General features: G+C 48.2%; 2 protein-coding genes across 3 annotated transcripts; both read right to left on the minus strand.

The window, feature by feature from the left end:
• Nucleotides 1–17,368: 17,368 nt before the first annotated feature.
• LOC141074328 (uncharacterized) lies at nt 17,369–136,494 on the minus strand. The gene is made up of 9 exons (XM_073561956.1): nt 136,281–136,494; nt 127,026–127,084; nt 110,644–110,721; nt 106,885–107,185; nt 106,032–106,170; nt 82,906–83,044; nt 39,462–39,563; nt 18,230–18,530; nt 17,369–17,585 (listed from the first exon to the last, which is right to left on the minus strand). Exons 2-9 carry the CDS (start codon nt 127,081–127,083, stop codon nt 17,444–17,446), a joined length of 1,260 nt encoding a protein of 419 aa, XP_073418057.1. The 5' UTR covers nt 127,084; nt 136,281–136,494; the 3' UTR covers nt 17,369–17,443.
• Nucleotides 136,495–243,143: 106,649 nt separating this feature from the next.
• Nucleotides 243,144–258,888, minus strand: LOC141074355 (uncharacterized). Of its 2 annotated transcripts, none has more exons than XM_073561998.1 (4): nt 258,690–258,888; nt 254,207–254,302; nt 247,853–247,953; nt 243,144–244,824 (listed from the first exon to the last, which is right to left on the minus strand). In XM_073561998.1, the coding sequence occupies exons 2-4, from the start codon at nt 254,266–254,268 to the stop codon at nt 243,875–243,877; spliced, it is 1,113 nt and encodes a 370-aa protein (XP_073418099.1). In that variant the 5' UTR covers nt 254,269–254,302; nt 258,690–258,888; the 3' UTR covers nt 243,144–243,874. The 2 variants fall into 2 exon arrangements, with proteins under 2 accessions (XP_073418099.1, XP_073418098.1); XM_073561997.1 differs by having other exon boundaries at nt 243,144–244,827; nt 258,690–258,886.
• Nucleotides 258,889–288,358: the final 29,470 nt, after the last annotated feature.

Genomic DNA, 288,358 nt, shown 5'->3' on the forward strand with positions numbered 1-288,358 from the left:
TTCCTTGCGTCCTTCACCCCTACCAAAAGTGAAGGATGTGGCAGGCTACACTACCGATTACTCCATGGAGCTCTTTTCACATACCATGCCTAGGTTAGCAAGTCAAATCGTGAATTCCCCAGTCCAAGATGAATCTGACATGGAGTGCACTGATGCACAGCCACTGCTAGATTTTTCTGCTGGTACATTCACTCAGAACACTACATTGTCCTCGCAGTGTACTGAGGCAGAATCAGACCTGATTAAACTCAGGTGCCCCTTCCCGCATACTATGCCACCTTACATGGTGACACAGAGGAAGGTGCACATGAAATTGAAGAGGAGGTGATGGATGACCCAGTTGTTGACCCAGATTGGCATCCATTGGGGGAAGAGGGTGCCGCTGCCAATAGCTCAGAAGAGGAGCATCCGCAACAGGCAACGACATCGCAACAGCTGTTATCTGGCAGGACCGTAGCAGTCCAAAAACGTGTTACAAAAAACAAAAGAGTTGCAGGACAGTTTGGCCAGACGGTCAAATTAGCACAGCGTGCAAGGCCTCAAAATGTCTTCCATAGTAGGAAGAGTGCAGTGTGGCACTTTTTTGAACAAAATCCTAATGATCAGGCAAAAGTTATCTGTAAGAAGTGCGCAAAGGCCTTTAGCCGAGGGAAAAATCTGAGAAATTTGAATACCAGTTGCATGCTTAGACATTTAATCACCATGCACTTGCAAGCGTGGACGGACTACAAAACCTCACGTACCACATGTGCACCTGCTCTGAATGAAGGTAGTCAGCAACACTACATTGTTTCCCCCACTGTAAGCCCACCGATTAGCACACCACCAGCAGCAACTGTCGAGGTGTCGTCGCAAAGGCAAAGCAGTCAGGGAATCACAATGTTATTGCTACGAAAGACTGAATCTCGGCCATCAGCAAGACCACCAACACCATCACCATCACCAACCCTCTCTCAGTCCGCCATGTCCACCGCTAGTTCCACCATATGCAGCTCTCAAGTCCAGCTCACCCTACCAGAGACTCTGAGTAGGACAAGAAAGTACTCATCCTCTCATCCGCATACACTGGCTTTGAACGCCCACATTGCCAAACTAATCTCGTTAGAGATGATGCCCTACCGGTTGGTTGAAAGCAAAGCTTTCCGCAAGCTCATGGCCTACACAATACCACGCTATGGCCTACCCAGTCAGCACTTCTTTTCGCGAAAAGCCATCCCAGCCCTCCACGTACATGTGAAAGACCGCATTGTCCATGCACTCAAGCAATCAGTGAGTGGAAAGGTGCACCTGACAACAGATGCATGGTCCAGTAGGCTTGGCCAGGGCTGTTTCGTGTCCATCACTGCGCACTGGGTTAATGTGGTGGATGCAGGGTCCACAGGGGACAGCGGTGGTGGGACAGTGCTGCCTAGCCCACGGTATAGGAAACAGTTGGCTGTAGGCGTTCGACCCTCCTCCTCCTCTTCCAGAAGTGTAAGCTCGTCCACAGAGCGCAGTCGCACGAGCACTCCATCCGCAGCTGCCAGTGTTGCACATGAGGTGTCCCACTATCGAACAGCTAGTGGTAAGAGTCAGCAGGCTGACAAGAAGATGATGTGTTTGGGCGACAACAGACACACTGCGGAGGTACTGACCGACTACTTGCAGCGACAAACTGAGTCATTGCTGGGCAGTGTACATCTTGAGGCAGGCAAGGTAGTTAGTGATAATGGCCGGAATTTTGTGGCAGCCATAGCCCGTGCAAAACTCAGACACATACCTTGCCTGGCTCACACCTTGAACCTGGTGGTGCAGTGCTTCCTCAATAATTATCTGGAGTTAACACCCCTGCTCCATAAGGTGCGAAGACTGTGCTCGCACATCCGCCGGTCGCCCGTACACTCCAGTCGTATGCAGAAGCTGCAGCGATTGCGCCACCTTCCCAAGCACCGCCTAATTATCGACGTTGCAACAAGGTGGAACTCCACCATGCACATGGTTCAGAGGCTGTGCGAACAGAGGCAGGCTGTAATTCATTTATGGGAGGATACACGGGCAAGCAGTTTGCAGGCAGACATGGAGTTGTCTGGTGTGCAGTGGTCGAAGCTGAAAGACCTCTGTAAAGTACTTCAGTGTTTTGAGGAATGCACACGGCTGGAAAGCGCAGACGACGCCATCCTAAGCATGAGCATCCCACTTATGCGTCTGCTCATGCAAACTTTGACGCACATTAAGGAGCAGGCGTCTGCAGCCGAGGAGGAGGAGGAAGAGGAGGAGGGAAGCCTTGATGACAGTCAGCCATTGTCTGCTCAGGGAAGTGAAGTCTCGTGGACGAGGTGGAGGAAGAAGAGGAGGAGGATGATGGGGATTATTATTTTGGGGAGGAGGATGCTTCTCAGGGGGCAAGAAAAAATGTTGGCGTGGCAAGGTCAGGTGCAGGTTTTGTGCTTGACTGGAGGGATGTGGATTTGCCAGAAAGTGCTCCTCCACCCAGCAATCGCAGTGCATCATTGACACCGGGAACATTGGCCCACATGTCTGATTATGCCTTGCAGATCCTAAAAAGGGATCCCCGCATTGCCAAAATGATGAACGATGACGATTACTGGTTGGCCAGCATCCTGGATCCACGCTACAAAGGTAAATTCCAAAACATCATGCCACAGGAGAACCTAGAGCTAATATTGGCTAATAAACAAGCAACTCTGGTAAACCGTTTGTTTGAGGCATTCCCAGCACACAGCGGCAGTGATGTTTTTCCAACGAGCCGTAGGGGGCAACATGGAAGAGGTGTTGGTGGTGCACACAGCCGAATTGGCGTTGGAGACGGGTTTCATGACCATGTTGTGGACTGATTCTTCAAGAACCGCTCACACGACTGGTAATACTGCATCGATCGAAAGTGACAGGAGACAGCAGTTGTCAACTATGGTAACAAACTACTTCTCGTCCCATATCGATGTTCTCCCGCACAGGTCATTCCCCATTGACTATTGGGCCAGTAAACTTGACACCTGGCCTGAATTGGCACAATATGCCTTACAGGAGCTCGCATGCCCAGCTGCAAGTGTGTTATCTGAACGAGTCTTCAGTGCTGCTGGCTCAATCCTGACAGAAAAAAGAACCCGTCTGTCAACCCAAAATGTGGATGATCTAACCTTCATTAAAATGAACCATGAATCAAAGGATTTTGTCCCACCCTCCCCTGCTGACAAGTAGGTTGCCAGAAAAATGGCTTGCTTTTGTCCTCCTCTTCCGCGAACTTCTCCAATTACTCCATTTGCAGCTGCTGAATGTCCAACATCAACATATGCCAATTTTTTAAACCTCCCTAACTGGGCTGCTTCCCCCCACAAGGCCGGGGTCACCACCTGGCGCATGCACCCGTGCGAGTGCCGTTTCCCTGGACAGGTAGGGGGGCACACTGTTTGGCAACGGCACTCGCACAAGGTCCCTCATAGTAGAATCAAGTGTCTCTGACGGTGGGGGTGCACACCTGCCGTCAGACACACCGCCGTACTATGAGGGGCCCTGTGCCAGTGCCATCGCCAAAGAGTGGGCTCCCCCTGCTTGCTCAGGATCACAGCACTTGCAAAGTTGAAATACTTACCTCTCCCTGCTCCACCGCCGTGACGTCTTCCGCGTTTCCTGACAGTGAAATTCTGGTCAGAGAGCGCGATGACATCACATCTGTACGCCCTCTGCCTAAACAGTCCAAGTGCAGTGCGATGGAAGATGGGGACGAGGAGGAGTCCGGACTAGTACAGGGATTCCCTAGCGAGGAGACTTATTTAATTGTTTTCAATCTTGGGACAGCTATTTTTGGGGAGCACGATACTCTGGAGAATGATAGATGGGGCCCACCATACACTGGAGCATTCCAAAGGTGGACATCAGACACTGGAGCAGCATTTACAGGGCCAATTATACACTAGAGCATTAGAAATGGGGCCCATTATATATGGAGCATTATTTGGGCCCATAACACATTGGAGCTTCATCCATGGGGACCAACATATACTGTAGCATTATGTGGAGCACATCATATACTGTTTCAAACATTATATGAGACCAATGATTCTGTATGGAGAAATAGATGGGCCTCATTACACTGTATAGCGCACTATGCGGTGGCCATAATACTGTATGGAGTTATATACTGTCCGTTTTTGGAGCTATTGGAGAATTTAAAATGGATATCAGTCATGAGAAGTGAAGTATTTTTCATTGTACTATACCGCTATTTCTCTGCCGTATCAGAGGATCATGAATTGTGGCATGTGTTAAAGGAGCCCAGTGACACTCTTTGGCCCTGGGCCCACTAAAATCTGGAGCCAGCCCTACCCCCCCCTCAACTTTAGCCAAATAACCCGCAGTTTTCAATGCCTAACTATTATTATAAAGTAAATTAAGGTTGACAAGCTTCAGTAATAAGAATTGATGTTTTTGGCATTAAAATGGGCACTGTAGGTGTGTTTTCTGTCCTCCACTCCCTGCTGACCTTGGTTCCCCATTGACTTGCATTGGTTTTCGCATTTCAGTCGGCCTTCGACTTTTCACGATAATCGTCCTATTTCGTTCGACCTGACTTTTGAGAAAGTCGGGTTTCATGAAACCCGACTCGACCCGAAAAAAGTCAAAGTCGCTCATCTCTACTTACAAGCACTGCGCAGCTAATGTTGTGTTACAAAGTTTTCCTATGCTGCGGGTCTTCACTTTTACAGGGATCAGACGGATGTGTAAAGGTGGAGGAGTTGTCCTGACCCCCTCTCTGAGGATTTAATGCTTTACAATGACGTTTCACGCTTGTGATTTCACATACTGTATGTGAAGCGATGGCCGGGGGACCACCACAATGCAGGGAGAATACAGTACACAAGATGAGGTGCAAACAACAAAGAGTTAATTTATTGACAGGCAAGGAATGCAGTGATAGGAAAGTGCAAAACAGGGGTTTGCAATGAAAACATACAATTTACAAGAGTGATATTCTTTAGCTGGGCCGTCAAACAGCATGGTGCACCAACTATCACAGCTCAGTGTATTTATCCAACAGGCAAGACAGCACAGTAAGCTACAGTATGCTGCTAATCTCACTATAGCCTATCTGGCCTTTGCTACGGATTCCACACGGCCACCGTGCTCTGTCTATTGCAGCCTATCCTAATCCCTAGCATGTGAACAGAAGGGGTTAACAATCACAGTAGCATTGATATGTTAGTCCGGTCACAGGGGCCCTTGCAGCTTTGCAAGATGGTGCGTGCATCTTCCTGGAAGCTCTGTGCAACGTGGTCTTCTCCTTGTGCACGGGTCCCGAGATGCTCCTAGACACGGTGGATTCCCTCCTCTGGATTCCTTTCTTGTATTATTTGTGGCTCCTTACGGCAACACAGGAAAGCCATCTTGTTATCCCCAGAAGAGTTTACACAATCACGCAAGTTCAGTCAGACTCAGGCTGTGCGTCCTTTTCCTCACAGCTCCAGGCATGTCAGCTTCCTGCAGAAATCTCAGCTCTGAACTCACACACAGAAAATCAGCTCCTCCCATCTCCAGTGCTGACAAAACAAGCCACACAGTCTCTTATGCCGGGGAGAGCAGAATGTCCCATTGCTCTAACCAAGGAGGGTGCTGTCTCTTAAAGTGGCAGCTTGTCTCTACTGTTCATCACAACGCCACCCCCTTACATGTGCAGCAGCAGTTTAGTTAGTCTAGTGTAGGTCTAACAGAAAACAGCCCAAGTTGGGAGCAATTACATGGGCACACGGGAAGCTAGATCCTGTTTCTAAGGCAGTTAGAGAGGACATATTGAAAAGATATGTAGTTTTATTGTTTAGAAGGCCACAAGTTGGAGAGTGTGTGTAGAGACAGCAGAATTAAAGGGTTAATAAGTTCAGGAACAAGTCCTACAGTAACTGATCCTTTATAGGGCCAGAGTGAAAAGTGTCACGACTCCTCCAATGATTGCTATGCTGTTCTAGGGAAACTGTCTTGCTGAGCTGTCTGTGCCTTGATTGACAGTTTGGTTGTCCAATACTGAGAGGGGTTTGCTGGGCTTTTTGCTGCTTTGATTGACAGCTCTGTAGTGATGAGCGAGTATGTTCGCCACTACTCGGTACTCGCTCGAATATTGCTATACTCGCAGTACTCGGCGAGCACCGAGCATTTCTGGTAATATTCGTTATGAGCTCGGGTCCCCGTACTGCATGTTTGGTGCTCTTTAGAACACCAATCAACATGCAGGGATTGTCTGCCATGCACTGTAATGCCGCAGCCATCTTTGTTGTGGTATTACAGTGATTGGCTGGCCGCACAGCATCATCAGGGGTATAAGAGACCGGACGCCGCCCTGCTCGTCACAGTCACCTCTGGAATTAGACAGTGTAGGGAGAGCTGCTGCTGAGACAGGGACAGATTTGTGCTTTTATTAGTTAGTGTGAGTCTACCATTGTACAATGCACCAATCCAGCTAAACCAACAGTCCTTCTAAGGACTAATTACGGGGTGTATAGATTGCAGTGCTAGTTAGGCAGGGGAGTCTATGTGAGCATATCCACATCAATGCAAGGCCTGTAGGCACTGTATGTGGGTATAGAGATATCATTGCATACATCAAAAGGGTCCATTACTGTCTGCTGCTGATTATTATATATATACCTAGCTCCAGGTATCAGTGGCCAGGAATAATTTTTTTTTTGCACCTTAATCCTGAGTATTTTATTCCAAAGCAATCCAGAGCCCCTTCATTCTTTCTCCATTTGCTTGTTGACAATACAGACTACAGCCACATAGTGATGAGCGAGTATACTCATTGCTCGGGTGGTCTCCCGAGTATTTTGGCGGGCTCGGAGATTTCGTTTTTCACCTCAGCTACATGATTTGTGACTGCTAGACAGCTTGAATACATGTGTGGAATGCCTGTTTGTTAGGGAATCCCCACATGTATTCAGCCTGTCTAGCAGACGCAAATCATGTAGCATGCCAAAATACTCGGAGATCACCCGAGCAATGATGCTACTTGCCCATCACTATTTTTTGCAGTGTGTTATAGAAAAATTTGACACCATTTTGCTGGACAAAAAATGTTTAGCTGCCAAAAAAATATTTATCTGGCAAAAAACATTTTAGCTGTCCAAAAAATATTTAGCTGCAGTTCATATATTACCACTCTGTTTTGTCCGCCACACGCGTCGCATATCATTGCGCTAAATATTTTACAATTTTAGTCCTCGAAAGAATTTTTTTGTAGTGTCATAGCCTACTTATTGACACAATTTTGGTGGCAATAAAAATGCAGGCCACATATCTAACAGTGTGCTAAGTCCATCAGACGCCTGATCTATCTCTGGGCTATAAATTTGGGCATTTCAGGCCTACATTCACCTTTTTTTGCTGTGTCTTACCATAATTCTATACAGTATTTTTCTGCAAAAAAAACAAACATACAGGCCACATATTGAACAGTGTGGTATCTCCGTCAGACGCCTGATCTATCTGTGGGCACAAATTGTGGCATTTCAGGCCTCCATTCAACTTTTTTTTGCTGTGAGTTACCCTATTTCCATACACTATTTTGCTGTAAAAAATATAAATACAGGCCACATATTTTACAGTGTGGTATCTCCGTGACTCATGTATTTGTGGGCTACAAATTATGGTATTTGAAGGCTCCATTGAGCTGTTTTTGCTGTGCATTACACTAGTTCTAAACACTATTTTGCTGTAAAAAACAAAAATACAGGCCACATATTGAACGGTTTAGAATCTCGGTAAAAATACTTCTGTTTCAAATTGTTATGGCTGCTTCATGACTGTGTCTTAAATGCACCAACTACTACCACCATCATCATCTTCTGCCTAGAGGCAGTTACTGTGCAGATAGAAAGTCTGAGGAGCAGAGAGTGAATGCTTGGGCGGTGTTGTTGTTGCATTTGTGTGCTGCATGTGTATCAACTCAAACCAAGCTCAATTTTTGTGTTTTTTCTTTGTATTTTTGCATTCTGTGCAAGCTGGGGTGTGGCCTCCCTCTCCTGAGCTGGAAATTGTATATAAGGCTTCCCCAAACTGGTGTCTACTGTTTGGAACCCAGTCCTTTTGTCTGCCCTTGTTCACACATTGAGGTCAACTTTGACACAAGGCAAGGATTTTAACCCCTTTACCCCCAAGGGAGGTTTGCACATTCATGACCGGGCCAATTTTTACAATTCTGACCACTGTCCCTTTATGAGGTAATAACTCTGAAACGCTTCCATGAATCCCGGTGATTCTGACATTGTTTTCTCGTGATATATTGTACTTCATGTTAGTGGTAAAATTTCATTCAAATAACTTGCGTTTATTTGTGAAAAAAATGGAAATTTGGTGAAAATTTTGAAAATTTCACAATTTTCCAACTTTGAATAAAATAAAAAGGGCATAAAATGCCCTTAAATCACAGAGATATGGCACACAAAAAACTTAATAAGTAACATTTCCCACATGTTTACTTTACATCAGCACAATTTTGGAACCAAAATTTTTTTTTCTTAGGAAGTTATAAGGGTTAAAAGTTGACCAACCATTCTCATTTTTGTAGCACCATTTTATTTTTACGGACCACATCACATTTTAAGTCACTGTGAGGGGTCTATATGATAGAAAATCCCCAAAAGTGACACCATCCTAAAAACTTCACCCCTCAAGGTGCTCAAAACCACATTCAAGAAGTTTATTAACCTTTCAGGTGCTTCACAGAAATTTTTTGAATGTTTAAAAAAAATGAACATTTAACTTTTTTTCACAAAAAAAATTAATTCAGGTCCAATTTTTTTAATTTTACCAAGGGTAATAGGAGAAATTTGACTGCAAAAGTTATAGTGCAATTTGTCCTGAGTACGCAGATACCTGATATGTGGGGGGAACCACTGTTTCGGTGCATGGCAGAACTCAGAAGGGAAGGAGCGCCGTTTGACTTTTTCAATGCAAAATTGGCTGGAATTCAGATCGGACGCCATGTCACGTTTGGAGAACCCCTGATGTACCTAAACAGTGGAAACCCCCCACAAGTGACCCCATTTTGGAAACTAGACCCCCCAAGGAACTGATCTAGATATTGTCATGATCCAGGTTGGATCTGACTGAGTAAATGCACAAAGTAACCTTTTTTTTTCCTTTGGCTGTGTGCCAAAGGTGGTTTTGCCCCCGGTGGCCATTAGGGTCATTGCACTGTGGTGATTTCAGGTAGTTTTCCCCCCGGTGGCCATTAGGGTCATTGCACTCTGGTTACCTTAGTTTGTGCACGTAATTATGTAACAGGTGTGATAGCTCTATAAGAGAGTATCAGGTGTGTTAATCACTGTTGGTGATAAGGTCTTCATTTGCAAGCAAGCCTGGGGGAAGGATGGAGCTAAAGGAGAGTCACGGGCAGCTCAGTGAGATTCCTGGAGTGTCAGCTATGGTGTCTGCAAGGAGGGCTGGCATGGCGTGGTGGAATTGCAGCTATGGTGTCAGCAAGGAGTTCGTGCATGGATTGTTGGAGTGGCAGTTATGGTGTAGAGCTGCACTCAAAATGCTGGACGTTGTTGCTGAGAGCTGGACTCAAGCATGCTGGACTTTTTGGCAGAAAAGCTGGACTCATTTGCGGGACTCTGTTTCTGGACAGCTGCACGAAGGTGGTGGACTCTGTTTGCTCCAAGGCTGCACTATGGTGTTGGATCCGGTCGGAGGAAAAGATGCACGCAGGTGGTGGGTTCTGTTGCTGGGAGCGTAAGCAACAGAGCAAAGCTAAGTGGTGTTCCCCTGTTTTGTCACTTTTCCTTATGTGTGTTTAGTGCAGTGGTGGGATTAGTTTCTGCACCGACCAATTCCCTAGCGAGGGTTTAAGTGCAGGGCGAGTCCGGGTTTTTAGGTTCCTGATCGGCGCCCGGTGCGAAACCGGCCTAGGGAACGTTAGGAGTGTAGAGACAGTGACTCAGGGGAATGCAGGAGGTCTCCACGTCCCCCATTCCCTATCGCAGGGCCACCATTGTTTATGTTACTCAGGTTTTCCCTATTCGATTGTCTTATTGTATTAGTTACCGGCCTGCGGGCCGCGTCACATAGGACAATTACACGTGCCGCGTCCTGTTGTATCTGTTACCGGCCTGCTGGCCGTGTCACTCAGGACAGGGCACGTGACAGATATATGGTGAGAACTTTGAACCCACAAGAGCTTCACAGAAGTTTATAACGTACAGCCGTACAATTGAAAAATCATATTTTTTCCACAAAAATGATCTTTTCACCCTCAATTTTTATTTTCCCAAGGGTAACAGGACCCTAAAAGTTATTGTGCAATTTGTCCTGAGTACGCTGATACTCCATATGTGGGTGTAAATGACTATTTGGGCGCATGGCAGAGCTCGGGAAGGAAGCAGCGCCATTTGACTTTTTTGGCTGGAATTGAGATCGGACACCATGTCGCGTTTGGAAAGCCCCTGATGTACCAAAACAGTGGAAACCCCCCACAAATGACACCATTTTGGAAACTAGACCCCCTAAGGAACTTATCTAGATGTGTGGCGAGCACTTTGAACCCCTCAGTGCTTCACAGAAGTTTATAACGTACAGCCGTACAATTAAAAAATCATATTTTTTCCACAAAAATGATCTTTTCACCCTCAATTTTTCAATTTTTATTTTTCCAAGGGTAACAGGACCCCAAAAGTTATGGTGCAATTTGTCCTGAGTACAGTGATACCCCATATGTGGGGGTAAACCACTATTTGGGCGCATAGCAGAGCTCGGAAAGGAAGCAGCACCATTTGACTTTTTTGGCTGGAATTGGGATTGGACGCCATGCCGCGTTTGGAAAGCCCCTGATGTGCCTAAACAGTGGAAACCCCCCACAAATGACACCATTTTGCAAACTAGACCCCTTAAGGAACTTATTTTTTGTGGGACGAGTTGATGTCTTTGTTGGTACCATTTTCGGGCGTGTGACCTTTTTTGATCGCTTTTTATTCTGATTTTTGGGACGCAGAATGAACAAAAACCAGCATTTCAAGAATTTCTTTTGGGGGGTGCATTTACACCATTCCACGTGCAGTAAAATTGATAAGGCGGTTTTATTCTTCAGGTCAGTGCGGTTACAGCGATACCTCATTTATGTCTTTTTTTATGTTTTGGCGCTTTTATGCAATGAAAACAATTTTATATAAAAAATAATTATTTTTGCATCATTTTATTCTGCGAGCTATAACTTTTTAATTTTTTTGCTGATGATGCTGTGTGGTGGCTCGTTTTTTGAGGGACAAGATGACGTTTTCAGCGGTACCATGGTTATTTATATCCGTCTTTTTGATCGCGCGTTATTGCACTTTTTGTTCGGCGGTATGATATATAATTCATTATTTTTTGCTTTTTTTTATTTTTATTTTTTAAGGGGTTCGCTAAAGGGGTTAACTAGTGGGACAGTTTTATAGGGCGGGTCGTTACGGACACGGTGATACCAAATATGTGTACTTTTTATTGTTTTTTTTTTTATTTCCAAAAAATGAATTTATTAGGGAATATTTTTTTTATTTAATTTATTTAGCGATTTTTTATAAATTATTTTTACACTTTTTTGTTTTGTCACAGGCACTGCAGCAGACTTCCTCATGCCTGCCTGACGCCTCCCTTGCAGGCCCCCGAAGGTCCCCGGCGCCATATTGGATCCGGGGACCAACAAGGAAGGAGGCCCCCGCAGCAGCGCAGCACATCGCGCTGCTGCGGGGGGCTCAGGGAAGCACAGAGGGAGCCCCCTCCCTGCCGATGCTTCCCTAAACCCCCGGTACACTGCGATCGTGTTTGATCACAGTGTGCCAGTGGTTAATGTGTCGGGGGCGGTCCATTACCGCCCCTGACACATAGTGCCGGGTGTCAGTTGTGATAATCAGCTGACACCCGGCCACGATCAGCGGCGCTCCCCTCGTGAGCACAGCTGATCGCGCTAGACTTTACTATCCCGTCCATGGGCATAGGGGCCCGGGACGTCTGATGGACGTCTGATGTCAGAAAGGGGTTAATATTAGACAGTGTAGGACTATCCCGGACAAAGTTACCGTGTCGTGGTGGGATGGCTTTCATGCTATTTTTGATCAAAAACAGTATTACTAAAAACTCTGTATTATTTAGATGCACTTTTGCTTTTACTTATTTAGTTACAGCAGGGTTTTTGCTCATTTTGCCTTTCGTAGGTTTTATGTTTTATGGCCAATGTCAACATGCATTTATGTGCTGCATGTGTATCAACTCAAACCAAGCCCAATTTTTGTGCTTTTTCTTTGTATTTTTGCATTGTGTGCAAATTGGGGTGTGGCCTCCCTCTCCTGAGCTGGAAATTGTATATAAGGCTTCCCCAGACTGGTGTCTACTGTTTGGGACCCAGTCCTTTTGTCTGCCCTTGTTCACACTTTGAGGTCAACTTTGGCACAAGGCAAGGTTTTTAATATTAGACAGTGTAGGACTATCCCGAACAGAGTTACCGTGTCGTGGTGGGATGGCTTTCATGCTATTTTTGATCAAAAACAGTATTACTAAAAGCTCTGTATTATTTAGATGCACTTTTGCTTTTACTTATTTAGTTACAGCAGGGTTTTTGCTCATTTTGTCTTTCGTAGGTTTTATCTAAACACTATTTTGCTGTAAAAAAAAAAATACAGGCCACATATTGAACAGTTTAGTATCTCAGTAAAAATACTTCTGTTTCATATTGCTATGGCTGCTTCATGACTGTGTCTTAAGTGCACCAACTACTACCACCATCATCATCTTCTGCCTAGAGGCAGTTACTGTGCAGATAGAAAGTCTGAGGAGCAGAGGGTGAATGCTTGGGCGGTGTTGTTCTCTGTCTCTGGATTAAATCATGACTGGAAGAGCCAGAGCAAGAGAACGTGGAAGATCACAGAGCCAGAACTCGCAACTACCGTAGCCTGGTGTTCCTGGGCCAGATTCTGACAATCCATCACCTAATAATACTGAACTTGTATGAGGACATCAAAAAGGAGCCTCTGCAGTTTCTAAAACATAGGCTAGAGATTTTGACATTTCGGCTGGATTTCAAGATGTGTCAATTGGAGAGTGTGGTGGTCATAGATGTGACTTCTATGATATGGGTGTTTCCACTAGACAATCCATCCAACATGTTATTGAATCAAAATCTTTTTTTCTTGCACCTTTATTCAGCTGTGCACAAACTATGTCAAATTGATAGCTAGACCCCAGTGGGTCTTGTCACAGTGCCATGTTGACTACAGTCCACAGATGTTATCTAGATCCCTAATCTCACCTCTACTTTATCAGCATGATGAACTAATAGGAAAAGCACAAGGTTTTGATGGAGCTGTTCTTTTCTTGGCAAAGAAACTAAATAAAATCAATGAGGTGGTTTTTACATTTCTACATGGTTTCTACAGTTCTACGCAATATAGAAATAGTAAAGATTACAATTACTTTCACCAGTGAGTTACCACACACTTCCCCAACTTGCTTTCACTTTTACAACATTATATTCCAAAGACTTGAACAAGATGATGAATATATTATGAAGCAAATAGGTATGATTAATTATAACCCAAATGATGTTACAGAAGTCAGAACATACACAACCTATCTGTGTGGCAATGATTTACCACCAAAATTTTGAAGTATGAGACTAGTATCATCTTGTGGATTGATATGAGCCACAAAGTCCTTCATAGTGAAACTGTTCTGGATGTAATGTACACTTTGCTCTAGAAAATTAGAACAGGCCTTCTATTTTGCTTGCATTAAAAAACTGATTGGCCAGATATGTACGGACTCAGGAAGACCAGCCTGTGCTGGGTGCACAACTATCAAGGCTGCGTCCCCTGTTTCCCGTGGGAAGGAATAGGGGAACGGACAGGCACCATTACCCAGGAAGAGGGGACATGTTTAGACAGGGAACCTGCCCGGAAGCTGAGAGAAAAAACACGCAAAGCAGGAGTGAGTCCCCCGCTGACAGCATGTGAGCAGCAAATGGGGCAGAGCACTACGCACCCGAAGCGCCGGTGCTGCGACGGAGTGCAGCAGACAGACCCGGTGACCTAGAGGCGGGGGGCGAGCCTAGAGAAAGTGGGCATGACAGTGGAGTTTTTTGCGGGGACAAGCAGCTCGTAGTAAGCTGAGCAACATGTTCCGTCCTAAGAGCACTGGCGCCGTGAAGGACTGTTCCTGTCAGCTCCTCTCGCTAAAAGTGGAGCTGACAGTAACTGCTGGCTGGCAAGCATTTTTATCGGTATATGGTCTCCCATCCTGCTATGTGCTGCCACCCTCCTATCCTGGTACGCATGGAACCCCTCATTCCTATCCTGGTATGCATGCTACCCTCACCACCCCCAATCCTGGTATGCATGGCACCCCATTCTTCCTCCTGGTATGCATGGTCCCCTCACCCCCCAATCTTGGTATGCATGACCCCCTCATCCCTATCATGGTATGCATGGTCCCCTCAGCCCCAATCCTGGTATGCATGGTCCCCTCACCCCCAATCCTGGTATGCATGGTCCCCTCACCCCCTATCCTGGTATGCATGGTCCTCTCATCCCCCAATCCTGGTATGCATGGTACCCCTCATCCCCCAATCCTGATATGCATGGTCCTCTCACCCCCCAATCCTGGTATGCATGGTACTCCCTCATCCCTATCATGGTATGCATGGTCCCCTCAGCCCCAATCCTGGTATGCATGGTCCCCTCACCCCCAATCCTGGTATGCATGGTCCCCTCACCCCCTATCCTGGTATGCATGGTCCTCTCATCCCCCAATCCTGGTATGCATGGTACCCCTCATCACCCAATCCTGGTATGCATGGTACTCCCTCATCCCTATCCTGGTATGCATGGTACTCCTTCATCCCTATCCTGGTATGCATGGTACCCTCACCCCCTATCCTGGTATGCATGGTACCCCTCATCCCCCAATTCTGGTATGCATGGTACTCCCTCATCCCTATCCTGGTATGCATGCTCCCCTCACCACCTATCCTGGTATGCATGGTACTTCCTCATCCCTATCCTGGTATGCATGGTACCCCTCATCCCCCAATCCTGGTATGAATGGTACCCCTCATCCCCCAATCTTGGTATGTATTGAGGAAGAGGCTGCCTGATATGCAGAGCGCGCCACGGGACTTCTGGGTCAGGGTCCTCCAGGGGTATAGAGGTCGGGAAGGAACGGCCTGGGTCAGGCAGGCAGATGTGCGCGTGCGCCGCACCTGACGGGAGCCAAAAGCAGGCCTCGAGACCGGAGGCGAGGACGCTGGGTGACGCGCACCCGCTTTGGGGGGTGCGCCACGAAACGTTAATATGCCGGAGCTCGGGGGCAACAGGAGAGGAGGCGTGACAGTACCCCCTTCTTTACACCCCCTCCTCCTAAGGCTGTACAGAAATTAGCCAAGATTCGAGGAGCCTGGATGTTCTCCCAAGGCTCCCAAGATCTCTCCTCAGGACCATAACCTTTCCAATCAATTGAAAAAAAGGTTTTCCCTCTTAGCTTTTTCATAGCAAGAATGTCTTTAACTTCAAAGACATCTTTAGTGGAAACAGGCCGAGGCGATTGACCAGTAGAGGCATGGAACTGGTTGAGGAAAACTGGCTTTAGGAGAGAAACGTGGAAAGAGTTGGGGATGTGAAGCGAGGCGGGTAGCTTCAACTTGTAGGTCATTATGAAGTCATTCGCTGGTGTGATTGTTGTAGGCAAATTCTGCCCAAGGAAGCAAGCCAGACCAGTCGTTCTGATGAGCGTCAGAGAAATGGCGGAGATAAGTCACCAGGATCTGATTTGTATGCTCCACCTGACCATTGGTCTGCGGATGATAGGCAAAGAAGTCTAGTGAGATATTCATCAGCTTGCAGAGGGCTCTCCAAAACCGAGAGATGAACTGGACTCCCCTGTCCGAAACTATATTTTGAGGAAGGCCTGGATTCGAAAAATATGGTTGATGAAGATTTTTGCCAACTCGGGTGCAGAGGGCAAACCAGGCAGAGAGATGAAATGAGCCATCTTGGAAAATCGATCTACGAACACAAGGAAGACTGTGCAGCCCGAAGACCGAGGTAGATCAGTAATAAAGTCCACTGCAATGTGCTGCCATGGAGCCGAAGGAACTGGAAGCGGGTGTAGGAGGCCAGAAGGTAGCTGCCTAGGAACCTTGTTCATGGTGCAAGACAGGCAGGAGGCTATGAAGCTTCGGACATCTTGGAGAAGGGTTGGCCACCAGTAGTAGCGAGATACGAGAATGAGGGTTTTTTTGAGGTCGATATGACCTGCAAGTTTGGAGGCATGTCCCCAGTGTAAGACTCGCATCCTATTGTTCACTGGAACGAAAGTTTATCCTGAGATAAAGAGGTTAGGCTGACAGGGGCTACCGTGAAGACCATGGAAGGATCCATGATGTGCGTGGGTTCCTCCTCAGTATCGACAGACAGAAAGGACCTGGACAATGCATCAGCCTTGAGGTTCTTATTGCTGGGACTGAAGTGAAGCTCAAAATCGAAACGGGCAAAGAACAGAGACCACCTGGCTTGCTGGGGGTTAAGTCTTTGTGCCGACCGGATGTACGCCAGGTTCATATGCTCTGCCGTCCGACTAATTCATCCCTCTCCTCGCTACTCCTCCGCTTCTCCCCTCTGCTAATCTCTTCACTGGCTCCCATTCCCTCAACGTATCCAGTTCAAATTACTAATACTGACCTACAAGTCCATCTACAACCTGTCTCCTCCTTACATCTCTGAACTAATCTCCAGATACCTCCCCTCACGTAATCTCCGGTCCTCCCAAGACCTCCTTCTCTCCTCCACACTTATTCGCTCCTCACCCAACCGCCTCCAAGACTTCTCCCGAATAGCCCCCATCCTCTGGAATTCCCTGCCCCAACACGTCCGGCTATCAACCACACTCGGATCCTTCAGACGGAACCTGAAAACCCACCTCTTCAGGAAAGCCTACAGCCTGCAGTGAACCCCTCTGCCTCCTCACCACTACTGGAGCTACCGCCTCACCATCACTGGAACCGCTGTAACCCTCCAACCTACTGTCTCCTTCCCCACCATCCTGTAGCATGTAAGCCCGAAAGGCCAGGGTCCTCTCTCTCCCCTCTATATCAGTCTGTGATTGTTAGTTTGTTTGCTGTAAGTGATATCTGTAATCTGTATCTAACCCCTTCTCATGTACAGCACCATGGAACCAATGGTGCTATATAAATAAATAATAATAATAATAATAATATACCTCCACCAACCTTGGCTATAGTGGTGAAAGTCATTGTCTGAGCTTTTCTTTATGACAAACCCCTAAACATGAACTAATCAGGGTGAGCATGGAAACTCATCCTATGATCTCCAGGCAGGAAAGAACTGGACATTATGCATTATATATGTGAATGCCTTTATTTCATGATATCATGCACGTGCATATGTCGATTATCCGGACAGGTTCTACTTCGCTATTATGCTCCAAAAACCTGAACTTCGCACATATGAAGATATTCCTTTCTTCCACGCACAATGACGTTGACATATCTCCCCACCATATCGTTGCATTGGAAGGTTTGAGTTACTCCATGTGGAATTGCCGTCACCACTGCACACCTGTAATAGGAACCATAACAGGTTGGAGTCGTTCCATACATTCATATCTACATATAGAAGAGGGCACTGGCCCTGGCTGCTATGGACCTTTTGGTAGCTTCAAGGAGGAAACATCAACCAGTGATGGACCTCTCCCTGAGGTTACGTAAGTCATCAGCACATGGAACCAAACATAGCTTGAATTCAACACCTTTGTATTCCAAGGAAGATGAGGTACTAGAGAGTGGAGTATGAGGTGAAGATGAGAGAGAAGCCTGAAGGGAACAGAAGTGTTAGATATTGAGAGTCTGGAGGACATAGGCATTTAGAAAGGACAGAGGAGCTTGTAGGAGAAAGAAGAGTCTGGACCACAGTGAGGTGTTTATAGGACACAGGGGTCTGGAGAAAACTTGAGTTTGGAGGCGAAAGAAAAGGTTGGAGCGGACAGAGGAGTCTGGAGGAAAAACAAGAGTCTGGAGAGGACAGAGTAGTCCTGGCAACCTGTTGCCTATATGTTTGCAATTTGTCTCCTGACTATTATATACAGTATATAGATGAAATTAATATTTTCATAGATTTTAATGTGGTCAGCGCCACAAATATATGCTCTTTGGAACTTATGTAAGACAGATGGGAAATCAGAATCTGTAGCCGCTCGTTCTCACCTTGGATTATTGTTCCCATTGTCGGACAACGAGTCTCCAACAAGGATTTCTGCCCCGTTCAGCCGTTGCGCACAGCAATCCTTCCTGTTAGTGATGGTTATGCGATTAATTCTGTAAGAACTTAGCAAGTCCACCCTCCACCATGGAGCAAAGTCATTGTTTGTGTGGGTACAGGATCCATGAGCAAAATCTGCGTCCTGGTTTCCATCTATTGCGTTTATTGCCAGAGACAGATAGCCGTAATTGAAATCACTTGGAAGCGAAGACTGAGTGGCTCGACCATGAAGTGCGAGGTTCTTATCTATCAAGAGAAGGTGAGACATGGAAGATTGAGCGGGTTACACCAGTAATCTGCACACAAACAGCACTGTAATGAACATCCAATTGCTTCTTAAAGGGATTTTATGGTCTCCTGGTTGCAGTTTGATTGTTTTGAAAAAAAAAACTCCCTGAGTCCAGCAAGTTATCTTTGTCGCTTCTCCCTTCTCCCAGTGTCTGGTACTGTCTGCAGCATTGATGTCACATTGACAGCACTGCAGCCAATCAGTGAACTCAGTGATTCAGGCTGTCAACTGTTGTGAATTCCCTTGCTCGGACTTCTGAGCCAAAGCTCCCCCTGCTCCCTCTGGTGGTTACTGGGAGAAGTGGAGCTGGCCAGGTTGATGGAAGTTTCCCACCTGACAATGATAATTGGGAACCTGGGATTACTGGCTGGGAACATATAACTGAGCTGGCTGCCCTTGGTGGTTGCTGTTGAATTCCTCCTTGTGCATTTGGAGTTCTTCTGTCTCCTGCCTGATCTGCATGGTTCAGTTAAGTGATTCTTTTGCTAATCCTTTGCATCTAATTTGGTTGTGCCTTTTTTTTTGCTTTCTGCTTTGTTGCTAGGGTTCAGCATACTCCCTGTTGGGGGCAGCGCTGGGCCCCGCTCATATGTTACAGCTTGTGGCAGTTTGTTCAGTCCCCTGTTATGTTAGTATCTTTTGCTTTGCTTCCAGTTCATACCAGAGTGCTGATCTAGCGGGGGTGAGGTTGTGTGGCCTCAGGTTATTTGTATATCAAATGTGTTGGATTTTTTTAGGGTTTTGTGCGTGATTGCAGACAGTATCTTTCCTTTCCTGTCCTGTCTAGACAGCTTGGGCCCCACTGTTTGCTCAGTCTGTTCTCTGCCTGTGTTTTTGTCTCATCTTGTCTCACCGACAATATATGTTTAGGGGCTGTCTATTCCTTTGGGGATCTGCTCCGGGGCAGTTTAGATTTCACCTTTCTGGCTTTAGGCTTAGTTAGTTCTACGGCTGTGCCGAGGCATCTAGGGCATCGTAGGAACGCTCCACGGCTACTGCTAGTTGTGTGGATAGGATCAGGGGTCTGCAATCCGCTTAGTAACCAACCTCTCTGGTTATCTGCTGGCTTAGCCTGTTCCTGCCATCCTCCTCGGTGACCCATTCATAACAGTCAACCTAGGCAGAGCCGTTATGCTCACTGATTGCCAGCAGTGCTGTTGAAGCTACTTCAGTGCTGCAGACAATAACAAAGCTGAACCGGCGGAAAGGGAGTAATGTGTTTTGTTTTTTTAACACAAACTGCAGCCGGGACCGGCTGTTTTCTAAAACTGAAAAATCCCTTTACATCATAGCTGCTTTCTATACGGGGAGTTTTGAGCTGCATCTGAGCAAAAACCTCTCCGCATTCTGCGCAGCTTCAGTGTCTACGCAGAACGTCTCTGGTCGTGTGCATGTAGAGGGTCGTTGGGTGGTCAGGTGACCCTTCCAAATGCTATAGAGGATGTATTGGCCCTTGGTTCTCCACAAATTAAATGCAGAAGGACGCAGATGTGCACAGGAGACAGGTCAACAACTGTTCTCATTGGGAGAGTTTTGATGGCCACAGTCTAATGTGAGGAAGACACTAGTCACATTTTATGGATGCCTACAGCTTCTACTTACTCTGGTGCAGTCTATGTGTCACTTTTTTTACACTCCACTCACAGTGCTGGTCACTGCCTTTCTCAAGGGCACCTCACTTCTAATCTTCATATTGGCCTTTAATCATGTAGGAAGATAGAAGTGTTGCCCACGTTCCCCCTTGAAGACACATTTATTGTCATAATGCATTCGAACGTGTAATGTGTATAGTGACAAATGTTATTATTAGTAATAAAGTTGTAATCTGCCCAGCCAGTAGGGAGTTAATAGGGACAGTTAGTATAAACAGTTGGGTCTAGCCCAGAGTGTGAGGGGCTAAAGGTGAAGGGACAGAGGGCTTTTCCTGTATGGAAAACAGGTAGGGCCCAACGCACAGTAGAAGCAGACCTATGATCTGATCAGTGAATAGGGCCGCATGAATAGGGTGTCTCTGAAGTGAGAGGAGATTGAGGCAACAGAAGGCAAGATCCAGAGTAGAGACCAAGGCAAAGGGATAATTGGAGTTAGCTATTTCTAGGGGACGAGATCCAAGGCAGGAGGCCTAGCGAGATGTTCTCGAGTTTGCAAGCAGAAGAGGTAACTGGGCAAATCGGAGCCGTGAAAGCGAGATGAAGAGAGTGACCCCGGGAGGTAGTCCAAGGTCTACAAAGAGTGAAGACCATAGTGGTAGAAGGGGAAATGGACGCAGAACAACAGGTTGTAGTACAGGACTCTAGCTGACTGGACAAGGGAAGCTCCCAAAGCACTGTGCTGGGTGGTGGTGAAATAACAGAGGCAGAATTGACTGAGTTTAGGAAAGGAAAAGTGAGAATGTGTATGAAGATATTCCGTGTGTTCAGAGAAACGTCCATGAACTTTTGCACTCACTATCCACTGTATATACACCTCTCCACCTTGATGTTCAGTAAAAGACAGTTTATTTTTGTGCTGTGGTTGCCCTCACTTAACTTTACAACATCTGGTACGGGTCAACTGAAGTCACCGGCTGGAAGGGCATAGCGCACCCAAAAACAAAGCAAACACCCAGCCAGGACCCCCATTTACACCTAGAGTGCCCTGTGTTTTTAATCTACCGCCCAGTGTCACGTTAAAATCACTCCCCTTACTCTTTGAGGAACATCTTGCTATGTAGCATGCGTGCTGACTAGAGTTGAGCGAATTTGTTTGGATTTGGTTCCAAATATGATCGGATTCGAATATTGTTTTTGCAAGATTCGTTGAACACAGCCGACCGTCGTTAGAGCCAATGGGAGTAGACATTACCGAATATGTTCAGAACCGATCATCAAACATACATTCCGTAAGAGTATGTCAAAATCAGATTCAGGGACAAAATCCAAACAAATTTGCTCATCTCTAGTGCTGACTGTCAGTCAAGGTGAAGGGTTAGCGATTCCAGCTCCCTCACTCCGTACTGAGCTCTGACTGATGACTGGCGGCTACAGAGAGAATATAGGAGGTCCCTTCCAACTCTACGATTCTATGAACTTCATTTTCTAAACCCTACAGAGACGTAGAGACTTGCAGCTCTCACCGGTCATAAAAAAAATCCATGATCCGCTGCTGTTTAATCTTTCGAAATAAAAGCATGTAATATAATACTAATATAATATAATGATTGCCCCCCCCCCCCCCCCCCCGCACATATCAATAAAATAAAGGGTCATCTAGTAAAGACACTATCACAAAGAGCACGGACTCCAGTGAGTCTGGAAAGAATGCTTTTTTTGGCTAAACAAATATCCAAACAAGGAGAGCAGTAATTTAATTTTTGAAGGTTTTCTATGCGTTTTTTTCATACCCTCATTTTCAGGCACTGGTTGTAAAGTGGTTAACACTTTGCCTTCTTTATATGCACACATTGCCCTTGCTGAAGAAAAGATTTGTAATGAATTGACTGCAGGCAGGATAGCAGGCCCGTTCCCGTCCCCTCCTTTTAAAGATTTTAGAGTTTCCCCTTTGGGCATTGTCCCCAAGAAAGAATCTGGACCTTTCCGTTTAATTCACCATTTATCTTATCCTCATGGTGCATCATTAAATGACGAAGTTGACGCGTCGCTATGCTCTGTCAGCTACGCGTCTTTTGACACAGCTGTGAATATGCTTAGGAAATTTGGCCACAATGCATTGATGGCTAAATCGGATATCAAATCCGCATTTCGTCTTCTCCCAGTCCATCCATCAGGTTTCGATTCCCTAGGTTTTTTCCTTCAATAAATTCTTTTTTGACAAATGTTTGCCAATGGGTTTTTCGTTATCGTGTTTTTACTTTGAATCCTTTTTGTCTTTTTTGCACTGAGTTTTAGAATCCAACTGCCCTGGTATTTCTATTCTCCATTACTTGGATGACTTTCTTTTTGTTTTTGTTGGCCCTCCTGATTCCTCCCTTTGTTTACAAACCCTTTCTAGATTTTTGAAGATGTGTTCTTAAGGCCCCGTCACATTTAGCGATGCACCAGCGATCCCGACCACGATACAACCCGGTCAGGATCGTTGGTGCATCACTAAATGGTCGCTAGTGAGCTGCCAAACAGGCAGATTTCACCAGCGACGCAGCAGCGGTCGGCGGTCGATACTTACCTGTCACACGCAGCGAGGGTGATGTCTTCCACCTGCATCCATGGAGTTGCTCGTCGGCGCCAGCAGGAAGCCGGCGGCGAGAAATGGACCAGGCCGATCTCGCACGATCAGTGATATCCAGCAGGGAGCCGGGTCGGAGGTAAGTATCACATGTAGCGAGATCGCTACCGATATCGCTGTTGCATCACAAAATCGGTGACACTTTAGCGAGATCGCTAGCGATCTCGCTATGTGTAAGGGGGCTTTAGTTTGGTGTCCTTATCGCGCATGGGAAAACCGTTTTTCCTACTACTTCCATTGTTTTTCTAGGTATCTCTTTAAATTCTGTCAACATGGAACGTAGCCTTCCTCCTGACAAGGTTTTGAAATTGTTTAGTTCGTTACAAAGGTTGGCCAGCAGTGACAAAGTTACCCTAAGAGATTTGCACTCTCTACTGGGGTTGCTTAATTTTGCTTTATGCATCATCCCTATTGGACGAGCCTTTTCTAGGCGTCTCTATGATGCAACAAAAGGGGCTTCCTCCCCTAATAACCACATCAGAATTTGTTCAGCTATGAGGGAGGATGCCAAAATCTGGATCTCTTTTTCATCTTCTTTTATCGTCAAATCCTGTTGGCAATCCCCTTTTGTCTCGGCTGACTCTATTCCATTCAGTTTTTCAGTCATTAAAGATTCCGGCTGCGGAATTTTATTTTCATCGCATTGGATTTTTCTTTCCTGGCATGAGCTCCTTCCTCTGATCCGGGTCCAAAAGTTCAATTTCGTGTAGGAACTTTTTTCCGTGTTTTTGGGTATTTTTCTTTCGGGACCTTTTATTCGTAACTCCAGAATTATTTTTCTTTCTTCTGATCAAGGGTTTGTTTTTTCCATCAACACCTTGTCATCAAAGAATTCATTCGCAGCTAATATTTTGAGACAACTTGTTTTGCTTTGTTTAAGATTTAATATCTGGATTAAAGATAAGTTGGGCACTAGCATATGGTCTTCTTCCATTGTTTCTCTTGGTGAAAACCGACGCTCAACCGTTTTTCAATGGGTACCAAATGCGGATATCGAAGCAACTCCTTTCCCGCGAGAGATTTGGGACTTAATTCTGACTTGATTCCCTATTTTATCGAGCGTTCTCTACCTAAGTGAACATGGGCTTAGTATTCAGCTGCATGGTATCAGTGGAGTAATTTTTATGATATCCATAATTTCGACCCGAAGGTCGCCACTCCCATTTCAAGCCTGCAGTTTTTGGATTTTTCGGTTAACAGGGGTTTGTCTTTTTCAGCCCTATCTAAATCTATTGCTGGAGTATCCTTTTTTCTGAAAAGTTATGGGGGTATTCCTCTAACCTATTTCTTTCTAGTAAAACAATTCATGAAAGGGTTTAAGAGGAGTAATTTTAAACCTGATTCTCGACGCCCGATTTCCCTTTCATTATTGTTTATCCCTTCAAAAGGTTTGCATAGACTCCTATGAAATTTCACTATTTTCTTCAGCATTTTTGCTCTCATTTTTCGGTGCTCTCCGTTTTGGCGAACTGCTCTCCGCCAAGAAATCGTAGCCCTCCGGCCTTATGCTTTCTGATTTAAAATTCAAAGAAAATCATATGATTTTATTTATAAGGAAATCCAAGACTGATCAGATGGGTAGGGTATCTAGAATAAAAATTGCCCCTTTTCCTGACCCCTCTATCTGTCCGGTTCTTATTACCAAGAATTGGCTGCAAAGACGGTCTAATAAGAATGGCCCTTTGTTTATCCACTTGTGTAACACTCCCGCCACTATTTTTCAATTCAGTTTTATTTTAAAGCAATGCTTAGGTACTTTGGGAAAGGAACATCTTAATATTACCTCTCATTCATTTAGAATTGGAGCCGCTACCGAAGCGGCCAGGGCTGGCCTTTGTGACTCAAAAATCAAGAAATTGGGCAGATGGGAGTCTGGAAGATTTAAGATTTATGTCCGCCATGACTTACATGACTATTAATCTTACTTGATTTTTCAGGTCCTACAATAGTTTGGATAATCTGCCAATCTTTCGTGTATTGGGCCCAGAAGAGGGCCAGTCAAAGGTGTTATACCGAGAACTTATCCTTTTGCAGTTCTTCAGTGCAAGTATTCTGGCATAGCAGTCTTGGTCTATGATGGTTTAATTTTTCTCAAGAAGTTATGAAATGTATTAATTTTCTTTTCCAGATTGGATTATATTTCATTTGGGAGGGAATGATATCGCAAAAATCAAAACCTTAGACTTGTTAGCGTTAATGAGATCCGACATTGTCGCCCTTCGTCAATATTTTTGTGACACTGGTTTTGTCTTCTCCGAGATCATTCCCAGGCTACTATGGAAGAAGAAAAAATTGCTTTTCATGGATAAAATCCGAAAAAGGGTAAACAAGGAACCATTAGTTAACGGATTTTCTTTTCGCCATGTCGACCTAGAAGGTTTTGTCTCCGGCCTTTTCAGACAGGATATAGTTCATTTGTCCGATATTGGGCTAGATATTTTTAATCTAAATCTGCAATCCATGGTCGAAAAATGGCTGTTTGGTTTTGGAGGCCCCGCCTCTTTGAGAAGAGGCTTTTGGGATAATCGCCCATTATCTGGGTGGATTGGTCTTGGGATGATTACAGTGGTTATTTTACGTTTATTTATTGAGGCTTGGATGTTTAATTAAAATTATTTAACCCTAAATAAAACTCAGTATATCTTATGTCCCTGCTAAAAATTCAAACTTTATTAAACAATAAATTTAATTATATACATCATACCAAAAAGAGTTGATCACCACTGGGAGGTGCCTATCCCTACACTGGCTGGTTTTCCCTACCTGGCATCATACCAATGGGTGATTGCCCCTGACCACCAAACGACATCTATGGCATCATACAAGCTAAGTACTCCGTTCTATCTTGCTCCTGATGAACCTCTGAGGAGGGGAAACGCGTCGAGTGGTTCTATAAATTGGAGTGTTGACTGGCTTTTCATGGCTGCTTTAATATATTTATCATAAGTGCATTTGATCTTTTGTATACAGAGTTCATGATTGGGTGCGACTATCTAATATATAAAGCTCAAAGTGTGTATGTGTGTATGTATGTATGTGTGTGTGTGTGTGTGTGTATGTGTGTATGTCCGGGATAGGCATCCACACCGTCGCAGCTACAGCCACAAAATTTGGCACAGTCACACATCTGGACCCCGAGAGCGTCCTAAGCTATGTTGTGAGCGAAATTTTAACCCCGTGCGTTCCAATTTACCAAACAATTTTGCCCCTATCTACATACTAGGGAAAAAGTGTGTGCGTGTCATGCCCCGCCCCTCATTATGATATCATAATGCCCCTATTTGCATAATGGGGAAACAGTGTGTGCGTATCAAGCCCCGCCCCTCATTATGATGTCATAATGGTTGCCATGGCGACGCTGATGTCATCATAGATTGCAAGCCCCGCCGCTCATTATGATGTCATAATGGTTGACTATGGGATGGAGGATGTGTCATGGGTATATGGGCACGGGACTATGGGATGGAGGATATGTATGATGGGTATATGGGCATGGGACTATGGGATGGAGGATATGTATGATGGGTATATGGGCACGGGACTATGGGATGGAGGATATGTATGATGGGTATATGGGCATGGGACTATGGGATGGAGGATATGTATGATGGGTATATGGGCACGGGACTATGGGATGGAGGATATGTATGATGGGTATATGGGCATGGGACTATGGGATGGAGGATATGTATGATGGGTGTATGCGCATGGGGCTATGGGATGGAGGATATGTATGATGGGCATATGGGCACGGGACTATGGGATGGAGGATATGTATGATGGGTATATGGGCACGGGCCTATGGGATGGAGGATGTGTGATGGGTATATGGGCACGGGACTATGGGATGGCGGATATGTATATGGGCAATTGACTATGGGATGGAGGATGAGTGATGGGTATATGGGCACTGGACTATGGGATGAGGATGTGTGATGGGTATATGGGCATGGGACTATGGGATGGCGGATATATATGATGGGTATATGGGCACGGGACTATGGGATGGAGGATATGTATGATGGGTATATGGGCACGGGACTATGGGATGAAGGATGTGTGATGGGTATATGGGCATGGGACTATGGGATGGAGAATATGTATGATGGGTATATGGGCACGGGACTATGGGATGGAGAATATGTATGATGGGTATATGGGCACTCGACTTTGGGAAGGAGGATATGTACGATGGGTATATGGGCATGGGACTATGGGATGGAGGATGTGTGATGGGTATATGGTCACAGGACTATGGGATGGAGAATATGTATGATGGGTATATGGGCACTCGACTTTGGGATGGAGGATATGTATGATGGGTATATGGGCATGGGACTATGGGATGGAGGATGTGTGATGGGTATATGGGCACGGGCCTATAGGATCGTGGATATGTATGTTGGGTATATGGGCACAGGACTATGGAATGGAGGATAATTATAATTTGCTATAACTAACCACAGTTATTTACTATGCCCGGGCAGCGCCGGGCTCTTCAGCTATACTAAAAATAAAATCAATTACGACAGAGTAAGATGAGTAATGTTTTTTAATACATGAAAATAGAGTATAAAGTTTGGGTAAAAAAAACATGAATTTTCTTTGTCTTTGGATCAGTTTTCTTCCCTCCTCTGCTGGTCTGGCTGCACATTACCGACACCGGAGTATTGCCAGTGTACGGCCCCTTCTGGACTCATAAAGTAGTCAGCAAAGGTTTCTCTCGCACTGGAGCTGGATGGCCTTCCCTGACACACGTTGGTCACTGGATTAAATACTGGCTGCCGTTACAACACAGCTACGTCAGTGTTGTAGTCACAAGCATAGTTGTGGAGTACACAGCATGCCTTAATCACAGAGTCAACGGTGTCTGGATCCAACTGGATGGGTGTGTGAAAGATCCTCCACTGACCAGCAGGCCCGGATTGGCAATATAACCAACCGGGCATTTTCCCGCTGGGCCGCTGTCACGTGGGCCGCGGGCGGCAGCGCCTGATCATCTGGCCGCTTGCCAGCTGCTGCGGCCACTGTTGCTCCTGCCGCCGGCCCTCTGCGGGCACAGCGGTGATAGTTTCAAGTTCCTCCCGCACTGCAGGGAGATAAGCCGCCACGCCTCCCCCACGCACCCCATCCTCGCCTTAGCATGAGACCCCCTCCCCTCCCCTCCCCCCCCGCAGCCACTCACAGCGTCGCACTCGCTTGCCTGCTCGCTCTGTTCGCAGGACCTGTGATGAGGTCACAGGAGGGGAGGAGTCAGGGAATCACATGATAAGGAGCCTTTGTCCAGACCCCCCCCCGACATGTCACCCCCTGACTCCGCCCCTCCTGTGACCTCATCACAGGTCCTGTGCGCTCAGCCTTGCCTCTACCGTCTGCAAGACTCTGCTTTGCTGTTGTCATGGTGCTGGTTGAGGTAAGTATGTGGGGTCAGGATTTACAGTGTGGATGTAGCAGAGCTGTGTGTGTATGAGGTGTACGGAGCGGAGCCGTGTGTGTACGAGGTGTACGGAGGGGAGCCCTGTGTGTACGAGGTGTACGGAGCGGAGCCGTGTGTACGAGGTGTACGGAGCGGAGCCATGTGTGTACAAGGTGTACGGAGTGGAGCCATGTGTGTACGAGGTGTACGGTGCGGAGCCGCGCGTGTACGAGGTGTACGGAGAGGAGCCGCGCGTGTACGAGGTGTACGGAGAGCAGCCGCGCGTGTACGAGGTGTACGGAGAGGAGCCGCGCGTGTACGAGGTGTACGGAGAGGAGCCGCGCGTGTACGAGGTGTACGGAGAGGAGCCGCGCGTGTACGAGGTGTACGGAGAGGAGCCGCGCGTGTACGAGGTGTACGGAGAGGAGCCACGCGTGTACGAGGTGTACGGAGCGGAGCCGTGTGTACGAGATGAACGGAGCGGAGCCGTGTGTGTGTACGAGGTGGAGCCGTGCGTGTACGAGGTGTACGGAGAGGAGCCGCGTGTGTACGAGGTGTACGGAGCGGAGCCGCGCGTGTACGAGGTGTACGGAGAGGAGCCGCGTGTACGAGATGTACGGAGCGGAGCCGTGTGTGTGTACGAGGTGGAGCCGCGCGTGTACGAGGTGTACGGAGAGGAGCCGCGTGTGTACGAGGTGTACGGAGCGGAGCCGTGTGTATGAGATGTACGGAGCGGAGCCACGCGTGTACGGAGCGGAGCCGTGTATACGAGGTGTACGGAGAGGAGCCGCGCGTGTACGAGGTGTACGGAGAGGAGCCGCGTGTACGAGATGTACGGAGCGGAGCCGTGTGTGTGTACGAGGTGGAGCCGCGAGTGTACGAGGTGAACGGAGAGGAGCCGCGTGTGTACGAGGTGTACGGAGCGGAGCCGTGTGTATGAGGTGTACGCAGCGGAGCCACGCGTGTACGGAGCGGAGCCGTGTGTACGAGGTGTACGGAGAGGAGCCGCGCGTGTACGAGGTGTACGGAGAGGAGCCGCGTGTACGAGATGTACGGAGCAGAGCCGTGTGTGTGTACGAGGTGGAGCCGCGCGTGTACGAGGTGTACGGAGAGGAGCCGCGTGTGTACGAGGTGTACGGAGCGGAGCCGTGTGTATGAGGTGTACGGAGCGGAGCCACACGTGTACGGAGCGGAGCCGTGTGTACGAGGTGTACGGAGAGGAGCCGCGCGTGTACAAGGTGTACGGAGAGGAGCCGCGTGTACGAGATGTACGGAGCGGAGCCGTGTGTGTTTACGAGGTGGAGCCGTGCGTGTACGAGGTGTACGGAGAGGAGCCGCGCGTGTACGAGGTGTACGGAGAGGAGCCGCGCGTATACGAGGTGTACGGAGAGGAGCCGCGCGTGTACGAGGTGTACGGAGAGGAGCCGCGCGTGTACGAGGTGTACGGAGAGGAGCCGCGCGTGTACGAGGTGTACGGAGAGGAGCCGCGCGTGTACGAGGTGTACGGAGAGGAGCCGCACGTGTACGAGGTGTACGGAGAGGAGCCGCGTGTGTACGAGGTGTACGGAGCGGATCCGTGTGTATGAGGTGTATGGAGCGGAGCCACGCGTGTACGGAGCGGAGCCGTGTGTACGAGGTGTACGGAGAGGAGCCGCGCGTGTACGAGGTATACGGAGAGGAGCCGCGTGTACGAGATGTACGGAGCGGAGCCGTGTGTGTGTGCGAGGTGGAGCCGCGCGTGTACGAGGTGTACGGAGAGGAGCCGCGTGTGTACGAGGTGTACGGAGCGGAGCCGTGTGTATGAGGTGTACGGAGCGGAGCCACGCGTTTATGGAGCGGAGCCGTGTGTACGAGGTGTACGGAGAGGAGCCGCGTGTGTATGAGGTGTACGGAGAGGAGCCGTGTGTACGAGGTGTACGGAGAGGAGCCGCGTGTGTATGAGGTGTACGGAGAGGAGCCGTGTGTACGAGGTGGACGGAGCGGAGCCGCGCGTGTACGAGGTGTACGGAGAGGAGCCACGCGTGTACGAGGTGGACGGAGTGGAGCCGTGTGTGTATGGAGTGGAGCCATATGTGTACGGGATGTACGGAGCGGAGCCAAGTGTGTACAAAGCTTACAAAGCGGGCTTTTCCCACGGACACAGGAGTACACAGCGGAGCCCCGAGGAGCATTTTAAAACACACACATGACGTTCCACCTGAAGTGATGTGCTGGAAGCTGACCGGAAATGAGATAATTTCTTGAGGAGATTGTGACGGAACCAGGAATGCTTCAGATCCATCACCGTGTCCTCCTCCGACAGCGCAGACAGCAGGATCGCCTTGGAATCGGGGATGCCGGCCATGTGAGTGGATCATGATAGGTCCTGCACCGGGAGGCTCAGGTGGGCATTACAATGGGAGCCGGGCTGCTATAGTATCTTTGTAGAATCTTTATTTCTTTCTCTCTTTTTCTTTCTTCCTCTGTTCTTTCATTCTCTGTTCTGTCTTTCCCTCATTTTCTTTCTCTTTCTGTTCTTTCTTTCTCTCTATGTTCTTTCTTTCTTTCTCTCTCTAATCTTTCTTTCTCTCTCTGTTCTTTCTTCCCCTCTTTCTTTCTTTTTCTTTCCTCTCTTTCTCTCTGTTCTTTCTTTCTCTCTGTTCTTTCTCTGTCTCTCTCTGTTCTTTCTTTGTCTCTCACTGTTCTTTCTTTCTTTCCCCTCTTTCTTTCTCTCTCTGTTCTTTCTCTGTCTCTCACTGTTCTTTCTTTGTCTCTCACTGTTCTTTCTTTCTTTCCCCTTTCTTTCTCTCTGTTCTTTCTTCTTTCTCTCCGTGTTCTTTCTTTCTCGCTCTCTCTGTTTTCTTTTTTCTCTCTCTCTGTTTTCTCTCTTCCTTAGTGTCAGTCAGTGTGCCCATAATGCCAGCCACTGTGCCCTCAGTACCAGTCAGTGTGATCAGCAGTGCTAAATGGGTGCGATTAGGTGTGGACATGGGTGTGACTAGTTGTGAAATGGGTGTGGCTGGACGTGGCACCGCAGTCTTTGTCCATCTTTCCCTTCTTCAAAAGTTGGGAGGTATGATAGGGGCGGCTATGACCAGGGGGTCTGGTTGCCCAATAGAGAGCAGTTTTGCCAGGAATTCTGTCACCGTGCGTACAAAAGGGGACAGAGCTTTGGGAGGAGTACTGCAACTAAAAGCAATAAATGGGACTGAGCTGAAATACTGGGCACAGCTGTGACTACATGTTATATAGTTGTGTTAATCTCCTCTCACTTTTTGTAACCTACAAGTGTACAAAGATATTATATAGTCACCATGTGACTAGTGGCCTGTGTAACTTCAAATGCCAGGGCTGAATTTTAGTCCCAGTCCGGCCCTGCTGACCAGTCATGATTCCGAAGGTGCATTCCACATATCTTCGTGCATGACTCAGCCGATAATTAAAAATCCTGCGCCGGTCATACAGTCCCCTTCGTGGGTATGGGCGCAGCAGGTTGGTCGGTAAGGGAAAGGCCGGTTCCGATACCATCACACAGGGCACTGGATGTGTGGAACCCGGCAAAGGTCTTGGGGCTGGAAGCGTTCCGCAATCTTGAAGAAATTGCAGCCCAATTTGTGACATTCGCAACACCTGGGAATCCCCAGTACTACCATAGGCACCAACATCGATGGCAACAAATTTATGTGCATCAGCCACCGCCATCAGGACCACCGAAAAATACTTCTTAGGGCTCATCTCTATTTGCGAGAAAAAAAAACTGTCCGTTTTCTGGATGCAAGTGTCTTGCGATTTCAGTGTGATTTTTCAATATGACATCCGTTTGCAAAGCGATTTTAACATGAGGTTTTCTCCATGTAAAAACTCATGTTAAAATAGCATTATAAACTAACAGATCATTTAAAAAAAAACAAACTTCAAAACACACACACACACACATATATATATATATGAGATATAGATAGGATAGCCGTTAATTCATTTGTCGGCTTCTGTAAAATAATTGCAAAAGCCGACAGGATATGAGACATGGTTTACATACAGTAAACCATTTTATTTCATTAAGTTTTTATATGTACATATATACACATAGAGTACATCTAATATATAAAGCTCAAAGTGTGTATGTATGTATGGGTATATGGGCACGGGACTATGGGATGGAAGATGTGTATGATGGGTATATGGGCACGGGACTATGGGATGGAGGATATGTATGACGGGTATATGGGCACGGGACTATGGGATGGAGGATATGTATGATGGGTATATGGGCACGGGACTATGGGATGGAGGATGTATGATGGGTATATGGGCACGGGACTATGGGATGGAGGATGTATGATGGGTATATGGGCACGGGACTATGGGATGGAGAATATGTATGATGGGTATATGGGCACGGGACTATGGGATGGAGAATATGTATGATGGGTATATGGGCATGGGACTAAGGGGATGGAGGATATGTGTGATGGGTATATGGGCACTCGACTATGGGATGGAGGATGTGTGATGGGTATATGGGCATGGGACCATGGGATGGAGGATATATATGATGGGTATATGGGCATGGGACTATGGGATGGAGGATATATATGATGGGTATATGGGCACGGGACTATGGGATGGAGGATGTGTGATGGGTATATGGGCATGGGACTATGAGATGAAGGATGTGTGATGGGTATATGGGCATGGGACTATGGGATGGAGGATATGTATGATGGGTATATGGGCACGGGACTATGGGATGGAGGATATGTATGACGGGTATATGGGCATGGGACTATGGGATGGAGGATATATATGATGGGTATATGGGCATGGGACTATGGGATGGAGGATATATATGATGGGTATATGGGCACGGGACTATGGGATGGAGGATATGTATGATGGGTATATGGGCATGGGACTATTGGATGGAGGATGTGTATGATGGGTATATGGGCACTCGATTATGGGATGGAGAATATGTATGATGGGTATATGGGCATGGGACTAAGGGGATGGAGGATATGTGTGATGGGTATATGGGCACGGGACTATGGGATGGAGGATGTGTATGATGGGTATATGGGCACTCGACTATGGGGTGGAGGATGTGTGATGGGTATATGGGCACGGGACTATGGGATGGAGGATGTGTGATGGGTATATGGGCACGGGACTATGGGATGGAGGATATATATGATGGGTATATGGGCACGGGACTATGGGATGGAGGATGTGTGATAGGTATATGGGCACGGGACTATGGGATGGAGGATGTGTGATGGGTATATGGGCACGGGACTATGGGATGGAGGATATGTATGATGGGTATATGGGCATGGGACTATGGGATGGAAGATATGTATGATGGGTATGTGGGCACGGGACTATGGGATGCAGGATATGTGTGATGGGTATATGGGCATGGGACTATGGGATGGAGGATGTGTATGATGGGTATATGGGCATGGGACTATGGGATGGAGGATGTGTGATGGGTATATGGGCACGGGACTATGGGATGGAGGATGTGTGATGGGTATATGGGCATGGGACTATGGGATGGAGGATGTGTGATGGGTATATGGGCACGGGACTATGGGATGGAGTATGTGTGATGGGTATATGGGCACGGGACTATGGGATGGAGGATGTGTGATGGGTATATGGGCACGGGACTATGGGATGGAGGATATGTATGATGGGTATATGGGCACGGGACTATGGGATGGAGGATATATATGATGGGTATATGGGCACGGGACTATGGGATGGAGGATGTGTGATGGGTATATGGGCACGGGACTATGGGATGGAGGATATGTATGATGGGTATATGGGCACGGGACTATGGGATGGAGGATATGTATGATGGGTATATGGGCACGGGACTATGGGATGGAGGATGTGTGATGGGTATATGGGCACGGGACTATGGGATGGAAGATATGTATGATGGGTATATGGGCATGGGACTATGGGATGGAGGATATGTATGATGGGTATATGGGCACGGGACTATGGGATGGAGGATATATATGATGGGTATATGGGCATGGGACTATGGGATGGAGGATATGTATGACGGGTATATGGGCATGGGACTATGGGATGGAGGATATGTATGATGGGTATATGGGCACGGGACTATGGGATGGAGGATATGTATGACGGGTATATGGGTACGGGACTATGGGATGGAGGATATGTATGACGGGTATATGGGCATGGGACTATGGGATGGAGGATATATATGATGGGTATATGGGCATGGGACTATGGGATGGAGGATATATATGATGGGTATATGGGCACGGGACTATGGGATGGAGGATATGTATGATGGGTATATGGGCATGGGACTATGGGATGGAGGATGTGTATGATGGGTATATGGGCACGGGACTATGGGATGGAGGATGTGTATGATGGGTATATGGGCATGGGACTATGGGATGGAGGATATATATGATGGGTATATGGGCATGGGACTATGGGATGGAGGATATATATGATGGGTATATGGGCATGGGACTATGGGATGGAGGATGTGTATGATGGGTATATGGGCATGGGACTATGGGATGGAGGATATGTATGATGGGTATATGGGCACAGGCCTATGGGATGGAGGATATGTATGATGGGTATATGGGCATGGGACTATGGGATGGAGGATATATATGATGGGTATATGGGCACGGGACTATGGGATGGAGGATATGTATGATGGGTATATGGGCATGGGACTATGGGATGGAGGATATATATGATGGGTATATGGGCATGGGACTATGGGATGGAGGATATGTATGACGGGTATATGGGCATGGGACTATGGGATGGAGGATATGTTTGACGGGTATATGGGCATGGGACTATGGGATGGAGGATATATATGATGGGTATATGGGCACGGGACTATGGGATGGAAGATGTGTATGATGGGTATATGGGCACGGGACTATGGGATGGAGGATATGTATGACGGGTATATGGGCATGGGACTATGGGATGGAGGATATATATGATGGGTATATGGGCATGGGACTATGGGATGGAGGATATGTATGATGGGTATATGGGCATGGGACTATGGGATGGAGAATATGTATGATGGGTATATGGGCATGGGACTAAGGGGATGGAGGATATGTGTGATGGGTATATGGGCACTCGACTATGGGATGGAGGATGTGTGATGGGTATATGGGCATGGGACCATGGGATGGAGGATATATATGATGGGTATATGGGCATGGGACTATGGGATGGAGGATATATATGATGGGTATATGGGCACGGGACTATGGGATGGAGGATGTGTGATGGGTATATGGGCATGGGACTATGAGATGAAGGATGTGTGATGGGTATATGGGCATGGGACTATGGGATGGAGGATATGTATGATGGGAATATGGGCACGGGACTATGGGATGGAGGATATGTATGACGGGTATATGGGCATGGGACTATGGGATGGAGGATATATATGATGGGTATATGGGCATGGGACTATGGGATGGAGGATATATATGATGGGTATATGGGCACGGGACTATGGGATGGAGGATATGTATGATGGGTATATGGGCATGGGACTATTGGATGGAGGATGTGTATGATGGGTATATGGGCACTCGATTATGGGATGGAGAATATGTATGATGGGTATATGGGCATGGGACTAAGGGGATGGAGGATATGTGTGATGGGTATATGGGCACGGGACTATGGGATGGAGGATGTGTATGATGGGTATATGGGCACTCGACTATGGGGTGGAGGATGTGTGATGGGTATATGGGCACGGGACTATGGGATGGAGGATATGTATGATGGGTATATGGGCACGGGACTATGGGATGGAGGATATGTATGATGGGTATAAGGGCATGGGACTATGGGATGGAGGATATGTATGACGGGTATATGGGCACGGGACTATGGGATGGAGGATATGTATGATGGGTATATGGGCACGGGACTATGGGATGGAGGATATGTATGATGGGTATATGGGCACGGGACTATGGGATGGAGTATATGTATGACGGGTATATGGGCACGGGACTATGGGATGGAGGATATGTATGACGGGTATATGGGTACGGGACTATGGGATCGTGGACATGTATGATGGGTATATGGGCACGGGACTATGGGATGGAGAATATGTATGATGGGTATATGGGCACGGGACTATGAGATGGAGGATAATTATAATTTGCTATAACTAACCACAGTTAGTTACTATGCCCGGGCAGCGCCGGGCTCTTCAGCTAGTGTATATATATATTTCTGAATGTTGGTGGCCTAATATTGCGGCTTTGTTCATGCACGATATGGGTGGCTATCCCATTACATTATGAATTGCATAATTGAGTGCAATTTTATGTATGTGTTCCGGTTGGTTTGCAGTAATTTGCACAGTTGGTTGATTTTGGTGCACATTATTTGATATTTATTTTTGCATGTGTTTTGCTGTGTTTTTATTCTGATGGTTTTTTGCTCTGGCTAGAACTGTATATGGACACATTGTTGTCCTAATAGAGAGAAGATCTCTTGGCAGCTTGATATATTATATATAAAATTATACATAAACTTTTACTATCTAACAAACCCCTTATTGGTCTCGGGGTGGATCTTTCATTTTATTTTTCATATATATATTCATTATGAAAAATTAGAATAGAGAACAATATAATAATAATACTAAATTTTATTTCTATAGCGCCGACATATTCCGCAGCACTTTACATTTCAGAGGGGACTTGTACAGACAATAGACATTACAGCATAACAATAATCACATAGATCATAACAAATACCAAGAGGAATGAGGGCCCTGCTCGCAAGCTTACAGTCTATGAGGAAAGAGGGAGACACGAAAGGTGGGTGGTAACAATTGCCTGATTGTATGGACCAGCCATAATGTTAAGTGTGTAACAGTACAGACACAGAGGGCTAATGGATGCATAAAGCATGTGGGAACATGATACAGGGAACCTGGTTATGGTAAAACTTTTGGCTCTGCCACACAGGGATAGATTAGGTTAATGTGTTGGGGTGGTAGGCCAGTCTGAATAAATGCGTTTTCAGGACACGCTTAAAATTCTGGGGATTGGGGACTAATTGTATTGACCTGGGAAGTGCATTCCAAAGAATTGGCGCGGCACGTGTAAAGTCTTGGAGACGGGAGTGGGAGGTTCTGATTACTGAGGATGCTAACCTCAGGTCATCAGCAGAACGGAGGGCGCGGGTAGGGTGGTATACTGAAACAAGGGAGGAGATGTAGGGTGGTGCTGAGCCATGGAGGGCTTTGTGGGTGAGGGTAATAAGTTTATACTGAATTCTGGAGTGGATGGGTAGCCAGTGTAATGACTGGCACAAGGTAGAGGCATCGGTGTAACGATTGGCGAGGAATATGATCCTGGCTGCAGCATTCAAGACAGATTGGAGAGGGGAGAGTTTGGTAAGAGGGAGACCGATTAGAAGAGAGTTGCAATAGTCGAGACGAGAATGAATAAGAGAAACAGTAAGAGTTTTTGCAGAGTCAAAAGTAAGAAAAGGTCGAATTCTAGAAATGTTTTTGAGGTGCAGATGACAAGAGTGAGCCAGTGATCGAATGTGGGGGGCAAAGGAAAGCTCGGAGTCAAGTATGACCAGAAGTCAGCGGGTATGTTGCTGGGGAGTAATAGTGGAACCACACACGGAAATGGCAATGTCGGGTATAGGTACATTAGCAGCGGGAGGAAACACAAGGAGTTCAGTCTTTGACAGGTTCAGTTTCAGATATAGTGAGGACATGATGTTAGACACAGCGTTTAGACAATCGCCGGTGTTTTCTAGAAAGGCTGGCATGATGTCAGGAGAACAATCTAAGATAGGGGTATCTACTAGAACAGTCCTCCCTCTGTGAAGAATAGTTTATGTAAACTATCATAGGTCATCACAAGAAGAAAGAAGAAATTTCATTTTTTCATCTGTAATCAAGCCAAGAAGATCTAGGTTAGACATCTCTTCTCTTTCTCACCTACCTGTTTAACTCCTTATCACACCCCTGTCACTATAGGGCCCTATGGGGGTAGCAGGGTGAGCCAACGTGGAGTGGGGGGGCCAATTGCGCAGGTCCTAGGGCTCCAACCTCCGCTGTCAGGTAGGGAAAACGAGCCAGTGTAGGGAAAGGCACCTCCCAGTGGTGATCAACTCTTTTTGGTATGATGCATGTAATTAAATTTATTGTTTAATAAAGTTTGAATTTTTAGCAGAGACATAAGATATACTGTGACCACCTCTGAATTAGTCTTCTGTCAAACAATTTTTACAGACTGTGATTTCCTAAATAAAACTCACGGCCATTTTTCCTCCATTGATAAATGTGTTATGTCTTTATTTACTATATGTGTCGGTCTTGTGTGGCCATGAGAGAGCCATTAGTCATTCTATGGATATTTTATCTTCATTTTCTCCCTGTATACACTCTTACAGTTATACTGCCGAACATAATTGAAAATGTTTTTAACAGCAAATTACCACTATGTCTGCAGGTAAATACTATTAGTTTGTTTGTTTTTTGCTAACGTCTTGCTTTAACAGCAGGAGCTACTTTCCCCTACTTGCTAGCTAGCTAAGCTGCTAAGCTGTAAAACTTCTCCTCCTCTTCTTGTCTACTCTTTCTGTAGTATCTGACTTCTGCTTGCAGGAATTGAAAACCTTTGATGGCGTCTGGACGTTATTAGGGGAGGAGAATTGCTTATAACATTGCCGTCTGATGTGGAGAAAACACATGGATGAAACCGGCTTTATCTGTATGCATTGTGCAAATGTTTCCTCACTGAAATCAGTCAGGCGTTTATTCATTTATTATTTGAAGTGAGATTTTTTTTCACATGAATTTTGAACCAAAGTTCACTCCAAACTCCAAGGAAAATAATTCCTGTGAACATTTCCTTAGGGTTTATTCACACATGGATTTTTTAGCTTCAAATTCATCTGTGGATTTCATTACAATTTCCATGTTTTCCAGGTTTACTGTGTCGCAGATTTACGAGGGAAGCTGCAGAAAGTACATAATGGTAGCTGCAGATTTTACACCTACAAATTAGCACAGAAAATCTGCCCCGTGTGAACACTCCTTTACAGGGGACTGGGCGGTATTTCCTCCTCCTTAAGATTATAATATACTTTCCTCTTTAATTATTACAGGAGACAACTCTGCCTAACTGGATATTCTCATCCTTGTTGGAAATGCTTTTTAAAACTTGTCACTTACTACAATGGAGCGAGGAGGAGGAGGAGGAGGAGGAGGAGGAGGCCGCCAATTCTTGGTCTTCCATAGTTGAAGTAAATTCCTCATGATCCAGGTTTTCTGCAACTGAACAGAAAAAAACGAGTAAAAGCCCCGATACATAGAGACACAACATGCGTCCAGTCTCAGATGGTGGGAGAAGACGTGCGTCAGAGGGATAGGGACGCCCTCAGTCATGATTAACTTTTACTGGGGTGTGAATGTCACTATTTCAGCAGTATTTCATAGGCAGAGATTCTCATGTAAGCCACCATACCTATCTACCTTAGGTTTCCTTCACACGTCCTGGTGACTTTGGTACTGGGAAAAATGTACCGGTGAGATCCGTAGTCCGTGTAAGGCTGAGTTCACACGTGGCGTTTTTTTCGCGCTTCCGTGGCAGTTTTAACCGCGCGATTTTGCCACGAAAACGCGAAAAATAAGCATCCCATGATTCCGCAATGCTGTTCTAATGCTGCGGTTTTTACCGCGGCGGAATCGCGTCGCGGTAAAAAACGCAGCATGCTCATTAATTTTGCGGAATCGCGGCGATCCCGCACCCATAGGAATGCATTGTTCTGCTTACTTTCCCCATGTGGCTGTGCACACCATGCGAAAAGTAAGCAGAACAATTGCGGATGGTACCCACGGCCCGGAGGAGAGGAGACTGTCCTCCGGGCTTTGGGTACCATATCCCTGTTAAAAATAGAATTTAAAATAAAAAATATTGTTATTCTTACCTTCCGGCGTCCTGCGCAGCCTTCCCGCCTCTCTCCACGCTCCCGGTTCCAGCACTCCTTTGCGAAAATGCCCGCGATGACGTCTTTTCTCGCGGGATCGCCGCGGGATCCCGCAAGAACGTACGTCATCGCGGGCATTTTTGCAAAGGATTACTGGGAATGGGAGCGTGGAGAGAGGCGGGAAGGCTGCGCAGGACGCCGGAAGGTAAGAATAACACCATTTTTTATTATTTTTTATTATTTTTTACATTTTATCTTTTACTACTGATGCTGCATAGGCGGCCTCAGTAGTGAAAAGTTGGTCACACTTGTCAAACACTATGTTTGACGAGTGTGACCAACCTGTCAATCAGTTCTCCAAGCGATGCTACAGATCGCTTGGAAAACGCTAGCATTTTGCAAGCTAATTACGCTTGCAAAATGCTAGTTTTTCCGCTGGAAAATCGCGGGAATTTAAAATGCGATTTTCCCGCGGAATGGAATTCCGGAACTCTCGCGGTAATTTCCGCGAGCGTTCCGCTACGTGTGAACCCAGTCGAAGTGTGCCATCCATGTGTGCGTGTGTGACATCCGTGTGATGTCCGTGTCCATGTGTCAGTGTGACACGTATGGAATGATATGCAGCATAGAAAATAAAGAGTTTTTTGTATTAGGCTATGTGCACACGGTGCGGATCTTCCCGTGCAGATTTTAAGAAATCCGTAGGTCAAATGACCTGCATTTTTCCTGCGGATTTCTTCCTTTTTTTTTGCGGTTTTACTGACGTTTTTGTGCGGTTTTCCACTGCGGTTTTCTACATTCTACAAATCCGCAGGTGGAAAACTGCAGCAAAAACCGCACAAAAGAAGTGACATGCTGCTTTTTTTTCACCGCACAAAATCCGCAGTGTGTGCACAGCGGTTTTTTTTTTTCCATTGGCTATAATGGTACTGTACAACACCTGCAGTTCTGCTGCAGATCCACTGCGGATCCGCGGTAGAAACCGCACCGTGTGCACAGGGCCTAACAGATGTTCAGAGATAGAGATAGTGATGAGGAACAAGATAGATAATAGATAGATGATAGATAATAGATAGATAGTAGATAATAGATAGACATATATTAGATGGATATATAGATAATCGTTAGATAGATGATAGATACATAGATAGATAATAGATAGATAAATAGATGTTAAGATTGATAATAGATAGTTAGATAATATATTGATATATAATAGATAGATAGATAGATAGATAGATAGATAGATAGATAGATAGATAGATAGATAGATAATAGATATACCATATACAGGAGCTTCTCACAATATTAGAATATCATCATAAAGCTAATTTATTTCAGTTCTTCAATACAAAAAGAGAATCTTCTATATCCTATAGAGTCATTACACACAGAGTGATCTATTTCACGTGTTTATTCCTGGTAATGTTGATGATTACGGCTTACAGCCAATGAAAACCCAAAAGTCATTATCCTAGTAAATTAGAATACTTTCTAACACCAGCTTGAAAAATTATTGTAAAATCCAAAATTTTGTCCTACTAGAAATGTATGATCAGTAAATGCACTCCATACTTGGTCGGGGCTCCTTTAGCATCAAATACTGCATCAATGCGGGGTGGCATGGAGGTGATCAGCCTGTGGCACTGCTGAGGTGCTATGGAAGCCCAGGTCGCTTTGATAGCAGCCTTCAGCTCATCTCCATTGTGGGGTCTGGTGTCTCTCTGGCAGTGTGGACAGGGGCCAAGTCCTGCTGAAGAAAGAAATTTCCATCTCCAAAAAGCTTGTCGGCAGAGGGAAGCATTTCACACTAGACCTTGGAAATCGCGGTCCCAGAGTCTGGAGGAAGAGTGGAGAGGCCACAATCCAAGCTGCTGGAGGTCTAGTGTGAAGTCTCCACCATCAGTGATGGTTTGGGGAGCCATGTCATCTGCTGGTGTAGGTCCACTGTGTTTTATCAAGACCAAAGTCAGCGCAGCCGTCTACCAGGACATTTTAAAGCTCTTCATGCTTTCCTCTGCTGACAAGCTTTTTGGAGATGGAAATTTCATTCTCCAGCAGGAGTTGGCCCCTGTCCACACTGCCAAAAGTACCAATACCTAGTGTACACACAACAGTATCACTGTGGTTCATTGGCAGCAAACTTATCTGACCTTAACCCCATAGAGAATCTATGGAGTATTGTCAAGAGGAAGAAGAGAGACACCAGAACCAACAATGCAGACGAGCTCAAGGCTGCTATCAAAGCAACCTGGGCTTCCATAACCCCTCAGCAGTGCCACAGGCTGATCGCCTCTATGCCACGCTGCATTGATGCAGTAATTGATGCCAAAGGAGCCCGACCAAATATTGCGTGCATTTACTGATCATACATTTCAGTAGGCCAACATTTCGGATTTTACAATCATTTTTCAAGCTGGTGTTATAAAGTATTCTAATTTACTGAGATAATGACTTTTGGGTTTTCATTGGCTGTAAGCTATAATCATCAACATTACCAGAAATAAACCTGTGAAATAGATCACTCAGTGTGTAATGACTCTATAGAATATAGGAGAGTCACTTTTTGTATTGAAGAACTGAAATAAATTCACTTTTTGATGATATTCTTATTTTGTGAGAAGCACCTGTAGATAGATAATAGATATTAGATATATAATAGTTAGATGATAGATAATAGATAGGTAGATAGATAGATATTAGATAGATAGAGAGATAGATAAAAAAATAATTATTTAAAAAAATGGCGTGGGCTCCCTTGTAATTATCATAACCAGCAGATGGAAAGTCAACCACTGGGAGCTAATATGAATAATCTGAGACAGGGGCCAATAGCTTAGCCTTTTTCTGGTTAGTTTACAGTGTGACCCCCCAAAAAATTATCCAGGGTCTCCCTATAAATTCTAACCAGCAAAGGCTAAACAGACAGCTGCGAGCTGATATTAATAAGCTGGGAAGGGGCCAGAGATATTGTCCCCCTCCCAGGCTAATAACATCAGCTCTCGGCGGCTTCAGAAATGTTGCATCCGTAAGCTGCTCCAAATCTGGTGCTTAGCCTCGCCCTTCCCATTTGCCCTGGTGCAGTGGCAAGTAAGGTAATAGGGTTGGTATTGATGTCAGCTGTTTTATGGCAGTTGACATCAAGCCCATGGGTTAGCAATAGAAATGAGTCTATAAAGTGCCCCCATTACTAACCCCATAGTCATATTTTGAAAAATACACAGCCAGAATAATGTCCTTTAATTGAAAGACACAGACTCCTTTAACACTCCGCATCATCGTTTACCTATTTATTAATGTAAAATTAAGCCATGGATTCATGACTGAGGAGCCACATCATGCCACTGCTCAGCCATGTAATACAGATGTAGCAGAGATGGATTACAGCATGGGACAAATAGATTATCGTCGGACAGGTGAGGAATATGATTCTTTATTATTTCATTTTACAGTACTAAATTGAAAAATGATGGTGCGGAGTGTTTATTTCAAATACAGGACTTTATTCTTGCTGTGTGTTTATTTCAAAACTTAATATGGGTTAGTAATATTGCTGTCATATAGACGACTCTCCATTACTAACTGCTTGACTTGATATCAGCTGGCAATACAAAGCAGACATCAACCCTAACCCTCTCACCCACTTGCCACCGCACCAGGGCAGGAGGGAAGATCGAGGTTAAGAGCTAGATTTGGCCAATCTTATGGCTGCGCCATTTCTGGGTTAGCTGAGGTTTTTAGTCTGTCTGGGAGGGGGGAATATTCCTGCCCCCTTCTCAGGCTATTAATATCAACCGCAGCTGTCTGTTTAACCTTTGCTGGTTAGAATTTATAGGGGGGACCCAATATCATTTTTTTTCTGTGGTCTCTAATAAATTAACCAGTTCAGACTAAGCAAAAAGCTGTGAGCTGTTATTAATAGCCTGGGAACCTTTTGGGATATTTTCACCTTTCCCAGATTATTATCACCAGCCCCCAGCAGTGGGCTTTCCCTCTGCTGGTTACCAAAATTATGTTGGAGCCCAAGCCATTTTTTTAATTTAATTCTTAATTTTACACAGGAGGTACACAGCGGGTGCTGAATATAATACATCGCCTATCATTGTCTCCTGGTCGCGCTCATCTCAGGTAGACAAACGACTGTGGGAACTTCACATTAGACCTCCAGCAGCTTGGATTGTGGCCTCTCCACTCTTCCTCTAGACTCTGGGACCTTGATTTCCAAAGTCTAGTGTGAAGTCTCCACAATCAGTGATGATTTGGGAGCCATGTCATCTGCTGGTGAAGGTCCACTGTGTATTATCAAGACCAAAGGTAGCGCAGCCATCTACATGGAAATTTTAGAGCACTTCATGCTTCCCTCTGCCGACAAGCTTTTTGGAGATGGAAATTTCATTCTCCAGCAGGACTTGGCCCCTGTCCACACTGCCAAAAGTACCAATACCTGGTGTACACACAACAGTATCACTGTGCTTGATGGGCAGCAAACTCGCCTGACCTTAACCCCATAGAGAATCTATGGAGTATTGTCAAGAGGAAGATGAGAGACACCAGAACCAACAATGCAGACGAGCTGAAGGCTGCTATCAAAGCCACCTGGGCTTCCATAACCCCTCAGCAGTGCCACAGACTGATCGCCTCCATGCCACGCCGCATTGATGCAGTAATTGATGCCAAAGGAGCCCTGACCAAGTATTGAGTGCATTTATTGAACATACATTGCAGTAGGACAACATTTTGGATTTTACAATCATTTTTTCAAGCTGGTGTTATAAATAGTGATGAGCGAGTATACTCGTTGCTCGGGTGATCTCCGACTATTTTGGCGTGTTTGGAGATTTAGTTTTCCTCACCTCAGCAGCATGATTTGTGGCTGCTGGACAGCCGGAATACATGTGGGAAATCCCTAACAAACAGGCATTCCATACATGTAATCTGCCTGTCTAGCAGTCGCAAATCATGCTGCTACAGCAGAAACTACATCTGCGAGCATGCCAAAATACTCGGAGGACACCCGAGCATCAAGTATACTCGCTCATCACTAGTTATAAAGTTTTCTAGTTTACTGAGATAATGACGTTTGGGTTTTCATTGGCTGTAAGCCATAATCATCAACATTACCAGAAATAATCACGTGAGATAGATCACTCTGTGTGTAATGACTCTATAGAATATATGAGTTTCATTTTTTGTTTTGAAGAACTGAAATAAATTAACCTTTTGATGATATTCTAATATTGTGAGAAGCACCTGAGTCTGCGAGATTTTCACAGGACTCAAGGTCCGTGTGAAAAACCTGACATGATGTGCGCACCATCATTGAATATGCGTGTCCGTATTTCGGGACCTTAAAAAACGCACCGCATACGGACACGAAAAATGGACGGGTGAAGGGACCTTACAGTATTGAGATAAAGGAAATTGTGAGATGTGATATATTAACGGGACTGCCCTCTACTTAATATTATTCTATCCTAATATTATTTTATTTTTTAGCAGAATTTGCTCCAAACTAAAAAAGAAAAAAAATCCTTGTGAGGATGTAAGGGGGTGAAGCATAAGAAGAATCAGAAGGGGGTTACCTCCTCTGCTCCGTGTCCGGAACCATTTAGCTGGGCAGCAGGGTTGTCGGGGGGAAGACTTTTGGACCTGGACCGACTGCATCATGGGCCTGTCAGTAGCAGTGGGGAAGGGGAAGTTGTTCTGGACAGGAAGCAGTGCAGGCTCAGGGCAGAGCAGCATGTTCAGCATTCGGTGCAGGTCGCAGCCGCACGCAGGGAAAGAGAGAGAACTCCCGATCAGAGGGATAAGACAGGAGGACGTTACTTAAATACTGCTGTCCATGAGTACATAAACGCGGAGTCCCCATTGACTAGGAGAATACGTACTCCTGACCGTGCAGAGACGGAGACGCGCGTGTAGGAGGGGGAGTTGCGGCTATGCAATTGGTCCAGAACCAAGGGGGCTGTCACTATGGTTCCCAGGAGATCTGTTTCCAGGGGACATAATTAGAGGACGGACGAGAGACAATTCTAGAAGGTCTGGGGGCGGAGCGGATATAAAAGGAGCACAGTATGCCAGCAGGGGGCACTCGACGGAGAGAGGGAGGAGCAGGAAGTCTAGGTGGCGCCGGTGAGCTGCAAGGGGTCAGCGCCTGCCAGGAAGATTAGACAGGGACTCACCGATACCAGGGAGAGGACAGCACCGAGCAGCACAGCAGAGTGACGCCGACCGGACCCCCGCAGTTGCGCTCCAGACACAGAGACCTGTGACCGCTGCCACTGCCTGACTCCATCCCGTGGCCGTGGCCTATACTCTGCCACCCACGGCCGCCAGTGTTCCATCCAGTCCCGCGGCTGCGACCTGTACGCCACCACCCACAGCCGCCACTGTTCCTTGCAGTCACGTGGCTGCGGCCTGTCCGCTGCCTCCCGCGGCCGCCACTGCTCCACCCCGCGGCTGCAGCCTATATACTGCCACCCGCGGCCGCCACTGCCCCAATCCGTCCCGTGGCTGTGGCCTGTGTGTTGCCACCCACGGCCGCCACTCTTCCACTCTGACCCGCGGCTGCGGCCTATATGCTGCCACCCGCGGCCGTCACTGCCCCAATCCGTCCCGTGGCTGCGGCCTGTATGCTGTCACCCGCAGCCATCTCCGTCCCGTTCCATACCGCGGCTGCGGCCCATACATCCAGGCCCACGGCTGCCACTGCCTTGCCTCTGCAAGGGGCCCCTACATTGAGGAACTCTTCTGGGGCCTGTTGTGCCTCCTCCACACCCGGGTGTTGGAACACCAGAAGCCTGCGGCAACTCCTCACCGGCTGGGCCCAGCAACTGAAACGCCGAACGGAAACCACCCGGATACCAACTCTGCTGGACATCAGAGCAGGATAAGTGACACTCCATTGATAGTTGATAATAATTCCGGTGTTAGGGTTCTAGGGAGATTGCCCGGAAGTGGACCCTCTGGGTCGTGGCTCCAGAGCCCCCAAGGGCGAGCAGTCCAGGTGATGACCACCCCCTATACAGGGAGTGTTAGGGGCAGGCCCAAGGGAGATGGAACCACAATGGCCGGAAACCAAAGGGGCGGCTTAGGGTAAATAGCGGAGGGATCTGACGAAGAACGGGGTGAAGATGGAGAGAAGGTGGTGGAACATAGGACTATGGAGGCAGAGAAGAGCTGGAAAAGCCTGGACGGACCGGGGCCAGATGCTGAAAGGAAGAGGGACACAAATGAGGATGGGAGACACAGGGCAGGTAGATACAGTGGAGACACAGAACAGTTGGAGCGGATGGACGGACAGGGAGCTGGCAAGGACGGGATGGCAGAGGGGATGAAGGAGGATGGTAGGCAGGACAGACAGACAAAACAGGGAGGAGCAGGCAGGCAACAGATGGTGGTGCCGGATGGCAAACTGGACCGAGACACAGGGCACACTGGAGACAGGATACAGGGACCTGAGAGGCGAGGGTGACGCTGCGCAAAGAGAGCAGGCACCACATGGAACGACAAACAGGCGTCTTAGGCTATTTTCACACATCCGGTGTGTGGGATCCGGCGGCGTGCAGCGAAAAGCCGGGCCGCCGGATCCGGCCTGCAGCTGTGACACCGGATGTGTATGCGGCGAGACATACGGCTCGGACGTGATTTAAAGGAGCCGCAGGAGGAGGTGGACAGAGGCAGCCGCTGAAAGGGAGGTGAGGGGAGGGGAGGAGAGGAGAGGGGAGGAGAGAGGAGGGGGGGTGGAGAGAGACATGGGGCGTTAACACTTAGTGTCCAGGCGAGAGAATCTCTCTCTCTTGCCGGGCACTATTGGGGTTAACCCCACAGAGAGATCTCTCTCTCTCACCCAGACACTGTGAGTGTTAACCCCACAAGTGCCCGGCGAGAGAGATCTCTCACAAGTGTCCAGGTGACAGAGAGAGATCTCTCTCTCTCTCGCCGTGCACTTGTGGGGTTAACATTCACAGAGTCCGGGCATGCGCTGTGGAAAAAGCCGGTCCGGCGCTGACAAAAAACGTTGCAGAGAACGTTTTTTGCAGATGCCGGACGGCTAAGTTTTTCTGTGTCCGGCAGCAACTGGACACGACGCACAACCATCCGGCACGATGCGGCGACCATGAAAGCTTATGGGACAAAACCGGATCCGGTGCTGGATCCGGTTATGAAAAATTTTGCCGCATCATGCCGGATTACAAAAACCGGATGTGTGAAAGAGGCCTTACCTGCATAGACGCCGGCCAGAAATACCCGGTGGGCGCCGCCATATTGGGGCGGAGCCACTGGGGCACGAGCTCCCAAGGTGCCCTGCAGCCGAGGAAGGGCAAGCACGCATGCGCAGACCCGTGACGCGCCGCGTCCCCGAAAAGGCAGACAGGGAGCAGCGTGGAAGCTGCCCGGAGACCAGGTACGGGACCGGATCCGGGGGTGTAACATCCGGGACTCGTAGTTGGCCATATCGAGGTCATATAGTACCGGCGCGGGCCGGGTAGTATGCAGTATATCGGATTATTTAAGTGTATTGTTGTTGTATTGTTTTTTAACTCCCTGCATGGAAAACGATTGTTAGCTTGTCAGTTACTCGTCCAATTCATATAAAAGTTTACATTTAAGCTTGCTCCGCTTCCGTCTCGTCACTGCATCCTGCATACCTGCGAATACCATATTTGGCATAGTCGGCAGGATGCAGTCTCCGAGCGCGAGCAGGGAAGCTGCAGACCAAGGGGGAGAGGGTAGCCCCCGGTACAGCTTATCTTTATCGGCTATGCTGAGCAACCTGCCCAGGTTCACAGGCAGTAATACCATGCTGTGGAGCTGGACGGAACGAATGCGGGGGTTGTTTAGGATGCGTCCGATGACCTCTGGTCTGGAGGCCGAGGTGGCCTAATGGCATTGGATGGGGAAGGCCGGGACTCAGTGATGTTAAGACCCCCCGGACAGCGAAACACCTTCAACAGGGTGATGCAGATCTTAGAAGAGACCCATGGGGACCCCACCGACGTAGGGGAGCTGAGAACCTGGTTGTTTAGTTTCATGCAAAAAGGGGGAGACAGTGACGCAATATATGAATGTTTTGCAAGAATTGTATACAGCCATTGAAAGGAAGGATGGGGTCGACATGGGGCCCGTGGATGTGACATTACGTGACCTTTTAGTGACCGGGCTACGAGACACCCTGACGAAACAGGCCCTGCGGGAGCGGGTGCGAGTGGACCTGCGTCTGACCTTCTCAGAGATAGGAATGGAGGTACGCACACGGGAACGGGAGCAGGGAGTGACAGTCCCAGTGGGGATGGCCCGGAGTATCGAAGCGTCCGTAAACGCCCTGGGTGACCCCCACTGGGTGAAAGAAATGAGGCAGGAGCTACAGAGCATCAAAGGCAAATTGGCTGAAGTGAAGAAGGAGGCCGAGGCCACCGGAAGCCGGTTAGTGCCGGGCGGGGAAGCCACAAACTGTCGCGGCCCTCGCCTAAGTCAGTTCCCATGGCCACATGCCTTTTATCATTGTGGAAAATTGGGACACTTCGCCCGGGAGTGCCCACGGCACGGGAAGAACCCACCCCGCTGGCCATTCCAATCAGAGGGCCCCGAACTGAGGGGACGCCGCTCAAAGCCAGAGCCCACGCAAAGGGGTGGTGGAAGTCCCGGAGATTTGGTAGCAAAGTGTCCGTTAATTTGGACAGAGTTTGAGGGTCGCGCGGTGCGCTGCCTGGTGGATACGGGGTCACAGGTTACGACTATGCCAGAGACCTACTTCCGGCAGCACTTCCCCGAAGTCACAAGGCCCCAGTGGGGGTCCGTAATCAAGTTGTTGGCTGCCAATCAGCTACCAATTCCAGTTGTCGGAGTAGCTTGGATGCAGATCTTGATGTGCAGCAAAGAACTGGGCCGACGAGGCATGGTCCTGACTCGGGGGGACGCAGGCAATAGACACACTGTCACCTTGGGCATGAATGTACTAAAGGAATTCGGCAGCCTTCTCCTCAGTGAACCAGCCCAGGAGACCCTGAAACAATGGAGCACCCGCACCCCCCAAGGGCAGGTCTTCCAACAGCTGGTGGCGGGGGCGTGAGTCCAAGAGGCCTGCCAGGAGGGGGAGGTGCTGGGGAGAGTGATTGCACATGTGGCTCCTCAGCTTGTGCTGCTGCCAGGACAGACAGTAGTTGCTCTGCCCGCCTGGGCCCATGTACCTCTGGAGTGAGTAGAGGCGCAGGTGGAGCCATGCTTCTCCAAGCACTTGCCCCCCCGGTGTCCTGGTGGCTTGCACCCTGGCCACCATGAGGAAGGGGACAGCCCTTGTATGCTGTGTCAACCTGGAAGACCAAGACGTCGTCCTAAGACCTCGCGCCAAAATGGCGAAACTAGTGAAAACCCTGGAGTAAGTGCTCCCGACCCCGGCATTGCAGCTAGGAGTGAATGCAAGGGACCCATGGGCTGTAACTGTATGTTCCATCCAGACTGTGGGGTCCCCGCCTGAGCAGGAAGGGCGAGCAATCTTGGAGAAAATTTGAGCGGAACTCTCCGGCCTATCGTCTACCCAAATACATCAGGTAGAAACTCTCCTAGGCCATTACCGAGAGGTATTCACCAGCCACGAAGATGACTTTGGGTGCTCCACAGCGATCACGCACGGCATTCCCACTGAAGGGACGGCCCCCATCAAACAGCGATACCGGCAGCTCCCCCCGCAATTATATCAAGACGTAAAAACACTGCTGAGCCAAATGCTGTGGAAGGAGGTTATCCGGGAAAGCCAAAGCGCCAAGGCGACCCCCATCGTGTTGGTGCGAAAGAATGACAGTACTCTGCGGTTCTGCGTGGACTACTGAAAATTGAACGCCTGTACCATCAAAGACTCATATATGCTTCTCCGTATAGAGGAGTCCCTGTTGGCCCTAGGAAAACCAACATATTTTTCAACCCTAAACTTGGCCAGCCGATATTGGCAGGTGCCGATGTCAGAAGATCGTGCAAAAACCGCCTTCATCTTACCAATGGGACTGTTCGAATTTAATCGTATGCCGTTCAGGCTGGCCAACACCCCCGGGACCTTTCAACGACTAATGGAGCGGTGTCTGGGTGACCTCAACTTCGAGGCCACCTTGATATACCTGGACGACATCATCATCTATGCTGCCACGTTTGAGGACCACTTGCAACGTCTGGGTCATGTGCTCGGTCGGCTGCAAAAGTACGGGCTGAAGGTGAAGCCCCAGAAATGCCATCTGTTCCGCACACAAATCGAATATCTGGGACATGTCGTTTCCGCCGGGAGCTTGAGACCATCTATGGAGAAGGTCGCTGTGATACAGGAGTGGCCTACCCCCGAACGGTGAAGGATGTGCGGGCCTTTCTGGGGCTAGCCGGATATTACCGTCGCTTCGTAAAAAACTTCGCCCGCCGAGCCCGAGCCCTGCAACACTTGCTGAAGGGAACTCCAGCTGGAGCCAACAGCTGGAAGATACAATGGCGTGAACCCCAGGAAGAAGCTTTCCGAGACCTCAAGACTACACTCTCGGAAGTCCCGGAATTGGCCTACGTGGATTTCTCGCAGCCATTAATCCTGCACACCGACGGGAGCCTGCACGAGCTGGGAGCTGTGTTATCTCAAATGCAGGATGGCCGGGAGAAGGTGATCGCCAAGGCAGCCGATCACTTCACAACTCCGAACACAATCCTGATAACTACAGCTCCTTTAAGCTTGAGCTTCTCGTGGTCGTATGGGCCATGATGGAGCGATTCGCGGAGTACCTGGCCGGTACTGAGGTAGTGGTAAGAACCGACAACAACCCACTGACCCACCTCGAAAATGCCAAATTAGGGGCCTTGGAACAACAGTGGGTGGCTCAAGTGGCCAAGTTCAAATACAAAATCATTTACAAACGGGGAGCAGAGAATGTCCACGCCGATGCCTTATCCCAAATTCGTTGCACGGCTCCTGGACGGAGACGAGATGAAGAGCTGGAAGAAGAAACACCGTTTTCCCTATGCTCCGCCGAAATCACAGCGGTGACCCAGGGACAGTCCCATGTGGGACCCACTAAGGGCATCTTAGAACAATCCCGGGATGAATGGAAACGACAACAACAAGAAGATGGGGAGGTCAGCCCCCTAGGTCGATGGGTGGCCACAAAACAGCTGCCCAATAACACCCAAAGAGAAACGCTGTCTAGAGACACTTTGCTGATGCTACGCCAGTGGGAGAAATTGATGATCAAAGGGGGACTATTGTACCGAAAGACAGTACTACGTACAGAACCAACGGTAGCATGGCAGGTGGTAGTGCCGGGGGCCCAGCTCACTGCACTTGCTCAAGAAGCTCACGAAAAAGGGGCGCTTTTTGGGGCACAAAAGACTTTTCAGTGGCTACAACAAATTGCCTACTATCCCCGATTACAAGCCGAGGTGGAGGAAATTTGCCGTACATGTCGCCAATGTGAGCTAACTAAACCACCTGAGCAACGGACCCTGTACAGACGATAGTAACAACAACACCCCTCGAACTACTAATGATAGACTATCTAACCATTGGCCTGGCTCATCAGGGGTACGAACACTGTCTGGTTAAGGTGGACCATTTTACCAAGTTCGCCGTGGTGACCCCGACCCGAGATCAAACGGAATTGGCAGCCTATGTGATCTGTAAGAACTTTATTCAAGTATATGGCTGCCCCCAACTAATTAATTCGGGCCTAGGTGCCTGCTTCTTGGGGAAGGTAATGGAGGAACTACATCGTCTGTACGGCATCGACAAATCCCGAACCACACCATACCATCCACAGGTGAACGGGGCCTGCAAACGATTTAACCAGACCTTAATCCAAACGTTATGAACCCTGGAGGAAGACCGAAAGACCCGTTGGCCTGAATATATCCCCGAACTGGTCTGGGTATACAACAACCGGGTACATCGAGTCACCGGTTACACCCCATATTCGCTTCTCTTCAGCCGAGAAGGCAAGAAGATCACCGAGGTGGAGTTGGACCCAGAGGAAGAGCAACCATGGGCAGGAGTCGCCTCGTGGGTCCGAAATCATCGGTATCGTCTGCAAACCCTGCACTGGCTGGTACAAACAAAACTCCGGGACCTGGAACACCCGGGGAAGATCCCGTCACCACCTGCCGAATTCCAGACAGGGGATCGCATACTCGTACCAGACCAGCGCCCCCAAAACAAACTGGGGCACCGCTGGGAAGAGAGTCCCTACCAGGTACTGCAACGGATAAGTCGAGATGGACCGGTGTATGAGATACAGTCTGAAAAAGAGGGAGATCACCCAACCCGAACAGTACATCACAATATGTTGCGGCCCTGTATATCCACAGACCCCGAACAGCCCGAGACCTCTCCCCAGGCCCCAGATCCTCCACAAGTTGTATGGAATTATGACGATGAGGAGGACCTTCGGGTAATACCTGCGGACACCTCTGGGGCCAATGACCCTATGGTCCCAGCCACACAACCACCTTCCACCACACCAGAAGACTCCACCACAAGAATCGAACCGCGATGCTCCGAGCGGTCTACAGCAGGAAAACCCCCCCGAACGCTATGAACAGGATCAATTCATGTGGCAGAAAAGACTTCAGCATCAAGATAAAAACACAAGCCTCCCCAAACCCTCGCCCAAGGACTGGTGAGCAAACAGGATGGGAGAGTTTAGGAGGGGGAGTTGCCCCTATGCAATCGGTCCGGAACCAAGGGGGCTGTCACCAAGGTTCCCAGGAGATCTGTTTCCAGGGGACATAATTAGAGGATGGACGAGAGACAATTTTAGGTGTGGGGGTGGAGCGGATATAAAAGGAGCACAGTACACCAGCAGGGGGCACTCGACGGAGAGAGGGAAAAGGAGCAGGAAGTCTAGGTGGCGCCAGAGAGCTGTAAGGGGTCAGCGTTTGCCAGGAAGATTAGGCGGGAACTCACCGATACCAGGGAGAGGACAGCACCAAGCAGCACAGCAGAGTGATGCCGACCAGACCCCCGCGGTTGCGCTCCAGACACAGAGACTCGTGACCGCTGCCACTGCCCGATTCCGTCCCGTGGCCTATACTCTGCCTCCTGCGGCCTCCTCTGCTCCATCCCGACCCGCAGCTGCGGCCTATACGCTGCCACCCGAGGCCGCCACTGCCCCAATCTGTCCCGCGACTGCGGCCTGTGTGCTGCCACCCGCGGCCGCCACTGTTCCACGCCGACCCGCGGCTGCGGCCTGTACGCTGTCACCTGCGGCCGCCTCCGTCCCATTCCAGACCGCGGCTGCGGCCCATGAATCCAGGCCCGCGGCTGCCACTGCCTTGCCCCCGCAAGGGGCCCCTACATTGCGGAACTCTTCCGAGGCCTGTTGTGCCTCCTCCACACCATCATCAGAACGCCATCAGCCTGCGGCAACTCCTTACCGGCTGGGCCCAGCGGCTGAAACGCCGTGCGGACACCTCCCGGATAACAACTCTGCTGGACATCAGAGCAGGATAAGTGACACTCCGTTGATAGTTGATAAATCTGGGACTCGTAGTTGGCCATATCGAGGTCATATAGTACCGGCGCGGGTCGGGTAGTATATATCAGATTATTTAAGTGTAATGCTGTTGTATTGTTGTTTAACTCCCTGCGTGGAAAAACGATTGTTAGCTTGTCAGTTACTCGTCCTATTCATATAAAAGTTTACATTTAAGCTTGCTCCGCTTCCGTCTCGTCACTGCATCCTGCGTACCTGTGAATACCACACGCACGCGCAGCCCCAGTGCCCGCAGTGACAGGTCAGGGCCCATAACTATGGCAGAGAGACTGAACAAACGGCTGAGTATCATTCCTGCGGAGAGACTGTTGGTATCAGAGCAGAGACTCATAGCAGGGAAGACCCCATTTGGTTCAGCGTCTCCATTGCCTTCCTCCTTGACCCAGGAGGTCCCGGCTACCTCCTAACAGAGACTACAGCGTTTACAGAGATTACAGCATTACAGAGACTACAGAGACCACAAGTGCCGCTGCTGTCAGTGCCTACGTTGGAGAAGACGACCCTTCAAGCAAGATTTCTTCAGACTGATAAGTTGTAAGAATACCCGTTAATTATCGTTGACCTGCTTTACTGTTTGATAACTTTGTCTAGTGTACATAAACTGTTAAATCGCTATAACCTTGCCGGTTTAACCCCCACTGTTTTCTCCCTGCGAGGAGATTTTGACCCCTGTAAATAAACCCTTTAACTTTTGGTCTGTCTCTGTCCCGTGGTGACTTACTCTGCACCTGCACATTATTACAAGCATTCACTTAGGGTTTATTCACTCAGATTTTTCAGTATCACCTTCACCGGTGAATTTCAATCCAAATTTCCATGTTTTGCCGTCAAATTTTGTTGCAGATTTTCAATGGTAGCTGCAGATTTTGCATCTTCAAATTAGTATAGAAAATCTACAGCGTATCTGCCCCATGTGAATAATCCTTTACAGGAGACTGGGCGGTATTTCCTCCTCCTTGAGATTATAATATAATATTCTTTAATTATTACAGGAGACGTCTCTGCCTAACTGGATATTCTCATCCTTGTTAGAAATGTTTTTTAAAACTCGTCACTTACATTTGAGCAAGGAGGAGGCCGCCATTTCTTGGTCCTCCATTGTTGAAGGAAATTCCTCAAGATCCAGGTTTTCTTCAACTGAAGGGAAAAAGCCAAGTAAATGCCCAGTCCATAGAGACACAACGTGCGTCCAGTCTCAGATGGTGGGAGAAGACGTGCGTCAAAGGGATAGGGACGCCCCTGGGTCATTATTAACTTTTACTGGGGTGTGAATGTCACCATCTTTGCATCTTTCAGTATCTCATATCTAGAGAGTCACATATAATCCATCATACCGATCTGCTATAGAGTAGTGACACAAAGGAAATTGTGAGAAGTGATATATTTAAGGAATTGTCCACCACTTTATATCTATCACCGTTGGGACCAATTTTCATTTACCACTTTCATTTTTTTCTGCTTTTATTCCAAGAGCAATAACTTTTATATTATATATATATATATATACAGCTCTGGCAAAAATTAAGAGGCCACCACATCAAATTCCTGTCATGGGCAGCCCATTCACCAGACCTGAACCCCATTGAAAACCTCTGGAATGTAATCAAGAGCATGATGGATAGTCACAAGCCATAAAACAAAGAAGAACTGCTTGCATTTTTGTACCAGGAGTGGCATAAGGTCACCCAAAAGCAGTGTGACAGACTGGTGGAAAGCATGCCAAGACGCATGAAAGCTGTGATTAACAATCATGGTTATTCCACAAAATATTGATTTCTGAACTCTTCCTGAGTTAAAACATTAGTATTGTTGTTTCTAAATGATTATGAACTTGTCTTCTTTGCAATATTTGAGGTCTGAAATCACTGGGTTTTTTTTTTTTTTATTTTAACCATTTCTCGTTTTCAGAAAAAAAATATTGCTTGGAAATTTGGAGACATGTTGTCAGAAGTTTATAGACTAAAAGAACAATTTACATTTTACTCAAAAATATACTTATATAGAGAAAAATCAGACAAACTGAACATTTGGAAGTGGTCTCTTTATTTTTGCCACAGCTGTATGTATACTAGCTGAAGAGCCCGGCGTTGCCTGGGTATAGTAACTTACTGTCGTTAGTTATAACAGATTATAATGATTATATTGCATATAAAAACATTTCACATCATATATTCAGCACTACAGATTTGCAACACAAATTAACTAAACGATTACCCAAGTATTGATATTATTTTATTTTCAACTCGTTCAAGAGCCTTTTGATAGACAACATTTTTGGTTTTTCATTTCGGTGCAAAGATGAACAGATTTTTGGCAGTTCCAACTCTTGAACTGGCCACGTAAAGTTGACCATGAGAAAAGCATGGAGATTGCAAATCGATCTCTACTACTGTCACTGAGCCTTATTAATGGACATTGCAAATGCCAGTCAAACTGGAAACTGGAGGCGTTTAAAATCAAAAGGCAAATAAGATGGAGTGAGTGGAATTCTTCGAATGAAAATGTCCTCTCCTTTGGCACATTCTGTTGCTGAGCCGTGTATCTAACCCTATCCTGTGGGATACCGTCTGCTGAGCTGTGTATCTAATTCTGTCCTGTGTGATACCATCTGCTGAGCTGTGTATCTAATCTTCTCCTGTGTGATACTGACTGCTGAGCCGTGTATCTAATCCTATCCTGTGTGATACTGTCTGCTGAGCCGTGTATCTAATCTTATCCTGTGTAACACCGTCTGCTGAGCCATGTATCTAATCCTATCCTGTGTGATGCTGTCTGTTGAGCTGTGTATCTAATCCTATCCTGTGTGATACTGACTGCTGAGCCGCTGTATCTAATCCTATCCAGTGTGATACTGACTGCTGAGCTGTGTATCTATTCCTATCCTGTGTGATACTGACTGCTGAGCTGTGTATCTAGGACAACATTGGATCATTCAGAGATCCACAATGAACTTCTGGAGTGAGTTTGCTGCACTGAAAGTAAAGGGGCCGAATAATATTGCACGCCCAACTTTTCAGTTATTGAATTTCCACAAAAAATTTAAATAACCAATAAATTTCATTCAACTTCACAATTGTGTCCCACTTGTTGTTGATTCTTTACCAAAAATTTACATTTGGTATCTTTATGTTTGAAGCATGATATGTGGGAAATGGATGAAAAGTTCCAGGGTGCCGAATACTTTTGCAAGGCACCCTACATATACATATGTAGGGAGGAGGACCCCCACAGAGTGTCCGGGCCGGAATGAAGGGGACCGCCATCTGAGTTCCAAAGGAAACAGTACCCGGGGAGCAGAGGAGGAGAGTGGACTGTTGAGAGTGACAGGACAGCAAGGGGAGGGGCGAGTATAAAAGGGACAGGGAGCGTGCAGAGGAGTCTGTTGGTGATACATCAGACACGGAGCAGGAGCCGGAGGGGGCGTGAGAGAACGGGAAGGATACTTGTGGCGCCCCCAGGAGTATGGTCGCCACAGTGGCATTGCCTTCCTCCAGGGAGGGTGATGTCAGGCTTGGAAGCAATGAAGGGTCTCTCTGGCAGTTAACCATGTCATGCAACACGGTTCCCACTCCGGGCCAGCAGAGGGAGCTCTGAACTAATACTAAGGGGAGGAGTGCTCTCTGAGGGCCAGGAAGGGAAATTAGTCAGTTAGTGTGAGGAGGCTGAAGTGTGTAGACGTGTGGAGAGAAGCTGGAGGTTGAGCTGAGGATAGAGTGCTCCCTCCCAGTGATAGCGCATGATCTGGAGCCTGGTCTCCACGGTTGTATGGATACTGAAGGTCCTGCAACAGAAACCAGAGGAGTAGGAAGCTGTAAATGCTCTTTTCCCACCTAAGACTTGGAGGCACAACAGCGACGGGTGAGCCAAGTGAGATAGAGGGCTACAGCTGTCTGCCATACGAGATAGTTCTAAGAGAATATAAGAAGGAGGAACTTCAGTGTAACATAGTACTGCATGTACCTCAACTAAGCGCTAGGAAGACTACACAACCAATCTGCAGAGTGAGATTCCTGAGTTGCTTCCAGGCTAGCCTGCTCCTGTGCCATCTGTAATTGGGATCCTGGACTGCATTTGCCAAGTAAAGGTAAAGAAACTGCACCCTGTTGTACCACACTTCAGGCCAATCTCACCAGTTCCTGGATCAATTTGCACTATGGCTTCCTACCCGTCCTCTCCACAGTGTTGCATTACCCTACATCTCATCCTCATCTGTGTCTACCACCCTACCCATGCTCTCCACAGTGCTGCACTACCCCACATCTCCTCCTCCACTCTGTCTACCATACTACCTGTCCTTTCCACAGTGTTGCACTTCCCTATACCTCCTTCTCATCTCTGTCTACTACCTGTCGTGTTCTCTCCTCTGTGCTGCACTGCCCTACATCTCTTCCTCATCTCTGTCTACCACCCTACCAGACTTCTCCACAGTGCTGCACCGCCCTACATCTCCTTCCTCATCTCTGTCTGCCACCCAACCCGACTTCTCCACTGTGCTGCACTGCCCTACATCTCCTCCTTATCTCTGTTTACCATCGTGCCCATCTTCTCCACAGTGCTGCACCACCCTACATTTCCTCCTCAGTTTTGTCTACCATCCTACCCTATTTTTGTGCTTTAGATGTTTGGAAAAAAATCTGAAATTCATAACTTTAGTTTCTGGTTTTTTTTCCATTGATGGCGCTGTGAGAAAGCTTGATTTTTGTGAAGTGATTTGATGTTTTTATTGTGACCAGTTTTGCAGAGGTTCATCGACTGAAAAATGGCAAATTGGAAGTTTCACATTTTTTTACTATGCACTCTTTACCTTATTAGCTAATTGATTTTATACCAGGTACGTTCATATATTTTTTTATTTTTCCATTTTTTAAATAGGAATGCTTTATTATCCTATCATTTTTTTCTCCATTTTTAGTGTATTTTTTAGTAGGGGACTTAAACTTGAGATAGTTTATGTTAGGTGTCGGGTTTCTCCCTCTGCACAGGAGGAATCTCAAGCCTTGTTTTCTGCAGTCTCCCATTCTTCCCCAACCGCAGAGGAGGCTGCTCAGCAAAGACATCGATCCCAGTGTCTTGCCCAAGCCAGTGCTGTCGGTTTGGTTGTTGTTGTTGCCACCACCTCTGCTCCAGCTATAGCAATCTACACTAGTCAGCAGCAAACAGCTCCTGGGACTAAGTCCCTCTTTCGGTCCACTGAGCCTGCCCGTGGGACGACCTCTCAATGGAGGTTGGAGGTCACATGCTCAGGTCCTGTTGCGGCTCCGATTGGACCACTAGGAAGGTCCCGGAAGGCTGCAACTATAAAAGCCTCGCATGGCCACCCGGCCATGCGCTACTATAGAATTTTGTACTGGCGTGTGTGATGATGGATGCATGTTTCTGGTGACTGACTCATTATGATCCCCCCCCCTTGGTTGTGTATATAATAGGGTTATCAGAGTTAGAGTCAGCGCCTAGTAGTGGCAATGTCTATGTGCCACAGTGCATCCAGGTCTCTCCACACGTGTTAGCGCCAGAGTGTGCCATCTTGCACAAGGCACGACTGTGCCACATGTATAGCAGTGTCCGTCAGCGTGGCCCCGTGTGCCATTAGTGCGCTTTCCAGAACCTAAGCTTAGGCTGGTTAGTGGCGTCCGCCAGAGCGGCGCTGTATGCACTTTGTGCGATAATCTATTAGCGTAGCCTCTCCTGACGCCACAAGCACCGAACCTTAGTGGGTCTAGAGGGACTCTTGCCCTGTGTCCTTGGGGCAGAGTCCTGTGACTGCACACCAGCGCTCACCTTGCCGAGGTCTGTGAGCATAACAGGCCACAGCGTTTATGTTCCACGTTGGTGAGACTCTGTGAGGCAACAGAGTCTGCCTCTGTACACATCGGGTGGCAACCCGGATGTGTTCATCTGTTATACTGCCATATTGTGTCCGCCATTACCGAGCAGCAAGAACATCTCTGTACAGTGGACCCCGGGTTGCGAACGCACCTTAAACTTTATTGTTTGGTGCGTACTGCAAGCCCTTAATAGTTTGTTTGATTGCAATGTACACTGTAGTATAGAGAACAAATGATCATCTGATATGAAGCCCAGCCTCATGGAAAGACAAAGATGACATCAATATGGGTAACCTCACGATTGCCTTGACAGCATATTGGCACACCGCTATTGTTAAGAGATATATGTCATATGAAGTATAAAAATGTTGGCGTTGTCTCCACTGTTGTGAATTCCCTTGCTCGGACTTCTGAGCTGGAGCTCCCTCTGGTGGTTACTGGGAGTTATGGAGCTGGCCAGTGTGATGGAAGTTTGCCACCTGACGACGATGATTGGGAATCTGGGATTCCTGGCTGGGAGCATATAAGTGAGCAGGCTTCCCTTGGTGGTTGCTGGTGATTTCCTCCTTGTGCATTTTGAGCTCTTCAGTCTCCTGCCTTATCTGCATGGTTCAGTTAAGTGGTTCTTTTGCTAATCCTTTGCATCTAATGTGGTTGTGACTTTTTTTTGCTTGCTACTTTGTTGCGAGGGTTCAGCGTACTCCCTCCTGGGGGCAGCACTGGGCCCCACTCCATATGTTACAGCTAGTGTCAGTTTGTTCAGTCCCCTGTTATATTAGTATCTTTTGCTTTGCTTCCAGTTCACACCAGAGTGCTGATCTAGTGGGGGTGACGTTGTGTGGCCCTAGGTTTTTGTATATCAGATGTGTTGAATTTTTTAGGGTTTTTGCGTGATTGCAGACAGTATCTTTTCTGTCCTGTTCTATCTTGTCAGTTTGGGTCCCATCATTTGCTCAGTCTATTTTCTGCCTATGTTTGTGTCTCATCTTGTCTTACTGACAATATATGTCTGGGGACTGTCTATTCCTTTGGGGGTCTGCTCCGGGGCAGTTTAGATTTCACCTTTCTGGCTTTAGGCTTAGTTAGTTCTCCGGCTGTGCCGAGGCATCTAGTGCATCGTAGGAACGCTCCACGGCTACTGCTAGTTGTGTTGTTAGGATCAGGGGTCTGCAAAGCGCTGAGTTACCAACCTCTCTGGTTTCCTGGTGGCTTAGCCTGTTCCTGCCATCCTCCTCGGTGACCGATTCATAACACTCCACCCTATTAAATAGGCCACACTCCATTTTATGGCATCACACATCATCACAATCAATGCAGAACACACAACAGACCTGACCCTTAAATAAATACAAACCTCAAACAAGACTCATTAAGATAAAATAACCCCAAAAATAACACAGACTAATGTATAAACTTTCTAAACAGTTATGTTCATGGCTCTGGACGGGATTGCCCTCACTGTCCTTCTAAGGTTAATTTTGGATGGCCTCCCTTTGGTTTAGGGAGGGCTATATTTACCTGCCCCCGAGCTGGACTCCTCATCAGTGTTACTTCCATTCTCGGCTGAGCAGCTGACCCTTGTGATACCTGTGTATACTGCCTGTTCTTTTATGCTTGTACCGTGTATGACCCGGCCCGTCCCTCGCCTTTTATCTGAGTTTAGACTCTGTGTCTTCTGTCTTATCTATGGTTTTGATCTCAGCTAAAGCTCCCTGACTAGTCTCTCGTTTGTGCCCTTGGTGACGGCGTTACCCTCTCTGGCTTCTGACCCCGGCTTGTATTGTACCACGCTGTCTGTCTCCTCCTTTGGTTACCGTGTTACCCTCTGGTCTGACCTCGGCTTGCTTGATTCGTCGCCGTTCTCTGGAGTACGGGGCTTTGCCTCGCCTCCAGTCATTCACCCGGTTATCACATGTTGAAGGTCGAGATTTACTCCTCTGATAGTCAAACCATTTGCAACATCTGTGTACTGTCCTCCAGAGACTCAGGGAAAACCAACTTTTTGCGAAATTGGAAAAATGTTCATTTTTTGTGCAGGAATTATCATCTTTGAGATTTATTGCATCTAATAAGGGGTTTCACATGGATCCCAAGAAGGTGCAGGCTATCGTTGACTGTGTTCAGCCCTAAGACTTGAAAGGTTCGCAGCGCTTCTTGGGGTTCACAAACTATTATCAGAAGTTCATCAGTGGATTTTCACAGGTGATTAAGCCTCTTACAGATCCCACGCTTAAGGGTGCAGATGTTAAAAACTGGTCAGCATCTGCCGTAAAATCTTTTTTGGTATTAATGAGGTATTTTATGACCTCCTCGGCGTTGGTTCAACCGGATCCGTCTAAACCTTTTGTTGTGGAGGTTGACGCTTCTGAGGTGGGGGTGGGGGCAGTGTTGTCACAGGGACCCTCCACTTTGACCAATGTTAAACCATGTGCCTTCTTTTCCAAGAAGTTCTCTCCAGCAGAGAGAAATTATGATGTGGACAATAGAGAAATTCTTGCTGTCAAGGTGGTTTTGAAGAATGGTGGCATTTTTTTGGAGTGGGCAGCTCATCCCATTACTGTGATTAACATTCACAAAAATTTAGCTTACATCGAGTCTGCAAAAAGATTGACTCCTAGGCAGGTCCGGTGGTCGCTTTTTTTCTCGGTTTCAATTTTCCATCACGTTTTGCCCAGGATCTAAAAATGTTAAGACTGATGTATTGTCTCTAAGTTTTGATCCAGTGTCTCCTCTCGAGCCTTCATCCCTCCATCCTCCAATTTTCAGCCTGGGGTGCTTGTGGTCGATATTTCATCTGAGTTGGAGCGAGAGATTTTTGCTCCTAGTTCTAAGCCGGTTGGTAAATTGTTTGTCCCAGTGCAATTTCGTCTTAGGCTCCTTCGGGAGTTCCATGACTCTGTGTTAAGTGCTCATCCGGGGATTTCAGCCACTCGTGAGGCTGTGGCCGGCCGGGGAATTGGTGCCTTTGCCAGTTCCTGATAGACCATGGACTCACCTATCCATGGATTTTATCACCAATCTCCCTCCTTCCAGGGGCAATACAATTGTATGGTTGGTGGAGGACAGGTTCTCTAAACAGGCCCATTTTGTACACTTATCTGCGTTGCCCTCAGCGGAGACCTTGCCCAGGCTGTTTGTGCAACATGTGGTGCATCTGCATGATGTGCCGATGAATGTGGTGTCTGACAGAGGTGTGCTGTTCGTCGCTAAATTCTGGAGGGGGTATGGTCTAGATGACCGGTCATGGGTCCCGGCCCAATCTGTACATGCTGATCGTTTGGGTCGGTCATTTCATGTCAGGCATCCTGAGAAGCCTGGAGGTCTGGTGGCCCCCCGTTAGGGGGGGTACTGTCACGGCTTTGGATGGGATTGCCCTCACTGTCCTTCTAGGGTTAATTTTGGATGGCCACCCTTTGGTTTGGGGAGGGCTATATTTACCCGCTCCTGCGCTGGACTCCTCGTCAGTGATACTTCCGTTCTCGGCTGAGCAGCTGACCCTTGTGATACCTGTGTATACTGCCTGTTCTTGTATGCTTTTACCGTGTATGACGCGTCCCATCCCTCGTCTTGTATCTGCGCTTGGACTCTGTACCTTCTGTCTTTTCTCTGGTTTTGATCTCGGCTAAAGCTTCCTGACTATTCTCTAGTTTGTGCCCTTGGTGACTGCGTTACCCTCTCTGGCTTCTGAACCCAGCATGTATTGTATCACGCTGTCTGTCTCCTCCTTTGGGTACTGTGTTGCCCTCTGGTCTGACCTCGGCTTGCTTGACTCGTTGCCGTTCTCGGGAGTACGGGGCTTTGCCCCGCCTCGAGTCACTCCCCCGGTTATCACGTGTTGCAGGTCCTGTTAACCTGTGGTGCACTCACAGCCCTGGCTGTTATGAATGAGTCACCATAGGAGGCAAAAACAGAAATACTAGCTAAGTCCAGAAAACCAGAGAAGTTGGCAGCTATCGGATTGCAGACCCTTGAACCTAACAACAACAACTAGCAGTAGCCGTGGGGGGTTCCTACGGTGCCCTAGACCCCTCGAACACAGCCGGAGAACTACATAGCCTAAAGACAGAAAGGGAAATCTAAACTGCCCCAGAGCAGACCCCAAAGCATTAGGCAGCCCCCAACATATAATGACGGTGAAGCAAGATGAAAAAACACACACACAGATAGAAAGATAGGCTGAGCAAAGGATGGGGCCCAAGCTAACTAAATAGGACAGAATAGAAAAGCTGCTGTCTGCAATCCGCCAAAACCCTCTCAAAAACAAGAGCCAACAGACTGATAGGGAAAAAAGCCCTGAAGACGCTAGGCTTCAAAAAGACTATATCAGTACTCAGGTATTATCTGAAGACAGAGCAAAAAGGAATTCAGCTCACCCAGCAGGGAAAGGCAGAAATCCAGAAAAACAAGGCAAAACAAAACCAAAACACAAATGCAAAAAGTAGAGCAGAAAACTTAGCTTTTGAGTAGCAGGAATCAGACTGGTCTCCAAGAATCCCTCAGAGTAATCACCCGCAAGGCAGAAGGGCGTCGGCTGCCTTATATCCAGTCAGCAATCCCAGTCATCATCATTCTGCTCAAGTGCTTTGTAATCAGCCTCACTACCTTCCTTCACCAGAAGAGGGAGTTCATCAGACCTCAATGGTGAAGGGGAAAATGAACTCACAACACCCGGCTGCACGTTACAGAAGGAGTCCTCCGGCTTCCTGCGCACTTCCCCGGGCACACATTCTGACTCTGGTTCTGCGTTCATTATAAGTTACAGGCCCCAGACTCCCTAAACAAATGCCCAGTGTCATACTTTCAACAGTCCTGATTTTGCCTGATTTTTGCTATGTTAAGTACATAACAAAGAGGGCAGAGTTTAACAAGCTCACATCCATTGGACATCTTGGGGGCTGTCCTGGCTTTTTGCAGTGCTCCTTGGGGGTGGGGATTAAATTTCCTGAATTCTTAGTTCTAATTGTTGGAAATAATCATGCCCCAAACCAGGCCTGCCCCTAAATAACACTAGACATGCAAATAATCCTCACTTTCCATTCTTCTAGTTCCTTTTACCCTCGGGATGCTGCCTCAGACTACATGCTTATTTTGAAGGCAGAGCAATTCCCTGTAGATTTGCCTGCACCTCCGGGAGTCAGAAAGATCTTCCATATTTCATGGAATTGCCAGTATGTAATCACATCAATCATCCATTGTGCAAAGAAAGAAGTTTACTGAACCTGCAGAAGCGCCGTCAGACACCATCCAGGTGAGGACAATGAGTAAAAGAGTCTTCATCCTGCAAATCATCAAATAATTCATGTAAATTGTCTGCTCCCATTTATATATGTAGCACATTAAAGCCTGTGAAAGGGAATCTGTCATCAAGTTACTAGTACTCCGCATGACCGTGTACTGGTGAAGTATATCCCCATCCAAGTAGTCACACATACACGTCACTGACAATATCTCTCAATGAGGACTCCGTATATTGGCAAAACAACTACCAGAGTTAAGGAGAGAGTCAGGAATCACAAAATCACAATGGACCAAGGACAAGGACTGGTGTCCAAATATTTCCTAGAGGAAGGACCTATAGTCAGTCCAGGTTCACAATATTGGGATGAGGTGGAAGCTGACAGCAGTCATTGAAGTCTATGGACAACCATGATCTTACACTCTGCATGAAAGAGTGGACCCTGTTGACTATAAGAGCTTACAGTATACAGGAAAGAGAGAGGACCCCACTGACCATAAGAGCTTACACTCTACAGGAGAGAGGACCCACTGACCATAAGAGCTTACATTCTACAGTTGAGAGGACCCCACTGACCATAAGAGCTTAAACTCTACTGGAGAGAGGACCCCACTGAGCAAAATAGCTTACGCTCTACAGGAGAGAGAGAGGACCCCACTGATTATAAGAGCGTACACTCTACAGGAGAGAGGACCCCACTGACCATAAGAGCTTACACTCCATGGGAGAGAGAGGACCCCACTGACCATAAGAGCTTTCACTCTACAGGAGAGAGAGAGGACCCCACTGACCATAAGAGCTTTCACTCTATAGGAGAGCGAGAGAGGACCCCACTGACCATAAGAGCTTACACTCTACAGGAGAGAGAGGACCCTGCTGACCATAAGAGCTTACACTCTACAGGAGAGAGAGGACCCCACTGACCATAAGAGCTTACACTCTACAGGAGAGGGAGAGGACCCCACTGACCATAAGGGCTTACACTCTTCAGGAGAGAGGACCCCACTGACCATAAGAGCTTACACTCTATAGGAGAGAGAGGACCCCACTGACCATAAGAGCTTACACTCTACAGGAGAGAGAGGACCTCACTGACATAAGAGCTTACACTCTACAGAAGAGAGAGAGGACCCCACTGACCATAAGAGCTTACACTCTTCAGGAGAGAGGACCCCACTGACCATAAGAGCTTACACTCTATAGGAGAGAGAGGACCCCACTGACCATAAGAGCTTACACTCTACAGGAGAGAGAGGACCTCACTGACATAAGAGCTTACACTCTACAGGAGAGAGAGGACCCCACTGACCATAAGAGCTTATACTCTACAGGAGAGAGAGGACCCCACTGACCATAAGAGCTTACACTCTTCAGGAGAGAGGACCCCACTGACCATAAGAGCTTACACTCTAAATTACAAAGAAAGATGGCCATGCTGACCATAAGAGAAATAAGCAAGTAATAAATATGACTGTCACCACAGTGCTCACAACAAACATCAATAAGAAAAGTGAAAAAAATGTTTCTCACCTGAACTAATGTTCGAGGAACAACAATCAGCCGATGTGAAATCTAAGCCAAACAACACAGGTTATTATGTATCGCCCCCCGAGACCAGTGGTCAGACCACTTTACCAGGTGATATCACAACGATCTTTATATACAAACAGGACAGATGAAAAGAGGGAAGTTCTCTTTCCACAGACACATGTCACGTTACTTTAACAGTTATTTCAGAAAGAGTCATGAACACCTTTGTGCGATAAGGAGATAAAACAGGTTACGATGTTGACCGCACAGGAGAATGAGGCATAACTGACATTTCTATACCATAAATGGCCATCAAAAATCCAGTCCTTACTGTATATGATGACACGTTCACCCTGCAAAACAGCAAAAGTACACGCTATACAGACGCGAATATCTACAGTGCCTTGAAAAAGTCTTCACACCCTGTGAACTTTTCATGTTACACCCAGAAACTTATATTTATTTTATTGGGATTTTATGTGACATCAACACAAAATAACAAGTATTAGTAACATGTAAAGGAAATGATACATGAGTTTCTAATTACTTTAAAAATATAAATCTGAAAATTGTGAGGTGCTATTGTATTCAGCCTCTGTTATCTGCTGCTCCTAAAAAAAATCCTGAGTGACCAGTCACTTACAGAAGTCACATAATTAGTACATTGCGTCCTCTTGGGTGTGATTTCTTCTCAGTATAATTTCAGCTGTTCCGTGAAGGCCTCAGAGGTTTGTGTGAGAACATTAGGGATCAAAGAGCATCAAGGAGCCCACCAGACAGGTCAGGGATAAAGTCGTGGAGAAAAGTAAAGCAGAGATAGGTTATAAAAAAAAATGTCTCAAGCTCTTAACATCTCACAGAGCAATGTGAAATCCATCATCCAAAAATTGGAGGAGTATGGCAGAACAGCAAACCTATGAACACATGGCCATCCACCTAACCTGACATCCCAAGCAAGGCGAGCACTAATTAGAGAAGCAGCCAAGAGGTCTATGGTCACTGAGGAGCTGCAGAGATCCACAGCTCACGGGAGAGAATTTGTCCACATGACAACTATTAGTCGTATACTCCACAAATCTGGCCTTTATGGAAGAGTGGCAAGAAGACATTTTTGAAAGAAAGCCATAAGAAGTTCCAATTGCAGTTTGCAAAAATACATGTAGAATACACAGCGAGTATGTTCAAGAAGGTGGTTTGGTCAGATGAGAGCAAAGTAGAACTTTTTGACTAAAAGCAAAGTGCTATGTGTGGCGGAAAACTAACACTGCACATCACCTTGAAAACACCATCCCCACCATCACATATGATGGGGAAGCATCCTGCTGTGGAGATGCTTTTCTTCAGGAGGCAGGGAAGATGGTCAGAGTTGATGGATGGAACTAAATACAGTGCAACTGTAAGAAGATGAGTCGAGACAGAGTCAGCGGGACTGTGACGACTGTTGCCGGAGGAGGTTTCTTCTGGGAGGGAAGGACCTTCACGCTGGACACCAGGGGGCGCGGAGAATATAAGGAGGACTGAGCGCGGGAATGGGTCAGACTTGGCGGGAAAGCGACAGGAGAAGGTTGACTCCCTCTCCGCTGCTCCGGCTGAGAACTCCACGCCACTCATCCCTCAGAGTGCTGACCCTAAGATTGGTTTTGATGCTATTATGTTATCATCTGACCCTATTCTTTTGGACAGCCCTGTCCTGCCTGTGGTAACAGATAAGCTGACTTGCTACGTTCCTAGAGACTACTCCTGAGGACCGCCTGCTGCCGCGGTCTGTGAGCGTGCCCACGGCTCGTGCTCGGCGCCATCCCTGAGGAATCTACACAAAGGACTGTTTCTACATTCCAGCGCACTCAAGCCAAACAGGACCGGATCCATTAGCATCGTCGGGAAACAGTGCTTCTCGTTCCTCCGTAATAGAGCAAGAGACTTTGTCCACGATTTGCGATGCCGTCTGGAGATTTTCCAGCCTTTCCCCTGCAAGAACTGAAAGCAATAAGTTACCTTGTTTTTGCATATCTTTCTCTCGTGCATTTTGTTTGTGCTCACTTTCCGTAGTTGCTGTTATTAGTCTTGCCTCCCTGCGTGGAGTATTCTTCCTTAACTGACTGTACAGTAAATTCTGTTAATCCCTTCTCTGTCTCCGGCTCTCCACTGCATCCAATGAACTTCTTTACTTTACAGAATCCCTGGGGACAATTTGTTAGAGGCTACAAAACACTTGAGAATAGGGTGTAGGTTCACCTTCCAGCAGGACAACGACCCTCAACACACTGCCAGATCTACAATGGATGGTGTAGATCACAGCATAGTCTACCAGCGCTCTCTGAGCTTTAGCGTCAGCCGGACTGTCACGACTCCACCCCTCAGGGAGTCTGTGATGCAGTTACTGACAGCTTGGCCATCCAATCCGGTACGGGGGCATGCTGAAGCTGTCAGAGCTGTGATTGACAGCATGGCCATCCAGTCTGGTTCAGGGGCGTGCTGAGCTGTCGGTGTGTTCATTGACAGCTCGACTAGCCAATCTGTGACTGGGAGGTGCCGACTGTCTCCAGGTGTTCACTATCCCAGGTAATTGCCATGCCTACTTATCTGATATAAGCAAACGCCCAAGAATGACATTCATGCCATACAATTGAAAACACATTAATCTAAATAGATATTTATATTCCCCCATGTCCATAAAAGGACAGTAGGTGTATACTCCCAAATATTATAGAAACCTGAAAAAATGGAGTTCTATACACTATTTGTAAACAATCAAAAAAAATCTTTAATTCATATATTGACAATACAACAATGTCAATCAAAAAAGGACAAACACAGGACATGTGACCCTAGTAAAAACACATGGGTCCAAGGTAAACAAAGATAGTGATCATCATCATGATAATAGAGTAGAGGCACTTTAAATCATGAATATATGATTGCATCATGTCAGCCATATATACTTGCAATCACAGACACAAATGTGGTACCACAATTGTGCTGACACTTATGTATATGAATAAAAAACAGTCATAAAGAATCCCCTAGGACTGCCATAGTGACATTATGTCAAAAGAGGAAAAAAAAGTGCTTCAAAGTAAATTCAGTGCTTAACCATGATGGAAATAACAGGATGCCGAGGAGCCACGTCCACCCCCGAAGCGCGTTTCGCGTTTGCTTTATCAAAAGGGAATGAGCAGGAGTTCCCCAAACCAGAATTTTATCGTAAACTTCATTATGTGGCGTGTCCATAGTGCGCCTGCGCGCCGCCTTCTCCGCCGGAAGAAGATCCTCGCCTCCAGGCATTCACCAAGCGCACACGTCATGGGGAAAACCCCAGATGACGTCAGGGGACATGCGCGCTAGGAAATTGAAGCGAGGTCCCTCCCGAGGGTACGGAGCGCATGCGCAAGATAGCGGCCATCGCCCTGAAGCAAAACAGAGGAAAAAATACCGGATGGCAGCCATCTTTTTGAAGTCAAACCTGGAATGGAATTTACAAGACATGGAATACAATGCTACAGTACAATATATAACTGAGCATGCATAAAGTGCATAAGTGCAAATCAGTGCAAGTATAAGGTGCAAGAGTGTGAAGAGTATACAATTATTAAATTAAAATAAACATACCAACTATAAAGAATTGTGAAAATGTGTGTGTGCATGAAATGAAAATACAATGATATGAAACACAAATGTGCATAAGACATATATAAATAAATATGCCAAAAATATGATGAACACCTCCGCCTCACGATATGACAGAACAAGTGAAAAAGTGAAAATAAATCACATGAGGCCTTTATAAAATATATATATATATATATATATATATATCTATAAATATTGATACAATAATAAGTGCACTCTAAAAAATATTCATGTATCCTAACTGTAATATAACCATGCCAAAAACTTTTACATCACCACATAATCCATTTGTTCTTCTTATAGAAAATTCATTTATATGTTCCCACAATTGATTATGGAATTCATAGCCATTCACGAGTATCAAATTCAGTAATGCAACTTGAAATATCCTCCATTTTAGTCCTTCAACCTCATAAAATAGTATGTCACCAGAAAATGCCAGGTATGGGAAAACCCAAATCTGAGGGTACAAAAATATTAGCATCAATAAAAGAGAAAACATAAAAAAACATGATAAAAACATAGATTAAAAATAACAAGAAAAACGGTTACCACCCACTGCACTGAACAAAGGTACTCATAAAAATGGAGCGAAACTCAATTTTTAATTTAATCCCACAGGAGACATCGAGTCCAGAGTTACAATCCACTTACATTCCGTTTGCGCTAACAGACGTTTGATGTTTCCTCCTCTACTGCCGCAGTGCACCTGATCAATCCCAAAGACCCGTAGGCCCCCAGGATCACATCCGTGCAACATGTGGAAGCGTTTTGGAAGGGTTTTTAGAGTATTAAGATCCTCAACCTTTTGAACATTCGTGATGTCCCTCACGGGCTCCCTGACTCGAATACGAAGTTGACGCAATGTCAACCAAAATAAACCATATCTTGGAGCAAGGACATGTGGCCAGATGTATCACGTGTACTACTACAGCTTATGTGATATCGAATGTGGAATCTTTTTAACCCATTTGACGACATAAAGTGTGTGCCCCTAATTAGACTATTTTGATTGCATTCCAAACAATCCCCACAGGGGTAACATCCCCGTGTTGGATGTCTATTTAGAGACATGGAGGGGTTGGCTGTCTAGTTGAAAAAAACTGCAGACTAATATGGCTTGCATAGGACGCCAGTCACACTGGTAAGTGTGATGCAATGTATCTGGTTTGCAGCCTATTAATGACGCCCACAGTACTAACAGGCGGGATGCCTTTTTGTTGGCTTGGTTTATTAGGGCATCTGTCCCTGTGTGGTGCATATTATAGTGCTGGGCAGCCCGCCTGATAATACTATGGGCGTCATTAATAGGCTGCAAACCAGACACATTGCATCATACTTACCTGTGTGACTGACGTCCTACGCAAGACATATTAGTTGGCAGTTTTTTTCTACTAGACAGCCAACCCCTCCATAGTCTGGTAGGTGTGGGGTGGCTATTTTTATCAGTAGTTTGCACCTTTGCTGCCCCTTGTCTTTATTAGTAGAGGCCTGCTGTATCATGCTAGAAGTACATTTGTCATCAGACAGGGTTTTGGAAGGCAGCATCTTCATGGTACCTATTCCAGAAAGACCGTGGACACATTTGTCCATGGATTTCATTACAGATTTGCCTCTGTCTGATGGGAAGACTGCTATTTGGGTGGTAGTTGATCGATTCAGCAAACAAGCTCATTTTGTTCCTTTGTCAGGATTGCCTAATGCAGATCTAAGAACGTGCAGATGCTGAGGATGTCACCACGGATCCGAGACAGACCAAAAGTTAAAGGTTTTTTTTACAGGGGACAGTATCTCCTCGCAAGGAGAAGCAGTGGGGTTTAAACTGACGGAGTAAAAGTGATTTAACGGTATACTAAAGCTAGGCAGAGTTACCAAACAGTCAAGCAGAACAAAAATGGTTAAACGAGTATTCTTGCAACTTATCAGTCCGATGAAGCCTTGATTGAAGGGTCGTCTTCTCCAACATAGGCACCGTCAACAGTGGCACTTGTAGTCTCTGTAGTATCTCTCTTCTCTTGGGACACGGGAACTCCAGAGTTAAAGCGGGAGACAAGGGGACACTGTGGAACTGAGTCTCCCCTGCTCTGAGTCTCTGTTTGTCAAACTAACAGTCTCTCTGCAGGAACGATGCTATGCCCTCTGATAAGTCTCTCAGCCACCCTCAGAGGCTCTGACCAATCACCACGGGCACTGGTACTGTGCGAATGGGTCACCGTCTCTGCACTGTCAGGGGGAAAGCCTCCTCTGGTCAATGGGGCTTCCGCATTCACGTACTCACAGACAGCGCTAACTATGTCACATCCTTCTGTCTCAGTACTCTGACCGGGAGTTCTCTCTTTTCTGGAGCGTGGTGCTGTTGCCTGCTCTCTCCGTGGCATGCGCTGCTGTGCCTCTGGCGCCCTCTGCTTTCTCGCCCTCTGCCTGCACCGCTTCCGGTCCACCGCCCCTTTCCTTCCCCCACTGCTCTTGACGTCACATGGTGCAGTCGGTCCAAGTCAGTAAGTCTTCCCCCCAGCAACCCTGCTGCCCAGCTATGTGGTTCCAGACATGGAGCAGGGGAGCTAACCCCCTTCTGACTCTTCTTGCTCTTCACCCCCTTACACAGACACACTCTCCAGGTTGTTTATTTCTCATATTGTAAGCAGTGTCGGACTGGAGTGCCAAGGGCCCACCAGTAACAATGATTTTGGGGCCCACTTTTCACTTGCATACAAATATTACATGACCCTGGTTCACAAATTTACCTATATCGCTATATAATAAAATAAACTGAGTAGTTTGGTTAATGAATGAGATGCTGCTTTTTTCTGTACAAAGTGAATTAAGTGAATTATGCCAAGTACTGCCCATATAGTGGGGTTGGGGGGTCCAAATTTGCACAGGGGCCCACCGGGGGATTCCCCTGTTCCCCTATGGGCAAGTCCAAGCTTGATTGTAAGGCTACATCTCTCTGAACATTGTGCTTGATAGGGGAGTACAATTTGTCTCTAAACTCTGGAGAGCTTTTTGCAGTAAACTAGGAATTGACATGTCATTTTTATCTACATATCAGTCTGAAACCAATGGTCAGACTGAGAGGACAAATCAATCTTTGGAACAGATTTTAAGGTGCTTTGTGGCAGCACAGCAGGAGGACTGGTCTTCATTTTTACCTCTCACTGAGGTTGCTTTCAACAGCCGAGTAAATCAATCTACCGGAACCTCACCATTCTGTAATTATGGTTTTCATCCCCATTTTGGTGAATTTTCTAGGATTAGTTCTGAATGCCCTGGGGTGGAGGTCGCCATGCAGAGACTTGGAGATGTCTGGAGGGAGGTTCAAAAGAATATTGGGACTGCCCAGGTACACCAAAAACGAAAGGAAAAATAGAAGACGGTCAGTGGGCCCTGCTTTTAAGATTGGGGATAAGGTTTGGTTGTTGTTTTAGGAACATTAAACTTTTAAAGTGCTGTCGGTGAAGTTGGGTCCAAAGTTTATTGGTCCATTTCAGATCCTAGAGGTGGTCAATCCTGTGGCATTTAGGTTAAAGCTTCCTCCATCCCTTCACATCCCTAACGTATTCCATAAATCTCTATGAAAAGGAGTTGTCCCTTCTGCATTGTGTCCTTCATCTCCGCCTCCTCCTATTTCAGTAGACGGTGGCCTGGAGTATGAGGTACAGAGGGTTGTGGATTCTCGGAGGGTCCGTAATTCCCTCCAGTACCTCATCCACTGGAGGGGATATGGACCAGAGGAGCGATCCTGGTTTCCTGTTCGAGATGTGAATCCCAATTGGTTAGTCAGGGCCTTCCATCTAAAATTTCCTGGGAAGACTGGGGGTCCGGTGCCCCCCCAGAAGAGGGGATACTGTCACAGTTCCACCCCTCAAGGTGTCTGGGATGCAGTTACTGACAGCTTGGCCATCCAATCCGATACAGGGGCGTGCTGAAGCTGTCACTACTTTGATTGACAGCATGGCCATCCAGTCTGGTTCAGGGGAGTGCTGAGCTGTTGGTGAGTTTATTGACAGCTCGACTAGCCAATCTGTGACTGGAAGGCGTCAGCAGTCTCCAGGTGTTCACTATCCTGGGTAAATGCCATGCCTACTTAACTGAGCAGCTTCTCCCAGACCACTGCCAGACATACAATTATCTTGTGAGGTTTTTGCTTTGTGCTCTCCTGTGCCTTGAGTCATATATGCTTGATCTGTGTAACGCCGGTGTGTTTGTACCTTGCTTCCTCGTCGTTACTCTGCATGTATCTGCATTAACCCTTTGCTTTTTTCCCCCTAATTAGCTGGGATACCGTTGTCTGTTACCTATATGGATGCTGCTCAGTTCCCGGCTTTGCTGCGTAGCCATACATGCGTGTGTGGTTCCGCTGTGTTGCATGACCACCCGCTTGTGCGGTCCCTGGCTGCCGCTGTGGAAAGCTATCCACGGGTTTCTAGGTCCTCTGCATTGTGCATGGCTTGCCATGTGTGTTCAGGCATGCAGCTCCAGCCAGGTGTCCTTTGCAATGCTGATTTGTGTCTGGCTGTGCTTAGGGTGTGCGCGGCCACACCTCCCTTGCTTTTATGAGGAATGGGTGTGTGCTAGAATTGCTGCCCCAGCCTATCGCTGTGAGGCAGCTCCTATATAGTTTCCCTGCCCTGTGGGGTGTTGCCAGAGCTTCTCCTTATGTCTCTGTGTCTTGCCATGTCTGTGTGGTGTGCAGCACCTGTCCTGCTTGCCTGCAGTTCTAGGTGAGCTGATGCCTGTCTTGCTGCCCTCCAGGAGGCAGAATATCATGGTCCTTCTTCCTGTCTGCCCTCCAGGAGGCAGAATATCCTGGTCCCTGTGCTATTGTTTGGAACCTTGCCTTGTACCTATTCCTGTTGTGTCTTGTTTCCTGAATCCTGGATCTGCTCCTGTACTTGACCCTGTCTGAACTGTGTCCTCTGTGTTATGTTCCTGAGGGCCTTCTGTGTCTTGAACCCTGTGCCCAGTGACTGTGACTATTTGCTAACTGACTTTCCGTGATCTAATCTGAGTTCATCTTGGAAGTAGGAGTCCGGTGTGTCCGCTGAGTTTCTGCTACTCTGTGCTCAGCTGGCTATTAGGAGCAATCCCCGGCCGGTTCCAGTCCAACCCGGCGGGGCTTGCACCAGACCGCTTGGGTTTCTTTTTAGGTCGCTGCCAGATGTGCGGAGCCTGATGACCGTGGCCTCTCGTCCGGAGCCTGATGACCACGGCCCGATGTCTGGTGTCTGACGGCCACTTCCAGATGTGCTGTGCCTGATGTCCCCTGCCAGATGTCTGGATCCTATCCTTCCCTGATGTCCAGAGCCTGCTGATCGCTGCTAGATGTCCGGAGCCTGATGTCTGCAGCCTGATGACCGGAGCCTGTCGATCGTTGCCAGATGTCTGGAGTCCGATGCCAGTGTTCTGATGTTCTATCTGAGATCCAAGTCTTGATGTCCTGCCTGAGACCTGATGTCCTGCCTGAGACCTGATGTCCACCTGGTGTCTTGATGTCCTGATGTCCTGTCTGAGACCTAATGTCCTGATGTCCAGTCCATGTTCCTGATGTCCAGTCCGTGTTCCTGATGTCCAGTCCGTGTTCCAGGTTGTCCAGCCTGAGTCCAGATGTCTGGTCCCTGGTCCTGCTGGTTCAGCCTGTGTTCCAGAGTCCGTCCCGCCTGTGCTCCTGGGGAGTGTCCAGCCTTGTTTCCCGGTGACAGCTCTGCCTGGATCTAACCAGCCGATGACCTGTGTTGCCATGCCGGAGTTCCTGTTCCTGTCCTGCCTGAGTCCCGATGTTCCGTCGGTTCCCTGAGATCCACCCTGTGATGACATCTGTCCTGGATCGGTATCTGATGTTCTCCTGCTGAGCCTGTGCTATGCCTGAGGCCTGAGAGTGAGGCCGTCCTAGTATGCCTGTGCCAGATGACCCTGGACTGCATCAACCCGTGATGACCCCTGCCATCGTCTGACGTCTGTCCTGGGTTGGTGTCTGATGTTCTCCTGCTGAGCCTGTGCTACGCCTGAGGCCTGAGAGTGAGGCCGTCCTAGTATGCCCGTGCCAGATAACCCTGGACTGCATAAACCCGTGATGTCCTCCTGCCTTCGTCTGTTAGGCCTGTTTCACACTTCCGTTTGTCACCACCAGTCAAAATCCGCCGTTTTGCAAAAAAAACGGATCCGCCATTTTGCTTGGCGGATCCGTTTTTTTTCCCCATTGAGTTGCATTACCAGCGGATCTTGACGGATGTGCCATCCGTTGGATCCGTTTTTTAGCGGATCCGCCAAATTTTTGCTGTCCGCTGAGATCATCGAACGGAGCCTGTAACGCTTTTTTGCCCTGCGGATCCGCATTTTCCCTTTTCAACCCTGAATCTTTTCTGGCTGCTGGAAGAAAATTCTCGCTCTCTCTCTCTCCTCCTTCCCCAGGCGCGGTTCCTTTAAATTTTTACCTTCGGCGGATCCGTACATCCGCCAATCCGCTCATACCCGTTTCTGTCACTCCACCTGCGGATCCGTTTTCCGCTATTTTGGCGGATTTTGACTGACAGAAAAAACTGAAGTGTGAAACAGGCCAAATCCTGAGACGTGTACCCTTCCCTGATGTGCGGAATAGAGAGCCTTGCATTATGTTCTGTTTATGTACCGCGTTTGTCTTCAAGTAAAGTTTGTTTCTTCATACCTGAAGTTGTGTGGTGTCATGTAGCTCTGCCATCTCGTCCACATACTCAGCTACTCAGCTGCCACAGACACTGCTCACTGCCCTTCCCTTGTCTGGGTAGGTCCACGTGACTCTATGTGGTCCAGAGGGTCCACATTCCGTCCCCACCTGGGACGCTCGCCCCACGTCTTCATGGGCGGTCGACGTGGAGGCGTCGGCTGGGCCGCGTCCACAGTCGCAGTCGTGACAATCTGTTGCCTGACCTTAGACTTCATTCTGAAAATCCACCTGTTTAACCCCTTGCTCTGGTCCGTTATCCTCCCTGTACTTTGACCTCGGAATGTTACCTGAATAAGCTTTTGTCTCTTCCTTCTGTTTATGACGTACCCTACTGGCTTCTGACCTTGCATTCCATGACCACTCTGACTCACGGCTTGGTTGTGAGAACTGACTAGCGTCACGCGGACCCTATCTGGCTTGCAGCCTCCCCCCTACACATGCTTGGTACCGTAAGTCCGTACTGAAAGCGACAGCCTGTCTCACTTGTCTCTCCTGATCACCAGTCCAGGCATGAGTCTCTGGCCGGCTATCCTCCGGGCCTCTTTGGTACTTGACCCCTGACCAATGGCGGATCTTAATAGGGGCGGATGGGGCGGTCGCCCCGGGCCCAAGGTTTTTTGGGGGCCCAGGGGCAGGGGCGGGCTGGGCCGGGTGGCAGAGAGGCAAATGCCCCCCCCGGACCGCTCCCCCAGCACCTGTACAGGGCCGGCCGTGCCCTGTGCTGTGACGCCGCCGGCAGCAGACAGCCGCCCGCATCACATTCTATGAGGGGCCGGGAGCTGTGCACGGCCGTCACCTTGATGGCTGCTCAGCTCCGGCTCCCTCCGGCTGTACTTCCGGGTCAGATGTCGGGCGTGCGCGATGACGTCATCGTGCACGCGCCATGTCCCGGAGGATGCTGAAAGCAGAGGCGCTGCTGGGGAGCGAGCCGGCTGTGAGGTAAGTATGGGGAACTTTTTTTATTTTTTTTTATTTATAAAATGAATTAAATGTGGGAGGGGGTGAGTGGGAGCTGTACACAATGAAGGGGGGGTGACTGGGGCCTGTATATGATGAAGGGGGGGTGACTGGGGCCTGTATATGATGAAGGGGGGGTGACTGGGGGCTGTATATGATGAAGGGGGGTGACTGGGGGCTGTATATGATGAAGGGGGGGTGACTGGGGGCTGTATATGATGAAGGGGGGGTGACTGGGGGCTGTATATGATGAAGGGGGGTGACTGGGGCCTGTATATGATGAAGGGGGGGTGACTGGGGGCTGTATATGATGAAGGGGGGTGACTGGGGGCTGTATATGATGAAGGGGGGGTGAGTGGGAGCTGTACACAATGAAGGGGGGGTGACTGGGGCCTGTATATGATGAAGGGGGGGTGACTGGGGCCTGTATATGATGAAGGGGGGGTGACTGGGGGCTGTATATGATGAAGGGGGGGTGACTGGGGGCTGTATATGATGAAGGGGGGGTGACTGGGGGCTGTATATGATGAAGGGGGGGTGACTGGGGGCTGTATATGATGAAGGGGGGTGACTGGGGCCTGTATATGATGAAGGGGGGGTGACTGGGGGCTGTATATGATGAAGGGGGGTGACTGGGGGCTGTATATGATGAAGGGGGGTGACTGGGGGCTGTATATGAAGGGGGGTGACTGGGGGATGTATATGATGAAGGGGGGTGACTGGGGGCTGTATATGATGAAGGGGGGTGACTGGGGCCTGTATATGATGAAGGGGGGGTGACTGGGGGCTGTATATGATGAAGGGGGGTGACTGGGGGCTGTATATGATGACGGGGGGTTACTGGGGGCTGTATATGATGACGGGGGGTGACTGGGGGCTGTATATGATGAAGGCGGGTGACTGGGGTTGTACAGGATGAAGGGGGTGAGTGGGGGCTTCACAGGATGAAGGGGGGATGAGTGGGGGCTTCACATGATGAAGGGGGGTGAGTGGGGCTGCACATGATGAAGGGGGGTGAGTGGGGCTGCATATGATGAAGGGGGGGTGAGTGGGGCTGCACATGATGAAGTGGGGGATAAGGGGGACTGCACATGATGAATTAAGGGGTAAGTGGGACTGCACATGATGAATTAAGGGGTAAGTGGGACTGCACATGATGAATTAAGGGGTAAGTGGGACTGCACATGATGAATTGGGGGTAAGGGGAACTGCACATGATGAATTAAGGGGTATGTGGGACTGAACATGATGAATTGGGGGTAAGAGGGACTGCACATGATGAATTGGGGGTAAGGGGAACTGCACATGATGAATTAAGGGGTAAGTGGGACTGAACATGATGCATTGGGGGTAAGAGGGACTGCACATGATGAATTGGGGGTAAGGGGGACTGCACATGATGAATTGGGGGTAAGGGGGACTGCACATGATGAATTGGGGGTAAGGGGGACTGCACATGATGAATTGGGGGTAAGGGGCACTGCACATGATGAATTGGGGGTAAGGGGCACTGCACATGATGTGGGGGTAAAATTAACTGCACATGATGATGGGGAAGTGGGGCTGCACATGAAGTTGGGGGGGAAGGGGACTGCACATGATAAAATGGAAGGGGGGATAAGGGGCTGCAAATGATGAAGCAGCACTGCAGATGAAGTGAGTGGGTGATAGGGGACTGCAATGGATGAAGTAAGGGGACTTCAAATTAAAGTGGGGACATTAAAGTGGATCCCCTATGGCCAGGATCACGTTGGGCGATTTTGTGCGTATTGGCCGTAGGCCTACAGCTTATGTGCAACGTCTTTTTAGGCCATGTCCACACGTGGTGGAATGGTGGCGGGTTTTCCGTATGGACCCGCAGCAAACCAAGTGCTGCGGTCCGTACGGCTGTCAATTCCCGCACGGGGACCGCAGCGCTCAGGTGGGAAGGGGGGTACAGGGGCTCAGGTTTTATGAACAGCCCCGGGCCCATAGTCCACTTAATCCGCCACTGCCCCTGACTAATGTCTTCTTGGTCCGTGTCGATGGAGACTAGCCCTTGACTGTTGTCTTTTGTTGTCTGAGATGGGAACCTTGACTAGCATTGTTTGGGTCTTTGGTGCTTGACTGTCGATGGATGAAGTCTAGACCTTGACCAGAATAGCTCCAGTCTTTGCTGCTTGACCGTTGTTGTCTGAGTCTGGGCTATACTGGCGCACACATATGCGGCCTACTGTCTCAACCGCTAGAACTACAGATGGAGCACCCACTACTTCCCTTGAAGCCAAGACTTCTTCAGTTTTGACCCGCTGACCTTTTATTTTTAATGCTGACGTTGTCACCATCACCTGACCTGGAGCACTGCCTAATTCTGTCCCTTCTGCAACTTTTTTCCTTAGGATCAGTTCCACAGGGTTTAGCTCAGGCCTGGAAGTCGCACAGTATCGCCGTGTTTTATCTCTTGTGCTCTGTTCTCCAATAATGCAACTTGCTGTAAGTCAACAAGAGCTTATCCTGGCTATGTGAGATCTCATAGTTCACGTGGACTCACTGTCCCAGATTCCTGCACTTTCTCCACCAGCTCCTCAACACCTGAAGCAGCCTAATTCTCACCTGCAACTCTCTGCATATGAAACATGTCCACTTTTGCTTACTCTTGCACATTTTAATGGTGATCCCAAGGCCTGCTGTGCATTCATGAACCAATGCACTGTACACTTTGAGATGTGTCCTCAGTAGTTTTTTTTCTGACCAGTCCAAAGTGGCTTATATTTTTTCTTTATTGTTTGGGGACTCTTTGGCGTGGGCTGCACTGTTGTGGGAGCTGGATGACCCTATGATGCATTCCCTACCATCTTTCCTATCTGCCTTTTGTAAAACATTTGATGAACCAGGTCGTGTCCACTCCACCGCTGATTCCATACTGGGACTATTAGGCTATTCAGGTCTGCACCCTGTCTGCAGAATTAGCCTGGAACGGTTGCCCACTCCAGGCTGTATATTATACCGGCTTATTGAGTTGGATGATGGAGATTTGCCGTCCTCCCTTGATGACCTGATTTTCCTCACTCCTCACTCCTAGCTTTAAAGAGTAGTCCAAGGAAAAATTGCTTGATTCCCGAATCACAACCCAGAATGCATTTAAAAATCCTCAAATGATGGAACTAGAATCACTGGAGGATGACCGGAACAGATTGTCTACAGCTAAAAGATCCTTACTGGCAGACTCTGTATTGTGCAGAATAGGATCATAATAGCACAAATTGCTCCAAACTAAAGTCTAAATTAGGAGTGGGTCGCCCTCCCAGGGCCATGGGGTACTTGGTCCGGGCCGGTGTTGGCGGGATGTGTCACAGCAGCGGTGACGCGGTCCGTGGCCCTGGGCGCCCAATTAATGAGGGGGGGGGGCATCAGGGCCGGACTGGGACTAAAATTCAGCCCTGGCATCTGAAGTTACACAGGCCACTAGTCACATGGTGACTATATAATATCTTTGTACACTTGTAGTTTACAAGAAGTGAGAGGAGATTAACACAACTATATAACATGTAGTCACAGCTGTGCCCAGTATTTCAGCTCAGTCCTATTTATTGCTTTTAGGTACAGTACTCCTCCCAAATCTCTGTCCCCTTTTGTATGCATGATTACAGAATTCCTGGCAGAACTGCTATCCATTGGGCAACCAGACCCCCTGGTCATAGCTGCCCCTATCATACCTCCCAACTTTTGAAGAAGGGAAAGATGAACAAAGACTGCGGCGCGCATAGCGCGCTGCTGCAAATTTTGGCCACGCCCAGTCACACCCATTTCACAACTAGTCACACCCATGTCCACACCTAATCGCACCCATTTAGCACTGCTGATCACACTGACTGGTACTGAGGGCACAGTGGCTGGCATTATGGGCACACTGACTGGCACTAAGGAAGAGAGAAAACAGAGAGAGAGAGAAAAAAGAAAACAGAGAGAGCGAGAAAGAAAGGGGAAAGAAAGAACAGTGAGAGACAAAGAAAGAACAGTGAGAGACAGAGAAAGAACAGAGAGAGAAAGAAAGAGGGGAAAGAAAAGAAAGAACAGAGAGAAAGAGAGGAAAGAAAAAGAAAGAAAGAGGGGAAGAAAGAACAGAGAGAGAAAAAAGAAAGATTAGAGAGAGAAAGAAAGAACAGAGAGAGAAAGAAAGAACAGAGAGAGAAAGAAAATGAGGGAAAGACAGAACAGAGAATGAAAGAACAGAGAAAGAAAGAAAAAGAGAGAAAGAAATAAAGAAAGATTCTACAAAGATACTATAGCAGCCCGGCTCCCATTGTAGTGCCCACCTGAGCCTCCCGGTGCAGGACCTATCATGATCCGCTCACATGGCCGGCATCCCCGATTCCAAGGCGATCCTGCTGTCTGCGCTGTCGGAGGAGGACACGGTGATGGATCTGAAGCATTCCTGGTTCCGTCACAATCTCCTCAAGAAATTCTCATATCCGGTCAGCTTCCAGCACATCACTTCCGGTGGAACGTCATGTGTGTGTTTTAAAATGCTCCTCGGGGCTCCGCCGTGTACTTCTGTGTCCGTGGGAAAAGCCCGCTTTGTATGCTTCGTACACACTTGGCTCTGCTCCGTACATCCCGTACACATATGGCTCCACTCCATACACACGGCTCCACTCCGTCCACCTCGTACACGCGTGGCTCCTCTCCATACACCTCGTACACGCGCGGCTCCGCTCCGTACACCTCGTACACACACATGGCTCCGCTCCGTACATCTCGTACACACGGCTTCTCTCCGTACACCTCGTACACACGGCTCCTCTCCGTACACCTCGTACACACACACGGCTCCTCTCCGTACACCTCGTACACACACACGGCTCCTCTCCGTACACCTCGTACACACACACGGCTCCTCTCCGTACACCTCGTACACACACACGGCTCCTCTCCGTACACCTCGTACACACACACGGCTCCTCTCCGTACACCTCGTACACACACACGGCTCCTCTCCGTACACCTCGTACACACACACGGCTCCTCTCCGTACACCTCGTACACACACACGGCTCCTCTCCGTACACCTCGTACACACACACGGCTCCTCTCCGTACACCTCGTACACACGGCTCCTCTCCGTACACCTCGTACACGCACGGCTCCTCTCCGTACACCTCGTACACGCACGGCTCCTCTCCGTACACCTCGTACACACGGCTCCGCTTCGTACACCTCGTACACACGGCTCCGCTCCGTACACCTCATACACACGGCTCCTCTCCGTACACCTCGTACACACACACACGGCTCCTCTCCGTACACCTCGTACACGCGCGGCTCCTCTCCGTACACCTCGTACACGCGCGGCTCCTCTCCGTACACCTCGTACACGCGCGGCTCCTCTCCGTACACCTCGTACACACTGCTCCGCTCCGTACACCTCGTACACACTGCTCCGCTCCGTACACCTCGTACACACACACGGCTCCGCTCTGTACATCTTGTACACACGGCTCCACTCCGTACACCTCGTACACGCGCGGCTCCTCTTCGTACACCTCGTACACTCACGGCTCCGCTCCGTACACCTCGTACACTCACGGCTCCGCTCCGTACACCTCGTACACACACACAGCTCCGCTCCGTACATCTCGTACACACACACAGCTCCGCTCTGTACATCTCGTACACACGGCTCCTCTCCGTACACCTCGTACACACTGCTCCGCTCTGTACATCTCGTACACACACGCGGCTCCGCTCTGTACATCTCGTACACACACGCGGCTCCGCTCTGTACATCTCGTACACACACGCGGCTCCGCTCTGTACATCTCGTACACACACGCGGCTCCGCTCTGTACATCTCGTACACACACGCGGCTCCGCTCTGTACATCTCGTACACACACGCGGCTCCGCTCTGTACATCTCGTACACACACGCGGCTCCGCTCTGTACATCTCGTACACGCGGCTCCTCTCCGTACACCTCGTACACACACGGCTCCGCTCCGTACATCTCGTACACACGGCTCCTCTCCGTACACCTCGTACACGCGCGGCTCCGCTCCCTACACCTCGTACACGCGCGGCTCCGCTCCGTACACCTCGTACACTCACGGCTCCGCTCCGTACACCTCGTACACACACACAGCTCCGCTCTGTACATCTCATACACACTGCTCCGCTCCGTACACCTCGTACACTCACGGCTCCGCTCCGTACACCTCGTACACACGGCTCCGCTCCGTACACCTCGTACACACACGGCTCCGCTCCGTACACCTCATACACACACGGCTCCGCTCCCTACACCTCGTACACACGCGGCTCCGCTCCGTACACCTCGTACACTCACGGCTCCGCTCCGTACACCTCGTACACACACGGCTCCTCTCTGTACACCTCGTACACACACGGCTCCGCTCCGTACACCTCATACACACACGGCTCCGCTCCCTACACCTCGTACACACGCGGCTCCTCTCCGTACACCTCGTACACACAGGGCTCCGCTCCGTACACCTCGTACACACACGGCTCCGCTCCGTACACCTCGTACACACACGGCTCTGCTACATCCACACTGTAAATCCTGATCCCACACATACTTACCTCAACCAGCACCATGACAACAGCAAAGCAGAGTCTTGCAGACGGTAGAGGCAAAGCTGAGCGCACAGGACCTGTGATGAGGTCACAGGAGGGGCGAAGTCAGGGGTGACATGATCGGGGGTCTGGACAAAGGCTCCTGCTGATCATGTGACCCCCTGACTCCTCCCCTCCTGTGACCTCATCACAGGTCCTGGGAACAGAGCGAGCAGGCAAGCGAGTGCGATGCTGTGAGTGGCTGGGGGGAGGGGGTCTCATGCTAAGGCGAGGATGGGGGGCGTGGCGGTTTATCTCCCTGCAGTGCGGGAGGAACTTGAAACTATCACCGCCGTGCCCGCAGAGGGCCGGCGGCAGGAGCAACAGTGGCCGCAGCAGCTGGCAAGCGGCCAGATGATCCCAGCGGGAAAATGCCCGGTTAGTTATATTGCCAATCCGGGCCTGGGGGGTATTGAAGTGGTGGTGGAATGTAGTTAGATGAATAGTTTGTGACGCCACCTGTGGTGCTCGGCAAGTGAGGTGTTAGGCCGACGCTGCATGTCAGGCCCGGATTGGCAATATAACTAACCGGGCATTTTCCCGCTGGGATCATCTGGCCGCTTGCCAGCTGCTGCGGCCACTGTTGCTCCTGCCGCCGGCCCTCTGTGGGCACAGCGGTGATAGTTTCAAGTTCCTCCCGCACTGCAGGGAGATAAACCGCCACGCCCCCCATCCTCGCCTTAGCATGAGACCCCCTCCCCCCAGCCACTCACAGCATCGCACTCGCTTGCCTGCTCGCTCTGTTCCCAGGACCTGTGATGAGGTCACAGGAGGGGAGGAGTCAGGGGGTCACATGATCAGCAGAAGCCTTTGTCCAGACCCCCCCCCATCATGTCACCCCTGACTCCGCCCATCCTGTGACCTCATCACAGGTCCTGTGCGCTCAGCTTTGCCTCTACCGTCTGCAAGACTCTGCTTTGCTGTTGTCATGGTGCTGGTTGAGGTAAGTATGTGTGGGGTCAGGATTTACAGTGTGGATGTAGCAGAGCTGTGTGTGTAGGAGGTGTACGGAGCGGAGCCGTGAGTGTACGAGGTGTACGGAGCGGAGCCGTGTGTGTACGAGGTGTACGGAGAGGAGCCGCGTGTGTACGAGATGTACAGAGCGGAGCCGTGTGTGTGTACGAGGTGTACGGAGCGGAGCCGTGTGTGTACGAGGTGTACGGAGCAGAGCCGAGTGTGTACGAGGTGTACAGAGCGGAGCCGTGTGTGTACGAGGTGTACGGAGAGGAGCCGCGTGTGTACGAGGTGTACGGAGCGGAGCCGTGTGTGTACGAGGTGTACGGAGAGGAGCCGTGTGTGTACGAGGTGTACGGAGAGGAGCCGTGTGTGTACGAGGTGTACGGAGAGGAGCCGTGTGTGTACGAGGTGTACGGAGAGGAGCCGTGTGTGTACGAGGTGTACGGAGCAGAGCCGTGTGTGTGTACGAGGTGTACGGAGCGGAGCCGTGTGTGTACGAGGTGTACGGAGCGGAGCCGAGTGTGTACGAGGTGTACGGAGCGGAGCCGAGTGTGTACGAGGTGTACGGAGCGGAGCCGAGTGTGTACGAGGTGTACGGAGCGGAGCCGAGTGTGTACGAGGTGTACGGAGCGGAGCCGTGTGTGTACGAGGTGTACGGAGAGGAGCCGTGTGTGTACGAGGTGTACGGAGAGGAGCCGTGTGTGTACGAGGTGTACGGAGAGGAGCCGTGTGTGTACGAGGTGTACGGAGAGGAGCCGTGTGTGTACGAGGTGTACGGAGAGGAGCCGTGTGTGTACGAGATGTACGGAGCGGAGCCGTGTGTGTGTACGAGGTGTACGGAGCGGAGCCGAGTGTGTACGAGGTGTACGGAGCGGAGCCGTGTGTGTACGAGGTGTACGGAGCGGAGCCGTGTGTGTACGAGGTGTACGGAGCGGAGCCGTGTGTGTACGAGGTGTACGGAGAGGAGCCGTGTGTGTACGAGGTGTACGGAGAGGAGCCGTGTGTGTACGAGGTGTACGGAGAGGAGCCGTGTGTGTACGAGGTGTACGGAGAGGAGCCGTGTGTGTACGAGGTGTACGGAGCGGAGCAGTGTGTACGAGGTGTACGGAGAGGAGCCGTGTGTACGAGGTGTACGGAGTGGAGCCGTGTGTGTGTACGAGGTGTACGGAGAGGAGCCGTGTGTGTACGAGGTGTACGGAGCGGAGCCGTGTGTGTGTACGAGGTGTACGGAGAGGAGCCGTGTGTACGGAGCGGAGCCGTGTGTGTGTACGAGGTGTACGGAGCGGAGCCGTGTGTGTACAAGGTGTACGGAGCGGAGCAGTGTGTACGAGGTGTACGGAGAGGAGCCGTGTGTACGAGATGTACGGAGCGGAGCCGTGAGTGTACGAGGTGTACGGAGCGGAGCAGTGTGTACGAGGTGTACGGAGTGGAGCCGTGTGTACAAGATGTACAGAGCGGAGCTGTGTGTGTGTACGAGGTGTACGGAGCGGAGCCGTGAGTGTACGAGGTGTACGGAGCGGAGCCGTGAGTGTACGAGGTGTACGGAGCGGAGCCGTGTGTGTACGAGGTGTACGGAGCGGAGCCGTGTGTGTGTACGAGGTGTACGGAGCGGAGCCGTGTGTGTGTACGAGGTGTACGGAGCGGAGCCGTGTGTGTGTACGAGGTGTACGGAGCGGAGCAGTGTGTACGAGGTGTACGGAGCGGAGCAGCGTGTACGAGGTGTACGGAGAGGAGCCGCGCGTGTACGAGGTGTACGGAGAGGAGCCGCGCGTGTACGAGGTGTACGGAGAGGAGCCGCGCGTGTACGAGGTGTACGGAGAGGAGCCGCGCGTGTACGAGGTGTACGGAGAGGAGCCGCGCGTGTACGAGGTGTACGGAGAGGAGCCGCGCGTACGAGATGTACGGAGCGGAGCCGTGTGTGTACGAGGTGTACGGAGCGGAGCAGGTGTACGAGGTGTACGGAGAGGAGCCGTGTGTACGAGATGTACAGAGCGGAGCCGCGTGTCTGTACGAGATGTACAGAGCGGAGCCGCGTGTGTGTACGAGATGTACAGAGCGGAGCCGCGTGTGTGTACGAGATGTACAGAGCGGAGCAGTGTGTACGAGGTGTACAGAGCGGAGCAGTGTGTACGAGGTGTACGGAGAGGAGCCGTGTGTACGAGATGTACAGAGTGGATCCGTGTGTGTGTACGAGATGTACAGAGCGGAGCCGTGTGTGTACGAGGTGTACGGAGCGGAGCAGTGTGTACGAGGTGTACGGAGTGGAGCCGTGTGTACGAGATGTACAGAGAGGAGCTGTGTGTGTGTACGAGGTGTGCGGAGCCGTGAGTGTACGAGGTGTACGGAGCGGAGCCGTGAGTGTACGAGGTGTACGGAGCGGAGCCGTGAGTGTACGAGGTGTACGAAGAGGAGCCGCGCGTGTACGAGGTGTACGGAGTGGAGCCGTGTGTACAAGATGTACAGAGCGGAGCCGTGTGTGTGTACGAGGTGTACGGAGCGGAGCAGTGTGTACGAGGTGTACGGAGCGGAGCAGTGTGTACGAGGTGTACGGAGAGGAGCCGCGCGTGTACGAGGTGTACGGAGAGGAGCCGCGCGTGTACGAGGTGTACGGAGAGGAGCCGTGTGTGTGTGTGTGTGTGTGTGTGTGTGTACGAGGTGTACGGAGCGGAGCCGTGTGTACGAGGTGTACGGAGCGGAGCCGTGTGTACGAGGTGTACGGAGCGGAGCCGTGCGTGTACGAGGTGTATGGAGAGGAGCCGTGCGTGTACGAGGTGTACGGAGAGGAGCCGTGTGTACGAGGTGTACGGAGAGGAGCCGCGCGTGTACGAGGTGTACGGAGAGGAGCCGCGCGTGTACGAGGTGTACGGAGAGGAGCCGCGCGTGTACGAGGTGTACGGAGAGGAGCCGCGCGTGTACGAGGTGTACGGAGAGGAGCCGTGTGTGTGTACGAGGTGTACGGAGAGGAGCCGTGTGTGTACGAGGTGTACGTAGAGGAGCCGTGTGTACGAGGTGTACGGAGAGGAGCCGCGCGTGTACGAGGTGTACGGAGAGGAGCCGTGTGTATGAGGTGTACGGAGAGGAGCCGTGTGTACGAGGTGTACGGAGAGAAGCCGTGTGTACGAGATGTACGGAGCGGAGCCATGTGTGTGTACGAGGTGTACGGAGAGGAGCCGTGTGTACGAGGTGTACGGAGCCGCGCGTGTACGAGGTGTATGGAGAGGAGCCACGCGTGTACGAGGTGGACGGAGTGGAGCCGTGTGTATGGAGTGGAGCCATATGTGTACGGGATGTACGGAGCAGAGCCAAGTGTGTACGAAGCATACAAAGCGGGCTTTTCCCACGGACACAGGAGTACACGGCGGAGCCCCGAGGAGCATTTTAAAACACACACATGACGTTCCACCGGAAGTGATGTGCTGGAAGCTGACCGGATATGAGAATTTCTTGAGGAGATTGTGACGGAACCAGGAATGCTTCAGATCCATCACCGTGTCCTCCTCCGACAGCGCAGACAGCAGGCTGCTATAGTATCTTTGTAGAATCTTTCTTTATTTCTTTCTCTCTTTTTCTTTCTTTCTCTGTTCTTTCATTCTCTGTTCTGTCTTTCCCTCATTTTCTTTCTCTCTCTCTGTTCTTTCTTTCTCTCTCTGTTCTTTCTTTCTCTCTCTAATCTTTCTTTTTTCTCTCTCTGTTCTTTCTTCCCCTCTTTCTTTCTTTTTCTTTCCTCTCTTTCTCTCTGTTCTTTCTTTTCTTTCCCCTCTTTCTTTCTCTCTCTGTTCTTTCTCTGTCTCTCTCTGTTCTTTCTTTCTTTCCCCTCTTTCTTTCTCTCTCTGTTCTTTCTCTGTCTCTCACTGTTCTTTCTTTGTCTCTCACTGTTCTTTCTTTCCCCTTTCTTTCTCGCTCTCTCTGTTTTCTTTTTTCTCTCTCTCTCTGTTTTCTCTCTTCCTTAGTGCCAGTCAGTGTGCCCATAATGCCAGCCACTGTGCCCTCAGTACCAGTCAGTGTGATCAGCAGTGCTAAATGGGTGCGATTAGGTGTGGACATGGGTGTGACTAGTTGTGAAATGGGTGTGACTGGGCGTGGCCAAAATTTGCAGCGGCGCGCTATGCGCGCCGCAGTCTTTGTTCATCTTTCCCTTCTTCAAAAGTTGGGAGGTATGATAGGGGCAGCTATGACAAGGGGGTCTGGTTGCCCAATGGATAGCAGTTCTGCCAGGAATTCTGTAATCATGCATACAAAAGGGGACAGAGATTTGGGAGGAGTACTGTACCTAAAAGCAATAAATAGGACTGAGCTGAAATACTGGGCACAGCTGTGACTACATGTTATATAGTTGTGTTAATCTCCTCTCACTTCTTGTAAACTACAAGTGTACAAAGATATTATATAGTCACCATGTGACTAGTGGCCTGTGTAACTTCAGATGCCAGGGCTGAATTTTAGTCCCAGTCCGGCCCTGATGCAGATCCTCTGGAACTGGTGGTGTGTTGCAGCCAAGATGGTGAAGCTCCCCACAGGTGGAGCTGTAGTCCCAGGGCAGTGTAGATGTGGAATTAGAGGAGAGGCACAAGCAGTGTAGAAGCTGGTACCCAGATGTAGCGGTGCTGGGTGCGTTGGCGCGAGAATGAATGGAGGACACCAGGGCCTGTAGTTCCAAAGCTTTACTCACAGTCTGTAGTATACACAGGTGCCTGCCTCCGCGCCGTGTCCTCCGGGTCAGGGACTCAGTCAACCTCCAGACAAGATGGAATGCTCCCTTCCAACGCTCTGCCAGCATGTACCTTTCTGAACGTCTCCTCTATAGCGCCTTTAAGTGTGAAGTACTCCTAGTACTGAGTTACACTGGAGTGCCTCCTGACAGATGTTCCCAAGAACTCTACTTGTACGGCACACAGCTGTAGCCTGCTTCGGGGACTCCTTACTCCTGAGTCCCGGCTCTCTATCCAAGTTGCTTTTGTGCCCCCAAGTCTTAGATGGGAGTAGTGCATTTACAGCCCACTACTCCACCGGTGTATGCTGCAGAACCATTAGTGTCCATACAACCTCGGGGACCGGGCCCCGGCCTTGCACTTAGAACTTCTAGGCAGGGTTCTCTCCTAACCCACGTCCTCTCTGTTCCCTTTTACTCCTTCGTTCCATACTAATCTCTCTCTCTTATGGAAGATCAGGTTTCAGCTCAATGTCTTTCTCCTTCTTTCCTTTCCCATGCCAGCTGGCTCAGATCACTGAGGCAGCTGCAGCACTCCTTCCTCCATCCCTCTTCCGGGGATCCCCACTCCTCTCCGAGTGGCTTCCTTCCTCAGACTCCCTGTCTGACTGACCAGTAATCCTAAACCTCCCCGCTCTTTTATGTATTCTCAACTCCACCCGCCTCCCAGCACGTTTCATGTTCCAAGCAGGGAGCCACCAAAGGTGCTCTGCTACACTCCAAGCAAAGAGCCGCAATGTGGCTTTGCTGAACTACTGTGTTGTGTGGGGTGCGGATGTTGGAGCGTTGTCAGGAGCCTCCAACTTACCTGGATGGTGGGGCACCACACCTCAGGAGGAGGTGCAGTACCTCTGTGGTGACTGAGCCTCAGGGGCGCCACATACCCCCCGTTAAACACAGCACGTCCACGGGCTGCAAGGCAAACAAAGTTGACAACACAGGAACATACAAATTTTTGTAATGCTGAATAAACATTTCTTATACTAAACTTCCCAATGTGAGAGGCACTCATTCTTGAACATTGCAAACAAATCTTAATTAACTATCTAAAATCTTAAGTCAAAATTGCAATTTTCAATACAATACGTAATTCAAAGTGCTACTGTCTGTTACTCACTATCACTTCAGTATTCTTCATCAACACATTTCTTTCCATCTGTAGTGCACATTTTCTACTTTCTTTTAACTCTGAGTGACAACCGTGGTGCCTGGTTCATCACCTACATTTTCAATTCTTTATTCAAATCTCTCATCTCTCTATCAAAACATTCTTAATTCTATATAAAAGCCATTTCCTAGTTACCAATACTCTTATAAGACACATCATTATCAAATACTTCACATTAAAACTTTCAACAATTCTTGTAAACGCTGGACATCGCTCCCAGCCGGGATCTCTTGCAGTGTCCTTTGATTGGCGTCATACTCCAGATGAGGTAGACCTTATCTTCGAAAAGTGTCTATGTAAAACCGAGAGAGAGCACTTAAAGAGGTGCAAACTATTTACAATAGCAGTTCTGGACCATTCAGCGTTCATGATCTCTATAGTTCAAATGGAAGGCTGCCAACAAAACAGGGCAACTCTGGAAAACCAAAACTAAAACATAATAGAAAACAAAGCACAACTGTGCAAATAAACCCTCTTGGGTAACGAGATTTATTAATGGTTGTTGTTCCCTCCTGGGGTTCTGGAAGCTGATGACTGGGTACTGCTACCAGATGAGATACTTTGGGTGTCTTCATCCTGCTACTGGTTGCTTGCTAAAGGACAGGGTGGTGGCAGCTGATGTGATTACCGCCTAGGGTCTTGTAGCTGTGGTAAAGGGAACCCATGATGCATATCGATACCCATCAACTGTTCCTCATGGGTGGGTGGCTCTGTTGCTCTGGTACGAGGCCTGATACCTGGGGAAGCCATAGCCTGTTGGTGCTGGTAAGCGGCTATACGGGGGGTTTGCAGCCAAGGGATCCCAAGGTCACTATCCCAAGTCGACCTAGATTCCTCCAATCCCCAAAGACGCCGGATCGTGCGTGCCTGTTCCAGTCGTACCCTCCTCAGTAGGGACCTCCTCCACCTCCCCATCTCCGACAGCCTAGTGTCCCCAGCTGATTCTTCCAACTGCCCCATTTCGAGTTCCCTCAAGCCAGCCTCTGACAATGTGAAGTCGGAGGGCAACCCGTTAGGGGGGCCGGGGTATATACCTGGCGCCTCCCGGCGATGCGGTCTCTGCTCCGGAGCAGGCGTAGTGGCTGTGGGCGCTGCCCGGTGGGACACCGAGGACGGAGGTGGAGCTAACGGCGGCTCCGGGTCCGCAGGGGTCTCTGGCGGGACCTGCGCAGCCGCGTCAGGTCCGGACGGGAGCTCCTCTTCCTCCGCTTCGACTCCCGGGGCCTCATACAATTCTTCCTCCGGTGGTGTGATGGCGGCGGCAGGCTCCATGGAGTCTGCCTGCACAGAATCTGGTGCAGCAGCGGCGGGTACCGGTGTGGCGGGTACCGCAGGTGTAGGCCCCTCCTGGGCGCGCTGCCAGTTTAAGGTCCATAGCTCTTCCTGCCTCAGTTGCAGGCTGCGCGTCAGCTGCGCTATTTCTTCCTCCAGCTGCTGGCGATTCATCTCGGACACTGGGTTGGAGCCTTCAGCCATGGCGCCAAGGAGATCTGGCATGACCTCCCTGCACTCCGCAGGCCTCCTCCCGTCTCTCTCCAAAATGGCATTCTGGCGTTCTTCTTCCTGCCTCGGCCCCTTTCCCGCCACTGGCTTCTGTCCCTCCTTCTTGGGGCGGCGTCTTCTTCCAGCGCCTCCATACCAAGCCAGTATACGAACCCCTCGGGGGGTGGGCCATGTGGCTGTCACATAGTAATTCAGGCAGGGGAGGCCCAAGACTGTTCGCTGTCTTTTCCTAGGACCTCCCATATCTTCACGCCCTTCTTCTCCGCGCCAGCAGCCATTTTTAATGTTCATTTTACAGTCTATTAAATTGGGTCTTCTGCACATTCTCAAAAGTTCCAAGTCCAACAAATCTTAGGCACACAGAACCCGATGGCATCGGGTCTCGTCATCCTGTTTGTGACGCCAAGTTGGGTCGCCCTCCCAGGGCCGTGGGGTACTCGGTACCGTGCTGGTGTCGGCGGGATGTGTCACAGCAGCGGTGACCCGGACCGTGGCCCTGGGTGCCCAATTAAGGAAGGGGGAATTGAAATGGTGGTGGAATGTAGTTAGATGAATAGTTCGTGACGCCACCTGTGGTGCTCGGCAAGTGAGGTGTTAGGCCGACGCTGCATGCAGATCCTCTGGGACTGGGGTGTGTTGCAGCTAAGATGCTGAAGCTCCCCACAGGTGGAGCTGTAGTCCCAGGGCAATATAGATGTGGAATTAGAGGAGAGGCACAAGCGGTGTATAAGCTGGTACCCAGATGTAGCAGTGCTGGGTGCATTGGTGCGAGAATGAATAGAGGACACCAGGGCCTGTAGTTCCAAAGCTTTACCCACAGTCTGTAGTATACATAGGTGCCTGCCTCCGCACCGTGTCCTCCGGGTCATGGACTCGGTCAACCTCCAGACAAGATGGAATGCTCCCTTCCAACGCTCCACCAACATGTACCTTTCTGAACGTCTCCTCTATAGCGCCTTTAAGTGTGAAGTACTCCTAGTACTGAGTTACACTGGAGTGCCTCCTGACAGATGTTCCCAAGAACCCTACTTGTACGGCAGATAGCTGTAGCCTGCTTCGGGGACTCCTTACTCCTGAGTCCCGGCTCTCTATCCAAGTTGCTGTTGTGCCCCCAAGTCTTAGATGGGAGTAGTGCATTTACAACCCACTACTCCACCGGTGTATGCTGCAGAACCATTAGTGTCCATACAACCTCGGGGACCGGGCCCCGGCCTTGCCCTTAGAACTTCTAGGCAGGGTTCTCTCCTAACCCACGTCCTCTCTGTTCCCTTTTACTCCTTCGTTCCATACTAATCTCTCTCTCTTATGGAAGATCAGGTTTCTGTTCAATGTCTTTCTCCTTCTTTCCTTTCCCGTGCCAGCTGGCTCAGATCACTGAGGCAGCTGCAGAACTCCTTCCTCCATCCCTCTTCCGGGGATCCCCACTCCTCTCCGAGTGGCTTCCTTCCTCAGACTCCCTGTCTGACTGACCTGTAATCCTAAACCTCCCCACTCTTTTATGTATTCTCAACTCCACCCGCCTCCCAGCACGTTTCATGTTCCAAGCAGGGAGCCACCAAAGGTGCTCTGCTACACTCCAAGCAAAGAGCCGCAATGTGGCTTTGCTGAACTACTGTGTTGTGTGGGGTGCGGATGTTGGAGCGTGGTCAGGAGCCTCCAACTTACCTGGATGGTGGGGCACCACACCTCAGGAGGAGGTGCAGTACCTCTGTGGCGACTGAGCCTCAGGGGCGCCACAGGAGAATTTCAGATCCTTCACTAAAGTTAAATTATGTGTGCCTATGTCTGTTTCATACAGTTCCTCTGTGTTCACCGAACAAGGGCTTATTGATTCCGGAGCAGTGGAGAATTTTATGGACTTCTCTCTGGCAAAAAAGCTGAAAATTCCTTTAGTTTTTTTGCAGATGACCCCTGAAGCTATCCTCCGTGAATGGCTCAAAAATTCCTGGTGAGCGTATCCAATTGTGAACAGTGCAAGTAACTCTTCACATCGGTGCACCACACGTTACTTTTGCCACTTTTAGTGCCCCGGTGTTTTTTGGGACTATGGTGGCTCCGGCTACACTCAGGTCAATGACTGGTCATCCGACCAGATCGGCCATTGGGGATCATCTTGTTTTCATAGCTGCTTCAAAATTTCTGCCTCCTTTCGGGATTTCACAGATGTCTTCTCCAGGCACATGGCTAAAAAGAGCATAGCTGAGCTTGAGTGAGTCCTTGCTTCTGCCACTTTGTTTTCCAGCTTGCCATGTGCAGGTTATTCTCGGGTGCTCAACAAGTCCTCTTCTACAGCCAAAACATTTCCTGCTTCTATGTCTGATCCAATCACTGAGTATGAAACCAACCAAGTTCTGGACTCTGAAATGATTTGTAGTCCTGAGAAGAGACGCTATGTGCTTACAAAAGACATGCAGTACCTTGACCAATTGCCTCCAGAAGTTACATAATTAGTGCAGTACATTGAGTCCACCAGCCTGTGTGTATTTTCTTCTCAGTATAACTACAGTTGTTCTGTGAAGGCATCTGGTGCCATATTTATGATAGTCACTTTGTTCTGATGTTGCATTTACAGTAGGGAAAAAAATATTTAGTCAGCCACCAATTGTTCAAGTTCTCCCACTTAAAAAGATGAGAGCGGCCTGTAATTGACATCATAGGTAGACCACAACTATGAGAGTCAAAATGAGAAAACAAATCCAGAAAATCACCTTGTCTGATTTGGTAAGATTTATTTTGCAAATTATGGTGGAAAATAAGTAATTGGTCACCTAAAAACATGCAAGATTTCTAGCTCTCACAGACCTGTAACTTCTTCTTTAAGAGGCTCCTCTGTCATCCACTCATTACCTGTAGTAATGGCGCCTGTGTGACCTTGTTATTAGTATAAAAGACACCTGTCCACAACCTCAAACGGTCACACTCCAAACTCCACCATGGTGAAGACAAAGGAGCTGTCGAAGGACACCAGAAACAAAATTGTAACCCTGCACCAGGCTGGGAAGACTGAATCTGCAATAAGCAAGCAGCTTGGTGTGATAAAATCAACTGTGGGAGCAATAATAAGAAAATGGAAGACATACAAGACCATGCAAGATCTCACCCCGTGGGGTCAAAATGATCACAAGAACGGTGAGCAAAAATCCCAGAACCTCTCGGGGGGGGGGACCTAGTGAATGACCTGCATAGAGCTGGGACCACTGTAACAAAGGATACCATCAGTAACACACTACGCCGCCAGGGACTCAGTTCCTGCAGTGCCAGACATGTCCCTCTGTTTAAGCCAGTACATGTCCTGGCCCATCTAATGTTTGCTAGAGAGCATTTGGATTATCCAGAAGAGTATTGGGAGAATGTCATATCGTGTGATGAAACAAAAGAACTGTTTGGTAGAAACAAATCTCGTCATGTTTGGAGGAGACAGAAGAATGCTGAGTGGCATCCAAAGAACACCATACCTACTGTGAAGCATGGGGGTGGCAACATCATACTTTGGGGCTGTTTCTCTGCAAAGGGACCAGGATGACTGATCCGTGTACATGAAAGAATGAATGAGGCCATGTATCGTGAGATTTTGAGTCCAAACCTCCTTCCTTCAGCAAGGGCACTTAAGATTAAACATGGATGGGTCTTACAGCATGATAATGATCCAAAGCACATCGCCAGGGCAACGAAGGAGTGGCTTCGTAAAAAGCATATGAAGGTCCTGGAGTGGTCTAGCCAGTCTCCAGATCTCAACCCCATAGAAAACCTTTAGAGGGATTTGAAAATCTGTGTTGCCCATCGACAGGCCCAAAACATCACTGCTCTAGAGGAGATCTAGATGATAGTTTTTTGAGGCATGACAGATGTCATTATACAGGTATTCAGACTGTGGCTGCGACCTTAATTATAGTTTACTTTCCACATTCCCCATTATGGGATCCTCATTGCAGGATGTTTAGTGACTGTTATTTTGCTGTAGTTACCGTATTACCGATCATAACTTGGTAGCATGGCATTGATAAAAATTAATCTGTTAAATCTGTCATAGCCCTAGATTTTTGTTACTTGTATGCACAGTCTTTCCATAGCATGTAGAACTGATTGATGGCTTTGTTAGGCATGGTTGATGGGGGTCGAGTCCATTTAAGGTTTCAAATGGCCTCGTTGGTGGTGATTTAGGAGTCAGGTGGAAGTTGCGGACAAGTTAAGGTGGACTCATTTTAACTAATAGAGGATGGAAAGCCTCATGGTGGTGAACAGGCTCGGCTTTGGTGGCCAGCCTCAAGGACGTTGTAATGGTAACGTCAATCAGGGGCGGGCACAGTGGTTAAGCACAGGAGTGAGGATAATAGGGTCATTGGTGCCCTGAAAGTTTACTGGCTATGCTTGAATGGCAAGCCAGTGCGTGCCGCCCCTTTATGGCTGTCAGTCCTGGTGCTGTATGTCAGACAGCTGGTGATATCACAGTACTTGTGAATCCCAATGTACAATCACTTCACCTGACTCCTACTGTGATTGTCTAATCCTGTGATTTAAATAAAGCTTTGGCCATTTAGACTACCAAAATAATATGTTTTGTGTATTTATTCTAGTGCCTTGGCTTACTGTAGTTATGGTGGTTTTAAGATGGAGTGGGGGTCCGTCCCATATCCAAAAGTCATGGGTTGCTTTGATGCTTTTTTGAAGGCAACTTGTCATCACCAAACATTGATCTGATTGACGTTTCTCTTTTGTTCATTCACTTTGCATTTTGGTGATTGGTCGTTAAAGTTATAATTTGAAAACTCAGTGCTTAGATAATGGGAATGTTGTATAGTTACTAGTGATGAGTGAGTATGCTCGTTACTAGAGTTTTCCTGAGCATGCTCGGGTGTTCTCCGAGTATTTTGGTGTGCACGGAGATTCAGTATGTGTCGCCGCAGCTGCAAGATTTGTGGCTGCTAGATAACCTGAATACATGGGGGATTGCCTGTTTGTTAGGCAATCCCCACATGTATTCAGGCTGTCTAGTAGCCGGATATCATGCGGCTGCGGCGACACATACTAAATCTCCGAGCACACCAAAACACTCGGAGAACACCCGAGCAACGAGCACACCTGCTCATCACTAATAGTTACGGTAAGAATGCACTGTTAAGAGTTAGGAGTGATGAAGGAGCAGCCGCCATCTTAGATATGGGGCCACATGTCTGAGCTTGGCATCCATTTTGGTCTAAGTTCAGGAATTACAGGCAGTTAACGGCTTCTATACCCCCAGGTGCTGTGTACTTAGTAAATACAAGCAGGATTTAGTGTTCCAATGCTAAATAGCCAGGGCCATTGGTGTGATAATGAGAATAAGCCCAAAACAGAGCTTTAAAGCTCAGGGACGGAGCCGTGCCAGCAGGGGGCTGGAAAAAAGCCTAGGGCTTCAATTAGAATGTACCTGCTAGCAGACGCAGGAATAAACGTCCTTTGTGTGTCCCAGAAGCTTTGGCTCCATCCTAGGAGCATGGATTATTAGCCCACCCTCTGACACAGGGGGAGGAACCTAGCATGTTTAAGGACTTGCAGCCCCTGGCAGACATTCTTTCCTTCACACAGAAGATCCAGACGATGACGATCTAAGAAGGACCTGGGGACAGACCTGCCGAGGGGAGCAGCGGCCCATGCTTTGGGGGTCTGTCCGGCAACTAAGATTCTTGTACCTGTGGACTGCAGAGCTCCCCAGCACCCACATGACCCTACAATCTGGTAAATTGACTTCCAGCTTAATATCTTAAGTCTTGTACCCTTATTGTTATATCTTTTCTCTGACTGCAAATTTACTGTATATTTCTGTAATTATCTAGTGCGCCCTTAAGGCAATTAAACTATAAACTTAATCTTGGGCTGATGCTTTTACTCTGATCACGAATCTTAGAACCTCCAGCGGGTAACAGGACCTCCTCCCCGGTGACCATTTGCTCTAGGTGCAGTTCCCTTACTGACCTGAGAGACAAAGGGGGCGCCGGAGAGCTGTGCCTGTGCAGTTACGTCACGGTGGTGACTTGGGAGGAACGGGTCTGTGTGCGTTCTTCCACACTTGGTGGCACCGGTGGGATCAGAGTAATAGTGTGCGTGGGACCCCTACTCCCAGACACTAGAGACTACCAGCGGTAACTTTCACTGCTGGGGTCTTAAGGTCATCCCAGCACTAGACGGTCAGAGTGCAAATATAATAAGTTGTGTGCGAGGCCAGGGTTGCAGCTGTGTCAGTAACCAGAGGTTCCCAAGATGGCGGAGGGCACCAGGAGTAGGAAAAAGGGGAAGGCCAATGCTATGGTCTATGAGGAGGTGGTGGAGGACAATACCAATGAAGGCGAGGGGGAGCTCAGCCAGGGCTCCTCAAGGAGCCAGACCCCCGTGCTCAGTCCCGCAGTGGACTGCCCACCACATGCCCACCCCAGCCTGTACAGATCGGAGGCCCTTTTCCAAGCGGCTATGGCACAGCTCGAGGCTGGTAATGACGCCGCCCATGACAGACTCCTAGTGGCAGCAGAGAAAGCAGCGGAGCGTGAGCAAGCGGTGGCCGAGAGAGCAGCGGAGCGTGAGCATACTGAACGCCGTGAAGCTGCGGAGCGCCGGCACCGACTGGAGATGGCTCAGCATGGGCTCCCGCTGGACGCTCCAGCCCCACCGGGGACCAAGGCTTCCAAGGTCCGGGCGGAGGACTTCCCCCTGCTTGAAAAGGATGGAGACCTGGATTCCTTTCTGCTGGCCTTTGAAAGAACCTGCCTCCAACACCATCTGGCCCTGGATCAGTGGGCAAGGTACCTGACCCCCCGTTTGAGGGGTAAGTCCCTGGAAGTTTTGGGGGACATACCTGCCGGGGAGGAGCAGGACTACAACAGCATCAAGCGGGCCCTGATCCAGCACTACAACCTCACCCCGGAGTCGTACCGCAGGAAGTTCCGGAGCCTGCAGCGGGGCTCCAAGGACACCTGGACCGACCACATGTGGGCACTGCTGAGAGCTGCGGAGCACTGGACCTCGGGTCTAGAGCTCACCACCCGCCAGGAGGTCCAGGAACTGTTTTTCAAAGAGCAGTTCTTGTGGAACTGCCCAGAGGACCTTCAGCAGTTCCTCCGTGACCGGAAACCAAAGGGGGCTTCTGCTACTGCCGCCCTGCCAGACGAGTATGCCAACAACAAGGCCTCTGAGCCGAAGAAGCCTGCCAGCAGCACCTGGAGAGGGGGTAAGCCCAGTCCTGCCCCTGTCCCCCCAGCCCCCAGAGTGCAAGGGGTGTACACCCCTGCTGCCCTCTCCAGGTCAGGAACAGAACCCAGATGTCATCATTGCAACCAGCCGGGACACTTTAAGGCTGCGTGTCCTCAGCGCCATAAGGCCCCATCCCTGTCCCAGAAACCGTCCACTGTTTTGTGTGTGGGAGGGGGTGGTGGGAGGCCCCTGGACAATTACCAACCCGTCACCATCGGCCGCTCAGCGGTCATGGGACTGCGGGACACAGGCGCTGAACGAACCCTGGTACGTCCTGAGGTGGTGTCCCCTCAAGACTTGGTGCCTGGGAGAACCCTTTCCATCTCCGGAATTGGAGGTGTTGAACCGGCGCTGCCCGTCGCCAAGGGGTTTTTGGACTGGGGCGCCGGGAGGGGAATGCGGGAGGTGGGAGCAACGCCAAATATTCCTGCCAATGTGTTGCTTGGGACCGATTTGGGGCAGCTAGTGTCTCAGTATGTGGCCACTGAACCCCCAAGTCCGGCTCCCCAAGAATGTCATGACCCTACTGTGACTGCCAATGTTAATGTATTGAATGTGCCTCCAACAATGGAGGTGGGAGTAATGCCAAATTTTCCTGCCAATGTGTTGCTTGGGACCGATTTGGGGCAGCTAGTGACTCAGTGGGTGACCACTGAACCCCCGAGTCCGGCTCCCCAAGAACGTCATGACTCTACTGTGAATGCTAATGTTAATGTGTTGAATGTGCCTCCAACAGTGGAGGAGGGAGTGAAACCTGATGGTAAGCCATGCACTGACACTACACACACAGGGCTCACAGTGAGGACAGGTGAGAAGCCTGTAGGGGAGAGCTCAGAGGTAGAGGGAGGGGCTGCTATGGGCAGTGTAGGGCCCCTAAGTGAATCCAGCCTGCTGAGTCGAGGGCCTCTGCAGAAAGAGGAACAGGCCATGGGGATGGGGGCGTCCCGGGAGAGGAGCCACCAGGTAAGACCCCAGGGCAGGAGTTCCCCACATCCGGAATGTCAGGAGGCCAGGGAAGTCTGCCTGACCCGGCGACTTGGTCGGGGGATGAGGGGAAGCAGGCGCTACCTGTGGTCTCAGCCGTCATGGCCGCTGTTACCAGGAGTAGGAACGCCGGAGCCCAAGGAGCCTCGCGGAGGACCGACGGTTCCCCTCTCTCCGACCAAGTGGCTGCCGAGTCAGACAGCGGCCAGGAGACAGATCCCGGGGAGTTGACAGAGGAGGTGGCAGTTTTGTCAATTCTTGCCACATTGAGTCAGGGATTTCAGGCAGCGTTGGAAGCTGACGCTAGCCTGAAAGCTCTCAAGGAGCAGGCGGCACAGCCTCCCCTGCAGTCCGACCGTGAGCGAGTGGTCTGGGACCAGGGACGGCTGTGCCGGGTAACGGTCCAGCAGGGTTCACTGGAGGCTTGGCCCAGGGACCGACAGTTAGTGGTACCCTATCCGTTCAGGGCAGAATTTTTGCGGATCGCACACGAGATTCCCATGGCCGGACACCTAGGGATCGCTAAAACCAGGGCCAGGCTAGCTCAGCATTTCTCCTGGCCAGGAATGAGGACCGAGGTGATTGCCTACTGCCATTCGTGTGACACCTGTCAGAGGGTGGGGAAGGCGGGGCGGCGCCCCAAAGCCCCACTGGTAACTCTGCCCATCATCAAAGAGCCTTTCTCGAGGGTGGCTGTGGATCTCATTGGACCTCTGTCCACTCCCAGCCGCTCCGGGAAATGCTTCATACTAACGGTAGTGGACTATGCCACCCGGTACCCGGAGACGGTAGCTTTGTTGTCCATTCGGGCCGACAAAGTGGCCACTGCCTTACTGGAGATTTTCTCCAGAGTGGGGTTTCCCCAGGAAATGCTCACCGACCGAGGGACCCAGTTCATGTCGCAGCTGATGGAGTCTCTCTGTAAGCAGGTACAGGTGCAACATATGGTAGCCAGCCCGTACCACCCACAGACCAATGGTCTGTGTGAGCGGTTCAATGGCACCTTAAAGCAGATGCTGAAGATGTTGGTCGACTTCCACGGGAGAGACTGGGAGCGGTATCTCCCACACCTGCTGTTTGCCTACCGAGAGGTCCCACAGGCCTCAACAGGGTTCTCCCCCTTTGAGCTCCGGTACGGGCGATGTGTACGGGGGCCCCTTGCTCTGGTGAAGGAAGCATGGGAAGGGGATTTGGCTACCTCTGGAGTGTCGGTCATTTAGTATGTCGTGCGCTTCCCGGACAGAATGACGGCCTTGACACGGCTGGTGCATGACAATATGGCGCGAGCCCAGGCTGACCAGAAGCGGTGGTACGACCAGAATGCTTGTGAGCGGACCTATGAGGTGGGTCAAAAGGTGTGGGTACTGGTCCCCGTACCTCAAAAGAAGCTTCAGGCGGCCTGGGAGGGTCCATACCTCGTGCACCAGCGGCTCAACGCTGTCACCTATCTGGTCACCCTGGACCACGCCTGTGGAAGGAGGAAGGCCTTCCACGTGAACATGATGAAGGCCCATCATGAGCGGGAGGCTTGTGCCCACCCAGTGTGCAACCTTCCCGAGGAAGGAGAGGTAGAAACCCTCCTGGATCTGCTCACCCAAGCCAAGGTGGGTGGATCCATCGAGGATGTGGGGGTTGGCCACCAGCTCTCGGAGGAACAACGTTCCCAGCTGAGGGTCACTCTACACCCCTTTAGGGAGCTGTTCAGCAGCCTGCCCGGAAGGACTGAGACAGCCGTCCATGACGTGGACACCGGCAATCACCCCCCGATCCGGCGTTCAGCATATCGGGTCTCTCTTGAGGTGCAGCAGCACATGCGCCAAGAGTTAGACGAGATGCTGAAGCTGGGGGTGATCCAAGTGTCCAATAGTGCGTGGGCGTCGCCTGTAGTCCTCGTCCCTAAAAAGGACCGAACTATGCGGTTCTGCGTGGACTACCGGGGGCTCAACGCTGTGACGGTCACCGATGCGCACCCAATGCCGCGCATCGATGACCTGCTCGATCGGCTGGCCGGGGCCAAGTACCTGACCATCATGGATCTGAGCAGGGGGTATTGGCAGATTCTCCTGACCCCTGGGGCACGGGAACGCTCTACCTTTATCACCCTATTCGGACTGTACGAGTCCACGGTGATGCCATGCGGCATGAAGAATGCCCCTGCCACTTTTCAGAGGATGGTCAACACGCTGCTCGAGGGACTGGAAGGGTATGCGACCGAGTACCTAGACGACATCGCCATCTTCAGTCCCACCTGGGAAGATCACCTAGAGCACCTGGCGCAGGTGCTCGGGCAGATCCAGCGAGCAGGCTTGACCATTAAGCCCGAAAAGAGCCAGCTGGGTATGAGTGAGGTCCACTACCTGGGGCACCGGGTAGGTGGAGGAGCTCTGAAGCCAGAGCCCGGGAAGGTGGATGCCATCGCATCCTGGCCCACCCCCAGGACCAAGAAGCAGGTGATGTCCTTCTTGGGGACAGCCGGGTATTATAGGAGGTTTGTTCCACACTATAGTGCCCTGGCCAAGCCCCTGACGGACCTCACCAAGAAGAGGCTGCCCGTCGCAGTCAACTGGACAGTCGCCTGCGAGACAGCTTTCCAGGCGCTCAAGACTGCCCTTTCTAGTTCTCCTGTACTACAGGCAACCGACTTCACGCGGCCGTTCGTAGTGCAGACCGACGCCAGCGACTTCGACCTCGGTGCTGTGCTCAGCCAGGTCGACACTACAGGCCATGAACACCCCGTTCTGTACCTGAGCCGGAAGCTCCTGCCGAGGGAAGTGGCCTATTCCACGATGGAGAAGGAATGTCTGGCAATTGTGTGGGCCCTGCAGCGTCTGCAGCCATACTTGTACAGACGCCAATTCACCATGGAAACAGACCACATCCCCTTCAGCTGGTTACACATGGTCTCTGGGACGAATGAGAGGTTGCTACGCTGGAGTTTCTCTCTCCAACAGTATCACTTCACCATTCGCCACAAAAGAGGCAGGGACCATGGTAATGCTGATGGGCTGTCCCGGCAAGGAGAGGGTGTGGACGGGCTCATGGGGGATCACAGGAATGTGATACCCCCTAGCGCCCTCTAAAGCAGGGAGGTGTGATGAAGGAGTAGCCGCCATCTTAGATATGGCGCCACATGTCTGAGCTTGGCATCCATTTTGGTCTAAGTTCAGGAATTACAGGCAGTTAACGGCTTCTATACCCCCAGGTGCTGTGTACTTAGTAAATACAAGCAGGATTTAGTGTTCCAATGCTAAATAGCCAGGGCCATTGGTGTGATAATGAAAAAAGGCTCAAAACAGAGCTTCAAAGCTCAGGGATGGAGCCGTGCCAGCAGGGGGCCGGAAAAAAGCCTAGGGCTTCAATTAGAATGTACCTGCTAGCAGACGCAGGAATATACGTCCTTTGTGTGTCCCAGACGCTTTGGCTCCATCCTAGAAGCATGGATTATTAGCCCACCCTCTGACACAGGGGGAGGAACCTAGCATGTTTAAGGACTCGCAGCCCCTGGCAGACATTCAGTCTTTCACACGATGACTATCTAAGAAGGACCTGGGGACAGACCTGCCGAGGGGAGCAGCGGCTCATGCTTTGGTGGTCAGTCCAGCAACTAAGATTCTTGTACCTGTGGACTGCAGAGCTCCCCAGCAGCCACATGACCCTACAATCTGGTAAATTGACCTCCAGCTTAATATCTCAAGTCTTGTACCCTTATTGTTATATCTTTTCTCTGACTGCAAATTTACTGTATATTTCTGTAATTATCTAGTGCGCCCTTAAGGCAATTAAACTATAAACTTAATCTTGGGCTGATGCTTTTACTCTGATCACGAATCTTAGAACCTCCAGCGGGTAACAGGACCTCCTCCCCGGCGACCATTTGCTCTAGGTGCAGTTCCTTTACTGACCTGAGAGACTAAGGGGGCGCCGGAGAGCTGTGCCTGTGTAGTTACATCATGGTGGTGACGTGGGAGGAACGGGTCTGTGTGCGTTCTTCCACAGGTATCATTTAGCAATAAACCACTATAATATGCAAAAAGTGATGCGATATGCCTCCACCAACCTTGGCTATAGTGGTGAAAGTCATTGTCTGAGCTTTCCTTTATGACAAACCCCTAAACATGAACTAATCAGGGTGAGCATGGAAACTCATCCTATGATCTCCAGGCAGGAAAGAATTGGACATCATGCTTTATATATGTGAATGCCTTTATTTCATGATATTATTCACTTGTATGTGTCGATTATCCGGACAGGTTCTACTTCAGTATTATGCTCCAAAAACCTGAACTTCGCACAGATGAAGATATTCATATCTTCCACGCACAATGACGTTGACGTATCTCCCCACCATATCGTTGCATTCGAAGGTTTGAGTTACTCCAGGTGGAATTGCCGTCACCACTGCACACCTGTAATAGGAACCATGACAGGTTGGAGTCGTTCCATACATTCATATCTACATATAGAAGATGGCACTGGCCCTGGCTGTTATGGACCTTTTGGTAGCTTCAAGGAGGAAACATCAACCAGTGATGGACCTCTCCCTGAGGTTAGCGTAACTCATCAGCACATGGAACCAAACATAGCTTGAATTCAAACCCTTTGTATTCCAAGGAAGATGAGGTACTAGAGAGTGGAGTATGAGGTGAAGATGAGAGAGAAGCCTGAAGGGAACAGAAGTGTTAGATATTGAGAGTCTGGAGGACATAGGTATTTAGAAAGGACAGAGGAGCTTGTAGGAGAAAGAAGAGTCTGGACTACAGAGAGGTGTTTATAGGACTCAGGGGTCTGGAGAAAACTTAGGAGTTTGGAGGGGAAAGAAGAGGTTGGAGCGGACAGAGGAGTCTGGAGGAAAAAAGCAGAGTCTGGTGAGAACAGAGAAATCTGGAGGACACAGGGACTTGCAGAAGACGGAGGAGTCTGGAGGAGAAACAAGAGTCTGGAGAGGACAGAGTAGTCTTGGCAACCTGTAGCCTATTTTTTGCCATTTGACTGTTATGTACAGTATATAGGTGAATTAAATATTTTCATGGATTTTAATGTGGTCAGCACCACAAATATATGCTCTTTGGAACTTATGTAAGACAGATGGGAAATCAGAATCTGTAGCCGCTCGTTCTCACCTTGGATTATTGTTCCCATTGTCGGACAACGAGTCTCCAACAAGGATTTCTGCCCCGTTCAGCCGTTCTGCACAGCTGTTCCTGTTAGTGATGCTTATGCGGTTAATTCTGTAAGAATTCAGCAAGTCCACCCTCCACCAGGGAGCATAGTCATTGTTTGTGTGGGTACAGGATCCACGATAAAAATCTGCGTTCTGGTTTCCATCTATTGCGTTTATTGCCATAGACAGAAAGCCGTACTGCACACTATCACTTGGAAGCGAAGACTGAGTGGCTCGACCATGAAGTGCGAGGTTCTTATCTATCAAGAGAAGGTGAGACATGGAAGATTGAGCGGGTTACACCAGTAATCTCCACACAAACAACATCGTAATGGACATCGAATTGCTTCTTAAAGGGATTTTACAGTCTTCTGGCTGCAGTTTGGTTTGAGCCCAGCGAGCTATCTTTGTCGCTTCTCCCGGTGTCTGGTACTGTCTGCAGCGTTTATGTCACATTGACAGCACTGCAGCCAATCAGTGAGCTCAGTGATTCAGGCTGTCGACCTAGGCAGAGCCGTTATGCTCACTGATTGTCTGCAGCGCTGTTGAAGCTACTTCAGTGCTGCAGACAATAGCAAAGCTGAACCGGCGGAAAGGATGTAACGGTGTTTGCTTTTTTAACACAAACTGCAGCCGGGACTGACTGTTTTCCAAAGCTGAAAAATCCCTTTACATCATAGCTGCTTTCTATACGGGGAGTTTTGAGCTGCATCTGAGCAAAAATCTCTCCGCATTCTGCGCGGCTTCAGGGTCTACGCAGAACGTCTCTGGTCGTGTGCATGTAGATGGTCGTTGGGTGGTCAGGTGCCCCTCTAAATGCTATAGAGGATGTAGTGGCCCTTGGTTCCCCACAAACTGAATGTAGAAGGACGCAGATGTGCACAGGAGACAGGTCAACAACTTTTCTCACTGGGAGAGTTTTGATGGCCACAGTCTAACGTGAGGAAGACACTAGTGACATTTGATGGATGCCTACAGCTTCTCCTTACTCTGGTGCAGTCTATGTGTCACTTTTTTTTACACTCCACTCAGTGCTGGTCACTGCCCTTCTCAGGGGCACCTCACTTCTAATCTTCCATATTGGCCTGTAATCATGTAGGAAGATGGAAGTGTTGCCCACTTTCCCCCCTTCAAGACACATTTATTGTCATAATGCATTTGAACGTGTAATGTGTTTAGCGACAAATGTTATTAGTAATAAAGTTGTAATCTGCCCAGCCAGTAGGGAGTTACTTTAATAGGGACAGTTAGGATAAATAGTTGGGACTAGCCCAGAGTGTGAGGGGCTAAAGCTGAAGGGACAGAGGGCTTTTCCTGTATGGAAAACAGGGCCCAACGCACAGTAGAAGCAGACCTATGATCTGATCAGTGAATAGGGCCGCATGAATAGGGTGTCCCTGAAGTGAGAGGAAATTGAGGAGACTGTTTATTTTTGTGCCATGGTCGCCCTCACTGAACTTTACAACATCTGGTCTACTGGAGTCACTGGCTTGAAGGGCGTAGCGCCCCCGTACGCAAAGCAAACACCCAGCCAGGACCCCCATTTACACCTAGAGTGCCCTGTGTTTTTAATCTACCGCCCCGCGTCACGTTAAAATCATTCCCCTTACTCTTTGAGGAACATCTTGCTATGTAGCATGCGTGCTGACTAGAGTTGAGCAAATTTGTTCGGATTTGGTTCCAAATATGATCGGATTCGAATATTGTTTTTGCAAGATTCGTTGAACACAGCCGAACGTCGTTAGAGCCAATGGGAGTAGACATTACCGAATATGTTCAGAACCGATCATCAAACATACATTCCGTAAGAGTATGTCAAAATCAGATTCAGGGACAAAATCCAAACAAATTTGCTCATCTCTAGTGCTGACTGTCAGTCAAGGTGAAGGGTTAGCGATTCCAGCTCCCTCACTCCGTACTGAGCTCTGACTGATGACTGGCGGCTACAGAGAGAATATAGGAGGTCCCTTCCAACTCTACGATTCTATGATTCTATGAACTTCATTTTCGAAACCCTACAGAGACGTAGAGACTTGCAGCTCTCACCGGTCATAAAAAAAATCCATGATTTTATATCAAAAGATTTAAAAGCAGCGGGACAGCATGTGAAAGACTGGAGAGTACAGAAAACAACTGTTTCGCTACGTTCGCGCTTCGTCTTGGTCTTACATAACATGGAACTACTGTTATCGGGACTTTCCAGCACCTCCCCGCTGCTGTTTAATCTTTCAGAATAAAATCATATAATATACTAATATAATATGAGTGCCATTAGTCATTCTATGGATATTTTATTTTCATTTTCTCCTTGTAGACACTCTTACAGTTATACTGCTGAACATAATTGAAAACATTTTTAACGACAAATTACAACTATGTCTGCAGGTAAATACTATTAGTTTGGGTTTTTGCTAACATCTTGCTGTAAAGGGAATCTGTCACCCCATTTTTCGAGTATCAGCTGCCAGCACTGCCATCAGGGGCTTATCTACATCATTCTGTAATGCATTCTGTAATGCTGTAGATAAGCCCCCGATGTAACCTGAAAGAAAAATGAGTTAGATTATACTCACCCCGGGGAGGTCCGGGTCCAGTTTTGGTCCGATCGTTGTCGCGGTCCGGTCCGGCGCCTCCCATCTTCTAACGGTGAGGTCCTCTTCTTTGCTGACTGTCGTGGCTCCTGCGCAGGCGCACTGCTCTGCCCTGTTGAGGTCAGAGCAGAGTCCTGCAGTGTGCAGGCGCTGGGAGAGATCCAGCGCCTGCGCACTGCAGTTTTCTGCTCTGCCCTCAACAGGGAAGAGCAGTGCTCCTGCGCAGGAGCCACAACAGGCAGCAAAGAAGAGGACGTCATCGCTAGAAGATGGAAGGCGCCGGACCGCAACACCCATTGAACCAAGACCGGACTGCCCCCTGGTGAGTATAGTATAACTCATTTTTCTTATCTTTCAGGTTACATCGGGGGGGGGGGGGGGGGGGCTTATCAACAGTATTACAGAATGATGTAGATAAGCCCCTGATGGCGGTGCCGGCAGCTGATACTCGAACAGCATGTGCTACTTACCCCTACTTGCTAGCTAGCTAAGCTGCTAAGCTGTAAAACTTCTCCTCCTCTTCTTGTCTACTCTGACTGTAGCATCTGACTTCTGCTTGCAGGGATTGAAAACCTTTGATGGCGTCTGGACGTTATTAGGGGAGGAGAATTGCTTATAACATTGCCGTCTGATGTGGAGAAAACACATGGATGAAACCGGCTTTATCTGTATGCATTGTGCGAATGTTTCCTCACAGAAATCAGTCAGACGTTTATTCATTTAGTATTTGAAGTGAGTGTTATTCGCATGAATTTTGAACCAAAGTTCACTCCAAACTCCAAGGAAAATAATCCTGTGAACATTTCCTTAGGGTTTATTCACACATGGATTTTTTAGCTTCAAATTAATCTGTGGATTTCATTACAATTTCCATGTTTTCCAGGTTTACTGTGTCGCAGATTTACAATGGAAGCTGCAGAAAGTACATAATTTGCTGCAGATTTTCCAACTACAAATTAGCACAGAAAATCTGCCCCGTGTGAACACTCCTTTACAGGGGACTGGGCGGTATTTCCTCCTCCTTAAGATTACAATATACTTTCCTATTTAAATATTACAGGAGATGACTCTGCCTAACTGGATATTCTCATTCTTGTTGGAAATATTCTTTAAAACTTGTCACTTACATAGAGGCGAGGAGGAGGAGGAGGCCGCCAATTCTTGGTCTTCCATCGTTGAAGTAAATTCCTCATGATCCAGGTTTTCTGCAATTGAACAGAAAAAAACAATTAAAAGCCCCGATACATAGAGACACAACGTGCGTCCAGTCTCAGATGGTGGGAGAAGACGTGCGTCAGAGGGATAGGGACGCCCCTGGGTCATGATTAACTTTTACTGGGGTGTGAATGTCACTATTTCTGCAGTATTTCATAGGCAGAGATTCTCATGTAAGCCACCATACCTATCTACCTTAGGTCTCCTTCACACGTCCTGGTGACTTTGGTACTGGAAAAAATGTACCGTTGAGGTCCGTGTAAGTGTGCCATCCATGTGTGTCAGTGTGACGCGTATGGAATGATATGCTGCATAGATATTAAAGAGTTTTTTGTATTAAAGATGTTCATAGATAGAAATAGTGATGAGGAACAAGATATATAATAGATATATAGACAGATAGATACCTCCAAGGAAACCCGTGCATTTGTGGCGCCCCTGAGGGTTCAGTCGCCACAGAGGTACTGCACCTCCTCCTGAGGTGTAGTGTGGGGAGGTTGAGCTGGGTACGGTTCTGTCTGTGATAGGAGACAGAGTTTGACAGCAGGTGTCATGTGGCAGTCTGCCCATCAGAGGTCACTGGAGAGCGCCGATGGCAGTGATTATGTAACTGTCATTTGAGTGTTACATAACTGCCAGAGGTCAAGGTGACTCTGATTGGGCAGAGGTGACAGTCAGGTGACAGAGGGTGGGGCTACCTGGTCTGTCTGAATAAATACTGAGGTAAGCTTCCAGAAGCTTCAGTCAGCCAGGGGAGCTCACAGGTTAGGAGAGTCTGTCACATAAAGGAGACCCCTCAGAGACTTTGGACAGTGGAAACGGTCACGGGGGTGACCCTATAGGACATTGGTCACAGACAGAGACGGCCTGTGAGGACCTGGATTATTGGTGGACTTTGTAAGGTGAAACGCCGTGGTGGATTGGCCTAGGGCAGCCACGGCGGATAGAGCCACGAAGTACGCCTGACAGAGAAAGTGTACAAGTGAAGGTACCCGGGAGGAGGATAACAGTGTGAAACATCTGTCGTGTTTTGTTCTGGTCGTCGTGAGGGCGGCCAATAAAAGCAAACCTGTTGAATACAATTCCTGCCTCTGTCTCGTGCCTGTCGACGTCAAGAAGCGGGTCACCCCCCATTCCTGTGAGTACAGCACATCTCCGCCGCCTACCAGCCACACCACCTAAATACCACAGCACACTACCCTCCGCCCCAGCCTGCCACCCGGACCTCTACAGTAGTATCCCACTCCCCAAGTAAGGTGGTAACACCTGACCAGCCTCCAAAACCTGCATCCCACACAAACACAGTAGTGTAGCAGAGCAACCTTCATGGCTCCCTGCTTGGAACACGAAGAGTGCTGGGAGGTGGGGGGAGCTTAGACTGCACAAGAGAGCGGGAGAATATTAGGACTAGGTCAGTCTGTGAGAGAAGATCCCCTGAGAGGGATGGAGTGAGGGAGGTGCTGCAGCAGACTCCTGTGACCTGGAGCTGCTGTCACGGGAAAGCGAAATAGCCTGATTCTTCAGAAGAAAGAAAGTTTAGTACGGAACGTAAGGAGAAGAAGAGAACTAAGGATTAGGGTCAGAGCAGAACCCTTCTTGAAGTTTGAAGCGCATGGCCGGGGTCCGGTCCCCGAGGCTGTTTGTGAAACTAATGCTCCAGCAGCAGACACCGGAGGAATAGGAGCTGTGACCACTCTATTCTCACAAAAGACTCGAAGACACGGTGGCAACCTATGTGTGAGCCGGGACATGACGGATGGAGTCCCCGAAGCAGGCTACAGTCACGTGTCATGCGAGTAGAGTTCCAAGGAACATCTGAGAAGAGGAACTTGGGTTTAACACACAACTATAAGTACTTCAGTTTAAGCGCTAGTGGGGAGACGTTCAGAACAGGCACACGAAAGGGAGATCTGGAAAGGTTAATTCAATCTGCCTGGGAGTTGGCTGAGCCCCTGATCTGGAGACCGCAGCTTTGAAGAGGGCACCTGTCTGTGCCAAGAACATGAGTAAAAGAACTGGAACAGCATTCATCTGTCTCATTGCCTTCTTCCTGCGCCAACCCACTCAGCACTGCTACATCTCTGTGCCTAACCCTGCACCCTCTACTTCTCACTATCTCCTCATTTGCCAACCTCATCTACTCTGCCCTGGGACTACAGCCCTACCTGTGGAGGGCTACAACATCATTGCTGCACCCCACCATCTGTCCCAGAGAAGCAACCCTGCAGCGCTGGTCAAACTGACCAGAAACCACAGGTGGCGTCACGAATCATCTCAACAACTTTATTCCCATCACTCTACCCCATTTACATTGACCGCCTGAGGCCACGGGCTGGGTAACTGCCACTGTGACATCTCCCATTGTAATCAACGGGCCCGGCACCGAGTACCCCACAGCCTCTGGGGGCGAGTCAACTTTGGCGTCATGAACAGGATGACGAAGCCCGGTACCACCGGGTCCTGTGTGCTGAAGATTTATCGGACTTAAAATTGCTGAAAATGTGCAAAACAATCAAAATGATAGACTATAAAATGGACTCTCAAAATGGCCGCCGTTGCGGTGAAGAAGGGCGTGACAACATGGGTGACCCTAAGAAAAGAGCACGAACTGTCCTGGGCCTCCCCTGCCTGAACTTCTATGCAACAGCAATATGGCCCACGCCCCGGGGGGTTCGTATACTGGCTTGGTATGGAGGCAGAGGAATAAGACGCCACCCCAGGAAGGAGGAGCAAAGCCCTGTGGCGGGAAAGGAGCCCAGGAAGGAGAGAGAACGCCAGGACGCCATGATGGAAGGAGGACGGAGGCCAGGAGATCGCGGAGGAGAAGAATGGGTCGCCCTCCCAGGGCAGTGGGGTACTCGGTACCGGGTCGGTCTCTCAGAGGGGAATGTCACAGCAGCGGTGACCCGGTCGGTGTCCTTGGGTGCCCATGTAAAAGGGATGAAGTGATGGAATAAAGTTTATGAGTGAATGATTCGTGACGCCACCTGTGGTGTTCGGCAATGAAGATGTTAAGCCGACGCTGCAGACAGATCCTCTGGGACAGATGGTGGGGTGCAGCAATGATGGTGTAGCCCTCCACAGGCAGGGCTGTAGTCCCAGGGCAGAGTAGATGAAGAGGGTTAGTGTTGAGGAAGAGGGTGCAGTGTTTGGCACAGAGATGTAGCAGTGCTGGAGAGTTTGCAGGAAGAAGACAATAATTAATAATAATAATAATCTTTATTTATATAGCGCCAACATATTCCGCAGCGCTTTACAGTTTAACAGTTTCAAAACACAAGTCATAAGTAACAACGTTAACAATACAGCAATTTAAAGTAAAATAAGCCGCCCCTGCTGGTGAGAGCTTACAATCTACAATGAGGTGAGGGAGATACAAAGCACAGGTGTGTATTTACAATGGTGTATCTACAATGATGGTCCAGCCATCTTGAGAAGGTGGGGGACAGAGATAGTGAATGGCCTACATACTCACACTTGCCCATAATTAGTGAACGTGATAGGCTGCTCTGAATAGATGTGTTTTGAGACAAGGACACAACAGGGTGCAGTTTCTTTACCTTTACTTTGCTTGGCAAATGCAGTCCAGGACCCAGATTACAGATGGCACAGGAGCTGGCTAGCCTGGAAGCAACTTAGGAATCTCTCTAGGCAGATGGGTTGTGTAGTCTCCTTCCTAGCGCTTAGTTTTAGGTACTTGCAGTACTGTGTTACACTGAAGTTCCACTTGCTTATCCTCTTTAGAACTCCCTCGTATGGCAGACAGCTGTAGCCTTCTTCTTCTGGCTCACACGTCGCTGTTGTGCCTCTGAGTCTTATGTGGGAATAGAGCATTTACAGCTTCCTATTCCTCCGGATTCTGTTGCAGGAACATCAGTGTCCGTACAGCCTTGGAGACCGGGCTCCAGATCATGTGCTATAGCTGGGAATGAGCCTGAACTCTCTGCTCAATCTCCCAGCTCTTCTCCGCATGTCCACACACGTTTCCCTCCTCACACAAACTCCTAATTTCCCCTTCCTGGCCCCCAGAAAGCAGCTCTTCCCCCAGTTTGGGGTTCAGAGCTCCCTCTGCTTGCCTGGAGTGGGAGCTGTGTTGTGTGTTTAACTGCCAGAGAGACCCTTTATTGCTTCCAAGCATGACATCACACTCCCTAGGAGGAAGGGAGGAAGATAATGCCACTGTGGCGACCATACTCCTGGGGGCACCACATTCCCCCCTAATGCAATTCAGTACTCCCGGACTGAAGATAAAACATGTAAACATTAACAAATGAACAATTATAACTGTAACAAGATTTCCAAAAAAATGAAAAATACAAAAAACAAAGCTTAAAAATAGTCCTAATGACGATAAGTCCATGAGTCAATGTCCATGGTCCAATTCCTGAGCAAGTTGGCAAACTATGTACAAGGATTGTTTTGACCACACACAGTCCTGTGGTCCAGCTGTCCATGAAACAAAATAAAATATTCAAAAAAAGTCTTACAGAGTCTCTGTAGGCACAAAACTTGAAACGTTGTATATTTACAGATTAACAATTACAAAACCTATTTATATACGAAACCTTATGGGTGGTATACCTTGGGTACTACGGACAGACCTACGTAGCACTGGTGTTGTTGGGGACCTTACTGAATGCCTTGTGTTAAATACTACTGGTGTAATGTGTGTTGGACTGGCTACATAACTGTTAGCACATGGAGCGCCCTGGCCAGGGCTATCGGGGTACTCGGCACGGGCCCGTTGATCTCAATGGGAGTTGTCACGGAAGCTGTGACCCGGTCCGTGGCCCTGGGGCTCCATGGCAAAAGGGGGGGTGCAAGAACAATGGAGTAGAATTGATGAATAGTTCGTGACGCCACCTGTGGTGCTCGGCAAGGGAGATGTTAAGCCGACGCTGCATTCAGATCCTCTGGGACTGGTGGTGTGCTGCAGCTAAGATGGTGAAGCTCCCCACAGGTGGAGCTGTAGTCCCAGGGCAGTGTGGATGTAGGGGTAGCTGAGAGGCGCGGGCAGTGTAGAAGCTGGTACCCAGATGTAGCGGTACCAGGTGTGTTGGCGTAGGTATGAATGGAGGACACCGGGGCTTGCAGTTCCAAAGCTTTACTCACAGTCTGTTGTACACATCGGTGCCTGCCTCCGTACCGTGTCCTCCGGGTCAGAAGCTCAATCAACCTCCAGTGTTGTGAGTTAATTTTCCCCTTCATTACTGAGGCCTGAGGAACTCCCTCTTCTGGTAAAGAAAGGTAGTGAGCCTGATTATCAAACACCTGAGGCTGATGATGATGGCTGGCTGAGTGGAGTTACTGACTGGATATAAGGCTGCCGACGCCCTTCTGCCCTGCGGGTGATTTCTCTGTGGGATCCTTGGAGACCAGTCTGAATTCCTGCTCCTCTAAAGCTAAGTTTGCTGCTCGGCCTTTTGCTTTGGTGCTTTGACTTTGTTTTGCTTTGTTTTTCTGGATTTCTGCCATTCCCTGCTGGGGTGTGCTGAATTCATTTAGCTGTCTTCTGAAAATACCTGAGTGCTGATTTAGTTTTTGAAGCCTAGCTGCTTCAGGGCCTTTTTCATATCAGCTTGTTGGCTTATGTCTTTGATAGGGTTTTGGCAGATTGCAGACAGCAGCCTTCCTGTCCTTTCCTATCTAGGTAGTTTTGGGCCCCGTCTTTGCTCAGTCTATCTTTCTGTCTGTGTTAGTATTTTCATCTTGCTTCACCGTCATTATATGTTGGGGGCTGCCTATTGCTTTGGGGTCTGCTCTGGGGCAGTTTAGATTTCCCCTTTCTTTCTTTAGGCCTATGTAATTTTCTGGCTGTGATCGAGGGGTCTAGGGCATCGTAGGAACCCCCCACGGCTGCTGCTAGTTGTGTTGATAGGTTCAGGGGTCTGCAATCTGATAGTTGCCAACTTCTCTGGTTTTCTGGACTTAGCTTGTATTTCTGCTTTTGCCTCCTACGGTGACTCATTCATAACACTCCAGGCCAGATGGTATGCTCCCTTCCAACGCTCCGCCAACATGTACCTTTCTGAACGTCTCCTCTTATAGCGCCTTTAAGTGTGAAGATCTCCTAGTACTGAGTTTTGAGTTACCCTGGAGTTCCTCCTGACAGATGTTCCCAAGAACTCTACTTGTACAGCAGACAGCTGTAGCCTGCTTCGGGGACTCCTTACTCCTGAATCCCGGCTCACTATCAATGTTGCTGTTGTGCCCCCAAGTCTTAGATGGGAGTAGTGCATTTACAGCCCACTACTCCACCGGTGTCTGCTGCAGAACCATTAGTGTCCATACAACCTCGGGGACCGGGCCCCGGCCTTGCGCTTAGAACTTCAAGGCAGGGTTCTTCCTCTAGCCCACGTCCTCTGTTCCCTTTTACTCCTACATTCCGTACTAGTCTTTCCTTCTTATGGAAGATCAGGTTTCTGCTCAACGTCTTTCTCCTTCTTCCCTTTCCTGTGCCAGCTGGCTCAGATCACAGTGGCAGCTGCAGCACTCCTTCCTCCATCTCTCTCTCCGGGACCTTCCTTCCTCACTCCTCTCTGAGTGACTCCCTCTCACTCACCGACTGACCTGAAATCCTACACCTTCCCGCTCTTTTATGTATTCTAAACTCCACCCGCCTCCCAGTACGTTTCGTGTTCCAAGCAGGGAGCCACCAAAGGTGCTCTGCTACACTCCAAGCAGAGAGCCGCAATGTAACTTTGCTGAACTACCGTGTTCTGTGGGATGCGAGTGTTGGAGCGTGGTTAGGAGCCTCCAACTCACCTGGATGGTGGGGCACCACACCTCAGGAGGAGGTGCAGTACCTCTGTGGCAACTGAACCCTCAGGGGCGCCACACACATGGATACTAGATTTCCTAGGACCACTTCTACTCACTGTGGGCATGACAGATTCACCACCGTCAGGGTGAGAATTCTCTTGTTCTACTGCTGGTGTAGCATCCGCTGCTTGTACTTGCTGGTTTTGAGTGATCTCGAGTCACTTCTTCTTGCACTACCAGTTGGGGAAAGGTCAAAACTGGCACCACTATGGCTTGATTCGCTCTAGTCCAATTTGCAGGGAATTCTCCGAGTACAGTGCTGACCTTTTCTTCTTCTATGGGCTGAAGGTTGTTTTGCTCTTCCATTCTGTCCTTTAGTTGGTCAGGGCACAGTTTCAGATGATCCCTCGATACTGCTGATGATGTTTCTCCTCCATCTTTACTGATAAGGCACACTTTGGTGTTGTCGAAGTTTGATGGTAAGACGGTGTAGGGTTCAGCTTCCCATTGGTCATCCAATTTATGCATCCTTCTTTTCCTCTTTAGGACTTGTTCTCCTGGTGACAAGGTAACTGCCGGTGCATGTTGATTGTAGTTCTTTTCTTGTTTTTGTCTCGCTTGCGCTAGACTCTTTTCTTCTCTGTCTGCCACCCAACTCGACATCTCCACTGTGCTGCACTGCCTAACATCTCCTTTTCACCTCTGTCTACCTTCATACCCGACTCCTCCACAGTGCTGCACCACCCTACATATCCTCCCCATCTCTGTCTACCATCCTACCCGTCTTCTCCACAGTGTTGCACCGCTCTACATCTCCTCCTCAGTTTTGTCTACCATCCTACCCTATTTTTATGCTTTGGATGTTTGGAAAAAAATCTGAAATTCATAACTTTAGTTTCAGGTTTTTTTTCCATTGATGGCGCTGTGAGAAGGCTTGATTTTTGTGAAGTGATTTGATTTTTTTATTGTGACCAGTTTTGCAGAGGTTCATCGACTGAAAAATGGCAAATTTGAAGTTTCACATTTTTTTACTATACACTGTTTACCTTATTGGTTAATTGATTTTATACTGGGTACGTTCATATGTTTTTTTTATTTTTGCATTTTTTAAACAGGAAAAAGGAATGCTTTATTAACCTGTCATTTTTTTTCTCCATTTTTAGTGTATTTTTTAGTAGGGGACTTAAACTTGAGATAGTTTGTTTGATTGCAAACTGTAATATAGAGAGCAAGAAACGACCTGGAAACCATCTGCAGGCAAGAAACGACCTGGAAACCATCTGCAGGCAAGAAACGACCTGGAAACCATCTGCAGAGACTTTGAAGACTTAGGCAAGAAAGTGAAAGAACTGGGAGCGCAGGTGGTCTTCTCTTCCATCCTCCCAGTGGATGGCCATGGAACAAGGAGGTGGAATAAGATTCTGCAGGTGAACAACTGGCTACGTCGATGGTGCCGTCAGCAACGATTTGGATTTCTGGATCATGGAGTGAACTACTTATACGATGGACTACTTGCTAGAGATGGGGTGCACCTTACGAAGACTGGAAAGCATGTATTTGGAAGTCGCCTTGCTACTCTTGTAAGGAGAGCTTTAAACTAGAACAACATGGGAAGGGAAGCAAAAGACCAGAAAAAGCCATACGCCTGACAAATGCTATTGAGAACTCTGCTATTAGAAGTGGAAAGGAAGAACAAAGACGAAAGAATCTAATTAATAAAAATATTGGAGAAAGAGAAACCAATCACAAACTAAAATGTTTCTATACTAATGAACAAAGCATGGGCAACAAACAAGGAGAATTGGAACTATTAACACAGGAAAAGAAATATGATGTCATTGGAATCACTGAAACTTGGTGGGACAATACACATGATTGGAATACAAGACTAGAAGGATACAACTTATTTGCAAGAAACAGACTTGATAAACGAGGAGGGGGTGTCGCATTGTATGTTAGAAACGCATATATCTGCACAGAGATTGAAGCTTCAGAGACTGGGAGTTCTGTGGAAACTGTTTGGGTAAGAATACAAGGACAGAACAATGGAAAGGACACCATTGTAGGCATTTACTACAGGCCGCCTGTGCAAGCTGAAGTTATGGATGAACTCTTTATGCATCAAATGGCCAAGTTCTCCAAAAAATATGACATAGTTGTCATGGGAGATTTCAACTATCCAGACATTTGTTGGGAATCTCTCTCAGGCAAAACTAACAGGTCAAGGAGATTCTTATCCTCTCTTGCTGACAACTTTATCTTCCAAAAGGTAAGGGAGAAAACAAGGGGAACTGCTACCTTGTATCTAATCCTTATAAACAGGGAGGAAATGGTTGAGGAGGTAAAAGTGGCTGGGACCCTAGGAGGTAGCGACCATGCTATTTTAGAATTTTGGATAACTAGAGGCGGAAGACCTGTGAAGACTCAGACATCAAGGTTAGATTTCAGAAAGGCAGATTTTAAGGAATTCAGAAAGAGAATTGGAGGGATCCAATGGCTGGATATCCTTAAAGACAAAAATGTCGAGGAAGGATGGGAAATCTTGAAAAATGAAATTCTCAAAGCACAGTTGTTAACAATTCCGAAAAGAGGGAAGAATAGGAAGCATTTAAGGAAGCCAGGATGGATGAACACAGAACTTAAGCACATGCTAAAAAGGAAGAAAAAAATGTTTATAAAATGGAAAGAGGGAGGCATATCTAAAGAAGAATATAATGCTGTCTGCAGAACCTGCAGGGCACAAATCAGATTACTAAAGCTGACAATGAATTGAGGCTTGCAAGAGATGTCAAAAGCAATAATAAAGGATTTTGGGGATATGTCAAAAGTAAAAGAAAAGTCAAAGATGCTATAGGATTTTTACAGGATGAAAATGATGACATGGTAAGACAGGATGTTGAGAAGGCTGAACTTTTAAATTCCTATTTTGCATCTGTTTTCTCTCAGAAAGGAAATGTAACATCAACTGTTATTCACTGTCCTATTAAGGGAATAGAAGAATCCAGGATATCTATAAACAGAAAGATAGTGAGGAAACACTTAGCTAACCTAAATGAATTCAAGTCTCCAGGCCCAGATGAATTACACCCCAGAGTACTGAAGGGGATAGCAGAAGAAATTTTTGAACCCCTCTCCATAATCTTTGAAAATGCTTGGAGAACAGGAGAAGTGCCAGAAGACTGGAGAAGAGCAAATGTTGTTCCTATCTTCAAAAAGGGGAAGAAGGTGGACCCAGGCAACTATAGGCTGGTGAGTCTGACTTCTATACCAGGAAAGATCTTTGAACAAATTATTAAACAACATGTATGTCAATACCTGGATAAGAATGAAGTGATTAAACAGAGTCAGCATGGGTTTGTAACTAATAAGTCATGTCAGACTAACTTAATTTCCTTCTATGACGGTATCACTGATTGGGTGGATCAAGGAAATGCTGTAGATATAGTATATCTTGACTTCAGCAAAGCATTTGACAAAGTCTCTCATACAATCCTTATTGAAAAAATGACTAAGTATGGAATGGACAAGGCAACTGTTAGGTGGATTCATAACTGGCTTAGTGATCGGACCCAAAGAGTGGTCGTAAATGGCTGCACATCCAGTTGGAGGAATGTCTCAAGTGGGGTACCACAGGGCTCTGTCCTGGGCCCTGTATTGTTCAACATCTTTATCAATTATTTAGATGAAGGAATTGAGGGTAAACTGATCAAATTTGCTGATGACACAAAGCTAGGAGGGATAGCTAATACTAGAGAAGAGAGAGAGAGGATTCAAAAAGATTTAAATAAACTGGAGAAGTGGGCAGCAACTAACAGAATGGTTTTTAACAGGGAGAAATGCAAAGTACTACATCTGGGCAATAAAAATGAAAAAAGCATATATAGAATGGGAGGAATAGGGCTAAGTGACAGCACATGTGAAAAAGACTTGGGTATACTAATAGATCACAGACTGAATATGAGTCAACAGTGTGATGCAGCAGCAAAAAAGGCAAATGCAATTCTAGGATGTATTAACAGAAGCATACAGTCTAGATCACGTGAAGTCATTATTTCCCTCTACTCCTCTTTGGTCAGACCTCATCTGGAATATTGTGTCCAGCTTTGGGCACCACATTTTAAAAAAGACATCAACAAACTGGAGCAAGTTCAGAAAAGAGCGACCAGAATGGTGACCGGTCTGCACACCCTGTCTTATGAGGAAAGGTTGCAGGATTTGGGAATGTTTAGTTTGCAAAAGAGAAGACTGGGAGGAGACTTAATAGCTGTCTACAAATATCTAAAGGGCTGTCACATTGTAGAAGGAACAACTTTATTCTCATTTGCACAAGGAAAGACTAGAAGCAATGGGATGAAACTGAATGGGAGGAGACACAGATTAGATATTAGAAAAAACTTTTTGACAGTTAGAGTGATCAATGAGTGGAACAGGCTGCCACGAGAAGTGGTGAGTTCTCCTTCAATGGAAGTCTTCAAACAGAGGCTGAACAGACATCTGACTGGGATGATTTAGCGAATCCTGCTTTGAGCAGGGGGTTGGACCAGATGGCCCAGGAGGTCCCTTCCAACTCTACGATTCTATGATTCTATGATCATCTGATATGAAGCCCAGCCTCATGGACAGACAAAGATTATATCAATTTGGGTCTTCAGTAAACTCATGACTGCCTTGGCAGCATATTGGCACACCACTATTGTTAAGAGATATATGACAGTTAAAGCATAAAAATGTTGGTGTTGTCTCCACCCTATTAATTAGGCCACACTCCATTTTATGGCATTGTGGGGAGGTTGAACTGACAGACAGGTCTGCCTGTGGTGAGAGGCAGAGGGACAGCGCAGTGTAGGTACAGGGGCACTGAGATAAAGAGAAAGGGGTGCTATGTTGCAGTTTGACCATTAGAGGGCAGTGGGGAGTGTAGGAGAGTGACTGTAGAACTGCCATTGGTCAAGGTAACTGTCAGGTGATAGTGGGCGGAGCTGCCAGGACTGGGAGTATAAAGGCCGTGGGAAGGTTCTGGAAAGTCCAGTCAGCCAGGGGAGCTCACTAGTGAGGAGGATCTGCCATAGAGAGAAAGACGGTAAAAAGCTTTCAGTGAGAAACTGACAGTTGAGACGGTCACAGGGGGTGACCGAAAGGATAGTAGCCGCAGACAGAGACGGTCTGGGGGTACCAAGTGGATGGTGTATTTTGAATGGTGAAGCGCTGTGGTGGATGTGCCTAGGGCAGCCATGGTGGGAAGAGCCACAAAGGATGCCACGACGGTGAAAATCAGAAGCGAAGGTACCCGGGTCTGTGAACAATAGGACTGTGAAATTCCTGTGATGAATCGCATCGGTCGTCAGAGAGGCGGCCAATAAAAACGGATCTGTTGACTATAACCCCTGTCTCAGTCTCGTGTCTGTCAACGGCAAGAAGTGGGTCACCCCCCATTCCTGTTGATTTATCACCCCCTCGCCTATCCTACATTTGGCGTAGTCGGCAGGATCATTGCCACAAATACAACACCTTCAGTGGCAAGCCTGCTCCCAAGTACCACAGGCCCCTAAGCCGTGCGGGGTGAAGAATTTTATTTTATTTTTTTCTCTCCTTTTCCTGTGGATTACAATTTGGACCTGCGCTTCGGATTGCGGGCTGCCAATAAGTAAAACCAGAGCATAAAAGTGTACTGTTAAAATGGCTGTGGCATTTCAGCGTCAGGAAGAGACACAGGAGTTTGCAGCCATAACGGACAATCTAGGACTGTGTCGCGTCCGCCCCTGGGGGGAGCAGCTTACATCAGGAGACAGCCGCCCTCTCATGCTGGTCGGCCTCTCCACCCAGTTTCCAAGATCCAACGCCCCACGCCCGAGCGGGAGTAGCCCTGGTGAAGAGACTGAGTGTAGCTGCTCGGCGCCATTGAGTCTCGGGATCTCGGGCGATATGCAACGCTGCAGTTGCCGTGGCCTCTGACGCCTGGAGTAGAAATGGCATCAGGAAGTTGAAACCTGCCGGGAGACCTGCCCCTGGGAGCCATTCTCGGTGCCCCGTACCCCGATGCAACTGCCCGTGGAAGAAGCTGGACAAGTATCTCCCGTGGAGCCAACGGGCCTGGAGGCCGACCCTGCCGGACCGCAGAGTAAAGATCCCATGGCGATTGGAGGAGCTGCGGGAAAGCCTGCTGGGAGCCGTGACGCCGGGAAAGGTGAGCGTTCCCCCGGCCCAGCTGGCGGTACAGATCCCGCCCCCACGCCCAGTGCACCAGACAGGTCCCCGGGCCCTGACGCCAGCCATCTGCCCCCTCGGCCGACCTCCCACTCTCCAGCAACTACGGCCCTGGATGACGTTGCGCCTCCTGACAAACATCCCGAGCCACCCCGCCTGGCGACGCCGGTGCGGAGTCAACCTGCGGCTGACCCTGCCGTGATCTGTCTTCCGGCCGCGGCTTGTTCACCAGAGCCTGCTGCCACTTTGGGCCCGCCGCAGGTCACCGCGGCCTGTCTTACCGACACCCGTGGCTGCCGCTGTCCCATCTGCGGCCATGGCTGCGGCCTACTCATTGGAGCCCACGGCCGCCTTGATTCCGGCTGCGGCCGGCTACACAGCCTACCCGATGACACCTGTGGCCGTTTCTGTCCCATCCGCTACTCCGGTTGCCGCCTGCTCCCCAATGTCTGCGGCCGCCTCTGCTCCACTCTCGGCTGCGGCCCACCCACCGGACTCTGCGGCCTATACCGGACCCTCTGCTTGGGTTGCCGAAATTATTGAAAAGAAGAATGCCATGGAATGGGAGGTGTGGGCGTTACTCCATGAGAAGGGGGAGGCCGCCATGTCTGTTCCACGGTCATACAGGCGGCTGGTACATATGGACACCGGCAAGGGCTACGGTTTCATTAGAGATCTTACCACCGGTTATAAAATCTATTTAAACGTGGCCTCCATCAAGCACGGCCGGATTCTGCAACCGGGAGATCTAGTCTCCTATTACAAGGAGTATTGTCCCCGCGGCTACTACGCGGTGGCCGTCATCGCCTACCCTGAGGGGTACAAACCTCCATAAAGAAACGAGGACTCCTGGGTCTCGAGCATCAGGGACACTCGAGGCCCAGAGATATTGCTGGCATTCCAGAGACTCTACGGCTGTGGAGTCCCCTGTTTTGGCGAAACATTGGCCGCCAGGAGGTGGCCCGGAGCACCTATACAATGGACTGCCGGGACTGCAGTGCACCGTTGCACAATGAGGGGACTGTTCCGCGTCTCCATGGGAAGCATATCCTCCTCTTGGTGCAGCAGGGATGCCTAATGGAAGTGTTTTTCTTAAAGGAAGGGGGAGCACCCCTGTCCTCATTTGGTTAATATTTTTGTTTGTTTGTTTGTTTGAAGTGTATTGTTTTTGTTAAAAAAAAAAAAAATGTTTTTATAAAAACATATTGCAGTAAATATGGTAAAGTGTGTAGTAAATTTGACATGTTGAAATGTTATAAAAAATGTGTGTTCAACAGGTCCCGGGTGCTTGGAGTATGCCGACCATGAAGTATTTAAGTTGGCAGGACGACAAGACAGGAAGAGTGTAGACAGACAGTGGTCCTTGAGTCAGGCCCCAGTACCACGTACCCCCTAGAACAAGATTGTCGAGGATGACAATGGACAAAGGAAGGAGGAATGTGGGGAGGTTGAACTGACAGACAGGTCTACCTGTGGTGAGAGGCAGAGGGACAGTGCAGTGTAGGTACAGGGGCACTGAGAAAAAGAGAAAGGGGTGCTGTGTTGCAGTTTGACCATTAGAGGGCAGTGGGGAGTGTAGGAGAGTGACTGTAGAAGTGCCATTGGTCAAGGTAACTGGCAGGTGATAGTGGGCAGAGCTGCCAGGACTGGGAGTATAAAGGCTGAGGAAAGGTTCTGGAAGGTCCAGTCAGCCAGGGGAGCTCACTAGTGAGGAGGATCTGCCGTAGAGAGAAAGACGATAAAAAGCCTTCAGAGAGAAACTGACAGTTGAGACGGTCACGAGGGGTGACGGAAAGGATAGTAGCCGCAGACAGACAGTCTGGGGGTACCAAGTGGATGGTGTATTTTGAATGGTGAAGCGCTGTGGTGGATGTGCCTAGGGCAGCCACAGTGAGAAGAGACACAAAAGATGCCACGATGGTGAAAATGAGAAGCGAAGGTACCCGGGTGAGCAATAGGACTGTGAAATTCCTGTGATGAATCGCATCGGTCGTCAGAGAGGCGGCCAATAAAAATGGACCTGTTGAATATAACCCCTGTCTCAGTCTCGTGTCTGTCGGCGGCAAGAAGTGGGTCACCCACCATCCCTGTTGGATCATCACCCCTTCGCCTATCCTACAGCATCACACATCATTCATCACAATCAATGCAGAACACGCAACAGACCTGACCCTTAAATAAATACAAACGTCAAACAAGACTCTTAAGATAAAATAACCCCCAAAAAAACACAGACTAATGCCTAAACTTTCTAAACAGTTATGTCATGGCTCTGGATGGCCTCCCTTTGGTTTGGGGAGGGCTATATTTACCTGCCCCTGTGCTGGACTCCTCGTCAGTGATACTTTCATTCTCGGCTGAGCAGCTGACCCTTGGGATACCTGTATATACTGCCTGTTCTTGTATGCTTGTACTGTGTATGACCCGTCCCATCCCTCGTCTTGGATCTGCGCTTAGACTCTGTGTCTTCTGTCTTATCTATGGTTTTGATCTCTGCTAAAGCTCCCTGACTATTCTCTCGTTTGTGCCCTTGGTGACTGCGTTACCCTCTCTGGCTTCTGACCCCAGCTTGTATTGTACCAGTCTGTCTGTTTCCTCCTTTGCTTACCGTGTTACCCTCTGGTCTGACCTCGGCTTGCTTGACTCTTCTCTCGGCTCCGCCGGTTCCCGTCGCCATTCTCGGGAGTACAGGGCTTTGCCCCGCCTCCAGTCACTCCCCCGGTTATCACGTGTTGCAGGTCCTGTTAACCTGTGGTGCACTCACAGCCCCGGCTGCACGTTACAGCAGGAATCCTCCAGCTTCCTGCGCACTTTCCCGGGCACACATTCTGACTCTGGTTCTGTGTTCACTACAAGTTACAGGCCCCAGACTCCTTAAAAAAATGCCCAGTGTCATACTTACAACAGTTCTGATTTTGCCTGATATTTTCTTTGTAAAATGCATAAAAAAGAGGGCGGAGTTTAACAAGCTCACATCCATTGGACATATTAGGGGGCTGTCCTAGCTTTTTGCAGTGCTCCTTGGGGGTGGGGATTCAATTTCCTGAATTCTTAGTTTTAATTGTTGGAAGCAATCACGCCCCAAACCAGTCCTGCCCCTAAATAACACTAGACATGCAAGTAATCTTCACTTTCCATTCTTCTAGTTCCTTTTACCCTCGGGATGCTGCCTCAGACTGCATTCTTATTTTAAAGGCAGAGCAATGCACTGTAGATTTGCCTGCACCTCCCGGAGTCAGAAAGATCTTCCATTTTTCATGGAATTGCCAGTATGTAATCACATCAATCATTCATTGTTATAAAGAGCAAAGAAAGAAGTTTACTGAACCTGTAGGAGCGCCGTCAGACACCATCCAGGTGAGGACAATGAGTAAAAGAGTCTTCATCCTGCAAATCATCAAATAATTCATGTAAATTGTCTGCTCCCATTTATATATGTAGCACATTAAAGCCTGTGAAAGGGAATCTGTCATCAAGTTACTAGTACTCCGCATGACCGTGTACTGGTGATGTGAAGTATATCCCCTTCCAAGTAGTCACACATACACGTCACTGACAATATCTCTCAATGAGGACTCCGTATATTGGCAAAACAACTACCAGAGTTAAGGAGAGAGTCAGGATTCACAAAATCACAATGGACCAAGGACAAGGACCGGTGGCCAAATATTTCCTAGGGGAAGGACCTATAGTCAGTCCACCTTCACAATATTGGGATGAGGTGGAAGCTGACAGCAGTCATTGAAGTCTAAGGACAACCATGAGCTTACACTCTGCATGAAAGAGTGGACCCTGTTGACTATAAGAGCTTACAGTATACAGGAAAGAGAGAGGACCCCACTGACCATAAGAGCTTACACTCTGCAGGAGAGAGAGATCCCCACTGACCATAAGAGCTTACAGTATACAGGAAAGAGAGAGGACCCCACTGACCATAAGAGCTTACACTCTACAGTAGAGAGAGGACCCCACTTACCATAAGAGCTTACACTCTACAGGAGAGAAAGGACCCCACTGACCATAAGAGCTTACACTCTACAGGAGAGAGAGGACCCCACTGACCAAAAGAGCTTACACTCTACAGGAGAGAGAGAGGACCCCACTGACCATAAGAGCTTACACTCTACAGGAGAGAGAGAGGACCCCACTGATCATAAGAGCTTACACTCTACAGGAGACAGAGAGTAGACCATAAGAGCTTATGTGGCGCCCCTGAGGCTGTCTCCACAGAGGTGTAACGGGGTCTACCAAGCTGGGGTACCTCTTTCAGTACCACCCCGTGTTTTCAGAGGTCCGCTCTGCGTTGGCTGGAGTCTGAATGAATGACGCTGGCTGGAATTCCTTGGTTACATGGGCGCATATAAAAGATCACTTCTTCTCCATGTATTTCCAGTCTGACAACACTTTACTCACAGGACACAGAATATATCACACAGATACAGAGGGCCGGCCAATAGAAAAGCGGCAGGCCACACATACATTACAAAAGCTGCAGGTGGCCGGAGCCTGCCGATGTTTACTGTGAGAATTACAAAGGTGGGGGAAGGGCGGACAAAAGGAGAATATCGTGTCCCCTCTGCCCAGGAGCGCAGCCTGTGAACTGATGCATTAGGGACATGCATCTCACATGGAACCTATTATACATACATATAACTGCACAACATATTCTGGGTGCTGAGTGGCTCTGTAACACGTAACACAGCTCCCCTTTTCAGCGACGCGATCGGCATACACAGTCTGATCCTCAACGGATCGGTTTGGGGATGACCAAAGTTTATGGGGTTGGTACAAGTTCCGTTTGTCGACTTAGTCCATCGGCATTACCATTTGTTTGCCGGGTCTGTGGTGGATGGTGAAGTCCAGAGGTTGTAGGGCTAAACTCCACCGCAGCAATCTGGCGTTGTCTCCGGAGACCCGATTAAGCCAGACTAGGGGATTATGGTCCGTTAGGAGGGAAAACTGTCGTCCGTACAAATATGGTTGCAACTTCTTGAGTGCCCATACTACCGCCAGGCACTCCTTCTCGATGGCCGCATAGCTTACTTCACGGGGCAGTAGTTTCCGACTCAGGTAAGCTACCGGGTGTTCTTGGCCGTCCGGCCCGACTTTGCTCAGTACTGCCCCCAATCCAAACATAGAAGTGTCTGTGTGAACAAGGAAACGTTTAGTTGGATCGGGTGCAGCCAATACAGGGGTATTGGTGAGGGCGTCCTTTAGTTGGCGGAAGGCTTCCTCACACTCTGAGGTCCAGGTTACCTGGCGGGGTTGGTTTTTACGGGTCAGATCAGTGAGGGGCTTGGCTACGCTGCTGTAATTGGGAACGAATTTCCTGTAATACCCCGCTGTCCCTAGAAACGCCATGACCTGGGTTTTAGTGGGTGGGATGGGCCACTTGGCTATGGCCTCAATCTTGGCTGGTTCTGGTCGCTGTTTCCCACTTCCCACCCAATGCCCTAAATACTGAACCTCTGCTTTGCCCACGTGACACTTGTTTGGGTTCAGGGTGATTCTGGCCTGGTGGATCCTGTCCAATACTGTCTCTAGGTGATTTAGATGCTCTTCCCATGTCGCACTGTAGATGGCGATGTCGTCCAGGTAGGCACAAGCATAGTCCTGGAGACCATCCAGAAGCCGGTCAGCCAGCCTTTGGAAGGTCGCCGGGGCAGTCTTCATCCCGAATGGCATAACTCGAAACTGGAATAAGCCGAACGGGGTGACAAATGAAGACTTGGGAATAGCGTCAGGACTAAGGGGAATCTGCCAGTAGCCTTTGCATAGATTGATGGTAGTCAAATACTTTGCCCCTGCCAGCCGGTCTAACAACTCATCCACACGCGGCATGGGGTATGCATCCGTCACTGTTTTCTCATTGAGCCTACGATAGTCTACACAAAACCATGTAGTCCCATCCTTCTTGGGCACTAACACTACAGGGAATGCCCAGGGACTATCTGACTCTTCAATGACCCCTAAACGCAGCATCTCTTGTATCTCTTGTCGCATCCCCTCTCGTACAGACTCAGGGACGCGGAAGGGGTTTTGTCGCAGGGGGGTCTGATCCTGGGTCTCAACCTTGTGTTGTACCAGGCGAGTGTACCCTGGTCTCCCCGAAAGCATCCTCTGTCGCTGCCTCAACAACTACTCCGCCTGCTGTCTCTCCCGGGGGCCTAGGTCTTCACCCAAGTGTACCTGGTCCCATGTTTTAGACTGAGTCCTTTCCCCTAAGACATCCGGCAAGGGAAGTCCGGCTAAATCCTCTGCTTCAGGTGCACAGATGGCCACTACCTCTTCAGGGCGCTCCCGGTAGGGCTTCAGCATATTCACGTGGAACATGCGGATAACCTTGGGGTCGTCACAATCGGCGACATTATAGGTTGTGTCGGCTATTTTCCCCACTACCTGGTAGGGCTCCTGCCATGCAGCTTGAAACTTATTCTGCTTAGTGGGCTCTAACACCAGGACCTTCTGTCCTATTTCCAAAGTGCGCTCTCTGGCCCTCCGATCGTACCATATGCGCTGGCGCCGCTGGGTCGCCTACATGTTCTCACGTACAGCCTGAGTCAGCTCCTGTAGGCGGTCCCGGAATTCCAGCACATAGGGTACAACAGGTACCCCTTCTATGAGGCCCTCCCCTTCCCAGTGTTCCAGCACTAAGTCTAGGGGTCCCCTTACCCGTCTCCCGTATACCAGATCGAACGGGGAGAACCCCGTGGATTCTTGGGGCACCTCCCGATAGGCAAACAGGAGGTGTGGCAAGAATTTCTCCCAGTCCCTGTATGTCCTCGTAAAAGTCCCAATGAGCTCTTTTAATGTCCCGTTAAAGCGTTCACACAACCCATTGGTTTGCGGGTGGTACGGGGCACTTCTAATGGACTTTATGCCGCACAGCTTCCACAGTTGGTTGGTCACCTCTGCTGTAAACTGGGTACCCTGGTCCGAGATAATCTCCCGGGGAAATCCAACTCGTGAGAACACCTGGAGCAGGGCGGCCGCCACCGTCTCTGCCAGTATGTTAGGTAACGCATCCGCCTCTGGATACCGTGTGGCATAATCTACCACTGTCAATATATACTTTTTCCCGGACGGACTGGGTTTGGCTAACGGCCCTATCAGATCGACCGCTACTCGGCTAAATGGTTCCTCCACAATGGGGGGGGGGCCTAATTTGGCCTTGCATCGATCACCCCCCTTGCCAATGCGCTGGCAACTGTCACAGGTCTGGCAGTACTGACGAACATCATAGGTTACCCCCAGCCAAAAGAAGTTTTGTGTCAGACGATGCCTGGTGCGACTGACGCCGAAGTGCCCGGCTAAGGGTATGTCATGAGAGATTCGTAGTAGCTCCTGCCTATACTTCTTGGGAACTACCAGCTGTCGTTAGTGGGGCTCGTCCCTGTGTGGTGCTGCTCTGTGATCCGGTAGAGGAGTCCCTGCTTCCATACAAACTGTTCCCCTTCCAGTACCCCTCTCCCCTCCTGTGCCTTCCCACGATATCCCTCTAATGAAGGATCCTCAAGTAACTCCCTCTTAAATTCATCTGGGGTTGTCCAAGAAATGTGTCTGGCTATGGGAATACGTGCAGGGCTGGGATGTCTTACCTGGGCCTCCTCTGAGTGTGATTCCGCCTCCGCAGCTCGAGCTTGTCTCCGGGTGGTCACAGGATATGTCTCATCCAGAGGGGCCACCGAGAATGCAGACAACATGGGCCCCAAGTCATTTCCCAGCAAGACGGCTGCAGGAAAATCCTCCATCAAGCCGACCTCAACAAGGCCTTCCCCGACTCCCCAGTACAGGTGAATCCTGGCAGTGGGCAGTCGATGTATGGCTCCCCATGCTACACGGACTGCCACTGTCCGGTCCGTCTTCTCTTGGTCCCGGATGAGATGAGGCTTCACAAGGGTCAAAATTGCTCCGGAATCTCTTAGTCCCTGCATACGTTTCCCATTAACCCACACGACCTGTCGATGCTGTTGTCGATTATCTGCCCGGGCTGCCTGCACGGGGTCTACTTCATGCAGCACTTCCTCCATCTCTTCCACCCCTTGGTTAGTCGTAGCCCCCAATGCCGGGTCAGCTTCGCCTTGGTAGCAGTGTACAGCAGCCCAGCTGAAGGTAGCTGTTCCCGCCTTTGGCCACTGGGTATGCTGAGTCCAGTTGGGACATTGTCTTTGTAGGTGGTCCAGCTGACGGCAGGTGTGGCATCGCTCCCCAGGGGGACTGTGGTAGGTAGGGTTTCTAGCTGGTCCCCCTACAATCTTCTGTGGTTTGGGGCCCCTCAGGTCCATGGGCGGGCCCCTAGTGACAATCTTTGATCCAGACAACTGCGGCCTCCTGGCATCATGATGTTCATCGGCCAGACGAGCGGCTTCCTCAAGAGTCGTTGGCCGCCTGTCCAGGTCTCCTCCACGTTCACATTGGGGGGCGCTGCACTGTCGTGTTCCAAGATGGCTGCTATCAAATCCGCTTTTGTTTTGTTGCTGGAGATCAACCCTCGGGCTTCCACCAGATCTTTTAATGTAGTCCTCTTTAACTTCTGGTAGTTGTTTTCCATTCATTCCTTTCCTCCTGTAGAAGGGGTATCATATCCCGCCGCTGCCACCAGTGTAACGGGGTCTACCAAGCTGGGGTACCTCTTTCAGTACCACCCCGTGTTTTCGGAGGTCCGCTCTGCGTTGGCTGGAGTCTGAATGAATGACGCTGGCTGGAATTCCTTGGTTACATGGGTGCATATAAAAGATCACTTCTTCTCCATGTATTTCCAGTCTGACAACACTTTACTCACAGGACACAGAATATATCACACAGATACAGAGGGCTGGCCAATAGAAAAGCGGCAGGCCAGACATACATTACAAAAGCCGCAGGTGGCCAGAGCCTGCCGATGTTTACTGTGGGAATTACAAAGGTGGGGGGAGGGCGGACAAAAGGAATCATAGAATCGTAGAGTTGGAAGGGACCTCCTGGGCCATCTGGTCCGACCCCCTGCTCAAAGCAGGATTCGCTAAATCATCCCAGTCAGAATATCGTGTCCCCTCTGCCCAGGGGCGCAGCCTGTGAACTGGTGCATTAGGGACATGCATCTCACATGGAACCTATTATACATACATATAACTGCACAACATATTCTGGGTGCTGAGTGGTTCTGTAACATGTAACAAGAGGTACTGCACCTTCTCCTAAGGTGTAGTGCCCCACCATCCAGGTAAGGTGGGAACTCCTTTCCACGCTCCAACAATCGCACCCCACACAACAGGGTAGTTCTGCACAACCACATTGCGGCTTAGTGCTTAGAGAGTAGCAGAGCACCTCTGGTGGTTCCCTGCTTGGAACACTGGATGTGCTGGGAGGTGGGTGGAGTTGAGATACATAAAAGAGTGGGAAAGTGTAGGATTACAGGTTCAGTCTGGCAGAAGGTCAGGCGGGTAAGAAGCCACTCGGGAGAAGTGGGGATCCCTAGAAGGAGGGATGGAGGAGGGAGTGCTGCAGCTGCCACAGTGATCTGAGCCAGCTGGCACGGGAAAGGAAAAGGAGAAAGACGTAGAACTGCAACCTAAGCTTCCATAAGGTAGAGAAAGACCAGTACGGAACGAAGGAGTAAGGAGGACAGAGAGGACGTGAGTTGGAAGAGGAACCCTGCCTATAGGTTCTCAGCGCAAGGCCGGGGCCCGGTCCCCGAGGTTGTATGGACACTTAAGGTTCTGCAGCAGACACCGGTGGAGTAGTTGGCTGTAAATGCACTACTCCCATCTAAGACTTGGGGCACAACAGCAACTGATTAGAGAGCCAGGGCTCAGGAGAAGGGAGTTCCCGAAGCAAGCTACAGCTGTCTGCCATACGAGTAGAGTTCTTGGGAACATCTGACAGGATAGGGTACCACGGTACTGGAGATCTTCACACTTTAAGGCGCAATAGAGGAGTCGTTCAGGAAAGGTACATGTTGGCGGAGTGTTGGAGAGGAGCTTTCCATCTGGCCTGGAGGTTGGCTGAGTCTCTGACCTTGAGGACACGACCCGGAGGCAGGCACCCTTGTGTACTGCAGACTGTGAGTAAAGCTTTGGAACTGCAAGCCTCGGTGTCCTCCATTCATTCTTGCGCCAACCCGCTCAGCACCGCTACATCTGGGTACCATCCTTTACACTGCCTGCGCCTTCCACAACCATTACAACTACACTGCCCTGGGACATCAGCCCTGCCTGTGGAGGGCTATACCATCACTGCTGCACCATACCATCTGTCCCAGAGGATCTGTCTGCAGCGTCGGCTTAACACCTCCCTTGCCGAGCACAACAGGTGGCGTCACAAACTATTCCATTCCATTGACTACATTCCCCCATTACTCGGGCGCCCAGGGCCATGAACCGGGTCACCGCTGCTGTGACACATCCCCCCTGACACCGGCCCGGTACCGAGTACCCCACAGCCCTGGGAGGGCGACCCACTTACACTCTACAGGAGAGAGAGAGGACCCCACTGACCATAAGAGCTTACACTCTACAGGAGAGAGGACCACACTGACCATAAGAGCTTACACTCTACAGGAGAGAGAGAGGACCCCACTGACCATAAGAGCTTACACTCTCCAGGAGACAGAGAGGACCCTGCTGACCATAAGAGCTTACACTCTACAGGAGAGAGAGGACCCCACTGACCATAAGATCTTACACTCTACAGTAGAGAGAGGACCCCACTGACCATAAGAGCTTACACTCTACAGGAGAGAGAGGACCCCACTGACCATAAGAGCTTACACTCTACAGGAGAGGACCGCACTGACCATAAGATCTTACACTCTACAGGAGAGAGAGGACCCCACTGACCATTAGAGCTTACACTCTACAGGAGAGAGAGAGAGGACTCCACTGACCATAAGGGCTTACACTTTACAGGAGAGAGAGAGAGGACCCTGCTGATCATAAGATCTTACACTCTACAGGAGAGAGAGGACCCCACTGACCATAAGATCTTACACTCTACAGGAGAGAGAGGACCTCACTGATCATAAGAGCTTACACTCTACAGGAGAGAGAGGACCCCACTGACCATAAGATCTTACACTCTACAGGAGAGAGAAGACCCCACTGACCATAAGATCTTACACTCTACAGTAGAGAGAGGACCCCACTGACCATAAGAGCTTACACTCTACAGGAGAGAGAGGACCCCACTGACCATAAGAGCTTACACTCTACAGGAGAGAGGACCCTACTGACCATAAGAGCTTACACTCTACAGGAGAGAGAGGACCGCACTGACCATAAGATCTTACACTCTACAGGAGAGAGAGGACCCCACTGACCATAAGAGCTAACACTCTACAGGAGAGAGAGAGAACCCCACTGACCATAAGAGCTTACACTCTACAGGAGAGAGAGGACCCCTCTGACCATAAGAGCTTACACTCTACAGGAGAGAGAGGACCACACTGACCATAAGAGCTTACACTCTACAGGAGAGAGAGAGAGAGGACTTCACTGACCATAAGGGCTTACACTCTACAGGAGAGAGAGAGAGAACCCTGCTGATCATAAGATCTTACACTCTACAGGAGAGAGAGAACCCTGCTGATCATAAGAGCTTACACACTACAGGAGAGAGAGGACCCCACTGACCATAAGATCTTACACTCTACAGGAGAGAGAGAACCTCAATGAACATAAGAGCTTACACTCTACAGGAGAGAGAGGACCCCACTGACCATAAGATCTTACACTCTACAGGAGAGAGAGAGGACCGCAGTGACCATAAGAGCTTACACTCTACAGGAGAGAGAGAGAACCCAACTGACCATAAGAGCTTACACTCCACTGGAGAGAGAGGACCCCTCTGACCATAAGAGCTTACACTCTACAGGAGAGAGAGAGAACCCCACTGACCATAAGAGCTTACACTCTACAGGAGAGAGAGGACCCCTCTGACCATAAGAGCTTACACTCTACAGGAGAGAGAGGACCCCACTGACCATAAGAGCTTACACTCTACAGGAGAGAGAGAGAGAGGACTCCACTGACCATAAGGGCTTACACTCTACAGGAGAGAGAGAGAGAACCCTGCTGATCATAAGATCTTACACTCTACAGGAGAGAGAGAACCCTGCTGATCATAAGAGCTTACACTCTACAGGATAGAGAGGACCCCACTGACCATAAGATCTTACACTCTACAGGAGAGAGAGGACCTCACTGATCATAAGAGCTTACACTCTACAGGAGAGAGAGGACCCCACTGACCATAAGATCTTACACTCTACAGGAGAGAGAGAGGACCGCACTGACCATAAGAGCTTACACTCTACAGGAGAGAGAGAGAACCCCACTGACCATAAGAGCTTACACTCTACAGGAGAGAGAGGACCCCTCTGACCATAAGAGCTTACACTCTACAGGAGAGAGAGGACCCCAATGACCATAAGAGCTTATACTCTACAGGAGAGAGAGGACCCCACTGACCATAAGAGCTTACACTCTAAATTAGAAAGAAAGATGGCCATGCTGACCATAAGAGAAATAAGCAAGTAATAAATATGACTGTCACCACAGTGCTCACAACAAACATCAATAAGAAAAGTGAAAAAAATGTTTCTCACCTGAACTAATGTTCGAGGAACAACAATCAGCCGATGTGAAATCTAAGCCAAACACAACAGGTTATTATGTATCGCCCCCCGAGACCAGTGGTCAGACCACTTTACCAGGTGATATCACAACGACCTTTATATACAAACAGGACAGATGAAAAGAGGGAAGTTCTCTTTCCACAGACACATGTCACGTTACTTTAACAGTTATTTCAGAAAGAGTCATGAACACCTTTGTGCGATAAGGAGATAAAACAGGTTACGATGTTGACCGCACAGGAGAATGAGGCATAACTGACATTTCTATACCATAAATGGCCATCAAAAATCCAGGCATTACTGTATATGCTGACACGTTCACCCTGCAAAACAGCAAAAGTACACGCTATACAGACGCGAATATCTACAGTGCCTTGAAAAAGTCTTCATACCCTGTGAACTTTTCATGTTACACCCAGAAACGTAAATTTATTTTATTGGGATGTTATGTGACATCAACACAAAATAACAAGTATTAGTAACATGTAAAGGAAATGATACATGGGTTTCTAATTATTTTAAAAATATAAATCTGAAAATTGTGAGGTGCAATTGTATTCAGCCTCTGTTATCTGCTGCCCCTAAAAAAAAATCCTGAGTGACCAGTCACTTACAGAAGTCACATAATTAGTACATTGCGTCCTCTTGGGTGTGATTTCTTCTCAGTATAATTTCAGCTGTTCCGTGAAGGCCTCAGAGGTTTGTGTGAGAACATTAGGGATCAAAGAGCATCAAGGAGCCCACTAGACAGGTCAGGGATAAAGTCATGGAGAAGAGTAAAGCAGAGATAGAATATAAAAAAAATAGCCCACGTTCTGAACATCTCACAGAGCAATCCATCATCCAAAAAACGGAGGAGTATGTGTGGCACCCCAGAGTCCGGTTGTCACAGTGACATCGCCTACCTCTAAGAGGTGAAGTCATGCTTGGAGGCAGAAAGGGGCCCTCATGCCAGGTAATAGATTAAATTACAAATTCCTGCTGCAGGTCAGAAAAGGGAGATGTCTTATAAATTCTGGCCAGCAGAGGGGGTTGGTGAGTCAGCTAGAACTCAGCTGAGGGGGGTGTCATGGAAACGAGAGCAGCTGTGAGAGAAATGACAAGGCAGTTAAACGTGAGGTAAAAAGATCTTTCTGGAAGATCCTGTCAGTTAAGGAGAGGGAGCTGATCTAAGAAGAAGGAAAAGGACACGAGCAGAGATAAGAGACTCTGGGGAAGCTAATATTGCGTATAGCTGACCCCAGAGCGAAGCGCTAATAGAGAGAAAGAAACATCAGAGTCCTGGGTGGACAGGAGCTATATATCCTGTTCGTGACGCCGGTTGGAGCGCCCCGCGGGGCCTGGGGGTACTCGGTACCGTCCCCCATTGAAGTCGACGGGCCCGGTACCGAGTACCCCCAGGCCCCGCGGGGCGCTCCATATGCAACAACTGCTAACCTACGAAGACATGGCCATCCACCTAAACTGACATCCCAAGCAAAGAGAGCGCTAATTAGAGATTCAGCCAAAAGTCCCATGGTCACTATAGAGGATCTGCAGAGATCCACAGTTCACAGGGGAGAATCTGTTCACAGGACACCTATTAGTAGTACACACCACAAAATTGGTCTTTATGGTAGAGTGGCAAGAAGAAGACATTTTTGAAAGCAAGCCATAAGAAATCCTGTTTGCAGTTTGCAAAAATACATGTAGAGTACATGGCAACTATGTTTAAGAAGGGGCTCTGGTCAGATGAGAGCAAAGTAAAACTTTTAGTCTAAAAGCAAAATGCTATGTGTGGCGGAAAACTAACAATGCACATCACCTTGAAAACACAATCCCCACCGTCACACATGGTGGGGGCAGCACCATGCTGAGGAGATGCTTTTCTTCAGCAGGGAAGCTGGTCAGAGTTGATGCGAAGATAAATGGAGCCAAATACAGTGCAATCCTTGGGGAAAACTTGTTAGAGGCTGCAAAACACTTGAGACTGGGGCTTAGGTTCACCTTCCAGCAGGACAACGACCCTCAACACACTGCCAGATCTACAATGGATGGTTTAGATCAGAGCATATTCCTGTGTGGGAATGAGCCAATTACAATTCAGACTGAAATGCCATTGAGAATATGTGGCTATACTTGAAAATTGCTGTTCACAGACGCCTCTATCCATTCACACTGATCAAATGTGCAAAGAAGAATGAGTGAAAGTTTCAACCTGAAAATGTGTAAAGCTGGTAAGGGCAGACCCCAAATGACAGAATACCAAGACCATGGATTCCAAATGGGGAAACAACCACAACACCGTTTGCTGCGGGACACAGACAATCTGCCCTGTACCTGTAAGCAGGTAGTCTGAATGCAACAGCACAGACACCAAAAGGTTATTGTAAAGGCAAATCCTACAGGAAACATATTCACAGAATTTCTAACAATTATCTAAACTGAGATATATTGGTTAGTTTACAATAAAGTCTTGAGATTAGCTCAGAGTTTACAGTCCAACCTAGTTCTTGTTGGGAAAAGGTGGGGGGTAAACTCTGCATTCGGTGAGGTCAGTCTCTAGGAACTTCCACGGCTTTCTGGACGCTGGCTTTCTGGATCGCTACTCCATCTTGCTAGCCACACATTTTCCTAATCAAGTCTATCAGAACTCTGAGCTTTAGCATCAGCCAGACCCAATCTGGCTTGCAGCCTTCCCCCTGCCCATGCCTGGTAACGTAAGTCCGTGCTGATAGTGATGGCCTGTCTCACTTGTCTCTCCTGATCATCAGTCCAGGTGTGAGTCTCTGGCCAGCTATCCTCAGGGCCTCTTTGGTACTTGATCCCTGACTAATGTCTTCTTGGTCCATGTCGATGGTTACTGGCCTTTGACTTCTCTCTGTTGTCATCTGAGGCGGGAACTCTGACCCGCATTGTTCGGGTCTTTGGTGCTTATCTATCAGAACTCTGAGCTTTAGCATCAGCTGGACCCTAACTGGCTTGCAGCCTTCCCCCTGCCCACGCCTGGTACCATAAGTCTGTGCTGATAGTGACGGCCTGTCTCACTTGTCTCTCCTGATCATCAGTCCAGGTGTGAGTCTCTGGCCTGCTATCCTCCAGGCCTCTTTGGTACTTGACCCCTGACTAATCTCTTCTTGGTCCATGTCGATGGGGACTGGCCTTTGACTTCTCTCTGTTGTCGTCTGAGGCAGGAACTTTGATGTGCATTATTCGGGTCTTTGGTGCTTGACCGTCGATGGAAGAAGCTGAACCTTGACCAGAATAACACCAATCTTTGCAGCTTGACCATCGTCATCTGGGCTTTGCTGGTGCACACATCTACTGTCTTGACCGCTAGAACTGCAGATGGAGCACCCATTACTTCCCTTGGAGCCAAGACTTCTCCAGTTTTGACACGCTGACCTTTTATTTTGAAAGCTGACTTTGTCACCATCACCTGACCTGGAGCACTGCCTAATTCTGTCACTTCTGCAACTTTTCTCCTTAGGGTCAGTTCCACAGGGTTTAGCTCAGGCCTGGAAGTCGCACAGTATCGCCGTGTTTTATCTCTTGTGCTCCGTTCTCCTATAATGCAACTTGCTGTATGTCAACAAGAGCTTATCCTGGCTATGTGAGATCTCATAGTTCACGTGGACTCACTGTCCCAGATTCCTGCACTTTCTCCACCAGCTCCTCGACACCTGAAGCAGCCTAATTCTCACCTGCAACACTCTGCATATGAAACATGTCCACTTTTGCTTACTCTTGCACATTTTAATGGTGATCCCAAGGCCTGCTGTGCATTCATGAACCAATGCACTGTACACTTTGAGATGTGTCCTCAGTAGTTTTTTTTCTGACCAGTCCAAAGTGGCTTATATTTTTTCTTTATTGTTTGGGGACTCTGGCGTGGGCTGCACTGTTGTGGGAGCTGGATGACCCTATGATGCATTCCCTACCATCTTTCCTGTCTGCCTTTTGTAAAACATTTGATGAACCGGGTCGTGTCCACTCCACCGCTGATTCCATACTGGGACTATTAGGCTATTCAGGTCTGCACCCTGTCTGCAGAATTAGCCTGGAACAGTTGCCCACTCCAGGCTGTATTTTATACCGGTTATTGAGTTGGATGATGGAGATTTGCCGTCCTCCCTTGATGACCTGATTTTCCTCACTCCTCGTGTGGAGTTTAGCTTTAAAGAGTAGTCCAAGGAAAAATTGCTTGATTCCTGAGTCACAACCCAGAATGCATTTAAAAATCCTCAAATGATGGAACTGGAATCACTGGAGGACGACCGAAACAGATTGTCTACAGCTAAAAGATCCTGTCGCCTTACTGGCAGACTCTGTATTGTGCAGAATAGGATCATAATAGCACAAATTGCTCCAAACTGAAGTCTAAATGAGGAGAATTTCAGATCCTTCACTAAAGTTAAATTACGTGTGCCTATGTCTGTTTCCTACAGTTCCTCTGTGTTCACCGAACAAGGGCTTATTGATTCCGGAGCAGTGGAGAATTTTATGGACTTCTCTCTGGCCAAAAGGCTGAAAATTCCTTTAGTTTTTTTGCAGATGATCCCTGAAGCTATCCTCCGTGAATGGCTCAACAATTCCTGGTGAGCGTATCCAATGGTGAACAGTGCAAGTAACTCTTCACATCGGTGCACCACACGTTACTTTTGCCACTTTTAGTGCCCCGGTGTTTTTGGGACTATGGTGGCTCCGGCTACATTCTCAGGTCAATGACTGGTCATCCGACCAGATCGGCCATTGGGGATCATCTTGTTTTCATAGCTGCTTCAAAATTTCTGCCTCCTTTGGGGATTTCACAGATGTCTTCTCCAGGCACGTGGCTAAAAAGAGCATAGCTGAGCTTGAGTGAGTCCTTGCTTCTGCCACTTTGTTTTCCAGCTTGCCATGTGCAGGTTATTCTCGGGTCCTCAACAAGTCCTCTTCTACAGCCAAAACATTTCCTGCTTCTATGTCTGATCCAATCACTGAGTATGAAACCAACCAAGTTCTCGACTCTGAAATGATTTGTAGTCCTGAGGAGAGACGCTATGTGCTTACAAAAGACATGCAGAACCTAGACCAATTGCCTTCAGAAGTTACATAATTAGTGCAGTACATTGAGTCCACCTGCCTGTGTGTATTTTCTTCTCAGTCTAACTACAGTTGTTCTGTGAAGGCATCTGGTGCCATATTTATGATAGTCACTTTGTTCTGATGTGGCATTTACAGTGGGGAAAAAAATATTTAGTCAGCCACCAATTGTGCAAGTTCTCCCACTTAAAAAGATGAGAGAGGTTATTTAATGGAATTATGGAAAAAGGTTATATTCCAGACAGATTTAATGAGGCTTGTATCATTATGCTTCCTAAGCCTGGGAAGGATCCACTGCAAGTGGAGGGATACCGCCCAATCTCACTGCTCAGTGCGGATTTTAAACTCTTGACAAAAATATTGGCAACCAGGGTTCAGCAAATTATTCCTGAGTTAATTTCACCATATCAGAAGGGGTTTGTACATGGAAAATCGATAACCTATAATATAAGAACAGCGATTGGCACTATATCTAGTTGTAGAGTCAATAAAGGCAGGAGAAGCATAGTGGTGGGTCTTGACGCAGATAAGGCCTTTGATAGAGTTTCCTGGAATTATTTATATAAGCTGTTAGAGGTCAGAGGGTTTGGGTCATGGTTCTGCAATGCTATTAAATTATTATATAGGGACCCCACATCTAGGCTTTTTATAAACAACACTTTATCGGAGCCCTTTGCCATTCAGAGGGGTACGAGGCAGGGATGCCCACTGTCCCCATTATTGTTTAACTTAGCATTAGATCCCTTGTTGAGAACTCTTCAAACTATGCTGGATTTCCATGGGACTCCTACAGGGAGCACGGAAACAAAATTATTGGCTTTTGCAGATGATATTTTACTATTTATTGCCAACCCAACGCAAGCTATCCCAACCATAATATCAACAGTGTCACGTTCGCCATGTCTGTCATGTCCGCCATGTCTGTCATGCCGCAAGATGCCTGGAGCAGTGTGCACGCGCGCCTTCCCTCATGGCTGCACGCTGGTGCTGGGTAACCATCCGTCTCTGTCTGGTTCTGCAATCCGCTGTATTCCTGGAACACCTAATCATGTGACTTCTCCTATGTTCCAGCTCTGCTCTGACTCTGCAATCCGCTGTATTCCTGGAACACCTAATCATGTGACTTCTCCTATGTTCCAGCTCTGCTCTGACTCTGCAATCCGCTGTATTCCTGGAACACCTAATCATGTGACTTCTCCTATGTTCCAGCTCTGCTCTGACTCTGCAATCCGCTGTATTCCTGGAACACCTAATCATGTGACTTCTCCTATGTTCCAGTTCTGCTCTGACTCTGCAATCCGCTGTATTCCTGGAAACCCCTGATCATGTGACCTCCTCTATGGTTCTACCCAGGCTGTTCTAGCGATGGTCTCTATGATACTGGAGTATCTGAACCCAAAGTCCCTCCCTGGTCCTGACCCGGAAGTACTGGTGCTATGGAGCTACATCAGACCGCCCCTCCCTATGGTCAGGGCCTGAGTATCGTGTTGCTTCCCTGCATGGCTGCTTGGCCTGCTGGGTCACTCCTGTATTCTGTGCCCCTGCACTTTGCCCTGTCGTGCGTCTCTGCACACGCTCTGTGCTTGTATTCCGTCTCTTGTCCCGTGCCTTGTCCATTGTGCTATGTTCGTCCCTGTCCTGCTTGGACTTGTTGTCCTTCTGGTGTTCTCTGCCTTGCCTGTTTCTGCCATGTCTTGCCTTCGCTTTGCTCGGTCTTGTGTTCCCTCCTCTGTTCTCTGTTCTTGCCTGTCCTCCCTTGCTCTGACCTATGGTGCCCTGTTGTGCCACCTGGCTCACGCACCATTCCTGCTCTCTGATCTATGGTGCTTTCTAGCACGTTCTCTGACTAGTCCCAAGGCTCTGCCTTGGTCCGGCTCTGGGCTTCGGCCTACGCTCCGCTGCTAGCTCTGTTCTCGCTCTGATCTGACTCTGTGTCTCTGCCTAAGTTTCCGCTCCGTGTTCCGTACCTGCCTAGCTCTGCCTTGTTTCTTGTCTTGCTTTGCTTTGTTGCTTCATAGAATCATAGAATCGTAGAGTTGGAAGGGACCTCCTGGGCCATCTGGTCCAACCCCCTGCTCAAAGCAGGATTCGCTAAATCATCCCAGTCAGATGTCTGTCCAGCCTCTGTTTGAAGACTTCCATTGAAGGAGAACTCACCACTTTTCGTGGCAGCATGTTCCACTCATTGATCACTCTAACTGTCAAAAAGTTTTTTCTAATATCTAATCTGTGTCTCCTCCCATTCAGTTTCATCCCATTGCTTCTAGTCTTTCCTTGTGCAAATGAGAATAAAGTTGATCCTTCTACAATGTGACAGCCCTTTAGATATTTGTAGACGGCTATTAAGTCTCCTCTCAGTCTTCTCTTTTGCAAACTAAGCATTCCCAAATCCTGCAACCTTTCCTCATAAGACAGGGTTTCCAGACAGGTCACCATTCTGGTCGCTCTTTTCTGAACTTGCTCCAGTTTGTTGATGTCTTTTTTAAAATGTGGTGCCCAAAACTGGACACAATATTCCAAAGAGGAGTAGAGGAAAATAATGACTTCACGTGATCTAGACTGTGTGCTTCTGCTAATACATCCTAGAATTGCATTTGCCTTTTTTGCTGCTGCATCACACTGTTGACTCATATTCAGTCTGTGATCTATTAGTATATTCAAGTCTTTTTCACATGTGCTGTCACTTAGCCCTATTCCTCCCATTCTGTATATGCTTTTTTCATTTTTATTGCCCAGATGTAGTACTTTGCATTTCTCCCTGTTAAAAACCATTCTATTAGTTGCTGCCCAGTTTATTTATATCTTTTTGAATCCTCTCTCTCTTCTCTAGTGTTAGCTATCCCTCCTAGCTTTGTGTCATCAGCAAATTTAATCAGTTTACCCTCAATTCCTTCATCTAAATCGTTGATAAAGATGTTGAACAATACAGGGCCCAGGACAGAGCCCTGTGGTACCCCACTTGAGACATTCTTCCAACTGGATGTGCAGCCATTTACGACCACTCTTTGGGTCCGATCACTAAGCCAGTTATGAATCCACCTAACAGTTGCCTTGTCCATTCCATACTTAGTCATTTTTTCAATAAGGATTGTATGAGAGACTTTGTCAAATGCTTTGCTGAAGTCAAGATATACTATATCTACAGCATTTCCTTGATCCACCCAATCAGTGATTCCGTCATAGAAGGAAATTAAGTTAGTCTGACATGACTTATTAGTTACAAACCCATGCTGACTCTGTTTAATCACTTCATTCTTATCCAGGTACTGACATACATGTTGTTTAATAATTTGTTCAAAGATCTTTCCTGGTATAGAAGTCAGACTCACCGGCCTATAGTTGCCTGGGTCCACCTTCTTCCCCTTTTTGAAGATAGGAACAACATTTGCTCTTCTCCAGTCTACTGGCACTTCTCCTGTTCTCCAAGAATTTTCATATACTATGGAGAGGGGTTCAAAAATTTCTTCTGCTATCTCCTTCAGTACTCTGGGGTGTAATTCATCTGGACCTGGAGACTTGAATTCATTTAGGTTAGCTAAGTGTTTCCTCACTATCTTTCTGTTTATAGATATCCTGGATTCTTCTATTCCCTTAATAGGACAGTAAAGAACAGTTGATGTTACATTTCCTTTCTGAGCGAAAACAGATGAAAAATAGGAATTTAAAAGTTCAGCTTTCTCAACATCTTGTCTTACCATTTCATCATTTTCATCCTGTAAAAATCCTATAGCATCTTTGACTTTTCTTTTACTTTTGACATATCCCCCAAATCCTTTTTTTATTGCTTTTGACATCTCTTGCAAGCCTCAATTCATTGTCAGCTTAAGTTATTCTGATTTGTGCCCTGCAGGTTCTGCAGACAGCATTATATTGTTCTTTAGATATGCCTCCATCTTTCCATTTTATAAACATTTTTTTCTTCCTTTTTAGCATGTGCTTAAGTTCTGTGTTCATCCATCCTGGTTTCCTTAAATGCTTCCTATTCTTCCCTCTTTTCGGAATTGTTAACAACTGTGCTTTGAGAATTTCATTTTTCAAGATTTCCCATCCTTCCTGGACATTGGATCCCTCCAATTCTCTTTCTGAATCCCTTAAAATCTGCCTTTCTGAAATCTAACCTTGACGTCTGAGTCTTCACAGGTCTTCCTCCTCTAAAATAGCATGATCGCTACCTCCTAGGGTCCCAGCCACATTTGCCTCCTCAACCATTTCCTCCCTGTTTATAAGGATTAGATCCAAGGTAGCAGTTCCCCTTGTTTTCTCCCTTACCTTTTGGAAGATAAAGTTGTTAGCAAGAGAGGATAAGAATTTCCTTGACCTGTTAGTTTTGCCTGAGAGAGATTCCCAACAAATGTCTGGATAATTGAAATCTCACATGACAACTATGTCATATTTTTTGGAGAACTTGGCCATTTGATGCATAAAGAGTTCATCCACATCTTCAGCTTGCACAGGCGGCCTGTAGTAAATGCCTACAATGGTGTCCTTTCCATTGTTCTGTCCTTGTATTCTTACCCAAACAGTTTCCACAGAACTCCCAGTCTCTGAAGCTTCAATCTCTGTGCAGATATACGCTTTGTGCATTAGTATAGAAACATCTTTCTCCAATATTTTTATTAATTTGATTTTCGTCTTTGTTCTTCCTTTCCACTTCTAATAGCAAAGTTCTCAATAGCATTTGTCAGGTGTATGGCTTTTTCTGGTCTTTTGCTTCCCTTCCCATGATGTTCTAGTTTAAAGCTCTCCTTACAAGTGTAGCAAGGCGACTTCCAAATACTTGTTTTCCAGTCTTCGTAAGGTGCACCCCATCTCTAGCAAGTAGTCCATCGTATAAGTAATTCACTCTGTGATCCAGAAATCCAAATCGTTGCTGACGGCACCATCGACGTAGCCAGTTGTTCACCTGCAGAATCTTATTCCACCTCCTTGTTCCATGGCCATCCACTGGGAGGATGGAAGAGAAGACCACCTGCGCTCCCAGTTCTTTCAGTTTCTTACCTAAGTCTTCAAAGTCTCTGCAGATGGTTTCCAGGTCGTTTCTTGCGGTGTCATTTGTCCCCACATGTAGTAGCAGGAATGGGTAGTCATCTGTAGGTCTGAAGAGTCCTGATATCCTGTCAGACACATCTTTAATTTTTGCACCTGGAAGACAGCACATTTCTCTTGAAGTTATATCCAGTCTGCAGATAGCGGCCTCTGTTCCTCTCAGCAGGGAATCCCCCATGACCACCACTCTCCGTTTCTTCTTCACAACATTTTTCTTTCTCCATCCGGGAGGACTCTGAAGGCGTACAAGGTTGCTGTTTGTTGGCAAAGTCTTATCCTGATGTATTTCTTCATCATTTTCCTGTGTGAGAGCCTGGTACTGGTTCCTGAGCAGTATGGGTGCTGACTGCCTCCTGATCCTCCTGCTTCTCTGGGTCACATGTCTCCATTCCTCTGTTTCTTCAGGTGCACTTCGAATTTCTTCTCTTTCTGTAACATGAAGAGATAATTCTGCTCTGTCCAAGAACTCTTCACCTTCCTTAATGATCTTCAACGTAGCCAACCTCTCTTCGATATTTTGCAACTTTTCCTCCAACGGACACAAGCTTGCATTTGTGGCATGTGAAGTTTGGCTTTTCCACTGGTAAATCTGTGAACATGTAGCATGAAATGCAGCTCACCAAATGGCTCCTGGCCTCTTCCATATTGAGATTTCTTAAAAACGATGAGCCAAAATTGCAAATGATCTCCTCAAGACTCTTCCCCTGGTTTTCCGATTTCCTCTTTTCAGCTGCAACGGCCAAAACCCAGTGATCGTGGAGCTCGCGGAGACTCTTCACTTATCCCAGAAGGCACTGGGAATATGCAAATGATCTCCTCAAGACTCTTCCCCTGGTTTTCCCGATTTCCTCTTTTCAGCTGCAACGGCCAAAACCCAGTGATCGTGGAGCTCGCGGAGACTCTTCACTTATCCCAGAAGGCACTGGGAATATGCAAATGATCTCCTCAAGACTCTTCCCCTGGTTTTCCGATCTCCTCTTTTCAGCTGCAACGGCCAAAACCCAGTGATCGTGGAGCTCGCGGAGACTCTTCACTTATCCCAGAAGGCACTGGGAATATGCAAATGATCTCCTCAAGACTTTTCCCCCTTTGCATGCGCCTGACCTTCCTAGCCTCCTACTTGTGCCTCAGCCGTGCCCGCCCTAGCCGTTCCCGCCTGCTTGTGCCTCAACCGTGCTCGTCGGTCAGTGACAGCTGTGTTGCCTGCTATGCCTCAGCCGGGTTCGCTGGAGTCTTGCCCGCCTGGTAGTGCTGCAGACTGACCAGCTAGTCAGTGCCCCAGCTGTGCTCTCTGTGCTTCCTTGCACTTCAAGCTGTTTCTGCACTGTGCTCTACGTGCTCTCTATAGCACGCGCAGGTCCTCGCCTGCCCTTGCCATACCTCCCCGTGCTTCTCTAAAAGTACGCGCAGGTTTTGCCATGTACCCTGTCATGCCCTCTAGCACGCACAGGTCCCAGTCTGTACCTTGTCTCGACCCCTGACCCTGGCGTGCCTCTCTGCACGTGCAGGACTCTGCTTTTAACCTCTGTCCCTGGCATGCCACTCGGCATGCGCAGGCCTCCGTCCTTGAACCTGACCCTGGCGTGTTCCTTTGCACGCGCAGGACTCTGCTCTGAGCCTGTCCCTGGCGTGTCCCTCTACACGCGCAGGCCTCCGTCCTTGTACCTGTCCCTGGTGTGTCCCTCTACACGCGCAGGCCTCTCTCCTTGTACCTGTCCCTGGCGTGCCTTCTGCACGCGCAGGCCTCTCTCCTTTAACCTGACCCTGGCGTGGTCCTTTGCACGCGCAGGACTCTGCTCTGAACCTGTCCCTGGCATGCCCCTCGGCATGCGCAGCCCTCCATCATTGAACCTGATCCTGGCGTGTCTCCTAGCACGCACCCTGCCTCGAACCCTGGCGTGGCTCCTAGCATGCACCCTGCCTCATCTCCTGGTTTGTCTGATGGATTCCCGAAGCCTGCCGACTGCTGCCAGATGTCTGGAACCTGATGACTGCATCCTGATGCCTGGATCCTGTCAGTCCTTGCCAGTCTTCCGGAGTCCGATGCCTTCGCACCTGTTTTGGACCCTGGCGTGTCTCCTTGCACGCACCCTGCCTTGGACCCTGGCGTGTCTCCTTGCACGCACCCTGCCTTGGACTCTGGCGTGTCTCTCGGCGCGCACCTTGTCTTGGACTCTGGCGTGTCCTAGCACGCATCCCTTCTAGGAACTCTTGTGTGATCCCTAGCACGTACCCTGCCCGGGACTCTGGTATGTTTTCTTGCACGTGTTATGTCTGGAACATTTGGCGTGCCTTTGCACGCATCTTGCCATGTTTCACTGTTTGTGCTCAGCACCTGATTTCCTGTTTATGCCTTGCACCTGATTAAAGTGTAAAACCACGTTTGTTGAAGAAATTCTGTAACTTCGCTTTATGTTTCGTATCCTGTTCGTCCTGTTGCCTGACACTCAAGAGTGTCTCCCTGAGCCGGCCGTCTGGTCCAGCTGCCGTGGTGGCTCACCCCCTTGGTCTTGCCCCTGACACTCCCTGTACAGGGGGTGGGTTCTCACTAGGTTCGCTCGCCCTTGGTGGGTGGGTGCCACGGCCCAGAGGGTCCAGTCTAAAAGGAAAAATGACTCAGTGTAAGCTGACGCTCGTCACAAACAGTTGAAGAATTTGGACATCTTACTTGCTTTAAAATTAATTATAATAAGTCAGAAGCATTAGCGATATTCAGGGCGGGCAAAATAGATGAGAGCTGGATCCCCTTTCAATGGAGGAGAGAGTCTATTGGATATCTGGGCATTAGACTACCAGCGGATCCACATAAATTGTATTGCCTTAATTACGGACCCATTATTAATAAGGTTACTAGCCTCCTCAACTCCTGGAAACATTTCATTTTGTCTTTTACTGGGAAATGTCACTTAATTAAAATGATAATTTTTCCTAAATTATTATATTTATTTCAAACATTACCACTTCTGTTATCAAAATCGGACATTAACCTTTTGAATAGGATATTTCGACAGTTTATATGGGGAGTGGGGGGTCGTTCACGTATTGGGTTATGTAAATTACAACTCCCAAGATCTGAGGGAGGCATTAACTTCCCCGATATTGTCCGATATAACATAGCGGCCAATTTACGATATGTAATAGATTGGATGCGGGGGACATCCCACTTCGCCAATACTCACCTAGAGGGGCAGATTTACCCATAATATTTCATTAATGGCCTTGTTACATCTGACTAACGAGGAACTCCCTGATGAAATTAGAGATCATCCAATATTGTGGCAAACTATTCTGTCTTGGAGAAGAGGGAGGAAATTGTGTAATTTGAATGGTAGACTGTCACCTTTCCAGCCTTTTCTGGGTAACCCATTGTTTTTGAAAGGTAAACCGCCAAAAATGTATAAAACTATGGTGCAACAAAAATGCGTTCTTGGGGTGGATCTATTAGACCATAGTTTCTCTATGATCACTTTTGACAAGGCAGTATCCCGTTATCCCATATTTGAAGGACAGCAGTTCTTATTTCTACAACACGCAGTCTGGTTCTTAGGTTTATAGTTTGCAAGTGGAGTGAGGGTTTGGGCGATAAATTGGATATCCTTCTCAGAAAGGGCAGGGCTCACTTGGTGTCAACTAGCACCATATATTCCACTCTGCGGAAGGAATGGTCTTGGGAGGCCAAAACCTCGGGTCCGGCGAGATGGGTATGGAAGGTCTGGAGGTGGGAGATATATTAGAAGCTACTGAGACACAAAGGAAAGTTATTCCATATAATAGTTCTATAGTTATGGCCATATTATTGCTACATAGGGCTTATATTACCCCGTACGTCCAATCTAGAATGTCTCCCACAAATTCATATCAATGTGTAAAATGTGGTCTACATAATACTGATATTTTCCATCATATGTGGGGTTGTCCAAAAATTCAAAAGTTATGGCGTAATATCCACTCTGAGTTGCAACAATTGAGTGGTTTTGAGTTCCCTCTTACCCCACAATGGGCTATTTTTAATATCCTAGAGGAGACCCAAAGAGTATTGCCAAAGCACACCAAAGCCATGTTAGTGATTTGGGCCTCAGCAATAAGGAAAAGTATATTACATCAATGGTTACACTCAAACGTTCCATCAAAATCGTTAATATTGACAAAAATTCATTTTCTGTTTAAAATGGACTGGTTGGAAACCTTGACCAACAAAGAAAAACTAACAGAGAAGTTCTTCACCAGATGGTCGTTTTTTGTTCCATCCTTGGATACAGAATCTAGGAACAGACTTAGGAAGCAATTTGAGAGCAACAAGATGGTACAAGCTACAAAGCATCAGTGGACATGCACCAATTTAAGGAATCCTTTCAAATGATGACGATTGTAGGAAGGGGAGGGGGGGAGGAAAAGGTGGGATTTTGGCTTAATGTCATAAATATACTGTAACTGTCTGTACCTTTTCCTTGTTGTTAAAATTGTTAAATTAATAAAAATAGTTAAAAAAAAAAAAAAAGATGAGAGAGGCCTGTAATTGACATCATAGGTAGACCACAACTCTGAGAGTCACAATGAGAAAACAAACCCAGAAAATCACCTTGTCTGATTTGGTAAGATTTATTTTGCAAATTGTGGTGGAAAATAAGTAATTGGTCACCTAAAAACATGCAAGATTTCTGGCTCTCACAGACCTGTATCTTCTTCTTTAAGAGGCTCCTCTGTCCTCCACTCATTACCTGTAGTAATGGCATCTGTTTGACCTTGTTATCAGTATAAAAGACACCTGTCCACAACCTCAAACAGTCACACTCCAAACTCCACCATGGTCAAGACCAAGGAGCTGTCGAAGGACATCAGAAACAAAATTGTAGCCCTGCACCAGGCTGGGAAGACTGAATCTGCAATAGGCAAGCAGCTTGGTGTCATGAAATCATCTGTGGGAGCAATAATAAGAAAATGGAAGACATACAAGACCACTGATAATCTCCCTCGATCTGGGGCTCCATGCAAGACTTCACCCCGTGGGGTCGAAATGATCACAAGAACGGTGAGCAAAAATCCCAGAACCACTCGGGGGGGGGGACCTAGTGAATGACCTGCATAGAGCTGGGACCACTGTAAAAGGCTACCATCAGTATTACACTATGCCGCCAGGGACTCAGATCCTGCAGTGCCAGACATGTCCCCCTGGTTAAGCCAGTACATGTCCGGGCCATCTAAAGTTTGCTAGAGAGCATTTGGACTATCCAGAAGAGTATTGGGAGAATGTCATATGGTGTGATGAAACAAAAGTAGAACTGTTTGGTAGAAACAAAACTCGTCATGTTTGGAGGAGACAGAATGCTGAGTTGCATGCAAAGAACACCATACCTACTGTGAAGCATGGGGGTGGCAACATCATACTTTGGGGCTGTTTCTCTGCAAAGGGACCAGGATGACTGATCCATGTACATGAAAGAATGAATGGGGCCATGTATCGTGAGATTTTGAGTGCAAACCTCCTACCTTCAGCAAGGGCACTTAAGATGAAACGTGGATGGGTCTTTCAGTATGATAATAAGATAATCCTTTAATCGTCCCACCATGGGGAAATTCAGAGCATTACAGCAGCAAGGCAGGAACAAGTACAGATACAGATGCATAAAGGCATTACATTGACAGTAGGTAGGTACATATACGAAAAAAAAGATATAACCGGACTATCACAACTTTGGATCTATCAGTTCACTGTTTGGGTCGTTCTCCATTTTGGACAGTGCTGGTTATACAGCCTAACTGCAGCAGGAAGGAAGGACTTTCGATAGCGCTCCCTCTCACATTTAGGATGAAGTAGCCGGTCACTGACAGTACTGCACATCTTTGTCACAGTCTCATGCATGGGATGGGAATCATTCTGCACCATGTAGCTCACCTTGGCCAGTATCCTCCTGTCGCCTACTTCCTGAACTGGATCAAGGGGGCATCCCAGGACAGAGCTGGCCCTTCTAATCAGTTTGTCCAGCCTATTCCTGTCCCTGGTTGATATGCCACTACCTCAGCACGCCACACCAAAGAAGATGACTGATGCCACAACAGAGTTGAAGAAGGATGCAAGGAGTGCCCCCCTAACTCCGAAGGCTCTCAGCCTTCTGAGCAGATAAAGCCTACTGTGGCCCTTCCTGTACACTGCATCCAAGTGATGGGCCCAGTCAAGCTTATTATTGAGGATCACATCAAGGTACTTATAGGTGTCGACTATCTCAATGATGATCCCAAGTACACCGCCAGGGCAACGAAAGAGTGGCTTCGTAAGAAGCATATGAAGGTCCTGGAGTGGTCTAGCCAGTCTCCAGATCTCAACCCCATAGAAAACCTTTAGATGGATTTGAAAATCTGTGTTGCCCAGCGACAGGTCCAAAACATCACTGCTCTAGAGGAGATCTGCATGGAGGAATGGGCCAACATACCAACAACAGTGTGGGCCAACCGTGTGAAGACTTATAGAAAACGATTGACCTCTGCCATTGCCAACAAAGGATATATAACAAAATACCGAGATGAACTTTTGTTAATGACCAAATACTTATTTTCCACCATAATTTACAAAATAAATGTTACCAAATCAGACAAGGTGATTTTCTGGATTTTTTTTTTCTCATTGTGACTCTCATAGTCGTGGTCTACCTATGATGTCAATTACAGGCCTCTCTCCTCTTTTTAAGTGGGAGAACTTGCACAATTGGGGGCTGACGAAATACTTTTTTCACCACCATATGTTATGATCTTTGGATCTTTGTCCTAGCACTATATTGATGTTATGAGCTGTATCTTTATTATAATATTGGCTCTAGTAGTGTAATTATAATATGATCTTAATGATTTTTACTGTTCTGTGAACCCAACTATATAGAAAGTGGAATATATATATAGATTGTAACCAAAACAAAAATAACCCCTAAAATATGACTTTTATTAGTTAATGGTAAAATTACTCATATAACAGGATCAAGGAGAAATAGTGCACAAAACAGTTTTTACCTAATTAGAAAAAGGTTCTCTAAAGGGGGTGGGATGTGTGCTCTCCTTACCTTACCTTGCCTTGACGCGGAGGTTGGCACACTAAGTTCGACATGGCGCCCTCACTCAACATCAGCTTTCCCTTTTGACACTAAAAGGACAAACTAAGAGAAAGCCAAATATAACATGATTGTTTAGTCCCTATGCTATTCTCAATTTTGTCAGCCGCATATAACTTGGCGACACATGTACTGGCAAATCAATGATGATCACACACAGAGCAGTGATCATCCTATGAGCAAGAGTTTGATTGGTCCTCAGCTGATTGCCGCCATGTTTACTTTGGCCAATACTTGCCAACTGTCCAGATTTTTGAGAATCAATGTGGGATAACTCTCGAATGGAAAGTCCTGAGTGTGGTTACAGGCATAAGCCTTCTTCCGAACTCTTTCTCAATCAATTATTAGCTCATGTAAAAGGCTTAAAAGAGAAAAACAGCAGCAGAACCGATAAAGTAGAATCAGTGTAATGGTGTGATATGTTATCTGGGTATCATTTTGTGCATATTTATATTTTACGTATTTCCATAGTGTTCGCTTGTTGCCCTGTATCATTCCGTGTATTCCCCATATTGTCTAGAGTCTCAATTACCTTCCAAAAGTCTGATAATTGAATTAGCTCACTTACTATCTGCAGCCTGACTGTATCTATGCCTCTTGATGAACTGCCTGTATTGCCTTAATCCCCAAGGCGCCTTTGTCAGGTCTGGGAGGCCTGAAAACTGCCCCAACCTGTCTGACTACCCCTGGACGTAAGGAGGAGGCTGGGGAGGACAGGAGCTCCTCTGTCTGCTGGAATATTGGACTCTCATCTCCTTGGACATTCATCCTGGTACTGAACTGCATTCGTGTTCTGGACTATTGTATCCTCAGTGTGGTGGATTGTTTATAGACCTTTTAGTTTTGCCTATAATAAAGGTCTTGGGATTGTTCACACTTCCCTCGCTCTGTTGATTGTGTGACAACTGGCGGCAGCAGTGGGATCAACAGAGTGTAACCCAATGGACAACCAACCACAGAGTGAGTACAGAAATTGCACTGTATCCAGTTTACAGGAAAGAGCCAGAGACCTGGGCCTGAACTACCAGGGACTGACTAAAGAAGCCTTAATTGACCTACTGGTGGGTGCTAGCCCGGCCACTTCCTCCCAGATGTCTGAAGGACAAGCGCTGAAGACAGGGATCCCCACCCCAAAAAGCCAGTGGTTGGCGTGGTACGAAGAAGAAATGGCGGTTCTGGCCCCCGGCGTCTCTCAGGAGTATAAGGAAGAGGCTGCCCACCAGGCACAGCGGAGACAAGAAGCAATGGAGCTTGATAGAGGGAGTAATGCATTGTGGAGTGTACACCAACGAACCGGGAGCCTGTACGAATCACCCGGACAGAGTTTAAGCAATTTGATTAGGCTTCCGGAGATGTGGAGGGTTTCTTCAAGGACTTTGAGCAGCAGTGTGCTGTGATGGAGATGCCCTTCTCTGGCTGGATGTGTTTGTTAATGTGACTCCTGAACGGAAGCATGGCAGAGGCTTATCGAACCATTGACTCACAGCGGAATCTGGATTATAACACTGTAAAGCGGACTATCCTGGATTACCATGCTATCACCCCAGGCTCATATAGGGCCAAGTTCCGAGACCTCCCATGCACTACGGGGGTTCGTTTAGGATGTATGCACATAAGATGTCCCAGGCATGTTGAAGATGGCTGGAAGCAGCAAACGCCTTTACTGTGGAAGATGTTATACAGGCGTTCCTTATAGAACAATTTCTTGTCAAGTGACCCACAGAGGTGAAGGAGGAGGGGCCCCTGCCGAGTGTCTGAGCTGGAACCAAGGGGACTGTCATCTAGGTTCCTAGGGGATCTGTTTCCGGGGAGCAGAGTTAGGGGACGGACTGCTGAGACTTCCAGGACGGTTGGAGGAGGAGCCCATATAAAAGGGGGAAGCGCGCCAGTCAGCGTGAGTCAGCAGAACGGGAGAGAATGAGACCGTGGGAGTGCTAGGGAGCCAGAGCCTTGAGCGGTAGCCAGAGAGGAGGACAGCGACAGGAGGGAGACTCTCGGTGGACCGCAGGGAGACGGCGCCGAGTCGACTGACAGAGAACCACCGCTTCACTTCAGCCCGCGGCTGCGGCCTGCCCTCAGCCACCCGTGGCCGTCGCCGCCTCACTCCAGCTCGCGGCTGCAGCCTGCCCGCTGCTGTCCGCAGCCACTACCGCTCCACTCCCGACCACGGTTGCGGCTTGTTCATTGCTGCCTGCAGCCGCCACCGCCCCGCTCCAGTCCGTGGTATGGGCCGGGCCGTCGCGGCTCACCTAGTGCAGCCGCTGGCTGCGCCGGTGGCCTACCAACCGCCACTCAGCACCGCCGCTGCCCGCCCCTGTCCGGGGGTTAAGGCCTTCACTTTCCCACTCCCAGGCGGTATCCCCAGTGGCGGATTATAATGAGGTCAATTTGGGCAGTTGCCCCGGGCCCAGTGGGGTTAAGGGGCCCACAGCCCAGGCCAGTAAATTGCCCCATTATAATCCGCCACCGCGCAGGGCCGGATTATAGGCAGGGCAGGCGGGGCTTCAGCCCCGGGGCCCCCACCACAAGAGCTTCTAAGGGGGCCCCCACCACATTCCTGCTGGCTGCTGCAATGGCACTCCATCTTCTCCCCACCTACAAGTGAGTGACCGTGGGGGCGGCATTATGTGCTCTGCTACCAGCAGCATCTACAAGTAGCGTGAACGCTGATGCTGCTGGTAGCGTGCAAAGGCTTGTGATGAGATCACAGGAGGGAAGGTGTCAGGGCCCCGATCATGTGACCCCTGACTCCTCCCCTCCTGTGACCTCATCACAGGTCCTGTGCACACAGCACTGAGAGCAGCCATGTATGTGGAGTGCGGCTCTGCGGGTGGAGGTCGGTGCTGGAGGCTCCATTATTCTCTATGTGGAGTGCGGCTCTGCGGGTGGAGGTCGGTGCTGGAGGCTCCATTATTCTCTATGTGGAGTGCGGCTCTGCGGGTGGAGGTCGGTGCTGGAGGCTCCATTATTCTCTATGTGGAGTGGGGCTCTGCGGGTGGAGGTCGGTGCTGGAGGCCCCATTATTCTCTATGTGGAGTGCGGCTCTGCGGGTGGAGGTCGGTGCTGGAGGCTCCATTATTCCCTATGTGGAGTGCGGCTCTGCGGGTGGAGGTCGGTGCTGGAGGCTCCATTATTCTCTATGTGGAGTGCGGCTCTGCGGGTGGAGGTCGGTGCTGGAGGCCCCATTATTCTCTATGTGGAGTGCGGCTCTGCTGGTGGAGGTCGGTGCTGGAGGCTCCATTATTCTCTATGTGGAGTGCGGCTCTGCTGGTGGAGGTCGGTGCTGGAGGCTCCATTATTCTCTATGTGGAGTGCGGCTCTGCGGGTGGAGGTCGGTGCTGGAGGCCCCATTATTCTCTATGTGGAGTGTGGCTCTCCGGGTGGAGGTTGGTGCTGGAGGCTCCATTATTCTCTATGTGGAGTGGGGCTCTGCGGGTGGAGGTCGGTGCTGGAGGCTCCATTATTCTCTATGTGGAGTGTGGCTCTGCGGGTGGAGGTCGGTGCTGGAGGCTCCATTATTCTCTATGTGGAGTGCGGCTCTGCGGGTGGAGGTCGGTGCCGGAGGCTCCATTATTCCCTATGTGGAGTGCGGCTCTGCGGGTGGAGGTCGGTGCTGGAGGCCCCATTATTCCCTATGTGGAGTGCGGCTCTGCGGGTGGAGGTCGGTGCTGGAGGCTCCATTATTCTCTATGTGGAGTGCAGCTCTGCGGGTGGAGGTCGGTGCCGGAGGCTCCATTATTCCCTATGTGGAGTGCGGCTCTGCGGGTGGAGGTCGGTGCTGGAGGCCCCATTATTCTCTATGTGGAGTGTGGCTCTGCGGGTGGAGGTCGGTGCTGGAGGCCCCATTATTCTCTATGTAGAGTGCGGCTCTGCGGGTGGAGGTCGGTGCCGGAGCCTCCATTATTCTCTATGTGGAGTGCGGCTCTGCGGGTGGAGGTCGGTGCTGGAGGCTCCATTATTCTCTATGTGGAGTGTGGCTCTGCGGGTGGAGGTCGGTGCTGGAGGCCCCATTATTCTCTATGTGGAGTGCGGCTCTGCGGGTGGAGGTCGGTGCCGGAGGCCCCATTATTCCCTATGTGGAGTGCGGCTCTGCGGGTGGAGGTCGGTGCTGGAGGCCCCATTATTCTCTATGTGGAGTGCGGCTCTGCGGGTGGAGGTCGGTGCCGGAGGCTCCATTATTCCCTATGTGGAGTGCGGCTCTGCGGGTGGAGGTCGGTGCCGGAGCCTCCATTATTCTCTATGTGGAGTGCGGCTCTGCGGGTGGAGGTCGGTGCCGGAGCCTCCATTATTCTCTATGTGGAGTGCGGCTCTGCGGGTGGAGGTCGGTGCTGGAGGCTCCATTATTCTCTATGTGGAGTGTGGCTCTGCGGGTGGAGGTCGGTGCTGGAGGCCCCATTATTCTCTATGTGGAGTGCGGCTCTGCGGGTGGAGGTCGGTGCCGGAGGCCCCATTATTCCCTATGTGGAGTGCGGCTCTGCGGGTGGAGGTCGGTGCTGGAGGCCCCATTATTCTCTATGTGGAGTGTGGCTCTGCGGGTGGAGGTCGGTGCTGGAGGCCCCATTATTCTCTATGTAGAGTGCGGCTCTGCGGGTGGAGGTCGGTGCCGGAGCCTCCATTATTCTCTATGTGGAGTGCGGCTCTGCGGGTGGAGGTCGGTGCTGGAGGCTCCATTATTCTCTATGTGGAGTGTGGCTCTGCGGGTGGAGGTCGGTGCTGGAGGCTCCATTATTCTCTATGTGGAGTGTGGCTCTGCGGGTGGAGGTCGGTGCTGGAGGCTCCATTATTCTCTATGTGGAGTGCGGCTCTGCGGGTGGAGGTCGGTGCTGGAGGCTCCATTATTCTCTATGTGGAGTGCGGCTCTGCGGGTGGAGGTCGGTGCTGGAGGCCCCATTATTCTCTATGTGGAGTGGGGCTCTGCGGGTGGAGGTCGGTGCTGGAGGCTCCATTATTCTCTATATGGAGTGTGGCTCTGCGGGTGGAGGTCGGTGCTGGAGGCTCCATTATTCTCTATGTGGAGTGGGGCTCTGCGGGTGGAGGTCGGTGCTGGAGGCTCCATTATTCTCTATATGGAGTGTGGCTCTGCGGGTGGAGGTCGGTGCTGGAGGCTCCATTATTCTCTATGTAGAGTGCGGCTCTGCGGGTGGAGGTCGGTGCTGGAGGCCCCATTATTCTCTCTGTGGAGTGCGACTCTGCGGGTGGAGGTCGGTGCTGGAGGCCCCATTATTCTCTATGTGGAGTGCGGCTCTGCGGGTGGAGGTAGGTGCTGGAGGCTCCATTATTCTCTATATGGAGTGTGGCTCTGCGGGTGGAGGTCGGTGCTGGAGGCTCCATTATTCTCTATGTAGAGTGCGGCTCTGCGGGTGGAGGTCGGTGCTGGAGGCTCCATTATTCTCTCTGTGGAGTGTGGCTCTGCGGGTGGAGGTAGGTGCTGGAGGCTCCATTATTCTCTATATGGAGTGTGGCTCTGCGGGTGGAGGTAGGTGCTGGAGGCTCCATTATTCTCTATGTAGAGTGCGGCTCTGCGGGTGGAGGTCGGTGCTGGAGGCTCCATTATTCTCTATGTGGAGTGCGGCTCTGCGGGTGGAGGTCGGTGCTGGAGGCCCCATTATTCTCTATGTGGAGTGCGGCTCTGCGGGTGGAGGTCGGTGCTGGAGGCTCCATTATTCTCTATGTGGAGTGCGGCTCTGCGGGTGGAGGTCGGTGCTGGAGGCTCCATTATTCTCTATGTGGAGTGCGGCTCTGCGGGTGGAGGTCGGTGCTGGAGGCTCCATTATTCTCTATGTGGAGTGCGGCTCTGCGGGTGGAGGTCGGTGCTGGAGGCTCCATTATTCTCTATGTGGAGTGTGGCTCTGCGGGTGGAGGTCGGTGCTGGAGGTTCCATTATTCTCTATGTGGAGTGTGGCTCTGCGGGTGGAGGTCGGTGCTGGAGGTTCCATTATTCTCTATGTGGAGTGTGGCTCTGCGGGTGGAGGTCGGTGCTGGAGGCTCCATTATTATCTATGTGGAGTGTGGCTCTGCGGGTGGAGGTCGGTGCTGGAGGCTCCATTATTCTCTATATGGAGTGCGGCTCTGCGGGTGGAGGTCGGTGCTGGAGGCTCCATTATTCTCTATGTGGAGTGCGGCTCTGCGGGTGGAGGTCGGTGCTGGAGGCCCCATTATTCTCTATGTGGAGTGCGGCTCTGCGGGTGGAGGTAGGTGCTGGAGGCTCCATTATTCTCTATGTAGAGTGCGGCTCTGCGGGTGGAGGTCGGTGCTGGAGGCTCCATTATTCTCTATGTGGAGTGCGGCTCTGCGGGTGGAGGTCGGTGCTGGAGGCCCCATTATTCTCTATGTGGAGTGCGGCTCTGCGGGTGGAGGTCGGTGCTGGAGGCTCCATTATTCTCTATGTGGAGTGCGGCTCTGCGGGTGGAGGTCGGTGCTGGAGGCTCCATTATTCTCTATGTGGAGTGCGGCTCTGCGGGTGGAGGTCGGTGCTGGAGGCTCCATTATTCTCTATGTGGAGTGCGGCTCTGCGGGTGGAGGTCGGTGCTGGAGGCTCCATTATTCTCTATGTGGAGTGTGGCTCTGCGGGTGGAGGTCGGTGCTGGAGGTTCCATTATTCTCTATGTGGAGTGCGGCTCTGCGGGTGGAGGTCGGTGCTGGAGGCTCCATTATTCTCTATGTGGAGTGTGGCTCTGCGGGTGGAGGTCGGTGCTGGAGGTTCCATTATTCTCTATGTGGAGTGTGGCTCTGCGGGTGGAGGTCGGTGCTGGAGGCTCCATTATTATCTATGTGGAGTGTGGCTCTGCGGGTGGAGGTCGGTGCTGGAGGCCCCATTATTCTCTATGTGGAGTGTGGCTCTGCGGGTGGAGGTCGGTGCTGGAGGCCCCATTATTCTCTATGTGGAGTGTGGCTCTGCGGGTGGAGGTCGGTGCTGGAGGCCCCATTATTCTCTATGTGGAGTGCGGCTCTGCGGGTGGAGGTCGGTGCTGGAGGCTCCATTATTCTCTATGTGGAGTGTGGCTCTGCGGGGGGAGGTCGGTGCTGGAGGCCCCATTATTCTCTGTGTGGAGTGCGGCTCTGCGGGTGGAGGTCGGTGCTGGAGGCTCCATTATTCTCTATGTGGAGTGCGGCTCTGCGGGTGGAGGTCGGTGCTGGAGGCTCCATTATTCTCTATGTGGAGTGCGGCTCTGCGGGTGGAGGTCGGTGCTGGAGGCCCCATTATTCTCTATGTGGAGTGCGGCTTTGCGGGTGGAGGTCGGTGCTGGAGGCTCCATTATTCTCTATGTGGAGTGTGGCTCTGCGGGTGGAGGTAGGTGCTGGAGGCTCCATTATTCTCTATGTGGAGTGCGGCTCTGCTGGTGGAGGTCGGTGCTGGAGGCCCCATTATTCTCTATGTGGAGTGGGGCTCTGCGGGTGGAGGTCGGTGCTGGAGGCCCCATTATTCTCTATGTGGAGTGCGGCTCTGCGGGTGGAGGTCGGTGCAGGAGGCTCCATTATTCTCTATGTGGAGTGCGGCTCTGCGGGTGGAGGTCGGTGCTGGAGGCTCCATTATCCTCTATGTGGAGTGCGGCTCTGCGGGTGGAGGTCGGTGCAGGAGGCTCCATTATTCTCTATGTGGAGTGCGGCTCTGCGGGTGGAGGTCGGTGCTGGAGGCTCCATTATCCTCTATGTGGAGTGAGGCTCTGCGGGTGGAGGTCGGTGCTGGAGGCTCCATTATTCTCTATGTGGAGTGTGGCTCTGCGGGTGGAGGTCGGTGCAGGAGGCTCCATTATTCTCTATGTGGAGTGAGGCTCTGCGGGTGGAGGTCGGTGCTGGAGGCCCCATTATCCTCTATGTGGAGTGCGGCTCTGTGGGTGGAGGTAGGTGCTGGAGGCCCCATTATTCTCTATGTGGAGTGGGGCTCTGCGGGTGGAGGTCAGTGCTGGAGGCCCCATTATTCTCTATGTGGAGTGCGGCTCTGCGGGTGGAGGTCGGTGCTGGAGGCTCCATTATTCTCTATGTGGAGTGAGGCTCTGCGGGTGGAGGTCGGTGCTGGAGGCCCCATTATCCTCTATGTGGAGTGCGGCTCTGCGGGTGGAGGTAGGTGCTGGAGGCCCCATTATTCTCTATGTGGAGTGGGGCTCTGCGGGTGGAGGTCAGTGCTGGAGGCCCCATTATTCTTTATGTGGAGTGCGGCTCTGCGGGTGGAGGTCGGTGCAGGAGGCTCCATTATTCTCTATGTGGAGTGCGGCTCTGCGGGTGGAGGTCGGTGCTGGAGGCTCCATTATTCTCTATGTGGAGTGTGGCTCTGCGGGTGGAGGTCGGTGCTGGAGGCTCCATTATTCTCTATGTGAAGTGCGGCTCTGCGGGTGGAGGTCGGTGCTGGAGGCCCCATTATTCTCTATGTGGAGTGCGGGTGGAGGTCGGTGCTGGAGGCTCCATTATTCTCTATGTGGAGTGGGGCTCTGCGGGTGGAGGTCGGTGCTGGAGGCTCCATTATTCTCTATGTGGAGTGCGGGTGGAGGTCAGTGCTGGAGGCTCCATTATTCTCTATGTGGAGTGTGGCTCTGCGGGTGGAGGTCGGTGCTGGAGGCCCCATTATTCTCTATGTGGAGTGCGGCTCTGCGGGTGGAGGTCGGTGCTGGATGCTCCATTATTCTCTATGTGGAGTGTGGCTCTGCGGGTGGAGGTCGGTGCTGGAGGCTCCATTATTCTCTATGTGGAGTGGGGCTCTGCGGGTGGAGGTCGGTGCTGGAGGCTCCATTATTCTCTATGTGGAGTGGGGCTCTGCAGGTGGAGGTTGGTGCTGGAGGCCCCATTATTCTGTATGTGGAGTGCTGCTCTGCGGGTGGAGGTCGGTGCCGGAGGCCCCATAATTCTCTATGTAGAGTGTGGCTCTACGATTCGTGACCCCAGTCACGTGACGAGGGGGGCCCACAGAGTCTGAACTGCCCCGGGCCCTGGCTACCCTTAATCCACCCCTGGGTATCCCCCTGCCTCTGCTAGGGGACATTCCGGCAAAGAACTTCTAGGGCCTGTTGTGCCCCTGCTTTGCCTGGGCATCATAACACCCGAAGACTACGCCAGATCCTCAGCAACTGGGCCCAGGGGCTGCGACGCCGAAGCACCCTCGAACAGGACGCCGAGGGACGTCAGGACGGATAAGTTCAGATTTTTATGGAATAAATTCATGGACTTCAGTGCGCTCCTTGACAAATTCACGAATCCAGGTTATGAGAAAGATTTAGGCTGTGTGCACACGCTGCGGAAAAGGTGCGGATTCATCCGCGCGGATTTTGTACAATCCGCAGGTGAAACCGCAGGTCAAAAGACCTGCGGTTTTACCTGCGGATTGCTCTGCGGTTTTGCCCTGCGGTTTTTCATCTCCTCAATGGAGGAGATGGCAAACCGCAGGAGAATCCGCAGAAAGAATTGACATGTCAATTCTTTCTGCGGATTGAAAACCGCAGATAATCCGCGCGGAAAATTCCGCAACGTCTGCACTGCGGTTTTTGATTCCCATAGGGAATCATTGTACTGTACACCGCAGCAAAAACTGCTGCGGGTCCGCAGCGGCCAAAACCGCTGCGGAACCGCAGCAAAATCCGCAGCGTGTGCACACAGCCTAACTGTTTATTTCCCAACGCGTTTCGAAGTGTATACCACTTCTTCCTCAGGGGATGACATATATTTTGATATATGTCATCCCCTGAGGAATAGTTAATCTTTCTCATAACCTGGATTCGTGAATTTGTCAAGCAGCGCACTGAAATCCATGAATTTATTCCATAAAAATCTGAAAGTTCTGGCGGTCACGGAGTTGACCTTTGGACGTGCAGCAAGCTGACTACGGATCTTATATGCCTGAACCTCTCCTGGAAAGGGTGAGTGAATTTTTATTTATTCTTCTAACATTAACCCGGATAAGACCCTATTGCGCTTTTTGTTCCTATAGGTTATTTGCATAGGACGGATAAGTGACATATCATAACAACTAAGGACCCGTAGTCGGCCACACCGCGGCCCTATAGTGACCGGCCGTTGCCGGAGTAGTCGTGTTCTCAATCCAGTGTTTACTTGTATTCGGTCCCTGCGAAGACAATTACTGTTATCTTGTTTGGTTGCTTGGGATAGCCCTAACGGCATCTAACTATAAAAGTTACTATCTAAAGTTCAATCCGTCTCGCGTCTCGTCACTGCATCCCGCGTACCTGCCATGACCACATTTGGCGTAATCGGCAGGATGCAGTCTCCGAGTGCGGACAACGGCACCCCAGACCAGAGCTGGGCCGTAGACTCAGCAAATAACGAGGGCCCCTGGTCCAGCATTTCATTGGGGGCTATGCTAAGCAACCTGCCTAGGTTCTCCAGCTCCAACACCATGCTGTGGAGCTGGACAGAGCGAATGAGAGGGCTCTTCCGAATGCATCTGATGACCCCTGACCTGGAAGCCGAGGTAGCTCTCATGGCGTTAGATGGGGAGGCCCGGGATTCAGTAATGTTGAGGCCCCAGGAACACCGCAACACCTTTGCTAGGGTCTTACCGATTCTGGAAGAGACCCATGAGGATCCAACAAATGTGGGAGAGTGGAGGACCCGGTTGTTCAGTCGAATGCAGGGAGAGGGGGAGACCATCACCCAGCATATGAATGTCCTCCAGGAGTTATACATGGCTATCGAGCGGAAGGACGGCGTAGGGGTAGGACCCATCGACATTACCCTACACGGTCTGTTAGTGACTGGACTCCGAGACCCATTGATAAAGCAGGCATTACGGGAGCAGGTCGGAGTGAACCCACATATGGCTTTCTCTGAGGTGGGGAGTCAGGCGCATGCTCGTGAGCAGGAGCAGGGAATGACGGTCCCCATGGGGAAGGTCCGGAGTGTGGAGGCCTCCATGAATGCTGTCGGAGAGTCCCAATGGATAGAAGAGATGAAAACAAGAGCTGAAGAACATCAGGGGTGAGCTGGCTGAAGTGAAAAGAAGGACCGAGGTCACGACTGGGTGGCCTAGCTTCAATACCGGGCCCTGGGGGCCTTGCAATGCCCGGAGCAGCCGGCCCTCACAGCCCCGGTGTTATGAGTGCGGGGAGCTGGGCCACTTCGCACGAGAGTGTTCACGGCGTGGGAGATGCCCACCCGGGTGGCCATTAAACTAGAGGGCTCCGGGCTGGGGGGACGCCGCTCGGAGCCAGAAGCCACGACATGGGGTGGTGGAAGTCCCGAAGATCTGGTCACAAAATGTCCAGTGGTATGGGCAAAGGTCGAGGGCCGTGCCGTATGGTGCCTAGTGGACATGGGGTCGCAAGTAATGACTATACCTGCAACCTACTTTCGGCAGCATTTTCCCGAGGCAGCAAGGCCCCAGTGGGGGGTCCATGATAAGACTAGTATCCGCCAATCAGCTACCGGTCCCTGTCGCTGGGGTGGTTTGGATGCAGATGACGCTGTGTGGCAAATCCCTCGACCGCCGGGCAGTGGTCCTGACTCAAGGGGAAACCAATAACAAACATCCAGTTATCCTGGGCATGAACATACTGGGGGAGTTCGGCAATTTACTCCTCAATGACCCCACGCAAGAGACCTTGAACCAGTGGGGTTCCCGCACACCCCAAGGGCAGGTCTTCCAGCAGTAGGTGCGGGAGGCGTGAGTTCTCCAGAACTGCCAGGAGGGTAAGGCACTGGTTAAAGTCGTCGCCCCCGCTCGTGCTGCCCCCCGGGCAGACAGTGGTGGCCCTGCCTATCCGGGCCCCGGTGCCTTTGGAGGGCGTGGAGATGCAGGTGGAGCCATGCTACTCAGAATGCCTGCATCCTGGCATACTGGTGGCCCACTCCCTGACCACTGTGCGGAGAGGGACCGTCCTGGTGCGCTGCGTCAACCTAGAAGACCAAAACATCGTCTTAAAGCCCTGAGCCAAAATGGCCAAGCTGGTGAGGCCTTTATAAGAGGTGCTGCCAGCCCCAACGATCCAATTAAAGGTGCAGCCCGAGGACCCTTGGGCAGTGACTATTCGAACTCTGCAGGCTGCCGAGTCCTCGACCCAGGAAAAGGGCCGAAATATCCTGGAAAGAATGCGGGCCGAACTCTCCGGCCTGGCTCCAGCCCAACTTCTCCAGGTAGAAACACTACTAGGACAGTACCACGAGGTATTCACCAGCCACAAGGATGATTTTGAATGCACTACAGCCATCACGCATGGAATTCCCACGGCAGGAACGGCCCCCATCCAGGAACGATATCGGCAGATCCCTCCACAGCTATACCAGGAGGTGAAAACTTTACTGGGCCATATGCTGCGGAAGGGGGTCATACAAGAAAGCCAGAGCCCCTGGGCAGCTCCCATCGTGTTGGTTCGCAAAAAGGATGGCACCCTGCGGTTCTGTGTGAACTATCGGAAATTGAGCGCCTGCACCATCAAAGACTCGTACCCGCTGCCCCGCATAGAAGAGTCCCTGTCCGCCTTGGGGAAGGCGACGTACTTCTCAACTTTAGATCTGGCCAGCGGGTACTGGCAAGTGCCAATTTCGAAGGAAGACAAGGCCAAGACTGCGTTCATTCTTCCCATGGGACTGTTTGAGTTCAGTTGGATGCCGTTCGGGGACCTTTCAGTGGCTTATGGAACGGTGTCTAGGAGATCTCAACATCGAGGCCACGCTGATATACCTGGACGATATCATCATCTATGCCGCCACATTTGAGGAACACCTGCAGCGGTTGGGCAGGTGCTCGGTCGGCTGCAGAAGTACGGGTTAAAGGTAAAACCCCAGAAATGCCACCTGTTCTGCACTCAGATTGAATATCTGGGGCATATCATCTCTGCCGAGGGCGTTAGACCGTCCCAGGAAAAGGTTGCCGCCATCCAGGGATGGCCTACACCCGAGACAGTAAAAGACGTGCGGGCCTTCCTGGGGTTAGCCGGATACTACCGTCGTTTCGTAAAGAATTTTGCACACCGAGCCCGAGCCCTGCAGGACCTGCTTAAGGGAGCTCCTGCCAGGGCGAATGGGCGGAAAATCCAGTGGAAACAACCGCAAGAAGAAGCTTTCCAAGGGCGCCCCGGTGTTAGCTTATGCGGATTTCTCGCAACCGTTCATACTGCACACTGACGGGAGCCTCCACGGGCTAGGGGCTGTATTGTCACAAGTTCAGGATGGCTGGGAGAGAGTGATCGCGTATGGTAGCCGATCACTTCATGACTCCGAACGTAACCCTGACAATTACAGCTCCTTTAAGCTCGAGCTCCTCGCGGTAGTGTGGGCCATGATGGAGCGGTTTGCAGAGTACCTGGCGGGCTCCGAAGTGGTGGTGTGGACCGACAACAATCCACTGGCCCACCTGGAAAATGCCAAACTAGGGGCTCTGGAGCAGCAATGGGTAGCCCGGATGGCCAAGTTCAACTATAAGATCATCTATGAAAGAGGAGCAGAAAATGTGCACGCTGACGCCCTCTCCAGGATCCGGCATACAACTTCAGGGAAAAGTTGAGACGACAAATTGGAAGGGGAAGAGACGCCGTTCGCCCTCACCGCCGCCGTGCTCACGGCCACCACACAGGAAAGATACCTTCTGGGACCCCCAAGGGGTATGCTGGAACAATCATGTGACAGATGGATCCAACAGCAGCAAGAGGATGAAGAAATCGGGCTTCTACGATGATGGATGGCCACTGGCAGACTACCTACTGACTCCCAAAGACAGGTCTTGACTCTGGATATGTTGCTAATGCTACGTCAATGGGAGAAGCTGGTAATCAAGAAAGGACTATTGTATCGTAAGGCAGTATCACAGGCAATAACGTGGCAGGTAGTCGTGCCCGGAGCCCAACTCGGTAAGCTGGCTCAGGAGGCCCACGAAAAGGGGACTCACTTTGGAGCTCAAAAGACCTTGCAATGGTTGCAGCAGATAGTTCACTCTCCCACTCCCAGGCGGTATCCCCCTGCCTCCGCTAGGGGACATTCCGGCAAAGAACTCTTCTAGGGCCAGGGCCTCGGCTTCGGAACACCCGAAGACTACGCCAGATCCTCAGCAGCTGGGCCCAGCGGCTGAGACGCCGAAGCACCCTCGAACAGGACGCTGAGGGACGTCAGGACGGATAACTGACATATCATAACTAAGGACCCGTAGTCGGCCACACCGCGGCCCTATAGTGACCAGCCGTTGCCGGAGTAGTCGTGTTCTCAAACCAGTGTTTACTTGTATTCTGTCCCTGTGAGGACAATTACTGTTATCTTGTTTGGTTGCTTGGGATAGCCCTACCGGCATCTAACTATAAAAGTTACTATCTAAAGTTCAATCCGTCTCGCGTCTCATCACTGCATCCCGCATACCTGCCATGACCACAGAGGTACGGGAATGGGTCCGGGAGCGCACGCCAGGTACCGTGGATAGAGCTGCAGCCCTGGCCAATGAAGCCCTTACTATCCGACTGCAATGGAGAAGGCTTCTGGACAATGAACCACGGCCTGCTCCTGCGCCCCGTCCCCCTCTGATTATATCTGCCCTTCCACCTAGTCGCAAGCCAATGACAATCACACCTCACCATCCTGGGCCCCAACAGTTCCAACCACGACCTGGCAGTATCACAGAGAGGAGATGTTATGGGTGTGGGCAACCTGGACATTTGCAGTTTGGCTGTCCCGCAAGGATTCGGAGGGAGCCTCATACAGCCCAACCTCGTCCAGTGCATATTGTGCACTCCAACTCGCCTGAGGAAGAGCTACCACCACCCCCACCAGAGTGGACCACCGACCACGGCACAATAGATACCCCTAACGGAGGACGCTCGGGAGCGCTCCGCCTTCATTACTCCATTTGGGCTTTTTGAGTTCCTGGGAATGCCCTTTGGGATGAAAACTGCCCCCGCTACTTTCCAGAGACTGGTAGATCGACTGTTAGAACAATGTCAGGACTTTGCCTATGCTTACTTGGATGACATTGCCATTTTTAGCACAACCTGGGAGAAAAATCTTAAACACTTGGGCATAGTGCTAGACTGTATCCTTACTGCAGGACTGACCATTCGCCCTGATAAATGCCAAATAGGGATGGCTGAGGTGCAATACCTCGGGCATAGAGTACGAGGTGGGACCCTAAGGCCTGAGCCTGCCAAGGTGGAAGCCATTGGCAACTGGTGTAGACCCCAGACTAAAAAGCAGGTACTTGCATTTTCAGGAACTGCTGGTTACTATCGAAAATTCGTTTCTAATTTCAGCACCTTGGCCAAGCCCCTAACCGATCTGACCCGCAAGAACATGCCTAGGAATGTGACGTGGACGACTGCATGCGAGGATGCCTTTTCTGCGTTAAAGACCGCCCTCATCACTGCTCCTGTCTTGGCTGCCCCTGATTATAAGCGCAGGTTCCTCATGCAGACAGATGCATCCACCTTTGAGATTGGGGCAGTACTTAACCAAGTGAATGCCGCCGGAGAAGAACATCCTGTTGCTTTTGCCAGTCGGAAACTACTGGATCAGGAAGTTGCCTATGCCACTATTGAAAAAGAACGCCTTGCCATCGTATGGGCGCTAAAAAAATTTCAGCCACACTTGTATGGCAGAGACTTTACAATAGTTACAGACCACAACCCCCTCACATGACTGAACCACGTATCGAGGGACAATGGAAGATTGCTGCGGTGGAGCTTGTCCTTACAACCCTACAGCTTCTCCATCCAATACAAGCGGGGAAGCCAACACCAGAACGTCGATGGACTGTCTCGACCTACCCCTGCCACTGTACAAGGAACTATAAACAATTGAGCAATGTGGACTAAAGTGAGCAGGCCAGAGGTCTGTCTAGACCTCATGGCGTGCTCACTTATTATGAGGGGGGAGAGGTTGTGATGGTGTGATATATTATGTGGGTATCATTTTGTGTATATTTATATTTTACGTATTTCCATAGTGTTCTCTTGTTGCTCTGTATCATTCCGTGTATTCCCCATATTGTCTAGAGTCTCAATTACCTTCCAAAAGTCTGATAATTGAATTAGCTCACTTACTGTCTGCAGCCTTACTGTATCTATGCCTCTTGTTGAACCCCTGTAGTGACTTAATCCCCAAGGCATCTTTGTCAGGTCTGGGAGGCCTGAAAACCACCCCAACCTGTCTGACTACCCCTGGGTGTAAGGAGGGGGCTGGGGAGGACAGGAGCTGTTCAAGTCAGACCTTGTGTGGTGATGATCGTGTGAAGACAGCACGTCAGAGAGAAGGGGAAGCATATGGACGCATTTTATCTCTGTCTTCTTGAATTTTGGACTCTCATCTCCTTGGACATTCATCCTGGTACTGATCTGCATTCGTGTTCTGGACTATTGTATCCTCAGTGTGGTGGATTATTTATGGACCTTTTAATTTTGCCTGTAATAAAGGTCTTGGGATTGTTCACACTTCCCTCGCTCTGTTGATTGTGTGGTATCGGAGAAGGACCCCGTGACACTGTCCTTCAAGGGGACAATTACCATTGGCCCATCCACTCATACGGTAGAGCTTTGCGTGGATTCCGGGGTGGAGGGCAACTTTATGTCTTCTGCCTTCACCCAGCGGCACGCAATTCCTCTGGTGATGCTTGACAAACCAGTGGCCATACGAGTGGTAAGTGGGTCAACACTGCCCTCACAGATAACTTATCAGACCATCCCATTTACTCTATCCATGTCTCCATCCCATCAGGAGATCATCTCCCTGCTAGTCATTCCCGAGGAAATTGATGAGGTCCTCTTAGGGATACCATGGCTACACTCCAATTCTTTTGATCTGATCCATTAATGGAATGGTTCAGATCAAAAGAATTTTTGAAAAATACTGGCCCATCTTTGAGATGGGTGAGGAGGTGAAGCCTTTCTTGGGGGACTATCCGCACATTACATTTAGGAGGGGGCGTTCATTACAAGATAGATTGGTGCATAGCCATTTTTTACCACCTAGATTGGAGACTTGGTTTAAATCGGTTACCAAGGGCTGCTTTAGCTGTGGAAAATGTGTTGTATGTCCTTATATACAGACAGGAAAAACCTTTATGAGTACAAACACTACGGAGACTTTTATCATAAAGAATTTTATAAATTGCCGAACAGAGGGAGTAATTAATAAAGGAACATGCCAATGTGGCTTAGAATACATTGGAAAGCCCAAAAGGGAACTTAGACGACGATTAGGGGAGCATCTTGGAGATATTGAACACAAGAGGGATACCCCTATAGCAAGACACGTAAGTGAATTTCATGAAGGTAAAAAATCTGTAATTAAATTCATTGGCATGGAAAAAGTGAGGAAACCGATAAGAGGGGGAGACTGGGATCGCTTAATCCTGCAAAGGGAACCAAAATGGATCTTCCATCTCAATACAGTCTCTCCCCTTGGTTTAAATGAGCAGTTGACATTTGCTTGTTTTATCTAAGGATGCTTTTTTGTGAAGGAAACCTGCTAAAATATCTAATAACCGCGAAATTTGTGTGACATGGTATAACAATATTATCTCCAGCTGAATCTGGAGAAAAAATCCCCATATGAAATGTATAATGCTCGTGAAAATATTCTGGTAGAGTAAGAAAAATAGAGATAATTCTGTTACCTGCACTCCTATATAATAATAGTGTTTCTCTATCCAGCTCCCCTTATTAAATTCATGCAATGCTCCTATTTAATTGTGTTTGCAGAGTAAGGAAACATGGATATCTCTGCTACATATATTCATATATAAGAGATGGAGTAATGATATCGCGATATTTTGGGGGAGCGTGATTTGACGGAGGTGCGCGCTCCCTGTGCTATGGGGGAGGAGAGTGCCTTGTATCGTGTCTCGATGGAGCGCCGATGGGTGACACTGGATTTGTTGTATGCGCCAGAAGGGGAGGGATGTGCCCCGTGGTGTGATCTGTTTGAGCGCACCCCCGGGAACCGGGGATGTGAATATGGTTCCACCGGTAGGAGGGGGATGAAAAGGTGCCCGCCCTTGAAACAAGATTAGATGGAACACACGCTGAGAAACCGGAAGCGGTAATCTATTTACTCTGAGTAATGAAATAAGATAAAATACATGTGTTGGGGATTTTGCATAATAATATAATTGCCATGTTCACGTTCTACATTCTTAATGAGCGCTGGGGAAGGATTAGGAGATCTACTCCCCATCTGGGACCTGTATTGTTACAGTCAGGTGTTTGGACTTTGGTCTATTGGTTTGATTTAGTATATATGAGGTAGCTTGGGATATTAAGGTTGCCATTACCTCTATGCTATCCCTGATGGGATATGCTGCCCGTTACTCCTGACAGAAGGAAAGATATGTGCCAATCCCCTGATGATAATAATAATAATCTTTATTTATATAGCGCCAACATATTCCGCAGCGCTTTACCGTTTAACAGTTTCAAAACACAAGTCATAAGTAACAACGTTAACATTACAATAATTAAATAATTAAAGCGGAACAAGCCGCCCCTGCTCGTGGGAGCTTACAATCTACAATGAGGTGGGGGAGATACAGAGTACAGGTGTGTATTTATAATTGTGTATTTACAATGAAGGTCCAGCCATCTTGAGGGAGTGAGGGATGGATGGAGATAGTGAATGGGCTACACACACACACTTATACATAGAATGACTTTGATTAGTGAACGTGATAGCCCACTCTGAAGAAATGTGTTTTGAGGGAGCACCTGAAACTATGCAAATTGTGGATAGTCCTAATTTCTTGGGGTAGAGCATTCCAGAGGATTGGCGCAGCGCGGGAGAAGTCTTGGAGTCGGGAGTGGGAGGTACAGATTAGTGCAGAGGTTAGTCGAAAGTCGTTTGCAGAGCACAGCAGTCGGTTAGGCCAATAGACAGAAATGAGGGAGGAGATGTAGGGGGTGCCGCACTGTGGAGAGCTTTGTGGGTGAGAACAAGTACTTTGAATTGGATCCTATAATGAATGGGCAGCCAATGTAAGGACTGGCGAAGAGCAGACGCATCTGAGTACCGATTAGCCAGATAGATGACCCTGGCTGCTGCATAAAGTATGGACTGGAGAGGGGATAGTCGAGTAACGGGAAGGCCAATTAATAGGACATTGCAGTAATCCAGGCGGGAGTGGATCAATGAGGGTTTTTGTTGTTTCCATGGTGAGAAAAGAGCGGATTCTAGAGATGTTCTTTAGGTGTAAGCGGCAAGAGCGGGCAAGAGATTATGTGGCGCCCCTGAGGCTCAGTCGCCACAGAGGTACTGCACCTCTTCCTGAGGTGTGGTGCCCCACCATCCAGATAAGTTTGAGGCTCCTGACCACGCTCCAACACTCGCACCCCACACAACAGAGTAGTTCAGCAAAGCCACATTGCGGCTCCTTGCTTAGAGAGTAGCAGAGCACCTTTGGTGGCTCCCTGCTTGGAACACTAAACGTGCTGGGAGGCGGGTGGAGTTGAGAATACATAAAAGAGCGGGAAGATTTAGAATTACAGGTCAGTCTGGGAGAGGAAGCCACTCAGAGAGGAGTGAGGAAAGATGATCCCTGAGAGAGGGCTGGAGGAAGGAGGTGCTGCAGCAGACCTCAGTAACCTGGGTCTGCTGGCACAGGAAAGGAAAGAAGGAGAAAGACATTGAACTGAAACCTGATCTTCCATAAGAGAGAGAGATTAGTATGGAACGAAGGAGTAAAAGGGAACAGAGGACGTGGGTTAGGAGAGAACCCTACGTAGAAGTTCTAAGCGCAAGGCCGGGGCCCGGTCCCCGAGGTTGTACGGACACTAATGGTCCTGCAGCAGACACCGGAGGAGTAGTGGGCTGTAAATCCACTACTCCCATCTAAGACTTGGGGCACAACAGCAACTTGGATAGTGAGCCGGGACTCAGGAGTGAGGAGTCCCCGAAGCAGGCTACAGCTGTCTACCGTACAAGTAGAGTTCTTGGGAACATCTGTCAGGAGAAACTCCAGTGTAACTCAGTACTAGGAGATCTTCACACTTAAAGGCGCTATAAGAGGAGACGTTCAGAAAGGTACATGTTGGCGGAGCTTTGGAAGGGAGCATTCCATCTTGCCTGGAGGTTGACTGAGTCCATGACCCAGGGGACACGGCACGGAGGCAGGCACCTGTGTGTACTACAGACTGTGAGTAAAGCTTTGGAACTACAAGCCCTGGTGCCCTCCATTCATTCTTGCGCCAACGCCCCCAGCACCGCTACATCTGGGTACCAGCTTCTACACCGCTTGTGCCTCTCCTATTCCCCTACTTCTACACTGCCCTGGGGCTACAGCTCCACCTGTGGGGAGCTTCACCATCTTGGCTGCAACACTCCACCAGCCCCAGAGGATCTGCATGCAATGTCGGCCTAATATCTCACTTGTCGAACACCACAGGTGGCGTCACGAACTATTCCATTCACTACATTCTACCATTCAATTTCCCCCCCATTAATTGGGCACCCAGGGCCACGGACCCCACAGCTCTGGGAGGGCGACCCAATTGTATATGGGATGTGAAGGAGAGATTGGTGTCAAACATAACACCCAGACAGCGCGCCTGCTGCCGGGGTGTAATTGTGGTGCCACTCACGGAGAGGGAAATGTCAGATTTAGGGAGGTTAGTAGACGGCGGGAGCAGAATAAGTTCAGTTTTAGAGAGGTTGAGTTTCAGATAGAGAGTGGACATGATATTGGAGACTGCGGACAGACAGTCACTGGCGTTCTGTAGTACAGCGGGGGTAAGGTCGGGGAATGACGTATATAGTTGTGTGTCATCAGCATAAAGATGGTACTGAAAGGCAAATCTGCTGATGGTCTGTCTAATTGGGGTCGTGTAGAGAGAGTAGAGAAGGGGGCCAAGGACTGAGCCCTGAGGTACCCCGACAGTGAGAGGACGAGGAGATGACGTGGAGCCAGAGAACAAGACATTGAAGGAGCGGTCAGAAAAATAGGAAGAGAACCAGGAGAGAGAAGTGTCCTTAATGCCTAGTGACTGGAGCCTAAAGAGTAGGAGATGGAGGTCAACAGTGTCGAAGGCTGCAGATATGTCAAGAAGAATGAGCAGAGAGTGGTTACCGTTCCGTTTTGCTGTCAGAAGGTCATTGGTCACTTTGATGAGTGCAGTTTCAGTCGAATGTAGGGGGCAGAAGCCGGACTGTGAAGGGTCTGGAAGGGAGTGAGTGGAGAGGTAACGGGTAAGGCGGGAGTAAACTAGGCGCTCGAAAAGTTTAGAGATGAAGGGGAGATTGGAGACTGGTCTGTAGTTATTTGTGCAGGATGGGTCGAGAGTAGGCTTCTTTAGTAATGAAGTAACGATGGCGTGTTTGAAGGAGGATGGGAAAATGCCCAAGGAGAGGGAGAGATTAAAGATTGCAGTTAGGTGAGTTGTGACGACTGGAGAGAGAGACTGGAGGAGATGTGATGGAATGGGGTCGGTAGTGCATGTGGTCGGACGAGAGGAAGATAGGAGTCTGGAAACTTCTTCTTCTGTGATGGGATCAAATGTGGAAAGTGAGCCAGGGGAGATGCAGGCAGGGATGGGAGTCACAGCACTTGGTGGTTAGGAGCAGATTTCCTGACGGATATTATCTATTTTTTCTGTAAAATGGGAGGCCAGGTCATCAGCACAAATGTCTGTGATATGGGTTTGTGCTTTTGGCCTGAGGAGGGAGTGAAAAGTGTCAAAAAGTTTCTTGGGATTGTTGTCTAGTGAGGAGATCAGGGTGGTGAAGTAGGTCTGTTTGGCGAGGTGAAGGGCAGCGTTATAGGTTCTTAACATGAATTTGAAGTGGATGAAGTCTTCTGGTGTGCGGGTTTTTCTCCATAGGCGTTCAGCACTCCTAGAGCATCGCTGGAGAAGTTGAGTTTGCGGCGTGAGCTAGGGCTGTTTTATTCTTTGCTTGGAGGTTCTGAGGGTGAGGGGAGCTACTTGGTCAAGGGTGCTTCTAAGAGTGTCGTTGTAGTGATGAACAGACAGTTCAGGACAGGAAAAAGAGGAGATTGGGGACAGTGATGACTGTAGGGAGTTTGAGAGTGTCTGAGGGTTAATGGCTTGTAGATTTCTGAATGTGTGGTAGGTAGGAGTGAGCTGGGGTGGGTGAGGATTAGTGAGCGTGAAGGAGAGTATGTTGTGGTCTGAGAGTGGAAGCCGTGAATTATTTGTGTGATTCACAGGGGGAGAGAAGTGAGAGGCCTAGAGAGGTGGTTAGTGATAGAAGCTGGGATGCAGATGTGGAAGTAGGGCTGTTAATGGGGATGTTGAAGTCTCCCAGGATAAGGGTTAGTAGTTCTGAAGACATGAAGTGCGGCAGCCAGGCAGAAAAGTGGTCAAGGAAGTGGGTAGGTGAGCCTGGGGGACGGTATATGACTGCTACTCTGAGGGAGAGGGGACGGAAGAGCCTGATGGTGTGGACCTCAAAAGAAGGGAATGAGAGTGATGGAACTGGGGGGATAACCTGGATAGTGCATTGTGGGGACAGGAGTATGCCAACTCCACCACCATGGCTGTTTGTGGGTCTCGGGGAATGAGAGAATTGTAAGCCACCATAGGAAATGGCGGCAGGAGAGACAGCATCAGAATCCTGAATCCAGGTTTCCGTGAGGGCCAACAGATTAAGAGAGTTGTTCAGAAAGTAGTTGTGCAGGAAAGGAAGCTTGTTACAAACAGACCGTGGATTCCAGGGGGCACAATTGAAATATGGAGATGATGGAGTGCAAGTAATATTAATAAGATTATTATGGTTTTGATATGAGGTAGGGTAGGGGTTGAGGTTGGGGGATGGTGGACCAGGGTTGGGGGAGATGTCCCCTGCAATCAGTAAGAGTAGGAAGATAAAGAGCAAATAGTTGTTGGAATTGTAAGTAGTTTTTTTCTGTGATGTGTTTGGGCAAGATGGGCTGAGGTTTCTCAGGAAGGTGAGAAGTGCATGGGAGCTGTACATGAGAGAGGGAAGGAGAGAGGGGCTGATGTGTATGAGTGGTGATGGAGGGGGGATGGGGTGGTGAATGTGGATGGCAAGGGAGCACAGGAGGATAGAAATAAAGCACATGGTTAAGGGGGGGAACAAAGTGTGGATTACCTGATTCCTGCCCTGATTAACTGTCATGGATAACTGTCGTTTGCTTGATGCTTAGCTTCTGTGATGCTTTGCTTATGGATGCCTGCGTGCACCTCACACTGCGTGCTTCCCCTTAGGAACTACTACATATATAGATAAACACTCAAAAATGAAGGTTATAACACGGAGGACCGTGAAACCAGATAACAAACAAAGGAAAAGGTCCTCCAATAAGAATAAAAATGTATTTTATTAGGACATGTAATACAGAATAAAACAGAGACGGCAAACCATACTCAAAAGGGAATAGCAAAAAACACATCCACTGGGTGAAAAACAGCAATTCATATATAGATATATAATTGGTGAAGGTCAGATGTAATTTCATATATAAATATATAGCTGGTAAAAAATAATTACATGTATCATATCAAAGAGCACGTGAAAGCAATAGTTACATAACGAAATAAAGTGCAAGTGCAAAAATAATTCTATATATCAAAAAAGCTGTTTATACTGATTAATGGCATTCATGAATTTCTAGTGCCAGCAATAGTACAACGAAGAAAAAAAATCCCATAATTCAAAATTGAAAATATGGATACCACAATATCATAACCAAAATCATACATGCAAAAATTATATATTTATATTAAATTAAACTCAGGCATTGCTGGTTTCTCATATCTGGTCTTTCTCCATGAGGGAACAAAGCCCACATAAAATGCAACATGTTGTAAATTTATAAGGAGAGAATCAGATATAGAGAAATACACCCCATGGCTCTAATGAAAAATTTGCATAAAATATATTTACCAGAGAAGGTCACCCAGGGTCTCCCTGACGCGCGTTTCGATGGATATCTTCCTCAGCACCCCTTCTGAGGAAAATATCCATCGAAACGCCCATCAGGCAAGATAACTGGGCATCCTTGCTACCATGGGCAGAATTTGCGCTGAACAACGCCATAGCTGACTCTACTGGACAGACCCCATTCCTCCTTATCTACGGCCAGCATCCGCCTGTCCCTGTGCCCAAGCCCGTGTCGTCCACCAACTCTAGGGTGGCAGACTGGGCGGTGGAGGCACGAGACATTTGGGATAGCACACAGGATGCCATCCGGGCCTCCAAGGAGAGAATGAGGGTCTCCGCTGAAGCACACCGGTGCCTCGCTCCGACCTTTGCTCCTGGCAACTTAATGTGGCTCCCCGCCCGTACCATCAGGTTGCAAGTTGAGTACACTAAATTTGCACCTCGCTACATAGGTCCCTTCAAGGTCCTGGAACAGGCTAACCCTGTGGTATGTCGTCTGGCCCTTACTCCATGTCTAGGTATCACCGACACCTTTCAAGTGTCCCTCCTAAAACCCGTTCACATGTCCCGATTTTCCGAGTCATCTGCTGGAACATCGGGTTCGTCCACGGACGATTATGAGGTGAACGCTATTGTGGGGTGCAAGGTGGTACGTGGCAAAAAATACTATCAGGTGGATTGGAAGGGTCATGGCCCAGAGGACAGGACCTGGAAACCTACTGAGCACATTCGTGCTCCTCAGCTCATTGCAGCTTTTGAGCATAGCGAGGCCCAAGGAGGGGGGCCCTAGGAGGGGAGGGGTAATGTTAGGCGTCGAGTTCCCACCACTGCACAGGGGAAATCTCGAGCCATGTCCTCTGCAGTCTCACATTCTTCTTCAGCCGCAGAGGTTCCTGCTCAGCAAAAACGTCGGTCCCAGCATCTTGCTCAGGCTAATGCTATGTGTTTGGTTGCTGCTGCTGCCCCAGGTTCATTTATAGCATCCAGCATTAGTCAGTGGTGAGCAGACGCTACTGGGACAAAGTCCTGCTTTTCTCCATCTGAGCATGCCTGTGAGACGACCACTCATTGGTGGTCGGAGGTCACATGCTCAGGTCCTCAAGCAGCTCAGATTGGGCCATCAACAAGGTCCTAGAAGGCTGTGCGCTAGTATAGACCATGTGGAGTGAGTGTTTTATGCACGTATGAATGTCTCTGGTGAATGACACATTATGAAACCCCTACCCTTGGTACGCATGTGCTGTTCAGCCTTGCCAGTTAAAGCTTAGGTTGATAGTGCAGGTAGGAGGCAGAGTCAGGGCCTAGCATTAGCGCTAAGTAGTGGCTTGCCTGTGCGCCACTGTGTGCCACTGTGCACTTGGTCTGCAATCCACGGTAACCAGCGTCGATTAGTGGCATTCGTAGGTGCGACGCCATGCGCTTAGTGGGTCTAGAGGGACTCTAGCCCTGTGTCTTTGGGGCAGAGTCCTGTGACTGTACACTAGCGCTCACTTTGCCGAGCTCTGTGAGCTTTAACAGGCTGCGGCATTTATATCCTGCGGTAGTGCGGTTCTGTGAAGCAACAGAGTCCGCCTCTGTACACACCGGGTGATGTTAACCCGCGTGTGTTCATCTATTATATCGCCATATAACGTCCGCCATTACCGGGCAGCAGGTAACATCTCTGCACGGTGGACCCCGGGCTGCGAACGCACCTTATTACTACCTTCTTATTATTTGGTGCGTTCCGCCAGCCCTGACACCCGGTCAGTGGCACAGAATCAAGAGGTTTATGAATTGTGACAATCTCTCTAAATGGAACATTGGTTGTCAGATCTCAAGTGTACACACCAAATCAAAATGGATTTTTTAAATGGATTTTCAAGAGGTGAAATAAATGGCAAATTCTTGAAATGTCATTTTAACTTTAATGTTGTTCTACCAAACAGAGGAAGGAAACCATTGCATGCAACATGTGAGACTTCTCTACCGTAGAACTAGAAATGTTCCATCCCTTACTGATATCGGCTCAGAGGGAAGTAAAAACCACATTTACACTTGCAGTTCTCTAAACCAAAAAACGTTCACCTTGAGTTATCATTTCCATTGTTGTCTTCTGAGTTTCCCACAAGTATAAGGCCACCACTGAGCAGATCTCCACAGCAGTCTCCTCTGTTAGTGACTGTGATGTAATGAAGATAATAATACCAAAGAATTTGTGTTTGCAATCATTTTCAGGAAGAAACTGAGTATTATCTGACAGAATTGCAGGGGTGTCAATACTTTTGGCCACAACTATATTAGTGATCCTCTGCAGTTGAGAATATGGGGAGCTAGACATCTTACCATGGGCCTTAGGAAGGGCAACCTAGATAGGATGTTACTCCAAGAGGAGTGCAGATGGGTCTTCAGATTAAGAAGTCATAGCCCTCATGGGCTTAATGAAGATGTTTCTTTTTCTGCGTTTCTGGAAGATTGATGATTTTTGTTAGGATTTCGCTCTGGATCTGATATATTAGTGGAGAAATCCTTGTTCCTCTAACGTTTACCCCCCCCCTAAACAATATAAGTTAAGTAATGTTAATTTTTATATACCTTTTTACTGCCAGAAATTATTAATAACCATTGAAGGATTTTTTTGCACATGGTTTATTTATTCCTTGATTTGTTATATAGTCATGAGATAATCGCCTTTCGTGGATAATAAAACATCAGTGGAGGAATGTTAGGAGTGCTAAATATAAAGAGTTAATTTAGACTGTTATTATTATTGTATCTTATGGTGATTCTCTGGTTACATTCTATCGTGCATTGATATGAATACTCAGATGATGTTTGATATACAGTGGAGGAAAAAAGTATTTAGTCAGCCCCCAATTGTACAAGTTCTCCCACTTATAAAGATGAGAGCGGTCTGTAATTGACATCATAGGTAGACCACAACTATGAGAGTCACAATGAGAAAACAAAGCCAGAAAATCACCTTGTCTGATTTGGAAATATTTATTTTGCAAATTATGGTGGAAAATAAGTATTTGGTCATTAACAAAAGTTCACCTCAATATTTTGTTATATATCCTTTGTTGGCAATGACAGAGGTCAAACGTTTTCTGTAAGTCTTCACAAGGTTGGGACACAATGTTGGTGGTATGTTGGCCCATTTCTTCATGTAGATCTCCTCTAGATTCTTGTATCGAGCTGTGAAAGGCATCAGTTTTTCGACCACCTTGCTTCACAATTTGCTGCTCACATCTTTTTGTTAACATTCTGCACGTCTGGAGAACCTACAGCATTACCAATCATACGCTGTATGTCCAGATTTCCAAACAAACAAGTCTGGACTTCACAATCCCTGGTGTGTATCATCTCTCCGGACCCTGAACAGCAACATGGTCCTGTCTGCTCTGCATTATGGAAACGGAAGGTAGGAATCTATCCCAGCCCCTATCAACTACACCTCCATTCACCTAATGTGGGGACAGAACATGTGCAAATTCGAGTGCTTCAGATTCATAACTGGTCCATATTATAAAAAGATCATCGATGAAGCGTCGATACAAAGCTATCTTGCCAACCGCCAGTGGGGACTGCGCGATGAAAATGGACTCAAATGCCCCCATGAACAGATTAGTGTAACTGGGGGCAAATCTTGTCCCCATCGCGCAGCCCCTCACTTGGCGGTAGCAGATCTTCTCAAAAGAAAAAACATTATTATTGAGAACAAACAAGATGGCTTTTTTCAAAAATTCTTTCTGTAAAATAGGTAGATTATCAGTTGAAAGAAATTGGTGAACCGCTTCCAACTCTTGATCATGGGGAACATTAGTATACAAAGCCTTTTATTAAATCCCATGCTTCCATACGAAACCTTCTTAGAAAATATTGGTTTATTTTAAAAGGAGATCCGGTATTGTCAGTGCATATACCAACACAACCATTTAACATTTATAGGAAAAATCGGACCCTCCACAACCTTGTTGCCCCCAGTAACATGACTGTTAGGCCCGTTTCCTCATCAACCATCCAGGGTCTCTCTAATCCAGGGTGTTTAGCATGTAGGGTCCCAAAATGTCTCTGTTCCACCTCCATCTTGAATGGGGTGTAAAGCTTTAAATCTGTTACTACAGGCACTAGCTTTTAAAATTAATTGTCAAGTCACCTGTCAGTCAAGTTATGTGATCTATCTAATAGAATGTGAATGTGGGTTGCAGTACGTTGGCCGGACAATACAAACTATGCACAACAGGCTTCACATACACCTCCAAAACATCAGTTACGGATTCCTGTTGCATAGTCTCTCTAAACTTTTTCTGTTAGTACATAATAAAAATCCGAGCTCACTGAAACTCTCCATTATAGATCATATTCTTGACAACAGGTCTGACCGCTACTATAACCTAATAAGAAGGGAGACTTTTTGGATCTTTAAACTCGGCACTTTGGCCCCAGAGAGGTTAAACCTTACAATTGAAAAGGCCAGCTGATGTTTGATGTCTGATGTTTGTTCTTTTAAATGCAATATATATCTTATATTTTAATATCTTTTACTCTCTACTTTTAACTTTATTGTGATTGGTTTTATCCTTTATGTGTTTATTTTACTTCTCGGCTGCGTTTAGTATTTTAATCATGTGTGTTGTAATTAATTAATTGCTTTTTTCCCATTGGCTGTTGTTCTTTTAAATACCTGCCCCCCTTCACTTCCTGTATAATGCCACCTGAGGAAGACAGAGTTAATCTGTTGAAACGCGTTGTGGACTTTCATTAACAATAAATTAAGACTTTTTGAAACGTATAATTGTCCTTTGCGCTCCTGTGGACCGGGTTTACCCAATTTTCCAATTATACAGAGACACACCCTGATAAACCCGGCCCTGAGGTTCCGGAGGTCCCTCGAAGAGGGTGGTGTACTGTCACAGGTTTGCTATGACAGAGAGAAAACAGAAGACCACATGTAATTTGCATTCTCACTGATGAAAATTTGCACCAAGGTCTTGGTATTAGGTAAAGCGGGTAGCACAATAAAATGTGACATTTTACTGAATCTGTCCACCACCACTAAAATTACAGTATTACCTGCCGACATGGGTAGATCAGTGATAAAATCGACCGATAAATGAGTCCATTGTCTACTGGGAATCGCCAGTGGTTGGAGAGATCCAAACGGGTGAGTATAAGAGGTTTTAGAATGTGCTCAGACACTGCAGGGGGCTACATACTCCCAGACATCCTGATGTACTGATGACCACCAAAAACATAGAGTAATAAGATCTGTGGTGACTTTATTACCGGGATGTCTGGCCAAGACCGAATCATGATGATCACTAAGAACTCTCAGACAGAGATTCACAGGTACAAACAGTTTCCCTAACGGACAGGCAGCAAGGGCGTCCCCCGGAACCTAGACAATTTTTTTTCTCAAGATCGAAGCATATAGACGCAATAACCACCCCTTTTTGTAGCATACCAACCGGTTCACAATTATCTCCATCCCCAGGAAAACAATAAGATAAGGCATCTGCCTTTTATGGTCTTGCTCCCGGGCCTATATGTAACAAAATTTAAACCTGGTGAAAAACAGTGCCCATCTTGTCTTTCGAGGCGTTAGATATATGAGATTCTTATGATCCATGATTATCATAACTGGATGAATTGCCCACTCCAAAAATGATGCCACCCTTCAAAGGCCCACTTTATTGCCAAGAGTTCTCTGTTACCAATGCCATAATTTCTCTCCACAGATTACTTTTTTTAGAAACGTATTTACATGGGTGCCATTTACCAGGAGACGCATTCTGCAACAATTCAACTCCCAACCCACTTCAGGCGCGTCAACTTCTACAATAAAAGGCTGAGTGACATCAGTGACATCAGGCTGTGTGAGAGTCGGCGCAGATGCAAAATACTCTTTCAAGACTGGACCATTTGGAAAACTCTGTCCCTTTCTTGGTCATGTCCGTTAGAGGTTTGGTCATTACCGAAAATTTTTTGATGAACTTATGGTAGTAGTTGGGGAAACCCAAAAACCTTTGTAACACCTTCAAATCCTCAGAGCAATCCCAATCCAGTACCGCCCGGACTTTTGCTGGATCCATGCGAAAACCGGTGGACGATAAAACATATCCTAGAAAAGGGATCTATTCAACTGAGAACATACTTTTCCTTGGTTTGACAAATAATCCTTTGTCTCTGAGTATCTTTAAGACCTGCCCCCCATCTTTCTTCTTTACAAACAAAAGTCTCCCAGCAATGAGAGATGAGGATGGTCTGATATGACCTTTTGCCAAACTTTCCGTGATATATTCCTTCAAGGCCTGCCTCTCTGGACCAGAGATATTATATAGTTTGCTCGTTGGTGGCTTGGCCCCAGGGACAAGATTAACGGTGTAGTCATAAGGACGATGGGGAGGAAGTTTTTGGCATTCCTGCTCCGAAAAAACATATCCCCAAAGTCAGACAGGTATTTAGTCACAGACTGGGTATCCACCCTTGCAAGCCGGGTGCCCAAGCAGTGTCCTTGACAATATACTCACTCCACGAGCCAAGGAAGTCTTCGAACCACAGGAGAAGGCAGAACCTCTAGCACATAGCAGTCAATACCTTCTGAGTGCATAGCCCCTACCTGTAGATGTAAACCTTGGATGACTCCTGTGAAATATCCCTGTCTCAAGGCTGCAGAGTCAGTGGAGGTTATGAGTATAGGTCTGGACAGTGTATGTGGTTTCAGGCTTGGACCTGTGCAAGCCTAGCGGAGATCAAGTTAAACCCCGTCCCACTGTCCAGAAAGGCAGAAACAACCACCTTACTTCTTTTCAGATGGATTTCTTCTGTGTCCTGCCCACGGAGGAGATAAGCACTCCCAGGTTGTTAACCTCCCCACAACCCTGGCTCCTTATTTTTCCTGTGGCTGTTTACAGTGAAGTATTGAAGTACATGTGTCCACGAAATGGCTTTCTACCACAATAGAAACATACTCCCCAATGCACCGAACAATAGACTGCTTTCCAGAACGACTTGCTCCACCCAACTGCATGGGTTCCTCAGATGACTCAGACCAGGTTTCCCTTAGCCCCGGAACCCCCTCACATTGGGGTGTCTCTTTATGTCTCTGGCGAAGACAGCGATCCATCCGGGTCACCAGAGACATGGCCGCCTAAAGGGAAACTGGAGTCTCATACAGGGTTAAGGTATCCTTCTCCCTTACTGTTAGCCCTTCACACAACTGGCAACTGAGCGGGGGGGGTTCATTCCACTTAGTGTTAGTGCACCACTTCCGAAACTTGGAGCAATACTCGTCCACTGGCCGGTCTCCATGCTGAAGCTGACATAGTGTGAATTCAGCCAGGCAGACGCGGTCGAGGTCATTGTATATATGATCCAGTGCTAGAAAAAATTCCTCCACCGTCTGGGAGTCAGATGGGAGACAGAATGCCCATGCGTGGGGTCACCCTGAAGGAGAGAGATTAATATCCCCATCCTTTGCTCCTCAGTTCCTGAGGAACAAGGACTTAACCTGAAGTATAGTTTACATGCCTCCTTAGAAAAACAAACTTGTCATGCCCTCCAGAGAACCTGTCAGGCAAAGTGATTTTGTGCTCCACTAAGGGTTGCTTGTGAGTCACGGTCCCCAAACCTGATGTGTTACTGCTGTAAAATGACAGGGTGTAGATCTACGACCTCCAGGCTGAGTTACTGCAGTTGTCCTGTCACAGCAGTAATAGGATCCATAATGGATCAAAAAACAGTTTCAATCAGAGCTAATGTCACGACTCTATTGTCGGGTATCCCAAGACCCGGGGCTCCTTCCCTGTCCTTAACGCTAGGTGCGCCCTAGCTCATCCTTTTCCCAGGATTGGTGCCTTGCCTTACCTCCTGAATCCGCCCCCAGTCTGTACAATTGCCCCACCCATGGAAAAGGGGAGTAGTAGTGTTCTGTAATACACCAACCAGACTACAAGGTAATACGAACAGAGATAAAGGAAAATACCAATCATGCAAACATACACATATAAACAACAGAGGAATGTACCAGGGAGTGGAGGATGGGGTTAATCCAAAGTAGGAGAAGAAAGGGAATTATCACACACTCAAAACCTAGCAACAGTCACAGATAAATCCACCAAACGCCTTCTCCAATAACAACCAAAAGCACCCTCCAGCAATGCAGCATAAGCTAACTCTGACAATGAGTACTAGCCAGAACCCAGATTGCATAGGAGATGGGAGTGGCTAGCAGTGCACAGCTGAGAGCCTTAATGCAGGAAAGCTTCCAGGAGCTCTCAACTGAGCAGATTAACCCCTGCACTGCCAAAAGAAACGTACACCGTTAAATATGAAGGTGAAGTGCTTCTAATCAGTGCAGGAGTAGGAGAAATCAGATGCTGTAGTCTTATGGTCCATCTCTGTCATGGTTAACCCAAGACAGGATCTCAAAGAATGAAAGATGCCAGCTGAAAACTTCTTCCCACACCTGGATCAGAGTATCAGTGGCTCCTGGAGAGTTGTGGCGCTACTTGTCGGAGTAAGATGCCTTGATACATAATGTCCCAGAGGATCTTAATTGGGTATCATGTCTGGGGAACATGGGGGGCAGTGAGTAGCATCAACGCCATTTAACATCTAAGAGCTGTCTACGCTCTGGACATGAGACCAGGCATTACATCAGACTGAGCATTACAGCAGACTGAGCATTGACCTCTACAAGGAGGAGCATAGAACCCCCTGCACCATTGTAAGGTATAATTGTGGCTATGAGGATTACACCTTGACACCTAACAGCAGTCAGGATACGTCACTCACCTATTCCGGTCCCCAGTGTAGGGTTATTGCTTCCTTCCACATTAGCCAGCTCTGTCTTTGCTAGTCTGTGCCGAGTTAGTATGGTAACTCAGTTTGCACCTCTAATTGAATCATTCAAGTCCTTTTAAAGCTGGCTTTGGTGGCTGTGCAACGCCTGAGTATTCAGGTAGTTGTGCACGGTGTTGTCACATGCTTTCCAGAAGTCAAGCCACATTTCCCACTTGGCTCTCCTCCAGAAAGGTGCTTGGAAATCTACTCAGCTGCTCCTGAGTCCCACCATCCAGCTACTGCTGTTCCTAGTGCTGCATGCACCCTCAGCTCTGCTAAATCATGGTACCTGCCAACCTACTCACCCTTACTATTCCAAGGTGCTACCTGCTACAAAAATGTACTATTCCTATATGCTAAACACATTCCTGCAACAAGGTGCTACCAGTACTTCAGAAACAAGATTTCTGATTACCTACTCAGCTCTGCCTTTGCTGGGTGCTGTCCACACAGTTGGGGTCTGCTTGATCTATTACTTCCAGCTCTGCTGATCTACCTACCATTTTGCGTAGCAGCTCTGCGAGTTCTCACTGTTCTACGTAACGTCCAGCTTGGCTGTATTAACGCCTTGAGTCCTTGTCCCCACACTGACTTACAGCTTAGCAAATCCACCTCATCAGATTTGTGCGATCCTACAAGGCTGTGTCCCCCAGACCATCACTGGCTGAAGAGAACGTGGTGAAAATGTCAGATCTACCAATTCTGTAGTCCTCTGGTCAATGAGATATTGAGCGTCACGGTGCTGCACTGTGAGGTCTAATTGTAGTGCAAGGCTCTGCCTGCTCCTTTTCATACGGTGCGAATACCGAGCTTGTTCCTGCACTGGTGTCCTTCTCTAGCCCTTTATAGAGATTTAAGAATTCAAAAATATAAGGTTTCAGAAGAATCCATCGATGTTATACTCTTGTAAATTGCCAAAAATTCTGAGGCTCCAGAGAGTTTGTATAAGGATAAAACGTAGCTATTATTCCATCCTTAAAATCACATAGCGAAGAAAAACAAAATGAGTTAGATGATGCAACATTTTGGTCATAATAATCGAGCCAGAAATACTAATAATAAAAATTCAGCCAAGGCAAACTCTCGGGTGCCTCAGAATTTATAAATTGCTTTGGGCTTTGTGCGGGGTATTTCCGATCCACCATGGAGTAACCATTGGTGCACGAGAATCACTCACTGGATTCGGTATGTCATACTCTTGGTTCTAGTACTGGATTATTATACTAGCTTAGTTTTGGTGCTGTATCCATATTATGATTTTGGTTCAAATGCTGCTTTTATGTTGTGACTTTTATTCTAGCATTGTATTTATATTACGAAGTTAGTTCTTAGACTGTATGTTCTGTTCTTCCTTCTAGAACTGTAATCATATTATAAACTTGGAATTGGTGCTGTATTTATGTTATGAGCTTGGTCCTGGTGCTGTATTCATGTTCTGATGGTGGTTTTGGTGCTGTATTCATATACTGATATTGGTTTCAGTGCTATATTCATTTACTTATGACTATTCTAGTCCTGTATTAATGTACTGATGTTGGTTTTGGTGCTGTATTTAAGTTATCATCTTTGTTGTTTTATCATATTTATGAGATGAGCTTTGTACTGTTGCTTTATTTATGCTAAGAGCTTTGCTTTGGTGCTGTATCTTTACTATGAGGTTTTTCTGATCCTACATTTATGTGATGATCTTGGTTCTGGTTATATATGTTGTACTCTTGATTCTAGTATTGTATTTATGCTATGAGTTTGGTTCTAGGGCTGTGTCCATATTATGATCTTGGTTCTAGTACTGCATTTATGCCATAAGTTTTATTCTAGTACTGTATCTATTTTAAGAGCTTGATTATTTTACTGTATGTTATTCTCTTAGTTCTAGTACTGTAATTATTTACTGATGTTAGTTTTGATGCTTTATTCATGCTCTAATATTGGTTATGGTGCTATATGTACTTATGACTGTTATGCTGCTGTATTCATGTACTGATATTTATTTTGGTGCTGTATTTATGTTATTAGTTTGGTTCTGATCTTGTACTTTCATAATGATATTTGATCTGGTACTTTATTTATATATTGAGATTGTTTATGGTGCTGTAGCTTTGTTATGAGCTTGGTTCTGGTGCTGTTTATATTATGAACCTGGTTCTGGTGCAATATTGTTATAAGCTTTGTTCTGGTGCTATATTTATGTTATGAGCTTGGTTCTAGTACCGTGTTTATGGGACGCCCTCACACCCAGGGCTGTGGGGTACTCAGTACCGGGCCCGGTGGATCTCAATGGGAGTTGTCACGGTAGCTGTGACCCAGCCCGTGGCCCTGTGCGCCCATGGTAAATGTTCAGTGTGAATGAATAAGTCGTGATGCCACCTGTGGTGTTCGGCAATGTACATGTTAGGCCGACGCTGCAGACAGATCCTCTGGGACAGATGGTGTGGTGCAGCAGTGATATTATAGCCCTCCACAGGCAGGGCTGTTGTCCCAGGGCAGAGTAGATATGGTGACACTTAGGTGGTGTAGTGTCAGGCGCAGGGGATGTAGCGGTGCCGGGCAGGTTGACGCTGGAATAAGTGGAGGACACCGGGGCATTTAGTTCCAAAGCTTTACTCACAGTCTGTTGCACAAACAGGTGCCTGCTTCTGTGCCGTGTCCTCCGGGTCAGGGACTCAGTCAACCTCCAGGCCAGATGGAATACTCCTTTCCAACACTCCGCCAACTTGTGCCTTTCTGAACGTCTCCTCTTATAGCGCCTTTAGATGAAGTACTCCTAGTACTGAGTTACACTGGAGTTCCTCCTGTCTGATGTTCCTATGAACTCTACTTGTACGGCAGACAGCTGTAGCCTGCTTCGGGGACTCCTTGCTACTAAGTCCCGGCTCACTATCCAATTGCTGTTGTGCCCCCATGTCTTGTGTGGGAATAAAGTGGTCACTACTTCTATTCCTCCAGTGTCTGCTGCAGGACCATTAGGATCCGTACAACCTCGGGGACCAGGCCCCGGCCTTGCGCTTAGAACTTCTAGGAAGGGTTCTCTTCTCACCCATGTCCTCTGTTATCTTTTACTCCTCACGTTCCGTACTAATCCTTTCTTTCTATGGAGAATCAACCTTTCAGTCTATGTTGCTCTCTCGTTCTCTCTTTCCCGTGCCAGCAGACCCAGATCACTGGGATCTGCTGCAGCACTTCCATTCATCTATCCCTCTCTCTGGGGATCTTCTTCTCTCTCTCGCTCTCCAACCAACTGACCGCCTCAAACTCTTCCCGCTCATTGAAATGTAATCTAACTCCACCCACCTCCCAGCACGTTTCGTGTTCCAAGCAGGGAGCCACCAATGGGTGCTTTGCTATACTCCAAGCAGGGAGCCACCAATGGGTGCTTTGCTACACTACTTTGTGGTGTGGGGTGCAGGTGTTGGAGCGTGGTCAGGAGTTTCCACCTTACCTGGATGGTGGGGTACCACACCTCAGGAGGAGGTACAGTACCTCTGTGGCGACTGAGCCTCAGGGGCGCCACATTTATGTCAAGAACTTGATTCTTCCATTTTACTTATGTTATGATTTTGGTTCCGGTGCTATATTTGTGTATGAGCTTGGTTATGTTGCTCAATTTATGTTATGGGTTTGCTTCTGGTACTGTATGTTATGATCATCTTTCTGGTGATACATTTATCTTATGATCTTTCTCTTGTGCTTTCTTCATGTTTCTTTTGCTAATGATAAGCATCAATATCTGTGCCTCAATCTTGACGGGGACAATAAAATGTTCACGCTGCTTATCTATGAACTGTTACGATATTTACTGTCGCAACTGTTTCACCCCCTCCTACATTTTGATAGTTCTGCTTAATGTCACCTGTCTTATTCACTGCCCTATTCTATGTCCTTTTGTGTGTAAATATGTGACTTTTCAGATTTTGTATAATTCTATGCCTGATGAAGAGACCTGAGTAGTCTCGAAAGTTGATATTTGTTACCAAAGAGATGGCCCAGGGAAGACCACACTAGTGACCAGTTCAAAGATGACGACCAGACTAGGAAAACAGGTGAAGGCAGTGGGAGCATTATTATATTCATTGCTTTCAAACCCTTCTCTTCCCCTTTGAATTCTGAAAATTCACAGTCCTCCTTATGATGGATTCAAGTTAATCAAATTGCAATAAATTTGGATTCTGGTGAATTTAATTTTTTTGCAAAATTTGAGGTGAATTCAATTTGCTGAAAATTGAGCTGAAATCTCACATACAAGCATGAATTTCACTTTTTCATCATTGTCACCTTCATTTCTTCGGAGAAAATAGAGATGCAGAGAATTGTTTTTATCTCTTTATTGTACTTTTCATTCTTTTTTTCATTTGTCACATAACGGTGTCGCGTTCTCAGGAACTCCAAAGACCTGAACTTCACAGAGCTGAAGATATTCATGTTTCCCGGATAAAATGATGTTCACATAGCGGCCGATCATCCCATTACACTGAAACTTTTGGGTGGCACCGGTGGACATGGCATTAATCTCAGCACAGCTAAAAATAAGTAGAAAAACAAAGACTTCAACATCTCCAAAAACAATGAGTTCCAACCCTACAACTATGACCCTTTGTGTACCAGTTTTACAAGGGTTTCCATGAGTGCTGGCTGAGCTTTCCTTTTAGTTTCCTCCCAATTATTACTCGTGGTAACAATGATCTGAAGGGCTTTCACTTAGATAATAAAGGTAGGGCATTTGCATCAAATATTTGATGGTGGAAATTAGATGTGGGGAGTATTTCTTGGGTGTCCTGTCCAAGAGCTCTTTCCTACAAATTGAGAAGTCCAAGATATTCTCATCCAGCTTTCCATCATTTCATGCCCTAACATTTTTAACTGTGGATCACAAAAACAGAAAAAAAAAATCAGACATACAGATAAAATTTCACCTGATAACTGATTTATTTTTACACTAGAATTACTACTAATCAGTGTTACCCTGTACTGCTCTTATAGTGACCATCAAATAATCAATCCCAAATGTACAGAAAGTGATCAAATCTGTGCACCACCGGCCAATCCCAAATATGCACTCCAACCAATCCCAACTGTGAACCACCGACCAATCCCAACTATGCACCCCAACCATTCCCAACCTTACACCCCTGACCAATCCCAACTGTGCACCCTCAACCATTCCCAACCTTGCACCCCTGATCAATCACATCTATGCACTCCCAACCAATCCCAACCTTGCACCACCGACCAATCCCAACTATGCACCCCCAACCAATGCCAACCTTGCACCCCTGAACAATCCCAATTATGCACCCCAACCAATACTAACCTTGTACCCCTAACCAATCCCAACCTTGCACCACCAACCAATCCCAACTATGCACCCCCAATCATTCCCAACCTTGCACCACTGACCAGTCCCATCTTTGCACTACCAACCAATCCCAACTGTAAACCCAACTGTGAACCACCGACCAATCCCAACTATGCACCCGCAACCAATCCTAACTAGGCAGCCCTGACCAGTCCCAACCTTGCACCCAAGACCAGTCCCAACCTTGCACCACCAACCAATCCCTACCTTGCACAACCGATCAATCCCAACTGTACTTCATTGATCAATACCAACTGTAAACCACTAAGTAATCCCAACTGTGAACCACCAATCAATCCCAACTATGCATCCATAACCAAGCCTAACCTTGCACCCCTGACCAATCCCAACCTTGCACCACCGACCAATCACAACCTTGCACCATTGACCAATCCCAACTTGCACTACCGACCAATCACAACTGTACTTCACCGATCAATCCCAACTGTAAAAAACTGACCAATCTCAACTATGCACCTCTGATCAATCGCAACCCTGCACTACCGACCAGCCCCAACAGTGCAACACCGATCAATCCCAACTGTACACCACTGACCAATTCCAAATGTACATCACTAATCAATCCTAACAGTGCAATACCAACCAATCCCAACTGTACACTTCTGACCAATCCCAACTGTATATCACCAACTAATCCCAAAAGTTCCACACTAACCAATACCAACTGTGTACCACCAGCCAATCCCAACAGTGCAATACCAACCAATACCAACTGTACACCACTGACCAATTCCAAACGTATTTAAAGAAGAATTCGGCACTCCCAAATATATGATGCCAAAATCATAGGTTATGGTTTTATTAACCTATAATTTTTGCATCACATATTTGGGAGTGCCGAATTCTTCTTTAAATATTTTGGAGTGGTATCCGATTCATGCACCCCATTCTTTTGGAATTCTTTTTCTACAATTCCAAATGTACATCACTGATCAAACCCAACAGTGCAATACCAACCAATACCAAGTGTACACTACTGACCAAATGCCAATTGTACACCACTGACCAAATCCCAACTGTACACTACTGACCAAATCCCAACTGTATACCACTGACCTAATCCCAACTGTACATCACTGACCAATCCCAACTGTACACCACTGACTAAATCACAATTGTACACCACTAACCAATCCCAACTCTACACTACTGACCAATCCCAACTGTACACTACTGACCAAATCCCAACTGTACACTACTGACCAAATCCCAACTGTACACTACTGACCAAATCCCAACTGTACACTACTGACCAAATCCCAACTGTACACCACTGACCAATCCCAACTGTACACCACTGACCAATCTCAACTGTATACCACTGACCAAATCCCAACTGTACACTACTGACAAAACCCAACTGTACACTACTGACCAATCTCAACTGTACACTACTGACCAAATCTCAACTGTACACCACTGACCAAATCCCAACTGTACAGTACTGATCAAATCCCAACTGTACACCACTGACCATTCCCAACTGTACACTACTGACCAAATCTCAACTGTACACCACTGACCAAATCCCAACTGTACAGTACTGATCAAATCCCAACTGTACACCACTGACCATTCCCAACTGTACACTACTGACCAATCTCAACTGTACACTACTGACCAAATCTCAACTGTACACCACTGACCAAATCCCAACTGTACACCACTGACCAAATCCCAACTGTACACTACTGATCAAATCCCAACTGTACAGTTCTGATCAAATCCCAACTGTACAGTACTGACCATTCCCAACTGTACACCACTGACCACATCCCAACTGTACACCACTGACCAATCCCAACTGTACACCACTGACCAATCTCAACTGTACACCACTGACCAATCTCAACTGTATACCACTGACCAAATCCCAACTGTACACTACTGACAAAACCCAACTGTACACTACTGACCAATCTCAACTGTACACCACTGACCAAATCCCAACTGTACGCTACTGACCAAATCCCAACTGTACAGTACTGATCAAATCCCAACTGTACACCACTTACCATTCCCAACTGTACACTACTGACCAATCTCAACTGTACACTACTGACCAAATCTCAACTGTACACCACTGACCACATCTCAACTGTACACTACTGACCAAATCTCAACTGTACACCACTGACCAAATCCCAACTGTACACCACTGACCAAATCCCAACTGTACACTACTGATCAAATCCCAACTGTACAGTTCTGATCAAATCCCAACTGTACAGTACTGACCATTCCCAACTGTACACCACTGACCACATCCCAACTGTACACCACTGACCAATCCCAACTGTACACCACTGACCAAATCTCAACTGTACACTACTGACCAAATCCCAACTGTACACCACTGAACAATCCCAACTGTACACCACTGACCAAATCCCAACTGTACACTACTGACCAATCCCAACTGTACACCACTGACCAAATCTCAACAGTACACTACTGACCAATCCTAACTGTATACTACAATTCCCTAGAAATACACTGATTATTAACAATTTATGTGCTGGTGCCAAGACTTTAGCTGTAATCTACATGAGAGGTGGTTTCCCTGCAGCGCCCCCGCAGGCCAGATGGAGCATTGCACAATGCCAGATCTGTCCTGCTCTTTGTTTCCTTAGTGGACAGAGAATAGATATGGGGACTGTTATCAGCTACTACAAATCTTTATGGTTGTCCTTAAGGTACTGTCACACTTAGCGATGTACCAGCGATCCCGACCAGCGATATGACGTGGTCAGGATCGCTGGTACATCGCTAAGTGGTCGCTAGTGAGCTGACACACACGCACATCTCACCAGCGACATCGCAGTGGTCGGGGGTCGCTACTTACCTGTCAGACGAGGCGATCCTGACGTCCTCCCGCCCGCGTCCACGCGTCGCTCGACGTCACAGCAGGAAGCCCCAGCAGGAAGCTGACGACAAGAAACGGCTCCAGACGTTCTCTCGCGATCAGCGATAACCAGCGGGGGAGCAGTCGGAGGTAAGTATCAGACACAGCGATATCGCTAGCAATATCGCTATAACGTCACAAAAACCAGTGATGTTATAGCGATATTGCTAGCGATATCGCTTAGTGTGACAGGCCCTTTAGTTATTATTGCACAATGGACCCCGGGCTCCCAATCTGTGGTCCTGAACCTCCACTAGCTACTCGCAGTACCCTCATACTATCATACAGTATCAAGTCACGGCTTTAGGGGAATGTAGGTGTAACTTTATGGGGCAGGGGTCCTCGGCTAAGGAACAGAATAAACGGTCACCTTCATGCTACTTCTTCGGGAGCGCACCGCTCCTCTGCCTCCCGGCTTCATTACTGATACGGAGCAGTGTGCTCCAGAAGATCTGAAGATTGACAGTGTCAGCCAGCAGCATGGTTGTACCGCTGGTCTGAACTGTGCAAAGTCGATGCTCCAGCACAAAGCCACTAAAATGGCCCAAACCCTGCTCTCTCACCGTCCTGCAAGCGCTGCCCATGCTCAGCCACCGCTGCTAAATAGCAGTAGTGGTCAGTAACTTAGCAGAGAGCATTAAACTAGAAACAGGTCCCCTCCACCTGGGTGGCAGCATGACTACAGGTACACTGATAATTTTTATATGGTGATTCTTTCTGTGTACCTTCTGCTATGGTAATTTGTTGCACCTTGCTGGTTACCTTTAGGGTGCACATCTAGTGCAGTAATATTAAATAGATCTGTGCTGCGCCTTATTTAGGTGTAGGGAACCTTCATACAGTTCGTCTTCAATCCACAAACTATGAGTTGATGGGTATTAGGGTGAGATAATTTCCTCCCCCTTTCCATACTCTGTATTGTATTTATTAAGATATGGTGTTGTATGATATATACTTTTTATCTATGGTGTAATAAAATTGGTTATATTTTGGGATCTTGTTTCTTCGTTTTTCTCTTTTGGTACATGGGTCAATCATGTAGTTTTAATTTCTCTCTCCAGTGTGAGAGTCATCGCTATAGAATCACAGTGCTAAGTGACACGGCGAGAAAAACTGGTACTCCTGGGAAGAGATTGGTGAAGCTCAGGATGTGGTGGTGTCTGGTGTAAGACGTATTCCTGTGTCCAACTGGGAGAAGGACAGAGGCGAGTGTCGTGGCGCAGAGCACTAGGAGACCCAGGGGAAGTTCACACAGTGTGCCCCAGAGCAGAGTAAGGTTGGTCACTAAAGTTGAATAACTCTGGCAAAGTTTGATTTCCCAGATTCGCTTGGGATTTTGGATTTTTAAGTCAAATGTCTTCAAATTGCCGGTAAAAAAGATAATTTATTCTGCTGCAGGCAGCAGCTCTGCCAGATACTGACATCTCATGGCACTTTTGACCTACTACACTTGGGAAGGAACGTAGAAACCCAGAAGAAGTTTGAGTCCTCGAGTGTTGTTGAGCTAGTGTGGGTGTATAACAGCACAGTACATTACCATACTGGCAACTTCCAATCTTCCTGATAATATTCAGAATAAATCGTCATTGCAACCTCAATTTAGTGATGAACAAGAGAGAAACTGGACACCTCACATGTGGAAGGAGAATACATAAAATCAGGTGGCCAATTGGCTATGCTCCTGCATTCCCACCATTGCCAATAAAAACTGTAGAAATTGCCACTACAGGAAGAAGAATGGGTCAACATGCTCCAAAAATCTGATGGGTTGAAAACAAAGAAAGTGGGAGGCCACCACATATAGAGTAGTGTGACAGAAGTGTCCATGTGTGCAGAGTGTTGAAGGGAAACCTGAAGGGTCTCAAGGACCCATACGAACTCCAGTATGCATCGGTTCTATACATTAGTAAACCAGTCACCAGGGTGAAGAGCAGATAGATGTGGTAGAAAAGTGAAGGCCACTTCTGGAAACTTCAAAAGAGCAGGAGAGGACAGAATATTCCCTCAGAAGTTCCAAATGAGGTGGAACGTGGAATCACCACCAAAGAGTAATCTCAGGTACTTCAGTAAAAAAGTGGTCCAACATTGGTAGGCTGCCATTGTGACATATGGCCAGGTTGCCAGAGAAAGTAACCCAAGGTCATGGGGAGGAGATACCTACAGAAGAGGGCACAATAGAAGGAGAAATGGATCCTAAGAGAAAGGTTTTGTGATGCACAGGAAAAGGAAATAGGAGTGTACATGGCCAACTCCCAAGTGTACTCAGTAGGGATGAGCGAACCCAAACTAGAAAGCACTGGACACCTAGTGTTTGTCACCAAACCCCAAATACGGACTTTTTACTGTAAGTCCGGTGTCCTGTTCGGGTTCGCCAGTCTAATAAAGCTTGGTGAAAGGCTTCAGCACAGCCAATCAACAAGCCTTTAGACTGTGAGCACTTCCGAAGCCATCATAGTCATGACAAGTTTTGGCATGGCTGTGATTGGTCAGCACAGCATGAGACCGAGCCTGTATAAAGGTCAGATCACAAGTGCCGCTGCCATTATGCTCTCATTAGTGTAGGGACAAGACACATCTGGAGTGAAGGACAGATTCCATCTGCACACTCTGCGAGCACAACACTGTATGTACTCTGCATCTCCTGCCTATGGGACTACTGTCCTTTAAGCCGCTTTGTGTACTCTGCACCTCCTGCCTGTGGGAGTACTGTCCTTTAAGCCGCTTTGTGTACTCTGCACCCCCGCCTATTGGAATAATGTCCTTTAAGCCACTCTGTGTACTCCGCACCCCCGCTTATTGAAGTACTGTCCTTTAAGCCCCCGTGTGTACTTTGCACCCTCCACCTGTGGGAGTACAGTCTTTTAAGCTGCTGTGTGTTCTTTGCATCCCTCATGTGTGGGAGTACTGTCCTTTAAGCGGCTGTGTGTACTCTCTCCTAAGAGCATTTCCAGGAGACCTGCCAAGAAGATGCAGATTCCTAACAGAGAAAGAAGCCACTGATCGTCTGGAGTGACGGACAGGGTGAGCAGTACCATTGGAGCAGCGTGACAGGCGCCGGTCTCATTGCACAGCAGAGACCGGACCCGTGGCTGTGGGCATGACAGCATCCTCCCCCTTACTACCCCCTTCTTCAAACCTGCCAGGAACTTTCTATGGAGGACCGGGACATTAATGTTCTCCCCAGGCTCCCAGGATCTCTCTTCAGGGACCGTATCCCTTCCAGTCAACCATAAAAAGCGACCTGCTACCTCTTCTCTTCATGGCTAGCATGTCTTTAACTTCATAGACGTCCTCGGTACTGACAGGAGAAGGAAAATTACCTGGATCCTGGATGAGGCAACTGAGAACAACCCGCTTCAACAGGGAGACATGGAAGGAGTTATGGATCCGTAAGGAGGTAGGCAACTTCAAGCGATAGTATAAGTGTAAGAAAAAGTCCTACTGAGAGCTGGAAGAGTCGGGAAGAAGTTCCACAGACGATCTCTTATCAAGCTGAGGTTGAAGGTTTATTCGGAGATACACGGCAAAACAGATACAGAATAACAGAGGAGCTGGAATATGCGGGCAAAAACAGGAATTCAGACAGGCAGAGATTCGCTAGGAGGTCTAGCGGTGATAAGGCTCTGTGCCCTGGCCATGGTGAGGCACAGTGGCATGATGGCGATGGAATGGCCCCGATCGACCGTAACAGGGGCTTCTTATACATTATCAGAACAAAGAAAGCTGCATTTTGCCGCAGAGGGCGTTAACATTATAATTCTAAGGCGTTTTCATGGTAATCTACAGAAACGTGGTTTAGAAAAGAGAATATAATGACATAATACGAAGATATTAATTAACATTTCTTCAAGCAACACTAAAACCCATAAGTCATTGGTATCTATGGCTACTGTCCTAAAATCTTATCATTGTCTCCAGTCTAGGTCCCTAAATTCTTACATCCTGACATTTTAACTACTCTACACTTCGCTACCACACTATCACGTATAAGCATACTGGCCATATATTTGGTGACCTGTGATCCTATTGATTGATCCAATCTTCCTCTACGCACATCGGCTGAGGTTGCTAGGAGACATGATCTCATTTTCCATCCTCCATTTAATACATTTTATCAGCTCTTTTGTAAAAGTTGAATCTTCTCTAACTTTCAACAAAATGGCTGCTAGAGACAACATGGCCGCTCAGTATATTATGACTGACCATTCTCTTACAATAAGCAGGTTACGGGATGCAGTGATGAACAGGAGACAGAGCAAGGGTAAACAAATAGAACAATTTAATATAACAGAGTATAAACTCCTTGCAGGGAGATAAGTGATTAAAGAGTTAATGCAAAAGAGAAAAGAAACAACAACAAATGCTGAATAGTAGTGTCATGATCCAGGACGGGATTTCGCTTTGACCCGTCCTGGTTAGACTATGGGTTAATTGTGCTGCCTCTCTCTGGCAGCAGGAGGCTATTTAGTGCTCACTGGACCTGGGTCCGGTGTCAGTTATACTCCTGCCCTCGGCTGAGTTAAGTGACGTCTTGTATACGTGTGCCTTGTGCCTGATATCTTGCTTGCTTGTTCGGTTGTGATCTGGTTCTGTCCCTGTTGCGAGTTCTGCCTGACCCTCTTGTACTGCGCTACCTCTCGTGTATGACTCTCTACTTGTGACCCGACTTCTCTCTGCTCGTCCCCTTGGTACCACGTCGCCCTCTTGTGTATGACCTTTGGCTCTGTCTGACCTCCCGTCTGTTTGTCCCTCCTGTGCCTCGTTCGCCCGTACTGCTGTGACCTCTGTTTTGCCTGACTGAGTTGTTGTATGGTGTTCTGTCCTATCTGAATACAGGACGCTAAGCCCCGCCCCCTTGCAGTCACATGACCATAGGTCCCGTGCAGATTATTCAGTTTCAGTGTCCGCAGGTCCCGTGCCTCTTTACCTTCCAGCGCTGACTGGACCCTGACACTATTATCCTGAAGCACGCATTGTCACCTCTGCTGCCCTGCTCCCCAGGTAACTCTTAGCACTGCTTCTGTACTCAGGACACGCGCACTGGCTCTATGAGCAAGTGCAGTGCGGTGTCTCTGACATTATAACTGAACCATATCAAGGAAATGCTGTAGATATAGTATATCTTGACTTCAGCAAAGCATTTGACAAAGTCTCTCATACAATCCTTATTGAAAAAATGACTAAGTATGGAATGGACAAGGCAACTGTTAGGTGGATTCATAACTGGCTTAGTGATCGGACCCAAAGAGTGGTCGTACATGGCTGCACATCCAGTTGGAAGAATTTCTCAAGTGGGGTACCACAGGGCTCTGTCCTGGGCCCTGTATTGTTCAACATCTTTATCAACGATTTAGATGAAGGAATTGAGGGTAAACTGATTAAATTTGCTGATGACACAAAGCTAGGAGGGATAGCTAATACTAGAGAAGAGAGAGAGAGGATTCAAAAATATTTAAATAAACTGGAGAAGTGGGCAGCAACTAACAGAATGGTTTTTAACAGGGAGAAATGCAAAGTACTACATCTGGGCAATAAAAATGAAAAAAGCAGATATAGAATGGGAGGAATATGGCTAAGTGACAGCACATGTGAAAAAGACTTGGGTATACTAATAGATCACAGACTGAATATGAGTCAACAGTGTGATGCAGCAGCAAAAAAGGCAAATGCAATTCTAGGATGTATTAACAGAAGCATACAGTCTAGATCACGTGAAGTCATTATTTCCCTCTACTCCTCTTTGGTCAGACCTCATCTGGAATATTGTGTCCAGTTTTGGGCACCACATTTTAAAAAAGACATCAACAAACTGGAGCAAGTTCAGAAAAGAGCGACCAGAATGGTGACCGGTCTGCAAACCCTGTCTTATGAGGAAAGGTTGCAGGATTTGGGAATGTTTAGTTTGCAAAAGAGAAGACTGAGAGGAGACTTAATAGCTGTCTACAAATATCTAAAGGGCTGTCACATTGTAGAAGGATCAACTTTATTCTCATTTGCACGAGGAAAGACTAGAAGCAATGGGATGAAACTGAATGGGAGGAGACACAGATTAGATATTAGAAAAAACTTTTTGACAGTTAGAGTGATCAATGAGTGGAACAGGCTGCCACGAGAAGTGGTGAGTTCTCCTTCAATGGAAGTCTTCAAACAGAGGCTGGACAGACATCTGACTGGGATGATTTAGCGAATCCTGCTTTGAGCAGGGGGTTGGACCAGATGGCCCAGGAGGTCCCTTCCAACTCTACGATTCTATGATTCTATGATTCTATACCATTTTTTTTTTTCTCTGCTCCCATTCACCTGTGTGTGTGATGGATCCTGTGCACACTCTTTCTGAGCAGGTTAAGCATCTGACGCAGATGTCTCAGAAACTCTTTGGAGAACAAAGAGTCCTGGCTCAGTCTCAGCAGCTGATCGCCGACACTGTGCAGGGGGTTCTTTCATTGGGGGCTCGAGATGTTACATTAATTTCCCCTGAGTCTCCAGTGAAGATACCAGATACCTTTTCTGGAGATAAAAATGACTTCAGAGTTTTCAAGGAAGGCTGTAAGCTTTTTTTTTTCCTTAAGACCACACTCTTCTGGGGATGAGAGTCAGAGAGTGGGGGTCATTATGTCTCTGTTAAGGGGAGCCCCCCAAGCTTGGGCTTTCTCCCTTCCTACCACGGCCCCTGAGCCCATGACTGTGGATGCATTTTTTGAGGCCCTGGGGCATATTTATGATGAGCCTGATCGGGTGCGTATGGCTGAGGACAGGCTGATGAATGTTTGCCAGGGGAAACACTCAGCCGAGTGGTTTTGCTCAGAGTTCAGACGCTGGGCTGCTGAGGTCTGCTGGAACGACGCCGCTCTCCGGGGGTTGTTCCGTAGAGGCCTGTCTGAGCATCTGAAAGACGCCTTGGCTCTCCACCCCCCACCTGATGCCCTGGAGGAAGCCATGACACAGGCCATCCGAATGGATCGCAGGTTACGGGCAAGGGGAGTGATACAAACCGAGACATCATTATTCTCCCAAGGAAGGGGAGCCAGTTCTTCAGTGAAAATCACGGAGATGGGAACCATCAACCTTAAGGAGGAAGAAAGGAGACAACGGCACGTGAGAAAATGCTGTGTTCACAGTGGCGAGTCTGGACATGGGAAAAAGGATTGCCCTTCCCGGCCACTAACCAACAAGCGACTGAGCCCGGGTGATTATCGTGGAGGTCACCCAGGCTCTCAGGTACCCTTTTCTGCATTTTCTAAAATGTCATTCCAAGTGGAACTTTGTTGTGGGGGTGTCTCCACATCCACTTCTGCCTTCGTGGATTGCGGTTCATCATTGAACTTTATTGACTCTGACTTGGTGGCCAGGTGTAAGTTAGGGACAGTTAGGTTGGAGACTCCGATTCACCTTGTTGCTATTGACAAAACACCACTGGTTAAGAATGACATTGTGTTTTGTACTGAAGAGTTTCTCCTTAAAGTGAGTTCCTTACACCAGGAACGTATTTCATGTTTTGTAATGAACAACCTGCCTGCGGGACTGGTGTTAGGGTTCCCCTGGTTACGTCTGCATAATCCTGTGATTAATTGGGAATCTTGGGACATTGTTAAATGGGGTCCCTATTGCTCTGAGAAATGTCTTGTTTCTGTGTCTGTGTCGTCCGTGGGTCTAGAAGGCATTCCGGAGTGCCTGATAGATTATACTGACGTTTTCTCCGAAAAAGAGGCTGAGGTTTTACCACCACACCGCCCATTTGATTGTGCCATTGACCTGGTTCCAGGTGCTAAATTGCCCAAAGCCCGCCTGTATAACCTCTCGGGTCCGGAACGGGCTGCGATGAAGGAATATATTTCTGAGAGCCTCCGTAAGGGACATATTCGTCCTTCTGTTTCTCCTGTGGCGGCAGGGTTCTTTTTTGTAAAAAAAAAAGACGGTGGTTTGCGCCCATGCCTCGATTTTCGTGAGTTAAATAAAATAACTGTGAGGAATACTTATCCCCTTCCACTTATTCCTGATTTATACAATCAGTTGTCCGGAGCTAAGTGGTTTTCGAAATTAGATCTACGGGGAGCGTATAACCTTGGAGATGAGTGGAAGACTGCTTTTCTCACTACTGAAGGGTTGTTTGAAAATTTGGTCATGCCCTTCGGCCTGACCAACGCTCCAGCGGTCTTCCAAAATTTCATAAATCATGTGTTCTCCGATTTGATTGGACGTTTTATGGTGGTGTATTTGGATGACATTTTAATCTACTCGCCTGATAAACAGACTCACATTGGTCATGTTCGGGCAGTTCTCCAAAGGCTCAGGGAGAACTGTCTGTTTGCTAAACTTGAAAAATGTTTATTTTTTGTTCAGGAACTGTCCTTTCTGGGGTTCATCGTGTCTGCTGAAGGGTATCGCATGGATCCTAATAAGGTGCAGGCCATTCTCGAGTGTGTTCAGCCGTGTGATTTGAAGGGTCTGCAACGTTTCCTAGGGTTCGCTAATTATTATCGGAAATTTATAAGGGGGTTCTCACAGGTGGTTAAACCTCTCACAGACATGACTCAAAAGGGGGCCGATATCAAGAATTGGTCAACCGCAGCGGTAGCGGCATTTCAGTTTTTGAAAAAATGTTTCATGTCGGCCCCGGTTCTTATCCAACCGGACCCCTCTGAACCATTTATTGTTGAGGTAGACGCCTCAGAGGTGGGGGTGGGGGCGGTATTGTCCCAGGGACCCGCCACTTTGACCAATTTAAGACCTTGCGCCTTTTTCTCAAAGAAGTTCTCCCCTGCGGAGAGAAACTATGATGTGGGGAATCGGGAACTTCTGGCCGTAAAATTGGCTTTTGCAGAATGGAGGCATTTTTTGGAGGGGGCTGTTCATCCTATAACGGTAATCACGGACCACAAAAACCTAGCTTACATTGAGTCAGCTAAAAGGTTGACTCCCAGACAGGCTAGATGGTCACTTTTTTTTTCCCGATTCAACTTCTCGATCACTTTTCGACCAGGATCCAAGAATATCAGAGCGGATGCATTGTCACGCAGTCTTGATTCGGTGTCCCCCCCGGAACCTCCATCCTCCATTCTTCAGCCTGGGGTGGTGGTGGCAGAGGTTTCTAATGTGTTGGAACGGGAGATTCGAGAAGCCCAGGCTCTTGCACCTCCAGCTAAGCCGGTGGATATACTTTTTGTGCCAGCTCAGTTTCGTCTCAAGGTCCTCCAGGAGTTCCATGACTCAGTTCTGGGTGGACATCCAGGGATCTCAGCGACCCGGAAGACCATTGCTAGAATATTCTGGTGGTCTTCTTTAGCCTCTGATGTTGGGGAGTATGTGTCTGCGTGTGAGGTTTGTGCCCGTGCGAAAACTCCCCATAACCGGCCGGCCGGGGAATTGGTACCACTGCCAATTCCTGAGAGACCATGGACTCATCTGTCCATGGATTTCATCACCAACCTTCCCCCTTCCAAGGGTAATACCATGGTCTGGGTCGTAGTGGACAGGTTTAGTAAACAGGCACATTTTGTACCTTTGGCAGCTCTACCTAATGCGGAAACATTGTCCAGATTGTTTGTGAAGCATGTGGTGCGGTTGCATGGGGTACCCCTGAATGTGGTGTCTGATAGGGGAGTGCAATTTGTGTCCAGATTTTGGAGAGCTTTTTGTAGGAGGTTGGGTATTGGTCTGTCCTTTTCATCCGCCTACCATCCAGAGACTAATGGGCAGACCAAGCGGACCAATCAGTCTCTGGAGCAAATTCTGCGTTGTTTGACCTCAGCCCGACAGGATGATTGGTGTTCTGTGTTACTATTGGCTGAGTTTGCATTTAACAACCGCACTAACCAGTCTACGGGTACATCTCCTTTTTTTTGCAATTATGGGTTTCATCCTCATTTTGGAGAATTTTCCCGCTTGAATTCTGGGTGTCCTGGGGCGGACGAGATGATCCAGCGGTTGGGGGAGGTATGGCGGGAGGTCCAGAATAACATTACGAAGGCCCAGGACAAATTTAAATTTTTTGCGGCCAAAAAACGATCCGTGGGTCCAGTGTTTCAGGTCGGAGATAAGGTATGGTTATCCACCAAAAATATAAGGCTCAAGGTCCCCTCTGTGAAGCTTGGACCCAAGTTTATAGGTCCCTATGTAATTACCGAAGCAGTTAACCCGGTGGCTTTTCGGTTGAGTCTTCCGCCATCTCTAAGGATCCCTAATGTTTTCCATAAGGCCCTTTTGAAACCTGTGAGGTCCAGTGGGGAGGGATCATCATCTTCCCCGACACCGGTTCTGGTAGATGGGCAGGCTGAGTACGAGGTGGAACGAATCGTCGACTCCAGGTTGGTCCGTCGCGCCCTTCAGTATCTGATACATTGGAAGGGCTACGGTCCTGAGGAACGCTCGTGGGTTCCTGCTCGATCAGTTCATGCGGATTGGTTGATCCGAGCCTTTCACGCCAAGTACCCTGAGAGACCTGGGGGTCCGGTGGCCCCCCATTGAGAGGAGGGTACTGTCATGATCCAGGACGGGATTTCGCTTTGACCCGTCCTGGTTAGACTATGGGTTAATTGTGCTGCCTCTCTCTGGCAGCAGGAGGCTATTTAATGCTCACTGGACCTGGGTCCGGTGTCAGTTATACTCCTGCCCTCGGCTGAGTTAAGTGACCTCTTGTATACGTGTGCCTTGTGCCTGATATCTTGCTTGCTTGTTCGGTTGTGATCTGGTTCTGTCCCTGTTACGAGTTCTGCCTGACCCTCTTGTACTGCGCTACCTCTCGTGTATGACTCTCTGCTTGTGACCCGACTCCTCTCTGCTCGTCCACTTGGTACCACGTCGCCCTCTTGTGTATGACCTTTGGCTCTGTCTGACTACCCGTCTGTTTGTCCCTCCTGTACCTCGTTTGCCCGTACTGCTGTGACCTCTGTTTTGCCTGACTCTGAGTTGTTGTATGTTGTCCTGTCCTATCTGAATACAGGACGCTAAGCCCCGCCCCTTGCAGTCACATGACCATAGGTCCCGTGCAGATTATTCAGTTTCAGTGTCCGCAGGTCCTATGCCTCTTTACTTTCCAGCGCTGACTGGACCCTGACACTATTAGCCTGAAGCACGCATGGTCACCTCTGCTGCCCTGCTCCACAGGTATCTTTTAGCACTGCTTCTGTACTCAGGACACGCGCACTGGCTCTATGAGCAAGTGCAGTGCGGTGTCTCTGACAAGTAGCAGTCCAATTATCAAATTTATTGTGTCCTTATATTCCTCCTCAGGGGTTATAGCACTGGCATCGGCCAGGGAAGATGTCCTCAGATGGGGACCTTTAAACGATGGTCCGTCTTCTGGTGGCAGCGGTCAGTCTCAGGTACCTTCCGCTGAGCCCCTAGTCCATAAACACGTGCAGCCGAAGCAACCGAGGCCGCAGCACTCCCAAGGCCAAACGTGAACGGGCGTACAGCAACTTACATGGTAGGTCACAAGTTTATGTCCGGTGCTCGGCTTTCTCTCCTCTGTACAGGTACCCGCAGCCTGGTCTTCCTTCTTACACTCCTCCTCTCCTTTAGCTCGCCATTCCATGGGCAAATTTCTTGCAGTAGACGTTGACACTCCTCCATCTCTTGAATGATCTGCTGCCAAATAAATTGGTCTTGTTCATAACGATTGGGAGGCTTTCCAGCTGTTGTTCGCTCTGAGCGGCGCAAGTCAGGTTGAGTGGTCGAATCAGGTTGAGTGGTCAAGTCAGGGTGGACAGTCGAGGACGCGGACGTGTCCGAGTTCAATGGAACAGTCATCTCAGGAGTTTCGGGTTCTCGCACTTCTCCTGGGCCGGTGGATAGCAGACAGTCCAGGTCAGAGGATAAGGCAGACGACTCTTCTTCATCGCAATCGAAAGCTGCTGGAGTGGGCATTTCAGGGATACTTGGCACTCTCTCTTCTTTTTTGGGATTTCGTGACAGGCAAGGACGTAGCATGCTTTGGTGAACTACTCTGGTAGGGGCCCCTTCTTTACCTTCAGACTGAACTTCATAGACGGGACCATTAGACCCAATTCGGCGTTTCACCCGATATGGAGTTTTTTCCCATCGATGCTCTAACTTGCCTCGAGGTTGCTTGTCTCGGACCAATACTTGGTCTCCAGCCTTGAGAGCTGTCCCTCGCAGGGGCGTTGTCTCATGGTGTTCAAGTTTCTGAAACTTGGTCTGTACCAGTCGATGTAGAGTCTGCAAGCAATGTCAATGTTCACGGACCCAGGTGGACATCCCTGTCCACGGGTAGTCCTCCTCTGGGTCCAACTCCAGCTCGGTAATCTCTCGTCCTTTTCGGCCAAACAGCAGGGTGTATGGTGTATATCCAGTTGTGCTGTGCACTTGGTTGTTGTACACCCAGACCAACTCAGCTACATACTCAGGCCAACGGACTTTTGTCTTCTTCCAACGTTCTTAACATCTGAATCAGCATCCGGTTGAAATGCTCGCAGGTTCTATTCCCCTGTGGATGATAGGGCCTTGTCCTGGACTTTTCAATCTGATACAGGCGGTGGAGCTCCTCCATCACTCGACCTTGGATGCAAGCACCTTGATCAACGTGAATCCATTTCGGACAGCCGTACACTCGGATGAAATCTCAACAGATGGCCTGCGCAGCTGACTCAGCCGTCTGGTCCCGGGTCAGAGTCACCACAGCAAACTTGCTGAAGTGGTCGGTCATCACAAGACAGTGTTCGTATCCGAGATGAGCGGGACCCATAGTCAAGTAGTCAATCATTAGCAGTTCCAGGGGAGCAGAGGTCACAATGGTCTGCATAGGAGCTCTCTTTTCTGGAAGTTTAGCCAATTCACAACTTCGACATTGTCGACAGACCTCTTCCACTGTAGTCTTCAACTGGGGATGATAGACCAGCTTCTGCAACCACTGAAACATCTTCCCCAGGCCAAAGTGAGCCCCTCTTACATGAGCTTCCGTGGCCACCTCACTGATCACCTTTTCGTGGAGTACCACTTGCTAGGTGACTCCCAATTCTTGTACCAACTGCACCTTCCAATGCAGCAACCCATCTTCCAGTTGAAGCCTCTCCCATTGTCAGAGAACCTGCAGCATTCCAAGGGTCAAGGCATCTCGCTCACTCTGGCTGGGAAGTTGGTTTAGGGCCACCCATTGCCTCAACTGAGTGAGTTCTTAGTCTTCCTGCTGAAGCCGCACTCAGTCATCTCGAGGTCGTCCCAACAGGTGTTTCCCGATGCCTATTCGACCTGTTCTTGCATCATTGACAACATCCTGGCTAGGTTCCGGAACCCAGGGATCTCTTCTGCCTTCAACTCTTCATATCGGTCACGGCCAGGTCATTCATGGGTCACTCTGGACAGGACATCGGCATGTGTATATTCAGCTCCTTTTCGTTATGCGATTTTGTATCGATATTTTGCCATACGGGCCACTGACCGTTGCTCAAAGACCCCTAGTTTCCCCAGTCTCCTCTCCTCCAGGCCCTGGGTACCATGCGCACATTTTCCACAAAAAGAACGAGCATGCTGCGCATTTTTCCGCGATGCGATTTCGCCGCGGAAGAATACGCAGCATTAGCATAGCATGTCCGCGGAATGCCATTGAATTCAATAGGTTGCTTATTTTATGTGTTTTCGCAGCATTTTTTGCGGTGAAAAAATGCGGCAAAAACGCATAAAATATGCGGCAATTCCGCACGTGTGCACATAGCCTAATGGCGGAAGTGAAGGGGCCTTATTCCTCCTGCACCTCACTCAGCTTTATGTATATAGATATACACACAGTGACAGGCAGTGTCACCTCCATGCCAGCACTAACCTGTCCCCTCTATGCCAGAACTGCCCCGTCCCCTCCATGCCCGCACTCCCTGTCCCCTCCATGCCAGCACTAGCTGTCCCCTCCATGCCAGCCCTGCCCCGTCCCCTCCATGCCAGCACTGCCTATCCCTTCCAAGCCAGCACTGCCTGGCCCCTCCATGACAGCCCTGCCCCGTCCCCTCCATGCCAGCGGTGCCCTGTCCCCTCCATGCCAGCACTGCCCTGTCCCCTCCATGGCAGCACTGCCCCATCTCCTCCATGCCAGCACTGCCCCGTCTCCTCCATGCCAGCACTGCCTGTCCCCTAGGTGCCAGCACTGCCCCGTCCCCTCAATGCCAGCAGTGGCCCTCCACCGCTCTCAGGTCGTTCCCATAAACCCCCTGTGTGCCTGTGCCGCACATTGTCATGTAATCTCGTGGCTGTAGGTGCCGCACACCGCCGGTATTAGACCTGCGGGGACCTGTAGCGGGGCGCGGGTGTGACTTATGCCTTCTGCACGGCTTTGCGCCTCTTCCTGCTGGCATACATGATGTTGGTGTTCATGTTGCTGCTCTTTTCCAGCGCAGACTGACAGCGGGGGGGCTCCGCCTGTCCCCTCCATGCCAGCCCTGCCCCGCATCAAGCAGCTGGTGCATAGATCCAATCCTGGGTCCGGAGAGTTTCTGGGCTTTATGTCCCACATAGCACATTGGCAGTGGCGGCGAGCAGCGCTGAGTGAACCTCTGAAGAGGGGCCGTCACTGCTGCCGGAGAGGATGGCACCGCCCCGCACTGCCTGCTGCTGCTTTTTTCCTCTCTTCCCTGCCTGAACTTTTGGTAGATCCTGGGCAGCTAAGGACCTGTGATGATGTCACGACCATGTGACCGGTCACGTGCAGGGCTGTGCTGGTGCTGGAGTAGAAGTGTCAGCTCGTGTCACAGAGCAGGGTCTTATATCACATCACTGGGAGGAAAAACAGCAGAGAAGAACATGCAGCAGAAGGACAAACTAATCAAGGATACTAGATGTGGTACAGAGGACCCAAGATAGGGTACTCAGAAGGAAGCTAAGAAAAAAGGAAGCAAAACTTCTTTCCTGCATGCTGACCAACGCAAGGAGCCTGACCAATAAGACTGAAGATCTGGAGTTGGTAATGTATGAGGAAAAATACGACATAGTAGGAATAACTGAGACATGGTTAGACGACAGCTATGACGGGGCGGATAACGTGCACGGATATGATTTGTTTAGGAGGGATCGGAAAAAAAGGAAAGGGGGCGGAGTCTGTCTATATAAAGTCCACACTAAGAGAAGATATACAAGAGGGAAATGAAGAGGTGGAGTCTCTATGGGTGGAGATACAAGGAGGGAAAAGTAATAAAATCCTCATAGGGATTTGTTATAAGCCACCAAATATAACAGACACCACTGAGAATGTATTATTGACACAAAGAGACAAAGCAGCAAATCCCAATGAGGTGATTATTATGGGGGATGTCAACTACCCCGACATAGACTGGGAACCTGAAACCTGCGGATCTCAGGAAGGAAACCAATGTCTGTCAGTGACCAAGGATAATTATCTGTCACCACTTGTGCAGGGCCCAACTAGAGGGACGGCCCTTCTGGACTTAATGTTAAGCCACAGGCCAGATAGAATAACAGAAGTGCGAGCCGCTGGGCACCGAGGGAACAGTGACCACAATATAATACAATTCCACTTGTCCTTCAGTAAGGAGCCCTGGAAGGGGGTTACAAAAACGCTGAATTTCAGGACAGCAAAGTTTGATCAGCTTAGAGAGGACCTTCGCCGAATTGAATTGATAGTTGGGAGATTTCAACTATCCAGACATTTGTTGGGAATCTCTCTCAGGCAAAACTAACAGGTCAAGGAAATTCTTATCCTCTCTTGCTGACAACTTTATCTTCCAAAAGGTAGGGGAGAAAACAAGGGGAACTGCTACCTTGGATCTAATCCTCATAAACAGGGAGGAAATGGTTGAGGAGGTAAAAGTGGCTGGGACCCTAGGAGGTAGCGACCATGCTATTTTAGAATTTTGGATAACTAGAGGCGGAAGACCTGTGAAGACTCAGACGTCAAGGTTAGATTTCAGAAAGGCAGATTTTAAGGGATTCAGAAAGAGAATTGGAGGGATCCAATGGCTGGATATCCTTAAAGACAAAAATGTCCAGGAAGGATAGGAAATCTTGAAAAATGAAATTCTCAAAGCAAAGTTGTTAACAATTCCGAAAAGAGGGAAGAATAGGAAGCATTTAAGGAAACCAGGATGGATGAACACAGAACTTAAGCACATGCTAAAAAGGAAGAAAAAAATGTTTATAAAATGGAAAGAGGGAGGCATATCTAAAGAAGAATATAATGCTGTCTGCAGAACCTGCAGGGCACAAATCAGATTAGCTAAAGCTGAAAATGAACTGAGGCTTGCAAGAGATGTCAAAAGCAATAATAAAGGATTTTGGGGATATGTCAAAAGTAAAAGAAAAGTCAAAGATGCTATAGGATTTTTACAGGATGAAAATGATGAAATGGTAAGACAGGATGTTGAGAAGGCTGAACTTTTAAATTCCTATTTTGCATCTGTTTTCTCTCAGAAAGGAAATGCAACATCAACTGTTATCCACTGTCCTATTAAGGGAATAGAAGAATCCAGGATATCTATAAACAGAAAGATAGTGAGGAAACACTTAGCTAACCTAAATGAATTCAAGTCTCCAGGTCCAGATGAAATACACCCCAGAGTACTGAAGGAGATAGCAGAAGAAATTTTTGAACCCCTCTCCATAATCTTTGAAAATTCTTGGAGAACAGGAGAAGTGCCAGAAGACTGGAGAACAGCAAATGTTGTTCCTATCTTCAAAAAGGGGAAGAAGGTGGACCCAGGCAACTATAGGCCAGTGAGTCTGACTTCTATACCAGGAAAGATCTTTGAACAAATTATTAAACAACATGTATGTCAATACCTGGATAAGAATGAAGTGATTAAACAGAGTCAGCATGGGTTTGTAACTAATAAGTCATGTCAGACTAACTTAATTTCCTTCTATGACGGTATCACTGATTGGGTGGATCAAGGAAATGCTGTAGATATAGTATATCTTGACTTCAGCAAAGCATTTGACAAAGTCTCTCATACAATCCTTATTGAAAAAATGACTAAGTATGGAATGGACAAGGCAACTGTTAGGTGGATTCATAACTGGCTTAGTGATCGGACCCAATGAGTGGTCGTAAATGGCTGCACATCCAGTTGGAAGAATGTCTCAAGTGGGGTACCACAGGGCTCTGTCCTGGGCCCTGTATTGTTCAACATCTTTATCAACGATTTAGATGAAGGAATTGAGGGTAAACTGATTAAATTTGCTGATGACACAAAGCTAGGAGGGATAGCTAATACTAGAGAAGAGAGAGAGAGGATTCAAAAAGATTTAAATAAACTGGAGAAGTGGGCAGCAACTAACAGAATGGTTTTTAACAGGGAGAAATGCAAAGTACTACATCTGGGCAATAAAAATGAAAAAAGCATATATAGAGTGGGAGGAATAGGGCTAAGTGACAGCACATGTGAAAAAGACTTGGGTATACTAATAGATCACAGACTGAATATGAGTCAACAGTGTGATGCAGCAGCAAAAAAGGCAAATGCAATTCTAGGATGTATTAACAGAAGCATACAGTCTAGATCACGTGAAGTCATTATTTCCCTCTACTCCTCTTTGGTCAGACCTCATCTGGAATATTGTGTCCAGTTTTGGGCACCACATTTTAAAAAAGACATCAACAAACTGGAGCAAGTTCAGAAAAGAGCGACCAGAATGGTGACCGGTCTGCAAACCCTGTCTTATGAGGAAAGGTTGCAGGATTTGGGAATGTTTAGTTTGCAAAAGAGAAGACTGAGAGGAGACTTAATAGCTGTCTACAAATATCTAAAGGGCTGTCACATTGTAGAAGGATCAACTTTATTCTCATTTGCACAAGGAAAGACTAGAAGCAATGGGATGAAACTGAATGGGAGGAGACACAGATTAGATATTAGAAAAAACTTTTTGACAGTTAGAGTGATCAATGAGTGGAACAGGCTGCCACGAGAAGTGGTGAGTTCTCCTTCAATGGAAGTCTTCAAACAGAGGCTGGACAGACATCTGACTGGGATGATTTAGCGAATCCTGCTTTGAGCAGGGGGTTGGACCAGATGGCCCAGGAGGTCCCTTCCAACTCTACGATTCTATGATTCTATGATTCTATGATTGGGACAATGTCCTCAAAAATAGGAGCACAGAAAATAAATGGGAAATATTTATATCAGTTTTACACACCCACTGCGAGCTAGCCATACCGTACAGAAATAAAAGGGCTAGGAACAGGAGAACACCAATGTGGCTAAATAAGGATGTAAAAAGGGCACTAACAAGAACAAGGCATTTAGGAAGTTAAAACAAGAAGGCAATGAAGAAGCATTAAAGAGTTATAGAGAAAAAAATAAAATGTGTAAAAAACAAATACATTTAGCAAAAGTGGAAACTGAGAGACTCATTGCTAAGGAAAGTAAAACAAACCCCAAACTATTCTTTAATTATATAAACAGTAAAAAGATTAAAATTGATGGTGTTGGCCCTTTAAAGAACAATGAGGGTGAAATCATAGAGAGCGATGTGGGAAAAGCAAAGGTTTTAAATACTTTTTTCTCAACAGTGTTCACACAGGAAAAGGATTTGCCAGGGGAAATGCAGAGTGATAATGTAAACTCCCCATTAAGTATTACCTGCCTAACCCAGGAAGAAGTGCAGAACCGCCTCAGTAAGATTAAAATGGACAAATCACCAGGCCCTGATGGCATTCACCCTCGGGTATTAAGGGAGTTAAGTAATGTGATAGACAGGCCTCTATTCCTTATATTTAACGACTCTATAGAAACAGGGTCTGTTCCTTTTGATTGGCGGCAAGCAAATGTGGTACCAATATTCAAAAAGGGGTGTAAAAGGGAACCTGGAAACTATAGGCCGGTAAGCTTAACATCTGTTGTGGGTAAAATTTTTGAAGGGTTTCTAAGGGATACGATTATGGAATATCTCAATGTTAATAAATGTTTAACTCCATATCAACATGGATTTATGAAGGATCGCTCCTGTCAGACTAACCTGATCAGCTTCTATGAGGATGTAAGCTCTCAAATGGACCAAGGAGAATCATTGGATGTCATTTATCTCGACTTCTCTAAAGCATGTGACTCTGTCCCACATAAAAGATTAGTAAGTGAGATGAGAAAGCTTGGGCTAGGGGAAAATGTGTGTAGATGGGTAGGTAGCTGGCTGAGTGAGAGAAAACAAAGTGGTTATTAATGGGGCATCCTCAGATTGGGCCAGGGTTACTAGTGGGGTACCACAGGGTTCTGTATTGGGCCCCCTACTATTTAATATATTTATTAATGATCTAGTGGATGGCTTACACAGTAAAATATCAGTATTTGCAGATGATATAAAACTATGTAAGGTCGTTAACACAAAGGAGGACAGTTTGCAACTACAGACAGATTTGAGTAAATTGGAGAATTGGGCTGAAAAATGGCAAATGAGGTTTAACACAGATAAGTGTAAGGTTATGCACATGGGAAGGAGAAACAGAGGCTACAATTACTTACTAAATGGGAAACTGCTGGGGAAATCAGACATGGAAAAAGACTTAGGCATCTTAGTCAATAAGAAGCTAAATTGGAGTGCCCAGTGTCAGGCAGCTGCCACCAAAGCAAATAGGGTCATGGGATGCATTAGAAGAGGTCTGGGGACATGAGATGAAAACATAATTCTCCCTCTGTACAAATCACTCGTCAGACCACACTTGGAGGATTGTGTGCAATTTTGGACGCCGGTGCTCAAGAAAGACATTACTGAACTTGAAAGGGTTCAAAGGCGGGCTACTAAAATGATAAATGGAGTTGGTTCACTACAATACCCAGAAAGGTTATCAAAATTAGGTCTGTTTACTCTAGAAAAGAGAAGACTTAGGGGAGACGTAATATATATGTACAAGTATATCAGAGGGCAATACAGAGATCCCTCCAATGAACTGTTTGTACCAAGGACTGTGACAAGAACAAGGGGGCATTCTCTTCGTTTGGAGGAAAGACAATTTCTGCACCAGCATAGAAGAGGGTTCTTCACGGTAAGAGCAGTGAGGCTCTGGAATTCTCTTCCTGAGGAAGTGGTGATGGCCAACTCACTGAATGAATGTAAGAAAGGAATGGATGCTTTTCTTGTAACAGTATAGAAGGTTACGAATAACAGAATATTATAGGTAGATGGTTGACCCAGCTTAGGGGAAGGAACTTTTTTCCCTATGGAGAAAATTGGCTTCTACCCTGTGGGTTTTTTGCCTTCCCCAGGATCAACAATGCAGAACAGCTGCACTAAAAATAGGCTGAACTAGATGGACATAAGGTCTTCCTTCAGCCTTTAAAACTATGTTACTATGTTACTGGGGGAAGTATAGTAACCCCATATACATGGGATCAGAGGGTCCCTGCAGCAGAGCTGTGTGTGCAATGTATGTGAGGCCAAGCTGTGTGTCACAGCTGTTGTTGCGTGTCCCTGGACCAGGGACTCTTTCCCTGTGTCTATGCGGATTGGGCGTGGCTTGATACATACACACACACACATACATACACTCAGCTTTATATATATATAGATTACACCCACTACATATTGGGATAGAATCTTGGAGGGGGATTACCCCACCTTCGCCACCACATCCACCTCTTCCTCCACTTGGACCTAAACCTCCTGGTTATAGATTACTAGTTTTAGTTTTGTAAATTCTAGGGTTTTTTTTTTAATCAGTTCCACAAAACAAAAAAACAATGAAAAAAGGAAAAAAAATATATGTCCCATGTGGGACCTTTCTGCATCCGAATTTCTATAATACTGTTTTTGATAACTGGTTCTCCAATTCAGAAAGAAGACATATAAAGCTGAATGTATAGCATCCAATGCCTTTGAACTTTTTAGGGTCAGATAAATGAAATGGTTTTCGTCCACCATTTTTTTTTAGTTTAATATATATTTTTTGGAGAAAATCGTTACCGTTTCTGATGCTTCCTACAACCATCGATGGGATTTTCTCCTTTTTCAAGTTTCTCTTTAACAAACATAAAATTCCTAGGAAAGTCGTTCCCTATTTTTTATTAAATGAATATCAGTAACGGTCAGTTCTCCGCCAAGTGTAATATTTGGTGAAAGGTGTTGTCCCCCTGATAATATCTCATCCGTAGATTGACCAAATGTTGATTCAACTAAAATAATCTAAAATAATCTAACAAGACGAAGTGAGGCAGGAAAAAAAGCCGAGGCAGTACCAAGGATTGCTTATTTCCATGTAACTTCTGGTCTCTAATGTAAAATATTTACTGCCCCCCTGCTCCGAAAATGAGGGGAACCCATAAATCCCACAACAGATCCCAGACCTGGATCGGGGCATCAGTGGCTCCTGGACAGTTGTGGTATTACTTGTCAAATGCGCTGATACATAAAGTCCCAGAGGACCTCAATTGTGTTCAGGTCTGGAGAACTTGAAGGCCTTCATCATCCAGGATCCATCTCATTACGAACACATGAAGGTGCAGGGTCTGACAATGACTCTGATGTTTTCACGCCTGGTAGCGGTCAGCAGTCAGGATACTTGTTACTTATCCATCTCAGCTCCAGTTATAGGGACGGTTTCTGTCTCTATCAATGACCAGGTCTCCCTTTGGTAGTCAGTGCCTCGTTAGTATAGTAACCAAGCTTGTACCGCTAATTTAATAATTCAAAGCCCTTTAAGGATGACTCAGGTGGCTGTGCAGAGCCTGAGCATTCAGGTAATAGTGAACAATGTTATCTTGTGCTTTCCAAGATAGAGATATGCTGTCACTGGTGTGTCAGAGGCTGCAGACCGTCGCACAGCATCTGGCTGCAGAAGGTCTCAGCAGTTTGCTTTGCAGACTTCTTCCTGGTGCTTCTAACTCTATGACCCAGTGGCAACCTTCCCCCAGCTCTAATGGACATACCTGGACCTGGGTGTTTATAAGCTTGCTGCTGGGAGTTGCCAGTGATATTTCCATTTCCTTGTTGAGGATTGAAGCTATAGCAGTCGGCTATCTTCCTTTCTGGTGTTTGGAGGACGTTTGTGTTTCTCTCTGAGTCTACTCATGCTAAGTGTTACAATTGTTTGTGTAGCCCATCTTTCTTTAGTTATAGTGGTGATCGAACAGCGTGTACCCCATCTGTTATGAACTCATTTTCTGCTCCACCAGTTGAGAGTTCTCCTTCCGTTCTCCCTCTGGTGGTGACAGGAGGTAGTGAGGTTGGTTTAAGTGGTAGTGATCTGCCACCTGATGAGGAGGATAACGATTGGATCTCTGGAGTATCAGACTGGATATAAGACAGCCGACGCCCTATCCTGCTGCTGGTCATTCAGTCTGCTTCTCAGGTCTTGGACTTCAGCTCTCTTCCAGTCTTCTCAAGCTAAGTTTGTTTTTTGCTAATGTTTACACTTGCGCTTGTTGGTCAATTCAGTTTCTTGTGTGATCAACCTGCCCCTGCTGGGGCTATGCTGAATTTCCACTCCTATTTATCTGTATTTGCCAATCTGCCTTTTTTTCTTTTCCAAAGATTTTATTCTTTTAAACAATGGGGAGAGGGGAAGATGTGGGGGGGGATGGGAATGGGAAGCGAAGGAAAGATAAGGGGAAGTAGGGAAATTACAAGTTGACATCATGTACAGAAAATGCAAAACATGCATTAATGATGTCATTTTACAAACGTATCTTGCCAACGCCTAAATATGTAGAATACAAGATTGTACAATAGAATAATAGCAATAAAGAACATAAAAACACACAAATGAATATAATGAGTGTCATTACAGATCTAACCCTATGTCAAATAGTAGATACAAGATCAGTTATGTCAGAGGCAAAGCTAAAACATCTTTTCTTATATCGAGATTACTAAGTGATAAAGGATTCATTCAAGTAATAGGAGTAGGGAAAGTTTGGTCCCATTTAGACCATTTCCTGTAGAAGTTACTGAATTGGTCATTAGCCAATGCAAAATGCAACTCATGGGATCTATGTTGTGCGATCAACTGTAAGATATCATCAACTTTGGGAAGGAAACGGTTCTTCCACTGGAATGCAATGGAATGTTTTACCACAAGACAAACATGGATGACTATATCTTTTAAGGCAGGGTTCAATTCCTCTAGATTAAGGGAGAGTAGGGCCGAGTGAGGTGTGAGGGTTGTGGTTTTGCCTGTAAGTTTGCTAATGATGCGGGAGGAGATCTGCGACCACAAGATACTAACCGTTGGGCAACTCCAGAAAACATGTAGGATGTCTCCCTTCAGACCGCAGTCCCTCCAGCATAGAGGCGAGTTCGTAGTCCCAATATGGGCAAGTCTATTGGAGGTATAGTACCAATCTGCCTTTTTTTTTTTTTTGACCCTTATTAGATTGGCCTCTTTTTGCTCTGTCTCAGAATATTTCAGAGTGCTGATATAGTGGGAGAAGTCTAGTGACTTCAGGGTTAATTTTGCTATCAGAAGTGTTGGACATTATTTTGGTAGGTTTTTTTTTGGCAGATTGCAGACAGTGTCTTTCCTTTCCTGTCCTTTCAAGTTAGTCGGGCCCCATCGTTTGCTCAGCCTATTTTCCTGCCTTTGTTTGTATTTTCATCTTGTTTCACCATCAATACATGTGGGGGGCTGTCTTTCCTTTGGGGTCTGCTCTGGGGCAGTTAGTTTTCCTCTTTTCCTGCTTTAGGCTTATGTAGTTCTCCGGTTGTGACGAGGCGTCTAGGACCATCGTAGGAACGCTCCACGGCTGCTGCTAGTTGTGCGGTTAAGATAAGGGATCTGCAATCTGCATAGTTACCAACTTCTCTGGTTTTCTGAGACTTAGCTTGTTGTTTTTTTTCCTCCTCGGTGACCCATTCATAACACCCATCCTTCCTTAAGCAGGGCTTACTGCTAGGGTCAGACAAGGAGTTGGTATCCTGCTCGGCCACAAGTGCAGAACCTATATAGGGATGCTTAGGACAGATAGGGTGACGTTATATCTGCCTAGGGGTCTCCACTCTCCGCTTCCCTAATGTTGGGCTCCCCTTATCCCTTCGTGTTCCACTTAGTTTTTCCTACACCGTGCGTGACATATGCCTGGTTATCTATTATGTTGCTTCTGAGTTTCATCCACCATACAGCTCCTACTACCATGTCAGAAATACTGTTCCTTGTGCTGTCTGCGCCATCAACTCTGCTGAATCATGTCACCTGCAAACCTGCTAATCTCTGCTATTCCTGGGTGGTACTTGCAGTTTAACAATAAAGTGTCTAACTTCCTACTCAGTTCTGCTATTCATAATGTGCATGATCATCGACTTAACTCAGCTTTTCGTATATGCTACTCATGCTCCAGAAACAAGGTGTCTGACCGTCAACTCAGCTCTGCTATTCCTATATCCTACCTGCATTCTAGCAACAAAATGCATTGATTGCCTACTCAATTCTACTTTTCCTGTGTGTTCTCCACACTTTTTTCTCTGCTACATCTAATACTTACAACTCCACTGATCTACCTGCCGTTCTGCATATCCAGCTCTACCAGTCCTCACTATTCCAAATATTGTTCAGCTCTTCAGCTTTGCTGCATCAGCATTTCAGGTCCATGCTACTCAGCTTCATGTGTGGCTTGCAAATCCACTTGTGTGCCCATAAAAAATACTATCGGTTATTACATAACAGTTTGTGTTATCCTCCAAGGAGATGCTCCTCCAGACCATCATTGACAACCCCAAACCAGACCTATAGATGATGGTGCACGCAACATTACATTCTCTAGACAATTTCAGGTCTATCACACTAAGAAACAGTGTGAGCCTCCTCTCAGTGAAGGCAAATACCAACTCTGCCAGTTCTGGAGCTTCAGTTACCAGCTCATTCTACCAGCAGTGAAACGGACACCAGCAAGCCCCAAAACTAAAGAAGAATTAGACATGAAGGAGAAGGAGATAGAACTTGTCAGTGGTCACCACCTGCACCATTCCCTTTTGTAGATGATGTCTTGCTGTCCCTCTCGAGTGTTCCTGTTGTCATTTTTCTTTGCACCCAAGCCGGTGACATGGAATCAAAATCTCTTTGGGACCAAACAGATTGATGTTCCTGAAGTTTCATGGATTTAGAGTAATACTGGGATGCATAAGTGTCCCCTCACTTTGACCAGAGTACATGTGGCAGCAGGATATTTGGGCCTCCCTCACAACTCAGAACTTGCATGTGACAGCTACCTTTTTATTTAATTTGGATTTTTGTCCATGGGCCTCAAAAGTTACAAAAATGTATGATTTAGGCAAAGAGACAAAGTCCACCGGTTTATCGAGAGCTTGATCGTGAGTTGTGATTGGACTTGGATAATGAGAAACGTAGCCATGGGCCACTTGTAAGACCCGGACTGGAGGGAAAGATCCAGCCCACTACTATCCTACAAAAGCCCAAGACAGGTTTTCCTAAGCTGACTTGGTCAAATAGCTTGACCCAAGTGCCCATGGCAGGGTGTCAGTATTCCCTTGAGAAGTCACAGCTCGATGTTCCACTGAAAAACTAAAATTTTACAAGAACAGAAACCATCTGGTTACTCAAGCATTCCTCGCCTCAGCATTTCTCATCCAGTAAATAATAATGTAGGAACTCCATGACCCATTTAATGGCCACGCACTCCTTCCCCACTAGGCTATAATTCTTCAAGGTAAGTTTCATGCTCCAGTAGGTGACCGGATGTTCTTCGCCTCTTGTACCTCTTGCGACAGAACCGCTTCTAGCCCTACCTCAGAGGCATCCATTTGCATGATAATTTAGCTACCACTTTTTTTTTTTAACATCGATTTTAGGGTCTTATTAAATCTTTCTACTAGACCATCAGTCTGTGGGTGATAGACTGACGTGTGCAACTGTTTGATCCGGAGCAGCTTACACAATTCTTTAGTGACCTTGGAAATGAAAGGAGTCCCCTTATCTGTAAGGATCTCCTTTGGCAGCCCAAGGTGGCAGAACATAGCAAATAGCTTCTGGGCAATAAGTTTTGCCGAGGAATGATGAAAAGGAATCACCTCCGAATAATGAGTCATATAATCTATTACAAGCAATATGTGTTGGTGGCCACGGTCTGATTCCACTATTGGACCTACCAGATCCATAGCAATCCGCTCAAAAGGTACCTTTAATAGGCAGAGGAACCCGTGGACTAAGGAAATTCTTTGTTGGCGCGGTCAGATGTCACTCACAAAACCTCTGAACCTTGGCATAACACCTGCGTCAAAAGAACCTCTACAGAATACACGCTTGAGTTATTTTAGCTCCCAGATGACTTCCCAGCAGGTGTGTGAGCGGTGGCCTGGCGATATGATTGGGGTACTACTAGCTTGATCTATTATTTTGTTGTGGATTTTATCAACTCGATATAACAATTCCTGGTTTACTACCATATGAGGAAAAATTGCCTCAGCCCCAGGTTGCTGTGCCACCCCATTTATCATTACCCGTTCCCATCCCCTGAATAATATGGGATCCCTGAGATGAGTTGTCCCAAAAATACCCTGGGATACTACCAGCTCCGGAATTGATGTGGTCTCCTTGACCGCTCCTGCCAAGACCTGTTATGAATGAGTCACCGTAGGAGGCAAAAACAGAAATACTAGCTAAGTCCAGAAATCCAGAGAGGTTGGCAGCTATTGGATTGCAGACCCCTGAACCTATCGACAACAACTAGCAGTAGCCGTGAGGGGTTCCTACGGTGCCCTAGACCCCTCGATCACAGCCGGAGAACTACATAGCCTAAAGACAGAAAGGGAAATCTAAACTGCCCCAGAGCAGACCCCAAAGCAATAGGCAGCCCCCAACATATAATGACGGTGAAGCAAGATGAAAAAACACTCAGACAGATAGAAAGATAGGCTGAGCAAATGATGGGGCCCAAGCTAACTAGATAGGACAGGATAGAAAAGCTGCTGTCTGTAATCCGTCAAAACCCTATCAAAACAAGAGCCAACAGCTGATAGGGGAAAAAAGCCCTAAAGACGCTAGGATTCAAAAAGACTATATCAGTACTCAGGTATTTTCTGAAGACGGAGCAAAAAGGAATTCAGCTCACCCCAGCAGGGAATGGCAGAAATCCAGCAAAACAAGGCAAAACAAAACCAAAACACAAATGCAAAAAGCAGAGCAGAAAAAAACTTAGCTTTTGAGGAGCAGGAATCAGACTGGTCTCCTAGAATCCCTCAGAGAGATCACCAGCAAGGCAGAAGGGCGTCGGCTGCCTTATATCCAGTCAGTAATTCCCGTCACCCAGTCATCATCATCCTGCCCAGGTGCTTGGTAATCAGCCTCACTACCTTCCTTCACCAGAAGAGGGAGTTCATCAGACCTCAATGGTGAAGGGGAAAATGAACTCACAACAAAGACCTCTAGGAGGAACCTATCAGGATTACACTCTTTCCCTACGATGGTGACCTCTACACCAGGTATCCCTAACTTGGATTCTTTGTGTTCAGTGCTCGGATGTACCTTTACCTTGGGAGGGTTAGTTTTGCTCTCCCACAGGGACCAAAACAGGGGCAAGTCTCTTCCCAAAACAGTCCTGTAAGGAAGGCTCTTTATCACTCCCAGTATATGTTTAATCTCCCCACACGGGGTGAAAATGATAACTTCCGCCTTTGGATACTCCTGGAGATCCCCATGTAAACACACAACCCTAGTTTTCCGACCACTGGGGTTTTCCCCGGCAACAAATGACTCATGGACAAGTTTCACTAGGCTCCATGAGTCCAAGACAGTCTCTGCCTGGTACCTGTTTACACATACCTGGCACAAATGGTGTTCACTTCGTGTGGTATCTGCATCCGCTGTGCAGTCTGGGCCTACATAGATACCCATTAAGTAATTCGGCATTCCATGGGTTCAGCAGTCAGGGGGAAGTTGACAGCCACATGTCCTGGCACTTTCTAGCAGTGGCATCTCTGGTCCGCAAAACCATTTTAGGGGATCCTGGGCTCCTCCCCTCAGTTTTGGCACAGTTTAGACTAACCCCAGCAGAGGGTCATATCCAGGGCTTTTTTTGTAAAAAAAAATATTTGCCGGTACGCATTTCTGATTAATTTCTCATTATTCAGTACTGTAGTCTGTACGCTAATTTCTGTAATTCAGATTGCAAAAGAAAAATAAAAAATGACTAATACTGTTGCTGTATAAATGTTTTTTTCACTTGCAAAATATGGTTTTCGTATTCCTTAACAGATTTACCTAGGCTGTGTTCTATAAGATTTCAACCACATTTTCATCAGCCACAACATCTCGAGTTCGTTCTTTACTGTTTCTGTCACTGGCTGATCGCCGACCTCGAAGTATCCAAGAGTCAACGTACTTTGTTGGATCAAACAGCTTCAAAGGTGGCCCAACTAGCCTGACAAAAAGCAGCGAAGAAATAGTCTTTGTCAGCAACGATGCACGGGATGGTGTCGCAATCAGGTTCATTTGCGAAAATCCCCGTTCGTATTCGCTGGAGGAAATAGGAATGGTACAGAGTGCGTGTTGCAGTGGCACCATTTTCTCAGAGCACTTTCTCTCGATCAGGTGTTCAAGAAATCCGCGAATGACGTCTCTTTCTGCAAGCTGAAATTTTCTACACAAGTTTCTAACTTACTGCTCGCTGAATGTTAATTGTTCCTGGACATCACCTGGCCACTGTGTCTGGTCAAGCACACGTGCCCATTGTGCCAAATTTGCATCCTCGCAATCAAGCAGGCGATTTTCCATCGATTCGTGATGGAAAGTGAAAGAACTGGGAGCGCAGGTGGTCTTCTCTTCCATCCTCCCAGTGGATGGCCATGGAACAAGGAGGTGGAATAAGATTCTGCAGGTGAACAACTGGCTACGTCGATGGTGCCGTCAGCAACGATTTGGATTTCTGGATCACGGAGTGAACTACTTATACGATGGACTACTTGCTAGAGATGGGGTGCACCTTACGAAGACTGGAAAACATGTATTTGGAAGTCGCCTTGCTACACTTGTAAGGAGAGCTTTAAACTAGAACAACATGGGAAGGGAAGCAAAAGACCAGAAAAAGCCATACACCTGACAAATGCTATTGAGAACTCTGCTATTAGAAGTGGAAAGGAAGAACAAAGACGAAAGAATCTAATTAATAAAAATATTGGAGAAAGAGAAACCAATCACAAACTAAAATGTTTCTATACTAATGCACAAAGCATGGGCAACAAACAAGGAGAATTGGAACTACTAACACAGGAAAAGAAATATGATGTCATTGGAATCACTGAAACTTGGTGGGACAATACACATGATTGGAATACAAGACTAGAAGGATACAACTTATTTGCAAGAAACAGACTTGATAAACGAGGAGGTGGTGTCGCATTGTATGTTAGAAACACGTATATCTGCACAGAGATTGAAGCTTCAGAGACTGGGAGTTCTGTGGAAACTGTTTGGGTAAGAATACAAGGACAGAACAATGGAAAGGACACCATTGTAGGCATTTACTACAGGCCGCCTGTGCAAGCCGAAGATATGGATGAACTCTTTATGCATCAAATGGCCAAGTTCTCCAAAAAATATGACATAGTTGTCATGGGAGATTTCAACTATCCAGACATTTGTTGGGAATCTCTCTCAGGCAAAACTAACAGGTCAAGGAAATTCTTATCCTCTCTTGCTGACAACTTTATCTTCCAAAAGGTAAGGGAGAAAACAAGGGGAACTGCTACCTTGGATCTAATCCTTATAAACAGGGAGGAAATGGTTGAGGAGGTAAAAGTGGCTGGGACCCTAGGAGGTAGCGACCATGCTATTTTAGAATTTTGGATAACTAGAGGCGGAAGACCTGTGAAGACTCAGACGTTAAGGTTAGATTTCAGAAAGGCAGATTTTAAGGGATTCAGAAAGAGAATTGGAGGGATCCAATGGCTGGATATCCTTAAAGACAAAAATGTCCAGGAAGGATGGGAAATCTTGAAAAATGAAATTCTCAAAGCACAGTTGTTAACAATTCCGAAAAGAGGGAAGAATAGGAAGCATTTAAGGAAACCAGGATGGATGAACACAGAACTTAAGCACATGCTAAAAAGGAAGAAAAAAATGTTTATAAAATGGAAAGAGGGAGGCATATCTAAAGAAGAATATAATGCTGTCTGCAGAACCTGCAGGGCACAAATCAGATTATTAAAGCTGAAAATGAATTGAGGCTTGCAAGAGATGTCAAAAGCAATAATAAAGGATTTTGGGGATATGTCAAAAGTAAAAGAAAAGTCAAAGATGCTATAGGATTTTTACAGGATGAAAATGATGAAATGGTAAGACAGGATGTTGAGAAGGCTGAACTTTTAAATTCCTATTTTGCATCTGTTTTCTCTCAGAAAGGAAATGTAATATCAACTGTTATTCACTGTCCTATTAAGGGAATAGAAGAATCCAGGATATCTATACACAGAAAGTTAGTGAGGAAACACTTAGCTAACCTAAATGAATTCAAGTCTCCAGGTCCAGATGAATTACACCCCAGAGTACTGAAGGAGATAGCAGAAGAAATTTTTGAACCCCTCTCCATAATCTTTGAAAATTCTTGGAGAACAGGAGAAGTGCCAGAAGACTGGAGAAGAGCAAATGTTGTTCCTATCTTCAAAAAGGGGAAGAAGGTGGACCCAGGCAACTATAGGCCGGTGAGTCTGACTTCTATACCAGGAAAGATCTTTGAACAAATTATTAAACAACATGTAAGTCAATACCTGGATATGAATGAAGTGATTAAACAGAGTCAGCATGGGTTTGTAACTAATAAGTCATGTCAGACTAACTTAATTTCCTTCTATGACGGTATCACTGATTGGGTGGATCAAGGAAATGCTGTAGATATAGTTTATCTTGACTTCAGCAAAGCATTTGACAAAGTCTCTCATACAATCCTTATTGAAAAAATGACTAAGTATGGAATGGACAAGGCAACTGTTAGGTGGATTCATAACTGGCTTAGTGATCGGACCCAAAGAGTGGTCGTAAATGGCTGCACATCCAGTTGGAAGAATGTATCAAGTGGGGTACCACAGGGCTCTGTCCTGGGCCCTGTATTGTTCAACATCTTTATCAACGATTTAGATGAAGGAATTGAGGGTAAACTGATTAAATTTGCTGATGACACAAAGCGAGGAGGGATAGCTAATACTGGAGAAGAGAGAGAGAGGATTCAAAAAGATTTAAATAAACTGGAGAAGTGGGCAGCAACTAACAGAATGGTTTTTAACGGGGAAAAATGCAAAGTACTACATCTGGGCAATAAAAATGAAAAAAGCATATATAGAATGGGAGGAATAGGGCTAAGTGACAGCACATGTGAAAAAGACTTGGGTATACTAATAGATCACAGACTGAATATGAGTCAACAGTGTGATGCAGCAGCAAAAAAGGCAAATGCAATTCAGGATGTATTAACAGAAGCATACAGTCTAGATCACGTGAAGTGATTATTTCCCTCTACTCCTCTTTGGTCAGACCTCATCTGGAATATTGTGTCCAGTTTTGGGCACCACATTTTAAAAAAGACATCAACAAACTGGAGCAAGTTCAGAAAAGAGCGACCAGAATGGTGACCGGTCTGCAAACCCTGTCTTATGAGGAAAGGTTGCAGCATTTGGGAATGTTTAGTTTGCAAAAGAGAAGACTGAGAGGAGACTTAATAGCTGTCTACAAATATCTAAAGGGCTGTCACATTGTAGAAGGCTCAACTTTATTCTCATTTGCACAAGGAAAGACTAGAAGCAATGGGATGAAACTGAATGGGAGGAGACACAGAAGATATTAGAAAAAACTTTTTGACAGTTAGAGTGATCAATGAGTGGAACAGGCTCCCACGAGAAGTGGTGAGTTCTCCTTCAATGGAAGTCTTCAAACAGAGGCTGGACAGACATCTGAATGGGATGATTTAGCGAATCCTGCTTTGAGCAGGGGGTTGGACCAGATGGCCCAGGAGGTCCCTTCCAACTCTACGATTCTATGATTCTATGATTCTTCGTGTAAAACACTGATGGATTAATTGGAGGATCAGTTGCACACCCTTTCTGGTGGAGGACAGTGTTCCCAAACCGCAAATTTTCAACAGCTTTCTTGGCCATTTCATAATATGAACCTGGTCTCGTTTGCCTTTCTTTAAACACCTGAACACTTGTTTTTATCTTTTGGTTGGCAGTGTACAAGTCCAGCTTACGATCTTGAAGATCCAGACTTAATCCTGATAGTTCCTGCAGCGCGTCGCACATCAAAGCGAGATCCAGAACGAATTCTGTGGAGGTTATCTTTCGCCACAAACCCTCATAAGTGCATTTTTCTTTTTGGTCACAGTTTCGCTTGTTGAAAATGTTCAACCAACGCGTCGAAATTTTCCCATACTGCGGAAACGGAACGGAAACTCGATGCCACCCATCTGGTGCTGAGTATTTGGCCAATCTTAAGCAGGTGAACGACTAATAATTTTGCACACTGTTGTAGCTCTCTGCTGTTCTTCGGTGACGCGTGATACAATACATATAACTTATCGAGGAAAGCCTTAAATCTGTTGATTCCCGATACTTCTTTGACGGTGTCACCAACAGCTAGCTCAAGTCGGTGGTTGGCGCAGTGCCAAAAAATTACGGACGGAAACCTGTCTGACAGTAGCTTCTTCAAACCGCTGTTGCTCCCTATCATGACAGCAGCACCATCACATGCAACACAAAGGAGTTTACGCCTCAAATATTCATCTGTCATGCCGTGTGAATGAAGACAACCCAACGAAGAATCAAGAATTCCTGTTGCATTCACTGAAGGAAGTTCAATTAAGTCTAAAAACAAGTTAACTGCAGAGTTCACTGCAATGTCGTCAGTGACACATGTACGAAATTAAGCAATCAGCGCAGAAATATTGCTTGTAATAGTGGACTCGTCAATTATTAATAACAGTTTACGATTTGAAAGTACGATTTCCTTAACCAAATTTTTTCTCATTTCGTCGCTGATATGATTCATAATCTTGATGCACGCGTTAGTTGAGTGAAGAATGCGACCCATATCAGCACCATTAAGTTCTTGCAAATCCATTTCAGTTTTGAAATTATGAAAACTTTGATTTTCGTTTGCTACTTTTTACGCTGTATGGAAAACTTTAGCTGTTGTTTCTTTTTCTTGAGTTTGTGCACGCGAAATCCCCGTCTGGAGTGATTCTCTGTCCGCCTCTGCAAGCAGCCTAACTGCAGCTTTGTGGCTGGCGGTGTCTTTGTGATCAAATATTTTCTTTCGCAGAGATGATAGCTGCTGTTGCCGACTTTCGCCGAAGAATGTTATGTTCCAGTTGGCCCAAGCCTTTGAAATTTTCATCCCAATGTTTGACTCCACACCCAGATATCCAACTTTCTTGCACGACGAACAGCCGAGCTTATGTTCACAAACGTACAGCCAGTTGTACTTACTGCAGTAATTATTCTTCTGGTCTAGAGTCCAGCATGTTGGCCAGTCGGGATCCTTTGAATCACCAGACGACAGCAGCTTTACGGCATCAGGATCATTAACACTAGCCGATGCAGGTTCGATACTTGAAGAACCGGTGGCCACATTCTGCTCTATCATCTGATTTGTTTCTGTCTCCACGTCTGTTCGGGGTCTTTTGCGTGCCAGAGCCGCACTGCCCGAGAAATAGTGCGTTATTTTATCCATCTACGGCAAGTTTCACGAAACAAAACTTAATGAACTCGTACAAAACTTCATAAAACACTAATATAAACGACGATTTAAACGAATCAAACCAAAACAGACCGACCCCCCATCAGTGGTATATAGCCCCCCATCACAGGTTACATCCCCCCATGCTGCCGCACACCTTAAAATAATGAACCATTCATTCTTACCCTCCGCCACCGCTGCCAGTCCCTGCTTCTTCCTGCTTTCGCCGGCGTCATGTGACAGGTGCAGCAGCGATGACGTCAATGCTGCTGCGCCGGTCATAGCCGAGCGACAGAGGGTAAGAATCAATGCTTTATTATTTTAAGGTGTGCGGCATCACCTTCAGATTTCCGGTACACCGTACCGGCGCAAAAAAAGCACCGGTCATGTCCCTTTCCCAGTGATACTCACAGTGATGCAGAGTCCCATATGAAGTTCTGGGTGGCCACAGAATACTCGATCAGGCTAACCTCCTGATTTAGGTTGCCCAAGTCCCTTTTCCCAACCCAGTGCTGTATTGCTCCTGGCAAAGTTTGCACCAACTGGTCGACAACTACCCTCTCTACCATCTGTGCTAAGTTCAAGGTCTCAGGCTCAATCCATTTTTTTTACTAACTGCAGTAAGTCATGCTCCTGAGACCTAGTCTGTCAGGTCTCCACAAAAGACCACTGGTACACTCGTTGCACCAGTACATGCATGTTAACCACAGGCAAGGATCTCACCTTTCCGTTTCCCATAGTTTTTGGTATCCTCCAGATTGAGGTCAAAGTAAACCTTCTGGAGGACTCCCATCAAGAACGGGGCCACTACTTCAGCTCTCTGGAAAACTGGCACGCTCTCCTACTTCACTGTGTGTTCAAACATGGACAGGAAAGCTTACATGTAATCTTCCAGACTCATCTTAGCGCTCATGTGACTTTGTCCCAGGCATCAGGACGAACCAAGGTCGGCAGTGGGAGCGTCTTCCTACAGGGCTGCAATTTGTTGCAGAATCATGTTTGTCTGCTGCTGTTCGTCCAGGTGCTGCTGCTGTTGGTACTGCTCCTGCTGTTGCCACTGTAACTGCTGCTGCTCCTGCTGTTGCCACTGTAACTGCTGCTGCTCCTGCTGTGGCAGGAAGAAGGCAACGAAAAATCAAAAGGGCGAAAAAAAGATACTGGCCAAGGGTCACACGTGAAATACAGGACCAGTCCCCCAGAGTGACCATCTCTCTGTGTAACTGGCTTACACACGTATAGATCAAGGTCCGATACTGCCCCTCAGGAATTTTTTTCATATCTTTATCAAGGATAAAATTCTTAGAAAAGACGTTCTCTTCTTATTCGAAAGGAACATCAGTTGCAGCGGGATCACTGCCGAGTCCAATATTTGGAGAAAGGCGTTTTCTCTAATAAGATGTGAACAGACAGAACGCTGATGAATAACAACAATGTCGTTGATAAGCCGTCGGTGGTAATCGGCATTTGTAGGGTTTTCTGTCTGGTATGATGTAATGGTATCACATCGCACATACACGAGCCGGACACAGCCCATCACCTCGTATTCACAGGAACTGGAGGACTCTGACCAAACACGGCAAAACGAGACAAAGTCCAAGACCAAATGTAGCTGAACTTGTACATTATATGGAGAAAAGTATGTGCCCCCCACATCCTCGTGCAGGAGCTTTTCTAACCTCTTTTTCTACACCACAAGACATTAATATGGATTTGCCCCCTCTGACTTTTCTACCCTCTGCTCCTCAGCACTCAGCCCCCCGCTCTGTAATGTTACGGGGTCTCCACTTTGTGGCTGAGTTGCTGCGCTTCCTTCCACTTCTCAGTAATGTGACTCACAGGTGATGGGGGAAGACATGTCTTGGACGGACTTGTTACCCCGGTGGCTCTTATTACAGGACCGTGATGGGATCAGTGAGCTCTGCACCACCGGCCGCTCCGTCACATGGTAGTAAAGGCAGACGGCATGTGGGGGCCAGAAGTTATATCCAGGGACGGGCCAGACGTTATGCACTGGGGGTTGAGGGGCCAGATGTTGCACACCAGAGGGTGAGGGACCGGATGTTATATACCTGGGGGTGAAGGGCCAGATGTTATACACCAGGGAGGGGGGAGGGGCGAGATGTTGTACACCAAGAAGGAGGGAGAGGCCGGATGTTATACACCAGGGAGGGGCCGCATTCTATACCCTGGGGAGGGGCCGGATGCTATACACTGGGGAGGAAAGATAGGCCGGATGTTGTACACCTGGGGGCGAGGGGCCAGATGTTATACACCGGGGTGGGGGGAGGGGCCGGATGTTGTACACTGGGGAGTAGGGAGAGGCCAGATTTTATACACCAGGGAGGGGCCGGATGCTATACATCGGGGAGGAGGGATAGGCCGGATGCTATACACCAGGGAGGGGCCTGCTGTTATACACCAGGGAGGGATGAGGGGCCAGGTGCTATACACCGGGGTGGGGGAAGTGCCGGATGGTATACACCAGGGAGGGGCCTGCTGTTATACACCAGGGAGGGATGAGGGGCCAGGTGCTATACACCGGGGTGGGGGAAGGGTCGGATGTTATACACTGGGGAGGGGTGAGGGGCCAGATGGTGTACACCGGGGGTGGCCGGATTTTGTACATCGGGGAGGAGGGCTGGGCTGCATGTTACACACCAGAGGGTGAGGGGCCAGATGTTATACACCGGGGGAGAGGGCCAGATGTTATACACCGGGGAGATTGGGACTGAAGGCTAAAACTAGAATTCTGTTATTAATATGTGCACCCAATACTTTCTCCACATCATGTGTCACGAGTCCCAGTAATCTGCAGGACGTCTCGCTCTTGGGTGGGCAGCGTCTCTCCATACAGGAGCTGTGGACTGATCTGAGGTTAGCACAAACAATATCAGTGTAAATTATAGAATCTGGATGCCACGTTCTGGCATTAACCAGAGACATAGCTAGGGTTCTGGTTCGGGGGGGGGGGGCGAAACTTCTGAGTGGGCCCCTAACTAGAGAACCTAAGCAGATGACCGCGCTGATGCTAAAAATAATCTATATACAAAAAGACCTATATTGAAATTACGTCCCCGCTGTGTGCTGGTCTGACTGCAGCGCAGCTCCTGACATCGGAGCATAGTCACCGCCGAAATCAGCATGGGAGCAAGGAGGAGAGGTGAGTATAGTGGGTTTTTTTTTAAAATTTATATAGTGAGTCCTGGTTGCATGATTATGATACCCCGTATGAGGAGGGGGCAGCATGATATACCCCGTATGAGGAGGGGGCAAGCATGATACCCTATGAGGGGGGGGCTGCATTATATTCTCAAGGGGCTATATTATATTCTTTGGGGGGCTGTATTACACCATATGAAGGGGCTACATTATAAAGAAAGAGAGAGAGGGGAGAGAGAGAGAACGAAAGAAAGAAAGAAAGAAAGAAAGGAAAGAACAGAGAGAGAGAGAGAAAGAAAAAACAGAGAGAGAAAGGAAGAACAGAGAGAGAAAGAAAGAACAGAGAGAAAGAAAGATTAGAGAGAGAAAGATTAGAGAGAAAGAAAGAGGGGAAAGAAAGAACAGAGCAAAAAAAACAGAGAGGGGGAAAGAAAGTGTAACGGGGTCTACCAAGCTGGGGTACCTCCCCGTGTTTTCGGAGGTCCGCTCTGCGTTGGCTGGAGTCTGAATGAATCTCGCTGGCTGGAATTCCTTGGTTACATGGGCTCATATAAAAGATCACTGCTTCTCCATGTATTTCCAGTCTGACAACACTTTACTCACAGGACACAGAATATATCACACAGATACAGAGGGCAGGCCAATAGAAAAGCGGCAGGCCAGACATGCATTACAAAAGCAGCAGGTGGCCGGAGCCTGCCGATGTTTACTGTGGAAATTACAAAGGTGGGGGGAGGGCGGACAAAAGGGGAATGCTGATGCATTAGGGACATGCATCTCACATAGAACCTATTATACATACATATAACTGCACAACATATTCTGGGTGCTGAGTGGTTCTGTAACACATAACACGGCTCCCCTTTTCAGCGACGCAATCGGCATACACAGTCAGATCCTCAACGGATCGGTTTGGGGATGACCGAAGTTTATGGGGTTGGTACAAGTTCCATTTGTCGACTTAGTCCATCGGCGTTACCGTTTTGTTTGCCAGGTCTGTGGTGGATGGTGAAGTCGAGAGGTTGTAGGGCTAAACTCCACTGCAGCAATCTCGCGTTGTCTCCGGAGACCTGATTAAGCCAGACTAGGGGATTATGGTCCGTTAGGAGGGAAAACTGTCATCCATACAAATATGGTTGCAACTTTTTGAATGCCCATACTACCGCCAGGCACTCCTTCTCGATGGCCGCATAGCTTACTTCACGGGGCAGTAGTTTCCGACTCAAGTAAGCTACCGGGTGTTCTTGGCCGTCCGGCCCGACTTGGCTCAGTAGTGCCCCCAATCCAAACATAGAAGCGTCTGTGTGAACCAGGAAACGATAAGTTGGATCGGGTGCGGCCAATACAGGTGTATTGGTGAGGGCGTCCTTTAGTTGGCGGAAGGATTCCTCACACTCTGAGGTCCAGGTTACCTGGCGGGGTTGGTTCTTACGGGTCAAATCAGTGAGGGGCTTGGCTACGCTGCTGTAATTGGGAACTACCACCAGGCACTCCTTCTCGATGGCCGCATAGCTTACTTCACGGGGCCGATGTTTACTGTGGAAATTACAAAGGTGGGGGGAGGGCGGACAAAAGGGGAATGCTGATGCATTAGGGACATGCATCTCACATATTCTGGGTGCTAAGTGGTTCTGTAAGACGTAACAGAAAGAAACAAGAGAGAGAAAGAAAAGAAAGATTAGAGAGAGAAAGCACAGAGAGAGAAAGAAAGACTGAACAGAGAGAGAGAAAGAAACAGAGAGAGAAAGAAAGAAAGTTTCTATAAAGATACTATAGCAGCCTGGCTCCCATTGTAATGCCCACCTGAGCCTCCCAGTGCAGGACATATCATGATCTGCTCACATGGCTGTCATCCCCGAGTCCAAGGTGATCCCGTTGTCCGCGCTGGAGGAGGAGGACACGGTGATGGATCTGAAGCATTCTCTGAAGTGCCTCAATGGTTCCGTCACAATCTCCTCCTGAAATTACCTCCTTTCTGGTCAGCTTCTAGCACGTCACTTCCAGTGGAGCGTCACGTGTGAATTTTAAAGTGCTCCTCGGGGCTGCACCGTGTACTCCTGTGTCCACGGGAAAAGTAAACTCTCGGCCGGGACAGTCTGCTCTCTCTCTCAAAATCGTGACTGTCCCACTGGATCCAGGATGGTTGGAAGGTATGATGCTCCCCATCATAAACCTTGTACACGCATGGCTCCGCACACCTCATACACACATTGTTCCGCTTTCTATGCCTCGTACACACATGGCTCTGCTCCGTACACCTAACACACACACGGCTCCACTCAGTACACACATGGCTTCACTCCGTAAACCTCGTACACATGTGGCTCTGCTCCATACACCTTGTACACATGCCGCCACGCTCTGTACACCTTGTACACACATGGCTCCACTCCGTAAACCTTGTACACATATGGCTTTACTCCATACACCTCGTACACACGCGGTTCCGCTCTGTACACCTCCTACACACGCGGCTCCACTCCGTACACCCCATACACACATGTCTCTGCTCAGCTCCGTACACTTCGTACACACAGGGCTCCGCTCCATACACCGCATACACATGGCTCTGCTCCGTACACCCCGTACACACACGACTCCACTCGATACACATGTGGCTCCACTCCATACACACATGGCTCAGCTCTGTACACTTTGTTCACACAGGGCTCCGTTCTGTACACCTCGTAAACACACGGTTCCGCTACGTACACCTCGTACACATCGCCGCTCCATACACCTTGTACACACATGGCTCCGCTCTGTACACCTCGCTCGTACACACATGGCTCCAATCCGTACAACTCGCTCGTACACACACGGCTCGGCTCCGTACACCTCGCTCGTACACACACGGCTCCGCTCCGTACACCTTGCTCGTACACACACGGCTCCTCTCTGTACACCTCGTACACATCTCTGCTCTGTACACCTCGTACACTTTGTACACACATGGCTCCGCTCTGTACACCTCGCTCGTATACACACGGCTCTGCTCCGTACACCTTGTACATACACGGCTCCGCTCCGCACACCTCGTACACACACGACTCCGCTTCGTACACACACGGCTCCGCTCCGTACACCTCGTACACACACGGCTCCGCTCCGTACACACACAGCTCTGCTACATGCAACCTGTAAAACCATCCTGACCCCACACAGAAACTTCCCCTCATCTAGCGCCCTGACTACCAGCACACTGAGGGCCCTGATCATGTGACCCCTGACTCCTCCCCTCCTGTGACCTCATCACAGGTCCTGTGCACACAGAAGAGAGAACAAAGCAGAGCAGGCCAGGGAGGGAGATGACTGATTCTCCCTGCTCTGCCCGCAGATACAGTTGCAGTGGATGAGCCCCCTCAGAGCCTGGGGCCACCGCCCCCCTGCAGCTATGCTACTGGGCACTGCGTATTATTTACAGTCATGGACGAAAATGTGTTGGCACCTGTGATGGTGGGATATGCTATGTGGATATCATTTTGTGTATATTTCTATTTCACTTATTTTCATAGTGTTTTTCTTGTTGCCTTGAAAGTCTACAGTACAGCCTGACTGTATCTGTCTCTTGATGACCCCCTGTAGTTCCTTAATCCCCAAGGCTCCTTTGTTCTCCTCTGGGAGGCCTGGAAACCGCCCCAACCTGTTTGACTACCTCTGGACACAAGGAAGGGGGTGGGGAGGACAGGAGATGGACAAGTCAGTTCCTGTGTGGAGAGCATCGTGTAAAGACTGTATCACAGAGAGAAGGAAGCGTTTGGACCCATTTTATCCTCTGGATGCTAGAGATTTGGAATCTCATCTCCCTGGACATTTTATCCTGTTACTGGACTACATTCTTGTTCTGGACTATTGTATCCTCGGTGTGGTGGATTGTTTATGGACCTTCTAATTTTGCCTGAAATAAAGGTCTTGGATTGTTCACACTTCCCTTGCTCTGTTGATTGTGTGGTATCGGAGAAGGACCCCGTGACAACTGGTGGCAGCATTGGGATCAACAGAGTGTAACCCAATGGAGAACCACCCACAGAGTGAGTACAGAAATTGGACTGTATCCAGTTTACAGGAGAGAGCCAGAGACCTGGGCCTGAACTACCAGGGACTGATTAAAGAGGCCTTAATTGATCTACTGGTGGGCGCTAGCCCGGCCACCTCCTCCCAGATGTCTGAAGGACGAGCACTGGAGACAGGGGTCCCCATCCAGAAAAGCCAGTGGTTGGTGTGTTACGAAGAAGAGATGGCAGTTCTGGGCCCCGGCGTCTCTCAGGAGTACAAGGAGGAGGCTGCCCACCGGGCACAGAGGAGACAAGAAGCAATGGAGCTTGAAAGAGGGAGTAATGCAATGTGGAGTGTAACCCCAACGATCCGGGAGCCTGTACGGATCACCCGGACAGAGTTTAAGCCATTTGATGAGGCTTTCGGAGATGTGGAGGGGTTCTTCAAGGACTTTGAGCAACAGTGTGCTGTGATGGAGGTGCCCCACTCTGGCTGGATGCGTTTTTTGGTGGGACTCCTGAACGGAAGCATGGCGGAGGCTTACCGAACCATTGACGCACAGCGGAAACGGGATTATAACACTGTAAAGCGGACTATCCTGGATTACCATGCTATCACCCCAGACTCCTATAGGGCCAAGTTCCGAGACCTCCCATGCACCACGTGGGGATCGTTTAGGATGTATGCACATAAGATGTCCCAGGCATGTCGGAGATGGCTGGAAGCAGAAAACGCCTTTACTGTGGAAGATGTTATACAGGCGTTCCTTATAGAACAATCTCTTGCCAAGTGCCCTGCAGAGGTACAGGAATGGGTCCGGGAGCGCACGCCATGTACCGTGGATAGAGCTGCAGCCCTGGCCGATGAAGCCCTTACTATCCGGCCGCAAGGGAGGAGGCTTCTGGACAATGAACCACGGCCTGCTCCCGCGCCCCGTCCCCCTCCAATTATATATGCCCTTCCACCTAATCGCAAGCCGATGACAATCACGCCCAAGAATCCTAGGCCCCAGCAGTTCCGACCACGACCTGGGGATATCACAGAGAGGAGATGTTATGGGTGTGGGCAACCTGGACATTTGCAGTCTGGCTGTCCCTCAAGGATTCGGAAAGAGCCCCACACAGCCCCACCTCGTCCAGTGCATCTTGTGCACTCCACCCCGCCTGAGGAAGAGCTACCACCACCCCCACCAGAGTGAACCACCGACCACGGCACCACAGATACTCCTCCTGGAGTGTACGGACTCCGGCCTCTGTCCTTTAGCTACTCCACCTGCAGGACGTCTTAATTGATGGATACAAAGTGTCAGGATTTAGAGACACGGGGGCATTCCTGACTATTGCTGACCCCCATGTGGTTCGACCCGAGGCAATTTACCAGGGTCCGGGAATTCCCATTGTCCTGGCGGGTGGTGCCCGCAAATATAAACAGCGAGCTTCTCTGCGTTTGGATTATGGTTGTGGAGAAAAACTGTGTTGGATTGGAGTTAGGGGAGGACTTCCTGCAGATATCCTCCTTGGTAACGACATTGGGGAGTTACAGTGCCAATTTGTGGGAGCAGTCACCCGACTACAGGCCCTTCAAGCACTACGTCATCCGGACCCCACCGGGGAGCAACTACCACGAACCACATCAGAGTCGGTAAGCAATACTTTCGCTGCTACTACATTGGGAGAGTCTTGGGACAGAGAGGAGTTTAGGAGAGAAATAGAGGGTGACACTACCATAGCAGCCCTTAGGCGAAAGGCAGAAACTGGGCACTTGGGAGATAATGGGGATGGCTTCACTCGAGAAAACGGACTGTATTATCGTGTAACAAAGGTCAGTGACCAGGGCAACCCTGACGCAATGACCAGGCAACTCATTGTCCCTCAGAAGTACAGGGCACAGCTACTCCAACTGGCCCATGACATCCCCTTGGCTGGGCATCAAGGGAGAAAAAGGACTGAAAAGAAACTCACCCAAAGTTTCTACTGGCCGGGCGTCTCGCAGTCGGAAGCCCATTATTGCCGCACCTGCGATGTGTGTCAGCGAATGCAGCATCCAGGAGCTCAACATAAGGTACCCCTGCAATCCCTGCCCATAATTGAGGAACCATTTCAATGTGTAGCTGTTGACATCATAGGTCCTCTGGCCCACCCCAGCAGGTCAGGGAAAAAATATATCCTGACCGTGGTGGACTATGCCACTAGGTATCCTGAAGCTGTGGCCCTGTCCAGTATTACAGCAGTAAAGGTAGCCGAGGCCCTTGTTACCATCTTTACTCGGGTAGGGTTTCCTAGTGAAATATTATCGGATAAAGGCATTCAGTTCATGTCAGATCTGGTCCAGTCCCTAGGGCATACCTGTGGTGTTCGAGTCATTCGCACCACCCCATACCACCTGCAGACCACGGACTATGTGAACGCTTTAATGGAACCCTAAAAAATATGCTGAGGGCTTTTGTTGACGTTGAAAAAGACTGGGAAAAGTACCTGCCACATCTCCTCTTCGCCTATCGGGAGGTTCCCCAAGAGTCCACAGGGTTCTCTCCCTTCGAACTGTTTAGCCGGAAGGTCCGTGGGCCTCTCACTCTTCTGAAAGAACATTTGGAGGGAGACATCTCAGATACCGGAATGCCCATCATTCCCTATGTTCTAGAGCTCAGAGACCGTCTCGCCCAGCTAGCTGCCTTCGCTAAAGAGCATCAGCGAATGGCCCAGTCCAGACAAAAAACCTGGTATGACCGTAATGCCAGGAACCGGGAATTTATGGAAGGACAACAAGTGCTCATGATTACTGCTTCCCCTGCCAACAAGCTTCAAGCAGTGTGGGAAGGCCCTTATCAGGTTGTCAAGAAAATTAATGACACTAACTACGCTATTGCCCTGGACTCTAGTGGTCAACGACAGAAAACCATCCACATTAACATGCTGAAAGACTACCACGACCGATCTCTGCCTGTTCTAGCTGTCTGCCACCCCCCTAGTGATACCACCACCGACGAGTATCTCCCAGATCTCCTCCAGGTTGCCCAAGCGGGAAGATCACTGGAACAAGTGCCCCTGGGCTCCCATTTATCGGATATACAAAAGGACGATATTGTCGCCGTACTAAGGCCGAGGGCTGCTGCTTTCTCCTCAAAGCCGGGGAAGACTACTCTCACCAGCCACCATGCGGAAATCCCCGGACAACGCCCCATCCAGCAGGCTGCCTACCGGGTTCCAGAGGCTGTTCAAGGCATGATAAAGAACGAACTGGAGGAGATGAAACGACTGGGAGTTTTTCAGCCATCTCACAGTTCTTGGGCCTCTCCTGTCGTCCTGTCACCAAGAAGGATGGTACAACACGATTCTGCGTTGATTAAAGACGACTTAGGCTACTTTCACACATCCGGTGTGTGGGGTCCGGCGGCGTGCGGTGAAAAGCCGGGCCGCCGGATCCGGCCTGCAGCCGTGACACCGGATGTGTATGCGGCGAGACATACGGCTCGGACATGATTTAAAGGAGCCGCAGGAGGAGGTGGACAGAGGCAGCCGCTGAGAGACACCTGCTGAAAGAGAGGTGAGGGGAGGAGAGGAGACAGAGGAGAGGGGGGAGAGGGGAGAGGAGAGGGGGGTGGAGAGAGAGACATGGGGGGTTAACACTTAGTGTCCAGGCGAGAGAATCTCTCTCTCTTGCCGGACACTTGTGGGGTTAACCCCTCAGAGAGATCTCTCTCTCTCACCCAGACACTGAGTGTTAACCCCACAAGTGCCCGGCGAGAGAGATCTCTCACAAGTGTCTGGGTGACAGAAAGAGATCTCTCTCTTTCGCCGGGCACTTGTGGGGTTAACATTCACAGAGTCCGGGCATGAGCTGTGGAAAAAGCCGGTCCGGCGCTGACAAAAAACGTTGCAGAGAACGTTTTTTGCAGATGCCGGACGGCTAATTTTTGCCGTGACCGGCAGCAACCGGACACGACTCATAACCATCCGGCACGATGCGGCGACCATGAAAGCTTATGGGACAAAACCGGATCCGATGCTGGATCTGGTTATGAAAAATTTTGCCGCATTGTGCCGGATTACAAAAACCGGATGTGTGAAAGTAGCCTTAATGATGCCACCAAGAGTGATGCTTATCCCATGCCCAGGATTGATGATCTATTGGATCGTCTGGCCAGTGCCCAATTTGTGACCATGTTAGACTTGAGCAAGGGGTACTGGCAGATACCCCTAACGGAGGACGCTCGGGAGCGCTCAGCCTTCATTATTCCATTTGGGCTTTTTGAGTTCCTGGGAATGCCCTTTGCGATGAAAACTGTCCCCGCTACTTTCCAGAGACTGGTAGATCAACTGTTACAACAATGTCAGGACTTTGCCTGTGCTTGCTTAGACGACATCGCCATTTTTAGCACAACCTGGGAGGAACATCTTAAACACTTGGGCATAGTGCTGGACTGTATCCTTACTGCAGGACTGACCATTCGCCCTGATAAGTGCCAAATAGGGATGGCTGAGGTGCAGTACCTCGGGCATAGAGTAGGGGGTGGGACACTAAGGCCTGAGCCTGCCAAGGTGGAAGCCATTAGCAACTGGTGTAGACCCCAGACTAAAAAGCAGGTACTTGCATTTTCAGGAACTGCTGGTTACTATCGCAAATTTGTTTCTAACTTCAGCACCTTGGCCAAGCCCCTAACCGACCTGACCCGCAAGAACATGCCTAGGAATGTGACGTGGACGACTGCATGCGAGGATGCATTTTCATCGTTAAAGACCTCCCAAGTCACTGCTCCTGTCTTGCCCCGGATTATAAGCGCAGGTTCCTTGTGCAGACAGATGCATCCACCTTTGGGATTGGGGCAGTATTTACCCAAGTGAACGCCGCCGGAGAGGAACATCCTGTTGCTTTTGCCAGTCGGAAACTACTGGATCGGGAAGTTGCCTATGCCACTATTGAAAAGGAGTGCCTTGCCATCGTATGGGCGCTAAAAAAATTGCAGTCATACTTGTATGGCAGAGACTTTACAATCGTTACAGACCACAACCCCCTCACATGGCTGAATCGCGTATCAGGGGACAATGGAAGATTGCTGCGGTGGAGCTTGTCCTTACAACCCTACAGCTTCTCCATCCAATACAAGTGGGGAAGCCAGCACCAGAACGCCGATGGACTGTCTCGACAAGAAGAACCATAGGCTCCCCAGGCCGACCTACCCCTGCCACTGTACAAGGAACTATAAATAACTGAGCAATGTGGACTAAAGTGAGCAGGCCAGAGGTCTGTGTAGACCTCAAGGCGTGCTCCCTTATTATGGGGGGGGGAGAGGTTGTGATGGTGTGATATGCTATGTGGATGTCATTTTGTGTATATTTCTATTTCACTGATTTTCATAGTGTTTTTCTTGTTGCCATGTAAGTCTATAGCCTGACTGTATCTGTCTCTTGATGACCCCCTGTAGTTCCTTAATTCCCAAGGCTCCTTTGTTCTCCTCTGGGAGGCCTGCAAACCACCCCAACCTTTTTGACTACCCCTGGACACAAGGAAGGGGTGGGGAGAACAGGAGCTGGACAAGTCAGTTCCTGTGTGGAGAGCATCATGTAAAGACTGTATCACAGAGACAAGGAAGCGTTTGGACCCATTTTATCCTCTGGATGCTAGAGTTTTGGAATCTCGTCTCCCTGGACATTTTATCCTGTTTCTAGACTACATTCTTGTTCTGGACTATTGTATCCTCGGTGTGGTGGATTGTTTATGGACCTTCTAATTTTGCCTGTAATAAAGGTCTTGGGATTGTTCACACTTCCCTCGCTCTGTTGGTTGTGTGGTATGGGAGAAGGACCCCGTGACAGCACCCTTGAAATTGTTCGAGAAAATGAAATATTTCTCACACGGAATTACTGCAATTACATGTTTTCTTATACACAGGTTTATTTCCTTTGTGTTTATTGGAACAGCACAAAAAATACAGAAAAAAAGGAAAATTGGACAAAATTTCCCAAAAATCTACCAAACAAAATTATTGATATCTTTCCAAAATTGTGGATAAACAACTTTGTTTCCAGCATGTGATGCTCGTTCATACTCACCTGTGGCAAGTAACAGGTGCAGACATTATGATTTGCCATTTTTTGTTTTATTGTGTTGTTCCAGGAAATAAACATGTGTGCAACAAAACATGGGGAATTGTGATAATTTTCTGAGAGAAATACTTAATTTTCCGATACAATTTCAAGGGTGCCAGCACTTTCGGACATGACTGTATGTGTAAGGCAGTGCCACCAGGAACGTGTGTGTAGTCCTTGTTTCACTAGGGTTGCAGCATCCTCTGTGATGCTTTGCTGGTGTATCCCCACAATTTAAAGTTACCCCCAATCTATAGGATAGAAGATAACTTACTGAATGTTGGGGGGGGGGTCTACCAATGACCCCTAACGATCCCGAGAACATAATTCTGGATCCTGAGAATGGGGTTCTGCAGACCTTGTATTGTTGGGTATAGCGGAGCGCTGTACTCCGTCTGTATGATGGACCCATGGACCATAAATGGAGCGGAGGTTGAGCTTGTGCACCTCTCAAGATGGGGATCTACAGAACCCCATTATTGGGATCTCTGGGCGTCGCATTGCTTAGACCACCAGCGATCAGCAAGTTCCCCAATGCAATGCAGATCCAGACTGGTCTGTGATTTCCAGACCAGTCGAAGGGGTCTCCTGACCCTAACTCAACAGTATCATGGCCATATGGTACGGACATGGACATGCAGCCTAATTCATATATTTTATATTTTCATTTCTCAGGATAATCGCTAATAATGAGACAACTCCAACTGCTAATCGCTAATATATCAGCGGTCTGGTGGTACCTCAACCACTATGTGCATGGGGATATCATGGAAAACAGTATCATTTAACATAAAACTTATATTCTAATCTGCTTTTCCTGTTATTCGGTATTTACTGGGTCTCGAACTCAGAGCCTGCAGTATTGGAGGCAGAAACCCTATCAGTGATCACAGGCTGCATTGTTATCTGGAGGATTTTCTCTGCCTAAAAACTTTTGAGTTTTAGTATGTCTTTTATGTCACAGTGATGAAAAACGAGCAATTAATAATTACACATACTGTAGAACTTTTGTACATGTTCTACAAAGATTATATGATAAAAGCCATAAACTCTGCTCTGCCAGCTACGCCCGGCCTCAAAGGTCAGAATCACAATAGACCGAGGCAATCCTCGTGTCTCCGGCTGCCCTGGTTTATAGAAGAGACCTTTCTCTACTGCCCTAGACAGGAGCAAGTTTGTAAGTCTCGGCCTTGAGCGCGATTTTCCAGCTCCAAAGTTCGAGTCCTTGTGGTTTTCAATGGGTTTTTGGTGCCTGAACCGAACTTTGAAGCTAAGTTCTAACGGATTCCAGAACCCGAACTTCCATGGGTCCACACATCCCTAATTATAAGCTAAATGCAGAAAAAAAATAAGTTATTACGCCATTTTATTTTATGCCATAAGCGACAATAAATCATCAAATTCTGACTGTGAAAAAGAATGCTATTGAGGTTATTAGGCTGAGGAAATCCTCTCATAAAGAATACAGCCTGTGATCACTGTTAGTGTTTCTGCCTCCAATACAGAAGGTCCTGAGTTTGAGACCCAGTGGATAATTAATAAAATTTATATGTACAGGATCAGTCCCTGAGCACTGTCAGACGGCTTCACCAAATGCCCCATGCAGACGAAAAGACACCACAAGGAAAAAATGAGGCAGTGTCCTAAGAAAATCACCCGAGACATTAATTCAGAGTGATGGTGGCATCTGTTCGACATTGCTGGACCTTCATGGCGGCCCTGCCTCTGCGGACCACCCTCCAGAGCAGGGCAAGTTGGACCTTGTGGATATCACTAATCCAAAAAGAAATCATTTACTGGATGCAAAACGACCAAGGATTCTAAATTAATCAAATTTCATTTTAGATATTGTAAGGAAACATCTCCCTAAAATAACCCTGTGCATGAGCTATATACAGGTCAACATGAACCACATCCGACCATCCAGCACTACGGCAGGCCCAGTGCACAAGCTCTTCTCAGTGCGTACACAGCTCTTTATTGTTGAGCACGAACATACATCAAGTAAATCTTCTACAGGACATGTTCTAGAGCTGAAGATTAATCATGTGTGCCATCAGTGCTCGTGTGAGGTAAAGGGGGGGAAATGACCCCCATACAAAGTCAATGGAAAAGGTTAACCTTATTTTGGTAAGGACGAGGTGGGTCGTTGTGTGGCTACTCTAGTACCCCAAGTTCTACCCTACTAACGCTCTAGTACCCCAACTGTGAATGTTAGTTCTAGACTACAGCGAGAAGTTCCAAAAAGAACCAAAAAAAAAAATGAGAAAGCCCTTCTTGGGTCTTGACTGTGACATTGAGGAGCATCATTCAGACTGACTTCAAGCTCAAAAGTGTTCCAGAACCCAACGTGCCAAAACTATAAACGGGGTCACTAGCTAATTATCCTAAAGAAACTGCACAAAGTTCCTCTGAGGAAGAACGTCAAACACCAGGACTGCCCAACTGTAAAAATAACGCATGCTACATCCATCGTGTTATTTCAAAAATTGGAGCTTCATGAAGTTTTAGTCTTGAGTTTGGTCAAATTCATCCTTCTCTCTCCATACTTAGACTCGTTCCTTGAGGTCTAGACTGAGATAAGAACCGCAAATATATAATGACGAAGATTCTAAGCATAGAAGATTTCCATTGTTCATCCACCTAAACGGGTGGAGAAACTGTGAGCGAAGGCTCAGCGAGGACATTAATTTATGAGAACACACGAGTGACTGGTGTAACTGTCCCTATTACTAAAGTGTCTCCCGCAGCCTCCACATAGAAAAGTCTTAGTTTCTGAATGCATCTTCTCGTGTGTCAAGCAACTATGAGCACTGCAGAACTCTTTCCTACATATAACACAGGCATGGGTCTTATCTTCTGTATGGACGCTCTGAAGAAGACTAGAATTGCTGTTGAAACCTTTTCCGCACTGGGAACCGATGTTTGGCCCCTCTCTTTGGTGGACGTTTTGATGGAAACCCTTCTCATATTCAGAACAAGCGAGGATCTTATCTTCGGAATGCACTGTCCTGTGGACCTCCAGTTCAGAGTTATGGGTGAAGGACTTGCCACAATAATCGCATGCATACAGCTTCTCTTCCATGTGGGTTTTCATATGAGTAGCAAGGTTGGAACTTTGACTAAAGCAATTTCCACATATGTTACAAGTGTAGGGTCTTTCTCCGGTGTGGGTTCGTTTATGTCTGGTCAGTTGGGACTGGAGCCTAAACCGTTTGTGGCATACAGTACAAGACCATGGTTCTCTTTCCTCATGGGCTTGCTTATGGAGATTGTATGCCATCAAGTCTTGAAAAACCTCGCCACACTCACTACAGGTCAGACTGCTGTCCTCCGAGTGGTTCCTCTGGTGTTTCCGATACCCTGATCGGGTGAAGAAGGTTTTGTCGCATTTATTACATTTGTAGATAGTTTCTGTCATCAACGTAATGTTCCCTGCGGAATCGATGGTACTTCTTTCTCTGGCTATCGACTTCTCGGGAGAGGATCTATCAGAACTTTGTACTCGGTCGCGTGGCTTGTAAGTTCTTCTCCCGCGTTTGCTCACCATGTGTCGGAGATTGGATTTATCTTGAAAATTTGATTGGTGGTTGATGGGTTTGACATCTTCATATAGATCGATGCAGCTTACTTCATCTGCTAGGAAGAAATATGTCGAAGAACATCAGAAACAGGTCAGAAATTAACATAACAGAGATCCCAATAGATCATTAAGGCTCAAAGAAAGTTTTTGACATAGAAACACACAAAAAAAAATTAAATTTGCAGAAATTATTTACTATGATTCCATTAAAGAAATATTTGAGTCTGCAGAGATTCCCTAGACTGGGGATAATCGTTAGATTGATTTAGGTCCTCCTCTTGGGAACACCACCATTACGTCACCCCGTTCTATCCTGATGCTTAAGACCACGGCCAGAAGGAAATTCAACTGAATTAATGTTCAGTGGCTGCCATTTGTTGACTGACTGCTGATTAGCTATTGTATCTGTCCGAGTATTGTTCTACTATCCTTGGGAAACATAGGCACAGGATAACTGAACAATGTTTGTTAATATGTTGATGACCCATTGGTGCTCTGAAAATATGAAGGACAATCTATGTATGTTGTTTGAACACTCCAGCAGTGAGGGATGGGCCCCTGCTACCTTCCCCCCAAGCCTGTTGTGGAATAACTGAATGAGAAGTTGTGATCTATAAAAAGGAGGATCTGCCTGTGTTTTATTGAGCCTCTACAATACAGGAGTCATGGCATCACTGAAGAAATACACTTCATTGACCATCACTGAATCCTCAAAAACATTTAGAGAATCCAGGTTGGGACAATCCGGTCACCTGGTCTCGCACATCAATGGACTCTGTCAGCTTCCTAAGCTTGTCCTTACCTCCTCTCAGTGGACGCCCGACAAAAGCAGGGAGCCACTACAGGGGGTAGTCGGCCCTGGAAGCCCCCAAGTTGAAGCTGCTCTAATCCGGGCGAGCCAGCAGAAGGGTGAGACTGTGCACGATGTAGGGTATTTGCTGGGACTGTTCTACGTGTTATTGTTTGTTGGCCGTTCTCTAAATTATTGCCACACTGTGATACCCTGTGTTGTCTGACTGGTATTATGCCACAGCAAAAGGAGAGGGGGCGTTCAGTGGAATAATCCCTGGTCCACATGGTCTCAAGCCAGAAGACTAGCGCACCATCTGACCCTTGTGTCTCCACAGTGGTGATCCCAATTATGCCTTCTACACCAATCTACCAATTATCACCAATCCGGTGACTAGATGAAAATTTCTAGCAACTGAAATGGAACCTATTATTTGTAACTGGGCTCACTGATTTTTTCAATTGTGACAGTGTTATGCCGCTCTCACCCGGGGCCGGGACTCAGCACCTGATATCACCACTTCCGATGCAGCGGCCGCTCCAGGGATCCCGTCGGGTGCACACGCGCACCTCTCGCACTTGATCCTATGGCTGCCCTGACTGCAGCCGCTCCATCTCTATGGTCCTGGAGGACCTGACCCGGAAGTCCCAGCGCTCATGCCCTATATCAGGCTGCCTCTTCCTGTGGGAGGTGCCTGATTATTGTTGTGCTTCCTTGCTTTACCTGCTTGGTCCCTTCTTGGCCGCCCTCTGTACTCAGGTCCCCTGACCTGGGTTCTGACACGCTGCTTAGCACACACTCTGCTTTGTCTTGTACTCAGGTGTGCTTCCCAGCACGCGCTCTGCTTTGCCTTGTACCCAGGCGTGCTTCCCAGCACACGCTCTGCTTTGCCTTGCACCCAGGTGTGCTTCCCTGCACGCGCTCTGCTTTGCCTTGTACCCAGGCATGCTTCCCAGCACACACTCTGCTTTGCCTTACACTCAGGCGTGCTTCCCAGCACACACTCTGCTTTGCCTTACACTCAGGCGTGCTTCCCAGCGTGCGCTCTGCTTTGCCTTGTACCCAGGCGTGCTTCCCAGCACACACTCTGCTTTGCCTTGTACTCAGGTGTGCTTCCCAGCACACACTCTGCTTTGCCTTACACTCAGGTGTGCTTCCCAGCACGCGCTCTGCTTTGCCTTGTACCCAGGCGTGCTTCCCAGCACACACTCTGCTTTGCCTTGTACTCAGGTGTGCTTCCCAGCACACACTCTGCTTTGCCTTACACTCAGGCGTGCTTCCCAGCACACACTCTGCTTTGCCTTACACTCAGGTGTGCTTCCCAGCGTGCGCTCTGCTTTGCCTTGTACCCAGGCGTGCTTCCCAGCACACACTCTGCTTTGCCTTGTACTCAGGTGTGCTTCCCAGCACACACTCTGCTTTGCCTTACACTCAGGCGTGCTTCCCAGCGTGCGCTCTGCTTTGCCTTGTACCCAGGCGTGCTTCCCAGCACACACTCTGCTTTGCCTTGTACCCAGACGTGCTTCCCAGCACACACTCTGCTTTGCCTTACACTCAGGTGTGCTTCCCAGCACGCGCTCTGCTTTGCCTTGTACCCAGACGTGCTTCCCAGCACACACTCTGCTTTGCCTTACACTCAGGCGTGCTTCCCAGCGCGCGCTCTGCTTTGCCTTGTACCCAAGCGTGCTTCCCAGCACGCGCTCTGCCTTGCCTTGTACTCAGGCGTGCTTCCCTGCACGCGCTCTGCTTTGCCTCGTACCCGGGCGTGCTTCTCAGTGCACGCTATACGCACTCCTGTACCCAGCATGCCCCCCCGTGTACACACCCTGCACTGTCCTGAACCCTGCGTGCCCCCGTGTACATGCCCTGTACTGTCCTGAACCCTGCGTGCCCCTGTGTACACTCCCTGCACTATCCTATACCCAGCGTGCCCGTGTCCACGCTTTGCACACTCTTGTATCCTGCGTGTCCCCTCCTGCACCTTGCTAGACACGCTCTCTCACGTCTACTGTGAGACGGCCACCTGGTTCCAGCAGTGGTGATACTTTACCCCCCTGGGTCTGCCCGTGACACTCCCTGTATAGAGGGTGTTCCTCACTAGGCCAGCTCGCCTTGGGTGGGTTGGTATCACGACCCAGAGGGTCCACTCCAGGAGTCGTCACAGTCAGTCAGGCCATTGGGCTCTCACAGGTACATTATGGTAGATTATGGCCACCACCCTTACACCCCTCTGCCACTGTGTAGTATGCAATCGAGTGACCAAGGACTAGCTTGTGATCTGAAGGACCCACCTGAACTGAATGTTCTTTTGATAGACCTCCCGCGTGAATAGACTTCCCAGACATCTTCTTCTTTATAGTCAGACAGATGATCCAAGTCTTCAGGACCCAACCTTACCCAAACGAAGAGAAGAGTCAATGAGAGGAGGAAAAGGACGGATTCCGAGGAAGACAAGGATGCAGCAAACCAATCTTTATAGCTAGGATGACATAACGCCCAGTGAAGGAAATGGATCTTAGGATGATTAATTGAAGTGGAACCATGAAGAACCATGGAGGATCTGACAGCGCAGGAACCTCCAGGATGGGTTGTCTCGTTGAGCTCTTGGTGCAGGCCTTCACGTCATTAATACCCGATTATGTCAGGCGGAGGAGATGTTCACAGCTTTCAACCCCATTTTTTACAACTTTTCCACATAAAAAAGGTTTCTCACTCTGAAGACCCCCACACAAGCATTGGCCAAACCCACTGATTTTGATAACTGTACGTACGAAGGTTGCCCCTAATGTCAGATGGGAAAAAAATGACCAGGCATGTCGCATTACAACCTGCCCAATCCTTTGTTCCTCCAGGAAATAAAGAGCCTCCCAAAATGGGGCAGTGGGGTCTCACAGCGGTGGAGAGGAGACTGCAGGATTATGGAAGCGCGGCCTCTATCGCACTACTCCTGGGCACCATGACTAGCACTGGTATGGGGGCAAAGTGACCGACACTGCTGTGGGGACATGGCGGCTGACAGTGTTATGGGGGCACTGACACTGCTGTGGGGACATGGCGCTGACAGTGTTATGGGGGCACAGTGACCGATACTGCTGTGGGGACATGTCGACTGACAGTGTTATGGGGGCACTGACACTGCTGTCGGGACATGGCGGCTGACAGTGTTATGGGGGCACAGTCACTGACACTGCTGTGGGGACATGGCGGCTGACAGTGTTATGGAGGTACAGTCACTGACACTGCTGTGGGGACATGGCGGCTGACAGTGTTATGGGGGCACAGTGACCAATACTGCTGTGGGGACATGGCGGCTGACAGTGTTATGGGGGCACAGTGACCGACACTGCTGTGGGGACATGGCGGCTGACAGTGTTATGGGGGCACAGTGACCAATACTGCTGTGGGGACATGGCGGCTGACAGTGTTATGGGGGCACAGTGACCGACACTGCTGTGGGGACATGTCGACTGACAGTGTTATGGGGGCACAGTGACCAATACTGCTGTGGGGACATGGCGGCTGACAGTGTTATGGGGGCACAGTGACCGATACTGCTGTGGGGACATGGCGGCTGACTGTGTTATGGGGGCACAGTGACCGACACTGCTGTGGGGACATGGCGGCTGACTGTGTTATGGGGGCACAGTGACCGACACTGCTGTGGGGACATGGCGACTGACAGTGTTATGAGGGCACAGTGACCGACACTGCTGTGGGGACATGGCGGCTGACTGTGTTATGGGGGCACAGTCACTGACACTGCTGTGGGGACATGGCGGCTGACAGTGTTATGAGGGCACAGTCACTGACACTGCTGTGGGGACATGGCGGCTGACTGTGTTATGGGGGCACAGTCACTGACACTGCTGTGGGGACATGGCGACTGACAGTGTTATGAGGGCACAGTCACTGACACTGCTGTGGGGACATGGCGGCTGACTGTGTTATGGGGGCACAGTGACCGACACTGCTGTGGGGACATGGCGACTGACTGTGTTATGAGGGCACAGTCACTGACACTGCTGTGGGGACATGGCGACTGACAGTGTTATGAGGGCACAGTCACTGACACTGCTGTGGGGACATGGCGCTGACAGTGTTATGGAGGTACAGTCACTGACACTGCTGTGGGGACATGGCGCTGACAGTGTTATGGAGGTACAGTCACTGACACTGCTGTGGGGACATGGCGGCTGACAGTGTTATGGAGGTACAGTCACTGACACTGCTGTGGGGACATGGCGGCTGACAGTGTTATGGAGGTACAGTCACTGACACTGCTGTGGGGACATGGTGGCTGACAGTGTTATGGGGGCACAGTCACTGACACTGCTGTGGGGACATGGTGGCTGACAGTGTTATGGAGGTACAGTCACTGACACTGCTGTGGGGACATGGTGGCTGACAGTGTTATGGGGGCACAGTCACTGACACTGCTGTGGGGACATGGCGGCTGACAGTGTTATGGAGGTACAGTCACTGACACTGCTGTGGGGACATGGTGGCTGACAGTGTTATGGGGGCACAGTCACTGACACTGCTGTGGGGACATGGCGGCTGACAGTGTTATGGAGGTACAGTCACTGACACTGCTGTGGGGACATGGCGGCTGACAGTGTTATGGGGGCACATTCACTGACACTGCTGTGGGGACATGGCGGCTCACAGTGTTATGGAGGTACAGTCACTGACACTGCTCTGGGGACATGGTGGCTGACAGTGTTATGGGGGCACAGTCACTGACACTGCTGTGGGGACATGGCGGCTGACAGTGTTATGGGGGCACAGTCACTGACACTGCTGTGGGGACATGGCGGCTGACAGTGTTATGGAGGTACAGTCACTGACACTGCTGTGGGGACATGGCGGCTGGCAGTGTTATGGAGGTACAGTCACTGACACTGCTGTGGGGACATGGCGGCTGACAGTGTTATGGAGGCACAGTCACTGACACTGCTGTGGGGACATGGCGGCTGGCAGTGTTATGGGGGCACAGTCACTGACACTGCTCTGGGGACATGGTGGCTGACAGTGTTATGGGGGCACAGTCACTGACACTGCTGTGGGGACATGGCGGCTGACAGTGTTATGGAGGCACAGTCACTGACACTGCTGTGGGGACATGGCGGCTAGCAGTGTTATGGGGGCACATTCCCTGACACTGCTGTGGGGACATGGCGGCTGTCAGTGTTATGGGGGCACATTCACTGACACTGCTGTGGGGACATGGTGGCTGACAGTGTTATGGGGGCACATTCACTGACACTGCTGTGGGGACATGGTGGCTGACAGTGTTATGGGGGCACAGTCACTGACACTGCTGTGGGGACATGGTGGCTGACAGTTTTATGGGGGCACATTCACTGACACTGCTGTGGGGACATGGTGGCTGACAGTGTTATGGGGGCACATTCACTGACACTGCTGTGGGGACATGGCGGCTGACAGTGTTATGGAGGTACAGTCACTGACACTGCTGTGGGGACATGGCGGCTGACAGTGTTATGGGGGCACATTCACTGACACTGCTGTGGGGACATGGCGGCTGACAGTGTTATGGAGGTACAGTCACTGACACTGCTGTGGGGACATGGTGGCTGACAGTGTTATGGAGGCACAGTCACTGACACTGCTGTGGGGACATGGCGGCTGGCAGTGTTATGGAGGTACAGTCACTGACACTGCTGTGGGGACATGGTGGCTGACAGTGTTATGGGGGCACAGTCACTGACACTGCTGTGGGGACATGGCGGCTGACAGTGTTATGGGGGCACAGTCACTGACACTGCTGTGGGGACATGGCAGCTGACAGTGTTATGGAGGTACAGTCACTGACACTGCTGTGGGGACATGGCGGCTGGCAGTGTTATGGGGGCACATTCCCTGACACTGCTGTGGGGACATCGCGGCTGACAGTGTTATGGGGGCACATTCCCTGACACTGCTGTGGGGACATGGTGGCTGACAGTGTTATGGGGGCACATTCACTGACACTGCTGTGGGGACATGGCGGCTGACAGTGTTATGGGGGCACAGTCACTGACACTGCTGTGGGGACATGGCGGCTGGCAGTGTTATGGGGGCACAGTCACTGACACTGCTCTGGGGACATGGTGGCTGACAGTGTTATGGGGGCACAGTCACTGACACTGCTGTGGGGACATGGCGGCTGACAGTGTTATGGAGGCACAGTCACTGACACTGCTGTGGGGACATGGCGGCTAGCAGTGTTATGGGGGCACATTCCCTGACACTGCTGTGGGGACATGGCGGCTGTCAGTGTTATGGGGGCACATTCACTGACACTGCTGTGGGGACATGGTGGCTGACAGTGTTATGGGGGCACATTCACTGACACTGCTGTGGGGACATGGTGGCTGACAGTGTTATGGGGGCACAGTCACTGACACTGCTGTGGGGACATGGTGGCTGACAGTTTTATGGGGGCACATTCACTGACACTGCTGTGGGGACATGGTGGCTGACAGTGTTATGGGGGCACATTCACTGACACTGCTGTGGGGACATGGTGGCTGACAGTGTTATGGGGGCACATTCACTGACACTGCTGTGGGGACATGGCGGCTGACAGTGTTATGGAGGTACAGTCACTGACACTGCTGTGGGGACATGGCGGCTGACAGTGTTATGGGGGCACATTCACTGACACTGCTGTGGGGACATGGCGGCTGACAGTGTTATGGAGGTACAGTCACTGACACTGCTGTGGGGACATGGTGGCTGACAGTGTTATGGAGGCACAGTCACTGACACTGCTGTGGGGACATGGCGGCTGACAGTGTTATGGAGGTACAGTCACTGACACTGCTGTGGGGACATGGCGGCTGACAGTGTTATGGAGGCACAGTCACTGACACTGCTGTGGGGACATGGCGGCTGACAGTGTTATGGAGGTACAGTCACTGACACTGCTGTGGGGACATGGTGGCTGACAGTGTTATGGAGGTACAGTCACTGACACTGCTGTGGGGACATGGCGCTGACAGTGTTATGGGGGCACAGTCACTGACACTGCTGTGGGGACATGGCGGCTGGCAGTGTTATGGGGGCACATTCCCTGACACTGCTGTGGGGACATCGCGGCTGACAGTGTTATGGGGGCACATTCCCTGACACTGCTGTGGGGACATGGTGGCTGACAGTGTTATGGGGGCACATTCACTGACACTGCTGTGGGGACATGGCGGCTGACAGTGTTATGGGGGCACAGTCACTGACACTGCTGTGGGGACATGGCGCTGACAGTGTTATGGAGGTACAGTCACTGACACTGCTGTGGGGACATGGCGCTGACAGTGTTATGGAGGTACAGTCACTGACACTGCTGTGGGGACATGGCGGCTGGCAGTGTTATGGGGGCACATTCCCTGACACTGCTGTGGGGACATCGCGGCTGACAGTGTTATGGGGGCACATTCCCTGACACTGCTGTGGGGACATGGTGGCTGACAGTGTTATGGGGGCACATTCACTGACACTGCTGTGGGGACATGGCGGCTGACAGTGTTATGGGGGCACAGTCACTGACACTGCTGTGGGGACATGGCGCTGACAGTGTTATGGAGGTACAGTCACTGACACTGCTGTGGGGACATGGCGGCTCACAGTGTTATGGAGGTACAGTCACTGACACTGCTGTGGGGACATGGTGGCTGACAGTGTTATGGGGGCACAGTCACTGACACTGCTGTGGGGACATGGCGGTTGACAGTGTTATGGGGGCACAGTCACTGACACTGCTGTGGGGACATGGCGGCTGACAGTGTTATGGGGGCACAGTCACTGACACTGCTGTGGGGACATGGCAGCTGACAGTGTTATGGGGGCACAGTGACCGACACTGCTGTGGGGACATGGTGGATGACAGTGTTATGGGGGCACAGTGACCGACACTGTTGGGGGGACATGGTGGCTGACAGTGTTATGGGGGCACAGTGACCGACACTGCTGTGGGGACATGGTGGCTGACAGTGTTATGGGGGCACAGTCACTGACACTGCTGTGGGGACATGGTGGCTGACAGTGTTATGGGGGCACAGTGACCGACACTGCTGTGGGGACATGGCGGCTGACAGTGTTATGGGGGCACAGTGACCGACACTGCTGTGGGGACATGGCGGCTCACAGTGTTATGGGGGCACAGTGACCGACACTGCTGTGGGGACATGGTGGCTGACAGTGTTATGGGGGCACAGTGACCGACACTGTTGGGGGGACATGGTGGCTGACAGTGTTATGGGGGCACAGTCACTGACACTGCTGTGGGGACATGGCGGCTGACAGTGTTATGGGGGCACAGTGACCGACACTGCTGTGGGGACATGGCGGCTGACAGTGTTATGGGGGCACAGTGACCGACACTGTTGGGGGGACATGGCGGCTGACAGTGTTATGGGGGCACAGTCACTGACACTGCTGTGGGGACATGGCGGCTGACAGTGTTATGGGGGCACAGTGACCGACACTGTTGGGGGGACATGGCGGCTGACAGTGTTATGGGGGCACAGTCACTGAGTGTTATGGAGACTCGGGTGCAGACCTCAGCATCAGGACATGTTACGGGCCTGGTTGTCGGATCTTCTTGGTGACGTCACTGTATATAGGGCACACAGAGGAATATTTACCAGCAGACGTCGGAGTCCGAGGAGTTCTCGTCATGGATTACGTAGTGCGACGCTCCGGCCATCCTCACTGCCGGCTCACAGTCCTACACAGGAAGCCTAAAGGCGACAGAGAATAAAAGAGCAGCCGGACCCCCAGGGACCGCACTATCACCCCAACGCTCTCTAGACCCCCAGAGACGGCACTATCACCCCGACGCTCTCTAGACTCCAGAGACGGCACTATCACCCCAACGCTCTCTAGACCCCCAGAGACAGCACTATCACCCCGATGCTCTCTAGACCCCCAGAGACGGCACTATCACCCTGATGCTCTCTAGACCCCCAGGGACGGCACTATCACCCCAACGCTCTCTAGACCCCCAGAGACGGCACTATCACCCCGATGCTCTCTAGACCCCCAGGGACGGCATTATCACCCCAATGCTCTCTAGACCCCCAGGGACGGCATTATCACCCCGATGCTCTCTAGACCCCGAGGGATGGCATTATCACCCCGATGCTCTCTAGACCCCCAGGGACGTCACTATCACCCCGATGTTCTTTAGACCCCCAGGGACAGCATTATCACCCCGATGCTCTCTAGACCCCCAGAGACGGCACTATCACCCCGATGCTCTCTAGACCCCCAGAGACGGCACTATCACCCCGATGCTCTCTAGACCCCCAGAGACGGCACTATCACCCCGATGCTCTCTAGACCCCCAGAGACGGCACTATCACCCCGATGCTCTCTAGACCCCCAGAGACGGCACTATCACCCCGATGCTCTCTAGAATCCAGAGACGGCATTATCACCCCGATGCTCTCTACACCACCAGAGACGGCAGTATGACACCGATGCTCTCTAGACCCCCAGAGACGGCACTATCACCCCGATGCTCTCTAGACCCCCAGGGACGGCATTATCACCCCGATGCTCTCTAGACCCCCAGAGACTGCATTATCACCCCGATGCTCTCTAGACCCCCAGGGACGGCATTATCACCCCGATGCGCTCTAGACCCCCAGGGACGGAACTATCACCCCGATGCTCTCTAGACCCCCAGAGACGGCACTATCACCCCGATGCTCTCTAGACCCCGAGGAACGGCATTATCACCCCGATGCTCTCTAGACCCCCAGGGACGGCACTATCACCCCGATGCTCTTTAGACCCCCAGGGACAGCATTATCACCCCGATGCTCTCTAGACCCCCAGAGACGGCACTATCACCCCGATGCTCTCTACACCACAAGAGACGGCAGTATGACACCGATGCTCTCTAGACCCCCAGAGACGGCACTATCACCCTGATGCTCTCTACACCCCCAGAGACGGCACTATCACCCCGATGCTCTCTAGACCCCCAGAGACGGCTCTATCACCCCGATGCTCTCTAGAATCCAGAGACGGCATTATCACCCCGATGCTCTCTACACCACAAGAGACGGCAGTATGACACCGATGCTCTCTAGACCCCCAGAGACGGCACTATCACCCCGATGCTCTCTAGACCCCCAGGGACGGCACTATCACCCAGATGCTCTCTAGACCCCCAGGGACGACACTATCACCCCGATGCTCTCTAGACTCCAGGGACGGCATTATCACCCCGATGCTCTCTACACCACCAGAGACGGTGTATGACACCGATGCTCTCTAGACCCCCAGGGACGGAACTATCACCCCGATGCTCTCTAGACTCCAGGGACGGCATTATCACCCCGATGCTCTCTACACCACCAGAGACGGCAGTATGACACCGATGCTCTCTAGACCCCCTGAGACGGCACTATCACCCCGATGCTCTCTAGACCCCCAGAGACTGCAGTATGACCCCGATGCTCTCTAGACCCCCAGAGACGGCACTATCACCCCGATGCTCTCTAGACCCCCAGAGACGGCACTATCACCCCGATGCTCTCTAGACCCCCAGAGACGGCACTATCACGCCGATGCTCTCTAGACCACCAGAGACGGCATTATCACCCCGATGCTCTCTAGACTCCAGGGACGGCATTATCACCCCGATGCTCTCTAGACCCCCAGGGACGGCATTATCACCCCGATGCTCTCTAGACCCCCAGAGACGGCATTATCACCGCGATGCTCTCTAGACTCCAGGGACGGCACTATCACCCCGATGCTCTCTAGACCCCCAGAGACGGCACTATCACCCTGATGCTCTCTAGACCCCGAGGGACGGCATTATCACCCTGATGCTCTCTAGACCCCCAGAGACGGCATTATCACCGCGATGCTCTCTAGACTCCAGGGATGGCACTATCACCCCGATGCTCTCTAGACCCCCAGAGACGGCACTATCACCCTGATGCTCTCTAGACCCCGAGGGACAGCATTATCACCCCGATGCTCTCTAGACCCCCAGAGACGGCACTATCACCCTGATGCTCTCTAGACCCCGAGGGACAGCATTATCACCCCGATGCTCTCTAGACCCCCAGAGACGGCACTATCACGCCGATGCTCTCTAGACCACCAGAGACGGCATTATCACCCCGATGCTCTCTAGACTCCAGGGACGGCATTATCACCCCGATGCTCTCTAGACCCCCAGGGACGGCATTATCACCCCGATGCTCTCTAGACCACCAGAGACGGCATTATCACCCCGATGCTCTCTAGACTCCAGGGACGGCATTATCACCCCGATGCTCTCTAGACCCCCAGGGACGGCATTATCACCCTGATGCTCTCTAGACCCCCAGGGACGGCATTATCACCCTGATGCTCTCTAGACCCCCAGAGACGGCATTATCACGCCGATGCTCTCTAGACCACCAGAGACGGCATTATCACGCCGATGCTCTCTAGACCACCAGAGACGGCATTATCACCCCGATGCTCTCTAGACTCCAGGGACGGCATTATCACCCCGATGCTCTCTAGACCCCCAGGGACGGCATTATCACCCCGATGCTCTCTAGACCCCCAGAGACGGCATTATCACCGCGATGCTCTCTAGACTCCAGGGACGGCACTATCACCCCGATGCTCTCTAGACCCCCAGAGACGGCACTATCACCCTGATGCTCTCTAGACCCCGAGGGACAGCATTATCACCCTGATGCTCTCTAGACCCCCAGAGACGGCATTATCACCGCGATGCTCTCTAGACTCCAGGGACGGCACTATCACCCCGATGCTCTCTAGACCCCCAGAGACGGCACTATCACCCTGATGCTCTCTAGACCCTGAGGGACAGCATTATCACCCCGATGCTCTCTAGACCCCCAGAGACGGCACTATCACGCCGATGCTCTCTAGACCACCAGAGACGGCATTATCACCCCGATGCTCTCTAGACTCCAGGGACGGCATTATCACCCCGATGCTCTCTAGACCCCCAGGGACGGCATTATCACCCCGATGCTCTCTAGACCCCCAGAGACGGCATTATCACCGCGATGCTCTCTAGACTCCAGGGACGGCACTATCACCCCGATGCTCTCTAGACCCCCAGAGACGGCACTATCACCCTGATGCTCTCTAGACCCCGAGGGACAGCATTATCACCCTGATGCTCTCTAGACCCCCAGAGACGGCATTATCACCTCGATGCTCTCTAGACTCCACAGACGGCATTATCACCCCGATGCTCTCTAGACCCCCAGGGTCAGTATTAACCCCTTCCTTGTTTTCGGTGTAGTGAGCTGTTTTTGCTGTTTCCTTTATTGGGGACTGATATTTTTGGTCGCTTTTCCTTCCATTTTTATGGCGGCGATCATCGATGATCATTTTGGGATTTCAGTTATTTTCCTCTTTGCCGCGCAGATTATTTCATCTGATATTTTCAGGCCTCGGGATTTTACAGACACGACGATACCAAATACACTGATTCTGGGAACGGGAAGATTTTCACACTTTTGTTTTACTTTTTAATAATTTTTTTTAATTTTTTTTTTTTTTTACTTTGTTTTGTTAATAATTCGGGACGTTTTTTTTTTATCGACTTCTCTAAAAGAGGAAAAAAAATCTGCAAATGTGATTTAAAAAAAAACAAAAAAACTTTCTTCAGTAAAAATTGCAATGAAAACGCGCGACACAAAGTGTCATAGAAAGAGGACGGATAATGATAGTCGGGGAAGCCGCGCGTTCTGTCTGATGGGTACGAGGCTCCTCCGCGATCAGTGACATCACATCCGACCCCGCAACAATCAGTTACAAAAAAGATCCATTTAATGTGTCAAAAAATCTGCACTTTTCCCTTAGACCTTTCGTGATTACACAAAACTACAACTCCCAGCATGCCCCTACACCTACGGCTGCAGACCCCCGTCCGTACGGACTTCCATATGTCAGAGCACAATATCGACCACCCGCAAACTTTACACCCCCAAAATAATGGGAGTAATCCACCCACTGGCATAATGAATAGATCGCTCGGCCCCCTCCATGGTCACCGTGACCCCGCACCCTGCCCTCTGGACCTGCCTAATCCCCCCTCCCCAATGTGCAGGCTGTGCCCATCCCCCCACTTACAGTGCAGTCCCTCATCACAGGCTGGGGGCGCAGGGCTCCTGGGTATACGGGGGTCCCCCGAGTCTGCAGACAGATCCTGAATGGTGCATGTGTCGGGAAAGGAAGGAGCACCCAACCCAGGAACCAGATCCCAAACAATGCTCTCCAGACTGCGGCATTCTGGGAAATGTAGTCTGGAGCGAACAGCGGGAGGAGGCCAGGAGCAGCGTCCGGTCACAGCAGCCCCGATCATACACAGCTGAGGGGTCGTTACAGTGTGTCAGCGAATAATGAAATCCTCCCCAGCCCAGATCATACACAGCTGAGGCTTCGTTACAGTGTGTCAGCGAATAATGAAATCCTCTCCAGTCCCGATCATACACAGCTGAGGGATCGTTACAGTGTGTCAGTGAATAATGAAATCCTCCCCAGCCCCGATCATACACAGCTGAGGGATCGTTACAGTGTGTCAGCAAATAATGAAATTTTCCCCAGCCCCGATCATACACAGCTGAGGGATCGTTACAGTGTGTCAGCGAATAATGAAATCCTCCCCAGCCCCGATCATACACAGCTGAGGGATCGTTACAGTGTGTCAGCGAATAATGAAATCCTCTCCAGCCCCGATCATACACAGCTGAGGGATCGTTACAGTGTGTCAGTAAATAATGAAATCCTCCCCAGCCCCGATCATATACAGCTGAGGGATCGTTACAGTGTGTCAGCAAATAATGAAATTTTCCCCAGCCCCGATCATACACAGCTGAGGGATCGTTACAGTGTGTCAGCGAATAATGAAATCCTCCCCAGCCCAGATCATACACAGCTGAGGCTTCGTTACAGTGTGTCAGCGAATAATGAAATCCTCTCCAGTCCCGATCATACACAGCTGAGGGATCGTTACAGTGTGTCAGTAAATAATGAAATCCTCCCCAGCCCCGATCATACACAGCTGAGGGATCGTTACAGCGTGTCAGCGAATAATGAAATTTTCCCCAGCCCCGATCATACACAGCTGAGGGATCGTTACAGTGTGTCAGCGAATAATGAAATCCTCCCCAGCCCCGATCATACACAGCTGAGGGATCGTTACAGTGTGTCAGCGAATAATGAAATCCTCTCCAGCCCCGATCATACACAGCTGAGGGATCGTTACAGCGTGTCAGCGAATAGTGAAATCCTCCCCAGCCCCGATCATACACAGCTGAGGGATCGTTACAGTGTGTCAGCGAATAATGAAATCCTCTCCAGCCCCGATCATACACAGCTGAGGGATCGTTACAGCGTGTCAGCGAATAATGAAATCCACTCCAGCCCCGATCATACACAGCTGAGGGATCGTTACAGTGTGTCAGCAAATAATGAAATCCTCCCCAGCCCCGATCATACACAGCTGAGGGATCGTTACAGTGCGTCAGCGAATAATGAAATCCTACCCAGCCCAGATCATACACAGCTGAGGGATCGCTACAGTGTGTCAGCGAATAATGAAATCCTCTCCAGCCCCGATCATACACAGCTGAGGGATCGTTACAGCGTGTCAGCGAATAATGAAATCCACTCCAGCCCCGATCATACACAGCTGAGGGATCGTTACAGTGTGTCAGCAAATAATGAAATCCTCCCCAGCCCCGATCATACACAGCTGAGGGATCGCTACAGTGTGTCAGCGAATAATGAAATCCTCCCCAGCCCAGATCATACACAGCTGAGGAATCGCTATAGGGTTTCAGCGAATAATGAAATCCTCCCCAGCCCCGATCATACACAGCTGAGGGATCGTTACAGTGTGTCAGTGAATAATGAAATCCCCTCCAGCCCCGATCATACACAGCTGAGGGATCGTTACAGTATATCAGCGAATTATGAAATCCCCTCCAGCCCCGATCATACACAGCTGAGGGATCGTTACAGCGTGTCAGCAAATAATGAAATCCTCTCCAACCCCGATCATATACAGCTGAGGGATCGTTACAGTGTGTCAGCGAATAATGAAATCCTCCCCAGCCCAGATCATACACAGCTGAGGAATCGCTATAGGGTTTCAGCGAATAATGAAATCCTCCCCAGCCCCGATCATACACAGCTGCGGGATCGTTACAGTGTGTCAGTGAATAATGAAATCCCCTCCAGCCCCGATCATACACAGCTGAGGGATCGTTACAGTATATCAGCGAATTATGAAATCCCCTCCAGCCCCGATCATACACAGCTGAGGGATCGTTACAGCGTGTCAGCAAATAATGAAATCCTCTCCAACCCCGATCATATACAGCTGAGGGATCGTTACAGTGTGTCAGCAAATAATTAAATCCTCCCCAGCCCCGATCATACACAGCTGAGGGATCGTTACAGTGTATCAGCAAATAATTAAATCCTCCCCAGCCCCGATCATACACAGCTGAGGGATCGTTACAGTGTGTCAGCGAATAATGAAATCCTCCCCAGCCCCGATCATGCACAGCTGAGGAATCGCTATAGGGTTTCAGCGAATAATGAAATCCTCCCCAGCCCCGATCATACACAGCTGAGGGATCGTTACAGTGTGTCAGCGAATAATGAAATCCTCTCCAGCCCCGATCATACACAGCCGAGGGATCGTTACAGCGTGTCAGCGAATAATGAAATCCACTCCAGCCCCGATCATACACAGCTGAGGGATCGTTACAGTGTGTCAGCAAATAATGAAATCCTCCCCAGCCCCGATCATACACAGCTGAGGGATCGTTACAGTGTGTCAGCGAATAATGAAATCCTCTCCAGCCCCGATCATACACAGTTGAGGGATCGTTACAGTGTGTCAGCGAATAATGAAATCCTCCCCAGCCCCGATCATACACAGCTGAGGAATCGCTATAGGGTTTCAGCGAATAATGAAATCCTCCCCAGCCCCGATCATACACAGCTGAGGGATCGTTACAGTATGTCAGCGAATAATGAAATCCACTACAGCCCCGATCATACACAGCTGAGGGATCGTTACAGTGTGTCAGCGAATAATGAAATCCTCCCCAGCCCCGATCATACACAGCTGAGGAATCGCTATAGGGTTTCAGCGAATAGTGAAATCCCCCCCAGCCCCGATCATACACAGCTGAGGGATCGTTACAGTGTGTCAGCGAATAATGAAATCCACTCCAGCCCCGATCATACACAGCTGAGGGATCGTTATAGTGTGTCAGCGAATAATGAAATCCTCCCCAGCCCCGATCATACACAGCTGAGGAATCGCTATAGGGTTTCAGCGAATAATGAAATCCTCCCCAGCCCCGATTATACACAGCTGAGGGATCGTTACAGTGTGTCAGCGAATAATGAAATCCTCCCCAGCCCCGATCATACACAGCTGAGGGATCGTTACAGCGTGTCAGCAAATAATGAAATCCTCTCCAACCCCGATCATATACAGCTGAGGGATGATTACAGTGTGTCAGCAAATAATGAAATCCTCCCCAGCCCCGATCATACACAGCTGAGGGAACGTTACAGTGTATCAGCAAATAACTAAATCCTCCCCAGCCCCGATCATACACAGCTGAGGAATCGCTATAGGGTTTCAGCGAATAATGAAATCCTCCCCAGCCCCGATCATACACAGCTGAGGGATCGTTACAGTGTGTCAGCAAATAATGAAATCCTCCCCAGCCCCGATCATACACAGCTGAGGGATCGTTACAGTGTGTCAGCGAATAATGAAATCCTCTCCAGCCCGATCATACACAGTTGAGGGATCGTTACAGTCTGTCAGCGAATAATGAAATCCTCTCCAGTCCCGATCATACACAGCTGAGGGATCGTTACAGTGTGTCAGGGAATAATGAAATCACCCCCAGCCCCGATCATACACAGCAGAGGGATCGTTACAGCGTGTCAGCGAATAATGAAATACACTCCAGCCCCGATCATACAAAGCTGAGGGATCGTTACAGTGTGTCAGCAAATAATGAAATCCTCCCCAGCCCCGATCATACACAGCTGAGGGATCGTTACAGTGTGTCAGTGAATAATGAAATCCCCTCCAGCCCCGATCATACACAGCTGAGGGATCGCTATAGGGTTTCAGCGAATAATGAAATCCTCCCCAGCCCCGATCATACACAGCTGAGGGATCGTTACAGTGTGTCAGTGAATAATGAAATCCCCTCCAGCCCCGATCATACACAGCTGAGGAATCGCTGTAGGGTTTCAGCGAATAATAAAATCCTCCCCAGCCCTGATCATACACAGCTGAGGAATCGCTATAGGGTTTCAGCGAATAATGAAATCCTCCCCAGCCCTGATCATACACAGCTGAGGGATCGTTACAGTGTGTCAGCAAATAATGATATCCTCTCCAACCCCGATCATATACAGCTGAGGGATCGTTACAGTGTGTCAGCAAATAATGAAATCCTCCCCTGCCCCGATCATACACAGCTGAGGGATCGTTACAGTGTGTCTGCGAATAATGAAATCCTCCCCAGCCCCGATCATACACAGCTGAGGAATCGCTGTAGGGTTTCAGCGAATAATGAAATCCTCCCCAGCCCTGATCATACACAGCTGAGGGATCGTTACAGTGTGTCAGTAAATAATGAAATCCTCCCCAGCCCCGATCATACACAGCTGAGGGATCGTAACAGCGTGTCAACAAATAATGAAATCCTCTCCAGCCCCAATCATACACAGCTGAGGGATCGTTACAGTGTATAAGCAAATAATGAAATCCTCTCCAACCCCGATCATACACAGCTGAGAGATCGCTACAGTGCGTCAGCGAATAATGAAATCCCCTCCTGCCCCAATCATACACAGCTGAGGGATCGCTACAGCGTGCCAGCGAATAATGAAATCCTCCCCAGCCCCGATCATACACAGCTGAGGGATCGTAACAGCGTGTCAGCGAATAATGAAATCCTCTCCAGCCCCCATCATACACAGCTGAGGGATCGTTACAGCGTGTCAGCGAATAATGAAATCCTCTCCAGCCCCGATCATACACAGCTGAGGGATCGTTACAGCGTGTCAGCGAATAATGAAATCCTCTCCAGCCTCGATCATACACTGCTGAGGGATCGTTACAGCGTGTCAGCGAATAATGAAATCCTCTCCAGCCCTGATCATACACAGCTGAGGGATCGCTACAGTGTGTCAGCGAATAATGAAATCCTCCCCAGCCCCGATCATACACAGCTGAGGAATCGCTATAGGGTTTCAGCGAATAATGAAATCCTCCCCAGCCCCGATCATACACAGCTGAGGGATCGTTACAGTGTGTCAGTGAATAATGAAATCCCCTCCAGCCCCGATCATACACAGCTGAGGGATCGTTACAGTGAATCAGCGAATTATGAAATCCCCTCCAGCCCCGATCATACACAGCTGAGGGATTGTTACAGCGTGTCAGCAAATAATGAAATCCTCTCCAACCCCGATCATATACAGCTGAGGGATCGTTACAGTGTGTCAGCAAATAATGAAATCCTCCCCAGCCCCGATCATACACAGCTGAGGGATCGTTACAGTGTATCAGCAAATAATGAAATCCTCCCCAGCCCCGATCATACACAGCTGAGGGATCGTTACAGTGTGTCAGCGAATAATGAAATCCTCCCCAGCCCCGATCATGCACAGCTGAGGAATCGCTATAGGGTTTCAGCGAATAATGAAATCCTCCCCAGCCCCGATCATACACAGCTGAGGGATCGTTACAGTGTGTCAGCGAATAATGAAATCCCCTCCAGCCTCGATCATACACAGCTGAGGGATTGTTACAGTGTGTCAGCAAATAATGAAATCTTCCACAGCCCCGATCATACACAGCTGAGGGATCGTTACAGTGTGTCAGCAAATAATGAAATCCTCCCCAGCCCCGATCATACACAGTTGAGGGATCGTTACAGTGTGTCAGCGAATAATGAAATCCTCTCCAGTCCCGATCATACACAGCTGAGGGATCATTACAGTGTGTCAGGGAATAATGAAATCCTCTCCAGCCCCGATCATACACAGCTGAGGGATCGTTACAGCGTATCAGCGAATAATGAAATCCACTCCAGCCCCAATCATACACAGCTGAGGGATCGTTACAGTGTGTCAGCAAATAATGAAATCCTCCCCAGCCCCGATCATACACAGCTGAGGGATCGTTACAGTGTGTCAGCGAATAATGAAATCCTCTCCAGCCCCGATCATACACAGTTGAGGGATCGTTACAGTGTGTCAGCGAATAATGAAATCCTCTCCAGTCCCGATCATACACAGCTGAGGGATCGTTACAGTGTGTCAGGGAATAATGACATCCCCCCCCCAGCCCCGATCATACACAGCTGAGGGATCGTTACAGCGTGTCAGCGAATAATGAAATCCTCCCCAGCCCTGATCATACACAGCTGAGGAATCGCTATAGGGTTTCAGCGAATAATGAAATCCTCCCCAGCCCCGATCATACACAGCTGAGGGATCCTTACAGTGTGTCAGCGAATAATGAAATCCTCCCCAGCCCTGATCATACACAGCTGAGGAATCGCTATAGGGTTTCAGCGAATAATGAAATCCTCCCCAGCCCCGATCATACACAGCTGAGGGATCGTTACAGTGTGTCAGCGAATAATGAAATCCCCTCCAGCCTCGATCATACACAGCTGAGGGATTGTTACAGTGTGTCAGCGAATAATGAAATCCACTCCAGCCCCGATCATACACAGCTGAGGGATTGTTACAGTGTGTCAGCAAATGAAATCTTCCCCAGCCCCGATCATACACAGCTGAGGGATCGTTACAGTGTGTCAGCGAATAATGAAATCCCCTCCAGCCTCGATCATACACAGCTGAGGGATTGTTACAGTGTGTCAGCGAATAATGAAATCCCCTCCAGCCTCGATCATACACAGCTGAGGGATTGTTACAGTGTGTCAGCAAATGAAATCTTCCCCAGCCCCGATCATACACAGCTGAGGGATCGCTACAATGTGTCAGGGAATAATGAAATCCCCTCCAGCCCCGATCATACACAGCTGAGAGATCGTTACAGCGTGTCAGCGAATAATGAAATCCCCTCCAGCCACGATCATACACAGCTGAGGGATCGTTACAGTGTGTCAGCGAATAATGAAATCCTCTCCAGTCCCGATCATACACAGCTGAGGGATCGTTACAGCGTGTCAGCAAATAATGAAATCCTCTCCAGCCCGATCATACACAGCTGAGGGATCGTTACAGTGTGTCACCGAATAATGAAATCCTCTCCAGGCCCGGTCATAGAATTTTTGCACTTTCATTTTTTTTCTTTCCTTTGTTGCAAAAGTCCTTTCTTTTTTCTTTCTTGCAGCCACTTGAGGGCTTTTAGCTTGTTTCTGTTTTGTTGCTTGTAGCCTGTTGGTTGTAGCTTGTTGGTTGTTTCTTGTAGTTTGTGTTTTTTAAAATGGTATCAATAAAAATGTCGGCTCAGAGCACAAAAGCAGCTTTGGCGGAATTGACAAAATTATTTGTAGGTTGTAGCCTGTAGTCTGCAGCTTGTAATTTGCAGCTTGTAGTTTGTAGCCTGTAGGTTGTAGCTTGTTGGTTGCAGCCTGTAGTTTGAAGGTTGTAGTTTGTAGCCTGTAGTTTGTAGCTTGTTGGTTGTAGTTTGTAGCTTGTAGGTTGTAGTTTGTATCCTGTAGGTTGTAGCCTGTAGGTTGTAGCTTGTAGGTTGTAGTTTGTATCCTGTAGGTTGTAGCCTGTAGTTTGTAGCTTGTAGGTTGTAGTTTGTATCCTGTAGGTTGTAGCCTGTAGGTTGTAGCCTGTAGGTTGTAGCCTGTAGTTTGAAGGTTGTAGGTTGTAGCCTGTAGTTTGAAGGTTGTAGCCTGTAGTTTGTAGCTTGTAGGTTGTAGCCTGTAGGTTGTAGCTTGTAGTTTGTATCCTGTAGTTTGTAGCTTGTAGGTTATAGCCTGTAGGTTATAGCTTGTAGGTTGTAGCCTGTAGGTTGTAGCCTGTAGGTTGTAGCTTGTATCCTGTAGTTTGCAGCTTGTAGGTTGTAGCCTGTAGGTTGTAGCTTGTAGTTTGTATCCTGTAGTTTGCAGCTTGTAGGTTGTAGCCTGTAGTTTGTAGGCTGTAAGTTGTCGCTTGTAGGTTGTCGCTTGTAGGTTGTCGCTTGTAGGTTGTATCCTGTAGTTTGTAGCTTGTAGCCTGTAGGTCGTAGCTTGTTGGTTGCAGCCTGTAGGTTGTAGCCTGTAGTTTGTATCCTGTAGTTTGAAGGTTGTAGTTTGTAGCCTGTAGTTTGTAGCTTGTTGGTTGTAGTTTGTAGCTTGTAGGTTGTAGTTTGTATCCTGTAGGTTGTAGCTTGTATCCTGTAGTTTGAAGGTTGTAGTTTGTAGCCTGTAGTTTGTAGCTTGTTGGTTGTAGCTTGTAGGTTGTAGATTGTAGTTTGCATCCTGTAGTTTGTAGCTTGAAGCCTGTAGGTTGTAGCTTGTAGCCTGTAGGTTGTAGCTTGTTGGTTGCAGCCTGTAGGTTGTAGCTTGTAGTTTGTATCCTGTAGTTTGTAGCCTGTAGGTTATAGCTTGTAGGTTGTAGCCTGTAGGTCGTAGCTTGTTGGTTGCAGCCTGTAGGTTGTAGCCTGTGGGTTGTAGCTTGTATCCTGTAGTTTGTAGCTTGTAGGTTGTAGCCTGTAGTTTGTAGCTTGTAGGCTGTAGGTTGTCGCTTGTAGGTTGTAGCTTGTAGTTTGTCGCTTGTAGGATGTAGCTTGTTGGTTGTAGCTTGTAGGTTGTAGTTTGTAGCTTGTAGGTTGTCGCTTGTAGGTTGTTGCTTGTAGGTTTTAGCTTGTATCCTGTAGTTTGTAGCTTGTAGCCTGTAGTTTGTCACTTGTAGGTTGTAGCCTGTAGGTTCCAGCCTGTAGGTTGTAGCTTGTAGGTTGTAGTTTGTATCCTGTAGGTTGTAGCTTGTAGCCTGTAGTTTGTAGCTTGTAGGCTGTAGGTTGTCGCTTGTAGGTTGTAGCTTGTTGCTTTTAGTTTGTAGCTTGTAGGTTGTCGCTTGTAAGTTCTCGCTTGTAGGTTCTCGCTTGTAGGTTCTCGCTTGTATCCTGTAGTTTGTAGCCTGTAGGTTGTTGCTTGTAGCTTGTAGTTTGTATTCTGTAGTTTGTAGCCTGTAGGTTGTAGCTTGTAGTTTGTAGCCTGTAGGTTGTAGCCTGTAGGTTGTAGCCTGTAGGTTGTAGCTTGTAGTTTGTATCCTGTAGTTTGTAGCTTGTTGGTTGTAGCCTGTAGGTTGTAGCCTGTAGGTTATAGCTTGTAGGCTATAGCCTGTAGGTCGTAGCTTGTTGGTTGCAGCCTGTAGGTTGTAGCCTGTAGCCTGTAGGTTGGAGCTTGTAGTTTGTATCCTGTAGTTTGTAGCTTGTAGGCTGTAGGTTGTCGCTTGTAGGTTGTAGCTTGTAGTTTGTAGCCTGTAGGTTGTATTCTGTAGTTTGTAGCCTGTAGGTTGTTGCTTGTAGATTGTAGCCTGTAGTTTGTAGCTTGTAAGTTGTTGCTTGTAGGTTGTAGCTTGTAATTTGTATTCTGTAGTTTGTAGCCTGTAGTTTGTAGCCTGTAGGTTGTTGCTTGTAGGTTGAAGCTTGTAGGTTGTATTCTGTAGTTTGTAGCCTGTAGGTTGTTGCTTGTAGGTTGTAGCCTGTAGTTTGTAGCTTGTTGGTTGTAGCCTGTAGGTTGTAGTCTGTAGGTTGTAGCTTGTAGCGTGTAGGTTGTAGCTTGTTGGTTGTAGCCTGTAGTTTGTCGCTTGTAGGTTGCAACCTGTAGGTTGTAGTTTGTATCCTGTAGTTTGTAGCTTGTAGTTTGTAGCTTGTAGGTTGTCGCTTGTAGGTTGTCGCTTGTAGGTTGTCGCTTGTAGGTTGTATCCTGTAGTTTGTAGCTTATAGTTTGTAGCCTGTAGTTTGTAGCCTGTAGGTTATAGCTTGTAGGCTATAGCCTGTAGGTCGCAGCTTGTTGGTTGCAGCCTGTAGGTTGTAGCCTGTAGGTTGGAGCTTGTAGTTTGTATCCTGTAGTTTGTAGCTTGTAGGCTGTAGGTTGTCGCTTGTAGGTTGTAGCTTGTAGTTTGTAGCCTGTAGGTTGTAGCTTGTATTCTGTAGTTTGTAGCCTGTAGGCTGTTGCTTGTAGATTGTAGCCTGTAGTTTGTAGCTTGTAAGTTGTTGCTTGTAGGTTGTAGCTTGTAATTTGTATTCTGTAGTTTGTAGCCTGTAGGTTGTAGCTTGTAGGTTGTAGCCTGTAGTTTGTAGCCTGTAGGTTGTTGCTTGTAGGTTGTAGCTTGTATTCTGTAGTTTGTAGCCTGTAGGTTGTTGCTTGTAGGTTGTATCCTGTAGTTTGTAGCTTGTTGGTTGTAGCCTGTAGGTTGTAGCCTGTAGGTTGTAGCTTGTAGCGTGTAGGTTGTAGCTTGTAGCGTGTAGCTTGTAGCGTGTAGGTTGTAGCCTGTTGGTTGTAGCCTGTAGGTTGTAGCTTGTAGCGTGTAGGTTGTAGCTTGTTGGTTGTAGCCTGTAGGTTGTAGCCTGTAGGTTGTAGCTTGTAGCGTGTAGGTTGTAGCTTGTTGGTTGTAGCCTGTAGTTTGTCGCTTGTAGGTTGCAGCCTGTAGGTTGTAGTTTGTATCCTGTAGTTTGTAGCTTGTCGCTTGTAGGTTCTCGCTTGTAGGTTGTAGCCTGTAGGTTGTTGCTTGTAGGTTGTAGCTTGTAGTTTGTGATTTGTAAAATGGTATCAATAAAAATGTCGGCTCAAAGCACAAAAACAGCTTTGGCGGAATTGACTAAAAATTATATTTTCTATACAATAAGTAGTCCTTACATATAAAGATTACCCATAATTCAAGGGCTAATAATTCTAGGAATGATTTATACACTGATATTTTTGTATACCTCATATATATTGGAAGAACAAAAAATAAATTGAAGTGACGAAAAAATGATTTAAAATGCTGAAATTTATTAATTCAACAAAAATGTATTAATAATACAGTAACATAAGGTACTGGACAAATGGAGGCAGTTTTTAAAATCCACATAGTTTGACTTTTTAGGCAACAAAATCAGACTATAGCGATCACTTAATCATGATTGATGTTATAAAAAAGTTAGCTTAATCACAATCTAAAGTGCATGTGCAGAAAAAGGTGCTTCAGATTTTATATCTTATTTTTAAAGTGCTTGATGCTAAGAAAGTGCTAATATTATATCCATGTGGCAATCAATATAACAGTTGCCATTTCTTTAAATTACCACTAGATGGTGCTGCTATTTCATAATGAAATATCCACATGAAAGCCAAGTTATGGCATTACAAAAAAATTCCACTTTTTTCTGTTTCACCCTCGCGGTTGGGTCAGAAGTCTTGAGATACAATGGAGTTGCCGCAGGTCTGGAGGACATTTAATACTAACGGTATGTGCACACGGTGCGGAATCTGCTGTGGAATTTTTCGCGCAGATTTTGCTAAATCCGCAGGTAAAACGACCTGTGTTTCACCTGCGGATTTACTGCAGTTTTTGTGCGGATTCCTATAATGGAGCAGGTCTAAAAACGCAGCGGAAATGCACAAAATAAGTCACATGCAGCAGTTTTAAATCCCCGCGGAAAAATTCACAGCACATCTTTATTCCTCCTCAGGCTGTAGATGACAGGGTTTAACCCCTTCACCCCCAAGGGTGGTTTGCACGTTCATGACCGGGCCAATTTTTACAATTCTGACCACTGTACCTTTATGAGGTCATAACTCTGGAACACTTCCATTGATCCCAGTGATTCTGACATTGTTTTCTCGTGACATATTGTACTTCATGTTAGTGGTAAAATTCCATTCAAATAACTTGCGTTTATTTGTGAGAAAAACGGAAATTTGGCAAAAATTTTGAAAATTTCGCAATTTTCCAAATTTGAATTTTTATGCCCTTAAATCACAGAGATACGGCACACAAAAAAAAAACTTGATAACTAACATTTCCCACATGTTTACTTTACATCAGCACAATTTTGGAACCAAAATTTTTTTTTGTTACGAAGTTATAAGGGTTAAAAATTGACCAGCGATTTCTCATTTTTACAACAAAATTTTATTTTTAGGACCACATCACATTTGAAGCCACTTTGAGGGGTCTATATGATAGAAAATACCCAAAAGTGACACCATTCTAAAAACTGCACCCCTCAAGGTGCTCAAAACCACATTCAAGGAGTTTATTAACCCTTTAGGTGCGTCACAGGAATTTTTTTGAATATTTAAAAAAAAAATGAACATCTAACTTTTTTTCACAAAAAAAATACTTCAGGTTCAATTTTTTTTATTTTACCAAGGGTAACAGGAGAAATTGGACTGCAAAGGTTATTGTACAATTTGTCCTGAGTACGCTGATACCTGATTTGTGGGGGGGAAACACTGTTTCGGCGCATGGCAGAGCTCAGAATGGAAGGAGCGCCGTTTGACGTTTTCAATGCAAAATTGGCTGGAATTCAGATCGGACGCCATGTCACGTTTGGAGAGTCCCTGATGTACCTAAACAGTGGACACCCCCCTCAAGTGACCCCATTTTGGAAACTAGACCCCCCAAGGAACTTATCTAGATATGTGGTGAGAACTTTGAACCCCCAAGGGCTTCACAGAAGTTTATAACGTACAGTGGTACAATTAAAAAATCATATTTTTTCCACAAAAATGATCTTTTCACCCCAATTCTTATTTTCCCAAGGGTAACAGGACCCTAAAAGTTATTGTGCAATTTGTCCTGAGTACGCTGATACCCCACATGTGAGGGTAAACCACTATTTGGGCGCATGGCAGAGCTCGGAAGGGAAGCAGCGCCATTTGACGTTTTTCGCTGGAATTGAGATCGGACACCATGTCGCGTTTGGAAAGCCCTGATGTACCAAAACAGTGGAAACCCCCCACAAATGACACTATTTTGGAAACTAGACCCCCTAAGGAACTTATCTAGATGTGTGGTGAGCACTTTGAACCCCCCAGTGCTTCACAGAAGTTTATAACGCCCGGGCGTGAAAATAAAAAATTCTTATTTTTTCTACAAACATGATCTTTTAGTCACCATTTTTTTATTTTCCCAAGGGTACCAGGAGAAATTGGACCCCAAAAGTTGGTGTCCAATTTGTCCTGAGTATGCTGATACCCCATATGTGGGAGAAAACTACTGTATGGGCACACGTCGGGGCTCGGAAGGGAAGTAGTGACGTTTTGGAATGCAGACTTTGATGGAATGGTCTGCGGGTGTCATGTTGCCTTTGGAGAGCCCCTAATGTACCTAAACAGTGGAAACCCCCCACAAATGACACCATTTTGAAAACTAGACCCCCTAAGGAACTTATATAGATGTGTGGTGAGCACTTTGAACCCCCAAGGGCTTCACAGAAGTTTATAATGCCCGGGCATGAAAATAAAAAAATCGTATTTTTTCCACAAACATGATCAATTAGTCCCCAATTTTTTCATTTTCCCAAGGGTAACAGGAGAAATTGAACCCCAAAAGTTGTTGTCCAATTTGTCCTGAGTACGCTGATACCCCATATGTGGGAGAAAACTACTGTATGGGCACACGTCAGGGCTCGGAAGGGAAGTAGTGACGTTTTGGAATGCAGACTTTGAGGGAATGTTCTGCGGGTGTCATGTGCGTTTGGAGAGCCCCTGATGTACCTAAACTATTGAAACTCCCCACAAGTGACCCCATTTTGGACTCTAGATGTGTGGTGAGCACTTTGAACCCCCAAGTGCTTCACAGAAGTGTTATGAATGAGTCACCGAAGGAGGAAAAAACAAAATACAAGTCCAGAAAACCGGAGAGGTTGGTAGCTATCGGATTGCAGACCCCTGATCCTATACACCACAACTAACAGTAGTCGTGGGGGGTTCCTACGATGCCCTAGACCCCTCGAACACAGCCGGAGAACTAAATAGGCCTAAAGAAAGAAAGGGGAAATCTAAACTGCCCCAGAGCAGACCCCAAAGCAATAGGCAGCCCCCAACATATAATGACGGTGAAGCAAGATGAAAACACTAACACAGATAGAAAGATAGACTGAGCAAACGATGGGGCCCAAGCTAACTAAAAAGGACAGGATAGAAAAGCTGCTGTCTGCAATCTGTAAAAAACCCTACCAAAAAATGTCCCAACCATCTGATAGGAAAAACAGGCCCTTTAGTCGCTAGGACTTCAAAAAGACACTCAGGTAAATTCTGAAGACAGAGCAAAGAGACAAACTGAACAGAGACAAAAATGGAACTCAGCACACCCCCGACCGGGGATGGCTGAACTCCAAAAAACAAGGTAAACAAAACAAAACTAATAAGTTCAATAGCAGAGCAAAAACTTATCTTTGGGAAGCAGGAATCAGACTGGTCTCCAAGAATCCAGCAGAGAAATCACCAGCGACTCAGAAGGGCGTCGGCCGCCTTATATCCAGTCAGAATTTCCTGTTACCCAGTCATCATCTACCAGATCAGGTGTTTGGTAATCAGCCTCACTACCTTCCTTCACCAGAAGAGGGAGTTCATCAGACATCGACGGTGAAGGGGAAAATGAACTCACAACACAGAAGTTTATAACGCTCGGACGTGAAAATAAAAAATCATTTTTTTCCACAAAAATGATATTTTTGCCCCCAATTTTTTATTGTCCTAAGGGTAACAGGAGAAATTGGACACCAAAAGTTGTTTTGCAATTTGTCCCGAGTAGGCTGATACCCTACATGTGGGGGTAAAACACTGTTTGGGCGCATGGCAGAGCTTGGAAGGGAAGGAGCACCATTTGACTTTTTCAACTCAGAATTGGCGGAATTAAGATCAGACGCCATGTTGCATTTGGAGAGCCCCTGATGTGCCCAAACAGTGGAAACCCCCAATTATAACTCCAACCCGAACCCCAACACACCCCTAACCCTAATCTCAGCCCTAACCCTAACCTCAGCCCTAACCCTAACCCTAATCTCAGCCCTAACCCTAACCCTAGCCCTAACCCTACCCCAACACACCCCTAGCCCTAACCCTAATGGGAAAATGGAAATAAATACTTTCTTTTAGTTTTATTATTTTTCCCTAACTAAGGGGGTGATAACGGGGGGTTTGATTTACTATTTATGGCGGTTTTTATGTTTGGCAGCTGTCGCACGCTAAAGACGCTTTTTATTGTAAAAATAGTTTTTGCATCACCACATATTGAGAGCTATAATTTTTCCGTATTTTGACCCACAGAGTCATGTGAGGTCTTATTTTTTGCGGGACGAGTTGACGTTTTTATTGGTACCATTTTCGGGCATGTGACATTTTTTGATCGCTTTTTATTTCGATTTTTGGGAGGCAGAATAAACAAAAACCAGCGTTTCATGAATTTCTTTTGGGGGGGTGCGTTCACACCGTTCCGCGTGCGATAAAATTGATAAAGCGGTTTTATTCTTCGGGTCAGTACGGTTACAGCGATACCTCATTTAGGTCATTTTTTTATGTTTTGTTGGTTTTATGCAATGAAAACTAATTTATATAAAAAATAATTATTTTTGCATCGCTTTATTCTGCGAGCTATAACTTTTTTATTTTTTCGCTGATGATGCTGTATGGCGGCTCGTTTTTGCGGGACAAGATGACGTTTTCAGCGGTACCATGGATATTTATATGCGTCTTTTTGATCGCGCGTTATTACACTTTTTGTCTGGCGGTATGATAATAAATCATTATTTTTTGCTTCGTTTTTTATTTTTTTAAGGGGTTCGCTAAAGGTGTTAACTAATGGGACAGTTTTATAGGGCGGGTCGTTACGGACGCGGCGATACCTAATATGTGTACATTGCGCTGCCGTGGGGGGCTCAGGGAAGCACGGAGGGAGCCCCCTCCCTGCCGATGCTTCCCTTTAACCCCCGGTACACCGCGATCATGTTTGATCGTGGTGTGCAAGGGGTTAACGTGTCAGGGGGCGGTCCGTGACCGCCCCTGACACATTGTGCCGGGTGTCAGCTGTGATAATCAGCTGACACCGGGCCGCGATCAGCGGCGCTCACCACTTGGGCGCCGCTGATCGCGCTAGACATACTATCCCGTCCATGGGCATAGGGGCCCGGGTCTCATGGACGGGATAGTACGTCTGATGTCAGAAAGGGGTTAACATTGGGGTGATGACGGTGTAGAAGACCGCCACCATCTTCTCTGTATCCTCGGTGGCTAAGCTCTTGGGTCGAATGTACAGGAACATAGCTGTGCCGTAGAATATGGTCACCATCATTACATGAGAAATACATGTAGAAAAAGCTTTGTATCGTCCAGAACGGATGGAAATTATGATTAAACTAAGGGGGACGCAGAGCAGCATGGTGCCCTCTACCAGCTTGATAATGTTATTGATGGAGATATCAGGGCAGGAAAGCTGCAGTAACAGTGGGACCTGTTGTGAACTCATTTTCTAGTCTGCCTTTGGTTTCTGGTGAGGGAGCTGGTTGTGCTGACAGAGGAGTTGTGAGTTCTCTTTCCGGGCTCCCTCTGGTGGTGGCAGGAGGTAATGAAGCTGATCTAATTAACAGAGACCTGCCACCTGATAATGAGGATGAGGATTGGACATCTGGTGTCACAGACTGGATTTAAGACAGCCGACTCCCTATTCCCATGCTGGTGATTTTTTCCTGCCTCCTGAGGTCTTAGTTTCCAGCTCAGTTCCTGCCTTCTCAAGCTAAGTATTCTCTGCTAATGTTCACATTTGATTTGGTTTGGTCTATTCAGTTCTTTGTGTGGTTAGCCAGCCCCGGCTGGGGCTGTGCTGAATTTCCATCCTAATGTCACTGTATATGCCAGTTTTATTTTTGTCCCTTATTAGATTGGCCTCTTTTTGCTCTGCTCGCAGAATATGCCAGAGTGCTGATATAGTGGGAGAAGTCTAGTGACTTCAGGGTTTTTCTTGCTATCAGAGGTGTTGGACATTTTTGCAGGGTTTTTTGGCGTGATTGCAGACAGTATCTTTCCTTTCCTCTCCTTTCTAGTCCGTGTGGGCCCCATCGTTTGCTCAGCCTATTTTCCTACCTGTGTTTGTGTTTTCATCTTGTCTCACCGACAATATATGTTTGGGGGCTATCTATTCCTTTGGGGTCTGCTCTGGGTCAGTTTAGATTTCCCCTTTCTTGCTTTAGGATGTTAGCTCTCCAGCTGTGACGAGGCATCTAGAATCATCGTAGGCACGCTCGACGGCTACTGCTAGTTGTGTGGATAGGATCAGGGGTCTGCAATCCGCGTAGTTACCAACCACTCTGGTTTTCTGTGGCTTAGCTTGGTCTTGTTTTCCTCCTCGGTGACCCAATCATAGCAGGGACCTCACAGAAGAAATGGTTGATTATGTTAGGACCACAGTAGGTGAGACGTTAAGTGAAATACATGTCCATGGATGAGATGATGCAACCGGTCAACCATGACACACCGATCATCCAGACGCACACAACGCCATTCATAACCACATTGTATCATAGAGGGTCACATATAGCAACAAAGCAATCGTAAGCCATGAAGGCCAGAAGGATGCACTCCGTGTCCCCCAACCAAAGGTAAAAAATAAACCTGCAGGGCACAACCCACGAAAGGAAATGGTCTTCTCCAACACAAGAAAGTTGACAAACATCTTGGGAACGATGATGGTTGTGTAGAAGATGTCCAAAATGGACAGGCTGGACAGAAAGTAATACATGGAGTTGTGGAGGCGCCTGACTGTTCTTACAGAAAGGATGAGACAAAAGTTGCCTACCAGAGTGAATGCGTAGATGATCAGGAAGATGTGGAAGAGCAAGACTTGGATTGAAGGGTCAGTGGAGAGGCCGATGAGGTTGAACTCGGTTACTGTGCCAGACTTCCTAGGATACATGGTGAATGTCGCCAAACTGGGGGAAAATATCAACATTTTTTAAAATATCTTACATGAAATATCAGCGTTTTAAGGATTATTAAATTTAAGTGGGATTCAAAAACATTGGTGGCCTCCATGACGGACACTGCAAAATTCACACCCCTAAGTCTAAACATCTCCAAGCAATGGTGGATTACGGTCGAGCCTCAGGAAAGATCCTGGCCCCACCATTGCATTGGGAGCCACATTATCTGGACATCAGTTATCTGTTGTGTGCAGGTCGGGGTGACAAGGTGGACATTCCAAAAATGTCCCTATTTGGAGAAGTCGTGAGTTGGCGGCTTCATTCCTGGTGGCCTGTAATTGACTTTTACTGGAGATAGATGTAGTTCCCAGTGAGGAAACATTCGTGTATCAGGTAATTATGGCATATGCTGTAGACAACGATAATGAGTGGGGTTAATCAATGTGTTCCTGGATTATCCATGGAGGTCTGGAGTGACTTATTCATTAATACATAGTTTCTCCAATGACCTAATATGATGGAGGGTTTGGTGGTGAGATAATTTATCCTTGATGGTCCATGTTGGTCATACAGTGGTGCTTGAACGTTTCTGAAGCTTGTAGAACTTTGGCCTTTTTCTGCATAAATGTAACCTAAAGCGTCATCAAATTTTCATATCAGTCTTGAAAGTAGATAGGGAACCAAAATCAAACAAGTCAACAATGTTAGACTTTAGATCATTTTCCTCAATAAAAAAAAAAAAAAAACTTCACATCTGTGACTGAGAAAAGTATGTGACCCTTCGCTTTCAGTTTGACCGCCTTGTGCAGCAATAAATGCATCCAAGCATTTGGCAGCACGGTGGCTCAGTGGTTAGCACTGTAGTCTTGCAGCACTGGGGTCCTGGGTTTAAATCCTTCAAAGGAGAACATCAGCAAGGAGTTTATATGTTCTCCCCGTGTTTGCGTGGGTTTCCTCCCACACTCCAAAGACATACTGATAGGGAATCTAGATTGTGAGTCACAATGGGATCATGTCTGTAAAGTTGGTTGATGATGATGATGGTGCTATACGCGTAAAAAAAAAAAAAAATTCCGATTATTCCTGCACGTCGATTTGGAAGAATTTTAGCCCATTCCTCCCTGTGTTGGTGGTTTTCTCCATAAACTGCTCGCGTCAGATCGTTCCACAGCATGTCTACAGGATCCAGATGATTTTTAGTAAATTGAAGACACTCAACAATGTTCCTTATGGAGAGCAGTGACTTTCTCCTTGCAATTCTTCCATATACACAATTATTATTCAATGTCCCACTGATGATGGAGATTAACACTAGCTAATGTGAAAAAGGCCTTTAGTTGCTGAGAGGAGACCTTGGGCTCCTTTGTGATCTTGCAGAGTACTACACTCCTTGCTCTTGGAGTGATCTTTATTGTTGACCACTCCTAGGGAAGGTAATAATGCCCTCAAATTTTCTCCAATTGAATACAATCAGTCTGACTGTGATTTGGTGGAGTCCAAACTCTTTAGAGATTGTTCTGTTACCTTTTCCAGCCTATTAAGCATCAAGAACTCTTCTTCTGAGGTCCCCAGATATCTCCTTTGTTCATGCTTTGAAGCACTTCCACAGACGTATTGTAAAGATCAGGCTATGACAAATTCCAGCTCTTTCAATCAAACAGGTCGCCCACTCACACCCGATTGTCGTCCCATTGATTGTAAATGCCAGACTTCTAATTTCACCTTCAAATTATCTGTTAATCCTAAAGGTTCACATACTTTCGCCACTTGTATACCTGTGATGTCGGTTCATTTTCCTTATTAAAACATATCTCCTTTCGTAGCTTTGGTTCGGTATTAACTTTTAGGACTTGTGTGAAAATTTGATAAATTAAAATCTAGGGAGCAATAATAAAAATTCTACAAGATTCTCAAATTTCAAGAACAACTGTAAATTAATATCGAACATCCCCTGCGCCTGACTGAAGGCCAATAGACGGTTATTTTATTTCCTATCCTTAGTTGTTTGAGCTTTTACTTTTTGTCTAGCAGCTTTGGACCCAGAATACGACCAGTCACCTCTCCAGCCCTTTGATACGATATTCACCTGACTTCTGCTCCATGAAAAATGTGCCACCCGGCTCCCAGCCCCCATATATACTGGGGTCTGCCTACCTGGTCTTGTGCCCACCCCCTAGGGACATCAACCTTGGTGTGACCACTACAGGTTCCATCTACTCTCCAGAGCTATATGCACTGTTTGTTTTTTTGGGTACATACAGTGGGGAAAAAAAGTCTTTAGTCAGCCCCCAATTGTGCAAGTTCTCCCACTTATAAAGATGAGAGACCTGTAATTGACATCATAGGTAGACCACAACTATGAGAGTCACAATGAGAAAACAAATCCAGAAAATCACCTTGTCTGATTTGGTAAGATTTATTTTGCAAATTATGGTGGAAAGTATTTGTTCACCTAAAAACATGCAAGATTTCTGTCTCTCACAGACCTGTAACTTCTTCTTTAAGAGGCTCCTCTGTCCTCCACTCATTACCTGTAGTAATGGCACCTGTTTGACCTTGTTATCAGTATAAAAGACACCTGTCCACAACCTCAAACAGTCACACTCCAAACTCCACTATGGTGAAGACCAAAGAGCTGTCGAAGGACACCAGAAACAAAATTGTAGCCCTGCCCAAGGCTGGGAAGACTGAATCTGCAATAGGCAAGCAGCTTGGTGTCATGAAATCAACTGTGGGAGCAATAATAAGAAAATGGAAGACATACAAGACCACTGATAATCTCCCTCGATCTGGGGCTCCACGCAAGATCTCACCCCGTAGGGTCAAAGTGATCACAAGAACGGTGAACTACACGGGGTGACCTAGTGAATGACCTGCATAGAGCTGGGACCACCGTAACAAAGGCTACAATCAGTAACATACTACACCGCCAGGGACTCAGATCCTGCAGTGCCAGATGTGTCCCCCTGCTTAAACCATTACATGTCCGGGCCGTCTGAAGTTTGCTATAGAGCATTTGGATTATCCAGAAGAGTATTGAGAGAATGTCAAATGGTCTGGTGAAACGAAAGCAGAACTGTTTGATAGCAACAAAACTTGTTGTTTTTGGAGGAGACAGAATGCTGAGTTGCATCCAAGGAACACCATACCTACTGTGAAGCATGGGGGTGGCAACATCATGCTTTGGGGCTGTTTCTCTGTGAATGGACCAAGAAGACTGATCTGTGTACATGAAAGAACAAATGGGAACCATGTATCGTGAGATTTTGAGTGTAAACCTCCTTCCATCAGCAAAGGCATTGAAGATGAAACATGGATGGGTCTTTCAGCATGATATTGATCCCAAGCACACTGCCAGGGCAACGAAGGAGTGGCATCGTAAGAAGCATATGAAGGTCCTGGAGAGGCCTAGCCAGTCTCCAGATCTGAACCCCATAGAAAACCTTTGGAGGGATTTGAAAGTCTGTGTTGCCCAAAACATCACTGCTGTAGAGGAGATCTGCATGGAAGAATGGGCCAACATATCACCAACAGTGTGTGGCAACCTTGTGAAGACTTACAGAAAACGTTTGACCTCTGTCACTGCCAACAAAGGATATATAACAAAATATTGAGATGAACTTTTGTTAATGACCAAATACTTATTTTCCACCATAATTTGCAAAATAAATATTTCCAAATCAGACAAGGTGATTTTCTGGATTTGTTTTCTCATTTTGGCTCTCATAGTTGTGGTCTACCTATGATGTCACTTACAGGCCGCTCTCATCTTTATAAGTGGGAGAACTTGCACAACTGGGGGCTGACGAAATACTTTTTTTCACCCACTGTATATGATACCAAAATAAAATTAAGTTCATTTTTTTTGCAGTTTTGTTGCATCGACTTTTTTAAACAAAAATTTTGAAGCAATTTTTCTACAAAATTATATTTTTAAAGAAAAATATTGTAGCAATTTAGCTGCCAATTATAAAAATTGCATCAAAAAATGGCCAGAAACTAGCACAAAAATATACAAGGAAAGCAGCACAGATGTATCATGAATCTGTCCAAAAATTCCAGAAAAATAAACAAAAACACATAAAAAAAAAAAAAAAAAAAGAGTCTAAAGTGTGTTCTCATCTTGTATTTCTGATGTGATGAGTCTTTTTGGGAAGTTTTTGCTAAAGATCACAATAAATGTACTAAATCAGATTTGTGTCATCTTCTCCGTGTCGAGAATCTATCAGAGGAACCTTAGTACTGGATTTCGCATTCGATCTAAAAACTATTCATCATTGTCTTTGGAGAAAAATTATGTCCTATTCTGTGATTTTTTTTGTTTTCCTTTTAGGACATTTTTCAGATAATTTTTGGGCATTGCGTCGACAACCTAAAATCTTAGTAAAACACTTACGTAAAGAAAACCTGAACTGGTCCCACACAGGAGAAAATAAAAATCTTGTTCCTCATCCGGGTTTAGGCGTCAGCTCTTTGGAGTTTTTTCTGGATGATTTTCCACCAGAGGTATCTTGTCGGAAGTTCTCGGTTTCTTTACATTTCTTGTTTTGTGTTGTATCAGTTTTCTCTCCAGTCTATGACATTCTGCAGAATGTGACCTAATTCCCAATCTTCTCGTTACAGGTGGCGTGGAGCTGCGTCTACACTTCAGAGACTAAATCACTGGTGGCCCCTAAATTCTAGGTCATTACGTCTTGTTGAGCCTCAGAGTGTTTTTCTTGTAGTCACTATTCTAAGTGCGATAGGATGGATGGTAGGTAGAAATGTAAGACCATCAGTGGAAACTTAACATCTTGGGATATGCAATAATGCCATTGTTGACACAACAAAATTTGATGTCCATGTGCGGAAACCAGTGTTGCCCGAAGACGAAGAGATGCAAAGTTGTAATAGAGGCCATCACACATGGCACGTTGTCTGACACCACTGTTGATTCTGTATCGTGCTTCAAATAATCCGGAATAGGCTCGGGTCTTCGTTGCCCTCACGTTGACCACACCGGCACCACTTACTTTACACAATCTTACACCAATGTCTCAGACTCTCACACGGACTTTAAATTCTGCCTCTTCAACCCAGCTGTGCTGCCAATTTCTGCGTTTCTGGAACCCTGCTATTAAACGCAGCCTCAACTTGTATGTTCACTCCAAAATTTCATAGACTAGACCGAGCCACTCTACAATAACGTCTTCATCTTGGCCAGCCTAACTCAGGACTTTGGTTCCAGGCCACGACATTGGCCAGCTTTGCAACCAGTCGTTTTATATTTTTTTTTTATAGTTTCTACTGACATAAGAGATTTTCCTAACAAACTACTCTGTTACGTAGAGGCTGCCACGAGAGGTGGTGCGTTCTCCTTCAATGGAAGTCTTTGAACAGAGGCTGGACAGACAGCTGTTTGGGATGGTTTAGTGACTCCTGCATTGAGCAGGGGGTTGGACACGATGACCCTGGAGGTCCCTTCCAACTCTAACATTCTATGAAACCTTCTAATCTAGCCCACCACTAGCTCTTCTAAAGGAAATATTAGTTCACGCAAGCCTAGGAGATCCTGAACAGCTAACCCTAACATTGATGGTACACTCAGGCATTACCAGCCGTGAAAATGTACATCGAAAACTTGCAGACTCAACTTTTCCATGGCCTGACTATTTCAGCCCTCCTTGGACTCTTTATTAGCTCAACATCTGTTCTTGGACAAACACTTTGGCAAATTTCAAAAGACTTTTGGTAACTTCCAAACAGAATCCTGGTCTTAACAGGTGAATACTAATAGTAGCCATCTCCATACATGACTAACAAATAAAGTTGCTATAGCATGGAAATATGAAATACAGTGGGGCAAAAAAGTATTTAGTCAGTCAGCAATAGTGCAAGTTCCACCACTTAAAAAGATGAGAGGCGTCTGTAATTTACATCATAGGTAGACCTCAACTATGGGAGACAAACTGAGAAAAAAAAATCCAGAAAATCACATTGTCTGTTTTTTTTTTCATTTTATTTGCATATTATGGTGGAAAATAAGTATTTGGTCAGAAACAAGCAATCAAGATTTCTGGCTCTCACAGACCTGTAACTTCTTCTTTAAGAGTCTCCTCTTTCCTCCACTCATTACCTGTAGTAATGGCACCTGTTTAAACTTGTTATCAGTATAAAAAGACACCTGTGCACACCCTCAAACAGTCTGACTCCAAACTCCACTATGGTGAAGACCAAAGAGCTGTCAAAGGACACCAGAAACAAAATTGTAGCCCTGCACCAGGCTGGGAAGACTGAATCTGCAATAGCCAACCAGCTTGGAGTGAAGAAATCAACTGTGGGAGCAATAATTAGAAAATGGAAGACATACAAGACCACTGATAATCTCCCTCGATCTGGTGCTCCCCGCAAAATCCCACCCCGTGGGGTCAGAATGATCACAAGAACGGTGAGCAAAAATCCCAGAACCACGCGGGGGGACCTAGTGAATGAACTGCAGAGAGCTGGGACCAATGTAACAAGGCCTACCATAAGTAACACACTACGCCACCATGGACTCAGATCCTGCAGTGCCAGACGTGTCCCACTGCTTAAGCCTGTACATGTCCGGGCCCGTCTGAAGTTTGCTAGAGAGCATTTGGATGATCCAGAGGAGTTTTGGGAGAATGTCCTATTGTCTGATGAAACCAAACTGGAACTGTTTGGTAGAAACACAACTTGTCGTGTTTGGAGGAAAAAGAATACTGAGTTGCATCCATCAAACACCGTACCTACTGTAAAGCATGGTGGTGGAAACATCATGCTTTGGGGCTGTTTCTCTGCAAAGGGGCCAGGACGACTGATCCGGGTACATGAAAGAATGAATGGGGCCATGTATCGTGAAATTTTGAGTGCAAACCTCCTTCCATCAGCAAGGGCATTGATGATGAAACGTGGCTGGGTCTTTCAACATGACAATGATCCAAAGCACACCGCCAGGGCAACGAAGGAGTGGCTTCGTAAGAAGCATTTCAAGGTCCTGGAGTGGCCTAGCCAGTCTCCAGATCTCAACCCTACAGAAAACCTTTGGAGGGAGTTGAAAGTCCGTGTTGCCAAGCGAAAAGCCAAAAACATCACTGCTCTAGAGGAGATCTGCATGGAGGAATGGGCCAACATACCAACAACAGTGTGTGGCAACCTTGTGAAGACTTACAGAAAACGTTTGACCTCTGTCATTGCCAACAAAGGATATATCACAAAGTATTGAGATGAAATTTTGTTTCTGACCAAATACTTATTTTCCACCGTAATATGCAAATAAAAGGAAAAAAAAACAGACAATGTGATTTTCTGGATTTTTTTTTCTCAGTTTGTCTCCCATAGTTGAGGTCTACCTATGATGTAAATTACAGACGCCTCTCATTTTTTTAAGTGGTGGAACTTGCACTATTGCTGACTGACTAAATACTTTTTTGCCCCACTGTATATGGAACTGGAATTGCATTACTGCTCTAGAAAATAGGAAAAACCAAAGATACTTGGTGCATAAACTTGGCCAATTCATTCATGCCCTACAGCCGCGGCAAGGCGATTCACTTTTGCTGGGAACCTAACATCATGTCCTCACTATATCTGACACTGAACCTGTCAAAGACTGAACTCCTGGTGTTTCCTCCCGCTACTAATGTACCTATACCCGACATTGCCATTTCCGTGTGTGGTTCCACTATTACTCCCCAGCAACAGGCCCGCTGTCTTGGGGTCATACTTGATTCCGAGCTTTCCTTTGCCCCCCACATTCGATCACTGGCTCGCTCTTGTCATCTGCACCTCAAAAACATTTCTAGAATTCAACCTTTTCTTAGTTTTGACTCCGCAAAAACGCTTACTGTTTCTCTTATTCATTCTCGTCTGGACTATTGTAACTCTCTTCTAATCGGTCTCCCTCTTACCAAACTCTCCCTTCTCCAATCTGTCTTGAATGTTGCAGCCAGGATCATATTCCTCGCCAATCGTTACACTGATGCCTCTACCTTGTGCCAGTCATTACACTGGCTACCCATCCACTCCAGAATTCAGTATAAACTTATTACCCTCACCCACAAAGCCCTCCATGGCTCAGCACCACCCTACATCTCCTCCCTTGTTTCAGTATACCACCCTACCCGCGCCCTCCGCTCTGCTGATGACCTGAGGTTAGCATCCTCAATAATCAGAACCTCCCACTCCCGTCTCCAAGACTATACACGTGCTGCGCCAATTCTTTGGAATGCACTTCCCAGGTCAATACGATTAGTCCCCAATCCTCACAATTTTAAGCGTGCTCTAAAAACACATTTATTCAGACTGGCCTACAGCCTCAACACATTAACCTAATCTATCCCTGGGTGGCACAGCCAAAAGTTTCACCATAACCAGGTTCCCCGCATCATGTTCCCACATGCTTTATGCATCCATTAGCCCTCTGTGTCTGTACTGATACACACTTAACATTATGGCTGGTCCACACAATCAGGGCGACTGTTACCACCCACCTTTCGTGTCTACCTCTTTCCTCATAGACTGTAAGTGCTGCGGAATATGTCGGCGCTATAGAAATAAAATTTATTATTATTAACCTGCCTAATGTGAATCCTCCCCTGGACTGATAGCCTACATTTATATTATATTCTGCTGTGATGAAGACCACCATATGCTGTTGTTAGCGGTGACCCAAAAACTGACCAGACAAACAGAACATTTACATGGCACAACATACAGTGGCATGTAAAAAATATTTTCATCTATGCTCACTATGCTCCATTCCATTGGCCTCAAGGACACCGTTCTCTCCTGGTTCTCCTCCTATCTCTCTGACCGCTCCTTTACTGTATCTTTTGCCGGTTCCTCCTCCTCTCACCTTCCCCTTACTGTTGGGGTTTCTCAAGGATCGGTTCTAGGCCCCCTCCTCTTCTCTTTGTACACTGCCCCTATTGGTCAAACAATCAGTAGATTTGGTTTCCAGTACCATCTCTATGCTGATGACACCCAATTATACGCTTCTTCTCCTGACATCACGCCAGCCTTTCTAGAAAACACCGGCGATTGTCTAAACGCTGTGTCTAATATCATGTCCTCACTATATCTGAAACTGAACCTGTCAAAGACTGAACTCCTTGTGTTTCCTCCCGCTACTAATGTACCTATACCCGACATTGCCATTTCCGTCTGTGGCTCCACTATTACTCCCCAGCAACATGCCCGCTGTCTTGGGGTCATACTTGATTCCGAGCTTTCCTTTGCCCCCCACATTCGATCACTGGCTCGCTCTTGTCATCTGCACCTCAAAAACATTTCTAGAATTCGACCTTTTCTTACCTTTGACTCTGCAAAAACTCTTACTGTTTCTCTTATTCATTCTCGTCTCGACTATTGTAACTCTCTTCTAATCGGTCTCCCTCTTACAAAACTCTCCCCTCTCCAATCTGTCTTGAATGCTGCAGCCAGGATCATATTCCTCACCAATCGTTACACCGATGCCTCTACCTTGTGCCAGTCATTACACTGGCTACCCATCCACTCCAGAATTCAGTATAAACTTATTACCCTCACCCACAAAGCCCTCCATGGCTCAGCACCACCCTACATCTCCTCCCTTGTTTCAGTATACCACCCTACCAGCGCCCTCCGTTCTGCTGATGACCTGAGATTAGCATCCTCAATAGTCAGAACCTCCCACTCCCGTCTCCAAGACTTTACACGTGCCGCGCCAATTCTTTGGAATGCACTTCCCAGGTCAATACGATTAGTCCCCAATCCCCACAATTTTAAGTGTGTCCTGAAAACGCATTTATTCAGACTGGCCTATCGCCTCAACACATCAACCTAACCTATCCCTGTGTGGCAGAGCCAAAAGTTTTACCATAACCAGGTTCCCAGCATCATGTTCCCACATGCTTTATGCATCCATTAGCCCTCTGTGTCTGTACTGTTACACACTTAACATTATGGCTGGTCCATACAATCAGGCAACTGTTACCACCCACCTTTCGTGTCTACCTCTTTCCTCATAGACTGTAAGCTTGCGAGCAGGGCCCTCACTCCTCTTGGTATTTGTTGTAATCTACTGTATGTGATTATTGTTATGCTGTAATGTCTATTGTCTGTACAAATCCCCTCTGAAATGTAAAGTGCTGCGGAATATGTCGGCGCTATAAAAATAAAATTTATTATTATTATTATCTTTTACATTTTAAAAATTATAAAAATGAAAATGGGCCACCGCAAAAGCTTATGGATCTGGCATGGATAGTACCTAGCAGCACCCTCTTTTGCAAGTATCACAGCTTGTAAACATTTTTTGTAGCCAGACAAAAAGTTTCACTTCTTATTTGAGGGATTTTCCTCCATTCTTCCTTGGAGATTTCCTCCAGTTCTGTGAGATTCTGGTGTTGTCTTCCATTCTCTGCTATTTTGAGGTCTAGCCCCAGATTTTCAATGATGTTCAGATCAGGGGACTGTGAGGGCCATTGTAAAACCTTCATCTTGCGCCTTGTGAGGTCGTCTATTGTAGATTGTGACTTGTTTTTAGGATCATTCTCCATTTGTAGAAGCCATCCTCTTCCTCTCTTTACCTTTTTTACAGGTGGTGTTATGGTTGCATCAAGAATTTGTTGAAATTTCATTGAATCCATTATTCTCTCTACCCGTGAAATGTTCCCCGTGTCATTGGCTGCAACACAACCCCAAAGCCTGATTGATCCACCCCCATGCTTAATGGTTGGCAGATGTTCTTTTCCTGAAATTCTGTGCCCTTTTTTCTCCATATAACTCTGATCATTGTGGCCAAAGAGTTCCATTTTACCTCTTCAATCCACAGGACTTGTTTCCAAAATGCATGTGTTTAGAGGTTCTTTTGCAGACTTTTGATGCTGAATTTTATGGTGAGGACGCAGGAGAGGTTTTCTTCTGATGACTCTTCCATGAACGCCATATTTGTGCAGCTGTCTCTGAATAGTAGAACAATGTACCACAACTCCAGAGTCTACTAAATCTTTCTGAACGGGTTCTGATAAAGGTCAACTTGAAAACGTTTTGCCATCTTCTTATACCCTTGTACTGTTTTGTGGGCCTCCACCATTTTCAGAGTGCTTGGCAGCTGCTTAGAAGAGCCCGTGGCTGCTGTTTTTGGCACAAGGCTAGAGGAACCTCGGTTTTTATAAGATGGGAATTTTGCATTTCCTAAAGATGATAGTGGACAAGTGGACAAGCCATAATCCTAACAGGCTAATTAAGGTCTGAAACCTTGGTCAAAGTTATCTGAACACAAATCTCCAAGAGTGCACAAACTTTTGCATTTGCCCATTTCCTTTTTTGTAATTTTTAAAATTTAAAAATGTTTTTTTTTTGCCAAAAATACAAAGGAAATGTGTCATCTGTATCTTTAGGCCTTTTAGAGATCATTTCATCTTCAACTTGCATAACTGTTCATAACTGTAATTTTGACCAGGGGTGCCCAAACTTATGCACATAACTGTATGTATGTAGCACACTCAATCAACGTTAACTCCTTACAGCAATAGGCAATAATAAAGAATACAAGGGCAATCCATAGGCTGCATGTCAGAGATCCTATTTTACGATTCCACCTTCAGTTCCTGTTTTGGAACTTGCAGCTCTCTGGCGCCCCCCCTTACCCTCCGGTCAGTCAGGGAACTATACCTAGGATAAGTAGTCACCAGAAAGGCTGCCTTGCTGTGCACTGGCTATTGGGCACTCCGCAGGGAGGGCGGTATGTATATCCCCAGACCCAGGCAGAAAACACACATTTAAAACCTCCGTTCCATCTTCCAGAGTCTCCCCAAATACCCCAGGACACACTTTGCTGCCACCAGCTCCTAGTTCTGATATTAAAATCAATATCAGGGCAAGA

The sequence above is a fragment of the Dendrobates tinctorius genome, unplaced genomic scaffold (assembly GCF_039654945.1).
Source record: "Dendrobates tinctorius isolate UK_male_01 unplaced genomic scaffold, ASM3965494v1 ptg000332l, whole genome shotgun sequence".
NCBI lineage: Eukaryota > Metazoa > Chordata > Amphibia > Anura > Dendrobatidae > Dendrobates > Dendrobates tinctorius.

What these genes read in the sequence shown, in the direction of transcription:
- LOC141074355 (XM_073561997.1), bottom strand. Translation starts at nt 254,268, where the DNA reads ATGGCCGGAGCGTCGCACTACGTAATCCATGACGAGAACTCCTCGGAC. An exon ending in TCGGACTCCGACGTCTGCTG is followed by an intron (nt 247,954 to 254,206) that starts GTAAATATTCCT and finishes CGTTTGGGTAAG; the next exon opens with GTTGGGTCCTGAAGACTTGG. An exon ending in CAAAAGAACATTCAGTTCAG is followed by an intron (nt 244,828 to 247,852) that starts GTGGGTCCTTCA and finishes ATTTCTTCCTAG; the next exon opens with CAGATGAAGTAAGCTGCATC.
- LOC141074328 (XM_073561956.1), bottom strand. Translation starts at nt 127,083, where the DNA reads ATGAAGACTCTTTTACTCATTGTCCTCACCTGGATGGTGTCTGACGGC. An exon ending in AATGGGAACAATAATCCAAG is followed by an intron (nt 106,171 to 106,884) that starts GTGAGAACGAGC and finishes TTCCTATTACAG; the next exon opens with GTGTGCAGTGGTGACGGCAA. An exon ending in TCCTGCACCGGGAGGCTCAG is followed by an intron (nt 39,564 to 82,905) that starts GTGGGCACTACA and finishes TTTTCTGTTCAG; the next exon opens with TTGCAGAAAACCTGGATCAT.